This window comes from Tachysurus fulvidraco, chromosome 21 (genome assembly GCF_022655615.1).
Source record: "Tachysurus fulvidraco isolate hzauxx_2018 chromosome 21, HZAU_PFXX_2.0, whole genome shotgun sequence".
Lineage (NCBI taxonomy): Eukaryota > Metazoa > Chordata > Actinopteri > Siluriformes > Bagridae > Tachysurus > Tachysurus fulvidraco.
The window spans coordinates 15246599-15534956 of NC_062538.1; the positions used below are offsets into that span (position 1 = coordinate 15246599).

Consider the following 288358-nt stretch of genomic DNA (forward strand, 5'->3'; position numbering starts at 1 on the left):
TGGGAGTCTTTATTAAACACATTACCAGGGGAGTGGGAGATGTGAACAAAGTTGTGTCACGTCATTTAGTTTATTTCCTCAAATCACGTGTGTGTGTATATATAGATGTGTGTGTACCTATATATATATATATATATATATATATATATATATATATATATATATATATATATATATATGTGTGTGTGTGTGTGTGTGTGTGTGTGTGTGTGTGTGTGTGTGTGTGTGTGTTTTCAGGGCAGAGTGCCGCAATTGTGTGTGATCAGGGGGGTTATGGGGGCTTTTACTCTTTATCTTCAGGGTAAAGATAAAGCGCTCGTGCGTGCGCGCGCTTGGGGGGACGCCGTGTGAACAATAGCTCGGCAGCTTGTTTTATGGCTCGTGCTGCACTCTGATGTCTTTTGTGCGCGCGACTCTTTCCCTGCAGCTGTCGCGCTTTCTTCCCACGGGGCGCGTGCCCCCCAAATTTACTGCGCACGCGCAATAGCGACTCGGTGACCTAAAGTTTTTTCTTCTTCTTTTTTTATGGGGGTCGTCACAATTCCTTAACCAATTGTGTGACTTTAAAGTGTTTTGTGATATCAAAAGCCAGCCAGCAGGAGATCAGATTATTTTGATACAAAATAATCAATGGCTTTTGCACTTCAGCATCATTGTCAAAATAATATGGATAAATCCTGTGCATCCTGTATGAATATTGTATAAATGCAAAACATGTATAAATATTCCATTTGTCTTAACAGGGAGCTGTTTGTACAGGACCTCCATATAAAAGTGTGTTCTTAGACCATATATATATATGTCTTTTGTGAGCCAAAAATATATATAGTGCAATGATGTCTTCAGTAATTAGCTACTAAGGAGTCACAAAGTTCTGAATAGTATAAAGCACAAGTTTGACTGGATTTTGTTGGAATTTCAGGGTTTTATTTCTTGGTATTGGAAGTGTACATTTTTCTTACCCAGATGCACAGAAAAAACATATCAGATGGATGTATCAGACTAAAATGGATGTTCAGACCCTCCAAAATTAAAGTAATCAGTTGTAAATATCATTATTACTGTGAAGTTCCAGAACGAAAGACTTATTTTTAATCATTTCCTCCTTAATTCATTTGCACCCTATATTTATACAGCTATTAATTTGCCCCTTGGAGTGTCTGCAACGTACTTTACCAATGAAAACATCCACAGATCTAGCTCATCTAAGCATATTTGTTGGGTTTTAATGTCTTTTTTTCTTTCTTTTTTTTTCTTCAGTTCCAACATAAAAAAATGTTAAACCTGATGAAAGTCCTAAAACTCGTGTATAGATGTTAAAATATACTTTGGAGTTTTTGCTTCCCCCAGAAAAGAAAAAACTAACTAGCACAGCAAACAATGGACTAAAACAAATGAGAACCAGTTAACAGTCTCATTTGCATGGCCCCAGTGACTTTCATTCATTTCATTCATTATTAGTGACACAAGCATTTTTGAGTGAGCCACTTCTTTAAAGTGTGTTTCTGAAGCTCAGAATGCTAGACAAGTGTTTAGAAATGAAGTTGTGTGTGTGGCCTCTGAAAGAAATTAAGAGGCAGAGCTGTCGTGGCCTCATCTATCAAAGAGTCTTTCAGGAGCTGAAACAATAGCCCAGTCTGCTATGTAAGACTCACAAATAAAACCAAAAGAAGCAGCGACACTATCGTAACAGTACATTGTGATGTCCAAATTTATATACACAAAAGTACACAAATAGCACTAAGTTGTTTTCTCTTTGTTTTTGTCAATGTGTGTAGGTCTCAGATGTTTGGAGCCATGTCAGAACGGTGGAACGTGTGAGCTCACAGCCAACGGAAAACCAGGCTGCAGGTGAGCCACAGCAAATGATAACTAGAAAACAGATCAAGATCCACTAAGGAGAGTGAAGAAAAGGCTGATGTAAAGAGAGATCAGGCGAACCAAGACACACTGCAGCTGTGGTGAAATTTCAATTTGAATGAGGCTCCATTCTGAGCGTGTGTGTGTGTGTGTGTGTGTGTGTGTGTGTGTGTGTGTGTGTGTGTGTGAGAGAGCGTGCACGCGCCCATAGACATTCTCCCAGAGGCTCAGTGGTCCGTTACTCCTGAAGCCTATTCAGTCAATTCAATCCGACAGCTGGCCTTCTCTCCCTATTGTCCTAAACTCAGACACACACACACACACACACACACACACACACACACACACACGAAGACTCATACAGATTGAGCAGGCACACTCACACACATTTTGTGAGGTCTAAAATGTTTTACGTTGTGACTAGACACAAACATGTGGACATATTGATATTTACAGTGCGCACACACACACACACACACACACACACACACACACACACACACACACACACACACATTCGACTCTTCCATTTAACATGTGAATTTGGGAAAATATCTGCACTTTGCACACACTATTTTTCTCATTTTTCCTGTCTACTCTTTATACACACTTCTTTCCTGCATATTCTTTGCACCCTCACATACATTTATAACATACCTAGTTTTATTAGTCTACTTCTATTAGCTCTGTCTCATCCTGTTGCTATACTTTCATCCAATCTCATTACCTCCACAGCCATCTGCCCCAGAACAGGACACCATTCAGACTGTGTGTGTGTGTGTGTGTGTGTGTGTGTGTGTGTGTGTGTGTGTGTGTGTGTGTGTGTGGAGGGGGTTTGCTTGTGGGAAGGGGAGGGAGGCAAAGATTTGAAAGCAAACAAGTGTGAGAGCCTTTTGGCCACATCCCACGTGAGTTCTTCCTTTCCTCCTCCACCTTTCTCTCCCTTCCTCCTGTGTTCTCTCTCTCTCTCTCTCTCTCTCTCTCTCTCTCTCTCTCTCTCTCTCTCTCTCTCTCTCTCTCTCTCTCTCTGAGTGAACAACTGGTGAAATGTGGTCAGGTCCTTGTGCTTATGAAGTTTAGTAAACTTCAAAACAATAGGATGAAAATAGCCACACAGATGGTTGATGTGTTAACAGCAAAACAGGAAACGTACAGATATATTTGTCAATAGTGGCTTCTTTCCTGCAGGATTTCATGGCCCTGCATTTCCCAATACTCTTCATGTGTTTTGGAAATTGAACACAAATCTCTAAGCTGGTATCTTTTTTGTTTAGAGAGTGCTGAAGGACAGCAGCCTTGTTCATTTTAGTGCACAGGTCCTTACCCCCCCTGCTGGTGAACAATGTTGGCTACAGTTTTAGTGTTTGCACTATCAAATCCCAGCATATTATCTGCACTCCAGTAAGGATTGGCTTTTCAAAAAAAAATCTTGCCACCAAATTGTATTTTAGTCTACGTTTCACTTAGATGTGCCAGGGACATCCTATTACATTTTGTGTGTGTGTGTGTGTGTGTGTGTGTGTGTGTGTGTGTGTGTGTGTGTGTGTGTGAGAGAGAGAGAGAGAGAGAGAGAGAGAGAGAGAGAGAGAGAGAGAGAGAGAGAGAGAGAGAGAGAGAGAGAGAGAGAGAGAGAAAAGGAAATTTCAGGTAAAAACCGTGTATTCCACTTAGTGTTGTATAAATGCTCTGGAAGGAAGCAACAAAAAGTTTGTTGCCCCATTATCCTGGTTCCTCAGTGGGGACACAAGCTGTTCCACTTTCTCCCTTTATTTGTATGATTTTAGTGCATCAGATACTGGACTAAATGTAAATATATCCCGCAACATGCTTTCAATCGCCCCTTATTTGTCCCAAAAATATTTTCCTATCAGATCGTTAGTTGATAAACTTTTAAAAATTTATGGCACAATTTTGAATATATGGAGGCCCATTTTCTATTTTTATTGTCATCGTTCAATGAGAACCTCAGACTTTTCTGATTTCTTCTCTGATTTATAATTTATTTAACAGACTAGAACTATAGGAAATGAAACAAGTGGTCCTTACCATATGGAAGTGAAATTGTTTTGTTTTGGGTCTTTTTGTCTCACAGCAATACTTTTCATTACAGACCCCTAAAATCTGATCATAGCAAGTCTCAATTGCCCTTAGGGTTGTTTATAACAGAAGCTTCATTTGTTGTGTGTAAATATGTTTGTTGTTTAGTTATTTGGGTTTATGGGCTGCTGGCAGCCAAGAATTGTGGAATTGAAGATAATGTATGTGTGTGCTCTGCTTTAGAAAGCACAAGAGACTACAGAAGATTAGAGAAAACGAAAGTTTCTTGTTTAGTTTCACACACCGAGACAGGAAGCAGGAGGTGTGAACATGCACATGCACAGACTCAGACACAAACATGCACACATTGAGGGCAATCAGTAGCAGATGGCAAGCCAGCCCCCTGTGAAGGCTGTAGCCTGGAGTCACAAATGTGGTCATAGGTCACCACTGCATCTGTTCAGACACTCACACACACACATACACACACACACACACACACACACACTGCCACAGAAAGCTACAAATGCCTGCTGCTGGGTGCTACAAAGACAAAGAGTATTTATCCAAATCAAAGCTGAATGTAAACACACATTTTGGGAGGTGTACGTACCCTTAATGGCGTACTGCCCAGATAAAAATTCATTCATTCTGAATTTGGCAAGTTTAGGAGCGAGAACTTTTAACATTCGGAAATAAAGAGAAATAAGATGAGTTGGTGTGAGAGTGTTGGAAAAATATGCATACATACTTACAGAGATGGAACTAAAGATGAACTGGGGGGAGAGATTGGATTGGTGGGTGGATGGAGGGATGACAGGAGGAGTGTGCTGTCTCTAGGGATCAGCCCTAGTGACCTCACGCCACTTGCCATAGCAACAGGGTTCAGGGGAGCAGTGGGGGAGCAGCTGGGAGGGGATGCCTCACAACTGCACTTATCAATGCACACACCTGCTGCATGCACAAGCACACACACACACACACACACACACACACACACACACACACACACACACACCTTAGAACATTCTTTTTAGACATGAAATTTAGATGCCAAATATGAGCTAGCTAATTACTGAAGTTAATTATTTAACCAAGACAGAGAAGCCGTAGTTAGCATTTTATATTATTTGTTAATCACTATAAAAATTACAAATTAAACAGCACCACATGCAAAGCGAAGATTAATCAATTTTGCCATATTCAGAACCTGTTTTTTCCCCCTTCTGTTTATCATCAGCTGTCCAGCGGACTATGCAGGTGCACAGTGTCAGTTCCCAAACCCGTGCAGTCCATCACCCTGCCGGAACAGCGGTGTGTGTCGCCCGCGCACGCAGGGCAATGACGTGGAGTTTACGTGCGACTGTGCACTGGGTTTCAGTGGGCCACTGTGCCTGACACCTGTCAATCATGCATGCATGAGCTCACCGTGCCGCAATGGAGGATCCTGTTCACTTCTTACACTCAGCACCTACAGCTGCCGCTGCCCTCCTGGCTGGACAGGTACAAACATATATATAATTATATGTTATTTTAAAACACTTTTTAGATGCAATATTCAGCTGTATTGTGTAGTAACACATGTATTCAAGTATTAATTCACCCCATAAAATCTTTGTCTATCGTGCAGGTAAAACATGCCAACAGGCGGATCCATGTGCGTCAAACCCCTGTGCAAACGGTGGCCGGTGCTCAGCATTTGACTCCCACTTTATCTGCACGTGTCCGCCAAGCTTTCACGGACCCACGTGCCGCCTGGATGTAAACGAGTGTGCCATGACTCCTTCACCCTGTCAAAACAGTGGAGTGTGTATAAACGAGGTGGGCTCATACCGCTGCCGCTGCCCACTTGAGTATGCTGGCACGCACTGTGAGCGCCCTTTCCAGCCCTGCCAGCCTTCTCCCTGTGTTAACGGGGGCACATGCACACAGACCAGTGACACTGGCTATGCATGCACCTGCCTGCCAGGTAAAGGAAAAGTGTGTGTGTGGCTGCATGCATGTGTGTCTGTGTGTGACATGATGCAGATAGGTAATTGACGATGTGCCCGAATATGTATTGTGCTTGTTTATGTGGGTGGTTATAGTGTATCAAGCCAAGTGTTGCTCTGATGTGCAAATTCAGCTCCTTTGGTGTCTGTGTTTATGATTAACCTCAATAGCTCATCTAGTTAAGCGTACATTCCCACACACACACACACACACGCACAACTCTTGTTATGTACAGTTCAGTGGGGACTTTTTCACACACTCACATGCAGGTTCCCACAGCCTGTGTTTCACTCTGTTTATTCATTTGTGTGCCTTTTTTTTTTTTTTTTTACTTGACTTCAGGCTTCACCGGGCAAGATTGTGAGCATAACATTGATGACTGTGTTCAGCATGCGTGTGAGAATGGAGGCCGGTGTATGGATGGTGTAAACACATACAACTGCCACTGTGACAAACACTGGACAGGTACAACACACTACATAATACTACACAATGAAACAGTATTGCACACAGTGAACAGGCCCACATTGTAGTCTTTTTTGTGCTTTACAGTTTCCTCCAGCAAGACAAAGGCACTTTTGGCTATAGTTTAAAACGTTTGTGTGTATACTGTAGAAAATACTGCATCTTTAGGACTCTAGTTTGCGTGTACTCTGTCACTAGAAATTGGTGTTATATTAGCCAGTTTTGTACTATGTTTCAGTACAAGAACGACCTAAAAATTTAATCGTCATGTACTGTAAAATATATATACACACATACACACACACACCTACGACATTAGCTAACACTCCACAGCATTAAAAAGTGTTAGACATCCCAAGAGACTGTTACACAGTGTCTACACTGATGAACACTGCACATCTACAGGTGCTGTCTATATGCATCTATAATACACAGTAGTAAATATAATGTGAATGCTAGATACACAAGTAATGTCACATTTAAGTGTCCAAAAATGCATTTTCATACTATTGCATGAAATCACTGCCACTCAAACCATTAGGATGGATGACCTTTAATCCCAACACTCGCATACAGGTCAGTACTGCACAGAAGATGTGGATGAGTGCGAGTTATCCCCAAATGCCTGCCAAAACGGTGGCACATGTCACAACACAGTGGGCGGATTCCACTGCGTGTGTGTGAACGGCTGGACAGGGGACGACTGCAGCGAGAACATCGATGACTGCGCCAGTGCAGCCTGCTACCATGGAGCCACATGCCATGACCGTGTAGCATCATTCTACTGCGAGTGCCCACACGGACGCACCGGTAAGTGCGCTGGGTTTGTGTGTGAATGCAGTTGCAAACCCCAGGCACAGTCCTATTAACGTTTTAATTTGTTGATTGCTTCGTTGTCTATTTACAGGTCTGCTGTGTCATCTGGATGATGCATGCATCAGTAACCCATGTCAGAAAGGCTCCAACTGTGACACCAACCCTGTCAATGGCATGGCTATCTGCACCTGCCCTCCTGGCTACACTGGCTCTGCCTGCAACCAGGACATTGATGAGTGCTCCCTTGGTAATAGCCAATCACAGCACAGTTGTTTTTAGTTAGGGCCCTGATTGGTTAGAGGGTTCAGCCCAGGATTTGTTAATAGTCTTAACCCTGTTCTTGTCATTTTCCGGTATAATAACCATAACACATTTTACCAATAATAAGGAATAAATAAAAGTAGTTAAAATAACATGATTTAACCCCTGTATGTTGTTCGTATTTTTGTTACTCAGCCAGTGATCGTGGGTCTGATGGACCCGCTGCATTTTTGGGTTTTTAATTCAACACAATCTAAGATTTTATGTTAAAATACTCTACAGATGTTTACTTCATCCCAATTACAAGCAATATTAACAGCATTTATGGTTCATATTTGCCCTTTACCTTTATTACATCACATTTTTTAATTAAAGTGCTACTCGTTTTTTGTTGTTTTTTTAATAAATAAAAAAAAAAATCAAATTTAATCAAGTTATGAGTGGAAAAAAAAGCAACAAATTTACAAGGAAGCAAAGTTTTTCAAAACCATCGATGTTTATGAATATGGCTCCCACAGAGCCAAGCAACATACAAGGGTTAAGTGTTTTGAATGGAAACATGGGAAATTGGGATGGACTGGCTGATATTTATTGTTGATAATTATTATTTTTTCAGGGGCCAATCCATGTGAGCACGGCGGGCGTTGTCTGAACACCAAGGGCTCGTTCCAGTGCAAGTGCCTCCAAGGCTATGAGGGGCCACGCTGTGAAATGGATGTGAACGAGTGCAAGTCTAACCCATGCCAGAACGATGCCACCTGCCTTGATCAGATTGGTGGTTTTCACTGCATTTGTATGCCAGGTGAGGATTGTTCCAAAGTGCTTGATGTGTAAGGTTCCGGTTTCATAATCTAATTGTCATTTTGTCGTTTCTTACAATTTTTGAGAACATTCTGTATTATGTATGCAGGGTATGAGGGCATGTTTTGCCAAATCAACGCAGATGACTGCGCCTCCCAGCCTTGTCTCAACAACGGCAAATGTATCGATAAGATCAACTCTTTCCATTGCGAGTGTCCTAAAGGTAACTGCTTTATGTCATTGAACCACTTTCATGTGATTGTCTATATCGGACTGGACAGCTTGCTTTGTTTTACTTGCGATCATTGGTATAGGACAGAAGAGAGACCGACCGCATAGATAGGAGGAGAGAGACATGTATTTGAGCAATGAAAAATTTAGCAGGTTTCAGGAGAATTGTAACATTTTATTTCTCAGGCTTCTCTGGGAGCCTTTGCCAAGTGGATATAGACGAGTGTGCAAGCACGCCGTGCCAGAACGGAGCCAAGTGCACCGATGGGGCAAACAAATACACCTGCGAGTGCAAAGAAGGTAGGTACACACAAATACGTACTAAGTCATCTTATATATGTCCTGGTATCTTCTTCTAATCTTGTAAATCTGCTTTGCATTAATGTCTCTTGTTAAAAGCACTATTCAATTGAAATGGAATTGAATCGAATTCATTTCTTCCTGCAGGTTTCACAGGCGCAATGTGTGAGATAGATATAAACGAGTGCGCCTCGAACCCATGCCACTACGGAGTGTGTAAGGACAGCGTGGCATCGTTCACATGTGCGTGTCGCCCTGGATATGCTGGGCGCTTGTGTGAGATCAACATCAACGAGTGTTTGAGTCAACCGTGCCATAATGGGGGGACCTGCCTTGACCGGGAGAACTCGTACACCTGTAGCTGCCCTAAAGGAACCACAGGTATCTCATACAACCACAAACACACACACACACACACACACACACACACACACACACACACACACACACACCACAATTAGTCATTATATCCTCTAAATGATGTTTGCATGTGCAGGTCGAAACTGTGAGATCAATGTAGATGACTGCAAAAGTAACCCATGCGATTTTGGCAAATGCATCGACAAGATCAACGGATATGAGTGCCTGTGTGACCCTGGATACACAGGTAAGAATCTTTTTGTGTGTGTGAGCGAGTAACAGGTGGTAAGCGAGGTGCCCGGCTTTGGTGTCGGATAACATTCGAGGACAGAGACACCCTTTTCTAACTAGGACACAGACACACCTGTGTGCTTTGCACTGATGTTCTCTTAAGCTCTCACCTGTCCCTGGATGCTGCATTTCAGCTGGCACCCCCCCACCCCCACACCCATTTGAAAAACTTTTTTGAAAGAAGAACAGCATAATGTGTGTGTGGGAGGGATAGAAAAGGTGGGAGGGGAAAAAGGGCCATTGTTAAAGCAGAAGCAGGCGGTTAGGTGACACTGTCCACAGAGGTGGTGCATGAGGGGGTGGGCAATTAGGGGGTGGGGTGGTAATTGTTACCCGGTCATGTGTGAAATATGGCTGCCTCCTTTGTGTTTATAAAAACGTCCCTCTCCGGGACACCACCTCCCCCCATCGAAGAGAGTGTGTGAGAGAAAGAAGAGAGAAAGGAAGGGAGGAGGAGGTTCTGTCTTTGTCATTACCAAGGCCTGTCATTCACATGGTCCGTGCGTTACCAGCTGTTCAACATCCTCAGAGTACACACACAAAGGCTTTTATACTGAAACTTCATGTAGAAAAGTATTTACAGGTGACAAAATTCACCTAAAGACCAGTTGCAAAACAAACAAACAAACAAACAAACAAACAAAAAGTTAAAAATAGTGATTCTGGCCATATTTTTGAAATTAGCTGCTGGTCTATGCTCAAATGAATGTTTAAGCTAATTAACAAGTTTGAACAAGAGTGTTTGGAAGGAAGAGGAATGCTTCTCAGTGTCTTTATTTGTTATAATCTATAAACTATAAAGTAGTTTTTGAAGTCATTGTAAGTCCTCTGCTTGCGTTGGTTTCTCTTTCAGGAGCGACTTGTAAAATTAACATCGACGATTGCGCGACAAACCCGTGTCGTAACGGTGGCACCTGTGTGGACGGTGTGAACTCGTTCACTTGTACCTGCCCTGAAGGCTTCCACGACTCCATGTGCCTCTCACAGCGGGACGAGTGCGCCAGCAACCCCTGCATTCACGGCAACTGCCAGCACCAGGCCAATGCGTACGTCTTTCTGTCTCAAACACTCCAAAACTACATTATTGTTTAAAACCATTTGAATCTTATGTCAGAAACGATTACTCTCTATTTAATTTATATTATATATTCCCACAAAATATTAGGAACCGCCATTAACCAAAAACCTACTCAATTATTGTAAAAAAAAAAAAAAAAAAAAAAAAAAGCAGATTTCTTGAACAATTAATTAATCCAGTCACTTCTGAGTTGTGCGTAATTAACGAAAATACACCACAAATTCCATTTACTTTTGCTGAAATATTAGGTTGTGGATCATTGATTTGTAAACTTACTATCCCTACAGATACGTTTGTGTGTGTGAGCCTGGCTGGACTGGACGTAACTGTGACCTGAATGTGAACGAGTGTTTGTCTAACCCGTGTGTAAATGGCGGAACATGCAGAGATATGACCAATGGCTACATCTGCAGCTGCAAAGCAGGATTCACAGGTGAGTGTGTATCTCTGTCTGGTATCTCTCTTCTTTGTGTGTATTTTTATAAGTAGATGTATTTTCTTTTTTAATCTTTAATGTCTGTTGCAGGTCCTAATTGCCAGACTAACATCAATGAGTGTGCATCCAATCCTTGCCTGAACCAGGGCACCTGTATTGACGATGTAGCTGGATATAAGTGCAACTGCTTGCTGCCTTATACAGGTACAAAAAAAACCCACACGTTGCTTCTCTATCATTCTCCTTCATTCACACACAAACACAAATGCACAGGCATCCTTCAGTCTGTTTCACACGGCATTGTTTGGTGTTTTTTAGTGTTTGTGTTTGCCTAAACATCCTTTGTGGCTTTTATCAGAGTGGGAATTTTTGGTACATTTCCTGTATTTCTACTTCCTTTTTCCTGTTAAAGGGGAAACTCAGAATTGCAGGAAATTGCTGACCACTATATTGTGTGCCTGGAAAGTGGCGCGGAAATAATAGTGTCGCTTAACAATGTGTACGTGTGAGAGAGTAAGTGCATGTGAATTTTGTACTGTACATTGTGGGAAGTATATTAAAATCATTTCTTTGTGTATGGTCTAGGTGAGCTGTGTGAGAGTGTGTTGGCTCCCTGCTCCACACGCCCATGTAAGAACAGAGGCGTGTGTCGCGAGTCTGAAGACTACCAGAGTTTCTCCTGTGCTTGCCCAAATGGCTGGCAAGGTAAGAACACATAAGTGTACGCATAGGTGTAGATCAAAGAACCTCTATCTTTATCAAGTGTTGTAATAATGTCCTTGTTATCATCCTTGGAATTTGTATCCACCTCTGTAGGTCAGACGTGTGAAGTGGACATCAACGAGTGTGTGAAGTCGCCATGTCGTAATGGCGGAGTGTGCGTAAACTCAATGGGTGGCTTCCAATGCAGATGTAATCCAGGATTTACAGGAGACCTCTGTGAGACTGACATTGATGACTGCACTCCTAGTAAGATACACAAATTCAGCAAACACACATACATCACAATTCACCCAGAGTACACAAGCGCACACCATATGCACTCAAACAAGATAAAAGCTTGTCTGCTTCTTCATTTCCCGGTCTCTTTTTTGTTTCAGACCCCTGCAGCAATGGTGGCGTGTGTGTTGACCGCATCAACGGCTTCACATGTGTGTGTGTGGCGGGATTCCGCGGTGAGCGCTGCACCGAGGATATCGACGAGTGTGTGAGCGCCCCCTGCCGCAATGGTGGGAACTGCACGGACTGTGTGAATAGCTATACCTGCAGCTGTCCAGCTGGATTCAGTGGCATCAACTGTGAGATCAACACACCTGACTGCACTGAGAGGTAGCATGTGCGCACACAAACACATAAATCTATAGTAAAAGCTATAGTACATTCATTCATTTCTTTTATTTCCTGATTGAATAAAACACATTTTAGAAATAGAGATTTAACCCCATCTGTGTTTGCAGCTCCTGCTTCAATGGTGGTACATGTGTGGATGGGATTAACTCATTCTCATGCGTCTGTCTGCCCGGCTTCACGGGCAGCTACTGCCAACATGATGTCAACGAGTGTGACTCAGGCCCATGCCTTAATGGTGGCACATGTCAAGACGGCTACGGCACCTACAAGTGCACCTGCCCACATGGATACACCAGCACCAACTGCCAGGTAAACACACATACACACATCCACTCCAGCTTCTTATTTCTTATTACATTACATTACATGTACTGCATTTCGAAGACACCATTATCCAGTGTGACTTACAACTGAGCAATTGAGGGTTAAGGGCCTTGCTCAGGGGCCCAGCAGTGGCAGCTTGGTCCTGGGGTACGAACCCATGACCTTCCGATCAGTTGTCCAACACCTTAACCACTGAGCTACCACATCCATTATCAGCTTCAAAAGCATCTGACTGTATATTTGCATGAATATTAAAACAGCTCATGTACACTTTTTAATATTCACATGTTCTCATAGGGGAGCTAATTGTAATTAGGGTTGAATGACGAAAGCAGCCCAACGACCAATCAAAAGCAATATCACAAAATTGTCTTTTTCCCATGAAACAATTTCACAAATGAGCATTTTCTGTTAATACAGTTTCACTAGGTCCTAGCTTGTTTGTTTAATATGTGTAGGTTAGAAAATAGTAATTAATACCAAACCTATTTTATAATAAACATGTCTGTATCTTTTGTGTGTGGTTTCCCAGAGCCTGGTGCGCTGGTGTGATTCATCTCCCTGTAAAAATGGAGGCTCGTGCTGGCAGCAAGGTTCATCTTTCACGTGCCAGTGTGCCAGTGGTTGGACTGGTATCTACTGCGATGTGCCCAGTGTTAGCTGCGAGGTTGCCGCTCAGCAGCAAGGTAATGTGTGAGCGTGTTATCTATGCTATCCAAGTTATCTCTAAATGCTAATATTGTTGAACATGCACACTCACACTATCTCTGTTCTTTCTCTTATTTGACTGTCTATTCACCTTCTGTCTCCAGGTGTATCTGTGGCGGCTCTGTGCCGTAACGGAGGCCAGTGTGTAGATGCAGGCAGCACACACCTGTGCCGGTGCCAGGCAGGCTACATGGGCAGCTACTGCCAGGACCAGGTGGACGAGTGTGTGCCAAACCCATGTCACAACGGTGCAACCTGTACCGATTACCTGGGTGGATATACATGTGAGGTATGAAATCATACACATGTTTGCCTTGTACATTTTTGGATGCTGTGGATGGAATGGCTCATCAAATACATTTTTTACAGAATGAGTCATATATGAGTGAGTGTCTAATAAAGCAGAAGTGTTGGAAACGTCTGGGATATTATATGTATATATATATATATATCCCACTTATTATTGTTACACTAGGTTAATGGTCCAGGTGTTGAATCTGAAAGCACACATTGCTATTTCCTGACTGGTGCTGAAACTAGATTTTTACCTCTCTCTCCTGAAGTGTCTTGCGGGATTTCACGGAGTAAACTGCAGCAAGGAGATAAACGAGTGTGCGTCTCAGCCTTGTCAGAACGGCGGAACCTGCATCGACCTCGTCAATTCATACAAGTGTTCCTGCCCTCGGGGAACACAAGGCGAGTGTACACACCACACATCTCCTAGTGTTTACACGTTTCTTGTAAATCAGCTAGAAAGTAGCCCATTTCCCGGAATGGATAACTTATTAGCACTTCTGTTAAGTTAATAATAGTTAATAAGAAGTATCTGGATTATCTATGTCACAATGTAGGTGTTCACTGTGAAATCGATGTGGACGATTGTTCCCCGGATGTTGATCCTGAGACCGGCGAGCCACGCTGTTTTAATGGCGGACGCTGTGTGGACCGGATAGGTGGCTATGGTTGTGTTTGCTCACCAGGCTATGTGGGCGAGCGCTGTGAGGGTGATGTGAACGAGTGCTTGTCTGACCCCTGCGACCCGAACGGATCCTACAACTGTGTTCAGCTGGTTAATAGCTACCGCTGTGAATGCCGCACAGGATATACAGGTACGCGCGCACCGACATAAACAAGTCATACACACACTCTCTGTCATACACCCTAGACGATGAAGGCCTAGGCCTAGATGAAGGTGTACATATTGAAGCTAATATTCTGTATAGATTGTAGTAGGAACTTGACCATGAAACAACGATGGTGATTGAAACATTTGTGTCATTAATTTCACAGGCCAGCGCTGTGACACTGTGTTTGACGGATGTAAGGATAAACCCTGCAAAAATGGTGGAACCTGCGCAGTTGCAAGCAACACAAAACATGGATACATCTGCAAATGCCCACCGGTAAGTATACACACTTTATGTTCTTTCTGTAAATGTAAGCAATTCTATCCTGACAGCAAAAACTATTTGTACATGAAGAGTATTTACACGTACAACACACTACTCACAGCCAAGTGTTTTCTCCTCTGCCGTAGGGTTTCTCTGGGTCATCGTGTGAGTATGACTCAAGCTCATGTGGCCCCCTGCGCTGCCGCCACGGTGCCACTTGTCTCCCAGGTCCACGCTGCCTTTGCCCACCAGGTTACAGTGGACGCGAGTGCCAGGCACGCCTTGATTCTCCATGTGTTTCCAACCCGTGCTACAATGGTGGCACATGCCAGGCATCTCCAGAGGCTCCATTCTTCCACTGTTTGTGCCCGTCACACTTCAACGGCCTCTTCTGCCACATCCTAGACTATTCATTCAACGGAGGCCTGGGTCTGGACATCACACCTCCCCCAGCTGAGTCAGAAGAGGCAGAGCCACGTTGTGAGGTGCCACAGTGTGAGCAGCGAGGTGGTGATGGTGTTTGTGATGCAGCATGCAACAGTCACGCATGTGGCTGGGATGGCGGTGACTGTTCCCTCAATTTTGATGACCCCTGGCATGAGTGCAGTTCTGCTCTGCAGTGTTGGAGGTACTTCAACGATGGCAAGTGTGACATGCAGTGTCACAGTGCTGGCTGTCTCTACGATGGTTTTGACTGCCACCAGCTCGAGGGCCAGTGCAAGTAAGTGTCACACAAAAAATACCAAACTCTGACTCCAGCAAAAATATTTTAGTTATGTAAACAACAAATATGAACAGGGTTTAGATTGCACCATCTAATTCGCTAATTCTTTTTCTCTCCTTCTAGTCCCTTGTATGATCAGTATTGTAAGGACCACTACTCAGACGGCCACTGTGATCAGGGCTGCAACAGTGCTGAGTGTGGCTGGGATGGGCTGGACTGTGCTGAGGACGTTCCACAACGTCTGGCATCTGGGATCCTTGTACTTGTTGTGCATTTGCCACCCCATGAACTCCTCAACAACTCTTCCTCGTTTCTGCGCCAGCTTAGTGCCCTCTTACGCACTAACGTCGCCCTCAAGCGCCATGCCACCACAGGCGAGCCTCTAGTTTACCCCTACTATGGCACTGAACATGAACTGAGCAAACACACACGTACCGCCCACGAGTGGAACACTAACCCTGGCCACCTTCTGCAGCGCACTGCTAGAAGCCTGTCAGCGCTGCTCAGGCCGCGCCATCGCCGGGAGCTGGACAATATGGAGATTAAAGGGTGAGTAACAGTCAGCGACAAACAGAATGAGTGCTGTTAAAACCACAACTAGTGAATTGCAAGTTAGACATTGCTAATGCAGTAAATTTAGTGAGGAGAGAGATTTCAGCTCTACACACATGAACACCAGAACAGAAATAAATGATGCAGAGCTAGATTAAAACATATATGTATATTAACTATACCCTGTGTATGTGCATGTGTGTTTATGTATTGCAGCTCCATTGTATATCTAGAGATTGATAACCGGCAATGTTACCAGCAGTCAGAGGAATGTTTTCAGAGCGCAACAGATGTGGCTGCATTCCTGGGAGCGCTGGCCTCCAGCGGCAATCTCAATGTTCCCTACATTATAGAGGCTGTCACCAGTGAGTACTCATAACAGGATACATTAAATGAACGATAGTGACTATATATGAAAATAGTATTTATATAAACCTTTCCCTCATTTTTTTAATTTGTTTTTACAGGTGAGAATGAGGCTCCTGGTCGTGGAGAGATGTACCCCATGTTTCTGGCACTACTGGTCCTGGCAGTGTTGGTCCTGGCTGCTGTTGGAGTCGTGCTGTCACGCAAGCGAAAGCGTGAGCATGGCCAGCTCTGGTTCCCTGAGGGCTTTAAAGTGACCGAAACCAAAAAGAAACGTAGAGAACCTGTGGGAGAGGACTCAGTTGGACTTAAGTAAGTGCCTGTGCATTTGCGTGTGCGCTAGCGTGTGCGTGTGCGTTTGTTTGTGTGAACGTAAAACACGTGTCAACGTGTGAGTTCTGGATAGTTTGTGTTGATTTATAATTCATTAACAGCCTTTAAAATCATGCAATTGATTGCTGTGACTAAAAGGATTCCAGGATATCAGCTGGGTCTGTTTATAATTTGTTATTAATAAATAATTTGTTCTTTTTAAGGCCTCTGAAGAACTCTGATAGCACACTGATGGACGAGCAGCTGAGTGAGTGGGCAGAGGAAGACCACTGCAAACGCTTCAGGGTAAGCAAAGGTTTTGTCCTTTTAGGGGATCTTCATAGAACCTTAATAAAGGACGATTTTACCTTTACTGTTCTATGGTAATACTAATTCTAATATTTTTGTATCAATGCAGTTTGATGACCACACCACACCAGACATAGGTATCCAGCCAGATCCACGTCAGTGGACTCAGCAGCATCTTGATGCAGCCGATTTGCGCTTGACCTCTATAGCTCCTACACCACCACGGGCTGACACCGATACTGACTGCGTAGATGTGAATGTACTTGGCCCCGGTGAGTGACCCTCACCACAGGATCTGGGCTTAGAAATGAACAACTCAGTATTATCCGACTTAATGATCACTGAAATGAAATTGATTATGGTTTAATGAGAATAATTCTAGAATTCAATGAATTAAAACTTCATTCAATGTTCAGAATGAAAAAACAAAACAGGAAGTAATCCATTATCTTTCTTGCTCTATTTCTCAGATGGCCTGACGCCTCTGATGATCGCCTCATGCAGTGGTGAGACTGGTGAGGAGGAGGAGGGTGAGGAAGGCGTTATTGCCAACTTCCTCTGGCATGGTGCCGATCCACACCAGCGTACCGAGCGGGCGGGTGAGACGGCACTGCACCTGGCTGCCCGTTATGCCCGATCTGACGCTGCCAAGCGCCTTCTAGAGTCTGGCGCAGATGCCAATGCACAGGACCATGCAGGACGCACACCACTACATGCCGCTGTGGCTTCTGACGCACAAGGAGTCTTCCAGGTATTTAGGAACTTAGGAAGGGTGCTTGTAGTATACACTTTACCCACACTGGTTGCTTTCACAACCTGTTGCTTTCACTTTTACAAAACAAATTAAGAATTAGGTGTAATGCTAAGTGTATTAGCCTGTGTGTAATTCAGCAAACCATATCTATAATCTTGAAAATGATAAACCTGAATAGAGTCTGTGGTAAGAATTGGGGAGTGAGCTATTGACTGAAAAGAAAGGGAAGACCTAACTTTGCACTACATTCTATCAAATCACACATGTAGTTCTTTATCTTTAGGGAAAACAAAATGTCGCGCTTATGCCAATGTGTTACACATTTTATTGTTAAACAATTCTAGTCAGGTTTTCTCTGAATTTAACAAAGGACCTATAGTTTATAGATTCATGGTCAAAAGGTTAATGGGTGTTTAAAAATCACCTGAACCTTTCTTACAGATCTTAATCAGGAATCGGGCTACAGATCTGGATGCCCGGATGAACGATGGCACGACACCACTCATTCTGGCCACACGGCTTGCAGTAGAGGGCATGGTCGAGGAGCTCATCAACTGCCATGCTGATTCTAATGCTATCGATGACGCTGGTACGCATTTTTATATATGTATATACACACACACCATTAATTAACAAAGCAAGGCAAATTTTTAGAGCAATTTTTCTTGTGAGTAAGCGCATGAACACATAAGCAGCAGTCTCACAAGAAGAGAAGTCTGTGTTAAAAAGCATAAAGCAAACTGTGAGAAACCTGCTCTTTCTCTCCTTGCCTCTCTCTACATAGGGAAATCTGCTCTCCATTGGGCTGCTGCTGTCAACAATGTTGAGGCTGCTGTAGTTCTTCTGAAAAATGGAGCCAACAAGGATCTCCAGAACAACAAGGTTGGTGATTACTTATGTAGAGCTGCACAAATCAGTGTAAATGATTTGTAATCTTATTTTTATTGAAAGATTTATACATGTGAACTGCAAATGTATTTTGTTCCTAAATTATATGAATAACCTATGCAGAATTATTATGACTTATGCTATTCATTATCATACATACTGTACCTAGTGATTATTCTCATCATTTACTGTGCATTACCAGATCTCTAAATTTAGACCTTGCAAATCTTTGCAGGAGGAAACGCCTCTCTTCTTGGCTGCACGTGAGGGTAGCTACGAGACAGCAAAGCTTCTCCTCGACCACTTGGCCAACCGTGACATTACGGATCATCTGGATCAGCTGCCACGTGACATCGCCAATGAGCGTATGCACCACGATATTGTGCGTCTACTGGAAGAATATAATCTGGTTCAGACCCCTCCGAATCTTACTCATTCACCCCCAATCTGCTCGCCCGAAGCTTTCCTGGGCATCAGATCTAGCCCTGGTGGCACCAATATCGCAAATAATGCAAAGAAACCTCGCAAACCTGGAGGAAAGGAGGGAGGAAAGGAAATGAAGACAAAAAAGAAAAAGAACGGAGACGTAAACATCCTCTCTCCAATTGAATCAGATGTCTCTTCACCCCCAATGATGACATCACCCTTCCAACAGTCCCCACCTATCACTCATCACTTGCAAGGGTTGGCTGACTCCCAAATGGGCGGGGCTCATCTGGGGATGGCAAAACCATTTGATTCAGGTCCTCCACGCTTGTCCCATCTCGGTGTAGCTAATAATGGAGGCCCAACAGGGCATTGTGATTGGCTGGCAAGAGCACAGCAGCAGCAACAAGGAGCGTTCTCAACTATAATGCCAACAATGCACCATGGCGCTAACTTGCCACAAGTGATGGGCTATCCCACAATGCAAAGCAGCCACCTGGGTACACCAGCTCACCTGCTGTCTAGCCACATGCATCCAAACCATCTGCAGCACCAAAACTCAAACTCTGTCCCCAATCATGCCCTTACTCACCACTTCCTGGGTGACATAAGTGGGGCTGAACTTCAGTCCAACTCAATCCAAACCGTACTGCCACAGGAAACACAGCGCCTGCCCCAGCCCATGTCTACCACACAGTTTCTAACTCCTCCATCTCAGCACAGTTACTCCACCCCCATGGACAACACGCCAAATCACCAGCCACAGGTCCCTGATCATCCCTTCCTGACGCCATCCCCTGGATCTCCAGACCAATGGTCTAGCTGCTCTCCACATTCCAACTTATCTGACTGGTCAGAGGGTATCTCAAGCCCACCCACCAGCATTCACATGAACCATATCCCTGAAGCATTCAAGTAATAAAGACTGCAAAGCAGGACAGCGATAACTGACTCTACTGCCAAAACCTTTTTGACTACTTTATACTTATTATACTTTATTCCCTAAACTGCTTAATTTTTATTTATTTATGTGCTTTTGGACTACATATATAAAAGATCTTTTTTATTTATGCATTTTATTTGTATTTTATCAAGAGGCTGCTCGGAAAAAAACTGAAATGTTGCTGAGCAAATATAAAATTTCATGTTCTTGTTAAATGCTTTGACTTTTTTGTTTTTTTTAATAGATATTGTTTAAAATTCAGTATTAAGTAAACTTATGTAATCCTTAAACCAAGCTTTTGATGTCTGTTAACATTTGTAGAAATCCCTCACACACACAAAACACACTCAAGGACTGGATTATGATATTTTAACAAAGTTCTCTATTGGAAAAGTCATGGAATGGACAGAATGGACATTTTCCTTTTTCTGGGCAAAACAGTGTGTACAGTTTGTCTTACGATGATGTGTAGTCACTACTCTGTTGACCTTTTACAGCACATGGGTTGAGGACGGTGGAGTTATTGTGTATGTAGCAAAATGATTTATTTATTCGATTTAGTAGATATGTGTCTGCCTTTTACAAACATCACAAAACTGTTATCTAAAATTGTAAAAGTTTTGAATTTTCTATTGTTTTGTACTTTCACACTGGAGCTGAGTATGCAACTTTCAGACTGGTTGTCAGAGGTTAGATAACCTAGAATATGTACTAGATATGTTGAAAGGTGTATGGGTCTGTCTAAGACAAAGAATGTACACAGTTGTGTGTGTTGCACTGTGATGACATCATCCGTGGTTGTGTAAAGCAGCCAGTGGGTGTCTATGTTTGTTACGTTTTATAAACACTGATCAAATGTTTTACTACTGACAGAATAATGATATATGCATTTGTAGTCTGTAAGAAGAGATAATTTTGTCCAATGATATGTAAAATATTTTTTTGAAACAATAAAACATTTGGCTTTTACAATGCTTCGTGTCACCATATTATTTGCTCAGATGTCAAAATTTTAGTCTAGATATTTTAGTATTCAATACATTCAACTTTATTTCTACCGAACTCCAACTTCGAATTATTAATAGAGAAGCACTCAGACATGAGTATGTTGGAGAACTAAAGGTTTGTTTTGCAAATAACATGCACACAAAAGGCAAAAAGACAAAGGGTGAGATATATGTAATGTATATGGTCAATAGGTCACGCAATCAGTAACTAACGCAAACAAATCAAGGCATAAAAACAATTCCAATTGAATGATAACTCAAAACTGAAGATGATTGAAAATGTAATACCTTGCAGTTTATGAATTCACCATAAAAGATCCATAATACTAAGCAATACAGAAAAGATTTTAATTTTAAAAGCTAAAATTATTCTGTAAGACCACCACTAGAGGGAGACAGGCGCTGGGGAGATCTTTTTATTAAACTAAAAGTAGGAAAAAAGGTTTGTGTTTAGACAGACAGACAAACATAATTAAATCAAATATCAAAACATTTCTGATTGAGGTGCCAGTCTTATTGTTTAAGGGTTACCGGTTTCTACCCCTTTGAGTCACCAATCATCACATGGACGAGTCATGCATTCAGATAAGACAAGACAGACACCACTCTTGACACTGAGATTTTTTTTCTACACAATCGGTAGAAGATGGATGGACAATGGGTAATGAGTGTCCTTTTCTCAGGGTACATGTGGAGTAGAAATACAGAATCAGGACCACAGACTCAGTGTAATAATACAGATAAATGCATAATATACTTCATTCAATGAAAGAAAGAAAAATTGCCTTATTATGTTATATGAAGTTATTTCTTCTCTCCACCTGACATGATATTTTTGGTTACTTAATTAAAGTTTTAAAAATGAAACTTATTTTGGTCCTGATCACTTATAATTAAAACAAAGGCTATCCTTAAGCTTAGTTTACTCAGCTATTTCGTTTCTAGGCTTGACAACTTTGAGTAAATAAACATTCTCCTGTTTTCACTCACCAGTTCTAGTCATTTTAAAGGAAACAGTGATGTAACAGGAACTGAAGTCTTGTGGAGAATTGAATGAAGCTGAAAAAGCAAAACTTAAGATAAAGCACACTTCTGAATGCAAACTTGTGCAAACTTGTGCAGACAGTCCAAAGACAAAAGGCAAAACAAAAAATACCAGACAAACAAAACACTACACTATAATACAGTAGTGCACAAAGATGCTTTGGTTGTAAACATAAGACAGTTAGCAGCAGTTTTTATAGCAATAATCTTTGGAAAAGTTTTTGTGTGCTGGGGTATGAATTGAACTACCCCACAACTAGCCCTTGTAACATTTTCTTGCACTTGATTAGCATGAAAGAACTTGTAGAGCTTACAGACTAAGATGCCGTTTACTTTACTTCACATCCCTCAGTGAAAAATGATTCATTCAGTGATCTTAATGTGCCTTAAACGTACTATATTTCCTTTCTGTTTTTATTTCTTTGTTTCTCCCATGTCTAGGCAAAAGCTTAGTAATAGTACTATGGCTGTGTTAAAATAAACCTTAATAAATCGCCTACAAAAGTGTATTGCATTCGGTTTTTTACACAACAGTGACACCCAGCGTTCAAATAAGGAACTACATTTTATAAAGTGATAATAATTATAAAGCATTTCCAGTTACAGCTCATGTCCAATCAGGTTAAATTATTAAATTAATATTCTTAAAATTAATAACATTTACCCTATTTGCTATTCCACTTTCTCTGTGTCATTTATGGAGCCTGACAAAAATTAACGTTGCATTTGCATTTCTGAAGCCTTGCACAGAAACTTGTCTGTACAGAACAGGAAGTGATGTCAAATGTCACTTTATTGGAAACATTGACACAGTCTTGTCTTCTGCACATTTTCACTCAACTGCCAGCTGCTCTAAATTGCTATCAACTGTGACATCAAGAAATGCAAAATGCAAAATGAATTGCGATTCCATCAACATTTTTGCAGGCTCCATACACAATACTGAAAAAAATGAACAGCAAACATGGTTATTAATATTGGTATTTCAATATGACAGGCTCATATTGGCAGACACTGTATGTTTGTGATACAAAAACGAAAAAGGTAATACACTATTTACATTTTATTTACAATATGTCAAAATTTATGTCAACAAGCAGAAATCACATTTGCACATACAATTACAAATATACAATTGCAAATACAATTTTAAATTAGTTTGAAAAATAGCTTTAAAAAAAAAAACGTTTTCAAATGATTGGAAGTTGATCAAGTTGAGGTTTACATTAGTTAGCCTTCTTATGTGAAAATGAATGCACCGGTACCTTATCGCTGAAGGAACGAGGCTAAAGTAGAGCTTTGATGCTAGTGAGGTGGGTGTGGAAGACGTCCATAAGTGAGGGCAGAGAGACACTGATGCTTTTGCGGGCTGAATTCACTATGCGTTGCAGAGTCTTTCAACAGGAGTCAGTGCAGCCTCCATACCACACAGTGATGCAGTTTGTGAGGATGCTCTCAATGGTGCCCTGTTAGAAAGAGCACATGATGGGAGATGGGACTCTTGCCTTCCTCAGTTTGCAGAGGATGTATAGGCATGACTGAGCTTTCTTGGCCAGCAATTTGGTGTTTGTCATCCAGGAGGTGTCTTCAGAGATATGCACCCCTAGGAACGTGGTGCTGCTCACCGTCTCCACTGCTGCACTGTTAATGGTTAGTGGGGGGTGCTGTGGAGGTCCTCTTCTGGAGTCGGTTACAATATCTTTGATCTTTCCCACGGTAAGGAAGATATTGCTGTCCTTACACCACTGGACCAGTCGGCTAACCTCACTTCTATAGTTGGCCTCATTGTTGTTGGTGATGAAGCCCACCATAGTCGTCTCATCTGCAAACTTGACGATGTGGTTGGTACTGTAACTGAGTACACAATCATGGGTCAACAGGGTGAAGAGAAGCGGGCTGATTGTGGCGCCCCTGTGCTTAGCGTGGCGATCTTAGATGTTTTTCTGCCGACCCATATATTATGTGGTCTCGCTGATAAGAAGTCCAGTATCCAATTACAGAGAAGGGAGTTAATTCCAAGGCATCTCAGTTTGTTAATTAGCTAGGGGTCTTCGTAGTCCAGGTGTGTAAGAGCTAGATGGAGTGCAGCTGAGATGGCATCCTCAATGGACCTGTTGGTACTGTATGCAAACTGAAACAGGTTGTGGGCAGGAGGAAGAATAGATTTTATGTGCTGCATGACCAGTCACTCGAAGCACTTCATAATGATGGGGGTCAGTGTGACGGGTCAGTAGTCATTGTGTCAGGATTGGGGCGGCTTCTTTGGGACTGAAATTGTTGTGGTGGCCTTGAAACATACAGCCTGCTATTGTGGGAAAGGTGTGATCTTCTGTGCCTGTGTGCTGTTTTGGGTCTTAAACCAGCTGAAGAATTCGTTGAGGCTGAAAAGTAGAGATATGTCACTGTCACAGGTCTGTGGTAGGGTTTAGAGTTTGTTAGAGTTTAGATGCCTTGCCAGAAACTCTGTGTTTCTCTGGTGTTGCTGAAATGTCCAGATATTTTATTGCTGTATTGTTGTTTTGCTTCTCTGATTCCATGGGACAATTTGGCTCTTGCTGTTGTTAGGCATGCAGTACCACCGGCTGCATCCCTAGCCTTCAGGAGCCTGTGCATTTCTCCTGTCAGCCGTGCTTTCTGGTTTGCCCTAATAATGATGGTTTAACTGTGTGTGACATCATCAGTGCATTTTGAGATGTAAGCAGTAACAGCCTCAGTATATTCCTCTATGTCTGTGTGGTCATAAGTTGCTGCGTCCTTGAAGATGTCCCAGTCTTTTGTGTCAAAGCAGTCATTAAGGGAGGACTATGCCCCCTCTGGCCACACACGTACTTCTTTCCTGGATGGTCTGGCGACTCCCACCTTCGGTCCATTATGCAGGTCTGAGAATAACGGTGATGTGGTCAGAGAGTCCCAGGTGGGGGTGTGGGTGGGCGTGGGGTTTGCTTTGTATGCTCCTTTGCTGTTTGTTTATGCAATGTCCAATGCATTATTGCCCCTTGTGGGAAAGTCTATGTGCTGATAAAGTTTTTGTCGAAAAAAATTTAAATCGGTGTGATCGAAGTCCAAGCAGTGATGAGAAATCCTTCCGGGTGTTTTGCTTGCTGATAGCCTGGTAAAGAATATAAGTTTTTGTAAATTTACAGGATCACTTTCTTGAATACAGATTTCTTGTGTAAATATTTTTTAGGAAACATTTATGCATGAATCTGTTTGTATCTAACTTGATAAATGAGGGACATTGTTTGTACCTTTTAACTAAGCTGAGGATAATGTCTCACAGCTAGAGCAGTTCCAGGGAACATAACAAAAGCCATTCTTTTTTCAGTGGCACCTTAATGAGTCTATAAATTTGATTATGGATCCACAGCATTTTTATTCACCTCTCTCTTTCAGGGATATATAAATATAAAGATACTTTTTTAGTTCTTTAAAAATACATAGAAAAGCTGTGGTAATTATATGTATAAATAAGAGAGGAAACTGCTTCACTTTCTCTTCAGTCTATAGCAGAAATGTTGATTATAACCAATTACATTTACATTTACATTTACAACATTTGGCAGACTCCCTTATCCAGAGCGACGTACATAAGTGCTTAAATCTCTAACATTGAATACATTAATGCTGGCCATTGCAAAGTTACAATGAAAAAGTGTCAGAGGTTGTGTTTTTTGTTTTTTTCCCCTACTGATTGCAACCTAATTTCTAGTGTAGCGATATAAAATAATTTTAAAGACAATACAGTCATGTTTTCAAAATGTACAGTACTAAAGAGAGAATGGAGAAAATAATGCACTGCACTAATACACTCTATATAGTAGTAGATTGATTAAATTAACAACACAGTGTACTGAAATTGAGTTTAATAGCTTTTTTTAAATTCTGGTGAAACATGATTGGCTTTGCTAAGTAATTAAATGAATATTTGAGTTTATCTTTAACCAAATTTCCACCCAGCACATCTGGGAAGATTGTGCGATTACATTGTATATTATTATACAATTAATAATTTATTAATATTATAATTAATAGATAATAATTTAACCTGATTGGTCAGAAAGTGTTGATTTATTTTCTGTATAGCAAAAAATCTGAACATTTCCTACGAAAGAGTATGCAGGTTTTGAGGATTTTGCACTTTCTGGCTTTATTGTAACATATCAGGTTTTCTTTTAGTTTGTTTTTTTTTTTATTCTCACATGCTTGATGGCCCCGTGGGCTATCCATAGAAACAAGCCCAGGGCATGTGCAATCTGTGGGTAATTAAGCTCTGTAAAGTGTGTGACCCGGTTGGCTATCCATACTAAAGAAACCTGCTCAATCCAATGGCGAGCCGCTTTCTAAAGCCACAGCACCGCTCAATTCATCCATAGCGGCTATGGTGGACGAGCTGCTCGACAATATGCATCTTCACCGACGTTTTAGCTTTAATACTGATAAAAAAATGTAATTTAGTTTGATCTTATTTGTGACAGATTGTCATGTAACATAGGCCGCTCTGCTGGATTGGAGTCTGTTGCTAGGCGGACAGGAATAAAGCCTATTTATTATTATACACTTATTACATTGTAACTGGGAGGAGTGTTAAAGCCTCACATTGCTGTTTATTCAAATACTGAACTGTGGATTTTTACATCTGGAGGTAATTTAAATTGTCTGGTTTTATTATCTGGATTTCTGTCACTTCAGTGTTTATTCATTCTTTTATCTGTTTATTTATCCATGTATTTATTATTACAGAATGTCACTGTATGGCTAATTGTCAGTGTATACATAACCAAAATTAATGTTATACTATACTATACTATACTATACTATACTATACATACTATATTATACTATACTATAGTATTGTCATAATGTAGCTAGCAATAAGCCAACAGAACGTCATAATCATATATGGATAGAGTATATTTATAAACAAATACAGACATTTCTATATGTGACAAACAATTTATAGAAAGTAAAATGTAGAAAATATTTTAATATCTGGTATTAGCCAGTTTAGCTAGCAGTGTGTGTGTGTGTGTGTGTGTGTGTGTGTGTGTGTGTGTGTGTGTGTGTGTGTGTGTATACGTTATTAGCCAGCATATTGTTAAAAACGTATGTGTGTGTGTGTTTTTGTTTGTGTGAAACTGTATACCATAGATGAATGCATCTGTTAGTTTAGATTTGATTTAAAAAGCAAGTGATATTTTTGTTTTACTGTTACATTTGTAACCTACTGTATGTAAGGTGCTTTTTCCATTATTATTTTTTTATTTGTTTGTTTGTTTGTTTGTTTATTTATTCCTTCAATGCTATTTATTGTTCACTAGCAAAACAACCAGCTTTGAGGTAAGACTCCACTGTAGATTGTTTGATGCTAATTGTAGGTCTTACACTTTAATTGCATGTTAGCTACATAGCATGAGACCCAAAACATATTTTGTCTCATTCACAGCATTTGTGGTTAGCAAAAAAAAAGGTGTAATTATGTGTAATAAAACACATAATAAAATGACAGAAGAAAGGCTTTTATAGGCTTCACATACCTAGGGACATGTTTGCAAATTTGACAAAAAGAGAAGGTAAATAAAGCACTTTTTGATGACAACAAACTACACAAACTGCACTATGAGTAGAAATCAATAGTGATGTTTGAGCTCAAATATACAGGGAATACATTGTATATAATTATTTAAACATTTTCCCTCTAAACAATCATTTTTAACAAAACACTGGTGCACTTAGTATCAGTAATATCTAAGACTTTGAGACACTTGAAATGATATTGACATAGTTGTCCATTTCAGGCAGGATTTATTTAACCTTTATTTATATAATTATTTATTTAACCTTTATTTATTTAACCTCAGAGGGTTTTTGGTATTTTGGAAATTTGGTATTTCAGTGCACAATTGTGTATTGAATTTGGAGCTAAATCTGGTTCATCATCTTGTTTAATAAAGCTCTATTCATATGCAACGAGGTTTCCACTTAACAGAATCACTGCTTCTGTCTTTCTTCACAAGAGAATTACTGTATAGACATCAATAAATCTTTTAATAGTCACAACCTTGACAATTATTCTGGAGAGTGCTATGCATAACACATGTAGGGTATTAGCCATTATATTACATACATACGTACCTCTAATTTTAAACATAAAACAGGCCGAATCATGTTCATTGAGGACTAATGAAAGTCTGTTTGAACTCCTGAAATGTGTGTGCTGACTCTGTTCTGTTTTGTGAAGAATGGATGCAGATGGAGGGGATGGAGGCCTTGAGATCAAAATTGTTTCACCGGAACTTTACGACTCGGCCCGGGCAAAAATCGACGCCAACTTACGCTGGCTTTTTGCCAAAGCTTATGGTGAAGGTAAACAGTTTTTTTTTGTACTCTCTTTCCTTTTACTCAGTGGCTGTTTGTCTGTGTGTGTGTGTGTGTGTGTGTGTGTGTGTGTGTGTGTGTGTGTGTGTGTGTGTGTGTGTGTGTGTGTATGTGTGTGCTTGTGTGTGTGTGTGTGTGTATGTGTGTGCTTGTGTGTGTGTTTGTGTGTGTGTGTGTGTGTGTGTGTGTGTGTGTGTGTGTGTGTGTGTGTGTGTGTGTGTGTGTGTAAAGCACACAAGCATGAAAGGATAAAGCAGAAAAGGCATAGGGCTTTTTCCCAGATTGTAAGTCAGCAGTGGTCAGTTATGTGAGGATTCTACTTGGCCTTAGTCCTGACTGAGTACCAGTCTTTGTTGTGTATGTGTGTATCATTTATGCTAAACCAATCTACAGTAATAAAATGACCAAATATGCACAAATAAATAAATCACTAATAATTTTGCTGTTTATACTCTTACTATCTAACTGACAATGGATTTATCTGGTCTGTTTTTGTTTTGTTTACCTCCCCAAATCCTATATTTAACAGTTAGCTAAGTGTACTGAAAAACAGGTACTGTAAACTCTCAATATCTATCTATATTGATAATATTTAAATTCATATGGTAGCCAGGAATCTTCACTTTTGAGGATGTCTTAATTTTGATCTTAGTAAACTTTAAAGTAACTTCCTGTCACAACTTCATTGGTTATGAAAATACAAATAATAGCAAATAAAGCCTACAAATAAAGGCTTATTTATCTGCTCTTGCTGTAATGAGGCTGTATTAAATTGAAACTCGACGAAGTGTATATATTTATATTTATATTAAACGTACCTCTATGTACCCGGCTTAATTTCTTCTTTATCTTGCATTATTTGCTTTATCTAACATTTCTACGAAGATCCAACCCATGTCATGTGGCTGATAATAGGTTCACCTCTAGGGAGCTTTCTAAAGAGGATTATTTTAACACATCATTGGTAGATTTTGTCAGATTGCCCTCAAATAAATGGAAAAAGATGCATTTTCTCGTGGCCCAAAGGTGACAACAGTGTTATTTATAAGTCTATTTATAAGTAAAGCCAAGTAAGGATAGACTTTTGTTTGTGTGGTTATCTATCTGTGGCCTGTTTGCTTGTTTTTAGACTATTGGATTTGATTCTTAGCTTCCTGTCTAATCGTGCTACCAAAATATCAGCATCAGTGTGACATCATTAATCCTTGTGTACCAAACTGTGTGTGTGTTGTCAGTGTTGGTAAATACACTATATATAGTCAAAGGTTTGTGGGCACATGTACAACTCAACCCTATGTGACCTTTCTGAAAATGTTGCAACAAATTAAAAAACCTTAATGGGGTTTTACGATTAGGATGTTGTGTGTGTTTAGAAGTTTCCTGTCCTAGTTCAAGGACTTGTGTGGTAGGCTGGCTGGCATGTTTAAATTGTCTGTACTGTGTGTGTGATTGTGCACTGAGGTTGGCACTTTGTGCAGCAGTACCCCATCTTGTGCCCCAAGACCCTTGAGATAGACTCCAGGCTTCCCCTCATAAGATATGCAGTTCTGAAAATGGATGAAAAACAACTAAGATACCTCCTAAACATTTTTTAAACACAATGCCTCTGTGCACACAGCGAGCACCAAGGTTGGTGTGGAAGAGCTTGAGTGGCCTGCACAGAGCACTGAATTCAGAACCCCAATGAACACCTTTGGGATTAATCGTAACAGCAGGCCACCTCACCCAACATCAGTGTCTGACCTCACTAATGCTCTTGTGGCTGAATGAACACAAATCCCACAGACACTCTTCAAAATCTAGTGAAATCCTGAATATCTAACATTTGTTCAACATCATCACCTGAAAACTATGAGATTCTTTTCACGAATTAGTCTCTGTCTATTACACTGCTTTGTTTGGGTGCTTAGCCTTAGGACGTTTATGTATATGTGTGTGTGTGTGTGTGTGTGTGTGTGTGTGTGTGTGTGTGTGTGTGTGTGTGTGTGTGTGTGTGTGTGTGTGTGTGTGTGTGTGTGTGTGTGTGTGTGTGTGTGTGTGTGTGTGTGTGTGTGTGTGTGTGTGTGTTTGTGTGTGTGTGCGTGCATGTGTGTGTGTGTGTGTGTGTGTGTGTGTGTGTGTGTGTGTGTGTGTGTGTGTGTGTATACACGCTGCCCACTGACCCATTTTTGACCATTTAACATTATTTATTAAAGAGTGTTGGTGCACTCGGTGTTACTCATATTCAGGCATAGGGACACTTTTATGTGGAACTATATAATACTCAGGGTGGAACCTCCGGAGCCTATTGCAGGAACGCCGCTCCATCTCTCATTCATTATGCACAATATTTGATAAATAAATATAATTGTTACTATTTTTAGATATTACTTCAGATTTATTTTTAACCTAACGAATGATATGTGGGTCAGCTCTAGAACATAGATAGGGTGTGATGTAGGTATAGATTGTATGTCAGAATCCCAAAAAACACACACACACAAACATATACGCACACACACTTACCCACACACACATATACGCACACATACACGCACAAATACGCACACACACATATACACGCACAGACACGCATACACACATACTGTATACACACACACACAAACATACATGCACACACACACATACACACATATACGCGCAAATACACTCACGTACACACACACAAACACATACACGCACATACACATACGTGCACACACACTCCCCTCCCCCACATTCAGTTTTGGTTAACAGACAGCCATCCTTTCATTAATTCTCCTTACAGTCTAATCAGATTGGTTGACCTCTGACTTTTTTGGTGATTGGAAATTTCTCTCTTACTGTCCTTAACATTTGGACACACAGAATCACACTGGTGCTGTTTACAAAGAATTGGGCGATCCACTTCAAATCGAGTTCCCTGCCATGCCATGTTTTTTGTGTTAGATGTGGTACTTCTTCCTTTGAGGGGAAACTTGTGGCATTCTTCAATAAAGAAACCATGAGGACATTTTACAGAAATAGTGTTTTGTAGTTGAAGTAAGTCAAGAATGTGAAGTAAATTGAAGAAGACTTTTTGGGACATAAATCTACAAATGATTGTCACATTGCGCATGGGGTGCTCTGACTAACACCATCACTACAGTAGAATGAGAAAAAGGATTTTATTTTACTTTTAAATCCCTTTTTTTTTTTACGCCATTCCTATATGACTTACAGAAAGTCTTAAGTAGCATTTTACTGCATGGTGTACAGGGTACAATTGTGTATGTGACTAATAAAATTTGAATTTTGAATTTGAATGAGCAATTTATTCACTGAAACATAAGACAGGAACACGAGTAGCCTCATTACACATATTGAGTCTCACCTGCATTAAAATTTTTAGATCACGGAAACTCAGGGATGTTAAACTAGAATTTAGGTCGCAGAACTGGCTTAGCTTGGAGAAATCCTAAAAGTCACACTAACACCATTTTGCTGTCCTTTACAACCCGTCACAGCTCTACAATGTTTCTGCGAACACTTTTGAACAAATGGGAAACCGCTGCTAGTTGGCTGCTTTCACATCATGTGCTTTGTTCACAAAGTCGTGTGTTCGTCTTTTATTTATAGTCCTATAGTCTGCCCTTGTAATATCAATGGCTTGTTACCTTATAGTGTTCATCTGTGCTTTGCTTCATACTAGATAGACCCTCACCTTTGTGGATATTCCTGTGATTCCTGTGACCCTGCCATTAACTTCTGAGTATTATTCCTGGATTGTCTTACAATAAAACCCACGCTGACTTTATGCCTCATTTCTCCTCACATTATTTCAGATGGCTTGATTTTTTTTATTTTATAATAATTTTTTTCTTATTATAAAAGACTTTTCTACACAACCTGGAAAGATAAAGTCCCTCATTAGTCAGTGCTGGAAGAATCATCTAGAAAGTGAAAATAGCATGGCGCTAACGCAAGTCTGTTGTGTACGTAATCTACTTACGCACTTGATTAGCTGCTGTTTATTATTAGCATGGAGCTTAGTAAAAATACTGTAATACAGCAGATGTGTACCTAAAAAGGGTGTAAGTTGTGTTGTCTGTAGTAAACATGATCTTAAACCTTTTAGGTGGATTTAAAAGTGCTAATCTTGAAATCACCTGTTTGGGACACTCACTTTGTTTGTTTCTTTTTGTTGTGGGTGGACGATGTATTCAACTGCAATAAGAGTAACTGATGGGAGATCTACTGACCCGGTCCTTATTTTCTAAATGTGAGATATATATTAGGAACAGTTACCAGGTTTATTAAATAGTTTTTTAGTAAATTTGAGGAGGTTATCGGTATTGAGGTTGAAAGGGTTTCTCAGCCTGCAGAGAACGCTGTTACATTTAGAAACATTCCTATAACATCGCCACAATTCTATACTGACATTGCAGGAATATGAGTTGCTGTAGCAGAGCATTGTGGGTAATGCAGTGCTGTTCAGTCTCAGGGTGGACACAAGCCCATGACACAATGCAGGCAGCCACTCAGAGGAGCCTGTGTATAATTGGACTAAGTGTCATTCCTATTGTAGTATGTGTATTTAATGAGATGAATGATTAATTAATAATTAATTAATAAAAGCATCTCTGGTAGTGATCGGAGTGAAGGTGAATGAAATTTTGTGCACAGAAAAAAAAAACCTATCTCAAGCTATATTGGATTGCACGCTGTACATTTGTCCCACGTCTGGACACATGACTTCTCCTTTTGATAACGCTATAAAAGGGACAGAACCTTTGCGCCAAACTGACAATAACAGAAAGAGAAATAATCATGACTGACTTCTTGCATTAGTCAGAATCGCTTGTTTAACAAACTAAACTGAATAAAGTTTTGTTCGATTGCTTGCATTCACTTCAGAAATTTGTTGTTTATAAGCCTAACTAGCTAGTTGTCACTTCCATCTTCATCTAGTCGTGTTTTGGCACAAAATGGCAGCCACTGTTAATGTGAACATGATCTTTTGATGCTCGTTCAAAAAAGCAAACCAGTGCACTCTCTTAGTACAGAAAAATAGATTGACTGTGTTTATTATTAGCCTTAGATTATGTGAAGCATCGGCCCTACAAGTGCCTGCGAATGAACTGTTACTATAGAAACGAAAACATTAGGACGAGTGCATTAATGTAAAGATTCATGTTACATACTGCATTCTGTTTCTAATGCTTTGTGTATAAGAAATGTTTTTGGTTTTTTTGTATATAGTGATAAGTTCCAATATTCTGTTTTCTTCTTTCCCTTTTCCTGTATCTATTTATTCTCTCTTCTCTTGATTTATATACTTTTTCTCCCCTTTTTTGTGTTTCCTTCTCTTCCTCTATTCTGTCTTACCCTGTTTTCAGATCATGTCCCGGATGATTTGAGAGACCCGTTCTACGTGGACCAGTATGGTGTTGAGCACATTAAGCCTCCCGTGCTGGAGCTGCTGCTCTCGGCTGAGCTCTACTCCCGTGTGTGTTCCTTCCTCTCGCTGGGCGAGCAGTCGACCACACATCACACACACCATTCGGTCCTGCAGGTGCTTGCCCGTCAGTCCATCCAAGTCCTGGAGCATGATGGCACGCCAGTTACACACCACGACCTCATCTCTGCCCCCATCAGAATGGTGAGGGTGTTTGGGTGCTGACCCCTGACCTTTTGCCAAATGGAGCTGTGCATAATGATTGGTGTGTGTGTGTGTGTGTGTGTGTGTTTGTGTGTGTGTGTGTGTGTGTGTGTGTGTGTGTGTGTGTGTGTGTGTGTGTGTGTGTGTGTGTGTGTGTGTGTGTTTTAGTATGGGAGCCACATGATGACCATCTGCTCAAAGCCTATTATAAATGTGTGTGTGTGTCTTTTTTGTTTAATCCGCACAATAGACAAAATGTTTTCTTACACTAATACTGGGCCTGTTTTATTTATTAATCAAAGTAACTAAACTGTTAAGAGAAGCTTGTTTTAAGTGCATGACTCAGTTCACTAAGATAAATTGGACAGCATGTAGGGGACTACACTATGTCCTATAGACACACATGCGAATGGAAACTTATGAAACCGTAAATAGAAAGAAAACATATCAATTGTATGTTTGATTGGTTGTGGATTTTAGGTTAATCAGGCTGTTTTTGTTTGGTGCCAGTAGTTTTATTTATTTATTTATTTATTTATTTATTTATTTATTTATTTATTTATTGGGTGTAGGGGTGGGGAGGTGGTGGTTGAGATCAAACACAAAAGGGCTCACACACCCACAAGCATGAGTGTGCATTAAACTGAGGTTTGTATTAGCTAACTGCCCTTGTGCTAAACACATCCACGTTACCGGATGGAGAAACAGAAATTCTGTTTCTGTCATAACTCCATCAGCCAGTGCCTTCACAACATGCCCTAAAATGCTAGTAGGATTAGATATAACACTTTCGTGGGAGTGGGGGTTCATTTGTAGCGCTTCATCACTTCATTTGTTCGGGTCAACAAAATCTTGCACAGCATTTAGTTTATATTGAGAGTATCTATCACTCTGTTAATGGTTCCCGTGTGTGTGTGTACAGAGCTCCCACATCCCTCTGATTGATGCTCTGATGCTGGCATGCACGATGGAGATGATGAGTGTAGAGCAGGTGGTGTCATGTCTTAAACGCTTCTCTACATTTTCCCCCACCAAAGAGCTTCAGCGGCCATGCCACTTGGAGGAAGCTATGCTCTTCTGGATCAACAAGGTCAGTAATCATATGCTTGTGTGTGTGTGTGTGTGTGTAAGACAGCTTGCAGCATTCTAGTTTATTGATTGTTTATTGTGAATGCATGTTATTTTTTTTTAATCTTCGCTAAGATAACATATACAGTGATACCTCGAGATACGAGTGCTTTGACATACAATTTTTTGAGATACGAGCTGTGATTCGACCAAATTTTTGCCTTGAGATACGAACAAATTTTTGAGATACGAACATCCGAGCCACTGCCGACAAAACAAAAATCCCCAACAACCACGTGTGCTCTGTTTCCCCCGCCTCAGCTTCCCGCGTCTCACTCGGTTATAGCCGCCTTTCCACTGCACACGACAAACAACGGCCGATAAACTGGAAGTCATTCATTTCCTATGAAGAGTCGCTAAGGGGCTGTGTGAGGTGCTGACCATCTGTGGATCCGTAATTTTCGGATCCGTTTTGAGCGTTGGATCCGTTAAAAAATTCGAACTTGTGCGACTATACCGCATCCGATATGCCGATATATATATATGCCGATATATATATATGCCGATATATATATATGCCGATATATATATATATATATATATATATATATATATATAATATCAAAAAAAATTCTTTTTAATGCTGGAAGAAATAACATCTCTGAATCTGGTGCAAACTAGAGTGCCAAATTACATACTTTTTTATGGTTTTGTATAGGTTTATAGATTTAATAATAAGTAAACAGAAAGTATTTTCAAAAATGACAATTTCAGTAAATTATGGTAATTGTGGTCTCTATTAAGTCAATGCTTTCTAACACACCTTTTAGCAGATATCATGGCTTGCAAGCTGTCTTTGTACCCAAAAGAGGATGTTTAAGGAATTTTTATACAACTGAGCGATAAGGGCCTTGTTCAGGGGCCCAGCAGTGGCAGCTTGGTGGACGTAGGAATTGAACTCACAACCTTCTGGATTGGTACCCCAACACCTTAACCACTAGGATACCACATTACCCACTACTTCATAAAAGGGATTAAAAAAGCTTCAGATTGCATTTCCTGAAGTATTTCCAGGTGGATATCGTGGATCATTTTCCTGTTGTTGACATCCAGCCAGATTTCAGCTTCAGTTTCTTGACCGACTGTCAGCTTTGGTTCCTAAAGCTGATATTATCTAGAAACAATTCTGTACAATGTTTTCCATGCCACATTGGCTAAACCATAATAGATCCATCACCATGCTTGACATTTAGCAAAGTGTTCTTTTTATCAAATGCGGATGCTGTTTTTCCCCAAAAATACCTTTGGTGATCAACCCACAGCACTTGATTTCAAATTACCTCTGGATTATCTATCCCCTGTTTTGGATACTTCAGATGTTAACTTTTGTGATGAGGTATCAGAAAAGGCAGATCATGTTTGTACCATCAACACTACAAAGTGGACTGTTCTATCTCCTCTTTTGTGTCAGCTAAACCTTGCTGCAGACCTGTGCTGTCAAGTGGGGGTTTTGCTTTGTTCCCCATGTTTTAATGACTGCATCACACTGGGAGAGAATTTAGGATGTTGAAGGCAGGCTTTGGGAATGCAGTTAAATTTTACTTCATTTTGGGTTTATTTTGGGAACACATTAATGACGACCAAAACACACAGTCCTGCTCTACTGCAGCCCAGCATAGACAGACACACTCTCCTCTTCTCTCCTTTTACTGCAGTATACACACATATTTTAAAAGACTAGAAATTACTCATTCCTTTTCCTATCCTCTGCCTTCCATGCCGAAAAACAGCACTCAAACCCGACTGCCTCCACAATGACATTCTGGATAGTGGAAATTGTGCACTGGAAGTGCTTTGATATCTTTTTATATTCCTCTCTTGCTTTATAGGCATTAATAAACTGTATTTGCAGATCCTTGGCCATCTGTGTAGATGATCCCATGGGTGTTGTGTGTTTAAGGAGTCAGAATTTATTATAATCTGGAATTGTCATCAGCTTACTACTAATTCTTGACCAACCTAGTCCAAATGAGCCAATTAAGGCATGACAAGTTAATTAGGTTCAGAGAATTTACAATTTTATATTTTTACACATGCCGCAATTGCTTGTAATCGAAGTATATATTTTTGTAAATAGTAGTTGCAATTGTATTTACTTCAATAATGTCATTAATGTATGTCATTTAAAAATGGATATGTCTAAAAATTGATAACTCATGAGCATTCTTTCTTCATATTTTGGCATTCTTTCTTCATATTTACACTTTAACACATTGTAATAGTTTTACAATGTGTTATTTTTTATGGAATTTATGAAAATATTGATGTGTAAGGGTTAAATAATCAATTCATCAAGAATGTAGAAGTGCAGAATTTTGTTCCAGTATGCCAACATCTCCTGGAAAAAAACACTTTCAAGGTTGTACTCTGATTATAATCATGTCATAGAGACTCTGGTTGTGCTGTGAATGGACTGTTTTAGTGCCACACCATGGCACAGATGAAGGTGAAATGCGAACACTGGGAATTATACTACATTCACTACAGAGGCAAAGTCAGTGTTATATTCTTACAAAGCAATCAACTGATAATTTGGTGTGAGGCATTTTCTTATATTTTCTTTATATTACAAAGGAAAAGCTGCATACAGTATTTAAAATGTTCTCTCTGCAGTTGAACATTTAGAGCATCTTCTTTATGCTCCTTGGTGTGATTCAAGAGTTCTAAACTTGGTGTGTGTGTCTGTGTGTCTATGTGTGTGTGTGTTTTGCAGGTTATTTCAAGAACCCGGGAGATCTGTGAAAAGGAGTTTAAACTGAAACAACAATTAATGGACTCACCATGTCATCAAAAGGTACAGTTGGCCAATCACAGGTCATGCAGCACTGCAGCATTCACCTAAACATAGGCATCCTTCCAGGGACTACCTCCTGCTTCAGGGTCTGTGCTTCCATGTAAACAAACAATGCATCTGTTAGGGAATTGATCGCATGGTGTGCCATTTAGTAAAGCACATGTAAGGCCTCATCAAACTTAATGTGGTGTGGCATCTGGGAGGGTTGTGTAAAGAAAAAACTCCTCTTTGAGCTTGCATACTCTATGGTTTAGTATTTACCTTTGTGTATATTCATCATCATGTAATTTCTTGTCAATTAATACAATTACAAATAGAAGAAAACTGGAAGAAAGCAAGGAAGAGAAAGAACTGCTTATTGTGTTCTATATTTACAAAGAAAAAATGGTCTCAGGTACTGTAGAATACGGGACTATTACATAAATTAGGGGTTAAGGAATGTGGGTTTAGCATGCTAGAGAAACCTACAGTATGCAATACATCTAAAAACTGTCTTTGTAATGTCATGCCATGTATGACAGCTGCCTCTGATTGTCAGCAGGATTGTTTATAATGACCATTCACATGCTTGACCATATAGTGTGTTTGTTCTTGAAATTCACCCAGCTGTACAAAATAGTCAGTGCATACCGCACAGTGTGTATGTTTGCTCTTTAATTAAGTCTATTATTCGTGAAAGCCAACCCGAATATCATCTCTTTATAAAGTATGCTGAGGCCCACACACTTGGTTGAGAAATCTAGCCTTGACCCCACCCATAATGAGCCTGTGGTAGCCTACTGTGAAAAAAGCTGTGCATCATCAGTTAGTGATGTTATGAAGACCCATATACTCTCATGGGTCTCCTGTTTACCTGTGTCAATTGCCTAGAATGACAAAATAGCATGCCCCTGTATTACCTACTTCACTGAATATGTGTATTTTTCGATTTACCCCACTTTCTGATCAGATTAAATTGGTACATAGCAAATCTGATCATTCAATTCTGTTCTGTTCTATTCCTGTCAACCTGCTTGATGTTCAGCCTTTGACCTTTGTGATCTCTTTGCTACTCTCCCTATTTGTCTTCTTTACCCTGCCCCTTCTTTTGGATAGTCTCCCTCCAAATGGTACTGGAAGCTCGTGCCTGTAAGTGATATGATGCCTCCTCTATGCTACCTGCATTACACTTGAGGAGTGTGTGTGTGTGTGTGTGTGTGTGTGTGTGTGTGTGTGTGTGTGTGTGTGTGTGTGTGTGTGTGTGTGTTGGGCAAGGAAGGGTGGTTGGTGTCTTTTCAGACGTATAATTGTGTAGTCATGGACCATGTTGCCATAACAAATCTCTCATTCAACCATATTCATTTATCGATGTCTCTCCTTTTGTCTGGTCTCTCTCATTTTTTTCTGTCTTTGCCCCTTTGACTTATTATTTTCACTCTCTTTCTTTCTATTTCTTTGAATGTACCTGTGTCCTCATCTCTTTTCACGTTCTGTCAGCCTGACTTTATGAATGCGTTGGCCCATTGCATGTTGGAGCCTGTGGAGTTTGCCCGTGTGGTACAGTATTCATCCATTTCCTCATCTTTTGATACATTTATTTACATAACTCATGCCATGCTTTTATGTTGGGAATATATATTGCACTGGATTGTAGGGTAGGATAGCCATGTTATTATTTATATGGTGTTTTTTATTATTGCATTTTTTATTATCTTTGGGGAAAAGAAGAGTGAACAAGTAGCAATTACACATGGATCTAAACAGATTAAACACATGAGACCCAGTAGACAAGCACTTAGAATAACTTGTATTGCTCACATATGTGGAAAAACATGAAGGCTCACTCACATACTTAAGACGAAAGGGTTAGGCTCAGTTTAGTGCATGCATTATAATTTATAAAGGCTTTTAAATGGAACTGGAAATCAATGGTGTACCATACTAATTATGGAAGTAATAATATAGTGTATAACTTTCAATTTGCAATGCAAATGCAAAACATTTGCAAAAACATCAGTGCTAAGCATCGTAATAGTTCCCAGTAGTACCCAACTAAGTAGAACATACTACATGAGAGTAGTTAGATATGTGGAGACTGTGTTGTACTGGAAGAGTGGTGTGTGTGTGTGTATAGGTTTACCTTTATGCATTTAGGCACATAAGAATACAACAAAAATTAGAACATATTTTAATACCGCAGGGCTGACAGAACATTTTATGTGTTTATAACTTGCTAAAACACTACTGTAGGAATATATGTGCATTATATGTTAAGACATGAAGGTCTACTCTAGTAATAGGGATGTATATTTAATGCTCTGTAAGGTGAGTAAGTATGTGTCTGTGCATGTATTCTGATCTCTGTTTGTCTGTATATTTTTAGGTACGTTACCGTAGAGACCACGTGTCCAGTCGTATTCTCCCTCACCTGCCAGTGGTGGAGGATCTGATGAAAGACTTGAGTGACGGTGCTGCCTTGCTGACCATCATCCATTACTACTGCCATGAATACATGAGAATAGAGGGTATGCAAACACAAAACATGAAATGACTTGACCATAGGTTTTGGTGGGGAAGTCCGATGTTAATGATGTCATAACCTTGAACAAACTTAGGCTATGAGGCTACTATAACTTGTAATAATCAGTCAAAAAGTCATAGCACAATGGTGGCATACAATATTTGATCCTGGCCAACCTGTGATTAACTGTTCTGTTTGCTGTTGTTTTTTCCACTAAAAAAAGTTCAAATGCCCCTTTTCCACCAAAAAGAACCGGGTGCTGGTTCAGAGCTAGCGCTGGTGCTGGTTCAAAGTTGGTTCTACTGGCGTCGCTGTATACGTCTCACGTTTCCCAGCAACGTTAGTGCAGCAGCGACAAACACAAACACAACAACAATGGAGGATGTTGCTTAACTGTTAATGCTCATGGCTTTGTGAACCTACATTGGCTCCATGTAATCTGTATAAACAGAGGTTGTAATCGAGAAAGTACATAACATTATTTTATCATTAACACAGAAAAAAGGTAGGTTTAGCATGTAGCTACCTACTATCATGTGTGCTGATAAGTGATTATATTGCGGTAAAGTAAAAGTGTATTAAACATTAGTATACTTTAGGTACATTATCAAATGCGCTAACAGTAACCCCGCCCACAGCCCCTGACGCAAGCAGTTCTTAAGTCTAGACCAGCAACGTTTTGGTGCTACTTAAGAACCGCTTTTCCTGGTTAAGAGCCAGTGCTTTGGCGGTCGAAACAGAAAGAACTGGTTCTAAATTAGGCTCTGGCTCCGAACCAGCACTCAAACTGCCTCGGTGGAAATGGGGCAATAGAGCACTGATTCATCGGTCCTCTTTTGCCACTTAAGTACCCTTTTTGGCCACTAGGTGCAATAATAACTTTCTAAATGTAAATGGGCGGTGAGCATACCACTTCATGATTGCGCAACATCTAGAGAGGCGAGCAAATCAATATCGGTTTATAAAAAATAGTTGGCAAATCAAAACAGGTAATTAATTCTTTTCATTTCTTTTGTCCTCAGATATCTGCTTGAAAGAAGTTTTGTCACTCTCTGACAGTGTGTATAATATTCAGCTCCTAAATGAGTTTTCCAATGAGTATCTGAACCGCTGTTTGTATCTGCGAACTGAAGATTTGCTGTATGCTCCACCAGTGTTAAAGGTAGGAACACATACATTCATGTAGTGTTGCTGTAAAATATCCATCAACACTGGAGGAGTAAAATCCATGACCAAACAGGCAGAGGTCAGGTAGCACAGAGCAAAAAACACAATCCAGAAATCTTGAACAGCAAGAACAGAAACTAGGTTAAAGCACTGGCAGACAATAACAAAGAAAATAAAAAAGACAGTACACAGAGGCAAGTGATTGGGGAAACTCAGAAGTGATCAAATCCCAGCTAAGGGCTCCTTCTGGCTCCCTCTATGAACACCTCCTGGTGTTCTTCTCATGTGACACCCCGGGGTCTGGGAGCAGGTCTGCCAGGGTGCTTACTATGTGATTGATGGACCAAGTAGGTTGTTGATGTTTTCCCAGGAAATGGGAGAAATGGACACACACTGTTCATGATGTGACAAATCTTTTGGCATCTGTGTAGATTGTGGACCAACAGAAGGCATTTCAAAAAAGGATGATTGTCCAATGTACTCCAGGTTGCTCAGAGTTTGAGGAGTTATGTACCCATTGCATGGTTTGCTGTCTGAGAGGCTGAGAGACGTACAACTATATGCAAAGGGATTCTGGAGAAGGAGCCTCGCTCTGCTGGGCTCATTGAATTACCTCCATGATGTCCCAGTGTCCCATAGTCCCATGACTATGGATGGTGGCAGTATAGGCTCAGAGATGAGAGAGCCATTAACGGGGTATGTCGCTGTGATAGGGTGTCGGCTTTACTGTACCGGGTCTGTAAGTAGCTGTAAAGTTGAATCAGAATCAGAATCAGCTTTATTGCCAGGCATGTTTTCACATGCAAGGAATTTGTTTTAGTGACATAATCTCCACAGTGTAACAGAATGACATCTTTAGTGTAGATGAAATTGTATGTACACATTTACAGGTGTGAAATGTGCAGTTTAAATAAACATATGAAATATACATATGCAAATGAGTATACAATATATACATATACAAATTGTATATATTGTATACTCATTTGCATATGTATATTTCATATGTTTAAATAAACATATGAAATATACATATGCAAATGAGTATACAATATATACAATTTGTATGTACACATGTGCAATTGTGAAATGTGCAGTTGAAGTAAACATAAACATTCAGACACTATGTATGCATGTATGTACAGAGTGCAAGTATGAAATGTGCAATTGAGGTATACATAGTGCAAATATGTGTTGTGTGTTCCATGGTGTTAATTGTTCATCAGGTGGATTGCTTGAGGGAAGAAACTGTTCCTATGTCTGGTCGTTCTGGAGCTCAGGGCTCTGTAGCGCCGACCAGATGGCAACAGTTCAAAGAGGGAGTGTGATGGATGTGAGGGGTCCAGGGTGATTTCCTTTGCCCTTTTGCTCACTCTGGAGGAGTACAGGTCTTGAAGAGTGGGGAGAGTTGTGCCAATGATTCGCTCAGCAGTCTGGACTACCCTCTGTAGTCCTCTGAGGTCAGATTTGGTGGCTGAGCTGAACCAAACAGTTACTGAGGTGCAGAGGATGGATTCGATGATGGCATTGTAAAACTGTTTCAGCAACTCCTGTGGCAGGTTGAACTTCTTCATCTGACGAAGGAAGTACAACCTCTGCTGAGCCTTTTTCACAATGGAGTCAATGTGAATGTCCCACTTCAGGTCCTGGGAGACTGTGGTTCCCAATAATCTGAATGACTCCACTGCTGTGACAATGCTGTCCATGATGGTGAGTGGGGGAAGAGCAGGGGGGTTTCTCCTGAAGTCCACAATCATCTCCACTGTCTTGAGCGTGTTCAGCTCCAGGTTGTTAAGGCTGCACCAGACAGACAGCCGCTCAACTTCCAGTCTGTAAGCAGACTCGTCACCGTCCTGGTTGAGGCCGATCAGTGTGGTGTCGTCTGCAAACTTCAGGAGCTTGACAGAGGGGTCATTAGAGGTTCAGTCATTCGTGTACAGGGAGAAGAGTAGTGGGGAGAGAACACAGCCCTGAGGGGCGCCAATGCAGACGGTGCGGGTGTTGATTTGAGTTTTCCCAGTCGCACTAGCTGCTGCCTGTCTGTCAGAAAGCTGGTGATCCACTGGCAGACAGAGGAGGGCACAGAGAGCTGGGTTAATTTGGGCTGGAGGAGTGATGGGATGATGGTGTTGAAAGCAGAGCTGAAGTCCACAAACAGGATCCTCACATAAGTCCCTGGTCTGTCCAGATGCTGCAGAACATAATGCAGTCCCATATTGACTGCATCATTCACAGACCTGTTTGCTCTGTAGGCAAACTGCAGAGGGTCCAGTAAGGGTCCCGTGATGTCCTTCAGATAAGCCAAAACCAGTCTTTCAAATGATTTCATGACCACAGATGTTAGTGCCACAGGTCTGTAGTTATTAAGTCCAGTGATTTTGGGTTTCTTTGGGACGGGGATGATGTTGGAGCTTTTGAAGCATGAGGGTACTTCACACAGCTCCAGTGACGTGTTGAATATCCGCGTGAAGATGGGGGCCAGCTGATCAGCAAAGGCTTTCAGATAGGCTGGTGAAACGCTGTCTGGGCCTGGAGCCTTTCTTCTCTTGGTCTTCCTGAAGACCTGACACAGATCATCTTCACTGAACTGGATTGAAGGTGTGACTGATTCGGGGGTTACAGAAGGTGAGAATTGGGCTTTTTCAAACCTACAGTAGAACTCATTCAGGTCGTCTGCCAGTTGTTGATTCACCACAGTGCTGGGGGATGGTGTCGTGTAGTTGGTGATGGCTTTCAGACCTTTCCACACTGAAGCTGAGTCATTGGAGGAAAATTGAATCCGTAATATTTCGGAATAATTCCTCTTTGCCACTCTGATCTCCTTTTCCAGTGTGTATTTGGCCTATTTGTACAAGACTCTATCCCCAGTTCTGTGAGCATCCACTTTGGCCTGGCAGAGCTGCCTGAGTTTTGCAGTGAACCATGGCTTGTTATTGTTGTAGGTTAAGTGAGTTCTGGTAGGAATACACAAATCCTCACAAAAACTGAAGTATGATGTTACAGTCTCTGTGAGCTCGTCCAGGTCAGAGGCAGAAGCTTCAAAAACAGTCCAATCCGTGAGAGCGAAACAGGCTTGTAGATCCTGCTCTGCTTCCTTAGTCCATCTTTTAACAGTCCTTAATACAGGTTTAGCTGTTTTTAGTTTCTGCCTGTAGGTCGGTATCAGATGAACTAAGCAGTGATCAGAGAGTCCTAGAGCTGCCCGTGGGACAGAGTGATATGCATCCTTTATTGTAGTGTAACAGTGATCCACTGTGTTACTGTCTCTGGTGGGACATGTAACATGCTGTCTGTATTTAGGCAATTCACATGAGAGAATCGTTTTATTAAAGTCCCCAAGAATTATTACTACAGAGTCCGGGTGTTGTTGCTCACTCTGTGATCAGATCAGCGAGTGTCTGTAAATAATCATGTAAATAACATGTAAATAACAGTGCCCATTGGGCCTGTCGGGCATTGGCCCATCAGTCCCTTGGCAGCCTTGATGTATTTGAGGTTCTTGTGGTCTGTGATCATTGATTGCTCTCCAAGTGAATGAGATTATATGCAGTCCTTAAATTTAGTTTGTTGAAAGAACAGGACATCCCAGATAGGCTGGTTGTCCACCGCTATTATTCGCAAGGCAGAGGCACAGAGTCTTTAACCAGTTGACTATGGATTCTGCTTTTAACTGAGCCTGAATCTACCAGGGCTTGGACATGGTACAACCTGGCCTGAGATTTGAAAATTGCGCACTATATGAACATACTATTTCCCCTCTCATATTGATGTTTAATCCTATATTCAATGCTTTTAACTTAATTTTTTTTATTATTACCTCTACCTGCATTACGTTTGTCTCCTGTAAACTTTGTCTCCTTTTAAACATAATTTTTAAAATGAATCTTATCTACTACCTAAGATTCCCTACTTTTACTTAATGTCCATTATACTTACTGCAGATTTACGTTTCTTACCTCACATAGTCTGCTTTTGCCTTTTACATTCACAACTTTAATCTTTCCCACAATTATGAGGTAATATGTACCTAGTCATAATTTTAACAATAGCAGTGGTCATGCTTTTACCAGATACACAAATACAAGTCTTTTAATTTTGTTCTCTGCAGCACAATGTGATGGTTTACATAGCAGAGCTGTTTTGGTGGTTCGAGGTGATGAGACCAGACTTTGTGAAACCCAAAGATCTACAAGACATCAAAGAAGGTCAGAAATACACCTTTAATGGATTCCTGTACAAAATACAAAAAACATTTTGTCTTCATTGTTGTGTTTTGTGATGCAAAATATGTATGTATTCCATATAAAATGTCAAAATCAAAAAACATATAACATAATATAATCAAGAACATGATTTTACTATGAATTAAAATTCATAGGATTCCTTCAGATAGATTCTTTTACTCCTTCCTTTTTTTTTCAGAATGACCTTGTTTTTTGTATGAATTTGTTGTCTTTGTTCACAAAACCTGTACATGTTTGCAAATCTGTTTGTGACTTGGATTTGTTGTCTGTTCAAAACTTTGAGATTATCATTGCAGCAATTTGATTGCATGCATCTTTTTGGATGGGTAAAAAGAAACCAAAGAAACTTAATACTCTGGAATTTTGCTAGTAAAACAATTCTACAGTACAAAGCTCAGTTAGTTTCAGGTCTGTAATCTGTTTGGCTGGTCACTTGACATCTGATTATTCTACGTTGCAGTGAGAGCCTTGGCACAGCCAAAAAGCTTTCGCCCCCACATGACTGTTTCAAACTTTGCAAAGCGTAGCTTCTTAAGCTCCTCCCCCTCGGTGGACTCCTTGGCAACAGGCGCAGTTAATGACACCTGTACCAGGTATTATCGCCCTCTGGAGGATTCTGCATCTGTGTAAGTGTGTCTCTAGTCTAACTTGTGTTTCTCTGTGTGTGGTTATGGTTATACAGGTGTTGGTCATATAATTAGAATATCATCAATATTTCACTAATTCCATTCAAAAAGTGAAACTTGTATATTATATTCATTCATTACACACAGACTGATATATTTCAAATGTTGCATTGCTGCAGTAATTCAGGCAAAATGTATTAAGTGCTTTACATGCTCATACTTTTCATGTTCATACCTTTCAGTTGGCCCAGATTTCTAAAAATCCTTTCTTTGTATTGGTCTTAAGTAATATTCAAATTTTCTGAGATACCGAATTTGGGATTTTCCTTAGTTGTCAGTTCTAATCATCAAAATAAAAGAAATAAACATTTGAAATATATGTCTGTGTGTAATGAATGAATATAATATACAAGTTTCACTTTTTGAATGGAATTAGTGAAATAAATCAACTTTTTAATGATATTCTAATTATATGACCAACACCTGTATACAGTGGCGTCAAAATGTTTGAGACCATAATGAAAATGTGGGATTTTTTTCTACATTTAATACTAGAAATTCACAAAAAGATTTACAATTTAGAATTTGTCCAAATGTCCTATCCCTTCTTTTGAAGCTCTTGTTTAGATGACAAAATGGATATATTTGATCTAACATGGATCATTAAGCTTTACACAAATCTGGGAATCATGTATCAGCTCGATTGAAGTGTCACTAAGAAACTCTGAATTTCAATATTCTACTTTTTACTCATTATTGCTGATATCATTTATAATGATAATAAACCTTTTCTTTAAATGAAAAAGAATGTTAGTTAGTCTGTATGTTAGTTTTGTGTTCTGTACTCTGTACCTTGTTGTCTATATATATGTCAATCGATTATTGAGTTAATAATTGAGATGTTAGTCAATTAGGTAAACTCAAGGATGCAAGAATTAGTGTTGATGAGGGTGCTGAAAAAGTGTAGTTAGTTCAGTCTATTGATTGGGAGTAAAACATTCTAATCACTTATTTGATAGTTATATTGTCTTCTACATGGTCAATTATCCAATTGTCTAGTTTTAGGATGATTTTTGTTGTAATTGAAAAGATCCGTCAAGTTACTGCTAGTACATATTGATGGTGTGCATGTTTCTTTACACTTAATGAATCCTGTGCCTTCAGGGTGGATTTCATACTTTCTGGTTTCTCTTTAACCTCAAGACAAGTAAAGGATATTGTGCTAGAGTCTACATTGATCTTGGTATACTAGTTGTCTTTTTTCTCTGGTTTCAACCTAAAACAATTTTTACTTTCACCTCAATTAATATACATCTAGATCACAATTTATTTAATTGCACCTCAGATTTAAACCTTTTCAAGGGCTTGCATGCTGCTTACAATTCAAGCAACCCCAGGTTCAATTATTTTCTGCATCCCTGGGTAATCTCCAAGTTTCAAAAAAAGCTAGTTATTCCTAATTTGTTAGTAAGCCTGGTCTCTGCTGTAATATTTTAGAGATTTTATTCTGAAGCATTTACTTTGTGGTAGATGTAAAGACAGACAAAAAAGTACATTAAAGTAATGTAAATACCAGCAGTATTCTTTCTGTTTTAAAGTTGTTTTGTTTCTTGTATACACTGTATGCACTGTATATATGTTATAGTTTGTGTCTGAAAATTCTTGCAGTAACAAAGCAAGCGCCACATACTCGCTCCTTTCACTGAAACAGAGACAGCAGACTCCAGTCCAGGGGGTGGACCCAACAGGTACTATTTTCTTATTTAAACAAAATAAATCTTTAGCATATCTGCAGCAGGCACATGTAGGGACCCTGTTATATAAGCGTGTTTTTCTACTTATTTTACAACAGCTAGTCAAAGATTACAATTAAAAATTAAATTACAATTTTTTTAGCAACAGCAAAGAGTCAGCTTGTATTTTTATCGTTTCACTATCAATTAGCAATTAATGACTAAGCTATTATAACATATTCACATCACAGCACAATTAAATTCTTAAGTCCATGAATATTCAATAAATCATGACTTGGACTGTTGTTCAGGCTGTAATGTGTATGTATACATATGTGCGTAGAGTTCAGGAACAGGTCTAGTTCACTCTCACGCATGGATGGACACAATCCTGGATCCCGGCTGGCCTGGATGGAGAGAAGACACAGGTAAGATGTCAAAGCTCTCTTACTGACATAACATTTGAACTCAGTTTGCAGACATATGTTTCAACTAATTTCTCTTCCTCTCATTCTTTCTGTAGACCAATTTCTCAGCTGGAAATGGAGTGGGAGCGGGTGGGTGGTGACAACATCAGCTTAGCGCGCTCCATCAGCAAAGACAGTTTAGCTTCCAATGTCATCTCTGTAACTCCTCGTCACCATGTCAACGGTCAGCCTACCCCAGACGCAGCATATAGTAATGACAGTGATGAAAAGGAGGAGGAGCTTATGGCCATTGTAGGACCCGGTGGGGTGGGGGGGTTCAGAGAACCCCAGTCAGAGAGCTTCATCCATGAGCCATTGCAGCCGGCTTTCTTACGACCTAATAAGGAAAAAATTTCAGTGGTCAGTAAACGAGAAGAAAGTGGCGAGGGGCAAAGACGAAGAGGGGGGCACTCACCTATTGACCACACAATAATAAACCAAAGTTTCATGACCATTGATACTGTGGAACCAGAAGATATAAATTCTATGCCATCTGGTGGTTTCTTCCTACATGCAAACTGTGAGCTTCCGAGACATGGAAAACATGAGTGGGTGGGTGAAGCCTCAGATTCAGATATTGAGGATGAAGAAGAGGAAGATGATATAGAAGAAAAGGAACTTGAAAGCACTCTAAAGTGCCCAGGTCACCGACAAGAAGACGAATCAGCAAAGTTGTGCGAGGATGTGCAAGTGTGTGAGCACAGAGACAAAGATAGCACCAGTGGATGTTGTAGCCCATATCCAAGCTCATTTTCACAGGCTAGCAGCACCTCTAGCCATATGACGAGCTTTGCAGAGCGAAGATTGCATCGCAGTGCTGTGCATGATGGTTACAGCAGTGCAAGCAGCTCACATGCTACCACTCCTGATGGCTCTGAGTGTGGCACCTTGAGTCCTGATGGAAAAGGAGGCATGGCCTCAGACCTTGTCCACCTTCGACTGCAGCTAGAGGATAAACGGCGTACCATAGAGGCTCAAAAAAAGAAGATGGAGGTGCTGGCAGCACGGCAGAGACTTAAGCTGGGCAAAGCAGCTTTTCTTAATGTGGTTAAGAAGGGACGCAGCGATACGCTGCCACATCCAGCCAAACAGGAATTAGTTCCAATGAAAGAGAAAGGACTGACAAAAGATGACACGTGCATGCAGGTTTTGAAGGCCAAGAGCAAGGAAATTGAGCAAAACCTGGATAAAGAGTCAAGAAAACTTTGGGAGGATTCAGCATCACCTGTTAGCATAGAGGGGGTTAATTACAAAGCTGAAGGGGTGGATGAGGAGGATGTGTGTGAAGACTTAGATCTGAGTGATTGCAGCCACTCAATTGAGCTTTTGAACGACGCAATCAGTGTAATCCAGCAACAGATGATGCAACTGTCTGTCCAGCAGGAGCTGCTAATGAAACAAACCCTGAAGCCTCCACCGCAGGAGCTGCTCATGAAACAAACCCTGAAGTCTCAACCTCAGGAGCTGCTCATGAAACAAACCTTGAATTCTCCACAAGAATATGTGATGAAACCTCAAATTCCTGAGACTAAGCCTCAACCCACGACACAGTTCTTAGAGATGTCTTCTGCCACACGACGACCTCCCAAATTAAGTTCGTCACGAAGCATTCGAACAAAACCTTCAGAGCTTAAATTTAGCAAGGAGAATAACACTCGTGCAAGTTCAAAAGCCAGTGGCCGAACACCTACTAACGATTCCAGGACACCTCAGGACTGCGGGACGCCACGAGCAGAGAACGACGAAGAGCATGTGGCCAAAGCAACTGGACGCACCCCTGGCAGAAGTGTGGCACGAAATACCACATTTCGTCTCCTTGACTCTGGAAACCAAAAGTCCGGAGGCCTAGAGTTGCCCAAACTAGAATCACCAGAAGTGGAAGCGCAAAGTGGATCAGTGAAAGAAACCATTGAGGATCAGTGTGAGGAGAAGAAAGCCCAGTTGATCGAAGTAGCCCTGTCTGAACTGATTGATGCACCTGACTCTGGCGAACAAAAATCAGGACTGGGCTTTTTCTTCAAGGTAACAATAATGGGGTTTTCTCTTGTTTTTTTTATATGAAATTAAGAAGTTGAACTTATATTTCAGTGTGGTAGTAAAAGTCAAAATTGAATTCAGCAAATCAGGTGTAACAATGGTTGATGTAAATGATTTTTTATAACACTGAGTGTGAATGTGTTTAGTCTATGAGTCGTGTCTGAACACATGATTTCATGCAATAGATAATGTTTCCATACTTTTCGATCTCTGGGTGAAAAAATATTTATTTATATTTATACATAAATATAAGAAATGCTTTTCTTATATTTATGTATAAATATAAATAATTATTTTTGGATGGATTGATTTGCATATAGGTGCAGTGCCCTAAGTTGCTGATTATGTTGCTTAGGAAAATAACCAGCAAAAAACGTTTAGAAACCATTTTATCTTGCTATAACCCAGTTGCTTCTTAATGTAAAAACACAAAATTTGCTAATAATTAAATAAATAAAAAAGTCCACTATGTGTATACTCACTTTATAAACTTTGCATATTTTGGTATTAGCTGGTTTGAATATTTTATAAGCTGCTGTTCTCCTGGAAGCTTTTTCCTTGACCAAGAGAAGGACCAAATGACCAAAACGTCTTGACTTGTCTATGCATTATGCTGATGCCACATGATTGGCTGAATAGATAACTGCATGAATGTGAATGTGTTCCTAATAAAATGGACGGTGAGTTTATATTTGTGTGTGTCTGTGTGTGCGTGAAGGACGATCAGAAGGCGGCGGATGAGCTGGCTAAGAAGCGTGCTGCCTTTTTGCTGAAGCAGCAGAAGAAGGCTGAGGAGGCACGTCTTCGCAAGCAGCAGGGGGAGGCAGAGTCTGAGCTTAAACGAGATGAGGCCAGGTACTTGTGCTTGTGTCTTCTGTATGGGAAAGAAATTAAGACAACTGAGACAACATACAAAAATATTTGTATTTAATTATCTGCTAAATGTGAATGTGAAATGCAAAGAGCCACATAACATTGATCCCAGCATTCCCCAAAAAATACACTTAAAAACAACATTGTTAAATCATAGCTAAGTATTTTCTTGGTAACTCGTGTAGTCGACTGTTAAAAAAATATTATGGTCTGTCCTAGGTCTGAACCAGGCCAACACATCGTACAGGTATAAGGTCGAATTTTAATGCTGTTTATATTTATATGTCAGGCGTAAGGCAGAGGAAGAGAGGATGCGTAAGGAGGAGGAAAAGGCACGCAGGGAATTAATCAAGCAGGAATATCTGCGAAAAAAACAACAGGAACTGATGGAAGAACAGGGTGTGACCAAGCCTCGGCCCCAACGCAGGCGGTCCCATCCCAAATCACACCATCGTGGCCAATCCGGCACCACCACCCGTATGACAGCTCGGCCTCTATGCTGTACATGATACACAATTTACAAATATTATATTTTTAACATTTTTATAATCTCTCTCTCTGTGTCTGTCTTTGTTTGTGTAATTCTAGCTGTACGTTTATGTACTGCTCCATCTGGCTCCTCTCTTTCTTTAGCGTCTGCTGTTACAGAAGCAGACAGCGTTACCTCCGGCGGGGGCTCACAGAGGTCGGTTTATATGTGTGTGTGTGTGTGTGTGTATGTGCAGGATGTTTGTCATCTCTGAGAACTATGAGGAACAATAAACATTCATGTGTAGAGTAAAAGTCTGTACTAGTTTGTGATTGTGTGTCACAGAGGTGGAGGTGAATCCGTGGAGTCGTTTCCTATGTTAAGCCGCAATGCTAGCAGGAACATGGAGAGAGACTGGGACAATGGTTCAACAGCTTCCTCCATCACATCTACAGCAGAATACAGTGGTGGAGTACAACACACACACATATATCTACACACACACAGACAAACACACACGCATACAGCTCATTAATGCTATAATATAACCTGAACCACAATTACCAAAAAGAGACATTTTGCCTCCTTAAGTATTTACATAAAAGCTGTAGTTTTCCAGGTTTCCTTGTTGGGACCAGCCACATAGCCCATGTCATCTATTACTATTTATTTTTTGCAGAGGGGACACTTGGTCTCCATCAGCATATAAAATCATGTGTACACACAGACACATTCTGATTAATATGCTTGCTTTGTGCTTGTTTTAGGCCTGAGGTTGTATAAGGAGCCCAGCGCTAAGTCCAATAAGCTGATCATCCAGAATGCCATTGCCCACTGCTGCCTGGCTGGCAAGGTCAACGAAGCCCAGAAGAATGCTGTGCTAGAGGTAATGCATCTAAGTTTAACTGGAGTACACAAACACTACATAAATATCCCAACTGTATGTCTAAAGCTAAAAAAAAAACAGAATACGTGGCTCAGCCAAGTGCCACCTTGATCCCCATGATGCCACATCATGGCTGGGAGTAAAAAAGTGCCAAATAAACTGTGCTGCCTGGGAAGGAAGAATAAAATACTGCTCTGTGATTTTTATTTGGCTTCAAATATCTCAGAGGAATAATGATATAGTAAAATATATAAGATAAGATAAGATATAATAAAATATCTTCACCCTCATAGTCTTCACCCTTCACCCTCCCTGCTTTGTACGATAGCAGAGACCAGACTGGTGGGTGGGAATTGGCAAGGACTACATACAGAAAATTGTTATTAACAGTGACATAAGAGGATGTTGGACTGACAGCTTCTCAAGTATCAGACAAGCTACATGCTGAATGGTGGGAAAGGGAAATGACTGATGACTACATGCTAATAATTACAATAAAAAAGGTCTGTAGCATTACACAGCATTGTGAGATAAAAAAATTTAATTCAAAATGACTTCTATAACAATTTCCTAAATTTCCCAAATTTAAGATATACATATAACTGAAATATATACAAAACTAAACATTAACAGTGAGAGTCATAGAGGATAAGGCAAGCACAAATTTAGAGCTTTAACTAAAGAATCACAGGAAAACGTCACAATCCATGTCATCAACAGTGCAGAGGATTAGGGATGAGTTTGAAATAAAACAAAAGAAAATGTCTTTAAGATGATGTTGCTTGTTGTTCACTATAGGAAATCGAGCGCTGTGAGGCCAATCACCTGATGATCCTGTTCCGTGATGGTGGTTGTCAGTTCCGGTCACTTTATGCGTTCATGCCTGACACTGAGGAGCTGACAAAGCTGTCAGGGACCGGCCCACGCTCCATAACTCGCAAAATGATTGACACGCTCTACAAATACAGCTCAGACCGCAAGCAGTTTACGGTCATACCGGCCAAGACAGTCTCAGCCAGTGTGGACGCCATCACCATTCACAACCACCTGTGGCAGCTCAAAAGACAATGTTCATCCAAGAGGAAATAAAAAATGCATTTTTTTCTCGCATTCCTATTGGCTTCTGAATTAAGCTTCCTTATCGGTCATCTTCTATAAGCTTCAGGGTCAGTGTAGCTCCACTCTTAATAGCCCACCAGCTGCATCACTGTCTATAACATATTGCAGCTCAGGAGGATGAGTAACTCAAGAGGAAGTGACACGCTCATTTCTTGCGCGCCTATTAACACTGGAATTGTGCTTCCTTATTGACTGTTTCCTATTAGCTACTGCTCCACTCTTCGCTGCAATACTGACTGCAGGTGATGCATTGGGTGTGCACAATGGGTGTGTCAGTGCAGGTGAGCATCACCGTGAAGCCAAGATCTATTAAAACATAGCTGCGGAACCATGATATCACCGCGCTGCCTTGATTTGCATACAGAAACCTTAACTTCACCCGTGTTGGTCACATGACCCTCAAAATATGAGCACACCTGGCACTGAAGGGATGGGGCATATGTTTGTCAGAGAGTGTTACAACATAATATGACGAATGTGTTTTATTTTGTTTAGTGTTTTTTTTTACGGCAGGTATTTCTGCATGTGGCACTTTTTCAGTTTTTCAAAGAGATGGGTTCATTTCTACTTTAGTGTTATTTCACCTTGAACACACATACACATTCTTTTGACTTATCACACTGAAAAGTGTGTGTTTATATGCGTTGGGTTTTGTTTCTTCGATGCTGCTGATTTTGACCAGCGCTATGTGCAAAACTGCAAAAGCACATGAAAAAGAGTGTGTGGTTAGATGCTGAAGTGAAGTCTGTACTGGCCTTTGTGGATTATTTAATCACAGTTTAAAGCTTTTATCATAGGACAGGAATGTATTTGTGTTGGCTGTTTGATTTGTTCACCACTTCACCCCGTTCTCCATTCAGTGTTGTCTGTCCTTTTTTTCAGTGGCCACTGACAGTATTGATGTACTTCTGCAGTTCTTCACTGAGCAACATGATTGTCATGGAAACACTATAGTGTGTGTGTGTGTGTGTGTGTGTGTGTGTGTGTGTGTGTGTGTGTGTGTGTGTGTGTGTGTGTGTGTGTGTGTATGCAGTCCTTTGTTAATGTAAATGTATAGACAGTAAGACATTTGCTTTACTTTTTCTTTTATTATTTTTTCACATATTTATTTTAAAGAGGAGCCGGGAAAAATAATAAATTATTCAAGCAAAGGCAGGTTTGTAAAAAAAATCTCTCTCTTTCTCTTTCTCTTTCTCTCTCTCTCTCACACACACACACTCACACACAAACTCTGGCTTGAACCCCACGCAATTTTAGATAAAATTCTTGTATATTTCCTTTTTTTTGCCAAGATATTCCAATAAAATAAAATCCCAAAGCAAAATATTAATGAGAAAATGTTAAAAAAAAAATTTTCTATTTGTGGATTTTCTAATTCAGGGATTTTAAAATGGGGTGGGTCTTAATAGAGCCAAGTGCAGCTGGAAATCTGAATACAAAAAAGTAGCTACTGAATTGTTTGCAAAACTGCGAAAGCACATGGAAAAGTGTGTGTGGTTGGATGATGAAGTGAAGTCTGTACTGGCCTTTGTGGATTATTTAATAACAGTTTAAAGCTTTTATCATAGGACAGGTATGTATCATTCTTTAGCACACAAGTATATTCATTCCATCCAGTTGAATAGCTGTGTAAACTCATAATGGGTTTGGGTGATGAGGCAGAAATTGGTGTCTTATTGGATTATTCTTAAGAGCTTGTGCATGTAGGTGGCTCCCATTATGGTGTTATCAGATGATCTGGTCTGACTATTCGACTTGGCACACTGTTTACTACAGATGCTCTTCTTGACACAATCCTCCCATTTTTTTTTATCCAGGATTGGGACCAACATTGAAAGTGCTCTGGTTTGTGCAGCCTCCTAGTGGCTGGGTTGATTCTCTGCCCGGGATTTGAACTTGCCACACTGGGGAGAGCATGGGATCATTTGCCACTAGATTACCAGGGAACAAAATGAGGAGAACATACAATACATACTAACACACATACAATTGTTCCATTCCTAAAACATTCTAAATGTCCCAAAAATATGTATCAAAATATTTTATTGTAGAATCTTTTAAGTAATGGGTCTGTGAACATTAGAGACTATTAGATGCAAGCAAATCGCACTTTCTGCAAAATTACACCTACACATTTTTTTTTTATTAGAACAATACATTGCACTTGTTTTCATATGAAATGGTCTCAAATGCCAGTTAACAGAACCTTTATTTTAAAAAAAAACTACAATAAATGCCTTTCTATTGAATATTTTGAAAGTATATTTGGTTATATGTGGAATTGTCAGACCTTTTAATCTTCTTCTGAATAAATAAGGAAGAAAGTAGAAAATAAGAACAAGAACTAGAATGTACATTTCCTGAAGAAAATGTGAATGGTGCTTGCACGTGGCAAATCTCGGCACTCGGTTGCTAGGGTGAAATTTTAGGAATTTCCCATTCAAGTCTATGGGTCTTTTTTGGCCTCTTTTTCGTCCGCTGTGCAAACATCGTTGGTCGGATCGCTTATAAAAGTCATAGCACACCTCTCTTCAATGTGCCGGTCGATTTGACACCTCATTCATGAGTCTATAGGACAAAAGCTGCGGGACAAAGAAGAAGAATATCTCAGTATGCAAGATAACAAGCAAGCACCATTAATAAGAAGACGCTTCACTCTCATCACCTACTGTAGTTATCAAGGAGGCAACCATCATGGGCTAATTAACTACATTGACTCTAAAAAAAAGTTGACAAACACTGAGCTGGTGAGTCGACCTAACCTCAACCAGAAGCTATAGTTTGAGACGGGGGTTGAACTCGATCTCAGGTTACAGTTTGAGTAGTGTTTTGTATATGATTTCTGTTTTAGTTTCCTTGGGGTTTTTTGGTTTCCTTCCACCTCCCCAAAACAATTCAGGTTTGCAGATTGTGTGTGTCCATGACCGTGAGTCGACCTAACCTCATCCCACCCATGGTATTTTCCAGCCTCACTAGTATTCCCAGAAACCACAACAACCCTATTGAAAGTGAGTGAATAATCAAATGTATGTAAAAACCCACTACACAAACTGTTGACAAAACTAAAACTAAAACAAAGCAGCAACTGGGAAAAAAAACTTTTTGGAATCTAATCACACTAAGTAGGCATAATAATGATTTTTGACTGAAAAAATGACTTTTTTTTCTTATAAAATCCTTTTAAAGGCGATGTAAATGTTTGTTAGACTCCACAGAGGACAGAACCAACAACAGTAAACTAGTCAAACAACAGGAAGGTTTTATTTTGTCCAATCACTGAAGAGTAGCGTAGCACGTGACCCACTCCCCTCGGGTCCATGCTGTCGCTGGCGGGTAGTGACGTCACTGGTTCTAAAATGGCGGTACTGAATCTGCTTTGAATTTTCCCTTTGCTGCTTTGTTTTTTTTTATTTTTTATAATAAACGAGTTTAAATGATTAGTTTTGACTCTGATCTTGCGGCTAAATAGTGATATTAATTAGGAAAAAATGGATTCGGTGGTAGGGGAGGACCAGACGCTGCCTTTTGACATCAATGGGAGGTAAGTTAGCTAATTTAAAAATGAATTAATTTTGGATGAAGCCAAAACAGACCGCGCAGTTTCATATAAACAGCCATTTCAAAGACATAGAAAGGGAAGCACATTAGCAGATAAAGGCAAACAACAACAACAAATAACCGTGTTGTCATCATCATAATTCAAATGTTTATTTTCTTTTCTTCTCGCAATGACAAGTGATTCGGAGTCGATTCCGAAAAGTGAAATGACTCGTTTGCACAGACGACGTTCAAATTGAAGGTGTTAGGTGACATTCTGCACAGCGAAGTACGTCAGTAATCAGTAGTATTTTTTTTTTTTAGTTTGGAAAGCAGATTTCACTGCTAAATGTATCTTAAAGCTACCAAGGTTTTAAGGCTACCACATTTGACACTGTGTGGCACATTTGACACATTAGTGTTAACTCGTTAGCACTTGTTTAATTCATCTTTTTTCCAGATATCTTTACATAACCCTTCTTTGTTCATACTCATAATATATCATAACCGTGTTTTATGCAAGCAACACATAATTTTTGCATAATGTAAGGATTATTCTGTGAGATCGACTTCTCGATTCAACACAATCGATTCCCAACAAGCTGAATTCCGATTCAGAGTCGACCCCCAAAGCGAACAACCAGTGTTCACACTTGCAGTTGTACATAACGACGTGGCTGTTTATATAGTTATATGCTTATGCGTATCAGTATCATTAGGGTTAAGTCTATTTTGAATTATCTGTTTTATAAATTCTGTCTGTGTGCGTTTAGAAAGAAATATCTGAGTTTAAAAGAATCGAACAGATTCTGATGCTGATGATTTCTGACTTGGTCGATTAATAAAGCCCGTCCGTTATCTTTGTCTCATCATATCAATCCATTTCTACGTTTTAGATGAAGACACACGTCATATCCGTTGTGACTTCCGCTTTCATAAGCTTAGTGACTTTATTGCGCAGTGACAGTTATTTTAATTCCCGCGCGTGCGATCGCGTCTCGCGCTGTCATAACAAATAATACGCAGTTAGCGAGATAGCATTGCTAGCTAATAAGTGTTAGACGGAATGGAAAAACTTTCCATTTGGATCACGTAACGGTCCCTTTCTACTATATTTTTAATATTAAACCAGTAGGTAGGTAAGTTTAATATTAAAATATAATATTTGGTTCATATATATATATATATATATATTTATAGGCTGCGTTCGAAACTAGCCAGGAATGTTCTGATGGGTTGGCATGGTTACCGTGTGCCAATAATACGTTACAATAACAGTATGTGAAATTGCTTTACTTGGTGTTGACATTAGCAAGGAAGTATGATTTCATCTGCATTGGTGTACTGTTTCTTCGCATTAGTTTCAGACTTTAGAGAGTTAGAAAAGCTGTGTGTGAGTGTGAGTGTGAGTAAGCTCAAGTTTTGAGGAAGAAGACACATCACGTGTGTTTGCTCTTAAACACGGCTTTTTGGTGTAATTGACTGGAAAGCACAGGAGCCTATAGTAAGGTGAGAATAAGCTGAGCCTTCGCTGTCCTTATGGCGCTGATGAATAAGTAAATAGCGGAGTTCTTATAACCGTTATAATTATTCACGCGCAGGTGTTTATATTGGCGTCAGAAATTCCGCTTCAGTTTACGTTCAATTTTGACTTTTGTCGATTGTGGATTGTTTTTGTACAATTGTTACCGTTATGTGATGTGGTACGAGGTCTTCTATATCTTTAGAGAAGAGGAAGTATTGTGTTTAGAGTCGCTTTGAGGAAGCGACTAAAAAGGATTTCTGTCTCTGTCTTTAATTCATATTAAAATCCCGATATCAGAATTCAACTCGTATGGATACTTTGTACATAGCTGGCAGGGTCTTTTATTTTTTGCCATGTTAATAATACCATTATGTATCTATGGTACACGTTTTGTATTGTTAGCATTGATCCCTGCAGCTTAAGAGTTCGGATAGTAAGCAAAATGCCACCTCCTCTGTCAGTTCATTCCTCTTTACTATTTTTAATCATAGGCAGTACAACTGGTAAATGTGATAACAATATCCTTTTAAATTTAAAGAGAGTACTTTGTTACTTGCTGACACTTTGTGAACATATTTTACTGGCTCAAAAGGACTTTCAATAATAATAATAATAATAATAATAATAATAATAATAATAATAATAATAATAATAGGCTTTACAAGTTCACATTCTTTTACTGCTGAAAAGGATGTAGAATGTGTAGGTTACTGCATTCGGCAGAAACCAGAAAAGTGCAGGTTTTAACAAGCAGCTGTTTAGAAACAAGCTCGACCGAATTCTATTCAGCTTTACCTCAGGCAACAGCAGAAAACCATGTCGATTTCATTTTCTTAAGAATAATGTTCTGAAAAAATTGCAGTCTACCCAAGCATCTGGTAAATCATCAAACTCAAAAAAAAGTGATAGACTATGGAAAGTAAAAGGAGGACCTGTATCATTTTACCCTTGATGGGATTGATTTGACAGGTTGTGATATGAAGTGAAAGATGGAGTGATGTTTTGCACTGTCACATGCATTCCAATCGACAAAGCTGACTATATATAATATTTAAAAAAAATATTATAAATTATTTATAATTTTATATCAGCACTTTTTCATAAATACTGCTGTTAACTAATGCGACTTGACTTGAAAAATTATGTTTATAACATTTGCTTCGTTCCACAATGCAACACTCCTGTTGTCAGCAACCACATCATCATTGTGATGCTGTGAAAAGCTGAATGGCTCAAGTAAGGTGTTATGAGCTGTGTTAGTAGAACACTGATGTTCTATCCAGGCAAGTAACTTTTATTTGGATAAGTGAACGACAAATCGACTTGTCCACAGGCCAACCACTTAATGTGCCACTCAAGCCCTGTGTTTGACTTAAAAATAGGGCAAAACTATATAGATTATGGGTCTCCATACCTCTCCAGTCATGTACCTGTTAGCAATGGGCGTGGCTGAAACACCCAATCTCAGTTATTAGAGGAGTTCACACACATTTGGTCATACATTGTACCAAAAACACAAAACTGCATTTCTTCTTCTTTTCCTTTCTATTATTCTTTCCCAGTTGTTTTGATAACCTTTTGAATGCTTTCCTAGTTTACAGTCACAATCTGCATAAATGAGGGAGGATGTTATGTAAATTAGGCATACAAGCAGTATATGGGGGTAAATTGGGCCATGAACATATGACGTGTAAATTAGAGACTTGTGGGCAATATGAAGTGGATTTAGCATTTAGATTGTTTCTACACAACCTCTGTGTTGTTGCACAGCTCACAATCCATTAATCTGTTTGTGGAAAGTCAGGAGTCAAGATATGTTACTCTTTAGAATGTGCAGTAAGAGCTTCTTTTGGAAACGGTTATGAACACATTAGAGATATAATTTTAGTCAGTGGAAATAAAAAAATAAATCTGAATGGTGAATGTGGGTTTTGTGGAAACATATTAGCCTGTATTGCCTTAGGATCACTCCATAAATAACATCCATCACTGAATAGTACTGTGTGTGTTTGATTGTTTTGGTGATTGTTTGGTGTGTGTGTGTGCACTAACATGGAGCAGTCATTAAAAGCACTGTGAAAGAGCCCCTCTACTTTTCTTAGGGTTTGTGTGTGTGTGTGTGTGTGTGTGTGTGTGTGTGTGTGTGTGTGTGTGTGTGTGTGTGTGTGTGTGTGTGTGTGTGTGTGTGTGTGTGTGTGTGTGTCCTGTGGTCTCTGTAGGTTCTAAAAGGCTCATGGAACTGTAGTATTGAATGGTTCATTGTGTATTTGATTTGATGAGTGAGTCTTTGTTTTTGTCTTTTTCAGAGCTTGTGTGTTTGTATGTGTTTATTCATTACGGTGTGTGATTTTTCTGCAGCTGCAGTATATCCAGACTGCCGGACTCTCTGAACATCGCAGACGTCAGCATGGACAGCATGACAGGTAACACCTCAGAATACACACACTGTTATTTCCATGTCATCCAGCTGTGTGGGAGATAAAGTGCCATGTGGAAACTGGACATAAAGCAGTAGCGTAGATTGTATGTATGATCTCTTTTTCATCATACAGTACTCCATGTTTCCTCTGTTCTTCAGCTTCCTTGTTCCCTGGGCAGAAGATGTCACCGACCAAAGCCATCACAATGAAGGACTACGAGAATGTAAGCACCACTTATTTAGTAGTAGCAATTTATTTAGCAGTACTAATGTTGGTGTGTCTAATACTCTGTCATAAATAAAGCCATATGTTAGCATAATTTCTTTACTTTTTTTTTCCTCCCCCCCTCCCCTCCCCCACTTTTTGTGATGCCAAAGCACCATTTTTTTTAACCTTCTTTCAGTCAAACATGACTCTGCCTTTTTGGCAACTCATCTTCTTCCACCCAGCAGCTATATAGCAATTCTCATCCAGGTTTATTTAGGACAGCTACAAGAGGGTAAACAACCAAATATAAGGGTTGTGGTAATGATGCTTTAGAACCGTTCGTGGTGATCAGAAAATACTTAATATAAAATTTGCTGAGCCACTGTTTTTCTATTTTGGATTTGATTCCTTGCTGCTGCAACTTTAACCAAATACAAATTTGACTTCCTTAAGCCGAATAAAACTAAGCTAAGAGTGCAGTCTCACAGGCTAACGAAATTGGCTTTTTAATGACGGCTACAGGTATGCTGAACAAGGTATATATAATATATATACAAACTGTTCTGCTATACCATTCAGAATACCTCAGCCACCAAAACAAACTGCTGTATAAAGATTAGTGGTTATACAGACATGGAAGAAATTTCCTTTCTTGATGCTAGGCCAAAATTCTCCACAGCGCTGTTTGCAATACAGTTATAACATTCTGTTCTTGAAGACATGTTGTTCATTGACAACTATGTCAGACTGTCTCTTTTAACTTGCTTTTTCTAAGACACACGAGAACTAGAGGTTTCCAGCATGTTACTTTGTTCCTCTGGATTAATGACAGAATGGAGCAGCCTACTTTCTTGTAAAGAGAGTGAGGGACTGTGCAAGTCCATTTAAGGTGCTGTTGAAAGAGAAATGGGTGGGAAAGAGGAGGGAAAGTGCTTTTTTTATGTGAAGTCTGAACTGATTAGATCAGTTCTGTCTTTCATTATATTTATAATGTAAAGGTCGCTTGATGAATATTAAACATAAATACGTCATTGAATGTTAAATTTTCTTTTCTGTTTTCCTTATGCCATCTTTATTGTTATTAAACTCTCTGATCTAGTTGTATTATTTTGTTTCTGATCCTATCTTTTTTTTTCCCCACCCCCTCTTTGCCCTAGATGTTGGCATAATGTTGTGCATTCTGCTACCCCCATCCAATCCCACAACACACACACACACACTGCCACAACACACGCGCACACACAGACACACACACAGGGGCTAGTAGACTGTCAAATTATCCCCTTTTTTCTGTGTAGTCTAATGATACCCTCATTAGTCATGTTAATTATTGTGTGGTTAATCCCCACAATGATCCAAAAAATAAAACGAGAAAAAGAATTGTTGATGAGAAATAATATTAAATACGTTTTAGCAAAAATAAATTTCAATGAATAATTTAAAGTTTTTCTGTCTTGGTAGCAAATTACAGCTCTGAAAAAAGAGAACTTTAACCTGAAGCTGAGGATCTACTTCCTGGAGGAGCGTGTGCAGCAAAAATGTGACGATTCTACAGAAGAGATTTACAAAACGGTGACAAGCACACACACTGGCGCACATGCACAAAAAAACAATACTCATTGTTCTGTCTACCAAACCACAAACAAGTAAATAATAAATGCTTTAGTAATCCTGGTGTCTGTGTGTTTGACTGTGTGTGCGTGTGTGTGTGTGCACGCCTTGGTTCCTGTGTTTGTCTGTGTGTAGAACATTGAGTTAAAAGTGGAGGTGGAATCTATGAAGAGAGACCTTGCTGAGAAACAGGAGCTGCTTGTGTCTGCATCGTAAGTCCCACTCCCTAATCTTCTCAATCAAAGCAGCTAGCTGTCCATTCAGGAAATCAATAACAATGCTTTATAAATCAATGTAATTTACAGCTGTCTGTTGATTTGATATGAATACATCTTAGATATACATCCACATCTGTTTTAAATAATCGGTGTGTGTCGGTGTGCAGAAAAGCTCTAGAGAGTTTAGCTAACAGAGCTTCAGGGGAAAGCCAGAGGGAGCGCGGTCAGAGAGAGATGGATGCACTCCGAGAAGCATTCAATGCCAGGATCAGAGATCTGGAGGAGGTATACATAAATACACACCCGCACAAGGAGAAATGTTAAACTTTTCCTGTCTTTCTTCATAATATAACATTTAAAAGAAATACACAGCAGCAGTTAAAGATGACTGCTCTCTTTTTTTTTTTTTTTAGTCTCTTCGCTGTGCAGAGGAGGAAGTGGAGAAGATGGCTTCTATTGCTGAGCAAGAGAAGCTGAGGAGTCTAGGTTTGGAGAAAGAACTTGAAGCTGTTTGTCAACCAGGATTATTGCACGATGCTGGCTCTGCCCGTGGACCAGACCACAAACTCCAGCAAGCTCTGCAGGAGAAAGACCGGTGAGCGAAATCCCAAACCCACACGTCTTCTGGTTTTACACATATAGACTTAACTAACATGGCATTTTGCATGTTGGAATACGAACACAAAAGGCACATGGGTAGGTGGCCTGTATATTTATAAATCAAATAAAAACATATTTTTGTGTGCAATTAATCGTGCCAAGATAGTGAGAACAACTAAGAATTCTGGGTATGGTTGAGCTGGTTTCTCAGGGTTGCTGCTCTCTGCAAATTGCTGTGTTTTGTGATAAATTAGTGGGAAACCAGCATTTTGGCAACAGCACCGTTAAGCTTATTTCAGCTCAACTAACATTGCTAACAAAGCTCATGCAACACATGCTTTGCTTATATACATGCCCTAAAATAATTTCCCTCTCCCCAATATTAAAAATTTTATATGTATATGTAGCTACAAATGTTTTCAGGGAGCAATAATAAATTAAATTCAATGGGATTTGCTGGATTTTTTTGGCAGCAATCTGTTTAAAGCTATGCTCCTTCCTTTTTCTGTAGTGCGATTGAACACCTTCAGGAATCTATCAAAAAACAGGACGCTCTAATTGGAAAACTTCGGAAGAAGGACCAGGAGCAGCCAATCTCAGAGCAGATGGTCCAGCTCAACACTGTGATTGGCCAAAAGGATGCAGAAGTACAAGTCAGTTATTTCTTTTCTTTTCTTTTCTTTTTTTTTGTATTGACATTTAAATGTATTTAATATGCATTATTTTTATATACAAAACATGGGTATTAAAAAAGGAGGTACTCTTAAACACCTGTGCCCACTGACACACAAACACAAACAAACATACACACAAACACTTGTGGTAATGTTTTGTGTTTTGCTCCTGCAGGCTCTAAAAGAAGAGTTACAGCGGGAGAGAGAAAAATCAGAGAAGGAAAACAAGGTAGGAGAAATGTTGTGTGCACAGGCTGAGAGGAGGAACCCTCTCAGCTACATGTGATATGTCATATTCCTGTCTGTGCGCAGCATATATCTGCCATGTCTCCTGTGCACAGCCAGCTTCAGGTCACCCCACAGATGTTTAGGTTTTGCTTAGGTCTGGTCTAAAAACACCGATCATCTCTTTGTTAAGCTATTTTGTTGAAATGTTTTGTTGTATGTTATTGATGATGCCTTCCACCTTGATAAAAACCCTAATTTTGGCAGAGGAAAAGCAGCCATAATGCATGATACTGACGCTACCATGCTGCACTCTGGCCATCCTGTACTTTTGGAATTTGTCTCATCAGACCACAGCAGATTTTGACACATTGTTTGGGGTTAAATTTATTGAGCTTGGATGTTTTTGTGAGAAAGGGCTTTTATCTAGTTAATTACCCCTCAACCCAGACATACGAGAGATTGTTGTCACAGAGAGTGCAGAGCGTAATCTGTACTTTAATGCTGCTTAAGGTGTCTTGGCAACATCCATGATTTTCGTCTTGTCTTTTTAGTATTTTTGTTTTATTTTTTAGTAAATTCGGAAGCTTTCGGTTGATTTCCAAACCGATCTTGGGGGAAACTGATTTTCAGTTTGAAGGACAGTTTGCTATAGGGTTTTTTAGTGAGATATTTTGTATTTATTTTTGTAATTCAGAATATTGGCCACCTGTAGCTGAGTGTATGGATGTTTGTGTTCAGAATAAAGCTCCTTTTCCCTAGACGTGTGTGTGTGTGTGTGTGTGTGTGTGTGTGTGTGTGTGTGTGTTGTCTGTGCCCGATTGGATTTTGTGTGTGTAGGGGGATGTTGGATTAGAGGCTTTATTCCACAGTTGGAGCTTTAGCATGCTTCATTTGGCACAGAACTGACCAGATAGCAGAGATTAAGCCATGAAAGAGTGAAACAGCAAGAGAAATTAAACAAGAATGATTCTATCTATCTTCTGCAATCCACGTTTGAGCTTCATGAGGTAGTTTAGACCTTCTGATTTGCTTTCTTGGAGTGATTTGTCTTTGTTGTGTGTGTGTGTGGTCATGTGGGAACCGTGTCGCGTGTGCGGTGATGGTGTGCCAGGTGCACAGCGCCGGACATTATTTAATACATGTGGACATTCACGGCCTGCTGTGGTTCTGGCCCATGTTTTGGGGTGCAATCTTCATCGAGATGGGAGAAGTGAACTTCTTTGTGGGAAGTGCATGTTCCTGCTGGAGTGTGTGGTGCGGTGCGACATCACCATTGAAGACCTGCAGAAAACACACACTGCACAGTTGCAAGTGCTGCAGTGTGAGAGATCAAGACTGGGCATGATCATAATGCAGAAGTACTGGCGAAATAACTTGCAAGAACAGGATTGGTGTGATACGCATAAAACAGTGAATCAGGAGTTTCAGCACCAGTCAGCACGTGAGCATGGCTTTGAAAAGCTACAAAAGGAAACTCATAAGAAAAGTGAGTTGAAACAGTGGCAAAATGAGGCTAAGCACCTTGAGAGGTCTAAAAGCCAGCATAATAAGTTGGATCAATGCCTCATTGGAGGGACTACAGTGACTGCACCTCCTAGATCAAAGATCACCATTTTAAAGGAGCGTGAAGGTCAACTTCAGCAAAAGAATCCGTCTCTGTTGAGGCGCAATGCATCACTCGGGTTTGGGCGGAGTTTCTTAGCTCAGAATTGCAGGTTTTCTACGTTTAAAGCTGACCGCATTGAGGGAGCTGGTGTTTCTTATCCAAGCCACAAGTATTCAGATCTCATCAACAAGAAGTCTGCTTTACCATCATGCACAGTTTCTGTCAGCCATACTCCGGCTATTACTACACTTCCACGTCTCAGGCAGACACAGACAATCAAAGGCAGGTTATTGCGGTTGAGTGATTTACCTCAGTTGCTGCAGAGTATTAGGCCCCGCCCACTGCAACGGACTATGGGCACTAGGATTCCCATCAAATTAAAATCAAATGGTGTGTTTGAACCTGCCGACATTGCTAAAATGGTGAGGGCGGAACGAACTATGAGAGAGCTGGAGGAGGCATTTAATGATGAATACCTATCTCTTAAACCAGAGGTACACACTTTTAACTTTACATTTTGTGCGTGTTTTGTGTTTGTGTTTAAGATGTATCAATGGCTTCCTGTTTTTGTTGTTGCTCTCTGTTCTATATCGTACAGCTGGCAGCTAGAGGAAAGGGACTACTCTTGGATGGTTTTAAATGGATTTAATCTAAATCTAATGACCTAAAAACCAAAGTAAGAAGTGTCAGTAATGTCAGCTGCATTTTAAATAATGTTGACTATTACAATAAAAAATATTTCATAGCTATAATTTAACACGAGATGGGATTTAGTTTTGTGGGTGGAGTCTTCAGGAATAAAAAGGCACCATAAATGTGCTGTATTGTGGTACATAGAGTATGTAATGTGTTTTATATTTTTAGAAATAATTGCCATACCAGACCATGGGAATCCCATAATATTGTGATCATTTGTTTGTGTGTTGCAGATGTCTGTTGTTAAGCAGGATGAGCTGAACACGCTGGAGCAGAGAACCAGACAGCTGACTGAAGAGCTTAACTCTACAAAGAGCAGCAGTCAAACACTAAAACAGAGACTAGAGGAGATGGACAGAGAGAACAAGGTAAACGCATGAACATACTCAATAATGCGATCTAAACCTTGGCCTCATCGGTCCAAAGTTGCATTTGGTATTGTTGCAGAACACTTGGTTTGTTCAGGTGCAACATTGCAGACCTAAGTCAAGCGGTCATATTCTTTTTAAAGAGAAGGGGCTTTTCTTTGCCACGCTTTCATGAAAGCTTTACATAACATTCAAGCGGTTGGTCTTTTTCTACTCAATCTCCATTCCAACCAGTCTCCTATGAATTGGATTTTAATTTTATTCAAAATTATGCTTTCTACTGTGAATGCAAATGTCAGAGTCTGACAGTCTACTAGAAAACAAATGGCTCCTGTTGAATCCCTAATTTTGGAAGTTGCTTTTTAAAACTGAGTAATTCTTAATGGTGTGTAATAATTCTGTCTCATGCTGTTTTCCATGCTTTTCCCCCTCAGACTCTTTCTGGACAGCTAGAGGAAAGGGAGCTCGAGTTGGCTGCAGATAAGAAAAACGCCTTGAAGCGAGACAAGACTATTCAGGGCCTGAGCATCCTACTTAAAGAGAAAGAACGACAGGTCACAATTCTTATCTTTCACACCAGAAAAGAAGTTTGAAGTATTAAAACCATCTATGACACATGACACCTTTTGTTTCTCTCTTAGGTTGATGAGTTGTATGGGAATCTAGAAGAGAAAGAACAGGCCTTAACCAAGGCCAGGGAAGCTCTTCACAAAGCTCATTTACAGAAATACCAGGTAAGTACAATGTGATGTTTTATAACCTATTATTAAATAATGTTGTAGAATGGGAAACAGTTCAGTTTATGTTATTGCTTACATTACAACAGCTAGAATAATGACCATAAAAATACAGCCTGTCATGGTATCATGTCATGTTAAAATGTGTTGTTTGTATGCTGTAGGGTGGTGAGGAACAACAGGCCCTGTTACAGTCACAGCATGCTGAGCTGTCTCGTCTACAGGCAGAGTGCCATTCGTCACTGCTGGAGCTTCAGAGGCTACAGCGTGCACTCAGCAGTAAAGACGCACAGATGGAGCTACTGCAACAAGACAAACTGCAGCTGGAGAATGAACTGGAGCTGCTACAGCAGCACAAAAGAAAAGGAGACAAGACCATTAATGTTAGTACCAAATTTCATGCACCCATTGAAATAGAGATTGTGTTTGTTCAGTATAACCTTTAATATATAATAATATATATACTAATTTTATATAATATATAATAATATATAAAATTTAATATATAATAATATATACCTTTATTTGTCTGTTACAGCAGCAAAGAGAAAGAAATGCAAATATATAAAAGATCAGAGACATAATATAATATATATATATATATATATATATATATATATATATATATATATATATATATATATATATATATATATATATATATATATAGCGGCTGATTTGAAATGGACTATGCATACAAGAATCTCCTCAAACATCACACAGCTGAAGAGAGAGGAGTTTCTTGCATACATAGTCCATTTTAAATCAGCCACAGGATCTCAATAGGATTTAGATATGGGCTTTGATTTGACCATTCCAGGATCTTTCATTTTTTCAGCCACTTCATGGTGGATTTACTGGTATGTTTTTTTTTCATGTTGCAACATCCAGTTCTGCTTCAGCTTTAATCTTTTGACAGATGGTCTCACATGTTCCTCAAGCACCTTCTGATACAATGTAGAATTCATAGTGGATTTTGTGATGATGAGCTGGCCAGCTCCTGCTGTAGCAAAGCATCCCCAAAACATAACACTTCCATCAAGCTTCTTTTGCTGAAATGCTGTATTTGGTGCCAAACATGCCCCCTGTTATGGTGATTGTAGATTCATGCACTTTGACATCAACTGTAGGCTTGCTGTAGGTCCTGTGATGATATTTCAGGGTTTTTGGAGACTTCTTTAAGCATCTTGTAGTCTGCTCTTGCGGTGAATTTTCTTGGAGGTCCTGACCTGGTCATGCTGGCAGTTGTTTTAAATGTTTTCCACTTGTAAATGATTTTGGATGATGGAATGGCTGATTACAAATTCTTTTGAGATCTTTTTATATCCCTTACAACAGTGGTCCCCAACCTTTTTTTCGCCGCGGACTGGTCAATGTTTGATCATTTTACCGCGGCCCACTGGGGGTGGGGGTGGAGCTATACGATTAAATTAAAATGAATAATTTTAATTTAATTGTATTTAAACATGCCTTTTTAACTCACTACAACGCTAAATCAATGAGAACCCTGAGCTTGTTTCTTTGCAACGAGACGGTTCCATCTGGGGTAACAGGAGACAATGACACCCGAAATGTGTTGCTTATGTCCAGTTTATTCTGTTGTTTTGTTTTGGTTGCTATCACTGCAGAAAACCCCGCTTCACACAGATAGCATGTCGGAAATGCCGATAGGGATTTAAGTGCTGTGGTGGCAATCTCAGGGTATTCCATGACTTTAATCCAGAACACCGGCTGAGTTTCTAACTTTCTAACGACATCTGTTTCGTACTCATTTTTGCTAATTTGTGGGTTAAATTTTATCAAACACAATATACACGTACACCATGCACTGTTAAACATGAGAAAGTACCGGTGAACAGAGAGAAGAGCGATACACACCTTCTCTCCACCAAAGCTACAACGCCACTGCCGCTTGCAGCCGCTCAGCTCCAGACTTCACCTAAACCCGGCCCGATATCATGATATTTTGCGCATGCGCGGTATTGGTGCGGCTTTAGGTGATGTCGCTCAGCTCCTGGTTAACCTCTTGTCCATGGAAAGTCGCACAAACTCGTGAGAAATACACCACAGTAAATAAAATGGAAATAATTTAATGTTCCTTGGGCGGCCTGGTACCATTTCGTCCAGGGGTTGGGGACCACTTCCTTACAAGACATAAGTATCAACAATCTTTCTGAAGGCCTCAAAAGGTTCTTGGATCTCACCATGGTGAAGCCTCTCACTTCCACTATTAACAGCCAATCAAACTAAATGTCTGAGAAACATACAGAAAACCATGTACAATGGACCATTAGATGTGAATTGTAATATTTTGTTATTGGAAGTCTTCAGTTACTTTAAGCTATGTTCTGAATGAAGCTATATGTGTGTGTGTATTTGTGTTGTGAACTAGGACCTGCAGAATCAGCTGAAAAAGCTGAGTGGAGAGCTGGCAGAGCTGGAGAACCTTCTAGAGCATCAAAGTCAAGCGCAACAAGAGCAAAACCGCACAATAGAACATAAAATGCAGAGCACAGTACAACATTTAACAACTAGCCTCACAAAGAAAGAACAACAGCTACAGGTAAAGTAAACACAGATATGCATGTGTGTGTGAGTTAACTTCATTAATCTGGGATGAAATTGTTGTTCATGAAACAGGACAATAATAATAAGTAAATCAAGGTCCTGGAAAAGTCAGTCCAGTTTTGAGATGCTGTGGTGGGATTCTTAGAGATCTGTGCATATATGAATGCTGTTAAACATCAATGAACTGAAGCATTGTTGTAAAAAATGAGGAGGCCAACATTTCTAAACAATTTAAGAGTCTTATGCAACTCCTAGAGAAAGTGCTACACTTGTGAAAATTACTAACTATGCAGAATCTCTCTCTCTCAGGAATACATGAGCATGGTGCAGGATCTGGAGCAGGATCGAGCTTCAACAGGAAGTGATGTAATGCTGGCCAAACTCCGAGAGAAACTAAGGGAAAAGGAGAAAGCTCTGGAGGTGCTTCTCTTATTTCATCCATCTCATTTTTATAAATAAACACTGATGTTTAATGATGATATCAGTAATAGTCTCTAATCTTAAGTAATATTACTTACATAGTTTTTGTGTTTATGCATGTGAGCAGAAAGCACTAGAGGAAAAGTTTGTGGCGGTCGAGGAGAAAGAGAATGAAATTCATCTGCTTCAACTAAGCATGAGAGAAAAGGAAAGAGATTTGGAGCGCCTCAATAACCTCCTTACACATAATGAGGAGACTGTTAATGTAAGTACTCAAATTAAGTAAGTAAGCACTAAAATTTCAATAATGAAACTTTTTTTTAATGAAATTGTTGTAGCAGAACATAACAAAACAGACAAAATGAATGAAACGCAGAAAGACCTGAAACCCTAGTATGTTGCCCTAAATAGATTTAATCCTAAATTACAACCAAATAATCCTTGTGTGTGTTTCTGCATGTTTCAGAGCTTTGATGCATTATTAAAAGAGAAAGACCTGGAATTGCAGCAGCTACTGAACTCGTTGAAAAACCTGCAGCGCTCCAAACAGGAGAGTGAAGAGAACCTGCAAAGAGCTCTGAGAGAGAAAGATTCCATCATCCAGCAGCTCAAAACTAAAGACATGGAGGTAACAAGGCATACAAACAGTGTGAAATAAGTACCCTATATAGTGACCCTACACTAAATATTATCATTTGACTTGATTTTACTGCACTACTGTAGCTCCCTGATTGTAGATGTTCTGAACATACCCTCTCTCATTCTTTCCACTTTTATTCTTTCTCCTTTAGGACATGGCCAGTACAGTTCTTAGTCAGCCAGAGTCTCATGGAGATGATCTTGCAGAGCAGACGGGTCAGAGGTTAAAGGTCACAGAGGATATGTTGGCTGAGGCAGTTAAGCACAGAGAAAGGCTGTTGTATGAAAATCAGACAGCTGTTGAGAACCTTCTGGCCTCGATCAGCAGCAAAGACCAGCTTCTCAAGGTAGACTGTTAGTTTGAATACTTCCTGTACACAGTAAGTAATATATACTATAGGAAAATAATCAACAGCAAGGAGGTGTGATGCAGAGAGCGCTTACTATGTGCTAATTATAACTGCATGCCTCAAAGTGTTTTATTCTCCTTATATTTCAGACTCGAGCTGTATTTCTGCATTACTGTATGTGTGTTTGTGTGTAGGAGAATGCAGAGCGACATACACAGGCTCTCTCTGATCGGGCAGCGGAGTTGCTGGATCTGCGCAGACAGCTCGCAGACAGCCAGCTGCAACTTAGCAATGCTCAGAACCTCAGTGCTGCACTGAATGAGAAGGATGTGCTCATTAATGTGAGATGTTCCACAGCTTTCTTTTAATTTTTTCATTGTCATTGGAATTAGGACTTGTCAAAGACAGTTAACATTTCCATTGACATGGTATGGCTTAAGAGAAGCAAAAAGAACCATTAGGTTTCCTAATCTAGGATATTATCCATGAAGTAATAACTGGAGAAACCCCTGTTTGTTTCGGTTAATATCATTTAAACATCATGGCTTTTAAGATAAAATGACATTTCTAGCAAAGTGACCATCATGAGATGTTCTGTGGTGCAGTTCCCCCTTAACAAATGATCCGTGTATGTGTTTGTGTGTACAGAAGCTTTTGGACCGTGCTCAGGAGAGAGAACACTGTCTAAGTGAGACAAAGGCAGGAGAGGCAGCACCCCCTCAGGTGGTAGAGCTAAGACATACTATTAAGGTGCTGCAACAGAGACTGGAAGAGAAGGAGGGTAAGGGTGTTTGTGCGTTTATTATAATGTGCATATTTCATTGTTGTTTTTTTCTACCAAGTAGCATTCATTTGTGTTAAGCAGCTTGCAATAAAGCAGCCATTTTTTGACTCTACAGCAATGGGAGTTGATGCAGTATGGGGAGGCCTGGGTTATGGGGTTGTCAATTTGTTCCAATGTATCAGTTAGATAGATGACCCAAAAAAGGTAATGTAAACATTCTGTTTGGAATTCGAATTGTTGTTTGTCTTTGTAGCTGAACTGTCTCAGCAGCACAGTGAGGAGAACATGGAGAAATCTCTTACAGTCAATAAGAAACCTGCTGTAATACTGAAGAAAGAGCTTGCCCAGAAAACAGATGCTCTAAACAGTGCTCTGAAGAGAGAAAATCAGCTCAAGGTGTGTCTGTGTGTCTGTGTGTCTGTGTGCGTGCGTGCGTGCGTGCGTGCGTGAATTATAACCCCTTGTTTGGGGAATATCTTTTCTTTCGACAAAATGTGTTAATTATTTATGTTTCTGTGGGTTGTAGATGTCTCTTGCTGAGCTTCAGTCCACTGTGACAGAGCTGGAAGGCCGAATAGAGGGTCAAACAACCAGTATTGAGTCTCTCAAATCCACTATCAGTACTAAAGATGAAATTATTTCTGTGAGTGTGTTACATCATGTTTTTTATTCGCATTTGCACCAAATGCTCTTTTGTTCATAAAAGATGCACAAGATATTTTAGACAAATATTGCAATAACTAGTTTACTGACAGCACAAAGTGAATGTGCGAGTAAATAAATACTTGTTGTGAAGAGCATATAGTTTCTTGTGAGTTTTTTTTAATTAGCAGTATTTGATTTTTGTTATAGGAGCTACAGGAGCATTTGGCCCTGATGGGGATGAGGCAGTCAGCTACAACCCATGATCACCACTCACATTATGCAGAGGAGCTCAGTTTCCGCTTTCTTCCACAAAGAGAGAGAACCATCATCGGTGGAGATAGACAGCAGCAGGTACATACACAACCATGGAACAAAAGATGTAGCATTACAAATGCATTGCACAATTTTCCGCAGTGAATAAGCGACAATCCTTTGGCCTTTAATTGCAGCAGGAGATGTCATCTCTGGGTGACCTATGCTCCGAGCAGGCACAGCTCAACCACATCCTGAGGGAAGAGCAACATCTCTACACCAAGCTTGTTCATGCAGTCAAAGAGCAAGACAGGTGAATCCACCCTGCTAATACAGAGCACACAGTGCATACTTGTATTAGCCCCATGATCATAAGTCCGTCCTCTGTATAATTGCTTTATGTTGTCCAGAGTCTTGGAGGGTTTATACACACTTTTTTTTTTCATATTTAGAGTTTATTTAGAGTAGCAGACATGTTTGTGGAGGTGGGAAAAAATACGAGAACACACACAGACACTGGGAGAACGTACACAACTCTACATAGACACTAATTTAAACTCGTGCTTAAGTGAGGAAGCTGAAGCTGTGAGGTGGCAACACTACCTGCTGTACCACTGTACCTCCTACTGACTAATCCATTAATTAGTAAACTTGTATGCTTTAGTCTCTCTTGTTTTACTTGATCAGAATTGATGTTATTTAATTTATTTATTTTGTTTGTGAAAATTACACGTTCCTTCGTGAGGAAGATATCATTGTACTTTGTCTCATATTGTTTACATGCTCTTAAGTACCTTATGTAACACTGTGCATTGCTGCACGTGCTTTTTCTGCAGTGCTCAGCGGCTGCAGGCACTACAACTGGAGCTGACTGCTGTGACCCTCCTCAGACAACAGCTGGAAGACGGCGTGCGTAACAACAATGAGCTCCGAGAGCAGCTGTGCCGAGAGATCCAGAGAGTTAATCAGAGAGAAGGTGCAGTACAGAAAGTCAAAGGACAGACGATTACAGAGTGCATCTTCACACTAGACACCTCAGAGGACCATTCAGAAAGTTAGGACAGACCAAGGGATAGTACCAATGGTGCATTTGAGTTACAGTGATTTGTGCTGTTCACACACACACACACACACACACACAGTGTATATGTGTGGATAATGTATTTTTGGAAGAAAGCAATCAAATGTAAGTTGTTTTATAGAGATCTGCCTGAGCTCTGTGTTGAATGCACCCAAGGATAGGGACACTGTGGCATGTATGGAAGTCCATGAATGTTTTGTTCCATTAATTATCAGTTGTGTCAGTTTTCTTCATTGTTCAGCTGTTCAAACATTACATAAAGCCGTACATAATATGTATTTAGGAGTATAGTAATTGAGTTAATGTTGCTGCCGGAAAGGTTGGATTGCTGACTCCTTGTTGATGAGAGACATCAGTTGTCAAAGGCTTATCAAAAGACTTTTAGAGAAACATTGCCTAGTATTTTTTTTCTCCCCCTGACCTTGGTTGTGTGATATTATACCAGTTGATTGAATGAAAGGGTGCAGTAAAAGTTGCTCTTACTAAAGTGGTTGGTGAACGTAGACAAGATTTATTTTTCTAAATTTAGTTAAATGTTATTAGAGCTCTGATGAAATACGGTCTTGATAGTGAACTTAGTTGGATGGATACAGCTGTATTGAACTATTTTGCCCCTAATTCGCATTTAATTATACAATCTAAATCTGAAATCCATTAACTGTGATGTTTGTTACATTTGGTGTTTCATAAAGTAGGAGAAACTATGAAGCATGTTATATTACATTTGTGCAGTCTGTTCATCAGGATTGATTCGGGCCTTTTCTGCTATGCAATTAAAATATTTTAATATCTGTCTTGCTTCCTGCACATCCTGGGTTTGTGTTTTCAATGTTTGCATTTCATCTCTTCCATTTGGCTAGGATCCTTTACTGTTTATTTGCTGTTTTTTTTTTTCTTTATTGCTCAGTATTTCTGTCTGTCATTGTGCTTATGCTCTGTATTCTTAACACGTTTTATTAACCTGACTTTGTTTGGGTCCCTATACTTTACTTTCTTTATACTTGTCCCTGTTTATCCATATGTTTAACCACATTTTTCATCTGTTCATATTCCCATTTCTTCTCTGAAGCTAAATCTGCCATTAAATAAAATGTGCTTTTTGTCTCTCTGTGTCTGCCATGTTGACACCAACATGCTTACCCATTCTCAGTCCTGACAATAATGTATAGGCTTTTTTGTTCTACTTCCCTTTGTCTTTCTATACTCTTGCATTTCTATATTCAGACAGTGATTTCAGGTTAAAACTTTCTATCATAAGGTTCTAATCAGATTTCATCATGAGCACTAAATATGACTCTTTAGAGATTAGCAAATCTCTATATATAGGACATAAATATGAGGCATATGTATAAAAGCGAGATCCCATAATCCTTTTGTGCGCATCTGGTTTGTGCCCATATGACCTAATTTCATTCTGTTTCATGTATCAGACAGAAAGAAGGAAAATATAGGGAAGGAAAAGGGTCAAGAGAGAATGAGCCTGAATAGACAAGTCATGATACCTAATATAAAAAGAATCCTAAACAATCCAGCCATTTATTCCTAGATTCGCTGTTGTTACATGTGTGTTTGTGTGTGATGTCTCTTTCTAAATGCCATCACATACTATATGTTTGCTTTCCATTCCATATAAAACTTTCCTTTCCATTTTCCCAACTAAACCACCCTCTGAGCTGAAACTATTATGTCTGGTGAGTTTCCTTTGAAGGAAAAGATTCGCTTCAAATATTATAAAATGCACCTTTAATACAGATTAAATACAGATTACAGATTTATATCGTAACGTTTCTGACACATTCCAAGTACATAACTTTAGAACATGAGAGTGTGTACTAAAATGTGTGTGTGTGTGTTTAGGTGTGGACCCTGCAGAGCTGGAGAATATGCGAGATGCTCTAGAAGAAGCTCAGCGCTGGAACACATCTCTACAAGCCCGACTTGGCCAGATCCAGAGCAGAGGAGGAGGAGTAGGACAGGCTAATGACATGGGTATGTATATTGTACATACACACAAACTACAGAAAATGGTGTAGAAAGTGGACATATTTAAAGGGAACTGACACAAGTAGCAGTATGTAGGCTGAACCTTTATGTGTAATGCATTAGTCAGTGTTCATCAGTGCAAGTGAGAAAGCTGATGATTGGAAAATCATCAGTGCAGTGCAGGAAAAGTGGGAAAAGAAGGTGTTGTGGTACTGAGAACCCACGAAGGAGTTTAGAGTGGAGTTTATTATAACACCCTAGAAGAGTGGAGTTTATTATAACAGTAGAAAACACTGGAATGGGATGTTCAAAAAGCAGATGGTTTGTGATGTTTGCAGAATTTGTTCATAAAAGCCATAGCAAGAGGCAATCATGCTTAGTGCTGGTTATCCAATGCTGGCTTGATCTGATAGACCCCTAAATTAATGAAATATCTAGATGATGGTGTTAATAGTAACTTTTTGGTCATTTCAGATGACACACTGAGTCTGATAGGGGATCAGACATCCTATATGAGTATATGTGTAGGGGAGAAGCAAGATGAGGATCTGCAGCATCTTTCTGTAGAACAACTCAGGCTGATGGTGAGCTACATATCAAAAACCTCAATACGCATAAGATATCAATATACTATTTGCTATGCTCTCTTTTTCTCACCTCTTTTATTTTGTCTGAATTACCATGCTGTCACTACATAACTTTTATTCTCATTAAGGTGTCAGAGCTACAGGCAAAAAATGCGGAGCTGCAGAAAAGGTTGGCAATGGCAGAGAGAGACATTATGGGTAATGCTCAGAGAGAGTCACAGGAACAACTCGACCATATTGGCTTTTCACCTGCTAGCACGGTAATTTTCAGTATAATTTCACCTAAAAAAAAAATTACATTCTGTTTAAGAAATTCTGTGCTTTTTTCTTTTACTAATACATAAAGCAGAAGAAAAAACATTTTGTCAGACGATGATGCACACTCATTTAGTTCATAAACCTGACAACCTGCATCTGTAGGTTTCCTAGCACTTGTCTTTTTAATCCTCAAACTTCTATCCTTTAACTTCTGACTGTTAGTTTTTGAGTTAGTTTATGAACGCATGCATTTCTCTTTATGTGTGTAGGGTAGGCTTTCTGTCTAACTCTCCGTCCTTCCCTAACCCATGTTCTCTCCTCTTTCTATCTCTCTGTGGCCTTTTTCTTGCCCATAACCACCTGCAGCCTCCCCATCCAATTGTTACTATATGCTTTCTTTACATTATTTTTCTTCATGCCGTTTTTTTGTTCTCAAGTCATGTGTTACCACCCATCCCATTACTATAGCAGCCACAGGGACTGGCCAGACCACTAGCTGTTAATGCTAACAAGAGGCCATTTTCCCCCAGTGTCAAGGTAAGGGGCTCTCTTTCCTACTTATATATAGGATTTATATGGCACTTATTTGGTATTTGGCCAGGAAAGAAAGTTAAAATTAAAGAGGCTGGCTATTCTTGCAAGCAATAACTGAAAAAGTATTTCAGACATTTGTGATTGCTTAATATAATGTTTTGATAATATGCTTGTGATAACTTAATAATTACATGTAATAAGTTCTACAAATATTCAGCTACTCACTCTTGAGATATTGCACTGACAAGAATGGAATACAGATTAAATACAGATAATACAGATTTAAATGAATAAATACACATGAATAACCCAGAATATAATGCCTATGCCACCTAGTGGCAGATGCAAAAAACCTAGGGAAAATTTGACCCAAATGACATTTTTGATTGATTTTTCTGCACTCAGTAGCCATCATCATTTTCAGCCATCAACTTATTAGGCTTATTAGTATGTTACAAATGACACAAAAATAGTGTGGCAACCTCACAAAGGTTTATAGCTTGCATTAGGTCTTACATGTACTCTTTGTATCAGTATAATACATTATGGAGAACTTCCAGTTTTTAACAATACTACTGATATTAATGAGATTAGCAAGCATTTCTAATGGGAATATACACTGCTTTCAGAGAATAATTTGTAACTATACTAATAATGAATAGCTCTGTGAAAGCAATTCACAAATTTGGTCAGTTATTTCAGCATACATCGCCACAGTGTAGGCGCACTTTATACAAAATTACTGCTTGTATCCTGTCTCTTGCTTAGCACTTATTTTTTTATTTCAGGAGACAGGTGATGACATTCTTGAAGCCCAAAGAAGGATGGCATGTTCTCCCTTATCATTGCCACTGAATGATAATGGAAACTCCCCATATGTTCCTGGTTACCAGGGTGAGAATGAGCAGGCAGAACTTGCATCCTTACTTAGAGACTGTGGAGCAGAGTCTGTGTCTCAGCTCCGGTAAGCATACACTTGTCTGAGCTATAGACCTAACAATATTGGCAATTTTATTTATATTTATGAATTTAATTGGCAATTAAATCTCTGTTAAGTATACTCTATTTGCGTCTCATAATACTTTTAACAGATGTCACACTGTATGATGATATAAAATAGATTTTTAATAGCAGACATCCACAATTTTTATTTCACCTTCTCTGTTACAGGGAGCAGATAAATAAACTACGTTCAGAAATGACAAAGCTTGGTGCTCTCCTGAAGGAAGAAAACTCAGCTGAGTCCAAAGAGAGCGCTGAAAGTTCAGGAGAGAACGACAGCAATACAAACCTTCACCGGACTGTGCAGACCCTCCGCTCAGAGGCCCGGAGTCACAGAAAAGTTGTTCGGCTCTTGAAGGAACAGCTACATCGCAATGCAAAAGCAAAGGCAGATGGTGGGTCAGGGATTGACGCAGTAGTGAGTGACAGCGTGGATCGCAGGATGGAGCGTCTGAGAGAGGAGCACGAGGCTACTTTGAGACATGCCGAGAGCCTGGAGGACAGGCTAATGGAGATACAAAACAGAGAAAGAAATGAGGGCCGAGAACAAGAAGAAGAGAGAGAAAGAAAAAAGAAAGGCAGACAAGATCAAAGCAAGAAGTTGAAACATGGCGTAAGTCGAGGCTTTGTGAACGCCTTATGTTTATCTGCATGAAAAACACAATCATTTTTGTCTTTACAGTGAACAACATTTATATCTGTACATAATCAACATTTATATGTGTACATAATCAATGTAAAATGTAAAATTGCTGTGATGCAGAAGAAATAATAATGTTTGGACGGTGCTGATGTCTGTCACTGGTCAGAACAGCAGAACCCAGCAGTGTTTTATTGTATATCATGTATTTAATATATTGTATTATGATGTTTTGTGCAATAAGTAAATAATTTTGTGTATCTAAACACCCTTCCAAGTACAACATACATCACCTTATGTTTTGCTTTGCAGGTATACACAAAATCACGGTTGCCAGTAGCAGTGAGACCTGCAAAGCAAAGGGACAGACAGAGGCAGACTTATTATGAAACAGAGGAAAGTTCTGAACAACTTAGTACAACAGATTCTGAGCAGCTTAGCCAAAGTAACAGAGTCTTCAGTGGAGCAGTACATCAAAGTTCTCCAGGTAGCAGTTTTGAGGCTCTTTGGGATTCTGAGCCCAGGCGAAGCACACACCCTGGGACTAAACAAAACAGTGATGCCAGGCAAAATTTAAAGAATGTATCTGACTTTCCACAGTCAGAACTCTTATCTCAGCTGGAGTTACTGAACCTGGAATGCCAGGAGAAGGAAGCGTTCATCTCCAAACTTCAGTTTCAGATGCAGAATTTGGAAGAGCTCCAAGCTGAGCTTCAAGAGAAGGAACGATTGAATGGTCAATACCTGGAAGCGTTGCATGCTGCTGAGTCCACAATTGCATACCTTACAGCTTGTAACCTGGATTCTGAAAGTGGCCTGGGCCAGGCCAGTTTGGGATCTGATTCATCACTGCAGCGGCAGTGCACAGAGCTTCAAAAAGCTGTCCAGGAAAAAGATCAACTCAACATTCAGCTGCTAGAGTGCTTAAACACAGCTGAGGCTGCCATTGCCTCACTGACCTCCACTGATCAGTCTGAAAGTGCTTTCTCTTGTCAGAAAGACCCACAATCCTTGTGTGAGAGGCTTGAGTTCCTGCTCAACCAGATCAAGGCCTTGCAGGATAAGAAACAAGCCTCCACAGGCACTCCTAAGGAGTTGCTTTGCCCAGATGGAGGTTCAGCATCAGACCTGCAACGCCAAGCTGAAACTCTTCAGGAATCACTGTTGCAGCAGTGCAGGCTGAATGCAGAGTTACAGGAAAAACTCAGGACTGCAGAAGAAACTATTACCAAACTGTGTGCTCAACAAAGCAGTATTACCAATGGCCAGGAGTTGATTTGCACAAGTCCACAAGAGGATATAATAAATGAATATGAAGAGGGACAGCAAAGACTGGCTGCGTGTCTTTCTGAGTGTATTTTTGCAGCAGAACAAGCAGCAGGGTCTCTTGCAGATTATCATTTAAGGACCGATCAGATTTTGTATAGTCCTGAAACCAATACAGAGCTTGAACAGAACTTGGACAGGCTTCAGAAGGCACTTTTGGAAAGAGACAGGTTTGTGAACTCTGGCAGTACAGATATAAGCCACAGCACTATTGTGGGTCCATTTCAACACAAACCAGTACAGCACACCTTACAGATTTCAGCTGCTGCACAGCAGAAGACAAGCACCCCAATTTCACAAGGACAGCAGGGGCAACAGAAAATATCAGAAACATGGGATCCTGATCAATCAGGAAGAAGTCCACACCTGAACCTCCACAAAAATCTAAACATGATTTTCGAGATCTTTAAACAGCATGCTCAGAAGATTCAGGAGCTGGAGGAGGCACTTAAGGTTAAGCAAGACCTTAAAGGACACAGTGGCTTAAAGCATGAGGATGTTGCGCAGTTGGAAAACTTGCAGAAGGCCTTAAAAGAGAAGCAGAAAATGTGTCAGAAGCTGGAGGAGAAACTGGCTTCTGCTCAGTCCATCATTGCTCTGCAGAACTCATCCAAGAGCGATAAACACTCTGAGAAATGCAAAGGTAAGAATAGTCTCACTATTTTATGTTCAATCATTTAAAACGAAAGCAAACCAAACACAGAGAACATTGTGCCAGTTGCCATTAAATGAATAAAGTCTAAATGACAACTCTTGCCTGTCATGCGCTGTTAAATACATTAGTGCAGTGAATTCTACAAGAGAGGGTTAGCGGCTACTGGAGGTTATTAAGATAACAGATTAAAGATATTAAGCATGCTCTCGTGGCACTAATGGATTGTGTTGTTTACAAACAACCGTATAAACATGTAAAATGTGGCACACAGCATGCTATATTCAATAACATGGAAGCTGGATCACTCACAAGTCGTTGCTCTTGCTCATGCTCATGCATCCTAGCACCTCATAGTGAACAGGATGATAAAGGCATTCAGGTGGATACACAGGACCTGGGCTACGAGACAAGTGGAAGGAGTGAGACGGAGGTGGAAAGAGAAGAGGGCAGTAGCACAGGTAGACAAGAAAGAATTGGCAGAACCAACTCTCTTTCTATTTCACTCTATGTGTGGGAAATCTACCAAATCTAGCATTTCTTATCTGCTTAACAGACTTTACCAGTCATGCATTTTCTGTCACTCTAAATGTATTCTAGCCATTCACAGGCATTTGTTCATGTTAAAGATGTGCTGGCTTTATGTGTCCCTGAAAAAGCATGTGCTGTCTTTCACGTTCCCAGATTAGTATGTTATGTGACAGGGGAACAACTAGATAATGGAAAGAAACTACTGTTGACTAAACTGGGAGAAAATAAAATAATGATTTGATAAATTAATAAAAATGTGAATGCTGCATGTGCTTGGCACTTGGCATGATGCATGGCAGAAATGTGATGAAATAATGGAACGCTTCCTGATACTAACTATTGGTTAACATGGTCTCTTGGAGGTGAATCAAACATGGTGTCAGACATTTTTAGGGATCCAATTTCCTTATTGTTGCATGGCTATGTTGTTTTTCTGGAGTAATAAATTCAGACTAATAGGTTCCTTTGCTTCTCCTAAATGCAACATATTTGAATTTTAGTTGTGATCTATGAATGCATTTTTGTTGTGTGTATATGATTGTTTTGGTCATTGTGTGTCTCAGATGTAGATGGTGGTGTGTGTTTGGACCCTGCTCTCTCCGAATTCACCTCAGCAGACAATCTGGACATGACAGCATCCAGCCCATCTTACCCAAGCTCACCTGATCTCAGCTCTCCCCGTCTTCATGATCCCAATTCTGACCCCACACATGAGCTCTTGCAACTCAGGTCACAGGTCAAAAGTCAGCAAAAGGTTATTGCCCAACTTCAGCGACTGCTGCCCATAAAGTGCCTGACTGCCAAGGTTTTGACTTCTGACCCAGCAATAAGCTGTGAGGAAGAGGCGGAAAGTGCAACAACGAAGGCACGGATTTCCCAGCTTAGCATTGAACTGGAGAGAGAGCGCACAATCAACAGGAGTAATGAGTCTGCTTCTCCATCCCGGTAAGTGTGAGAGAACCCACCTTCGATGCATTGTCACAATATGGTGCACATACAGTTTAGTATAAATGACTGCATTTAAATGTATATTCTGGAAACCTTTTCTTCACTGTGGCTATGATAACAGAATTACTGTAATTAATATAGAAATGTTTTTTCAATATATTTACTTATTGGTTGTTCACATTGTCACATGTCTAACAATCTAATAAAAAGCTAAAAGCTATAATGTATAATGCATATTTAAGCTATTTAATCATTTTTGCCTGTAGGATGGAGTCTCTGGTGCAGTCTCAGGCACGAGAGTTGTGTGAATTACGTGAGCAAATACGAGTTTCACAAACACTTGGTGCTGAACAGCGCAAGCAGCTGCTGGACCTTCGGGGGGCAATAGAGGAGCTGATGCAGCCCAACGATGGGCAGAGTGTCATAAGCACAACACTCCAAAAACACCTGGACCGGAGTCTCAGCCTACTGGACAAACTGGAACAAGGTGATTAAAGCAATTCTCACAACAGATGGGGTATTTCCAATTGGGGACTTGAACTGCTCTTGAAGGACTTGAAGTTATGTTGAATAATTCATAACTTGTTACAGACTTGAAATTGACTGACTTTTTTTTATGACTAGTTATTGGAAATGTAAAAATGTATTTATCTCAGTTAAAATGTCTGTAAAATTTTGTATTAGTATTAGGCTTTGGCTTCTTATACCTTCATATATATCTCAATATATAGCCATTTATCTAATCAGGTTTGTTTTTATTACTCAGCAGGCTCTCCTGTGGACTTGCAAGGACTAGAGCTGTTTCAGAGGTGGGTCTCCATACATATGCCCACAATCGTCGAACATGAGAGGGAAAAAAACATTTTAAGGACATTTTTCATGCATTTCTCAGTTTTAAACCTCAACTTGATATCATAATGATGTTCTAATACATGTAGGACTAAACATTAGCATGCATTTAATTCCTAGGAAAATAGTATGTTAGTTTTAACCTGTCACCCTAGTGCAATTGTTTTGTGTGCACACAAAAATGACTTGTTTTCACATGCCCACAAAATGTATGTACCAATTTTGGCTGCTACTTTTTTGCACCGGAAATATACACTGATCAGCCATAACAAGGTTAAAGATCTGAGAGACTAACAGTGTCAGAACATCTCTAAAACTGCAGCTCTTGTGTACCTAACAAAAATGACCTAAGTAAGGATAACCTGATGACAGGTTCCTGGGTGCCCAGGCTTAGTGATGCATGTGGGGTGCAAAGACTATTCCATCTTGCCCAATCCCACAGAAGAGCTACCATTGCAAAAATTGCTGAAAAAGTTGACACCCTGTTGGATATGAAAGATATTAAAACACATAGTAAATCACAGCTTGCTGCATATAGGACTTTATAGCTGCAGACCAGTCAGTGTCCATTCTGACACCTGTCCACCATTGAAAGTGTCTATAATGGACATGTGAGGTTCAGAACTGGACCATAGAGCAAAAAGTGGCCTGGTCTGATGAATCGTATTTTATTTACATAATGGGGAGTGCTGAGTGCGTGTGCATCACTTACTTGAGGGGAAAAGATGGCACCAGGATGCATTATGGGAAGATGGCAGATACAGTGTGTTGCTCTGGAGGATGTCCTGCTGAGAAATCTATGATCCTGATATTCATGTGGATGTTACATTGTCACATTCCAACATTCTTGCGGACCACTTATACCCCTTCACAGGCATATAGTTCCCTAATGGCAGTGGCTTCTTTCAGCAAGATAATGTGTCCTGCTTCACTGCAAACATGTTCAGGAATGGTTTGAGTAAATTGACATTGATTTTTATCTGTGGAGGCCCTACCTCAGCTTGGTGCCTGATACCACAGGACACCTTCAGAACTTTTGTGTAGTGCATGGCTCAATGTGTTTGAGATGTTTGGGCAGCATAAAGAGGACCTAATCAATATTAGGCAGGTAGTTTTAATGTTATGGCTGATTGGTGTATAATTCATCATTGGAAGCCTTTCACTTTACACCAGTAATGGTTGAGCTGCTACATACCTGTGCTATGCCCCATTGCTGTGTCAGGAAGCTTGTTTGGCTACTGGAGGAGCTGCAGTGGCTGCGTAGTCGGCTAGAATATGACAGAGAGCAGCACCGGTTGCAGATTGCCTATTTATGCAGGCAGAACCAGAACCTTGCTTTGGCAACGAAACAGCATGTACACCTGTGAGTGGGGCTGCCAGAGCCTGAGTGCAGTGTGTGTGTGCAAAGAGATCGCTTTCCAATCTTAGTCTTATTTTCTTTCTTTTTCACAGATTTTCTTCAGTGCATGCTTGGGTTTATCTAGGATGGCCATGCATGTGGCCCATCAACAAATGCCTTTCTATTTCAATCATTTAAGTTACATTTTGATAATTATTGGCTCTAGTTCTTAAACAGCACAATGTTATTTCTTCACATTTAATTGTTTCTTGCAGATTTGCCTTTCTTCTTCTGGGTGAACTTCATTATTTAAGGAATATAACATAGAAGGATGTGCTGTTATATAAAGAATAAACAATGACAGGGTGGTGTGATGTGCCTTAACCTGAAGAAGAGAGACTCACACACCTCAAAGTTGATTATTCTTTAATAACAATGCTTGCTGAAGTGCTTTATTCCACTTATACCTCCAGTGTCAGTTTAATTAATTAAAGAACTACTGTACTGGGCAAACATTTGATCTGTTAATAGTTATTTTTAATGTTGCTTAAAGCAGGTTAGATCTTATTATGAGTTGTTATTATTATCAGCCTGTGGTTTGCTTAGTAGTTGGAAATGCACTTAAATCTGCTCTTATATAAACATTTTAATAAACCTTTTGTCTAGTCAAAATCAAGAATTCAATAGAGTTGTGGTATAAGGCCTTTTTAATGGGTTTTATCGTTTATGTCAGGGCTGTCCAACCAGTCAGAGACCAAAAGCCACAGTTTTTACTGTGTTACCGCAAAGAGCCACATCATACACATGGGCACACATGAACATTTTTTCCCCTGCCATTTTGAGAGCGAACTTGACACAGATTGATTACTCAAATGATCTTGCATCTACTGGGAAACTATGAGGTATTTTCATCCCACACAAATGCGCTTTTGACCAAAATACCGTATTGAACTCGAATCGAACACACCCATTAAAAAGATACAAATACAAACTTTGATATGAACGTAAGAGCCGCATGAAACCGGGCAAAGAGCCACGGGTTGGCCACCCCTGGTTTAGGTGGGTTTTCTAAGCTGGGGGTTTATGAACGTGTGTTTGTACCCAGCTGGTGCCACACATTTGTAGCTGGTAGCTGCTTAGATGCCTGTTAATCAGTTGTTTGTGTTTATGTATGTTAGATTTACAGTAGAGCTCCAGGAGAAGGAGAAGGTCATTCGGCAGCTGAAGGATCAGCTGCTTGGCAAAGTTCCTAGTATGCACCAGGAGTTAGAATCTGAGATGAGTGACGGGATCTCTAACAGCAGTACTGTTTCTGTTCACGACAGCCTGCATGACCTTCACACCCTCACAGCCAGTGGAGCAACTGAAGGTATCATTCACCAGCACACAGCCATAATTGACATGAAAGAGTAATTCCATCCCATTCCAGTACATTTGCTCTGGTAGAAATTTGGGATTTTTTTGGAACCTGTAATGTGAATGGTGACTGGCAACATTAGACACATTTGACTTTTCTCATTACGTCCACTATTTTGAAGTCACTATGAGATCCAGGATTGTTTAACACTGTGCCAAAGTTGCATTCAAACTGATACTGGTTCTGGGTATCTTTTCAATACTATTCTCAGTTATGTATGTACAGATATCCGGACATATTTTTACAAGTAAATGATTCCAAAGTAATTGATTGATTAAGAGCAATCACATTAACTTTGTTGTGCTAGTACCTCTATTGAAAAAGAATACTTAGAGCAGAATTGTGTGCAGCTATCACAAACATAAATCACGGGCTGAGAAATCTTACATCATGAGACATAAAGTCATGCTCAGAATCCTTGTTCCACAATTCCACTTGAATACATGTATATATATAATGTAGAAAATAAACAAATAGTAGAAAGGATGTTTTTAATCACGCACTCTGGTGTCATGGGTTCCCTTTTAAGTCCGGTTCATTAGGGATAAATTAAAATTTTATTCTGAATTTCCATCTCTCTGTAACACTGCTGAGTGAATATTTATTGTTAATAGCGCTACAAAAAAATGGAATTTCATTTAAAATAAAGTAGTGTCGAGGTCTGTAAGGGTTGCTCAGTTTTTACATAGTCGTATATTAGATATTTGTAAGGATCTGTTCTAGTCAGTCACTTTTACAAGAGTATTCCTCTGAAAGTGAAAAGTTAAAAAAATGTTTATTTAAATAATGAATTAGTCAGGATACGAAGTGAATTTTTCTCCGGTTACTAAAAATGCGTATCTGTTGTCCCAATTATTCTCTAAACCAGTCTAGCAGCTTGTGTAATTGCATGTGTTTTCCTATTAATTCACAGTTTTATAAGTGTGGTATAGTGAACTGAATGATAGAACAGTGTCCAGTTGCAGTTCTTGAAAATATATTATTTACCAGGCCTATCAGGTTTAGCCTCTTATTGTAGAGGGCCTTTGTGTACGAGTGTGAGAGGATCTAAACACCCTTGCAAAGCTAGCATTCTTGCTTAAGCCTTTGCTGTGTCAGGTAAATAAAAAGAATTTTTGTACTTTAAGAGCAGTTTACTGCTCAGGCTTTTGTTCTCTGAGGAGCTAACTTGCCTAGAATCTTAATACTTTGTGCGCCAGAGGTTCATTTGAGTTAGTGCTAGCAAGTTAAGGTTTCTACTCAGAGCTTCAAATATTATATATAGAGCACGTGCCTTAGAAAAGTTGAGCAGTTCAGAGCACTGGACTTCAGTCTTCTAAATATAACAAGAGTCTTTTAGGAAGAGGCTGTTTAATTGACATTGCATTTGACTAAATAAAAGTCTGATAGGTTCAGCATGTATGGATGAGAAATTATAAAATAAGAGGAAAGTAGAATTAGGTTGCTGGGAATGTTTTTTAATTTAGGAAATGTCTTGGCATTATGTTTAGGTTTGCCACTGTCACTTTGTCTCTCTCTCTCTCTCTCTCTCTCTCTCTCTCTCTCTCTCTGTCTGTGTGTGTGTGTGTGTGTGAGAGAGAGAGAGAGAGAGATTATATGTAGTTGTATATATAGGTGTCAAACAGTGAAGACTATAGTTGCTTTTTGGTTTTCCGTAGGCTTGAAGTCGACCGGTGGCAGGAATGTTCCTGACGCTGATACCCATCCTTCATCAGTTGGTGTGGCTGGTGATTTGAATAGATCTCAGAGTGAAGAGGGAAATGTTTATAATCTACAGAAGGATAACAGTCGTCTACAAAAACAGCTGAGAAAGAGTGAAGAGCTTAACGCGACACTGAGGAGCGAGCTCGACCTCACTCACTCCATCCTTACACACACACAGAGTCAGAACATCATGCTGACCAAACACACTCAAAGCAGCTCGTCGGTCACACACAAACACTCCCAGAGCCGAGCTACGGACAGCCAGCAGGCTCAGCATGAGTCAGTCCTCCCAAGTATCAGCTCAGGTAGAGGAGTGCATGTGTGCGCATTTGTGGGTTTCTGTAGTTTCTTTTTTTTTTTTTTTGTAGTTGTTTTTGTTTTTAATCTTCTGTAATCCTGTTCCTTAATGTTTTATTTTTCAACGTCACCCCTCCCTCTGTCTTACTGCCTCCTTTTTTCTCTCAGATTTGTTAATGGAGCACCTGCAGGAGGTCCGAGCTCTACGTCAGCGCTTGGAGGAAACAATCCACACCAACGAGAGACTACGAGAGCAGCTAGAGCGAAAACTTCAGCAGGCTGATAGAGACCCAGGTACACCCACAAACATACGCTTACACACACATGCACTGTAGTCCTCTAGATGCATGTTCACTGAATGTGCTTCTGCCGAGATTTACAGGATTATAAGAAAGATATGCAGTGTATTTTATTTCTTTTACAGCAGATACTCACATCTTTATTGCTGGGTCAGAAGATGCAAGTAAGCTGAACAGTGATGTCCATTACCTTTGGGCTCAGAACCACACACTTAAAGAACAACTTAACCAGGCAGCAAGAGGTATACACAGACATATGACTTTAAATTCAAGGAATGTTTAATTATATTGTATTATATTGTGTTTGTGTGTGTGTGTGTGTGTGTGTGTGTGTGTGTGTGTGTGTGTGTGTGTGTGTGTGTGTGTGTGTGTGTGTGTGTGTGTGTGTGTGTGTAGATAAACAGAAGGAGAATGACTGTCTGAGGGAGACTTTGTCAAGGCGCACAGCCAAACTTGATCTCAGCAGAAAAGAGTGTGAAATGCTGCGTGAGGAACGCACACATTTGCAGAACAACCTGTACAGGTAACAAACACAGTACCTACAAACATACAGAACAGCTCATGGATTCACTCACATGATGATTAAAAATTATGAGAAGTATAGAATTGTTTTTCCTGGAATACGTCTGAAGATCCTCAGTTCCTGAAAACAGACCTGCATGTTAACTGCTTATTTAGGCTGCAATGTGGGGCTGAACCACTGACACAGGGATTTCTTTTAAACTCAGTCTGTATGTTTGGGTGTGTAAACTAATTGTGTGTGTTTGTAGGCTGCAATGTGAGCAAAAGCTCCAAAAGCAACAGTTGGTAGACACTCAGCAACTTCTGCAATCAGTGCAAGTTGAACTCCAGGTGCACGAACAGATCAGGAACTCGGTAAACACCCACACAGGTACAAACTACACGCACACACACACACACAGACACACACACACACACAGACTAAAATGGTTTGCAATATTTATATGTATATGTGTATGTGTGTGTAAAAGAGGAGCGTGGTGGTTCTGAGTCTTCTGACGTGGATCTGAGGGAGTTGTTAAGTGAAGTTCGGCGTCTTCGTCTACAGCTTGAGAGAAGTATCCAGACCAACACAGCACTGAGACACAAACTGGAACAACAACTACTAACCCAAACTGATCCTCCATCTACCATCAACATCAACTATCTACTCCCTCAAGCAGGTATTTAAAAAAGTGCAGCTCCCAACAGAGCTTTAGGTTGTTGTGTTATCCTAAGTGTGTAACCTAGTGAACCAGTATTAATGGATTCATTGATAGAGACTTAAAGCCCTTTTTTATGTCGCTCTGACAAAAATGTAAACAAAACACAAATACATATCTGCTATTACATTTAAAAATTCATATTAAAGTGATTTTAGGTAAATGGAGTTAATTCGAAAATTAGTTGAAAAAATGGCAGTTTATTGGTATTATTAATCCCAATACTAGTTTTAGTGACATAAGTTATCCGAATTATTTGTGGTGATAAAATACTGACCTCAATGCTATCTCTCAATCTGTTAGCATCAACATTTCTGTTTATATCCACTGGGTGGCATGTATTTACTCAGAAGTAATATTACAACTCGGAGCACAGGATAAGTGCAACAGAGTGTTGTGCTTTTAAAACTTCTCAGCATTATAGAAAGAAAGAAATTCTAAAGTGTAAGGAACCTATAATGCCACTCATTTTAATAATACTAGATCATATTGAGAATCACCTGAACATTTTCTTGTTTGTGTGAGAGATGGAGATTTAGTTATAAACACTGCTGTCATACAGCTTTCTTTCACTTTCTATGTTTTGCCTCATACACAAGTTGTACCACATATACACCATACAGTGCTTTTAAGTTAGAATCTTGACGCTATGGTCGGAGCTGCAACAGCTTTTAGCTGTTAATCATTGTGCTGTTCACTACGTCGGGAACTGCTATATATTTTTCACTTTGCGTTATCTCTTTGAAGTATCCCACATCTCCTACCATCAAGCGTTTAACAAACTTGACACCCACTGTTACCCCTTACCAATTTCATGCCCAGCTGTACAGTATTTACTGTTTGGTAACATTTGTTCCACATCTTGGTAACTAGCTCTCTATATTCATTTATTGTCATTTATATTAGCAAGAATATGCTGATATATTCTCTCTCTCCCTCTATCTGTCTCAGATGAAGGAAGTAAATCAGAGATGCAACGTCAGCACTCACACACAGACCCCTCTAGTGCTGCATATGGTACATTATTCTGTTTTGAGAATTTGCATGTGTGACTGCAAAAAAAATCTGGCTCCTGTGATCTATGTAAATTTTTTTGCATAGAAAAAAAATGTATACTGTGTGTAATACTAACTCGTGTGTGTGTGCGTGTGTGTAGACAGCTGTAGCTCTGTGCGAGGTGATTCTCCAGCTTTGTCCCGACTGGTTCCAGGTCACAGGCTGTGGGCAGATCGACATGGGCGTCATGTTCTAGGCCTCATAGAGGATTACAGCGCTCTCAGCAAACAGATCAGAGAGGCCAAAAGAATCACTGCAGCTATGGATAAACAACTACAGGACAGGGTCAGAACACACAAACACACTAACTTAGTGTGTGTGATAATTGTGCCCTAAATGTGCTGGAAAAAATCATTAAGAATAAATGTGCATGTTCTACATCATTCTTGGCTCAAAGAGTACGCTATGTACTCTGATAGACTCTAATAAAGATTTGCCTTTCAATAAGCTGCTTTTTCACAGATCTTATTATAACGGAGCATAATAAGCCAGGACACGCACCAATTACAGCCAAGCACATATTACTACCATCCATGTTACTACTACAGTCATACTCACAAAATGTTTCTATAATTTCCTACTAATTATTATTTGTGTGTATGTGTTAGTTTGTGGAGTGTGCAGGTTTTTCAGGCAGTGTGAGCACCATGCAGCAGGTGCTAGAGGAAGCTGGGCGATTGCTAAAACTGCTCTGGAGAGTATCGCTGCCCACAGGAGACCTCACACACACTCAGCAGGTAATACACATGTATCCACACAAAAACACACACACACCCCTAGCTACAGGGTAGCACAACGATTTAACACCTTTCTCTGAGGATTCGGGAGTTTTTGTTGGTGCAGATAATGTTTCACTCTAAAGCTGTTGCCTTTATATACAATTTCCACAGAAACATCGCAGGTAAACATTTAAAAATAGTTTATTTGCAAATACAACATGACACTGGAGAAACAGCAACAGCTAGCTATGCCATTTCTTTATCTTTAACGTTTCATTCATTGATATTCAGAAATACGGTTCATTTGCGGAGTTAATTTGTGTCTGTGGTAGCAGTTATGCCATAATTCCTGAGTGGGATCAGTATGTTTCTTTACTACACACTATATTTAGGAGACATACTTTCTCAGTTCAATCCTCAGTTTGTCTTTTCAGCTCTGTGAGCCATTTCACTTTGTCTTTGTAGGCATAATTAAAAAAGTAACGGACGAGAATCGTGATTTAAGGGTAATTGGCATTTATCAACATGTGCCTGGGAATAAAAAACAGTTTTAGTTCTGTTTAGCCTACAGAAATATTTTTACACACAGATTTACTAAAAGATTGTGTTTAGTCAAACACCTGTTGCATTTTCTCTACTGGTACAGAATGAAGTGCTGAGGAGTGAGATCACTCAGCTGAAAAGCAGACTGACTCAGCAGGAGCGAATGCTGACTGGCACTGTCAAACGCCTCCGATCTACCAACCAGCTCAAAGAGGGCATGGAGCGGATCATCATCGAGCAGTGTAAGTCATACACGTACATCACATCACACATGCAGACATACTGTATGTATAACTCCTGTAGGTGCCTTTTATTTAAACTATTTCTGTTTATCTCTGTAGTGTCACTGACTCACAGAGTGTTAAAGAAAGCACGCGGAAACCTTGAGGTGAGTTAACAGTCTCTCACTTATTTCTTCACTGTATTTTTGAACTCCAATAGGGGAACTAAAATGGTCATGGTGACTACGTTAAAAAATACAAGACTTTCCACTGAACAGTAACACTACTGGGTGAACAACGCTTTGGTTAACTTAGATCATATCTCATAAATATGATCATAAAGCATCAAAGGTCTTGATCCATATCCGAATGTGAAAGCGAAGCTTGTCTACACTGCTTTTGTAAGTGTAACTGGTCGTGCTGCTTTTAGAACTATGTCTGAACACTTGGAATCTGACTGGTAATAAGGCCTGGCACGGGTACAACAGCACAGGTAGTTATTGCTTGGAACTTAATCTAATGCACGAACTGCAACTTTTAGAAAATGGCTTCAGGTTATGGAGAGAATCTAGCATTCGGGCACTAATCTCTCTCTCTCTCTTTTCTCACCCTGTATCTGTTCTGTAACCTCTCTGTTACAGTCTAAGTATTTCAATGTTTTGGGGATAAAAGACCTACAGATGGAAGGTTAGTTTTAGTGATGTATGATATATATGTTGAGCGGATTTTGGATGTTTTTTGTCTTTTTGCATAAAGTTTTCACAATTCGCATGATGTGCAAAAATAAAAACCTAGCATGTATCCAGACTCTTATTTTCTTGCCAGTGTTTTCTGTGTGTGCATGAAATTGACCTACATACTGTTAAAATATCAAATCATTCAGCCAAAGAAAACATTTATTGTCTTTTATTTTTAAGTAAAAAGGTTAAGACTTAGTGTGAGCACTGAGCGTGGATTTTTGTGATCATACTCTGGCATTTAATGACACTTTTTTTGACAATTTTAATGACAATCTTTTTTTTTTTTTTCAGGAAATCCCACTGAATGCCCAGTGACCAGTCAACAGTCAGACATCACTTTCTAATCTGCCTCCTGTATTCTACCTGTCCAGGACACTATTTCTGTCAATCATGTCTGATATCTGAAGCTCAATTTAGATGTCCATGAGAGAATTTTAATGTGCTTGGATTTGGAGGCACCAAATAAAATGCACATTTTACAGAGGCTTATCTCGTAAATATTGAATGTCTTTTGGTTTTTTTATTTAATGCATTTTTAACATGTTCCTTTCATAGATCTTGCTTTTGTTCACTGCCTGCTTGATGTAATGTCATATTTTATACTGTATTCATTAGCAGAGTTATAGTTTATCTAAAAGGGCTTAAAGATTGTGGTACAGATGCATTAAAACTCTTCAGCACTGATCCATTGTCAAGTCTTTTCTTTGACAGTTTTTTCAATTGCTAACGAGCGCTTACCTATACTTAAGATAATTTTTCTAAACTCTTAACACAGACTTACACCTACAAAACACAATTGGCCAAATTGATAATTTTCCACTCAAAAACACATTTTGTTAAATATATACTAACTCTCTATTTTAAAACAGAACACATCTTTCTCTGCACACACTAACTTTACCGAAACACTGGAAATCTGACTCAAAATGAAATTATTCCGTCGAAAAATAACACTTGTTTTCACTTCACAAGGTATATGCAGTCAATCAAAGTACACCAGGTTTCAAAATACTGGCTATTGTTGACATTAGAAAAACTGCATAGACTTTTATGTTTCAGGTAACATGCAATCCACCTTTTACACAAAATGTCTTAGTTGGGAACTGTATGTCCACATGTACAGTAATGTTCACATTCAGACGCATTCCAGTAAATTGCAAATCAGTTATTTTTTTCTTTACTGTTTACTAAAGGAGGTTCAGTAGAAACACAATATAATAGAACAGAAAAGGTTTTACAGTATTGCTTACAGTGAACAAAATATCATATATAAGAGCATTCTGAAAAACAAAAAAAAAACAGCAAAAAGCCCAGATAAGAAGAGGGGAACTAAAAATAGCACAAAATTAATGTATCTAATCCCTGCGATCTTCAGGGTTAGGCCAAATGTTTTCGTCAACATCACATCTGATATCCAAGGCGATGCACCTGGGTTAAAACCGCTTGGTACAGTATGTCGGATGCACCCTTGGCAATCTTGAACTGTGATGTCCCTGCAGCCAGCATCCATGGCTTCAAGGAGGGACATCTGGTCATGTGGCTGATGGTCATAAACCTTCCACCTCCATGCAGAAAAAAATGCAATACTTACCTGTTGGTTTGTTGAAAGATGCTAGTAATGGAGGCAATCGTTGACCGCCTCAGATTGGGTTGCACTCTTTCACCAGCCTCTCTTAGTGAGAGACCGTGGTTGATTACATGGTCAATGATAGTGGCACGAATTTCATCACTGACTACTGTTCTTGGAATGCCACCACCACACATTCTTACACCTCTACCTTGCCCTCTCCTTGGGCCTGCTCCTCTTCCTGCACCTGCACCTTCTACTGCACCTCTCACTGCACCTCTCACTGCACCTGCACCTCCTACTGCACCTCTCACTGCACCTGCACTTCCTACTGCACCTCTCACTGCACCTCTCCCTGGCGCTGCATCTCTCACTGTAGCTGGTCTTCTCCCTGGGCCCCTTGCTCTTCCTCTTCCACATCCAGACATTACAGTGTTTGTCTTTTTCTGTTTCTGTTTCCAAAAACATCACTCCTCAAATCCTCATTTTATAGTAATAGAAAAAAATAACCCCTGCCACTGAGTCTAAGCCAGACTGGAATCAGCTGTGGTTGGCCCAATTCACCCAACATAAATCAGCTGTGTGTCAATTATTCAATTGTTTGTTTATTATCAGCTGAGATATATTGTTTTTGAACTGATATCATTGCAGAAGCAGAGGTTTTTATACTGTATCTAAAGGTTTGGAATATTGTTTTTGCTATTGTGGGATGTTGTGTGTTAGTTTTTTCCAATTGCTAACAATTTTTCAAACTAGTCTGGTTTTATACAAAATACCTCATATATCCTGCAAAATGAAGCACTGCAACCGAAACTACACATAGCATTATCAAAATCAAACTTTTCAATGAAATGGCACACACTTAATTCATATTACCAGATTTTTGCCTAACCAACTACACACTGTTGGGCATAATGAAAAGCACCCCCATCTTTAGTATGCTTTGCCATAATACTAAAATATGTATCAGATTGTTCACATGCAAAGAAATATTTGCAGATACACACACACGCTGTTGCAACATTTATTTATTCCCACTACAGTAAACAAGTCAGTGCAACATATTCATTCATTCATTCATTTTCTACCACTTTATCCGAACTACCTCGGGTCACGGGGAGCCTGTGCCTATCTCAGGCGTCATCGGGCATCAAGGCAGGATACACCCTGGACGGAGTGCCAACCCATCGCAGGGCACACACACACATACACATACTCTCATTCACTCACGCAATCACACACTACGGACAATTTTTCCAGAGATGCCAATCAACCTACCATGCATGTCTTTGGACCGGGGGAGGAAACCGGAGTACCCGGAGGAAACCCCCGAGGCACGGGGAGAAAATGCAAACTCCGCACACACAAGGCGGAGGCGGGAATCGAACACCGAGCCTGGAGGTGTGAGGCGAACGTGCTACCCACTAAGCCACCGTGCCCCCCAGTGCAACATATGCACAGCAGATATATTTACATGGGACTGAACAAAATATTCTTACAAAAAAAAACAAAAAACAGTGAACTGAAAGAAAATTTCATGAAAAATATATTACAGTAAAAAAAAAAAGAGGCAAGAAAAATAATTAGACAGCATCTTGCCGCACAGCCGGGTCTGGCCACAACGCCTCGTCAACATCACAAGCAATATCTTCCCTTGCCAGACATCGAGGGAAGAAGCACCATGAGTGCCTTATCCATCCCTGAATTGCACCCACATCAATCTCATCACATGCCTCTTGTGCAGGCCATGGAAGAGGCATGTGATGAGATTGATGTGGGTGCAATTCCATGGCCTGCACAAGAGGCATGTGCACAAAGGGCTGCCGGTCGTATACCTTCCACCACCATGCCGAAAATAAATCTTCTATGTGGTTCAGAAATGGTGGGAGGTATTGCACGAGAAATGTTGGGTGGTCAGCAAACCAGTTTTGGACTGGGGCTTCACGATGAAAGCTCACATTGTCCCATAGTACAACGTACCGGTTTCTTTGATAGTCTGCATCATTCATACACTCTGGTGGTATGAGAATTTTGTGAAGTCTGTCCAGAAATGTGAGAATATGGGCTGTGTTGTATGGTCCAAGGTTGGCATGACGGTGGAGGACACCATGCCTACTGGAGATGGCAGCGCACATTGTGATATTCCCACCACGTTGGCCAGGAACATCTATAATGGCTCTGTGTCCAATGACGTTTCGCCCCATTCTTCTGGACTTTGCAAGGTTGAACCCAGCCGCATCTATAAAGATGAACTCATGTGGAATTGCATGAGCATCCATTTCCAGTACTCCCTGAAAACAAAGAACAAAATCAGTCAATATGGTGTTATCCAGTACACTGGGAAACAATGTTGCGTGTAGTGTACTGCAGTCAATATAGTACTTACATCCACATATGCTCGTCTGAACTCTTTGTTTCTTTGAGAACGCTGACTCCACCCTACCTCACCTACATCAGTGCCGGCCTTTGAAACGGCACCTTATAAAGTTGTTTCATTCTGATTTGGTTTCGCTTGAGAATGCGAGCCAATGTGGACAGACTGACTCGTTGAATGTTGTTGAATAAGGTGTTGTCTTGGATGATGTGGCTTTGAATTTCTCGTCATCTGATTTCATTATTTTCCAAAACCAAGTTTACAATGGCAGATTCCTGTACCCCGGTGAATATTTGGACCCTTCCTCCACCATGGTGTCATCTCTCAGTCCTTTAGAAAAAATAAAATAAAAATATATACAGTATAGGGCTTGGACAATGCAGCCTAAATTGTTTTCCCCACAGTAGAGTACATTGTACAGGAAACTTGTACAGTTCATGAAGTAAACAGGTGTCACCCAACTGATACACTATGACATGGGGTATACTACATGTGTACTACATGAAATTCTGGTTACATACCTGTTCTCCAGGCTAAAGGTCCGGATGACAGATGCGACAGTAAAACGGCTCAAGTTTGGCTGCACTCTCTGTCCAGCCTCACGCATTGTCAGCCCATGGTTGATGACATGATCTACTAAGGTTGCTCTGATTTCAAGTGTTTGTCTTCTTTGACCATGAACTCCTTTACCTGCTCTACCTCTCACTCTTCCTCCCCCTCGTATTCTCAACCTCCCTCTTCCTGTTCCTCTTTCTGCAATGTCTTCCATTGTTGTTGTAAAAAAAAAAGGCTGTCACCTGTGGTCTTTTCATAGTGCTCACATTCTGATCGAAGGGTTAACAATTAACCATTGAGGTGTTTGGCCAGGTGGCACATGTAATTGGAGGTATAGCTTGTCTGTTAAGAAAATGTAAGCATTGTGGAAATGTGTTTACTGTTGCATATTGTGTGAAAACGACATGAAATGTGTGAACGGTTTGGCCACAAAAGACTGATGCTGTGCTAATTGTGTTTAGAGTTTTGAAAATGTGACAACTGTTTGGACAAACACTAGCGAATGAAAAAAAAATGTAATATAAGATGTTAACTGTGTAGATGTAGGTGTTACTGATAAATATAATTATGCTCAAGCTAAAATTCAAAGATTAATCCAGAGTTAGAATTATGAGATCTGTACAATATATGGTAAGGATCACACATATATTTCACGGTTTTTCAGCACTTTTGCTGCCTACCAGGTCTGTAGGGATTGAGTGGTTTCCAAAATTTACTAAAAAGAGAATGGCAATTATTCCTTATGGAAACATTACTCTACACAGGAAGTCTTATGTTGTTGTTTAGTAAGCCATTTATATTTATCAGCATTTTACTGGATATAGAGTTTATTCTAAGAACCATGATTAAGTGGGAGGTAACTAGAAATCCCATGGGAAGTCTTCATGGACACGGAGAAGCACTGCTGATTAGATGAGAGTCTGATTACTGATCACTTATGTTACTGAGAAACAAGGAAAAATAAACAAGTCTGTCCTGAAGTCTCTCATCTTGGAAAACCTAAATAGGCTACAGAACGTTTTACAAAGTGGACTGAAATCCCACTGAACACTAACTAGACTAGTTGATTACTTTAGCTTGATGGAGTTTGATTTCTAAATCTGTATATTCAAAAACAAATTATACTTTTTTCAGGTAAAAAAAAAAAGAATTGTGACCTGTTTAAAAAAAATAAGTGTTTAAAGCAGTTTGAAGAAAGTAATCATTTGTTCAGCAGATATGCCTGGATGCAGGAAGCATTTACATCCTTCCATCTGTCATCCACACAAAATATATGTCCTGTGTGGAGAAACTAGTCACATGCATTACTCAGGTGTGATTTTATCCCATTTTTAATACAGACAGTCTTCAATTATATATATATATTTATATATATATATATATATATATATATATATATATATATATATATATATATATATACACATACATACATACATACATACATATATATATATATACACACACACACATACACACTGAACAAAATTATAAACGAAACAAGTTTTTGCCCCTATATTTTTCATGAGCTGAACTCAAAGATCTAAGACATTTTCTATGTACACAAAAGGCCTATTTCTCTAAAATATTGTTCATAAATCTGTCTAAATCCGTATTAATGAGCACTTCTCCTTGTCTTGTGAATATTTTTATATTAATGACTGAATTCATTGGACACACAGTTTGTAGAGAATGCACACATACATGAACTGATTTGATTCAAGACTGGCATCATTACATCATGCATAACATTTTAATGTCCACTTTTGCCATTTAATCATACCATAACTTTTGGATTACTATGTAGTCATATAATATATAATATAAAACTCTTCTTGTTTTAAATTCTCACTGAGGGCTAAAACCCATAAAGATAAAACCCTAGAACCGCCCCTGCTCTTATACCCACCCAGAGGTGGCAAAAGTACACACATCCTTTACTCAAGTAGAAGTACAGATACTCATTTTTTAAAAGACTCCAGTAAGTTGTGCCTACACTCTTTTACTAAAGTTAAAGTAAAGAAGTATGGGCTCTGACATGTACTTAAGTAAAAAGTCGCCGTTACTACTACCTGTTTAGTGTCATGCTGGTAACTGGACGTCATGTGTTTTATATATATATATATATATATATATATATATATATATATATATATATATATATATATATATATATAGATAGATATGTGTGTGTGTCTATAATTTTGGAGTGTGCTGATGGATATTTGTGTTCATCAGCCACAAGATTGTTACGAAAGGCAGGCACTGATGTAGGTGAGGTAGGGTGGAGTCAGCATTCACATTCATCCCAAAGGTGTTCAGTAGGGATGAGGTCAGAAAACAACCACATATAGGAGGGAAGGTCAGGTGACCCAATACTTTTGGAAATATAATGTATACCAAGTGTATCACCAAGGCCATATCCCAAACTGTAGGGAGATTCCAGCTCTGTCCTTGAAAACAACTCACAATTATTGTGATGTTTTACAAATGACAAAATTAATGTTAATTAAATTAAGCACTTCGTGTTTTTTGGGTTGACACCAGACACACACGACTTACTCTCCCTCTCTCACACACACACGACTTACTCTCTCTCTCTCTCTCACACACACGACTTACTCTCTCTCTCTCACACACACACGACTTACTCTCCCTCTCTCACACACACGACTTACTCTCTCCCTCTCTCACACACACACGACTTACTCTCTCTCTCTCTCTCTCTCACACACACGACTTACTCTCTCTCTCTCACACACACACGACTTACTCTCCCTTTCTCACACACACGACTTACTCTCTCTCTCTCACACACACACACGACTTACTCTCTCTCTCACACACACACACGACTTACTCTCTCTCTCTCACACACACACACGACTTACTCTCTCTCTCACACACACACACGACTTACTCTCTCTCTCACACACACACACACGACTTACTCTCTCTCTCACACACACACACGACTTACTCTCTCTCTCTCACACACACACACACGACTTACTCTCTCCCACACACACACGACTTACTCTCCCTCTCTCACACACGACTTACTCTCTCTCTCTATCACACACACACGACTTACTCTCTCTCACACACACACACGACTTACTCTCTCTCTCTCACACACACACGACTTACTCTCTCTCTCTCACACACACACGACTTACTCTCTCTCTCTCTCTCTCTCTCTCTCTCTCTCTCACACACACGACTTACTCTCTCTCTCTCTCTCTCTCTCTCTCTCACACACACACGACTTACTCTCTCTCTCTCACACACACACATGACTTTCTCTCTCTCACACACACACGACTTTCTCACACACACGACTTACTCTCTCAATTCAAGTTTATTTGTATAGCGCTTTTACAATAGACATTGTCTCAAAGCAGCTTTACAGAGCATAAACATAGAGCAGAAGGTAAACATAATTAATGATAAAGGAAATAACGAATAATAAAAGAAATAAGAATTAACAGAATAAGAATTCTAGATTATTATTTGATGTATATAGTTCACAGTGTGTGTGTATTTATTCCCCTATGAGCAAGTCTGAGGTGACTCAGGCAGCAGTGGCAAGGAAAAACTCCCTTAAATTGGTAAAGGAAGAAACCTTGAGAGGAACCGGACTCAAGGGGGACCCATCCTCATATGGGTGACACTGGGGTGTGATTGTAATATACAGTCAGTTAAATGTTGTATTGGTGTAAGGATCATGGACTTCTGATCTCCTGAGTACCACAGAGTCTAACTGGAGATGTCTCAGGATTCTTAGAGTCGGCCTCGGCTCAGTGGACGTCCAAAGGCTTCGTCCCACAGAGGACGTTGGGAGCTGGTACAGTGTCTGGATGCCTCGGGATAGGTACAAAGAGAGAAGCAGTGGAAAGGGATTAACATATCTGCTGTTCATAAAAATGTGCTGGTCTGATGTACTGGTGCATGATATTATGGGATGTATTATGTGTACGCCTGACTAAAGTGACTCTCTCACACACATGACTTACTCTCTCTCTCACACACACATGACTTACTCTCCCTTTCTGACACACACACACACACACACACACACACACACACACACACACACACACCTTCCTCTCTCTCTCTCACACACACGACTTCCTCTCTCTCACACGCACACGACTTCCTCTCTCTCTCTCACACACACACACACATCTTCCTTCCTCTCTCTCTCTCTCTCTCTCTCTCTCTCTCTCACACACACACACACACACCTTTCTGGATAAATCAATAAAAAATGTCCTTAAATCAATTCAGAGAGATAACATTTTTGGTGGCCCATTTTTCCACTTGATGATGGCTTTTTACGCTATTCATGTTTTGGAAATTCTATACATAGCCCTCTTCTGAGATTTTTTAAGGAGATTAAATAAAACCATTGTTTTAGCAGTCAGATGGCGCCAATAAGATGCCAAAAAGACCCTCCAGAAACAGCTGCTCTTTATTTGGAGCTAATGAGAATCATTCCATTGCTGACAAATGTGAGACCTACAAGCGAAGTCCATCGCTTTTTACTTTGTACTTTGATTTGTTGATTCTGAGCAGTCACGTGCCATACAAACATATGTAAATGTAGTAAGCATGTACTTTTTTTTTTTTTTACTTTTTCCCCCCTAAAACATTTCTATTGGATGTTCATTTGTATTTTTTGCAATATCACAATGATGGTTGAAACAGACCTGACCAGATAATCATAATCAAAATTTTACTCTTTCTTCACCTTTGCATTGTTTATTTAGAAGGAAGGAGGAGGAATAGAGGAATGAAGAGTATGATTTATCATAAAATTTATATGTATTAGAAAAAACTAAGTGTTGGGACTGGTTGATGAGTTGATGGGGTGATAGTCCTACTTTTGTATGTTTACTTTAGTGGCAGGAAGAAAAATGTTAAGATATGTGCTGATTCAGCAACTCTTCATTCCTTTTAGGTCATAAAATGGTGTAGTAGGCTGCGAAAAAAATAACATTTAACAGCCAAATCTCACACTATCCTTTTCTATTGAGGATACACTTGTAAATACAATACAGGATAACATTTAACCACCCCAGATACCCCCCGGGATCTAATCTGTGTGCCTCAGCAGAAACCGGGACTCATCAGACCAGACAAGTTTTTCCAGTCTTCAGCGTTTCAGTTTTGTTCTCAATGCAAATTCAGCTTTCTGTTCTTAGTTGACAGATGGAGCAAACCGCATGATCTTACAACTAATGTCTAAAAAAATATGTATTCTACAAATATACTGATTGAATATGTTGATTCCTTTCTTATATCACACACAAATCTAGCAGAGCTAAATTCCAACCATTAAAGGTTTGAGGTTATTGTTTAAGGGAGTTAAGAGACCATATAAACAATATAGTTATATAACGTTTAGATGTGTGTTGTGTGTTAAACCCAAAGCTGGTCAATTTGACCTGATGAAAACCCCCAATGGGAGCAAAAAATGTAAGAGCCACACAAGGGTTAACAAATTCCAGTTCATCTTTCCATATGTAAGATAATCACTGAAATGACCTCACACAGGGAAACGTTTCACTGCCCACTGAATAATGTCCAACTATGACCAAGGGTTTCTACAGGCTAATACCCATAAAGAGGGCCTCCTCAAAAATGTAATATGAGCCCCAGAAACCAATGCCAGATACGTCAGTACCCACTAAACTGTTTATGAACAGAAATGCAACCGAGAAAAAAGAAAGGAAATAAGGCTACAGCCAAGACCACAGCGTAGGCTGTAAAATGAGCTCTGCAAAATCCCCACTGCAATCAAAAACAGCTCATACATAAATCACAAACTTCCTATAGTCATATATACAAGTACAGTCACATCAAAAAGTTTATTTTCAAGCAATATTTTCATTTATCACTAAATTAACTCAAACTCAGTGTTGAGAGAAAGTGACTAAAAGCTGAAAATTAATCAAATAAATCAATATTCGGATAGATTGTAATTTATACAGTTGTAAAACATAAATTGCAACCACCCTAAAAATAATTTAGTCATAAATAATAAAAGCTAACTTTACGTATTTAGTCTTAATACCTTAGCGCATGATACAGTATACTGCTGGAAATTGTCGTGCCTGCAGCCATTTTGCAGTGTTGACCATGTTTCACTATGCACACACGTGACCATGTTCTCACTATACACACATATGGGAAAATATATTTAATATTAAATATAAAAATATAAAATATTTACAGTTGCACTGTTGAGTTACATACAGATTAGTATGGATTTCTTTTATTTCCCATCATTTCTGGCTTGCACATTAGGTATAGATTAAAAAATGCAAAATTTAAAACATGTAAAAATTTAATTGAACATCCAGTATTGAACAAAACTTCAGTGCTAAGTACAACAACCAATAGGAAGTTCATTTTAGTTTGAACTGTACTGTAGTTGTCAGGATGGATACTATATAAAAACAAACTGGCAAAAAAACAAACTGGCAAACATCAGAGTCATGTCAGTGTTTTCCAGCTCTGGGTGGACACTACAAAAGTTTATACTCTGACTTGTCATGGACAAAATTACACATGGCTTTGGCTCCAACATTTATGCATCATAGATGTGAAGCTAAATTGTCACTATTGTGTACTGAGTCTTGCATTGCCTTAAATGTGGCACCATGGTCCTAGAGGATAAAAATATGTATAAAAAACAATGTCTAGAAATCGCCAGAAAACTACTGAAATTCTCAGCTTCATAACAACATTTTCAGACCCCTTAATTGAAAAATCTGGAACCAAATATCTACCTTAAAAGTGCATTCTCACCATTTCAGAAAAAAATAGCACATTCATAAGATAAATTTTTTTTCTAGCCGAATCTGTCAGTACAGGAGCACATACAAAGTCACAGTGAAAATTATGTTGTATCTATTGCATTCTGTCTCTCATTCAAGTTCCTTTCAAGACATTCAACGATCACTGGGTCTACCTTCAGATCAAACTTATTGGCAAACCAGTGTCCATCATTGAGTAGCCACCGAAGCTCGGCAGAACCATAAATACACACGCTGTGTACATGTACCCCTGTGCATGCTGGATAAAGCTTCCCCTCCAGGTATTCCCATTTCACCAGCCGTGTTTTGCTCATCAGGTCCGAAACGTCTGGGTCCGACCTTTTGATCTCACCAGGGACTCCAGGGATGCGAATTAAGGTGGCCCAGAAATGTTCATCAGGTGAATATGTGTCATAAGACCAAGCTAGAAAGTCTTTTACCAGAGGACTCCAGTGCACAAAGTTTACAAATTCCCGGGAGAGAACAAAGTAAGCACTGCCCACAAAGATCTCAATGTTATGAGGTGGAGGCTGTTTCTTCTCACCTGTTTTGACTGGAGTAGCAAGATACTGAAATTGGACATCTTTGAGCCTAAAGTGGTAGGTGAAGCGCTGCTTTTTGTATTTACTGGGACGGACTGTCTCGAGCATGCTCATACCTTTTAGGGCCTTGAGCTCTGATACAAGTTCTGCATTGGAACGGAGTGGAAAATCCTGGCCACATAAGTTGATGGCATATCTCCAGTGGATCTTCGAGTTTTGGAGATCAGAGAGGCAGTTGAGGTCAGCACGGAGGCGTGAGATGCCCGCGTACTGCACCATCTCTAACTGTGAAGCCACAAAGACATTTGGAATGCAGCGTGCCAGACCACGTATTGCTTCGGTGAAAGCAGATGCTGATTTCAGGTCATAGTGGATGCAATATATGTTGTGTGGGGCATAAATGGCACGCAGGAGCCGCTCCACCAAGTAAGCATCTTTGTGCACCACCAGTGAGTAAGCAAGTGGAAAATTGAGTTCTTGCTCTGATACCTGGACTTCATTGTACCTCCTTAATGCCAAAAAGTGCTCACAGTCCAAAGTTACATTCACAATGACATTGTCATTTGGAGTGTGTGGGATTTTCTTTCTGAGTTTCAAAGACTTGCCCAAAGCAACAGGGTCCATGTCATAAATATCCGAACAGTTGATTCCATTTTGTTCAGTGAAACGCCACTGAATATTTGTTAGGGTGGTTTCATTATATTTAATGTCGTTATCATCATTGGTAATTTTCACATATATGATCAGACCACAAAATACCAAAATCGACAAGAGAAAAAGCAACTTCTTTCCATGGTTGCGGAGTCTGAAGCAGATTTTCATTCTAAAGGGAAAAAAAAGAAAAAAAACCAATGATCAACAGTTTTCTTTCCCCGTCTCTCTAATACCAGACTAAACGGGATATTTATCTTAACAGAGTTTAGCTCAAATAAAGCAAAACACATACCGCAGACACCAGTTACTCATCACGGCAAACATTCAAGAGTGCAAAGACTTCAAGAGCTCAGGTGGTTAAAATTAAGCTTAACCTCACCATGTCTTTTCTTCTACAATCCTAAAAGGCCTTAAAGGATCTGCTAAATGCTGTATAGCCTCAAAATATTTTGGCGGTGTCATTACTCTTAGGAATATACATTTCCATCCAAACGGATTTCCAGCTTTTGTTCTTGCTATATACTAAAACATTTTTGTATAAGTTTGGGATGAAGTTTCGGATGAAAAGATGAATATGAGATGATGGATCAGAATTTCATTACATTTACATCTGGATGTATAAATGACTTAAAACATGGCACACTTTGTTCTTATACCCACCCATTTTTAAGTGATAAAATATTGGAACATGTGATCAAACATATTTACCGGAGAGGAAAAAAGCTAAACTTTTTAAATGTTTTAAGTCTTTTACAACTGAATCTCTAAAAGTTGTTTTTAGAGCAAAATTCTGTTTTATAATGTGTAAAGAGGGAAAGTTGAGGGTGTGAGTCCAGCAGTGTAACACTTTAGGAACATCTTTTCTTTATCTTCACTTCTTTGATATTTAATCCAAAAAGATGTGAATTCTCTGATTCAGGAAGGACATGCAAGAACATGATAATGATTTTCAGTAATTAGTAAAACCTAAAAGTTCATTATTTTCCGCAGTCTGTTGTGAAGTCAAACAGAAATAAACTTACCGTTACTGAGTAATTTCGCTGCGCCTCAAAATCCACGACGGAAAAGTCAACAAACTTCAGGGTTTTTTTTTTCTGAAGCTTAAAAACCAAACCAAAAACCAACCAAGTGGCTGAAAAACACGCAGTAAAACAATGAGAATGAGCTGATCGGAGCTGCTTCATGCTTCCTTTTACTTGACAGTGAGAGGAACATGTGCTCTAACCCCCCACCCGCCTCTGCCCCTCCCTCTCTCTCGCGGTCTCTCTCTCTCTCTCTCGCGGTCTCTCTCCCTCTCTCAGTGTCTCTCACTCACTCACTCACTCTCTCTGTCTCTTGCTGTCTCTCTCTGTTTCTTTCTCTCTGTTTCTCTCTCTCTCTCTCTCTCTCTCTCTCTCTCTCTCTCTCTCTCTCTCTCTCTCTCTCTCTCTCTCTCTCTCTCTCTCTCTCTCTCTGCTTGTCTCAGGTTTCTTTACAGCTCATCTGGGCTGAGTTTTAAACTGACACCAAACTATGAGCTACTATTTAAAGAAAAACCTTCCGAAAACCTTCACTTTTATTAGAAACTCCGAGATCTAAACTGATGACAAACCTGTTGGAAACGAAACTGTTGAGAACTCAAACCACTGCGAAGGCGCGTCTTCATTCTCCTTCACCGTAAATAAGGAATAAGAAGAACTTAATTAATAAACGCTTGAGTGCCAATACTCACAAAGCCTGTGGCGTTTAAGAGATGATTGCTGGCTATTAATGAGCCCAAAGTGTGCCAAGAACAAACTTTTCCACACTATTACACCATTACACCACCTCCATTCTGTACACATTCTGTACTTAAAACACAAGGCTTGTCCATGCTACTCTCTGTGTAAATAATCAGACCAGGATACATTTTCTCATGTATTATCTCTTCAAGGAAATCATGGTGAAAACGAAAGCATACAAGAATTTTAAAATGGATGACCATATAATGTTCTAATCCAGTCAGACAAGAAACTGCATCATTGAAGACTGGATGTTTTTCTAGTCATCAAATGAATGTATATACCGGTGCTGGTTTCCTGGCTGTACGTTACCATTTTTTATTTTCTCATGAAAACATGATCTAACAGCTGCAACGGATGTAAATTTTTTGGAGAGGTTCAAAACCCTATAGTCAGGAAGGATGAGAGGTGACTGCCAATATATTGTGCTAGAGCAGTGCAAGTTCAGAGAGCTAAAGCACTAATAGCATGTGGTGTAATAGCTTACGAGGCTACCAAGGCTAGCAATTCAGACTGCTCATTTCCCATTCTATATATGACTCTCGAGCACTACAACCTTCTTGAATATTTATTTCATCTTTTTTTGCTTATCTTTAGAAGTGTTGCCAATGATCTTCATTTAAAAAAAACAAACTTGCTACCAAACCAAAAGATTTGAACACACACATTATACACTCACATGGTTTATTACTTCTATCTGGTTGTATATTATTATTTTGCTAGCTAAAAGATTCTAAGAGAGATTCTAACCTATTGAAAGAATAATAAATGTACAGTTGGTGTATACACATGCACATTCAAGCTGTTATTACAGTAAATATAGATAACTGTCAGATATTCTTATCATTGTCAAACATGCGCACACACACACACACACACACACACACACACACGCCCGCAGACGCACACGCACACACACGTATTGTATAAAATTTTCTACTGGTTTTTGGTAGCATCCCAATTATGGACTAGCAGAGAAGTTATGCTAGTCATGAAACACTGTTTTTTTTTTCTTTTCACTGCTGCAAAATTGTGCCCTTTACACCCACAATCTGAATCACTGTACATATTGATGGAAAAAAACAGAACTATAAAATAGTAACACTGCACTGTTGGGAAGAGTTACTGGTCAGAAAATTATGTTTTTATTCAGTTCTGTTTTTGTTCAACTGTAGCGGCAGCTCTGAAGCTCATGCATAATGTACACACTTATACTGAATCCAGACATGGATATGGAAAAAAAAACAAGTACACAATTACAGTATGTGTGGTCTGTGTGTGTGTGTGTGTGTGTGTGTGTGTGTGTGTGTGTGTGTGTGTGTGTGTGCGTGTGTGTGTGTGTGTGCTCTTACTGGAAATTTGTACAGATAAGTCATATGCGAATGTGTAGACAGGTGGGTGAGTACATGAGCGTGGTAGAAGGTGCATTAGATGCTAAAATAGCTTACATTGTGTCCCCAAATTGTCCCAACAATCATTATTGTTCAAAGTAAAAACAGCTTGTAACTAAAACGTTGTGAGCATGTTTAAATGAACATGTTCACATTAACAGTTACATTGTCACACCAGTTGATGTTTTTGCTGTAATGTGATTGCGCCAATCAGCTTTCAAAAACCTCTTCTTTGGTTACATTTTGGTTTGGTTGAATTTCAGTGGAATTTTCTCCTTCTGTTGGTTCCTGTTTTTGGTCTTGTAACACTGACAAAAATTATATCTAATAGATAAATAATGAAAATTATATTTATATCTTTTATATTAGACATATTCCGTGCAATAATTACCTTAACTCTGTATTATTAGTTGTCTTTTACTACAATGGCCTGCATGCTATTGTGCATCATGTCACCCAAAAAGAGGAAATGAAACACACGGCACATTAAAATGAGGTAGATACCCACTGGTCTCCGCCTAGTATCGTGTCTGTGTGTAAGAGCTTAGTACACCGTTAACAGCATAGTACAGCAAATCAGTCAGACCAGTCATGAGTGTGACTGGAAGAGAACACTAATTGTGCACAAAGTGAAAAAACCTATTGACCGAACCTATTGCTGACTGTCAGAACATTACTGTATGTTGAACCAGGAATATTGTTGCCAGCTGTTACGTGTGAGAAGATCCGCATTAAGTGTTAAGAGGAGATCAAACGGAAGTTGTACCTGTGAACGTACTCTACACACAACACAATAATAATGCACTAAAGAAAATTGTAACTGTTTTTTTCCCCAGGACAATTTAAGCAAGTACACCAAACGTATGGCCAAAAGGATGTTGGCATCTGACCACTGAACAAAACCATGCAAAACCATGGGCATGAATATGGAGTTGCTCTTTCCTTTAGCTGTTATAATATACTCCACTTTTTTAAGAAAGCTGTCCACTGGATTGTGTAGTATGGCTGTGGAAATTTGTCAATTCAATGATTCCTGTGAGAAGCACATACCAAAAGTGTTTAGTAAGGTTGAGGCTTTCACTCCAGTCTTACCATATCATGTCAACATCAACCTCACTGTGTGTACAGGAGCATCATCATACTGAAACTAGTTTGGCACAACTTATTTCCTGTAAAAGGAAATTCACCATTTTATTTGTGGCGACAGCTTGTTTACTTCTAGCCTTGTATATTGTACCAGCTCCAACCGGCTTCCGCGCGATGAAGATTTTGAACCTCCACTGAAATGAGGCTGACTCTGAGAATCTTTGAGCAATGTCAATTGTAAAAAGTGCTATACAAATTAACTTGAATTAAATTGAATTATATGATATGAGTGGATGGATTTGATCTTGGTTTTATTTATATATTTATCGAATTTTTTTTTGTAAATTACAAGTTCATGAGTTCAGAGACAATGTACGTTAATCTAGCACAGGCTGAGCTATGATAAATCCTCTGGATTAACAGTAAACCGCAGCAGAAAGAAGAGCACACAAGTTAATATAAGACTTTCACACACAATTCAAATGTAAATGAGTTTCTCAAATACTTCTTTAGAAAGAGACAGAATACCAAAATAAACATTTTATTGAATGATCACATGATGCATCTCATATAGCTGTGTCATACACAAATGACAGAAAGCTTGATGCTAAAACCACATAAACGTAAACACACATGCTCACATCCACAGATTAGAAAGGTATTTGTCCAGATCAGTGGGATGAGCCAAGAAAGAAGCTATGATGCTGTGGTATGATTTGGTGAGGTCACTTCTTCTTTTGGAATTCCCTTGCAAGGGCATCAAGCTATATTGTTGGTTAAAAAAAAAGAAATAAGAAAAGTACTTGCAGGTGTAAAGAAGGTAAATCCACAATGAGACTTGTTTAAATCCACCTCAAGGCCATAACACGATACATAAACAATTAACAAATGCATATTAACATTTTACAAGCGTACAGGTGTAAAGATGAACTGAATCAATCGATCGCAATTATCACAGTGTTAAGAGTCTACATGTGTCACATTTTTAAATAAATATAGTGGAATATTATATAGCTAGAATGGATGCACATTTCACACCTGTAAATGTGTACATACAATTTCGTCTACACTGTATATGCCATTCTGTAACACCGTGGAGCTTCTGTCACTAAAACAAATTCGCTCGCATGTGAAAACATGCCTGGCAATAAAGCTCGTTCTGATTCAGAATATTCAGGTATATTTTAAGTTCACAATTCTATCTGTTCTTAATTGATAAACAAAAAGTGCAGATTGAGTTCTCACCAGGATGCTCTTCAGGACATTGGTTCTCAGTGGCTTCAGATAGCTGCATTCTCCTGCTTCACACAGTTTAATCTCCCCAGATATCTGTCCAAGCAGTGAGAAAAAGATGAAAAGGAAGATGTCGTTAACACTGACAGGGAATGTGCACATTACTGCCCTGACCTTTCACCTAAGTGAATGAGACTGTCCAAGCTAAACAAAGCAAATCTCACTGGTTTTACACTCAGGTCTAAATCAACTCTAAATCAACAGTTATCAACTAACACATATATGTTTATATAGTTTGCTAGTCTTCATGTTATAACTAGAATGAATTGCACTTTTTGACTACATAGTACACAGTTACACAGATACCTTTTTGAGTCTGGTTCCTCTGGTTCCACCGTTGCCTCTGATTGCAAATAAAAAAAAAAAACTCCCTGGGACGATATCAAGAAGGAATTTTCAGAGGAACCAGACTCGAAAAGGTAACTGAGATTTGCTTTGTTTAGCTTGGACAGTCTCATTTACATAATATTTCTTTATCTGGAGCATAAAACAATGATTCAAATGAACATCAGGTTCAAGCTGGCTAACAAAGAAGCATTGTTTGTGTTCGTTAATGTCCTGAAACAACCTTGAGATAGACATTTGTTTCATTTTCTTTCTTGATAATTCTCAAAAACATTACTTTTCATTACGCCTTCACCTTAACATTAACCTATCTAATAAAAGTGTCGTTATATTATAATACTGTAGCATCCTGTAGCAGAGTGATTTCTGTGGATTCATAGGAACATCTGAAAATATTCACATGTACTGTATCCTGATGGGACAAGTTTAATTAAATTATGCACAGAATTAAAAAATTATTATAAAGATTAATATGAGTTTTGCATTAATCTAGCTCAGATGCAATTAGAGAGAGGGGGGAGGGAGAGAGAGAGAAAGAGAGAGAGAGAGAGAGAGAGAGAGAGAGAGAGAGAGAGAGAGAGAGAGAGAGAGAGAGAGAGACAGAGACAGAGACAGAGGCAGAGACAGAGACAGAGATAGAGACCTCTGGCGAGCTGTAAGGGTCGATTTCTCTCTTTCCTCCAGGGTACCAGCCATGAGACCAGTGCTGAGAGACAGATAACTGTGCATGCAGACACAGCAGCAAGGCAGCAAACAGCAACAGCCTGCACACTCTGACCATCACTCTACACACACACACACACACACACACACGAAAAATTCAGTAAGTAATTACTCCGCTGTCATGCGTTTGATATATATGTGTATATATATATATATTAGTTTTTACACTTTTTTTACTGACCAAAATTACAGTTACAGTTATTCTTTAACAGAGTCTCAATCCATAGCACTTAAAAAAATGGTATTAACGGATTTAAAAAGATTTGACCAGATTAAAACTAGAAACAGATGAAATACAAGAGGAAACTAATGGAGGAGAAGATAAGCACTGAGGAGATGCATGCTATTATGTTCTTAAATCAAAATTCAAAACAATGCTAAAATATGTTCCATGTTTTACCTTGTATGATGTGTTTATTCTGATTTAAATCTTCTGAGATGTGCAAGTCTGAGAAGCTCTCGTCTTGGAGTATCAATGCTTGAAACCATCTTCATACTCCTGCTCTCTATTTATACCCAAACACACACACACACACACACACACACACACACACACACACACACACACACACAAACACACATACACACACACACATATACGCACACACACACACACACACACCTGGGTCCGGTCTGAGGGGTTCCGTTGGGACACATAACTTCGGCTCGATTCCAATTATCATCTTCAAACACCCCTGACCCCCTGTGGGATGTTGCCCGTACACACACACACACACACACACACACACACACACACACACACACACACACACACACACACACACACACACACACACACACACACACACACACACACACTCAAACACATACACACAGAGAATGAATGACGTGCGAATGAATGAGGATTTCCATAGGCATGAGTCACTGCAGATATAGGCTTACTAACTATTTCAAAAGGGGATTAGTTTTAAGCCTGGGCCATGAATATAGTTTAGTTCAGAAAACAAAAGACTTTGAGGTAAAGAAAGATCTTGAACATGACAAATAATCTATAGTATAGTAAACAATAATAAATACTAATGCATTTATAAGCACATACATGATAAACTATGATATGTAGGTAAAGGGATTTCTGTCAGAATGATTATAATCACCACTGAGAAGGCTATGATTCGTATCAGCTATTTAAGTAGTTTTATATTAAATAAGAGATAGTTTAAAGTAAAGAGATAAAAATCCACTCGGTGTCTACTGTGTAGAATCTCACGGAATCATCAGTATGTATCATTAATGTTTCAGAAGTGTGCCTGTGCTCTTCTGGCCACCCATAAGACACCTCATTTCCTCTCTGCTGTCCAAGGTGAACTCAGCAGAACGACCTCTGAACTCTGACGAGCACACGGTGACCCAGATGAGACCCGAATCTGAAAACAGTTGTGTGCGCTGTTACAGGGCTGATTAATTCGGCCAGGCGAGACACTGATTGAGTTCCTGTCCCTCAAGCGGTGTTTAAACACACTCGAGGCTTCTGATTGCACTAATCCGCTCAGGGGGGCAGTTTGACACACGCTCACAAAGTCATGAGGTCACAATGATTCACACTTTAAAATCGGCCTCGAGAATCAGTTCAAAATAGACACGTAACATTACACCTGCCAAAATGTACAAGAAAGAGAGACAAACAAGAAAAAGACAAAAATAATCTTATTATTCAATTCACTTCTTTGCATATAGCTTTTAATAACGGACTTTGACTCGTAGCAGCTTTTATGGAAAAAATTCTGAATAAAAACTACAAAGTATTTATTTTTAATAAGCAAGCCAGAGGCGATGGTGCCAAGAAAAAAACTCACTGAGACATACAGTAAACTCGACATAAAAGACATAAAAGGGAACCTATCCTTCTATTCAAACATCCCCCATAAATCATTTTCCTTTGAATGTGTGAGAGCAATTTCATGGAAATGAAGTCATACCTTGACTGCTAGCCACATTTAACCCACCTCCACCTTCCACTTCCACAGCAGAGCGAGCAGAACAGAACTAATATTAATATTCTTACTAATGCTATGTTTTAGTCTAATCTCTACATCTCCTACAGTGTAACTGACAGTCGAGATGTTTGACATGTTCAGCTACTGTAAAACTCGAACTAAATCCATACCACTGGAAGAAACAGACAGACAGAAACATGTTTATTTACATGCTGTTAGGGGACAAGGTTCTACGATGAGGTGGGGTGATGTGAGTCGATGGAAACAACAGCACTTCAGAATTCTTTATTAATCCCCTCAAGCCAAAGACTTTTCACTCAGTATATTTAATGTTAGCCATGGTAACATCCATGAGTTAGTTCCTGTTATCACTGACACGCTCCTTTCTCAGATCATTTATTGATTAAGTTACAAAGTGCTCGTAAATCGAACTGCCTCTCTGGGTATTGGATACGTAATAACTTTATTAGGTGAGACAGTTTTCACAAAAAAGTTAGAAAATTAGTATCCAATTATATATAAACTGGAATAGCAACGTTCTTCATATTGGAGAGAATATTACTGGAGAAATATGCTGTGCTTTTTCCTTACTCCAAAACAGAAAAAAATACATTTCTAGCTAACCCAAATTGTTGGAGAGGGTGTGGCTCACTGGATGTTCTAATATCAGAGGTTTTTGGAAACATTTGAGGCACTTTACCTGGGCAGGGTATTAATGGTTTCCTGGGAAAGGAAGAGCAAGTATATATCTATATAATAATTCTCGCTTCGAGTAAAGAAGCTCTAAGTATGTGGTGGTATAAGCCTCTAAAACATTATTACATTGATGTAAAAAGTATATTTACTATGAATAAAATTTCTATGTGAAATACCAAAAGAATATATTTGTTGATTTTTGGACTAAGTGGATTGAGTATATAACTCCTATTGAACCAAATGTCTTTTTGTTATAGAACCTGTGTTTTATATTTAAGTATTGTGTCGCATCCCCCGTTTCTTTTCTAAGCAGTTTTTATATAAGCTGAAGATAATTTTATGAGATGCATTGATCTGTTTTGGTCATGACAAACGTGTTGCTCAGGAGATTTGTTATCCCTCATTAGGAAATATATTTAACTTAGAAATGTCAACTGCTGTAAAATGTATTTCTATGCAAATCTTAAATAAAAGAAAAAGAAATTAACTTAACACCAATATTTGAACTCCAAGATGTCAGACTATGTTAGACGAAATAAATGTTATTTAAGATGAAATCTAGAGGTTGGGTTATTAAAAATAGTAAGGAACAACTTTCAGACTTTCTTGAGGAAAGGCTATCATGGAAAGGTTAATTTATTTCAGTAATTCAACTGAAATAGTGAAACTCGTGTATTATATAAATTCAGTACACACAAACTGAAGTACTTTAAGTCTTTGGTACTTTTAGTTGTGATGATTTTGGCTCAAATTGAACAAAAACCCAACATAACCCATCTCAAAAAAATAGAATGTGGTGAGATGCCAATCGGCTGATTAACTCGAAACACCTGCAAAGGTTTCTGAAGCCATCAAAATGGTCTCTCAATTTGGTTCACTAGGCTACACAATCTTGCGGAAGACTGTTGTCCACAAGACAATCAAGCCACAAACATCCATTGCCAAACAAGCTGGCTGTTCACAGAGTGCTGCATGTTAAAGCATGTTAAAGCATGTTTAACATCCAAGCATGTTAAAACAAACGTGTGGAAGAAAAAAACGTGTGGAAGAAAAAGATGCACAACCAACTGAGAGAACCACAGCCTTGAGAGGTTTGACAAGCAAAATCGATTCAAGAATTTGGGTGAACTTCACAAGGAATGGACTGAGGCTGGGGTCAAGGCATCAAGAGCCTCCACACACAGACATGTTAAGGAATTTGGCTACCGTTGTTGTATTCCTCTTGTTAAGCCACTCCTGAACCACAGAAAACAGCAGAGGCGTCTTAGCTGGGCTAAGAAGAAGAACTGGACTGTTGACAGGTGATCCAAAGTCCTCTTTTCAGATGAGAGCAAGTTTTGTAATTCATTTGGAAATTAAGATCCTAGAGTCTGGAGGAAGGGTGGGGAAGCTCATAGCCCAAGTTGCATGAAGTCCATGGTTAAGTTTCCACAGTCTATGATGGTTTGTAGTACAATGTCATCTGCTGGTGTTGGTCCAAAAGTCACTGCACCCGTTTACAAGAAATTTTAGAGCACTTCATGCTTCCTTCTGCTGACCAGCTTTTTCAAGATGCTGATCTAATTTTCCAGCAGGATTTGGCACCTGCCCACATTGCCAAAATCACCAAAGGTTGTTTAAATAACCATGGTGCTGGTGTGCTTGATTGGCCAGCAAACTCACCAGACCTGAATCCTAAAGAGAATCTATGGGGTATTGTCAAGAGGAAAATAAGAAACAAGAGATCAAAAAATGCAGATGAGCCGAAGGCCACTGTCAAAGAAACCTGGGCTTCCATACCACTTCAGCAGTGTCACAGACTGATCACCTCAATGCCATGCCGAATGAGGCAGTAATTAAAAGAAAAGGAGCCCCAACCAAGTATTGAGTACATATACAGTAAATGAACATACTTTCCAGAAAGCCAACAATTTACTAAAAAAATTTATTGGTCTTATGAAGTATTCAAATTATTTGAGATTGGTGGGTTTTTGTTAAATGTGAGTCAAAATCATCACAATTAAAAGAACCAAAGACTTAAAATATTTCAGTCTGTGTGTACTGTAAGAAATTACAGAAATTGCACCCAAATTCCACTCCAAGGTACACATCTAAAAAGAGCTCATTCCTAAGAAGTATCATAAGGTAATACGTTTAGGACTCTAAACGTATAAATGTGATTCAATTAGAAATATGGGGACGGCGGCAGGACATTAGGGATCACCACGAACAAAGGGTCTACGTGACCGCGATTACCATTTGAAGTGACCACTTGGTTGATAACCATACCAAGCCAAGGTCTACGTGGCCACGATTACCATTTAAAGTGACCACTTGGGTGCTAGCAATTGTAACAATACCAAGACAAGGTGTACGTGACCATGATTAACATTTAAAGACATCAGCTAGACAACAAGGTGTAGCCCAGCCATTTGGGAGACATTCAGTTCTTACCGTCAATACCCATTCAAAGCGAAACTTTGGGAAACAAAAGGGAAAACTGTATATAAGGTTTGAGCAGAATTTGCTCTGGGTTTGTGTTCTTTTTGACTCTGACGAGCCCAAAGTACATCATGTATTTTTTCACTGCTATGCTGGAATAAACTTCTTGTTCTTCATTAAGATCTTCAACATCATCGTCTTATTTTTACACTACGCATTTTTTTCTTACAGTACTGAATTTATATAATACAAGAGTTTCACTATTTCAGTTGAATTACTTTCTAATTTATTGAGATGCACCTGTATGTTGAAAAATCAGTTCTAAGTGGATAAAAAAAGGTGAAAGGAATACAGCTTATTATTTTTGCCCTTTTTAAGAGATAATTTAAGAGATTTATAAATGTATATCACTGTATGCAAGGATTAAACAAATTTCATGTTTTATGAAAACCGTCTTTAATCATGACGTGTGTACGTTGTGCACTGATGACATTCGTGATGTTATTCACATGTGAGTCACAAAGGCTGAGACCTTTGTGACTCTGACCTAAAGAAAGAGGAAGTAGAAAAAGCACTTACAGTAGATATATTACAGAAGGATTAATGCCTGCGGCCAGATAGGGTCCTGTCTGAATTTTACCAACATATCTGGACGTTATTATACTTTCATTTCTAAAAGAGAAGCAATTACAACTATGATAATGAGCTAATAAGTTAGATAATTAGAGACCTATTAATATGTTAAATACAGACTTAAAGTTGATTATTTTTGTACAAGAAGATTCAAGTCTAGACTAAGATAATTGTTCAAAAATCACAAACCGGCCTTATGAAAAACAGATATAACAAATGCTTCATTTTTGACCAAGATGATCCTAATCAGAAGAGATCCTAATAATCTCTTATCAAGCTCTTATTTTGTTTGATACACACAAATACAAACATTTATAAAGCATCCATCCAAACAAATGTACAAATACCCAGCATATACATTATTGTTCAAAATAATAGCAGTACAATGTGACTAACCAGAATAATCCAGGTTTTTAGTATATTTTTTATTGCTACATGGCAAACAAGTTACCAGAAGGTGCAGTAGATTCTCAGAAAACAAACAAGACCAGCAAACAAGACCCACGCTCTTAAGGCTGTTCAATTGGGCAATTAGCTTAAAGGGGTGTGTTCAAAAAAATAGCAGTGTCTGCCGTTGAACAAGCTCAAAACTATTTTGTACAAACGATTTAGCAATCCTGTGAATCACTAAACTAATATTTAGTTGTATGGCCAGTTTTTTAAAACTGCTTCATATCTGTGTGGAATGGAGTCAACCAACTTGTGGCACCTCTAAGCTGTTACATTTCTTGGTTTTGCTTCAGAAACAGCATTTTTGATATCACCCCACAAGGTCTCGATTGGTTTAGGGTCCGGGATTGGGCTGGCCACTTTGCTCGTTTACTAGGGTGTTTGGGATCATTGTCTTGTAGAAACAGTCATTTCAAAGGCATGACCTCTTCAAGTATTTTGACATATGCAAACTGATCCATGATCCCTGGTATGCGATAAATAGGCCCAACACCGTAGTAGGAGAAACATGCCCATATCATGATGCTTGCACCACAATGCTTCACTGTGTACTGTGGCTTGAATTCAGAGTTTGGGGGTCGTCTCACAAACCATCTGTGGCCCTTGGACCCAAAAAGAACAATTTTACTCTCATCAGTCCACAAAATGGCCAGTTGATGTGTTCTTTGGCAAATTGTAACCTCTTCTGTACATGCCTTTTTAACAGAGGGACTTTGCGGGGGATTCTTGAAAATAGATTAGCTTCACACAGACGTCTTCTAACTGTCACAGTACTTACAGGTAACTACAGACTGTCTTTGATCATCCTGGAGCTGATCATTGGCTGAGCCTTTGCCATTCTGGTTATTCTTCGATCCATTTTGATGGTTGTCTTCCGTTTTCTTCCACGTCTCTCTGGTTTTGCTCTCCATTTTAAGGCATCGGAGATCATTTTAGTTGAACAGCCTATAATTTTTTGCACCTCTCTATAGGTTTTCCCCTTTCCAATCAATTTTATAATCTAAGTACGCTGTTCTAAACAATGTCTTGAACTACCCATTTTCCTCAGGCTTTCAAATGCATGTTCAACAAGTGCTGGCTTCATCATTAAATGGGACCACCTGATTCACACCTGTTTTTTTTTCACAAAATTGATGACCTCAGTTATTGAATACCACACCCCCCTTTCAACTAATTGCCCAATTGCAAAGCCTTACGATCGTGCATATCATGAATGCTGGGTCTTGTTTGTTTTCTGAGAATCTACTGCACCTACTGGTAACTTGTTTGCCATGTAGCAATAAAAAATATTTTTAAAACCTGTATTATTCTGGTTAGTCACATTGTACTGCTATTATTTTGAACAATACCGTACACATTCAAACATTAAGTCATGCTACAGATCCTCTAGAAACTCTCAGATCAGTTAGTGAGGTTTGAATTAAACTCATGACATTAAATGCATAAATAAAACTGAATTAGGGCATAATTTCAAATTTGCAAATTTCATAGTTATTTCTTTCTCAGTACAGAGAAATATCTTGTCTGTGGTAATTGTACCCTACAAATATTGCAGCTAAAATAGAGATTTAAAAACACTAGGCTACTGCTTTAAATATTCACAACACACTGTACACTACTGCCACTTGACTGCTGCCACTCACGAGAATAAAACACTTTACACAACCTGGATATTTAATTTGGAAATGTGTTAAGAAGTCATGATCCTCCCATGTGGCTATTAATCAAATGCTATCAGTATTTCCTCATGGTATTGAGTGAAAAATATCATTTAAACTTTATTATTAATGTGCTTGCTAAAGCACATTCTTATTATAATTATTATTCTCACATTGTCATAATTATTTACACATTACTATTATCATAGTAAATATTAATAAAATTATTATTATTATTATTAAGTCAACCAAATTATAAAATATATTTTGCACATAATTAGAATTATTATTACAGTATTTGATTATCATCATTAATATTTTACAATGTGGTTGAATTCCTAATAATATTTACACATTATTATTAGAATTATTTACACATTATAATACTAATTATCATTAGCATAAGTATTATAATTATTATTAGAAAGTTGACCAAATTGTTTTCTTCATTAAACCCCATCACTGCTTCCTCACCATGGTGCAGCTGCAGATTCCTCCTGACACATGTTAATGAGGTGGGGATTAGTGTCCTGAAACAAGGACAGGCCAGATCTCACAAAAAATGAGACAAATCAATAATCTGCTCTTTTTCTTAAAAAGTGACATCATGAACAACCTGATCCTGTCAAAGAAGGATCTACATTTAGTTTAAAAACAGCAGCCATCCCTTATTAGTGAAAGATAAATTAATGACTAATTATACAGAAATGTTCTTTTGATTTAAATGATAACTTTAAGTACAGAAAGGCAGTTCACTCAGACTCACACCGGTCATAAAATCTCAAGCATTTTTATTAAGTCGGGAACAGTTCCTTGCTTAGAACGTCCATTAACATTATATAATTATATATCATTTATTTTATATATAATTATATACACATTCAGAATTTTGAATAACACTATAAAAACAGATGCAAATTAAAAATAGGATTTTAAGACAATTATAATAATACCAAACTTAAAAAATGGACAAAAATTCTAATACTTTCAAAAAAAAAATGGTCCCAGTACAGTTTATTATACAAGTGTATAAGAATAAAAAAAATAAAATAAGCCAGGCGGTGAACAAGGAATGAAATATAAATAATGTTATGTACAGATGGGAACATTTAGGATGAGGAAAGGAAAAGAATGACAGACAAAGTGGGGAGGAGGAAATAAAATGTCTCAAGTTAAAATAGGGGTCAAATATACATGACCCAATCGACAGAGGCGGAAGGAGAAAAGGGTGGAGGGGTGAAGACGTGTAGGAACAGATGAAGAGCATCACATGTGAATAGCAAGGACATGAAAAGACAGTGTGTTAGAGGGATTTCTCATTCTCGTTTTTTTCTGTATACATTTCTCTTCCTGCAGGTTTTCTCCTCTTCCACAAAATGATGCAACATTCAGAACTTGAAGATGAACAAGATGCCGCTTTCTCAAAGTACTGGAATATTCCACAGTGAGTTCTCACAGATGCTGCCGGACGCCCAGCTAAAAGTAGCTAGAATTTGGAAATCAGTATTGTTTCATGGTGTGAACTGCCGACTGTTAAATCTTATCTGATCTTATTTGGGGTCTCAGATGAAAGCACGACACCAAAAAGATATTTAACACACATCAGCTTAAAAGAATTATTCCTGAAGAGGTGTTAAGTTTGAAATTTCACCACTGAGAAGTTAAAAAACAAAACAGTAACAGTAAAAGCTGAACTTCAGCAAATAGCAAACACACACACATGTAGCAGTGGAGTTATTATATAGGCACTTGCTCAGTGATCCACACCTACAGGAAGGTGGAACTAAAGGGGCGGAGCCTGTTTAAGAAGGGGCAAAAAGTTTGGGTGGGATTATTTACTCAGTGTGTGTATTGGCACAGTGTTTAAGATAAAAAAAAATAAATCCAGCGTCTTTTGTAATGTAATTGCAACAGGATGTGTGAGGGGAAATTGCTTTGGGTGTTTTGGTCACGCACACACTACAGCTCTATAGAGATTAACCTCATACATATATATATACATATATATATATATATATATATATATATATATATATATATATATATATATATATATATATATATATATATATATATATAGTAGAAGAGGAACTTGCCAGAGTTCCTTTACATTAAACCATGCTTTTTGTTTTATTTATTTACTTAGTCTGACATCCTCAGGGTTCACTTACTCATCAGCAGTGTGCAGGCTCTGACTCAGACGTCTATGGAGTTCCTGCACAGCGCTAATCAGACTGAAGCCAGCTGAAAATCAACACTCCTGAACACTGTTAATTCACCTATAGGTGTTCTGTTAGTCGAGGTACAATTACGTGCGTTTGTTGGTTGAGATGTTTGGGGTGTTGGTTTATTCACAGCTGCTCAACAGTGGCCTTTGACCCCTTGCAAAAAGGAATGCAAAAAGAAACAATACCCATTTTGCTGTAACTAGGCAACAGTTTAGATTCCTTTGGTCAACCTCAAAAGCCACGTAAACAAGCAAAGTGATTAGTGTTAAAAAAAATAAAATAAAATAATAATAATAAAAAAGGTTCTTGCTAGTTTTCCATTCGACTGGCTCAGTGGAGTGTTAAAGGACTGCTTCACACACAAGTGCTAATGATAAAATAGTAAGAAGGGCCAGACAGATGGACACGAACAGAACCATGACCTGTCATCACATTCAGTCCTGCTAATCAGTAACAACTTTCTTTCTTTTTTTCTATTTCCTTCATCCTCACTTGCTTGTGCTCTTGCTCATGAGGAGAAATGTCTAAGTCTCTGAAAATGTGTTCAACTCGGAGACACCTAACACTGACTGAACACCAAGTCAGGGCTAATTGTTTATTTATAAGGTTTGGTCTGAGAAGTTAGAAGGTCAAAATATTTTATAGCCACATTCTCTCTGATAACACTTTTAACTGTGTGAAAGCAAAATTGTTTCAATCTTCAAGGCTTGCTAAGAAAAGAAGCACCTGTTCAAACATTTTGGAGAATCACGTGAGTCTCTCTCACAGACTAAATATATTCATCAGAAACAACTAACACTTGCTTGTGCTGAAGGAAAACAGTGCTCAGATATTGAAGAAGTGTTTAAAAAGCAGTTTGAAAGTTTTTCCTGAAGTGACAGACTTAATTAATGTGTTGGTTTCGATCTGGTCCTCCATGAGAACCTGGGATGTAAAGTACCTGATCCCATACACTGCTGCTTGCTCAGGAGGAACAACTCACAGAACTTTCTCCAAAATAAACCTGCTCGATGCTCTGGAGATTTTAAGAAAGCACATAACGTATATAGCTTGTGTTGTGTTACTTGTGTAAGTGAGCCAAAACAGGATCGAGTTGTCGGGTGTCCAGCTCCACAAAGAGGGTAAAAAAGGAGGTGGGGGGAAAGAAAGAGGGTCCAGCTGTTCTCAAAACCAATTTAGAGTCATATAACTATGTTTATATTCATATTCCTGTAAACTACATTAAGAAAAAAAAAAGTTCACACTAAAACTTGCATCTAAAAACAAATAAATGTTGGGGAAGTGTATTTACACTGGCAAAAATATATCAAGACAATACACAAAATTACAAAATACTCAAGAAGGCATGTTTTTTTGTCCTCTTCTGAAAAAATTGCTATCCTGCTCATCCTCTTCTGTCCTTGTTCCCTTTTCTGCGATTGCAGTCAGTCCAGTGCTGAGCTTGCGTGTGTAACACTGTGTGTGTGTGTGTGTGTGTGTGAGAGAGATTCTGTGCACATCGCTCACTCAGTAGGGTCCCTACTTAAAGTTGGCATAGTCGGAGAAGGCATCGATGTATTCCTGGACAACTTTGTAGCAAAATTCATACTGCTCCTGTGTAGAGACAGACAGAGAAGAAATCAGTCAAGCTGCTTCATGTGTGTTTCCATGTACAATACAAATGAACTACATAAACAAGAAGATAGCATGTCTAGGATAATAGTGTTTTTTACTTATAATTGCTTGTCAGACGATATTGAGATATAGATATTGCAAACGTAATACGTAATAAGTAAAATAAAAAGAAATAATAAAATAAAATCTAATAAAATAATAACATCTAATAAAAACATCTCAGGTTTTGGCAACTAAAATCAACTGTTTCATTATTTTAAAGACCAGACTCCTGTTCTAGATGATGTTCTTTATTTGTCAAAACATTGTCAAGCAAAAATGGGATATAAAAATTATTAGAATGAAATCGTCTTAGTCAGAACTTTTAACAGATCATTGTTATCTGGGCAGAATAAAAAGGTTGAATTTTATAAAATTAAAAAAAAACAAAACAGGCAGTGGCCCCGAGTGTGTGTGTGTGTGTGTGCTCACCAGTGTCTGCACCATGTGTGGTCTCTGCAGTCGCAGGCTCTTCACTGTCTGAAAGACGTCTAGAATGCCCTCTGCCTTCACACGTTCCAGAACCGTGCTCAAAGCACAAAATGTGCCCGTACGACCTGCGCCGGCGCTGGAAAACACACAAGTGTATATATAAATAAATATGTATATATACACACACAACAGACTTTCACTTAGTACTTAAGTTTCCAGATTATTAGCTACCATAGACACACACCATGTAATTACTGACTATTAAGGAGAGAAGGGATTATATTATATGACCAGCACAGTCCTGATGAAATTCAACAGCACATACATGACACTGTTAAGGTAGTGTGTGATGCTGGTAAAAGTGTATCAGACACACTGAGGTGAGACAGGGCTTCAACAGCAAAAATATTCTGTGTTCAAAAACTGACAGTGAAACTGGAAAAAGTCGATACCACAAACCGTGAGTGGAAAATGATCTCAGATCTCTTAACTGTGCATCTTTCCATAGGTGAGAAAGACAGAGGTCAGAAAGAGCTGCAGTAATGGGTACATAATCAGTGTAGATCAGTGGAAACAGTTTTTAAGACTGTGTGTGTGTGCGTGTTAAGCTCAATCTCCTCCATGACCTTCTGACTGCTACAGTGTGGAGTGTATGGTTCACCTGCAGTGCACTGTGATTGGGTGGTTTCCAGACTGCTGCTGTTGTTTCTGCACGGCAGCAATGATGTTGATCATGCCTTTACCGTCGGCTGGGATCCCAACCTCAGGCCAGCCGTGGAAGTGGAACTGACGCACAGCACGGGTTTTATTCTCCTGCACAGAGGGAGAGGAGGGGCAGAGTGTGAGAGAGGCAGAGAGAGAGAGAGAGAGAGAGGGGCAGAGAGAGAGAGACACCTTGTCACATACAATTATAAAGGTTTCTCACAAGACATTGTGGTGCTAATCTGAATTGAAGAACTTAAAGCAGTCTGATCAAATCCCTGTGTGTTTATCATCACAAAATAGTATCCATCACAGTATGGGTGCCAAGAATGCCAAGAGAAATGTAAATTATGAATAATTGATAAAAATATCTACTTATCTACTACAAATGCTCCTATTTCTGTTTAATGTAATACATTTTATTACCAGCTTTAACTTAAATGAAAGGATCAGAATTTCATAGCAATGTGTATGCTCCACTTTTGTGTTAATGACTTGAGGTAGTTTGTGTAAAACCTGACGGTCCGTGTTAGATTTAATCCACCAGAAAATTTCACACTAAAGAGAGCTAACTCATGGTTATCACGCTATAGTGACCTAGAAAAAGTGGAACATTGCAGATTTTTGTCAAAATGTTAACTTTTCAGTTACAAGTGAAATTAAAAGGCCCAAATTTCCAATGTGGTTCTACATGTAGCTCTGGGTCATGCTAACTTAAGCAACTTGCAACATTAAAAGTCTGAATTATGCATGAGTAAACTGACTAGAAAATGGTCACGGTCTGTATTGTTAAAACGGTCACTGCAGCAAGCAGCTGGTAAACACCTTTCTCTCATTTCCTGTGTAACACCAAACAGATATTTTGAAAAACACTAAGAGGAAGTGAAAGTGTTTTAAGTAAAAAACATTAATAATTTTATTTTCTAAACATTTTTCATATTCTATTGTTTAAAATGATGGATAGAAGTAGAACATAGAAATGACTCTCTCACTTCCTCTACATTAGATTATACATTTGGACTCCTGAGCCGTATTAAAAATAAGTGTCCCAGTCGTTGCTGCTAGTGATGAAACTGTAAGAACACTATAAAATTTGGGCCTTTCCAAACACAAGATCCTAGTAAAGGATGATAAATGAAAGTTATTCATAAAGCATCACCTTAAAATAGCTCATAAGTTCAGAAAGTGTTAGGAGTAAAGAGGAGGACTTTTTAGCAGAGGACAAAAATAGCCAGAAGTTGAAGAGGGAGAAGAAATGAGTTGCAGACAATATTTAATAATGGTAAAATGCTACAGATTAGACTGTGTAGGAATTATTTTTGTGACGACTCATATTAGAGATCTAAATAAATAAATATATTCTGCCATCATGGCATTTAGAGGTATGCTAACATCTACGCTAACGGAGCAGAAATGTCACAGACAAATTATAATAATTTCTTCGGTTTTGTGAGTGTTAGTGCTCTTTTAGAAGGATGTGAGAACAGTTGTTAACTGTTATTTGCTGTGATACAGCAAATACTTTTAAGAGAAGCTAACTGTAACAGCACTGAGACTAACACACACCCATATTATTTCCTGTCCCCCAACAATCAGGTTCTCTGTCTATGCATGACAACGTAAGCAGAACTCTGTGCAAAGTTAGCCCACGGAGTGCTGCTGGACCAGACAACATTCCTAACAGGGTGCTCAGGGAATGTGCAGAACAGCTAGCAATAAAGAGTGTTTTTATACATGTGTGTGTAGCATCAGGGTGGGCTGTCTGCTGCTCACACAGCATGTTACAGAACCTGGGGGCCAGGTAGCACCAATGCACAGGGATTACACAGGAAACACAGTCCAGCATCGCTGGTCAGGCCACACTGTCGCCTCTGCACTGTCTGTCTCAAGCACACAGGAGTTCCTTCAGCCTAGTAAGCAGCATATTTGTCCATAACCATCCAACATAGTCACAGCTGAGCAGAAGCTACACCATAAAATAACATTTGTTGTTTACATTTATTACATTTGTAACATACAGATGTTAGCGGATCTCTAATATGATTGGTCACGAACGTAATCCCTACACGATATACGTAGACTCAAATATCTCAACCTAGAGACAACTTGAGTACTTATAATAGACTGTATTTTAAAAGCACTCATTTTTTTATTGGACAACTGATCACAGTCAAACCTAGTAATGGGTTAAGCCCCGCCTCCTCCCTAAGATTGGTCCTGAATCACTCTTATTATAAGATTTCTAGTTAGAGGTATTTAAGCTAAATTAGGAGCTCTCTGTGATCATACTTAAAATCTTCATAAATACAGGCCCTGGAGCATATTTTGTCTTTCCAGTCAGTGCAATTTGTTTTCTATTGTGTATGATGCAAACATTATAAATAGTAGTGTTTGCTACTTTTGCATAATGATGCCATTCAGCTGAATAAAAGAGAGATATTGTAATGTACAATAGGTGGGCAATACATCCAATATCACAATACTTTTCATGATGCACAATACATAATGCACACAGAGGGAATTAGTGTTTATCATGTCTCCAGCAGCATCAGTAAGTAGTTGCTGTTGAACTAAGGCAGGGGTCGGCACCTTAAACACTCAAAGAGCCATTTGGACCCGTTTCCCACAGAAAAAATACCACAGGGAGCCACAAAATTCTTTTGACATCTAAAATGAAGAGAACACTGCATATGTCGTGTTTTTACCTTTATGGAAAGTACAGAAAAAACTGTAGTGAAATCAATTAACTGCTACAGAGTAAACTCAATTTTATTTCTGAAGGCAAACAAAAATATTTTGAACAGTTTGAACTAACCTTAAGAAAAAAGACGCTGGGTTGAAGGTTACTTTCAAATAAAATGTTTAATATATAATTGAGTCCTTCGTATTCATGACCAGGGCTCTCAAGTTTTGAAGACAGGCCAGTGTGACATCTCCAACCCCTCGCTTTTTTTCATTGGATGTTGCGCTAAATCTTACCCAGATAGTGCTATTTTCTGATTGGCTATTGTGTGGCCTCTTTCTTGATTGGCTGATAAATGTCAGGCTCGATTGAGAACTGAGCCGCGCTTGATGCCCGGTTCCACAGAGACAGCAGTGCGGACTGATACATTTTGTGCGCTGCGGCTTAAATATATGATAGTCAAAAAGTTTTTCTGCGTGAGAATACGATGTGCGGCGGTAGAGTGTGAGAAAAGACCGAAATGCGTGACTGTCACTCCCAATGCGTGACACTTGAACGCCCTGCATGACATCAAATATTTAACTTGCCGGCTGCAGCAAACCAAAAATGCGCCTGCTTCTGTGTGTCGGATTTCGCAAGTCGGCAGTTATGACTCATATTTTGAGCGACCAAAAAAAAAAAAATTAAACACGGTTTATTTGAATGTTACAAGAGCATCATGATCTTAGAATTTAGAATTATATTTTTTTAAAAACTAACTAACAAAAATAAAAAATTTAAATTAAATATTTATTTTCCAAATCTACAGGGAGCCGCAGAAGAGGGATGAAAAAGCCACTTGTGGCTCCAGAGCCGCAGGTTGCCGACCCCTGAACTAGGGGTTCTGAAGTTGTGGGGTTTTGTGTGTGTATGTATGCGCGCGTGTGTGTGTGTGTGTGGACACTGACTCTGGTGTTGGTGACAAGCAGATCTCGGACAGTGTAACTCTCACATTCCTCCTCTCTCTTCATCTCAATGGACATATCACCACACACCATCACTCCATCAGTGGCCCAGTACTGAGCACACTTCTCCTGCAAAGGGAGACAGAGACGAGAATGAGAATGAAGCACCACACAGAATGATAATCTGTTCCCCTTGCAACAGCTTCTCTCCCTCTCTCATCTCTTCTAAAGACAATTTCTTCATAACTACATCGGGCTCCTAAAATCATTTCTTTTTAAGTCTGCACACAAACACACACCCCTTCACCTTTTCCACTCCTCCCCTGTTTCTACCCATCCTCCCTCTCTCTCTCTCTCTACCTGTCCTCTCTCCTCCAGTTCAGTGAGCATCACAATAGAGCAGCTCCTCCACTCCCAGATCATCCTCCAGAAGTCCTCGATGGTGTGCTGCAGTGGGCCCTGGCTCGCCATGTACGAGTCCTTTTGCCTGTAGCCCTGTACACACACACACACAAAACACGAGTTGAGGACAGAAATAGGTTTAATATTAAAGTACTAGTCCTATTATTGAAATAAGCTCACTAAAATATATTTGGCCAGTACTTTGTTTTTTGGCCAGTGACAGTAAACAGTATAAAGCTGTACTTGGTGTGTATGTGGAAGACACTCACGTCAATAAAGGAAGAATTGACATAGTCTGTATTCTCCTCACCGCGCTTTACAGGAATGATCACTCGATTAAACTCATCTGAAAGAGTGGAAGAATGTGAAAAAATATTTATACACATTTATTTCAAAGCTTCTTGGACTGAAAACACCCCCCTCCACACACAAACATTCAGACAGACACACACACAGCTTACATGGAATGATCTGAAGCACACGGTTCTTCTTCATGTTGGCGGGAAGGTTCCCCGTTCTCATTTTATCATTCTGGATCTTTATAGATGTGAGTTTCTACACAGAGAGAGACAAAATGTTTAGATACACACAAAGACAAAGACAGAAAGAAAGAAAGACAGAAAGAAACGAAAGAAAGAAAGAAAACACACATCTTGACTAATTATACTTTTTATTCATTAATAGCAATCTTCTTGATATTAAGTAATAGTTGTGTGCTATGATAATAACTAAGTCACATAAGGGTACATAAGAGTTTTCTACTTTTTACTGTTTTAGTGATGCTGAAGTAAAATGATCTGTTCTTTAATGTTTGATTATTTGAATAATTTAAGTAGTTGTGATGCTGTTCACAGCTTGTTGAGTCACACCAGAGGTGGGAGAATGTCACACATGTGCAAGTCACAAGTCTTAACCTTCAAGTCTCAAGCAAGTCCGAGTCAATTTTTGTGAGAGTCAAGTCAAGTCACTGCTTTATGTCAAGCAATTCAAGTCAAGTCGTAGCTTGAGTCAAGCAAGTCACTGGCAAGTCATACAGATGTTTGATGATTTAACTAAATGTATATATTAAACAAAGTTAAATCTACAGTATTTATGGACTATGAATTTTATTTGCAACAAAAAATTATTATATGAATTTATTTTTAAAAGGTGTCCACATACAGGTGCGCTGGAAGTACAATAAAAATCTAAAAATGAATAAAAATCAAAACTACAAAGCCTAAGATGAAAATGTAACTGAAATAAGGTCAGCATAAAAGCATGAAAAGTTTCAATATGCCTCAAACATGGCAGAAGACCATGGAAAAGTATATATAAAAAAGTACAATGGTTTCTATACAACCAAATGGCATTTGAACAGGCATTCCCTTTTAATGGGACATGAAATACAGAATAACAACAATCACTTCAATCAAAAAACATAAATTATTGAAATCACACAAACCTTGAAGTGAATTGAAGAGAGAGAGAGAGAGAGAGAGAGAGAGAGAGAGAGAGAGAGAGAGAGAGAGAGAGAGAGAGAGAGAGAGAGAGATGATTGGAGTGAGTGTAATTTATTAATACACTAAGAAATTATTCATGGGGTTAGTTTTATAAACCTTTTGTAAAAAAAAAAAAAAAAACATTTTCAGCATAAAAAATTAAGTTTGGTGAGTTGATAACTGATTTTAATAAGTCTTTCAAAGTTAAAATAAAAAATATTGTCTTAATTATATATTGATTTTGAAACACTTTTATCTTCATGTAACAACAGAAAAATATTAAGTGAAACTTGTATATCTAGTGAGCATTCTTTAAAAGCTGAGTAAAGGCTGAATTTGCCCGGACGTGTTTTACTGCCAGAGCGGGAGTAGCCGGAGAAACAGGAGAATCAAGGCTATATAGGTGAGTTAATATTTTTGCTTTGTTTTAATCTCAGGAGCTACCAACTGTATACACAAAAAATCGTTTTGTCACACACTAAACTGAAAAGACACTTTTAGCTAGCTAGTGTGTTCAAAATAGACTTTATGTTTTGCTTTACAGTGGCAGCTGAATGATGTTAACTGACATCGAACAGAAGTCCTGCAAGACCTGGATGTATCCAGAGCCTTTGCCCTGCTAATGGGGCCGATATATGCTCTCAACCTCAGCTACCCAAAGGAACTAAAAAATACTTTTGAGGTGTTTCAGAAAATAATTATTGAGGTGGATGGTCTGAAAGCTAGGTCTTTAAAAAATAAACTTTTGTCTTTCTGAAATGATTCACGAAAAGGTTTTGTTGTGCTTATACGTACAGCAGCTGTAATTTTGACAATTTTTTTTACACGAAGTTTACAGTGTTGTATTTGTTTGAGACTTTATGGGCTGTAGTTTTTGTGATGAAGGTAAAATTGAATACTTTGCAAGAATATAAAAAAAGAAAGAAAATGTTTAGTTTCAGCAAGGTGGACCCAATAATATGGCAATAATATGTTGTTGGAATTCATTTTTCATATTTCCTGTGATTTATTATTATTTTATTTTATTCTGATATGTACCTACCATGTTATTAAGAAAAATACTTGATTCTTTACTTGACTTTAAGAAGTTAGAATAGCTTAAATTATGTAATTTGACCACTTAATATCACCAACACTCTGAAATTAAAATTAAGCTGTTTCAACTTAATTAAGCTCTTAGAGGTTAAGTCAAATCATGTTGGTTGTACTAAACAAATTGGGTTAGTCTAACTATAAACGTTTCATGATATCTACTTAATAATGACCAAGTTGAAATTACTGAAAAAGATGCATGCAAATTGTTACCTGAATTTTTTTAAAGTTGAGCCAATTTTTATTTTTTTTTTTTTGCATTTTTAGGTGAACCGTCCCTTTAATACACTTTAAAAAATATTTAAAGTGTATTAAAGGGACGGTTCACCTAAAAATTAAAATTCTGTCATCATTTCCTGACCCTCATGATGTTACAAACCTGTAGAAATTTCTTTATTTTGATGAAACACATGAAGATATTTGTTTACAAACATTCCTTAAAATATCTTTCTCCATGTTCATCAAAACAAAGAAATGTTTACAGGTTTGTAACATCATGAGGGTGAGAAAATGTAGCACCTTCCATGTTTTGTCACGACTGTTAAGGTTGATTAGTTAGTGGGCGCTCTCCCTCTGCTTGCCTGCTGCGTCACGTGGTTAGATTACGCTCTTGCGTGCGTTCAAATACAATTTAAAAAAAAAAAAAAGTTATTTTAAGTCATTTAACTCAAGTCCGAGTCAAATCTCAAATCATGGATGTCAAGTCGAAGTCTTTTTTTAAAATATTTTTTAATCAAATTTGCGACTTAAGTCTGACTCGAGTCAAGTCATATGACTCGAGTCCCCCATCTCTGGGTCACACCCACCTTAAACTCCGCCTCCAGCCCACCACAGCCGGCTCCAGGTAAAGGAGCATAGAGTTTTACCAGGTGAGACTCTAGAGAGGTAACCTCCAGCTCTGTGTCTCCATACAGGTAGTGTTCCAACAGAGCCTGGAAAATAAATACGTACTGCATCTGTGGAAGAGAGACAGAACAGAAGAGGAACACACGGTTAAAGGTTTTGGATGGTCCTGTTTGAAAGCTTGGGCCTATAATAACAGCACTTCCAAAACTGTAACAAACCAGCTCCATTTTAAATATGTTAGGGAGTGGTTAGCCTTTAAAATTTAAAATAAACAAAATCCCTGAATCTATTTGCCATCTATTTGCCGTGAACCTGTTCTACCCTGACTCAGTGTTGGTGTTGGAATGTTCTTCATGTTCTTCATTCGTGTTAAAAATGCTTTAAGGATCAGTATGAGGAACTGGGAAACATCATTCACCCACAAGAGTTTAAAGATGTGTGTGTAAGGTGAACACTGTTGGAGTGTGTTAACTGAACTAACATCGGTCTGGACCATCTGGCAGCGCTGGGCTCGGATCCTGGTGACAAAGCCGAACACATCCACCTTCCTCTCGGCAGCCATCATGTCCAACATTGCATCGATTACGATGAAGGTCCCTGTCCTCCCGACACCAGCACTAAGAGAGACCAAAGGTATAATAATATAACTTACTGCAAATTAAATGAATAACAATGATGATAAATATATGAACAGTCTTGTAAGAACATTATTATAAGTTAATAAGTAGGGGTCAAGAGGAGCAAGAGGAGCATGTCAACACAACAACAAATGTAGCTTTCTGAATGCGCTCAGTATCGAACCATCAGACAATTCTGAAGTGAAGTAACAGCGACTGTGTTTGTGTGTAAGCATTTTAAAAGCCATAAATAAATTCAAACAACTTAAAAAAAAAAAAGAAAAAAAAGAAAAAAAAAAAGAATGATTTGGTACTGATAAGCTATTAGACCTCGGCAAATCTCTATTAAACAGAGGAATACATTTTTTAAACTGCTTCAAATGTAGAACTGGGTTGTCTGTCCATTTCATACAAATTCCAATTGCAAAACTAATCGTACAGAAAATAATAGCAATAAATAACCTTGTTAAGACTGGACTCGAACAGTTTAACTCAATCAAGTGAAGATTAATAATGTTTTACTGCAGTTGACCTTCTGTAACAGAGATTTTCATGTGTTCATCTTACATGTGCACTATAATACCTTCATTTATAGAAGAGCTACTAATGTTAAACCGATGTTTCATTGTGTAGTTACGAAAAAAACGCATGGGATATATGGGATAAAGAGAGAGAGAAAAAAGGTACCTGCAGTGCACCACAATGGGCCCAGCATATTGTGGGTTGCATGTTTTAACCTTTTTAAGGAACTTAAGCATTCCGATGGGGGTAAAGGGCACACCGAAATCTGGCCAGCTGGTAAAATGGAACTGAGTCACCAGTCTCTGGGGCTTCTTCCCTGATACGTCCCCAACCTACAGACACAGAAATGAAAGTATTTGGATTAACAATATGTATAAGAAATTACACACAATTCAAACTTTCAGCACTACAGAGACTCAGCTGAACAGTTTAAATCAGTTAAAAACACTTCCACTATTCTGAGACATTTTCACTATTGAGTGTGTTTGCTTTACTTGAACCATAACTAGACTTCCACGTAAAAAACAATGAAAGAAACAGGGGTAAATAGGGATGTAGCTTCAATTCGGTGACTTTGGTGATACAATCACAGTGTTAATCATTTTAAAATAAACCATACGGAATAGAAGAATTTTAGAAAGACAAGGCCAATTCATCGTTTTTCCCATTAAACTGAAGACATTTGGGTCTGGGATTAAAGGTGAACAGGAGAATACATCTGAAAGAATTTCAACCTTTAGTTTCTTATATTTAAACCTAGCTATGTTAAACAACAAGGCAGTAAAACGATCTGGAATGTTTCGGAAATAGAAACGGCTACCAAGAAGACATCGAACGGGTCGGCTGAAGAAAACAGCAGCCGACGACAGAAATACTGTGACAAAAAATCTAAACATTATCGTCAGTAGGAAGGTTTTAGTCCGGCCAAGTCAATCAGCAGAGCTTTAACCCAACGGAGCAGCAGTTGAAGAGAAGACTGAAGGGAGAAACTTCTCAAAATAAACACTAACTGAAGCTGCAGTACAAGCCAGGAAAAGCAGCAGTGAAGAAGAATGCAGTCAGCAAGTCAGAGTTGATGTAGTTATTGTAAGCAACCTACACTGTAGGCAGCCAAATGAGTTAGATTTAGCAAAAATTGTCCTTTCCTTTCAAATAATTTCAGATCTGACTGTAAATGATGAAGTGTACAAGCAAACCTGCATCATGTATTAATCTGGCTTCAATCTTTTTTTTATTTCCAGAAAGCAGAAAGATGGACGTATCTACAGCTAACATGTCTACAAATCTGTGTAAACTGTGTGTTTGCATCAGTAAGGATTAAGATATACCTGCTGAATACAGAACTTGCGTACGGTGTAGTCCACCAGCACGGTCATGTCCTCTACAGAAACACGGATGTTCCCATATGTCCAGCAGCCCTGATCCGGCCAGTACTGAGCACACTTACACTGAAACACACCAAAAAACACATTTCCAATGAGAGAGTCATCAGTGGTGTTCTACTGCTAGAGAAACATTTAATCTGACTGCAATTGGGAAACAGGATCAACAGAGTAAAAGCCCAAAATGCAGACACACATGTATGTAAATTAAATCCCCGTTAATCTTACTTGCTATTTTAATTATTTTAGTTTAATTACTTATTATTTGACAGTCAGTGTACCTCCTTTCTCTCCTTAAGGTTGGTCACCATAACAATGGTGGCAGTGTTCTGTTCCCAGATCATTCTCCAAAAATCGTTCACAGTCTCCTCTTTTGGCCCTTATACACACACACACACACACACAATTTTATTTCCACAAACACCCGAGAGCACCAACTGACTGTACGTCACTGCTAAAAAATAAATGTAATGATGGTCCTGATTTTTTTTTTATTCATTTGTATTTACCTTGGGCAGCTATAAATTTGTTCTTCTCCTGATAGCCCTGTTCAGAGAGAAAGAAAGAATGCATTAGTTTTCTCTTATTTGACACATTAGAGTATGTGTGAGTGAAATCTGGTGCTCAAACTCACGTTAATGTAAGAGGCGTTAATGAAATCTGAGTCTGGGACGCCCTCTAGCGAGGAGAGATGTACCCTGGAGTGATCATCTGAAAGGAGAGGGAGAGCAAAAGAGAGAGAGAGAGAGAGAGAGAGAGAGAGAGAGAGAGAGAGAGAGAATAGATAGCCAGAGAAAAAGCATGCAATGTTCAGAGCATATAACATTGGAAGAAATAGTCAGCATTTTTGATGCAGCAAAACTACAGAATGCTGCAGCATTTTTTGAGAGAGAGAGCGCAGATAAAGATGTCTTTATCTGCCACATATGTGAAATATGTGCAATTATTCCAGACTACAATTAACTCACTTTCCTGACTGACATAAGAACAGAGGTCTTGCTTGCTGAAAACTCAGATTTCTTACAATAGAAATCTAATGACATTTGTCTGCGTCCGATACGTGTTTATACATAACATTTCCTTTAAAACACATGGAACACGTGGATTTTTCAGACAAAAGTATAACAAGTTGAGTTCTAAATCTTTAATGTGTCCTTTCAGGGACAGGGCAATAGCTGATGTCTGGGAAACGTGCAAGTAATTCTGGTTCCTGCGTAGTGTATTGTTCCAGCAGTGAATAAAAATCTAATAACCTTTGTTTAAGTACACATTAAAAGTGACTAGACTGAAAGACTGAGGCGTTTAATACGTATTAATGCAGTTATAGAAATAAAACCATGAGCTGAATGGAAAGAGAACTCCACATATCCTATATAAAGGATATAAAGTCTACACATCCCTGTTAAGTAAGTTTAAACACCAAGGGAAAACAAGATATCAAATGTCCACGCTCACCATCATAAATCAAAAATAAATACAATAACTTAGTTATACCTTCTGTATAGTCACCCTTCATTTGAACTCGAATGTGAGAAATGAGAGATTGTTGTCACATTCAGAGTAATCATTACATAGCAACCTTCATAGTAAGTTTTTGTCCTATTATATATACACGTGTGTATATATATATATATATATATATATATATATATATATATATATATATATATATATATATATATATACATATACATACATACATACACACACATACACACACACATATACATACATACATACACACACACACACACACACACTTCAGAGGGACGTCCAGTTCATGGTGAGATCACTGTGATGCTCTATTTTCTTTGGTTGTTGTTGATGGCCTTTATAGTGTTCCATGGTACAGTTAACGTTTTGGAAATTATCTTATACCCCTCTACTGATCGATAGCATTCAACATGACAGATACCTCACGTGTTTTGTAAGCTTTGTGGATCAAGGCTTTAGCAGGGGGATAAAAACTCCTACAGAAACGAATGATCTTTAATTGGAGTTAATCTGAATAATTTCATTGAGGACGGCTGGATGATCGCACCAGGGTCCTGGAGGAACCTCTTGACTTGCCTTGATAATTACGTTTGACTGATAATGAATGTGATTGGTTCAATCTGATCATAGGAATGTCCACAGTAATAAAAGGCTGTGAACACTTACGGTATCAGGCTATTGTAACCTAAAATGTTACAGGAGGGTGTAGAAAGTTCTGATATGGTTGATCTTGGTTGCATGACACAGAGAACACATTGTATGATTGTGTGCATGTACATCATGCAGACTCACAAGGCAGAATGTTGACATAGCGGTTCTTTTCCTTGTTCTCCTCTTTGGAGGCGGCATCACATGAGGCTTGGATGGGGCAAACTGGCAACGCCTGCAGTGAAGAAGCACAGATATGTCATGGACGGACAGGGATCATGTGTTAAGAACCAATCTTTGATCCAGTTGTGTAGCAAAAGTGATATAGGGTGCTTTACTGAAATGAAAGGTTGAATATTGTATCCAGGGTGTGTTTTAGTCCCAGTGACTAACTGTGTTGGTTTGTGGTCTTGTGATGACATCATGTTGTTGCTCATAACAGGCTCATTCACACTCTTATATTTGCCAACTTTTAATTTTGACTCTGTTTTTAAACCAGTTACTTATTATACATCCTGCTTTAAACTCAACTAGAACATCAGGAAACATTTCCATATTCTACTCACAACAATTTTATTCATGAGTCCTATTATACGGTGCATGATGTGTGTGTTTACATTGAATTCTTCCCGGAACAGTTTATTGTCATCAGCCATGCGACGGTTCATTTCCTCCTCAAGCTTGTCCACTGGAAGAGGCGGGTACTTCCTATTTGTGCTGGGCGAGCGAGCCAATAGCGGCACGCTCTGAAGCTCTGTAAGGTCCGACAGGAAGGAAAAGAAAAAGGAAACAGGAAAGGAGAAAAACAATTATGTCTTCAGTGTAAATCAGCTACAGAGCTCATTAATTAATATACAACAATGCATGTAGACTAAAGGAACATAAATCACTTCCTTTGTAATCTTATCACAGTTAACAAACTGTCCAGTAGTGGGCACCACAGTACAACTTAAAACAGGCCCATTAAGCAAATCTGTCTGGCACACACAAAAAATGCACACACACACAAAACTCATTCACGCTCTTGAGCCCGCTCTTGCACACACACACACACGCTTGTGCACAAACACACGCTCATGAACGCACACCCTAATGGCAATTTAGCCTCGCCAATCCACCGCATGTTTCTGTAAGGTGTGAGGACACCAGAGAACCTGGGGAATAATATGCAAATCACCAACAGCGGCAGTAACCTGAACTCAGTAGTAATCCTCCTGGACCCTGGGGTTATGAGGCTGCAATGCTACCTGCTGCTCCACCATGCCAGCATACACACATTCATCCATTTTAAACATACTTTAATACTGCTTCTCTTTATAACACTTTACATTTTTTTACATAAGAGACAGACAGACACACGCACGAGCAGACAGACAGACACAGACAGACGCAGACAGACAGACAGATGCACATGGACACACACGGTCACACACACGGACACACCTGTGTCGTCTGTCCTGCCATTGGTCAGTCTGAAAGAGTTTGAGTGACTTCCTGCCTGCTTGTACTTCTTAAACCTGTTACAACACAGTGACACAAACAGAAAATTGTCTGTTTCATGAATGAGCTTCAACTCATCGCGTGTGAAAGAGAGAGAAAACAACAGAACACAGAGGAGCTGGAATGATGCAGCTAATCACTGGTAACAACCAGGAGGCTGTGAGAGTTTAACAGTGAGAAGAAACTGCCAGAAAAACACTGCTGCACAATCCTTAACCTTTAACTGCACAAACATTCGTAGACATTTTGCTTGAAAAAAAAAACCTGGCAAATGATTTACTGCATACATTCTGTGTGTGTGTATGTGCGTGTCTGTCTATTGCCTGACCTGAGCATGTAGAGGACGATGATGATGAAGATGATGACCAGCAGAGATGATAAGGCCACCGTCACTGCAATTATCGCTGTGTCTTGATTTGAGGAGAAGAAAAATGACAAAAACACAGGTCTTCAGAGTTATTCATTGAGGAATAGAAACAAATATTGCACATCTGAGTGGCAGAGCTGTGTCAAACCCCAGGATTATAAGTTCATTTGAAGGCCAATTTGGAGTCAGATGTTTTCAATCAATGGGATCAGGTGTGAAACCAACCAAGTGTGCCATGTTTCACACTTCATGCACTCAACATTTAACAGCTTTGCTTACGTAGTAAAAGAGGGGTGGGGCTACAAGGGACTGACGTGGATTTGGGAAAAGAAAAAGATGGCTGACGAAGAGACGGCAAGACAAAGACGGCTGACAGCACTGTGACGTACACAGAATCTTACAAACGTCTTTGTCTCATGGGCTTTAAACGAGCTCACGCTCTGAGATTTATTTTTCCAACATTCTTATAACTCTGTATTCTGCTAAAGATAGCAGTGTCGTATTACGCGTTTGACATCGTTTGCATCGACTGGGAAACGGTTCATACTTCCGGCTTAAAAAAATAAAATGCTTGTAGCCCATTTGAGATGATGCAACCCTTCATAACATTCATCTAACAATCAGACACAACGAATGTCTGATCTTCACAACTTGTATTTTTGGATCATGGCAAAAACAGCTGAGATCAATAAAGATTTCTTAAGGTTCACAAACTAGTTTTTTGAGGAACAAATGAGGGATTTTTACCTTCACCACCTCCACCTGTGGGGAAAAAGAGAAAGATTCATATCTCAGTTACAGAGAGAAATCAAAAACAATAGAAACATTAGAAAGGAAGGATTAGATACTTAAATCTGAATAACTAGGGTGATATGTATGTGCTATAACCTCCAATACAGTAATGTAACTGTAAATAAGTCAAAACTAATCATAACAGATGACTGAAATCACAACCAGTCAACCAACACTGATACCTACCTGGAGGAATGCTGACGTATGGCGTGGTGCTGATTTCAGGCAGGTTAGAGGTTATGCTGGGTTCAACAGTAGGAGAAAAGCTCACGTTTGGAGTTGTGTTATTATAAGAACCAGGATCAATTTTGGTGGAAAGTGTCGTATTAAAAGAGCCCTCAGTTGAGGAAGGAACAGGCAGGGTTACGGGAGGAACAGTTAAGATTTTGTCCTCCGTCCCTCCTCCTCTCACAGTGGTAGGCTCAGGGGGCGGAGCACTGGTGTCAGGAGGCAGAACTGGAGCAGGGGTACGAGGGGGCATGGGGACTCCTGGAGATGGCATCTCTGCTGTTACTTTTGTGGTGTTAATGATGACAGGCTGTTTGGTGGGTGGGGTTGTCGACAAAGGGGCGGGGTCTTGAGTAAGATTGTGTGCTGTGGGAGGAGGTGGAGTTAAAGGTTTGGGTGTCACAATCTGACTCTGATCTGAGAGAGAGAGAGAGAGAGAGAGAGAGAGAGAGTCGTTCTCAAAATATTTACTGATATTTAAATCTGTATGTAATGATTTTATGTTTTAATTATAATTGCAGTATTATTATAATTCATTAGATTAAATCAGATTAAAAAAAATCATCATTTTGATGAAGTCCATGTAAAGACTTGGAAACTTGATTAGGGCGAATAATTATTTCAGCTACACTGAAGCTATAATTTATTTATTTGTTGTTTAATGCTATATCAGCAGCAGTGACTATATTCATGGCAACATCAACATACTATATAAAAGAGACGTTAACAATAGTGACAAAAATAGTGGTAAGAAAGCAACAATCACTGAAACTATGAAAGACAAGACTTAACTGTGTCTTATTGAATTAAAAGCCTGTGCTGATGAGGTCTTACCTGAGAGCACATCTGATTCCTGGGCCCAAGCAGTGGCCAAGGTACACAACAGGAGCAGGGGACACAGACCCATACTGCCCTGATAGAGAGACAGAGAGAGAGAATTTTGAATTGAATTGAGAGAGAGATCACACAAAAAATAGATTTTTTCCAGTGGAAAAAGAGCGTGAAAGAAAGAACAAGACAGACAGAGAGAAGAGAGAGAGAAAATAGATAGCCAGAGAAAGAGAGAAAGACAGAACCAGAAAGAGAGAGAGAGAGAGAGAGAGAAAGAAATAAAAAGAGCATGAAAGAAAGAACAAGACAGACAGACAAACAGAGAGAGAGAGAAAGAGAGAGAATAGATAGCCAGAGAAAGAGAAAGACAGAACAAGAAAGAGAGAGAGAGAAAGAAATAAAAAGAAAAAGAGCATGAAAGAACAAGACAGAGTGACCGAGATAAAGAAGAGAGAAAGACAGAACAAGACAAACAGATAAATACGAGCGAGAGAAAGAGATGTTTGTGAGCTTTGTGTTGTCAAAGATTCATCATACACAGACTTGTGTGCCCTAAATTCATATTTTAATGCCAAGCATCCAATCAGCAGCCTTCAGCTGGAAACAGAAAACTTTCACATTAATCTCTGGTTCACTGTTAGATCCTAAATCTGAAAAGTCCGTTTTAACCAGTCACCGTTAATCTGGTTGCAACCGGAAACAGAAAAAACTGGGTCTGGTTAGATTCTCGCTAGATTAACCAAGGCTGAGATGTAAAACCATTCAGGTTAGTGAAACTTGTTTAATCGATTAATTAAATAAATAACAACAAAAAAACATAAAATAAAACAAGAGACGAAGAAAAACAGAAACAAGAACCGTAATAATGGAGATGGTTTTATGATCCAGGATTCTACTAGGCTACTATTTCTAATGATGCTACATCTAGGGCCCTAGGTGAGAAAGGGTTATGATAAATAAAACAGGAATGAAGCTCGTGGTTGGTTAGGAAGGACGCAGCAGTCTTGCACTTTAGTGGTTTGCAATGTTCGAGCTCCAAACCACTGCACAACTCTGTGTGAAGGCCTGAGGTTTAAAAACCACTGCACTTTGCTAGAAGCCTATTATTTAGCAACCAGACAAGCAAAACGGATCGCTGTAATTGCTATTGCCTTAACCACTGTGGTAACAGGCTACCGTAAGCTAGGCTAGCTGTGTCAAGCCCTTATCTAACACCCTTATCCAGTTAGCTGAGCAGTGTCCTGCATTACAAAGCCACAGTACAATAGATTCAGTGTGTGTGTGTGTGTGTGTGTGTGTGAGTGAGTGAGTGTGAGAGCGAGCTTAAAATGGCTTAAACTCAGCATGTGCTCTGTGGACAGTTTAATAAGCAGAACAACACACTAAATGTGATAAAAACAAGACAAAGAATGATTGTGGTTTTTAATAATTACTTAATTGCTAATTAAAGGGGCATCCTAAAACCGATCTTAAACAGCGCTTATCATGTAATCGAGAGGTACCAGGATGTCCAAAGTGATGTGATCCAGGACCTGAGTGTGTAGTCACACGAGTTCTTTATGTAACACTATTGAAGTGTCCTGTGGTGGAACACAGCAGCTAACAGGAACTGTGATGTCTGTGCAACAAGGAGAGACGGAAAACATGAGCTGTGTCCCAAATCACATGCTTATGCACTATTCAAGCCAAGCGCATGTGACGAAGACCACAAAAACATGGTGATATACTGTATGATCACTAGTGCTGATAAGAGACACTTATAAGGAGGAAAAAAAAAAAGATATGTATATATAAATAAATGTCACAATTAACCTATTGTACAGAACTGCTTGAAGACAACTTTAATAAAATGAGCATCTCCACAAGTATAGGTTTAAGAAGAGTCCGAGTACAGTGCTAATGTAATAATAATGACATTGACAATCACAAACACTCAGCAGGATTTATTTTAATGTGATTCTGCAGTAATGCACATTAGGTTTTTTTTTTGTTGTTGTTGCTTTAATTCTTTTACAAACAAGTTGTTAAATTTCTTCATGGTCAGCAACATCTCTGTTAAAACTGTGTATTTAATGATCCTACATGGAAATGATGCATCGCCCAGAAGACGATAGGTTTCCCTTTGAGTCTGGTTCCTCTTGAGGATCCTCTGTGGGAGTTTTTCCCCCTGCCACTGTTGCCCCTGGCTGGCTCATTAAGGATGAACATACATTTTCAATTTGAAACTTTGTCTCAAAAACAGCTTCACAAGAATAGAAAAATGACAATGTCCATCGCCCAGCGCAATACGAATAAAACCGAATGTTCACTTTGCTCAATGTTAGTTAAGGAAACGATAATTACGCTGATAGAGTTCATCGATGATAGAATATATTTATCTTTGATAGAACTCGATTGATTAAAACGTTCTCCGTTTTGGGTGACAAAGTGAGTTTGTTATTCATTAGCCAGGTTAGTGCATGTTTGGTGCAAAAACTCTGACCACTTACCTGCAAAAAAGAGCTCTGCATCACTCACTCATTCGCACAGTGACTGCCTGGAGAGAGAGAGAGAGACAGAGAGAGAGAATATTAGGAAACTGCTAGCAGATTCTTTCATTAGCTTAAGGCATCTCATGCTAAAACAGACATATTTTCCAGCCTTGTTAGCGTGTGTCAGCTTGTCGACTCTACAAACTCTAAAGGAAACGGTGAGATTTTTGCATTTCAGCTTATTTCCTTTGACCTGCTTTTAAGCAAATCCTGAATTTTTTTAAGTAGAAGCTGAATGCAAGCTCTGCACCATGATTCCTCATAATGACATGTGCTGAGAATTTTATAGAAAGCGACATGATGAAGGGAGACGGAACAGGAAATTTAAAAAACGAACGACGATGTGGTGACAATTTCACAGTGTTACCGATGGTTTAAGGGCTGCAGGTTTGGCTTATGCTGTATTGTTGAGGTCATCACTTATCATTTGTGTTCAGAACGTTCAGTAACACAGGTGCACTGGAACACATGGTAGTGAAACAAATGGTAGTGAGTGCGTCTCAAAAAGGAAGCTTAAAAAGAAAAGTAATAACTCAATATCTAACAGACAATGGAAGCTAACACAATGTATGATGAGCGAGTTAGCTAGTCACATAAATGAACACACGCTATGTGAAACAAACTAGTGGATAAACTCCAGGAGCGGACGACTCGTAGATATACCGCTCTGTACCTACTGTAGATATATATCCATACCTACTGTAGATATCCGCTTTTAACAATGTCCTAAAATAAATAAATAAATATATATATAAAAACACGTGCAAAGACTAATATTGTTACAAGGCAAATGAAAACATTCGTTCTGGGAAAGTTAATAAGGAGTTTTGGTGAACCTACAAGACTGATGAAAACAAAATAAATAAATATTGGACCAAAAATGAGTTAACACAACTGCTTTGGTTCAGTAGAGATAATGTTAAATGTCGTGATGTTGTGTAGAACATGAGATACGCGTGCACCGATCTAATATATCTAATACATCTCCCATCGTAGAAGGCTTCTTGTACGTCCCATGAACATTTAGGAAAATAGACAGGAGTGAAATACATCTCTACACTGAACAGTTATTCAGTTATTCTCTCAATACAATGCGTGTCTATACACTCACTAGTCACTTTATTAGGAACAGTCCTTTAAATCAGCAGATCATGTGGCAGCACGTTGTTTACTAATGTCTATTTACACAGTGTCATTACAGTCCTTACTCTGGTTTTATCTATCTGTCCTATAGGGTATTGTATTGTTTGCACTAGGATGCATTTTAATTTTTTTTTTTTTGCCATGAGCTCTGTCTTATATAGCTCCCTTGTGGGCAAGTCGTGGCCTAATGGTTAGTGAGTCTGACTCGTAATCCTAAGGTTGTGGGTTCGAGTCTCGGGCCAGCCACGACTGAGGTGCCCTTGAGCAAGGCACCGAACCCCCCAACTGCTCCAACGGGCACCGCAGCATACAGTAAATGGCTGCCCACTAATCCGGGTGAATACTTAGCCGTATGTCACGTCACTTAACTGTACCGCATTAGCTGTATATGATTGAAATGACAATAAAAGATTCTTGGCTTGACTTGAGCAGCACTGTGCATTACATGCTGTAGATAAGTGTCGAGAGCTTCAGTTAACGTTCACGTCAAACACTAGAATGGGGTGTGGGGTCGCAATATGGAAGGTCTCTGAATATGGATTGGTCTGGTTTTAATGTTTAAAAAAATTGGTGATGGTGACATCTGACATATGTGTCAGTCAGTAGATCTAGGTGCGCGCACACACACACACACACACACACACACACACACACGGCATTACCTGGCTAATTCAATCCGGGATAAAAAAAAATCATCACAGCCACGGGGACATTTATATTCAGTAGTGGGGGAAAGCACAGTGCTTCAGACAAACCCCCATGGGTCAGCGAGTTAAATTAGACACGGTTCGTTTTGTTACATTCTAACACACAATGTGGGTTTGGTTACACACTGCTAGATACACACAAAAGGTTTAAGGATTGTACTTTTATAATGTGGGGAGTTTAATCAACTGAACAGTCGCATACAGAGGCAGTAAAAAACATACAGATACAGCTTAAACTCTAAAAGATCATTACCCCAATACAGGAAATAATAACATCATACAACATACACCTGCAGTATGGGCTAAAAGAGCTTTAAGTTAGCCCTAGTGTAGAACTGATCTTTGTCTGCATTCTCAACATCCTCTGGAGTACGAGACAAGGAAAACTGTCCATATCAAACTGTACAGACATCTGAATGTGAAGCTTGTGATTTAATGCCCCAAAAATGTAATCAGAACAAGTTCACTGATTTCTGCTGCAAGAGTTTGCAATGAACTGGGGTAGAAAAAAACCCCTATAAAACAGTTCATTCTGGAGAGTGAGGATAAATCATGTGCTGCTTCCTTTACATATGATTCAGCAACAACTCTCAGAACATAACCGAGTATCATGCTGAGTGTCCGGCATTTCGCTTCCTTCAGGCAGGATTAGATTATAGCTTTTTTCTGACCGCTTGATCGCTTACATTTACGTGTGTTTGAGAGCACAGCTGGATGATCTTTAATGAAAGCCACAATCCCTGAAGTTTTTGTTCTCACTTCCTGTGCTGTGAGCTACAATAATCTGTACATTCTGGCTAAATCTATCTAAACATCTACCTCTGACTTCTCCAGCTGCCAGAACCTTCGCTAAATGTTATAATGCTATACTAAAACATTTTTACACTCAAAAACGTACTGTATTACAACACACTAAACTTTTTTCATCAAATGTCACCAAGAACACACACTTGACCAAGCACAGGCTTTCTGGAGCTCATCAGCAAACTTGTTGGAGTCTCACGTCTATCTGTCTAAATCACTCAAGCAAAACTTTTCGATCCGTGTTAATATATAACTTATAGTATACTCACTGATCTCACTCATGCATTGTTTTACAGTTTTAGATTTCACGAATAAATTAAATACCATTTAAAGACATGATGCTAGGAATTCAGACTGACGCTGCAGGGCACCAAGAACGAAGTCTCTCCAATTCGCACATCAGCAAACAAACTTTTTCCAAGTCCTGGGTTTCCTGAGTGAAGGACAGTATGAAGATGCAGCTCTCTGAAAGTGCGATTCGAAGCTTCTCGTTAAAGCACCTGGCCGTACTGGCCTATAAAACATTCAAGAAAAAAAAAATCTAAAAAAAATATATAATCCTGCCTCATTTTGGCTGTAGATACTGAACCTTATTAAAAAAAACAAAAAAAAACCCAACTCAGAATAAATGCTAGCAGTTGTTTGCAGTAGAATCAATTGACTTACTGACTTAACACTGCACTGAGTTACTGACTCAACACTGCATCTCACTCTCTCTCACACACACACACACACACACACACACACACACACACACACACACACACACACACACACACACACACTTCCCATCCTCTGCCTGGAGCCAAAGCTAATCAGGGTGAAATCAGCTAGCAGTCACAGGACGGCTGCTTTTCCTCTGCTGCATTGTGCATTGTAGATCGACACAATACACATTACAGCTATTCAGAGTCAATTAGCAACCTGTCTGGATTTAAACAGGTGTGGGCTTCACACATTAAATACATACTCCAACAATCCGTACGCATCAACATTCGCAGCATTTTCTGTGTAACCAACTTCTCCTTATCACGAGTTATCATGATTGGCCATCAACCGAAGAGTATTCTGCAAGAGACGTACGACAGGTTTCCTTTCTTCTGCTAAATAATTGCGTCTACACAGAGTTCAGTGACGATACAGGAAATTAGATGCAGAGCTGTTATTTCTCATTTCTGTATTATCTGGTTGGAAAAAATACACAGAGGCTCATAAGAAATATCACGAGCACAGACAAGTCACAAACAGTCTGAGGTAAGGGAAAAGTATCGTCATGCGCCGCTGCAGACGTGAAACTGACTCCGATTTCAATTCAGCGGTCTTGTTCTGCTGCTCAAAAATGTGTTGCGTGACTCCGGTAAATCAGTTTATTAGTAATTGAATGAGGACGCATGCCAAGTGACGACAGAAAAGGTCAAGTTACTGCATCCTGAAGTAGTGATATTGTGTTTGAGGAGACGGCTGAGGTGGTGGTGACGGTTAGACGGAGTTTGCTGCGTCATTGTACATCCAAAGTGTATAGAAATAACAGCACATGAATATCAGGAAGTCCTCTGATGGTGTTTAGACGAGTCAGAACCTAAAGTAAATAGGATCTAGTGAGATATTGTAAAAGGTACATTTATTGTGTCAGATGGAAACCTGGCTAATAACACACACGTGCCTGAAGATCCTATTCCAGATGTAGTTCTCCATTATCTCATAATAAACTCCACACTTCTGGGAAGGCTTTCCACTAGATGAGGAGGTCTGGGGTGCAGTCAGTGTTCCAGTTCTCGCTCCTCACGGCGCTCGCTCTTCAGTGTTCATGGAGCTGAGTGTTCATGGAGCTCGCACTCCACTTGAAGCTCACTCTTCACTCTCTGCGGTTCTCGCTCTGCGGTCTTCATGGAGCTCGCTTTGTGCACAGGGGTATGGTCATGCTGCAATGTGTTTGGGTTCTTTAGTTCCACTGAAGAGAAATCTTAATAGTACAGCACACAAAGACAAGTTCAATTCAAATGTGTGCTTCCGACTTTGGGGCAACAGTCTGTGGAAGAGCCACAAATGAGTGTGATGGTTAGATGTCCAGAGGAAATCATGTTTTCGGCTGTATCGTGGAGCTACGAATAAACTTAATGTTTCAAGGAGCTTGTTCCAAATCCCATCACTTTCTGCTGTGTCTCTAGAACTATTTTACTCTACGCCAGATCTCCTTTTTTCCCTTGAGAGAGCTGCTGGGACAAATTTACGGTGGCCAACCGCTACTCATATTGTATTATTAAGTAAGATTTATTTACTAAACTGTTAAATTTAATAGACTGTACACTCTGTTCATCTATTCCAAAACCCAGAATGTCAGACATGACAATTTCAAGGTCATAGTTTTATTGTCGTTTATTGGGGGTGGGGGGTGGGGGGGGGAGATAAGGCCACCATTCAATGTAACCACGACAAATCATATGGCGTCAGATACGGAAGATGCGCTGATAAAACTTTCAATCGATCGAACCCTGAGGACGACATTTGACGGCAAGACACTGGATGAGTTCTGGGTTTCTGTCGTGCTGGAATATCCACAGTTGTCGAAAGCCGCGTTGGATGTACTCATGTACTCAATTTGGCTCAACGTATTTATGCGAAAAGACATTCTCCGCGCTGACTTACATTAAGAATAAACACAGACGTGGAAGATGTTCTGCGGGTGGCGATCTCCAAAATTGAACCTAGAGTGGACCTGCTTTGCTCTGTGTACATTAGGCGTTTTTTCTGAATACATTTACAATACAATTATACATGAACTTAGTTGTTCCAATCTTAATAAAATAGCCTGGCTTATAGATTGTGTACCTTTTTGTTTTAGCTCTGTCAGTCTGTAACCAAATTGCAAATCCTCACAAGCTGTTGGAGGAAAACACAGAGAGGGGAATGGGGGTTGGGGTGTCATGGGTCGTCAGCAGTCTAATATTGGGGGTCGCGGTCTGAAAAGTTTGGGAAACCCTGACCTAGTAAACTAGCATGAGGACGTATTTTAAACAAGACTATAGTGTACTTCTGTAAGACACACTAGAATGTGGTGCAGATACTTGTAAAATATTAAATACTACTAATTCTTTTGTAATCATTTCAGTCGCTTCTGCATTGTCAGTCTTGCCCAAGCTTTATGCTTCCTGCTGCTGTTTGTATTAAAAAATAAAAACACTTCAACATCCAAAACCACATGTGCTGCATCATGTGCTATTTTATAAGCTGGCAAATGACCAAATGTGGGTGGAAGTCATGTTAGATTAGCAAATGCGCAGTGACATACGTTAGGACCTTCATCCTATTAGTATGCACATGTTTATTACTCATTTTTTTATTGTCACAACTGAAAATATATCAGAAATATCTACAGTTGACTGCTGAATAAACCACACCATGACTCAGTGAAGGGCCTTCACAAATACACACAAAAACCAAACCTTACAAATAGATTTAAAAAAAAAAACACACCACCAAACAAAATAGGATCTGAATGTATAGGAGTTGAGTCCAACCTTGGAAGTGAGACAAGGCCCAGTCGTGAGCCAGATGCCAAAGATATGACAACGATAGTTACAGGAAGTCCATGTCTGCTGCGAAAGGGCCGAGGTCACAAGTTTAAACATCGCAAAGCATTTTAACTGCGGAAACGATTCAGAAAAGCCTACACCGTGATCTGGGAAGCTGATAGTGAGTAACCCTTTCACATTATTCATAATTATACAAAGCAAACTACAAAGAGCAAAAATTACACCACACATGGGCATTAGGACAAAAACGCCTCAGAACAGGCAAACACACGCTCCACAGTGTAAGGACACCTGACATACCAACACAACTAACACACTCCTCATATGATTACACTGCAGGGTTTTGCCCATCCCTGGGTTTGGGTGTGTGGGTGTGTTGCATCACAATTGCCCAACAACCTCACCCACAAGAAGCTTTGTATCTGGTCAACCCAAAGCCTTACTGGATCACTGGATAGCAGCTTTAGGCTCAGAGTCGATGATTTCAGTGTTAGAACATCATCTAAAAATATCCCAGTATGAATTAGGTGTGTAACACAACGCCAATGTGTGTGTCTGTATTCAGATTTCAGTCTGAAGGACCTGGAAATAAACCCCCAGGTAAAACACTAACACTGTCAGCATGTTAACTGTAAACTGGTCACACAACGTGTTCTTTGTGTCCCATGAACTTCCTATCAGTGTGAGCAAGCTCTCTCTGTCTGTTGGTCTGCCCCTCTCTATATGTCTCTCTGTGTCAGTCAGTCTCTCTCACTGTCTGTCGGTCTGTCCCTCTATATGTCTCTCTGTGTGTCAGTCAGTCGGTCTTGGTCTGTCTCAGTCTCTCTCTGCCTGTCGGTCTGTTCCCCTCTATCAGTCGGTCTATCTCTGTCTGTCTCTCGTTCTCTCTCTGTCTGTCTCTCGTTCTCTCTCTGCCTGTCTCTCGTTCTCTCTCTGCCTGTCTCTCGTTCTCTCTCTGCCTGTCTCTCGTTCTCTCTCTGCCTGTCTCTCGTTCTCTCTCTGCCTGTCTCTCGTTCTCTCTCTGCCTGTCTCTCGTTCTCTCTCTGCCTGTCTCTCGTTCTCTCTCTGCCTGTCTCTCGTTCTCTCTCTGTCATGCATTTAGGCTGCTGCCAAACTGACCTATTGATATTGATTCACCTACTATACACTAAAAGAATTTGCTCTTTGGTAAAACAGAAAACTAGATAAAAAAGTAGATATGTAAATGAATATGGTACTGGGAAATATGCGTCTCAAGGATTTTCATTTTTTGCAACCAAAACTGCTTGATTTTGATGCAGCTTTTTTTCCCTCTCTTTTGTTTTTCTTTTTACAGAAGCGCAGGACAAATTTTTAAAAACAACTAGCAGTGAAGTGACACGTAACTATTTTCTATGACAGCTATGACTCATGTCTGAAATGTTTGTGAATGGAATAGAGCTTTGACTGAATGCATGCTGTGAGGTCATGTGACACGTCTCGGCACATATGTGCAGAAAACCTGCAGTAATTTAGAAAAACCGAAAGCTTCCCTGATTCATGGAGTCTGAATGATTTTGAGTTCATTTCTGCCGAAAACTCCAAATCCTGGAGGCACTGAAATGTAGTGAACGTTGTTGCCTAGTTACACACTGTAAACAACCTGCTCACTGCATTTTAGCTTTTCTTTCATTTGTATATAATTATATTATTTTAAATAAAAAGTGAGCCTTCTAATTCATATCAATCGTTGTATCTATGTAACTCAACACACAATGGTGTCACATTTTAGCTCCTGTAGTTATATTGTACAATGTCTGCTGAGAGTCCACCACACACACACAAAGTTGGAGAACGCCCTCCAGGACAGAACAGGGTGTTTTCTCCAGATGCCAGACTGCACCGTGCGTGTTTGGTAACCCCCGGGGAAGGCGTGCGCAGACATGAAGAGCCGATCGAGCGGTAGCGGAAGGCGATGGAGAGAAGACCAGACCAGAGCAATCAAGAAGCCTATCAACCATTTACTATCAGGAAAACAAAGGCTGTGTTCGGTTTAAGAGCAGTCGAGCCATGGACTCGGGCTTATGCAAGATTTAAGGAAACAAATCGAGAGAGCAAATCGAGAGTGGAAATCGGTCCCGTCTTTTTGTGGTGCTCTAATTTTTTGAGACAACCCTGTCACTTTAGGGAAATGGCACGTTGGAAGGTTAATTGCTCGGTGTGCTCCAGCGCAGCTCGGCGAATTTAAAAACAGAACACAGCGAAAGCCTCATGAGAGAGACAAGCTGGAGACATGATCCAGCAGGCACAATCACATACAAAGCACATTCAGAAAGACCTACATTTCATTATTTTGGCTCGCCTCCTGCGTTAAATCACATCTGCGCCGTTAAAGCAGAATACGAACAACGGACAAGAGCTCTGGGATTAAAAAAAAGCCATTTTTACATATTGCTTGAAGAGAAAATAGGCCACGTTTTATCCTGAAGGAAAAGAGCTGAACTGACTTCCAGTGTGCTAATATTCCTTGTTGTTCAACACTATAACCTTTTAAAGTTACAGCACCTTTAAAATCAACTGCCTTTTAAAGTGTAAGGGAAAAAAAAGAAATAATCCTGCTTAAATTCTTTCACCTCGAATGTTGGTTTGTTGTCTTTGTTCTTCCAGGCAAAGACAAACCTTTAAATAGGGCTTAGTTCCTCTAATGAAAAGGCATTAGGACTGAGACCATTGTTAATCTGTTAATCAGCAATAATTAAGTATTTGAACATCTGAACAAGAAAATATTTATGATGTCATGATAACAGAAATGACAAACACTGGATGTTCCGCATTCTCTGATCTCATTTGTGCGCCTGACCCTGATGTTTCAGGGGGTTTTCACATTCGATGCTTTGTGCTGAGTTCTGCGGCAACACTGCAGCGTTGATCTGATTTCAGACTTGCCTGATTATATTGATCCCAGTGCATTTGTGTTTATCTGACTCTTCTCTATCCCCCAACGCTCCCCTGCCTCTTATGCTACACGTGTGCTACAGAAACGAATGACGACATTATCGGCTGAAATATTTGCACGTTATTTAACTTTCTGAACAAGCATGGACTCGAGTACGAGTTGTGTAGGAGCGTACCAGTGCAACAGCATTCGCACTGTATCCTAAAGGAAGTCTCAGGCCCACATGACAGCTTTACATATATACAGTTTGGTTCATATTCTTCTATATAAAATGCATAGATTGTCCCAAAGACAAGCTTGTGGATTCAAGCCACAATGTATCAAAGTGACATGAAAGTTTTGTTAAAAAATAAATAAATAAATAAATTGACAACTAGCATAAAACGGCAATACACACAGACAACAGCTACACTAACAGTAGAGAGGGACAAATGAGCAGACAGGGTGTTTGAATCAAGGCTTTTGGTTTGTTTATTCTCTGATCCTCCGTACAGACCTGATTGAGTTGTTCACAAAACAGGGCCCTTTCATTTGGTACCTCTGTTGAAAATCCCATTGTTCACTGGGATGCTGTTATACAATTGGCGTTACACTATAGCTTGGACAATAAAGAGAGAAAGTGATGTGAAAAAAAGTGACGTGACATTAGGGGTGTAAGAAAATATCGATACACACGAGTATTGCGATATTTTGTTTGCCGATATTGTATCGATTCTCAAAAACAAAATATCGATATTTATTAAATAATAACAATAATAATAATAATAATAATAAAAAGATTCATGGCAGTTTCATTTTGTTCCGTTTATATCCCAACCGCTAGATTGCAGTCTTCTTATCTCAACTTAACAGTGACAGGAAGTAGCACGTTAATGGAGATTTAGGATAGCTCCTCCCCCACGAAATTAAAGGATGAACTCACATACGTTTTACACACAAGGGTTTATTCCTCCGTACACAGGAAAAACCTCCGTAATAACATGTTACTAAAACAAAAAAAATACTCATTAGTATGAGAAAATGAAAATAAAAGAGAATATCGTTTGCAGCATCAGACTTCCACACACGTGGTGTTATAACTGAAGAGTGCACACTTTTGCGCATAGTATAACAGTAATAAAGCAACGGCACATTGCTCTTAAAGTGGTAGCACCACTCCACTCGTTACAAAGTACTAGCATAACGGCGCGCTACTAATGTTAACGTTAAAATAGTCCGCTATATATATGAAGATGCGCATAGAAGTGCCCTGACATCTGAGCATATTGACCAGCATATCTTTCTTCAGAAAAACCTTGACATTAAATAAAAAGTCAAATATAAATACAAATCAAAGAAACCTGTAAAATCCAAGTTTAAAGGTTCTGAAAATGTTCAACATCTGTAAATATTTTATTGTTTATATTTGTTTTGTTTTCTTTAGGAATCCTGCAAGCACTTTATTTTTTCATTGATATTAAAGCAGATATAATTCTTTTGTTCAGATCAAAATGTTAGGACATTGCATGCTACAATTGTAAACTGAAACTGTGAAGCTTTAAAGGCAGGGTCTAAAAATATATATGGTTTGTTTATATCAGCTAACATCTAATACATTTAACACATTTAATACATTTAAGAAATCCTGCAAGCACTTTATTTTCCCCCTTTACTCATACTGCACATAAAGTGGTTCAATCATATTGAATGTTACAGGGGCTAATTAATGCAAATGCAGTTCCCATTGTGTTCTGTTTAAATAAGAAATTTTTTTTTGCTAAGGTTTGCATATGGTGGTGTTCCTGACAGCTTCCCTAAAACTTTATCCTATAATTAAAATAAGAAATATCCCAATATATAGCCTTGCTTACAATATTGCAATGTATCGCAACCCCGTATCGCGATACGTATCGTATTGCCAGATTCTTGCCAATACACAGCCCTACGTGACATACGGCTAAGTATGGTGAGCCATACTCAGAATTTGTTCTCTGCATTTGACCCATCCAAAGTGCACACACACAGCAGTGAACACACACACACAGCAGTGTGTAGCCATTTATGCAGCGGCGCCCGGGGAGCAGTTGCGGGGTTCGGTGCCTTGCCGACCCGAGACTCAAACCCACAACCGTAGGATTACGAGTCAGATTCTCTAACCATTAGGCCACGACTTGCCCAATGAGAATGTTGCAGTTATAAAAAGAAACCTAACACCATCCCATTAAGGAGAAATGCTAAACCTGATCTGCATATGCTATATATTTTATATATAATATATTTACACATATACATATAGAAGTACATATTGCATATAATGTGTAGTGCTACTGTAAGGATGCCCAATAGTACACTGTGTGTACTGACTATGTATGAGCATATTGCAAATGTACACTTTGATTTCATTATCTGTTTGTTAACTGTACATTTTGTACATACATATGGTACTGACTAAATGTATGAGCAAACTGCACCTTTTCACATGGCAACTCTATCTGTATCTTTATCTGTACAACTGTTCTGCCATTTCTGAAGTTTGCTCCTAAGAATTTCGCTCACCAAGGCACATGTGCTGTGGTGATGTGACAATAAAAGTGACTTGACGTATTCATAATTTCTGAGAATTCAAGACGCTGGAGTCACAGTGCAGGGTCAGTCATGATACAGTGTCCTTGTAGCAGAGAGGGTTACGAGATTTGTGTGTGATGCATGAAATATCTCATCCTGCACATTTTCCAACAGGTTGGAGACTTTTTTCCTAATTTCTAAGAGCATACATTAGGGTCGTCGGCTGACTTGAAAATTTCTTCTCATCCAGCATCAGTGCTTTCTAGCCCTGCCCCTTTTTTCATCAAGTGCTTGATTGCATGAAGTGTGAGTGCATCATCCGTGTACTTGATGTGTTGGATTTTTCACACTTACACTGTTTAAACTACACCATGGTGTAGAACAGTGCATAAGCGTGCACCGTAAAACTAAATAAGGAAAAAAAAACAGGAGATTTTCCTTGCTTTTAGATTTCCTTATAAATGTATGATCATTCAGCTGTGACTACAATATGCACACATGTTAAGGTGCGAGATGATTTAGAAATAATTAACATTCACTTAAAAACACTGTTTACACAGGAGCATGTTGTGTAGAGTTGGGAAGGTGAGATTCTCTGCTGTATGCCGCACTTGTAAGTTAAACCCACTGCTCAGTAAGCGCTTTATTCAAGTCACAAGAGCAGATTAAACACCATGTATAAGTGTTGATATGGTAAGATTTGATGAGGCACTGTGGCAGTAAGAGGTAAAGCTGTACGTTTTCTGATACTTAACTTCAGTCTTGACCACAAGTAAGTAAGTAAGTGATCACAAGTACAAGCCTGTTTTATTGATGCTCCACAACAGGAATTGTACCACTTATCTGACTCCTGCTAATATTTCAGAGTCAGGTATTTATTTCCTCCTCACTATAGTGTGCAATTCCGTGGTTCTTACTGTTTTGCAGGCTGACGCTACCGAGCAGTTTTGATACTCTTCATTTACTGATTTCTGAAACATGCATCATTACACACTGTACTCGCTGAGCACTGCAGCTGGGGCTAACCATGACTCATAACACCAGGTAAAAAGAAGTACTAATCCTGCTTCCAAACTAGCACTGTGAAATGGTTCTTATCCGTTATCTAATTTTTGCACTAAATCATAGCAAAACAAAATGCACAATTTTTCATTCTGTAATTCCAGCTATGGCAAAGTACTGTGAGATAAGAGAAATAGAACACAGTCCCGCTGCAATTTAGTCAAGTAATATATGGATTCGTTAACCCAGCTCTAGTAAACAAATGTCTCAGCTTTAACTCACAGTTAATGTGAGATTCACACACACACACACACACACTCGGAATGTGTATTATTCCATTACGTTACCGGAGAAGAAGAAGAGTTGGGATCATAGGGCATGTGGATGTTTTGTATTCGGTCATTGTTCCTTACTTATACATGTCTGCACTGTATGTCAGAGTAAAAGGTACAGAGTTCTCCAGGTCCATTTTAATCTTATATCTTGGCTTTAATACATATGAAATTTTGTATATTTATTTATTTTATTGAAACTAATCCCAAGACATCATACAACATGATCTGGTAGAATGTGACTGGAACGAAAAACATGTGATGTGTGTAATACAGTAAAAGGTAATGTGACTGAACAGGACATTGAAGAACTTCAATTTAAAATAAAATTGAGTAACAGTTACGGTTTAATCCACTCAACATATGATTGTAAGGCAGAGATTGTATAGCCTCTAAATGTAATAATTTACAATTAAAGTAAAATATGCCTGAAAACAAGAGTGTAGATTATTAATGTTACAGTGTAGAATAAAACAGAGTTACGAGGGGAGAATGACTGCAGAATGTAAGTGTGTAGAATGAGTGTGAAGAATTCAAGTGTGTGTAGAATCTGTGTAAGATGTGAGCACACAGAATGGAAGTGTGTAGAATTGCCAATGAACCCCTGAAGTTCACCAATGAAACCCTGAATGATTCAGAGAAGGCTTGGGAACCGTTATGTGGTCAGATGAGACCAAATTTGAGTTCTTTGGCATCAATTTGATTCACCATGTTTGGAGGCAGAGACTTGATGAATAGGAACACGCCAAGAACACCATCCCCACTGAGAAACATGCAGGTGAAAACATTCTGCTTTGGGGCTGTTTCTCTAAGGGTACAGGAATACTTCACCTCATTTGGGGACCTATGAACAAGGCCATGTACCATAGAATCTTGTATGAGAACCTCCTGGGCTCAGCCAGAACACCGAAGATGGGTATTTCAGCGTGAGAATGACCGAGAACATATAGCCAAAGCAACAAAGGAGTGGCTCAAGAAAAAGCACATTAAGATCCTGGAGTTGCCTAGCAAGTCTCTAGACCTTAATTACATAGAAAACTGTGGAAGGAGCTGAAACTTTGAGTTGCCAAGCAAAAGTCTTAAAACCTTCAGGATTTGAAGAGTATCTCTAAAGAGGAGTGGATCAAAATCCCTCCTGAGATGTGTGAATACCTGTTTACCAACTACAAGAAATGTCTGACCACTGTGCTTGCAACAAGGGTTTCTCGACCAAGTCATGTTTTGCTTGAGGATGAAATACTTACTTCACTCAGACAAATAAAAATTAACTTATAACCTTTGACGTTTTTTTTCTGACCAGTGTAAGACGTGTGAGTGCTGTGTGTGTAGAATGTGAGTGTGTTTGCGAGTGTGTAGAATGTGAGTGTGTTTGCGAGTGTGTAGTGTGTGAGTGTGTTTGCGAGTGTGTAGTGTGTGAGTGTGTTTGCGAGTGTGTTTGCGAGTGTGTGAGTGTGTTTGCGAGTGTGTGAGTGTGTTTGCGAGTGTGTAGTGTGTGAGTGTGTTTGCGAGTGTGTAGTGTGTGAGTGTGTTTGCGAGTGTGTAGTGTGTGAGTGTGTTTGCGAGTGTGTAGTGTGTGAGTGTGTTTGCGAGTGTGTAGTGTGTGAGTGTGTTTGCGAGTGTGTAGTGTGTGAGTGTGTTTGCGAGTGTGTAGTGTGTGAGTGTGTTTGCGAGTGTGTAGTGTGTGAGTGTGTTTGCGAGTGTGTAGTGTGTGAGTGTGTTTGCGAGTGTGTAGTGTGTGAGTGTGTTTGCGAGTGTGTAGTGTGTGAGTAGTGTGTGAGTGTGTTTGCGAGTGTGTAGTGTGTGAGTGTGTGTGCGAGTGTGTAGTGTGTGAGTGTGTGTGAGTGTAGAATGTGAGTGTGTGTGAGTGTAGAATGTGAGTGTGTGTGAGTGTAGAATGTGAGTGTGTGTGAGTGTAGAATGTGAGTGTGTGTGAGTGTAGAATGTGAGTGTGTGTGAGTGTAGAATGTAGAATTTATTGTACCAGCTCCCAACGTCCTCTGTGGGACGTAGCCTTTGGACGTCCACTGAGCCGAGGCCGACTCTAAGAATCCTGAGACATCTCCAGTTAATGATACTAAGGAGATCCGAAGTCCATGATCCTTACACCAATACAACATTTATCTGACTGTATATTACAATCACACCCCCAGTGTCACTCATATGAGGATGGGTCCCCCTTGAGTTCGGTTCCTCTCAAGGTTTCTTCCTTTACCAATTTAAGGGAGTTTTTCCTTGCCACTGCTGCCTGAGTCACCTCAGACTTGCTCATAGGGGGATAAATACAAACAGATTGTGAACTATTTATATCTAATAATAATCTAGAATTTTTTATTCTGTCAATTCTTTTACTTATATTATTCGTTATTTCCTTTATCATTAATTATGTTTACCTTCTGCTCTATGTTTATGTTCTGTAAAGCTGCTTTGAGACAATGTCTACTGTAAAAAGAGCTATACAAATAAACTTGAATCGAATTGAATGTGAGTGTAGAATGTGAGTGTAAAATGTGAGTGTGTGTGAGTGAAGAATGGGAGTGTGTGTGTGAGTGAAGAATGGGAGTGTGTGTGTGAGTGAAGAATGGGAGTGTGTGTGTGAGCTGTGTGAGTGTAGAGTGTGTGTGCTGTGTGAGTGTAGAATGTGAGAGTGTGTGCTGTGTGACTGTAGAATGTGAGTGCTGCGTGAGAGTAGAATGTGTGTGTGTGTGTGTGTGTGTGTGTGTGTGTGTGCTGTGTGAGTGTGTGTGTGCTGTGTGAGTGTGTGTGTGCTGTGTGAGTGTGTGTGTGTGCTGTGTGAGTGTAGAGTGTGTGTGCTGTGTGAGTGTAGAATGTGAGTGTAGAATGTGAGTGTGTGTAGTGGCCCCGCCCTCCATTAAAAGCTACGCTGAGTCTTTCCTCCCTGAGCAGCGCGCTTTATTATTATTCCACTTTCACTGAGCACATTTTTACACCTTACAATTTTAAACTGCAGGCTAAGAAGTGAATATATTTCAGAAGCCCGTATGTAACTCACCTCAGCGCCCGTTTTCTCACACTGTACACCGCTATTATGTGTTTGTGAAGTTGGTATCCAGCACTCACTGTCCCGGCCCCGGACTCCTCCTCACCCCGAGTGCCGAGGTTGTGCTGTATGCGGCCCGCTCGGAACCTAGCTCAAAATTACATGTCCAAACAAGCCATAAAGTGTCCTGTTTTTCGCCCTGCTTCCTCTTCTTTTCCACCGGGATGCGTTTTTGTGCTCTCCACAACGCCGGGTGCCTGTATCCCGCGTTTTACTCGCTGTATCCGGGCGCTGTCGTGCCGCCTCTCCTAGTCCGCCATGTTGCGCCTTGCCGATTGGAATGGGAAAGCAGCGGATTTTCCCAGTGGCAAACCCCGCCTCCTTCCCCACACAGACCACGCCCACAGGTGCCCATTCTTTTTTGGGGCTCGTCCCTGCGCTTTCATCAAACCACGCCCCCATATCGTTCACGGATGTGTCGCGCCCCCTTGCTGCGACACTGCGCATTGCATTAAACCTACCAATGTGTATCAGGTCATGTCAAAATATTTGGACATATTTTTACAAGTTGCTATTTCAGCTGCCTACAATATAGTGGAGCTGAAATGGGGGGGACTACATATAAAAAGTATTCTGAAACTATTTAATTTATTGTTTGATTTATTTGGATAGAAATAACCTCAAATGTTAAAGCTGAAAATCTTTTCAAATTCAACTCTAATATACTGTATCTCACCCTGTGTTGCTGATCTCACCTTCGGTCACTAAACGCAAACTTTGGTGTAACCAAAAACAATCAACTCCCCTTTTCTTCTCACTCTGCTAATCTGATATGCTCATGTTAATTTCCCCTTTATAACATCAGAAAGATTCATCCATTTCTATCCGCACAGGCCACTCGGGTCCTTGTTGAGTCCTGAGACTCAGCTTATGTCTCTGATCACCATTCAGACTTCTGCAAATGATCCAGAATGCATGGCTGCACGATTTGTTCTCAACCTCCCTATTGCTCTAATCCATCCACCAGCTTCCTGTGAGCATTTATCACACCCTGCACCGCACCACACTCCCTCTGATCCTCCAACACGGCTCAATTGGTCCCAATATCTCTCAGGGCTCAAAGAAGACATAAACCAGGACTCTTCTTTGTTCTGGAACCTGGGTGCTGGAATGAACTTTTTCTAGATGTCCAAACCTTGAATCATGGTCAGTCTCCAGGCAACCTTTAAAAACCTTCCTCTTTTTGAAATACTGAGATGTTAATGCACTTTAATGTTAAAAAAAAAAAAAGTTCTGTACTGATAGATTTAATGTCTTAATGATTTAATGTACCAGTGTCAGAAAGTATTTATTGATAAAGACTTCTGTAAATGATCGACTCAATTCTAAAATGTTAGCTGACAAATGCTAGAAATAAAAATGTCAAAAATAATAACTCGATTCATGGTTGCAGTAATTAAATTTATTTATGATGACATGAAGAAATAGCAGTTAACAAGCAAATAAACATCATTTCAAGTTCAAACATCATGCAATTCAGTCTCTGAGACATTAAATAAGGTGCTACAGTTTTTAACTCGATCCAACTATATATGAGACTCGCTGCTTTTAAGAGGACTGAGAAATGAAGGCAAACAAGTTCAAGAACTGTTCAATAGGACAAAAGAGCTGCAATAAGGAGATGAGCACACTTTATTGGTTAATACCGGCATGGTGATGTCAAGCCAGTGCTGGATGTACACTAATTTACGGTTTTAACATTTTATGGCATGTTTTTTTACTTACTGTAGCTTGTGATAGCTTCCAGCTCTTCTCACTAAACAATAGATTTGTTTCATTCGTTTAGAACCCCAGATTTGCTACTCTGAACACATTCAAGAGAACTTTACACCATTTTCCTTTATGCTGTATATATCTAATTCATAGGTTAATCCTCTTTAGAATTGTGAAGGTCATCTTGGGAATTTTGAAGAGTCACCAGCATTTACTCAGCCACGTCCGTAATGAAGCTGATGCAACTCACGCAGATAGATTGGAAATGACCGCTCGTGTGAACTCCTCGCTCGATGCGTAGCCTCCCAGATCTGATGTGCGCACCTGTGCCAAAGAAATAGACCATTATTTTAGAATCAAACAAACACACACAAAAACTAGAGGTTTTTCCCAAGTAATATTTTAGTTTTCAGTGTCCAACTTGTCCCATGTTCTTGTGTTGTCTCGATTCCATCCCAAAAACATGACAGTAGGTGGCTCAGCTATGGTGAATTACCTCTAGATGTGTATAAATGTGTCAGTGTGTGTGTTATAAAAATAACTGCAAAGAACTCATGTATTCTTGCCTTGTTGAGAGTTTTAAAGTCGATCCCCTATAACCACAACCACAATGAAAGCTGATCGAAGAATTGTCCAGAATAAACAATCAAGATATTTTCCTTCTATTTTTAACAGCCTTATCCTGGCAAGGCTCAGAGAACATGCAAACCTCCATACAGACAGTAAAGCCTGAGCTCATGATCAATATTTTAGCCATATAACAACAATCTTCACCACAGCAGCAAACACTTCTAATATTATAACTCTGTGGTAGAATTGCCAAACACTATACAAAATCCTAGTCAAATCATATTCTTCATTTAGCAGCTATAAATTTATACAAAAACACATTCTGAACTATTTCACAGAGCCAGAGTGAATGTACGATAGTGTAAATTGTATGCTAAAGAACCATGGGTTCGGGGCCAGTGAGAATTGGTGTAAAGCCACAAGCACATTATTCTGTGTGAATTTTTCCCCAGCATTAATAATATCCAGTGCAGCACAACTGTATTCTGTTACAACTATATATTATGCAGTTGTCTTGGCTCAGACCTCATTCAATCTCAATCAGCATCTCGGTTTTTTGAGGTGAAAACACAGAAGGGTCAAATGATTCATGTATCATTACACAAAAAACAGCTTGATGAAAAGTGAGATGGGTTTTTGGTTTTCAAATCAGTTATAATGCAATGGGAAGCTCATGACATGCTCTGAATGACTCTTATTTTCTTCCTCACATCTGGTGCAAGGCATCATGGGATTTATCATTCACAGCTGAGAAGACATGAGCATATGAAATGTACAGAGTGGTGATTTGAATCAGGAGTCAGTAGGGTTTAAATCAAGAATCAACTGAGAAAATGATTCTTTATAAAACAGCGCATGACCATGTCATTTTTATAGAAGAGTCTTTATTTTGGCCTGGGTGCCAACACTTTTTTAACCTGGTATTTATTTAAAAAAACAATCATAAATAGTGGATTTTTGTGGTATATGAAACTTTTACCTCAAGCAGTTCACATTGTTCCAAAAAATAAAAAAATGGAGTGTTATGAACAATTTCTTAATCCTGTCAGTGGACATAACATGCGTATTGGATTTCTTCATACCAGAAATTTTGCAGATCAGAGAATTTTTTTTTTATCCTGAATGAACTCCACCTAACTCTTAACCTCCGGTGATCAATAACAGAAACAATCACACAATGTTTTAAGAAACGCCTAACACTAGCAGCCATTACTCAAGTGAGAAGTATAGAGATACAACAATGGACGAATAAGATGAAGAATGAAATACACAGCACGTTACACAGCCAACGATGTGAGGTCAGGTTAAGGCAACTCATGTCAAAGTAAATGGAGTACATGAGAATTTTTATAGTGTGAAAAATTTAAACAAGCAGAATTCCCAGTGCTTTGCATTTGGTAGGGAATACTGGTTTATGGCAATGGTTTTAAAAAGAAAAAGAAAAAAAGAAAAAAACATAAGTTAAATTAGACATTACAGCAGCAAAATAAGAAAAAACTGATCGTAATCTAGACAGCAAAGTCTGCTCTTAAACATGAACAGCAGTAGAGCAAGTGATGGACACAGGAAGAGCAGAAGGGGTTAAAAAAATGGCAAGGGAATGGCAAGGGTCCTTAGAACACAGGCCGGTGACGAAGGTTGGCCACGACGGCACGAACAAAATCACTTGTAGTGCTGTAACCACCCAGATCTCGCGTCCGCACCTGAGACACACACACACACACACACACACACACACACACACACGCATGAGGAAAGGATTTGGATCCTGAATACTCATAAACAATGAAGAAGAGGGGACTTTTCTGGAGCGAATGCATATGCAGATGTTATCCAGACTGGACCAGTACAGTCCATGGACATGCAAGAAAAGCAAAAGAAAGAGAGAGGATTTATAAAGTCATTCGTTTAGTTGTTAGTAGTACGCTCATTTCCAGGCCCAGTTATGTCTCCTGCAGCTGACATATATGACATTCCCACATCAGCTCAGCCTGTCAAAAGACTGAACTCTCAATGTGATGGACTGACTGCATTTAGGGACATAACGCACTGATGTTTTGAAATAGCGTGACAGTCAGATTTCCGGCAGCATTGTTTACATTTGTCAGAGCAGTAAGACAGCGAGACTTGTCCTTCAGGTTTATCTAATGCCACAAAACAATTAGTCTGTCAAAGGGTATTTAAGATGAAACCTACAGTACAGCATCTTCCACATTTAATAGCTCTGTAACCTTCATTAGCTTCTCAGGAGACAATTGTTATTGCACTAAAATAGTCTTATTCAAGTAATAACAATGGCAACATTTTGACAGGTGAACAGTAATAACTTGGCAAACCTTATGCTACATTCGCATAGTGACTCACAGCGACAACGTGGACGGATTCCATTCAATTTTAATGAGAGTTGGCAACATCCGGCAAACATGAACAAAAACAGATATACAGATATACACTGCTGAACTGAATGAATGTCAAATCTCCCTCCAGAATGTTTCATATTAGCAGAAAGAATATTGATTTGGAATGCTAGCTGCATCTCCCAATGCTAAACGTTATTACTATGACAACCAGAAGTACTACTGACGATTCATAATACAGCGACAGGTGACATGCAGTGATATACCATATGGGTTATGAGTAAAATCAGCATTATACGTGGTAGCTACTTTAAAATACAGTGTATTACCAGCAGCACAATTGCACTTGTTTGTGCTGACATCACTGGACTGATATTTTCTTTGGAGTCCATTTTGTTGATGAATATTTGCAATTGTGCAGGCATGGCAAACTTTTTTAAGCCTTTCTCTTTGTAAGCAGGGGCTTTGCAGGTGTTCTTACACCTTACTGACATTCATCTTTGGGAGCATTTGGAGACACTGACTGTGTCCCCATTGTGAGGGACAAGTAACAATGCAGGAACAAAATTAAAACATGTTTATACCTATACTATTGAACTCTGCTCCAGTATTTGGTCCTTTATTTCTCAGTTCAGTCCAGCTTTTTCTGTTGTTCTTGTTCTCCAAATGCTAGCTTTTCCACCTAAGGCCTATCACAGCAATACAAGAGGCACAAGGCAACACTATATACTGTTGATGTGATGCTGCTCGAGATCTCATTGATGATCACATCTTGTTCAGATCACAGTCATACATTCTGCATAATTTAAGCTCTCAATTAAAACTTGATGCTGACCTACAACACTGGACTCAAGAATAAAACAACCAGGATGGACTGCTAGTCCACTGCATCTGCTGTGTGTGTGTGTGTGTGTGTGTGTGTGTGTGTGTGACAATGTCCACCTACTGGTATGTTTTTGGAGAGTTAAAGTAAACCAGAGAACCCCACATAGACATGGTGAGAACACATAAAACAGACAGTAAACTGAGCTTAACACAGAAACCAGGTATCTGATGCACCCTTATGTGACCCATTCACATTCTATATATTCAGATTTCGCACAAAAACAAGAAGCAAGAACAAAATTTAAGCAAAAAAAAATAAGAATAAAAAAATCTATTTGTAGATGTATGACAAGAGAAAAGTGCAGCCACATGAAGCCCATGTGTTAGTTCATCAAGCTTAAACTCGGTTAATCAGGTAGTTAGGGGTAATCATCAGATCACACGCACACACAAGACACACACTTATAACTTCTTTCCGAGGGCCAAAAATCTGAGTCGACATCCAAGAACTGTTTTGAACGTTGTGTATATTTTCCCCAAGAGACCAGAATAAGCAACACTGGGTGGGAGAGTATATGCAAATGCTGTCTTTAATGTAGAAGTGTGCACAGGATCGATTTACTCTTATTCCCACAAAGTGCCAAAAGAACACTGACTAGGAATTTGTTTGGTCATGAAGCTTTCATTCACTGGACTCCAGTCCTGATTCACAACTCTCTATTAATGCACAGTTTCATTTAATCAGTTCCAATGAAATACAAATGCTTAATTTTGTTAAAAACAGATCATGGATTTGGACTTTTTAGACACACACACACACAGGCACACACAGGCACAGCTTACCTTGCCCTGTTTAATAACCTTTTTAACAGCTTCAGACACCATGTTAGAATGATATTCCAGACTGAAACAAAGAGGTCATAAAATATGCAATAAGATTCATGTATTTTATAAAGAAAAACAGTTGTGTCTAATAACATACCAAATACCCATGTATTCATTCATAGTGTAAAAAGCATTTCAACCTGGTTTGTCACCTTTCAGACCTTGTCTTTCTGTGCCAATGTGTCTTTTTTTTGGTTCAGTAATATTCACCTAAATATTTAGTGTTTGTATCTGTAGGTGTTCACCAACTGCTCAGGATGAACAACTTGTGCTTTGATGAACATAAAGTATGATAGCATGCACAGCTATCATAGAAAAGACTTAAGGCTGTAACATTACAGACAGTTCAAACTCACGCATATTTATGGAGTTACTTTAGACCTATCTGATGATAAAATCGTACTTTAATATACTTAAGTGACTGAGAAGAAAACAAATGGCTGCACAGCATTTAAGTGAACTCCATCACTGAGCCCATTGTATTCCATGGACAGGTGGGTTTAATGTTTCAGTAAAGATTAGTATGTTGAACTGCAGGACAGTTGGTGTGAATCACCCCTGGAGTTACTCTGAAATCTAAAGCATTTATTGGTTACTACACTATTAAACACTATAACAGGTCAAATGACCAACCTCAAAAATGAAACCTATGAACTGTACACAGCAGCATAGACCCATAATTTTGGGAGTATCACTACACAACTGGTAAACACCTGAACTGTTCACATGCTTCCTTCAAAAGGCATAAAGTATCTTTCCAAACGCTACGAACCATGGCTTGATAAACTGAACAAATCAGTACAAGTGATGTTCACTGGATTATTCACTAATAGAACAAAAGCCGAATACATGGCACGAAACTCATAGCACTATAGCTATTAAACAATTCCAATAAAAATAGCAGTTTATAATGTTTAATATGACATGAATTTGATAATTCACTTGTACAAGGTTATTAAGTGCCAGCTTCATTATGATGCTCATTATTTATCTGTTTAAAATCCAACAGCAGTCACAGGTTGAATAGGGTGTGGATCACAGGGAGTAGCACACCAGTGATGCACGGTAGTGATGAACTTACTTGAGATGCCGCAGCATGTTAGCAGCGCTGAGCAGCATAGCAGTAGGATTAGCAATGTTCCTCCCAACAGCCTGTGCAAAAGGGTGTCTCGCCCCCTGATGGACAGAGACAATGAAAAAAGAAAGAGGCGAGTTATAATTATGTGAAAATGAGAGATGTGTTACATATCAATCAAATGTAAAGGTCACAGTAAACATACTGTAGGATAAACATGATACCTAATCAGGATCATTCAGTTTTGGCACTGATATGATCTAAAACACTGACCGTCTCAAACACAGCATAATCAGCACTGTAGCTCTCTCCTGGCACCACACCAGCTCCGCCCACCAAACCCGCTGCCAGGTTATCGATGATGTTCCCATACAGGTTAGGCATCACCAGGACATCGAACTGGTATGGGTTCTGGACCAGCTAAACAGCAAACCACAGCACACTTCTTTACTCAGAATGATGTTATATTCCAGCATAACAAGATACAAAGTTTGAACATTAACAGAAGAACTTGAACTTACAAAGTACAGTTGAAGGTTTACAGATTGTGGTGTAACTAAGAGTTAGTTTAGTTGTTCCAGTACCTGCATGCAGCAGTTGTCAATAATGATGTTTTCGTATTTGATCTTGGGATACAGCTCGGCCACCTCAGCACAGCTCTGCAGGAAGAGCCCGTCAGCCAACTTCCTGTTCGTAACAGTGGAAAAAAGTTCTGACTCCCATATACACATTTGTCTTGTGATCTTGTACAACATAATCTAACCGATTCAAAATCAAAATAATCTAAAAGGAAATATTTGGCATTTTAAGTAATGTATAAAAAAAGTCTACAGACACAAACACATGCACAGACAAACACTTAATTTAGCCTGAAACCACAAACAGATCTCAAGAAGCTAAATGCTCTTTTGTATGAGAGTAAGACACCTTTTGGTCCAAAAACTGTACGTAATCTGTAACCGGGAACAAGTGTTTATAAGTTATAGCTAGTTTCAGAAACAGAATACACAGTAGGTGTAAGCAGGGTTTTGGGCATGACTGCAAAGCATAATTTTTATTTAAAACGAGCTTAAAAGTGATCCTAACGCACTAGTCATTTCTCTTCTGAAAATTGGAATTAGTTAAGAATTATGAACAAAAAAAAAGGGTTTTTAAAATGACATAAGCTTTGCATCACGATTAAGACGTATTGAACTTTTTCAAGCTCTAATCTGAAGTATTGGTGAGGGAAAACATCGATTTCCAAGCTAGATTTAAAAACACAGTGATGTAGTGTGTCTGCCAGGTCCACTACATGCTTCATCAGGAAAGTCTTACATGATGTTGGCCTTGTGCACGGCAGTCACTTTACTCCGGCCCTTTTTAGTGGCGTAGTCAAAGGCAAACTTGGCAATGCGGCGTGACTTCACTCTTGTGATGATCTTCAGACACTCCACCACACCGGTCACGCTCTGTAGCATACAATACAATTACTGATAAGAATATTTTGTTACTTGATTTGCAAGAGAAGCAAAAAGTAAGCCACATGTTAGTTGTACCACACAAACACACTTCAATCTAGGGACAATAAATCAGACCCAGTTTCCAATATAATATACAGACTAAAGCATATTTTATAATCTGTCCTGTTCAAGCACTAAATAATATTTGTGTCTGTGTGTATATGCATAAGAGAGACCAACCTCATGCTCCAGCGAGCTGTATTCGCCCTCAGTCTGCTCACGGATTATCACCAGGTCTAGGTTGTTGTGACGTGTGCTGTAACCTGGCAGACTGTTCACGTGAACCACATTAGCAAACAGGTCCAGCTTTCTCCTGTCATTAGAAACACAAACACACACTCAGGAGTTAAATTTTTTTTTTTTAATGCAAAGCTTCCAGACATTACACTTTTAGCTGTAATGATAAAAGGAACAAAGTGTTAGATCTGATGCGACTTAATATTTTTTGTTTGGTCGCAATCTCGGCTGAAGCGTCATCGGTGGATAAATTCTGGAGAAACACAAATCTGTGTGTTTAAATATGTCTAAATTTAGCCAAGCTGAACTAACAGATCACATGAATGAAATTCTTAGCATTGAGAAGCATCAGAGCATCAATTTAAGACAAAAAAAAGTAGAGAGCACTCTCAAAAAAAAAAAAAAAAAGCGGATGGGGCTTCTGAAAGTGTTAAATCAACTGTCAGCCATTTTTGCCACATGTTTCTTGCTCTATGGTAGTCCAATTTTAAAGTGTAACTCCTACAGAAAATGTGCAAAAGTTAGCATTCTGTAAAATTGCAGAGTTTTAGTTTAGAATAAAAATAAACAATAATGTATGTTAAAAGCTGATTTATTACAGAGAGTCACAAAATGAAACAAAAATGATTTCCCTCTACTTATGTCTTATTTACACTCTAAACTCAGACAACTGAACAACCTTTTTTACAAATGCTTGCTATTATTAAGTAGTAGTGCTACACTTTTTTTTTTTTTTTAAAAAAAACAGGTGTTGGGATGTGTATAAAGTAGTACCTTAGTCTCATCTCATAGGAAGCCAGCTCTCCTTTGTACTCCATCGGTGTGTGGATCTTCCCTATGTCAGAAAACATACCCACAAGTTATTCTTTAAAATGGTTGAACAACTATGTTAATGATTAAACGTTGCATTTGTGCAAATGTAAAAAAATAAATAAAATAAAAATGGTTTCCAGGTTGTAATACGTTGCTATTAATTTATTTGACATAACTGCCAGTGATTTAATGATATGTATGACATTTAGCTTTACCTTTGATGGCCACTTTGTTGCTCTTCATGGAGGTCAGCACCTGGTCAAGCTTCTCCTCGCTCGCCATGTTCTGCACCTCACTGAGGTGAAATTCCTCAAACTCCACAGGTACATCAGCACCCTGCAGGAAGAGAAGAACAACAGTGCCCTCATAAAAAGATAAATACTGTGCCAATAGCATAGAAAGGCAATCATTTACTAATTTGTCTCAAGGATACACAAATTAGTCAAACTGGAAAATGTCATGTGTTAAGTGTAGATCACAGCAGAACAGATCATTAAAGAAAACAGCACATCATTCTTAGCCTTCAGTAGTCAGATCACATTAGAAACACAAATTTCCCTACCTATTTATTGGAACAGAATGATGTCAACATTATAACTACCACAGATTTCGACAGATATTCTGTCACATGCCACCTCACCCCGACTAGACATGTTTCAGATGTTTTTAAATCAAAAGCTTCGGCTCCTTTAATGTAAAGTCAGTGATCTTTCAGTAATACTGTATATTTACCTTGAACACTTCTTTGACAGCCATCATGAGTTCAGGTCCGACTCCATCGCCTGGCACCATCGTAACCTTGAAAGTGCTGTCGGCCCGTGCTGGTGGAGTCTCCGAAACATTCTGATTGGTTGAGAGGCTCAGTGAGCGCACACACACTGGCTTAATTGCAGCACCGGTCAGGCCCTGTGGACGAGTCAAACACGAAACGGTCAGCAGAGGTCAAAAGCTCACAACTATCTATGCTCTCAGGTCAAACAGTTTATGTATGCGAACCAGTCTTAATTCTGGTATAAAATAATAAATAAATATTTTCTTTGTGGGTGAGCAGCTTAATGCAGAGAGCTTGCACATGATAGATTTTATTATTACCAACCTTTTCCCAGCAATCATGCCTTATGAATCACTAAATTATTTGTAATTATTATTTATTTAAACTACAAAAAGGCATATATTTAAGCATTGTTTTCCATCTGGCATTCCCAAATGGCTCCCAGATCCTTGCTCTGAGCCCCTACTTAGGGTATAAAACAACGTCTTTCACATATTATGTAATGTATTTAAGCACAACAGGAGCCCGTTTTGGACTCAGCAGCTTACGTACTATATACCAGTGTTGTAACGAAGTATTTTTACTCCGTTACATTACTGTACTTAAGTAGAAATTTCACGTATCTGTACTTTACTTCGCTATTTAAATTTATGTCAACTTTCACTTTCCCTCCACTACATTTCCTAGATAAAATGTATACTTTTACTCCGTTATATTTCCAATAAGCATCTTCGTTACTCGTTACTAGAAAATAAAATCAGAAGAAATGTGTGTGACTGCAATAAGGGAGTTTTGGCGAATCACTGCTGCTAGATTGCATTACACACGGAGAAGCACAGGCACGCGCAGCGTGCACGTGGTCAGAGCCGGAGGCATTTATCTATAACGTTAATCGGCGGAAAGCCGCAAAGTCGGCAACCAAAAGCAGTAAAATTTCACTATTCTTATTACCAGAGTTGATAGCACAAACAAAATATTAATGCAATATAAATACTAAATAAAAAAAATTATTGATTTGGTCTTTGTCTTGTGAATATTTTTATATTAATGACTGAATTCAATGGACACACTTTGTAGAGAATGCACACATACATGAACTGATTTGATTCAAGACTGGCATCATTACATCATGCATAACATTTTGGTGTCCACTTTTGCCATTTGATAATACCATAACTTTTGGCTTACTATGAAGTCATATAATATAAAACTCTTCTTGTTTTAAATTCTCACTGAGGCCTAAAACCCATAAAGATGAAATCCTAGAACCGCCCCTGCTCTTACTTTTACTTCAAATACTTAAGTACATTAAATATCAGAAAATTACTTTTGATACTTAAGTACAGTAAATATCAGATACTTTAAGACTTTTACTTGAGTAATATTCTAAAAGGCAACTTTCACTTCTACCGTAGTCTTTTTCTAGTACGATACTTGTACTTTTACTCAAGTATTGCTTTCTAGTACTTTACACAACACTGCTATATACACACACACACACACCACACTGAGTAGAAAATCATCTTTCTATACCTTATTCAGAGCTCTATGATCAAAAAGTAAAAAAAATGGAACTGCTAAAATTATTGAGGCAAAGTAATCACTTCTATACCTTCTCTGATGCCATTTGGGATTTTCATCACTCTGTTCATGTGTGTTTGGTTTTCTTCAACGCGATTGTGCACACACCTGTCTCAGATTTATGTTCACGGCTGACAGGAAAGGAACCAAGTGTGAGCTCTTAGAATATTTTCAGCTCACCTTGGTCGGATAGTGCTGATATTTGAGTTGCCATTCTACTCTCTCATCAATACGGCCCTACTATTTGCATGGGCTTTTTGCCCTACACATTTACAGCATTTAAGCAGATGCCCTCATTTTATACAACTGAGCAATTGAGGGCTAAGGGCCTTGCTCAGGGGCCCAGTGGTGGCAGCTTGGTGGACGTGGGATTCGAACTCACAACCTTCTGATTGACACCTTAACCACTAGGCTACCAAATCCCTAATTTTTACACAATTTTGTATAAATTTTACTGAAATTTACAGACTGTTGTATGAACATGCCAGGATATCATCAGCTTCTGAAACACTTAAACCAGGCATAAGTCATTGGGTTCACCTTATTTATATGAATTATCAGATTTATTCAGCTTTTCCTAGGCATCCGATCACCGAGTGATGAACTTGAATGCTTAAAGTCAAGTCATTACAAGCCTCAAAGTGAGTCACTTAGGGATTTAGCCATTAGCAAGTCTATCATTAGCTACCAAAGCCGTTTAACTGCAGGCAAAAAGGAGAAAAACAACAAACAAATAACGTCTAACTTTCCGAGCTATTTAGATTTACATATCAATATTCTCTGAACCTCTCTGTACAAACCAGCAACTCACTCAAAAGGTACAGAATAACTAAGTAATGTTGGCCTGAGTTAGCTATCATTAGCTAGCATGTTGCTAGCTACTGAAGAACCATTACTCTGACTTAAAACATGGTCAGATATTTTATTGAATTAAGTTCAACCTAATCACTTTAAGGACGGTTTTGACTTTACTATGAAATTAGAGGCCTGGTCACTCACCTTGGCCAATGATAAAATGCTCCCCCTCAAGGCGGCGGCCATCATGTAGTAAAAAGGACTGGATACCGTTTGTCAGAAACGTGTTGTTTTCACACCCGTTTTAGAGAATAGTCACGCCCACATATAGGAGCACTGACCAATGCGAGTGCATAGAAGCTCCTACTCTGCCTCGGCTTCTAGGGGTCTCTGCCGCCCCCGCATGGAATAACAAGGCATTACACGGTACACATGTAGTTTGTGTAAAATAAATCCGGGCCTGTAAATGTTCCTCTGTATGTAGAGATGAGTGTCAGTCTGCTTCTTAGCTCACTTAGCGCCCAATGTGGTAAATCAGTATATTGTGTGCCCATGTCACAGAAGCATTTTTTTCAATGAACATAGATTGATGTAGGTCAATGTCTGTGAAGGTTATATCTCACCTGAATAGTTCCTCAACAGTACTTTCAGTGCATAAATTCAATACTGTTTGGTCATGTTGCTGGCTGTTAGCTTTCCTCAGTGTATTGATCCTGACAGTCATAAATGCAGGACTATTTTTCCAAACATTTTTGAAGGAGACTTTAGCCCAAGGTTGTCCAATCTTATCCAGAAGGGGCTGGTGTGGGTGCAAGTTTTCATTCACAATGCAGAAGCCACACTTCATAGTATTTTGAAAGCCAAGGTCAGCTACATTTAAATGTGTGGAATTAGGTGTGGCTCCTGCTGGACTGGAAGGAAAACCTACACTCTCACCATCCCTGTGAGGTTAAGATTGGAATACCCGGTTTTAGTCTATCAAATATGTCAAAATTCCCCTTTTACTGGGATATGATATGGCTAAAAGTTTGTAGACACCTGACCATTGCACCCATATATTACCACCTTCCCCAAACTGATGCCACCAAGCACAAGGTATGTCTTTGTATGAAATAAAATGACCATTTCCCTTCCCTGGAACTAAGGGGTCTATCACAAACCTGCTCTAGCTGAGCAAAATGAGGTCCATGAAGACAGTTTGTCAAGGTTGTTGAGTGTCCTGTACAGAGACCTCAACCCTACTGTACACCTTTAAGATAAACTGGAATGCTGATTTCTCACCTGTCAATATCACCATTCACAATTGAGTAGTAAGCTTTCTCAGAATAGTACAAGTTTTTCTAACAGCAGAAGAGAACTAAATTTGGAAAAGGATGCTCAAAAAGCAAAAATGGATATGATTGGTATTCTGTGAAGGCCTAATATTTATAGACACCGGACACTCAGTCTATCCAGAAAATAAAAGATGGAACAGCATTAAGATCAGCCTGAGGTGAAGGTTTACTCAATGTGGATGATTTGGGTTAATCGATCATCATATATCTCAGAATGGACGTGTGTAGATCACATATGAAGATTCTGTGGAAAAGCAAAAAAATCCAAACCCCAACAATAATAACAATACACAAACGACATTGTTCTACATTAGGGAAGTGCAGAAAACCTACAGTACAGCACCAAACATGAAGTCTGCATTCATTTTAAACTTTCATGGTGGTTCACTGACCAGCTGTTTTTGCACCATGAAAGAGCTCCACTGTCTAATGACAGATTGGTCATTAAGTAAAGGAAGGAATACTTGATCGCAAGTCAACAGACGCCTTCTCTCATTAGATGTCTCTGATCTACTCCGTAAGCAGTTTGCAAAATGGCAACATGGAGCTCAACATCTGCCTTGTCTCGATTTTTAGAACTATTTTACCAACAAAAAAAAAAAAAAAATTCCCTTGTCTGAGCATCTTCCCTGCATAATCAAAACAACTTTCAGCAAGTAGCAATTCCAATTAGATTTTTTCTGTATGTAAAACCATCATTTTATTTCTTTTGCTTTAGTTCCTGTATAAAAGGTACACCAACCTATATTATGCCAATTTTAAACCACAAAAATGCTTAACTGAGTCATGAGGAGTGACGAAAATGTAATAAAAGCCTACGTCCATGCTGTGGAGTAGTACGTCTATAAAGAAACTAGTGAGTGGAAAAGTGTGTTTTCTAAGTTCCATATACAGATATTTTTATTGCCATTTGTGCTTTCAGCAAAAAAATGTAAAATTATGAATACCAATTATGAATATTTTGCTAGATTAAATTGTGTAAATCTTATGACATGTTCATCCCCACATCTGATAAAACATCATACTGTATACTGAATAAGAACCCTGCTGATTGGCTAATTTCAGTTTCTGAAATTCAACTGAACAGATATAATCACAATATTATGTCATGTTTAACATTTCTGATTGAATAAAGAATAAAGAATAAATATTAATTATAGAAAAAGACACTTAACCGAGTGAGCCCATTTACATTTAATTGATTTATAAAAGTAACAAAAATGTTCAGTTCATTAATACACAATGCAACAATATCACATCTGCCAACAGACACAAAGCGAATCTTCTTGTCATGACAGAGTTTCTTCTATGGTTCATCTTTGGACAACTAACAGGCAAACAAAGAAATGCACTGATTAAGCATTTGTACAGAGTAGGCCATTTTAAATGCTGGTTAAATGTACTGTTAGAAGAATCTTTCAAGTCTTTAGAGTAAAGTAGATTTAGTAATGCATGATGTCTGAAAAAATAGGAATGAAAAAATACTCACGATTTCATAGTCATTGACATAAGTATATTTCTGTTCTCTGTAATAGTGTTTTTTCGTCATACAGGTCAGAGAAATGCAGTCACACACCACATTTACCTGGAAAACAACAACAATCAAACACAGGATGAACTTCATAACTTGAGCTTGAATATATAAAAGACGATCCTACTGGGACAGTGGGAACATGGAGTCTATCGCAGCATACTTGGGACACAGGGCAGGGTAAACCTTGGACAGAATGGCTGTCTACCACACTCGTTCACACTATAAACGATTTAGAGATGCTTGTCTTTAGAATAGAGAAGGAATCCTGGAGTATCTGAAGGGAAACCCCTGAGGCATGGAAAGAACAAGCAAACTCCACACACACACATGGCAGAGCCAGGAATCAAACACCAAACCTGAAGGTGCGAGGCAATCATGCTAACCATAAAGTCACTGTGCTCCATACAGTATGTACAGAATTATACTTGGACTTCTATTCGCTATTGGTTAGTAACCGAGAAGTTAAAGTAACTCTGAGGGAACTGGAAAGATCCTTAGCTTGGGAGAAATTATTTACAGAAAAACAATAGCCTGGAGTGTTTTATTGAAAAGTGTTGAGCCTTATATGAAATCCCAAAACGAATATTAGGAACTCGATTAAAGAGCAAACATTTCAACAAAAAACATTTTCACCTGTAACATACTGTGTTTGGCAGAAACCCAATACTACTCATCACAATGTGACATGCGATAGATTTCTATTCTGTTTCTGTGCTTCTTTAAAGCTGGTTTGAGACAATGCCAACTGTTAAAAGTGCTTTACAAATCAACTGAAAGGAATTCAATTGAACACCATCCTCCAGCATGGTGGTAATAGCATCAGAAAGCCTTGGCTCTTTAATTAAATCAATGTCTAATTTCCTCCATTTCTGCTTACAGACATTATAATTTTGAAATACTTACACAAAGCTCTGTAAGACAAAACATTTGTCCTTGGTCAGCATTCTCACTCTTTCACATTTTTATTGGTGTTCCACGATGAGCCAAAATTGTGCCTTTTCCCCTTTTTTACTTCCTCTTTTAAGATTAGTTTTGATTTCCAAATCCATACATCACTTACCAGGCCAAGGAGAGCTAAGCCAGCCCCGATGTTCAGCAGTGTTGGGATAATGTTGAATTTCCCTGCCTGTGTTAGCAATAAAGGTGAATTAATTTGAGAACATTAAAACAGTGCTTGTTTTTAGTAGACCTGAGAGAAAGACTCACAGTTCCAAAGACCATAACATCAAAACGGATGCCGTAGCCTTTGATTAACGTCCTGATCTCTTGGCCCTCTGCATTTTTGAAATATTTTGCAAACCTGTCATTTTGGACAGTGGTATTAAAAGAGAAACATAGCAAGAAAATACAGTTATTGTGCAATAAACACATGTGATACATTTCTCTACATCTATTATTATATAGCAAACCTAAAGTTGTATCCTAGAGCAACGTTGTCTGGATCCTTATTATCTAATCTGCGGAATGTATATTGAGGGACACATGACTTTTCAGACAAGTCCAGATCACAGTCCCAGCGGATCTGCACTCCCATCACTCCCCCCTGTGAACAGAGTTTAATTCATTAACGTCAACAATATTTTCAGTTATTTTCTTTATTTTAATAATGATTTTGGGAAACAAATATTTCCAAAGGCAAGTGATCATCGATGTCCTATTTACTAAGTAATAGGATATCGACCATCAAAAAAGATGATCATTGTACAGTATGACTTTTTTTTTTTTAGTTGTAGTGCAGTTTTGTTTACTTTTAAATCTCAACCATGCTAATTTATTTTCTCACATAATATTTACTTAAATATAATCAACATAAATTATATCTTCTACCTGAACTGCCATGGTTTGGAAATCCTCATTACCCTCAGACACGATGTCTCCGAGTCTAAAGATTGGGCAGTCTGGATCTGTTTCACGGTTAAACACACACTTCGACAAGTAGGTGCTGTTTACATGCGGGAGTATGTTTCTTCTGTATAAAGAAAAAAAATGCTGAGCGTCTGAATTCAAATAATAGAACATTGTGTTTATAATGCTGAAATATTGTAATGCATGTAGTCAACGTACTTGTTGAAATTAAATTTGGGGTATTGAATGCTGTTTTTTATTAAGACAGTGAAGTTTTCTGCTTCTGCCAACATTGGAGGTCTAAGAGCCAAAAAAAATGTGAGTTTGAGATTACAAACATTCATATCTATTGTTCATTAATAAAAAGAAATTATGATAGAAACCCAAAATCAGGCAATTGTTTAGGCAATACTACCTGCTGTGCCACTACCCTGCCCAATTTTATTTAGAATTTCACCTAAATAAATAATAAAATCTAAATATACACAGAAATTTAAAGACTACTACTGGCTAGGATCATTTCAGATGTCCATGTCTCCATTTTCTTTATGATAAGACAAGACAGTGGTCCTATCAACCAATCTGGAAAAGGCTGGTATGTGTGCAGGTTTTCATTCCATCTATGCTGTAATAATAAAATCATTTGGGCTCTATTAGGCAATGCCACATGAAATCACAGAATTTTATGGCTTTTTGGGAGGAGTTAGAGTTTCCCAAGTAGTATATGGTGTTAAAGCAATGATGTTGATTTTATGTAAAAAAAAAAAAAAAAAAAAAAGAAAAAGAAAAAAAAGAAAAGAAATTCAACATGATGTACAAAATGTATCTTATCGGCAAAAATAATATTTTAAGAGGAATTTACTTTGGAGGACTGTTGTCTTTCTCCAGAGGACACCAGGCATACACCTCACAAGTCTTCTCGGTCTCTGAAAAGTTCACGCACCTGCCAGTCTGCACACCTTAAAGTCATAAAAAAAAAAACTGTACAGTATCTCGTTTGTTTCCTTGCAGAGTTCTGAAGTTGTCGGCTCAGGACACCATGTGGGTAGACTACATGTGAGTAAACACAACCTCTGGCCATCCTCATCAAGGATCCTGAAGATTTAGTGATCCTATATTAAGTTGCAGAACCCTGGGTACCTACTTATTCTCATGCTGTATTTCATTTCCATACCAACAGAGCAGAATTCCTAGGAATCGGTGAATGAAGCAATATTTAATGTAAAATCTGGTGGAGGTAGACTGTGAACACTATGGTGCCACTTTCCACGTGTGCCCAGGAGGTATCCATAGACGAGATATAATGGAAGAAGGCACTCACACGATTACAAAAAGGATAGCTTCACTTTAGGCAGTGGAGATCTTTTATGGCGCTCCCATAGAACAAGGAGTGGGTTAGTGATCCACCAGCATGCAGTTACTTCTGTATGACACTTTAGAGCCTTCACTGGAAACTGGAATATATACCACAGTAACAACATCTTTAAAAGGAAACCTGAGTGTAGCCAAAATGTGGCATGTGTGAATTCTGGTCCCCAGTGCTTTCAATTCATAGTCATCTGGCTCTAGTGATGGTCATCAAAATGTTATCTGTATATTTTCATGCTCCAACTGCTTCAAATCATCATCGTGCAAAGAGGTCAGAGATATTCCACATTCTTGAGAAAAACTTGACTAGTGTATGTGCTCCCAGCAGCAAACAGACAACTAGTTGTTGGCGAGCAGACAATTCTGCCACATATGCATTTAGGGACACCAAGAAAGGAAAGACAGTTTTAAGTGAACAGTGTTCAAAAAAACACTTTTCACTGTATAAGAAATGGCCTAGTGTTTCACACCATAGTGACCAGGTAGATGCAAACTAGACATGTGTGCATCTACACATCTTTTTGTTGGCCCTGTTCCTAAATCTCATTTAACACTGAATTCAGATTAAACAACACTCTTCTGCAGGTGTTCTTTATTAGCCAAAACGACCTAGATTTAAAAACTACCTAGATTTTTATTCCCTGGGTACATGCGGCATACAAGGCTGCATCAATCTAATAAGTAGGGAACTTACTAGTACAACCTCAGCATCAATTCGATTTTTGTGTGTCTATGGTAAGTGATGTAGAAAAGCCACTCTGATATCGTTGGTTCCCAATAGTAGCCATGATCTCTTTTGTGGTTCCTAACAGAGGAAGCCATTTTGAGTAAGCGGTGTCGCTAGTTTCATTGTTGTCCGACGCAGATGAAATAGAAAAGTCTATTCTTAGCTTCCTCTTTAGCAGATATCAGTCAGTATAGCCTGTTGGCATGAGTCTTTTATTTTTTGTGGTGGTTGACAAGGAACTATGTAATTCCAGAAACAATACGGAAAGCCCTCTGTACCTTTGACATTATGTCCTGAATAACTCCCAATTGCTGCTTGGGTTCTGACCCCCACCTTTGCTGGAATAGCATGTTTGTGTCTATTACTCACCTGAAAGGATCAGTATCGACAACTGGCAAGCACTTTGGAGTACTATTTGGGTTTGTGCGATCTGAGTTTGAGATTTCCAGATATTTACTGCATCCAGTGTTGGGATATCCCTGGTGATCCTACACCCTGAGCTAATTCCTGAGCAGAGGACCAACTCAACCACCGAGGGATCTCTTAGTGCCTGCCTCAAGCCTGTATAAAAATGGGAGGGTTGCATCCGGCATAAAATCTGTGCCAAACCACAATATGCGGCTCGAATCTGCTACGACAACCCCTTACAGGGAGCAATGGAAGGACAACAATTGCATGCTTAGGCCAATTTACAATTATTTAATTGAATGGATATAACTGTTACTAAACTCAATTATTTAAATTCTAATGATGCCCTAAAATGTACCTATATATAACCTAAAATTTTAGACAGAAGGAGACAATGATCTACACTAGTAGTGCTTGTTAAGCACCATGAAATGGACCAGAACACTAAGGGTCAGTTTCACTAAGCCTGTCTTAATATCAGACTGCAGTTAACTGCCTACTGACAATCTGCACGTCTATATTACTGTCAGCTCATCAGAAAGCTCCAGACTGGGTGAGTTCATTATTCATGTTTACAGAATGAGGAACAACCACAGAGTCTGTCTCTGTATATGAAGTGGTTGTAGGCTGTTAGGCTCCTCCGAGTCCTGCACTTCATTGTGTTGCACCTAACAACTTTTGCATCTGTCTCATGCCTAAAAGCCACAAAACTCTTTATTCCAGCATAATAATGAAAAGTTGTGCACTTTGTGATAAAGAAGCTTATGTTTTTCTTTCTAATGGCTAAGGACTTCACATCCTATGGGGCTGTCAGCAGTGAATAGACAGCAGTATTTTACATAGACTGTGAGCCTTATGTATCTCTATTGGCCACACTTAAGGTAAGGTTCACCACAGGTGCTTTGGTCTTGAAAAGTTGGTACTTAGATCATTGTCCATCATCCAAGTAAGGCTTGGAAGAACAGCTTGCATTTCTGACCTAAAGTTAGGAATCTTCAGCAATTATTTTGCTATGAAACAACAAACAGAAATTTTCAACAAAATGATGAAATACTTATAATTTTGTGATGAAGCTGGAATGTTTTACAGGTTACCCACAAGATCACAGTCATGAAATGACATGAAAAAGATGTGAAGAAGAATAATGATATTTTAAGTCTCTCTCTGGGCTTTACCGTTTCGTCGACTGTCATGAAATCCTCTCTTACAGTCTCGAGCTGAATCACATGATGTTTCAAGTCCAGGATTCTACAAGACAATTTGTAGAATAATTTCATTTATGAAAGTCTAGAAATACAGTTTAATCTGAATAAATATTGAAATGTTCTGCTTTTTCATTCATGTGAAACGAATGTGTGTGTAATACATAACGTATCATTTGAAATGTTCTGGAACTGAGATGACAGTGACTTTTTCACTGGAAACGTGGACTACTGCAAGCATTATTATTGGCATGATTATTATTTACTAATGTTGCTTTAGAATGGCATGTCTTCAGACCTAGCATCTCATATCTTCTCTTTAAAGATGATCTTTTTATATTCATATTTATTTAGATTTTAACATTTCATTTGATCTTTTTCCAAATCCCGTTTGTTGTTGTTTCTTACTTTTGCATTTGAGTTTCATTTTTTAATTTTCAGTACATTTGTATATACTATTTTTGTCAGTTTTATATGATAATCAAATCTATGTAGAAATGTGTAAAATCATTGTGAGAGACTAGCATGCACGCAGTTTCTATCCACAATATCTCACTTCCTTTTTGACAAGAACTGAGGAGTAAAGCCAAGTCAAACAGCATGCACAGTGTAGACTGTGTTCTACTCACCCTTTGCTACAGCCTGCCAAAAGACAAGAAGCACACAGCACATAGATATGCACAATCACAAAGTTAACTAAAGATTCTGGTACTGTGTTAGATATTATGAATATGATTACTGGATTATCACACATTGTGCATCAAGGAATAAAAACCCACCTCAGGACATCGTGACTGTGTTTGGTTTGGTGTGATATTCAGGTTCGTCAACACAAAGAATGAATTCTCCTCCTGACAAAGAAAACACACATACAATTCAATCACAAAGGCCACATTTATCTAGAAACGGGCTGAAATCTGCCTCTTTAAAAAGGAACACAATCGGTTTCTTACAGACCAATAAACATGACAGAACAGGTAAACTAGTGGAGCACACTAGTAACAATAGAATGAAAGGAAATGGATCCAATTACACTCCAAAAGATTAGATTAGATGTATACTTCATGATCTTTAATGAAGATATACAATTTTCTTCATTCTGAAAGGTGAAGCAGGAATTGTGATTAACTTGGCATTAAATGGGATGCCCTGGGTTTGGGGGAAAATTCTGTGCCACAGAGAAATCATACTGGTAAAAACAAAATAGTATTGCTTTTCTTTAGTGACATGCAGAAAACATACCACACTGTATAGTAAAGCACCGCTGATTTTTTTTAAAGAAATAAATGCTGAACTTGATGTTGTTATGCTACATTCATACATCCAGCAGTTTTATTGTTGCAAGACTCCGGAGGCTGTACTACAGAGTAGTCAGTAGTTCTTAGTACTGGTTTTCATAGTAATAATTTTTATCAATGGGTGGTCGAGCTACTGTTCCATATTCATTTTCCTTGCTGCTAAAATAAAATACCATGAAGGGAGATTTGGTGTTTATGTATAAATTTAACCACTGTATATATGAATGAAAACTTTGTTATGGATTACATGCGTTCTACTGTCTTCACTTCCATTGCTAGTTCCTCCACATTTGCACAAATTAAAACCATTACAAATTTGTCACGGCACGTCACTACTTTTATACCATGTGTGAATGAGGCATTCAATCACCAAGCTTCTCAGTCTTAAAATACTTAAAATACTTGCAGGCCAGAGCAGGAGCTAGGCCCTTGACATTTTACCTCATTTTAAGGGCCTTGCATAGTAGCCCAGCAATGGCAATTTGCTGGACCTGTGATTCAAACTCACAACTTTCTGATCACATTAACCACTAGGCTACCACAATCCCACACCATCACACCAACCAGTGGAGAAAAGTTCAACAGTTCACACATATCTATTAGACGTGTGCCTGTTATTGCGTGTGCTCCCACACCCCTACTTTACAAAGGACGGGAAAAAGAATAGTTTCTTAGATGCGTCACAATCTCTCTCATCCACTGATGAACAAAATTCCAGAATTTGCTTTTACATGAATTAATTCTTAACATCAAACATGCCTAGTTCTTTTCATTATAGACCGAAAATGATTAATATTCCATTTTAGAAGCCTTATATTTAGGAGTCTAATAATAATAATAATAATAATAATAATAATAATAATAATAATCATCATCATCATCATTTGGGTTCTTCACATTGAAGAATTGATTAAACAGAGTATAATTTTGAAGCACCCTGAATCAAATTCATTCCCACTCCTTCATCCTGCATTCCAGTGCTGTCTTACACACTCCTTTTCATCCTTTCACTGTCAAAGCACTTTCTATTAGTTGGAGTATAAGCTGTGTATGATGAGAAATATATTTTATAACATTATTACATTATTAGTGATGTAATAATTTATGAGATATGATAAACTGAGTGCAGTATGGAGGACAGTAGAGCAGCAGCACATTGTTACACAAATTGCGAAACAACCACATTTGTCTGTCCAAAGATATATGCTTTCATATATGTGGGGTTTAAGATTAGCTTCCTTTGGGGAACAAAAGAATAAAATAAATTTACCCGAAGTTTTTTAAAATAATAATAAATATTTTATGTGGTATGTTCAAAGTGGTTTTATGTACCGAGCTTATTATCCCTATAAAAAAATTATATACTGTGTATATATAGTTCTTAGCACATGAGCTGAAAGGGAAACGGAATCCACTTTCACCTTATTTAAAAAAAAAAATATTGCTTCTGCTAAAGTGGTTAGAGGAAGTTTACAGTGGAGGCTGAAATCAATACTGGAACACAGAGCTTGTTTGACCACAGTCCAGGATGTTTAGCTAAGTTCTCCACGGTACCTTTTCTTTCTTAGAACAACGGACTACCTGAGGGGGCACAATGTAGTCGGCCTCATCCCAGACGCGCAGGCCCAGGTCCGTTGTGTTGGTCAGTGCTAGACCTTTCACCTTGGTAGTGACTGAGCTGATGACGGAATCAGTGTCCTGGTAGCCTTTCTTCAGAATACACACATATCTGTGCAAGGAGATTTATTTCATAAGGCAGACATTAGAAATGACTATTATGCACTAACACCCCCCCCCCCCACACACACACACACAATATAATCAACATTAGAGCTACATAGCCCCACATAACCTTACATTTTTATAGACAGATAGATTGATTTTTGGACAGCTTTGGCCTTTGGAATATTTTTGCCCCATACAGAATAATTCTTGTACTAGACTAGCTGTTTGCTCCGCATCCTTCGTTTATCTGGATGCCAAAGATCAAGATGCAAGAAATCCAATGGAAAGAAAGCAGGATTCAGCTTCTAAATAAAAGTAAAACTTGCACTCTATCATCATGTCCAATTCAAGTCCCTGACCATTAAAATGGATGAGATCTTAGAGGTAACTATTGGGGAATATACAAACTGTAGCCTCACAATAACTTGGAAATAATTGGGGTCACAATTAGGATCATGTTATTTGATTTCGCCAGTGCGTTTAACACTGCATCACAGACTACAGATTAATTTGTCCTGAATTAAGGACTATCTGACCAACAGACCACAGTTTGTAAGACTCCACAACTGCGTGTCAGAAATGTCTATGCACTTGAGTATGGTACCCCAGTGAACCATGCTGTCTTACTTCCTCTTCACTCATTATACACTGGACTGAAAAATAACACCTGTAGAAATGATTACTCGTGTATTGTAGTCACAATAAAGATAAATTAGAGTACAAGAGGTTGGGGAAGAACATTTGTCTTATGATGCTGGGAAACACCTCCAGCTCAACAAGCACTACAGATTTCCACTGTGTAATGAAGCCCCTGAAGCCCTTGAAGTCTCAATCAAAGGTGAAGAGGTGGAGATGGTGATTTCTGAAATGTACCTTGAGATCTGCCTGAAAAAAGGACTGGACTGAAATAATCATAGAATGTACAAGAAATGCCAGAGATTTTCTCAAGTGTTTCAGGTCTTTTGGTCTGGATTGTAGACTGCGTTCTTTTCTACTGTTTTCTGCATCACTACAGGGGTCACCAAGCTCAGTAGAAATGGAGCACAGATCGGTTGTTCCATCAACCAATCACTGATCACCATTGTTACCATCAACCAATCATTTATTACCTTCTTTAACAAATAAATGATAATATTCAGGGTTTTTTTATTTATTTGAATAATACCATATTGTATTGTATTCTTACATATATCATAACCATATATGCGATCATGAAATGCGGATAATTTTAAATAATGAACACAATAATAGTAAATATGCAAATTATTCCATGGCATTAGACCGAATATATAATACTGAATATGCAAATTAGTCCATGGCATTAGACCGAATATATAATACTGAATATGCAAATTAGTCCATGGCATTAGACCGAATATATAATACTGAATATGCAAATTAGTCCGTGGCATTAGACCGAATATATAATACTGACCGTGGCATTAGACCGAATATATAATACTGAATATGCAAATTAGTCCGTGGCATTAGACCGAATATATAATACTGAATATGCAAATTAGTCCGTGGCATTAGACCGAATATATAATACTGACCGTGGCATTAGACCGAATATATAATACTGAATATGCAAATTAGTCCGTCGCATTAGACCGAATATTATCTTATTTATTATGTGTATTAAACAAAATTCTGAGCGTTTAAGCGTCTTGTCTATTTTAAATAGATGTAAATAATCAAACATACACTGATACTTAAAAATGACACTTACCCAACAATGTATGCTATTACCAGAGCCTGTCCTAAGCGGTAAATAGCTCCCACTTTCTTACTCTGGATCACTAAGATTTTAGGAGTGGAATAGTCGAAAAAACACCGAGTGACTGAAGAACACCCCATTATGTCTCTCTAGAAAACTTCCTCAGTGTAATTAGCTGACTATCTTGTCTTGTGACAAATACACACAATTTCCTCTCCTTTCCTTCGTGAAAAAAGTCACATGTTTAGTCACTAATTAACACCAAGTGCGCTAACACACACCGAGCACTAACATGTCGTCCAGCTGAACTGATTTTTCCAGACTGGGATAACTTCCTTTACCGTTAATACAAACATACTTTCGGTTTCGATGTTGGAGAGAAACAGTTTTAAGGAGAACTTGTGATACATATGAAATGTGCCCTTACAATTGTAGTTATTTTTACTACGTAAATTCACCAAAACTTCCTAAAAAAGATATTTAATGAAGCCTAGAAAATGAATGGAGGCGGCCATTTTGTTTGACTTCACCGAAAAAAAAAAAAAAGTTTTCCTCCACACTGTCCAGCATTTGGCTCATTTTGTTATTCGAATTTTCAGTTCACGTTGAATCACTACTGAAGTGGCAAAATGTCGTCGGTAGATGGCGATACAAGTGGAAGTTTCTAGACTGGAAAAGTCAATCTTCAAACTTTAACCCTGCTGAACGTTTCACCTGTTTCACCTCCTCATCACAATCACCAGACCTTAACCCAGCTGAATGTGTGTTTCACCTCCTCATCACAATCACCAGACCTTAACCCAGCTGAACGCTTCACCTCCTCATCACAATCACCAGACCTTAACCCAGCTGAACGTGTGCTTCACCTCCTCATCACAATCACCAGACCTTAACCCAGCTGAACGTGTGTTTCACCTCCTCATCACAATCACCAGACCTTAACCCTGCTGAACGTTTCACCTCCTCATCACAATCACCAGACCTTAACCCAACTGAACGTGTGCTTCACCTCCTCATCACAATCACCAGACCTTAACCCAACTGAACGTGTGCTTCACCTCCTCATCACAATCACTTGGCAGACAAACTTATCCAGAGCAACTTACATTTTATCTAATTTTTTATACAAATGAGCAATTGAAGCTTAAGTGCCTTGCTCAGGGGCCCACTGGCAGCTTGGTGGACCGGGGATTCAAACTCACAACCTTCCACAGCCAGTAGTCCATTATTAGCATTGTTTACAGTGATTTAGTTCAAGACATATTTGTTTTTTGCTCACCTAATATTTGGATGATTAGTAAAAGTTCTAAATTTTGTGTTGTTTAACACAGCTATATTTAAATTACAGGAAATAAAACCTAAAATCTTAAACTGTCTTAAATCTAATATCAACATTTTGATATCAAACCCAAATGTCTTTGTGTGTGTAGTGCATAAAATTGAATTAGCCTTGCTGTTTCAATAGTGTCAGAGGAGACTGTATATTGTGTAGGACTGTCTCTTGCTCAGATATCTTGCTGAGACAGATATATGGTACAGAACATTGTTGCATAATTGTGAAATAAAAAAATCCAGTAAGCCTTGTGTACTCTGTCACTGACTGGTGAATGACCTTGCCTGTCTCTCACATTCATTCATTCATTCATTCATTTTCTACCATTTATCCGAACTACCTCAGGTCATGGGGAGCCTGTGCCTATCTCAGGAGTCATCGGGCATCAAGGCAGCTAGACCCTGGACAGAGTGCCAACCCATTGCAGGGCACACACACTCCTGTCTCTCACAGTTGTGCCATATTCTTTCCATTCTTTTTAAACTAAAACACTTAACAGTGCTTCATGCTTAATGCTTGAGATTACTTTTATAATATTTCCTTTTAGAAGGATGTTGATCCTTGACATGATTTTTTGACAAAGATTATAATGCATGTTAGTTACTTTACATACAAAATTCCAAAATAACATCAATTTGTGGGACAGATAGCACATTTAACTCCACCTCCATTTTAATTAACTTTATATTGCCATCTCTGCCTTTCATTACCTGTTCTGAAGCTATTTCAAGATATTTCAAGATACACTTTAATAATAAAACCAATAAATTCATGCAATGCAAATTTTTTTTTAAAAGCCTCAAATCTTGAGTTCCCCAGTCATGGATGTATGATAAAGTATCCTGAACTAAACATATCTAAATGTGATATTGAATAAAAGTGTATTTTCACATATCATAAATTAGAGTTATAGTTATAGCACTACTACTAGTTATGACTTATAATGATTAACAAAATATTCCAAATCTAATCTTTCCACCTATTTCCTATCCTTCCTTCTTCCTTCTAAGAGCCATGATGAAAGACCAGGTTTTCTTTAGGTGACGGTCATCGTTTAATCATCAGTGTATTAGCTGTAAAGAAATATAGGAAGGATTTGCTTTAACAATTGATGGATGACAGTTATGTTTACAATAGTAAAGATCATCACATATCAAAAGTCAGTGTTCACAAGAATCATTGCAACAACCAGACATACTTTAAGACAAAATTAATTGCATCCATAATTGCTGTTATTAATGAATCTATCCCTAAAAAGAGGCCAATGTTAAAATGTTTACACATTTCCTCAGAATTTGTATTTAGTGTGTGTGATTCCAAGTTACTGCAACTTCCAGATTTCACATAACAGGCAATCACTATATAACAGTAGCATGACCATAACAATACCATTCATGTGGAAACTCCAGATGCAAAGATCACTAGTGAATTTGAACTCGACTTTACCCTTAATTATCTAATAATTGCAACACGGTCTCAAAGCTTTGAGAAGAAATTACACTCTGCTATGTCTTTTCTGAATGGTACAAGAATTAAAATGTCTTTTTAACGAAAACCTTTAAGGGATTCTGACGTTAAGTGATAATGTCTGAGTGCTAAGACTCTCTGCAAACTCTGGAAGTTTCTGGAAACCGACAAAGCATACAACTTATCCAGGACATGTCTTTAATAACATATTTCATAACAGAGGATATTGCATGTAACACAAGTCCTTTGCTGTGCAACCAAACTTTCTGGTATATTTAAGATGAATCATTATTAAGAGGAAAAGTCACAGCTGTTGTTTTTCTTCTCCAGTACAGAAAACTACAGACAAGGCTGAATTAACCCGTTTTCAGCTGCAGGAAACATGTGTACTGTAAATCACACTCACATTCCTCACCGCCCAGCTCTTTCCTCAATAGTAAAAAATAATTTGCTGGAACAATACTCTGAAGACTCAGTTTTTGCTTCATGGTCAATAAAATGTGTAAAAACCTGAAATTGGAAAAAATGAAACATAGCAACTCTGGATACTGATGATTTACAAGGTTTAATTAGCATTGTAATACTTAATACAAATGCACTTGCATCCAATCTAAGCAACATAGATCATTGGAAAACAATGATACATTGGAAAAAAAATGTTCAGGTTGATGGTGTAAAATTGTCTGCTCTGAACTGTCAATATTTTAACAGATTTTTGGTGATGGGTTTGAAATGAGACAGTGTTTGTCTATTGTATTAATTAAGGTTTTCCATGAAATATAACTTGCAGTGACAGTTACATTCAAGTTACTCAATAAATGTTGGGTATTCTTGGATTCATGCTATAAATTTTCTGTTCTTATAGGAACATTTTGAGGATCCTGGCTTTGAAGTGCTGCAGTTTGCTGCCATCCATGGTTTTTGCCATTTCCTGGGCTGAAAGGATTCCCTGATGAGCTTCGTCAAATAGTTCAGCACCGATCGCAGCCCGAACTCGGTCTTTCCATGCGGTCAGCTTGGGATGTCCATCAAAGACATCTAAACCTGCACCTACAGGCTGAGAGCCGTGACACAGAAAATGGTGGATTACATACTGAGAGGTTGAAATCAAGGACGGCTTCTTTTGAAATTATGAGATTTTGCTTGTTTCCTTGCTGACTACCAACAGCAAGGTCATCAGTTTCAGATCATTTGTTTAACACCACAATAACAGGCAGCACATAACTAGGGCAAATACTCCACTTTATTTGGACTGAGAATCACTCAGCATATTAGTATAGTTAGTATTAGTATAGATAGTATATCAGATAGTATATCAGTATCCTGAATACTTATACTGCTCTCTATAAATGATGAAAAAAGGATCCCTTAAAAGATACTTAATACTGTATTCAGCTGAGTGTAAGGATTACTCAACCTCAAAACACAGCACATAAAGCAACAGTGTGAACCTGAGTGCCAAAACTAACTAAAAAGGAAGGATACACCCTTTTCATGTGAATGCTGAAGCACAATATGTGAAATGTCATCTTTCTGCATCTTTCTTCACATAAATAGTGTTTGGTGTGTTTGTACATGAACAACAGTGAATTTTGAAGCAGTTACAAAAACGAGAACACCAAGGTACAGTGAGGACCACTTAGGTCAACGGATTGCTTTAGGTTCACTTAGTTGGAAATTTCCAGCATTTCAGTATGGACAATAGCGGTGTTGGTTACATGACCCAGGCTGCACATATGGGCAAAAACTGCAACCAAACTAATTCTTTGCAGGATCTGGTGACTAGACACAGGAATTTCTGAGATACAGGTAAACTTTTGGGGAGTAGAAAAGGACATCTAAAGGAACATACTGACATTCGTTTAATCTAGCACTTCTCAAGCTCTGCATTAAAAAGATCTGCCATATAATGGGGCAGATGGTGCAGTGTTTGTGCATTAGGCTTCCAGCAGTAGTGGTTTATTATGTATTCTCATCTGCGCTAACAGTTTTGGTGGATTTGGTTTGGTTTCAGGTCATGTCTGAGATCATGTCTGATTAGAATAAAACCCTGCACATACACTGGCCCTTTGTGGACAAAATTGGACACCAATGTGTTACAGTATGTGATGATTATTCTAAACTATCCTTTTAGAATATGGGTTTCTAATTGGCTCGTTCATTTAATGACATTTATTTGTTTTTCATGTTCATGTTATACTTCTACACATTTAGAAAGAAAATGTAGGCTTGTACCTGCATGATTTCCACAATCGCAACCAGATCAGCCAGTGAGATCTCCTCTCCGGCAATGAACGGTCTGTCTTGAAGGAACTTTTCCTCAATAAGCTTCAGTGAGCCTTCGAGATCCTCAATAGCAGCATCCATCTTTTCTTTGGGAACCTCAGTGCCCATAACCTTTGGAATCATGAGCTAGAGACACAAAAATTCTATGATTTATTAGTTATGAGTTTTTATGAGTTATGTATGTTTATTAGTACTGGAAGCTACAATTAAAAACAAGAGAAAAATGCATCCTTAGAGACTTTAGACTTAGATTAAACTCACCTTTAGCCAGAGTACCTTGGACCCATGGGGTCTCATAGCTGAATGCTGCCAGGCCAGATACTCGTTCACACGTGCTCTCTTTTGCAAGTCAGCTGGGTACCAGTGATCCGGGGTGCCATATTTCTCCACCAGGTATTGCATAATGGCAATACTGAAGGAAAGAGAGTATACAGTGTTTTATTTTCACCAGTCTTGCAAACATTTAGTACTTACTTTCAAAAAGGAGTCAATTCAGGTAAGCATGACAAATGACAGCAGATCTTTTCCCACAAAAACATCAACAAACATGATCTTTTTTCACTACTAACTGAAAAAACCCTCATAAATTTTAAAGATGGGATTCTGCCGTCTTGTTTTGCTCCAGCTTCTATAGCTTTCTGCTATGTGTGGGAAGTCCGAGGAAAATGACCAGACTGATTCAAGCCGACAGAAATAAGCACTCTTTACAAGCATGATGAACAGAAAAGCAGTTCTGAACAATGATTGAACAAAACAATGACTTGCTTTGGCATGATGTAACCTAGCTAAGGTTCCTTATAGGTTTCTTGCCTAATGCACAAAAGCAGGAAGTATACCTTGGCATGGGACTGTTGAGTCTCAACATCTGAAACACATTTAATATCAGCCAAAGAATAAAAATGAAACGAAGCCATAGTCGTGATAGTAGTCATAGATGCAATGCTTGTGCATCCGGCAGAGTGGAGCTTCATTTTGGTGCCTTCTCTTACGGATGGGTAAATAGACTTTTCCATTTTTTACGATTCTCATTTTTACTCTATTTATTCAAAAACAGAATCGAAAAAAAAAGGAAAAAGTAAAATAAAAAGGAATTAGCTGTACAAGTAAAAATAAATACAAAATATATTATATATATATACACACACACACACACACACACACACACACACACACACACACACACACACACACACATATATATAGAAAAATATAGCATATGAACACAGTACAATTACTGATATGAATAAATGTGTGTACTGCCTGTACAGAGCCATCAGATTATAATAAACCTGTGTTACCACAAGTTTATTATTTTGAAGCTTAGCACAAACCTGTTTTTCACTTGCCAGTTTTAAATGCAATAGAAGTGCTGGTTCTAATGTTTCAATGAGCATTTAAGTCCAGTATTACAGCACCCCATCGCCTAGTGAGACAAACAACACAGCCTGTGTTACTCAGAACAACCAAAGCCTTTCTTCCACCATTAGGATTTGTCCAGTAGGCAAACACAACGATCTTCATACACTTGTGATCATCACCAGGGAATATATATATTTTTTTTTCCTGTTGAGAATTAGAGCTGTGAAAATGAATTAAAATATAGACCTAATCTTCTACAGGCGAATAAATAACATTATTCAACATTTGTGTGTGTGTGTGTGTGTGTGTGTGTGGTAAGAGTTTACAAATTAATACATGTAATTACCAAATGTTTTATTTTTTTAAAAATGATGATCATCTGTAGTGAAACACGCACCTTTCCCCAAGACAAAAATCTCCATCTCGGATTGCGGGTACTTTTCTCATTACGTTGATCTTGCCAAATTCTTCCCCATAATGCTCACCTGGAAATCAAAGGTATAAACAAGATGGCTTTATTAAGAATCGCTATTAATCCGATATATCTGTTTTTAAAATAGCAACAAATAACAATACACACAGTGGCAAATAACCTGGCAAATCGCTTCAGTAATTCATGAGTAAAAGCATATGATTTGTCAAATGGCTGATTATTTTAACATGTTTTTTTTTAACACATTTACACGTTCATACATACGTGCCTTTAAAATCACCATGATTTGATTCCGTACAGCATGTTGTGACATATTTGCTCTGACACAGGAGTCCAAGCGATGGTGTGCTGAAGTGCTTGACTGATTTACACAACAGCATTAAATCATTTACACATGAAGACCCCACGTAGTCTAAACACACCTCAACTTAGTGAACTAGCCAAATATGGAGAGTTTTTTCAACTGTTGAAAAGTTTTCACTACTGCTTTCGGTCATTCCTGTCCATTCTACCATATCCTGAATGACAAGGTGCTGTGTGTTTTTGGAGATATGCTTGTACATGTTTGTGTTGCATTCGACTGTTAAAACAGTGCCATTGATGACGAAGTGCCATAGGACTGGCACTAGGTCAGAGGTGTCTGATATTATTATCCACAAAAGGCGATAAAATTAGTTGATCTTAGCTTTCAAAAACTACGAAATATGGCTTTTGGCTGTCTTGAATAAAAACATGAAGCCACACTGACCCTTTACGGATTATGTAAGATCGAACAACCCTGGTTGTTAGACAGTGGTAAAGAAGAACCATGCCATGAAAAGAAGAACCACTGCTAAAAAGCAGGAGCAGAACATTTTCTGTTGCATTTTTGTTGAGCAAGGATTGCACAAACATCGATTAAGCTACAGAATCTGGGTCTGAAGCCATTTTGTGTACTGAGCAGTGCTGTTGTGTAGATATGTGTGACATGTTACAGACTGTTTTGCATAAAAAAAAGTAAAAAAAATACAAATATTTTTCCCCCTTGGGGGTTGTGGTGGTGGTGGTGGTGGTGGTGGTGTGTGGTGGGGGGGTGTTGCAATCTCAGCAATGTCCCTGAATCCAGATTTCAGGCTAAAAAACCCTGCATAACCTCAAAATCATACAAAACAGTAAATAAAATAAAAATTCAGTTACAGTCCCACTGCATTATACAGCACATAGTACTCACAGTAATAATGCATTTCTAATGTTACACTACTATAGAGTTCAGGATTTTCTCTGTCACCTACCTGCCATTAAAGACACCTTCTTGTACTCAAACTGGATGTTGTTCTTTTTGGCGAAGATGTAAACCGATCTGCAAGGCTGTGAAATGAGGTCCAAATAAATTTCCAACACCATTTTTACGGATTCCCTTTACTTTCCCTACCGCACTTTCGTAACTCTTACAGACTTGTAGATCTGATGACCGACTGTAGACCACGCCTCTTTATAGCCATACGAGGAAGCCTCTGTCAATCATACACCCACGTGTAAGAACCACCCACTTATCGACCTCATTACTTACATGCATTATTTATGGGGTCAGAATTGTTTCGTTATTCTGAATAAATACACTATGATCCACAAATAAATATAAAGAGTTTCACAAATATTTTTACAAATTTCACAAAAAGAAATTTAATTCACAAATAAATAAAATGGGATTTGCAAATAAAAAAAATATTTATAAATTGTATTTATTTGCGAATTGCTTCCTGCTCATTTGTGAATCGCGTTCTGTGCATTTGTGAATCACGGCACGCATTTGTGGATTTGAAACATTTCTAACGTCAAGACGTGCACAAGAATCCACAAATAGGTGGACTCCGCCCACCGTCTACTCCAGCCAATCGGACAACGGTCTCGTGGCGCTGACTACTAATTTGCTGTGCAATTATATATATATATATCTATATCTATATCTATATATAGATATATATATATATATATATATATATATATATATATATATATAGATATATATATATATATATAGATATATATATAGATATATAAAAATATTAAGACATTATATATATATATATATATATATATATATATATATATATATATATATAATATTAAGACATTTCCTTGAAAAACTTTGAAAGTTCATACATGTGATGGTATTTCACATTTTTGAACTTAGTTTGCATTTTTTTTTTTAAATAAATTAAACTAGATGCCTTTCTTCTTACTTACAGACTAAAACAGAGCCCCGAGTTCATTTAACTCATTAATTCAGTGGACCTGGAGCCTAACACTGGGCTCAATGTAAGAGGCTAAATCCTGGAAGAAACACCAGTCCTTCACAGAATCAATGTTTAGACACATTATTATTTATTTAAATATTTTCTTTTATTAAATAACTGTCCCAAAATAAACTGCCATCCAGGACTGCAACCATGTTTTTTTTAATATGCAGGTCATGAGTCGCCGGAGTGGTTCAATTCTGTCCTTTAGACCCAGTTAAAATATCAAAGATCACAAATGACTGACACACTACAACAGTTTAGGTGACTTTATTAATCTGTTATATTTTTGGGCAAGTTTTCTTTTAAGAAATCATTTATTCAAAAGAACTGATTTAACAAAACTATTTCTTGCTGCAGAATTTCAGTAAATTTTGAAAGAATAAAAAGGTACAATAAGAGAAAAGTCAATAGAATTCTTTGAAAAAAGAAAAGAAAAGAAAAAAAAAAGAAAATTCAGCATTTCCAAGCTAATACTTTTCTCTGCAGTAATCTCTCTCTCTCTCTCTCTCTCTCTCTCTCTCTCTGTGTTAAATTCAGTCTGTGTGTCTTCTTCAGTCTTCTTTTTCTCTCCTCGGTATAAACATCACTTTAAACGGTTCATCATTACAAATTCTACATGAATCAATTAATAGAAAACGATAATCAGTAATCACATAATCAGCCAGGCTATTGAATTAGAAGTGAAATGAATTTTAGACCACACTGCATGACAAAAAGCCACTAGTGAAATGATTACGGTTCTTTAATATGAACTACATTTATGGAAGTCTGTCATCTCCATGTTGCCTTCTAAAATCCCTTGGGGCTAGAATAAATTTATAAAGGACTAAACTGTTGTCTATGTTAAATTGTAGGTTTTGCGATCAGTTTCTTATTACGCTTTGACTAACCAAGTTCCTGTGTATAAGAACTAGTGGATTAATTTAAACCTGCTGTTATAGCAAATTCATCAACTTCTAACATGATCTAAGAATTTACCAGCGCTGTGGTGAGAAGACAAGGTACCCCAGATTTGTTTTTCTTTTCTCAGTAAATAGAAACATGTGGATCTTTTTGTTTGACGGAATCACACGTACGATACGTAACTCAGGCAGGTGATAAGGTTATAAACTGCATAGTATCTTTAGAGGAATGAGAAATAAAATACAGTACCATTCTGAAGATTTCAAGCTAAAAATTGAGTGTTTCTCACACATTGTGCAGTAAAAAAAAAATCCCCTTAGACATAATCCCAGCATGGTGGTAGATGTAAAGTGGGTTTCTCTACAAGAAGCTCATCACTGTGCCTTTCTTCCCCACCTGCCAAGGCTCCAGCGGGTAGAACCTGATCACGATGCTACACAGACACAAGAAACAAAAACAAATATAAACACTGAGAATGATGTGAATACACATTTCCACCATAACACACTGATCCACATGCAGCATGCATACACACAGTCAGGTAAATCAAATATTTGTTAATAACTCTCTTAATGGTTAAGGAACTCAGAACGGAATTAATTATTTTCCCCATCTGTTATTTGGTTTCAATGTCAGCTTACAATAATACATTTTTCCAATGAAATTGTTTTAATGTTTTAATACAAGATATCAAACGGAAGGAAATATCAATGTACCATTTGTAATTCAGTAATATGAGAGAATAGGTCAGGAGTGTAAATACTTTTGCAAGGTACTATATATATATCTATCCACTTCATATTAAAGACTTATCTAGAGAGCAGAACAGTGTAATCCCTACACTACGGATTCTATTAGATACATTTGGCAAATGTGAGTACAAATACGAAATAAAACAGAAATGAAAGAAATGAAATGAAAGTAGGGCTGCTGTTTATCCTTAAGATCAGTTGTAGCCTACAGGAAGACATTTTAAACTCTGGATAAATGAAGGATAGATAAATAAATTCCTACATCGTCTAAACATCACTGCTTTTATTTGTAGTCTAAAGATCCCTTGTTTTAAAACATTACATCTGCACCAACATATACTTCATATACTGACTGAATGTGATCAGAGATTACAGTAATTAAGTCCAGATCTGGTTCTGAAAGTTTTCTGCAAACACACTAGTTCAGTCTGAGTAAACAAAAACGAAGGTGTTGAAACAGTGGTGTTATATCTCTTACTAACCGGTCCTGGCTGAGTCCCAGCTCCTGGGTGAGGAAATGGAAGATTTTGGCACTGTGCTCCTTGTTCTTCTCTGCAGTGTCGGTCACAGCGATGGCAGAAACCTTGAGAGACACGGCAGGGGAACATGAGCCAGCAATGAGCAGGGGCAGATCAGGCTTTACCACCAGATTCATCCTCTGGTGGGGAGAAAAAAGTTTGAGGTTAAATCCAAGTTATCCTGTGTAATTTTTCTCAAAGATCTATAATGACACCTTGTGGCCTGCCTATATAGGAGCAAGTATAATCCTGCACAGTTTTGTGTTTTTCATGCTCCTAATCTGCCAAGTCATGTTCAAGTTAGTGTTTAAAAGCTTGGAAAACAGTAAACTGTGCAGGACAGAGGTAACTGCAGGGCAAGATATGGAAACCTCATAGATGATAATTAATCAGTAACTGATATAGACCTTGTAACCAGGTTTACATGCAGCACAAGCTGGATTTTTCCCCAATTATTTATTTTCTATTTTTCTCTCTCTACAGTCATATACTGCTGACTAAATTTGTGATAAACATGATAAATGTCTTATTATTATGGTGAAGGCCAATATGGAGGCATTTTAGACAGAGCCCAAAGTGACAAGTGCAAACCAATAAGGGAAATAATCTACAGTGCCACTGATCCCTGTTTAATCAGTGTAGTAGTGACATGATCTAATGAAATAGAAGTCTTTATTATCGCCACATGTACCTTACAGCACAGTGGAATTATTTTCTTCACATATCCCAACTTTGGCGGTTTAGGTTGGGGTTGGACTTGACTTGACACAGTGGCAGCTATGATACAGTGCCCCTGGAGCAGATAGGGTTAAGTGTCTTGCTCAATTGCCCAACAGTGAGGCTTGAATCCTGACCTTCTGGCGAATAACCTTAACCTTAACCACTTGAGCCACCAGTGCCCCAAGTTGTTCATTGCGCTTATGGCAAGAAGTCTCACACAAAAATATTGGGGAAAGTAAAAAAATTAAAATAAAAATTAGCCCAGGGACGGATTAAATTTTAAATTTCATGTGAATTTGGGAGGAATTGTCAGTATATGAAATAAAAAAATAATAATGCATGTGGGTCAAAGTTCAGTCATGACAAGTTACAGAGTTTCTCATAATGCACTGCACTGTATGAAACATGGCATCAGCACTGCAGCTCAATCACAGCAGCACCAAGCCAGATATGGGTATCTGTGAGCTCATGTAACCAAAAGACACAAATAAAGCAGACAGTCATACTGTCTTCTGAGGCTTTCTACTAGATTTTGGAGCATTTGTTGTAGCAATTTACTCACTTATCCACAAGGGCATTAGTGAGGTCAGGCACTATTGTTGGGAAGGAGGTCTAGTGTGCAGTCAGCTTTCCAATTCTTAAAAGTGCTTATGAGGTTATGGTTAGAGCTCTATTCAGGGCACTCAAGTTCGAACAGTCCAACTTTATCAAACCATGTCTTTATAGTGCTTGCGTTGTGCACAGGGGCAATGTTATACTTGAACATGTTGGGCCACTTAATTCCTGTGAAGGGAAATTGTAATTCTACTCCATACAAAGACATCAGACACAATTATCTGCTTCCAACTTGTGGAATCAGTTTAGGGAAGAGCGACATATGGGTGTTATAATCCAGTGTCCAAGTTCTTTTGTCCATGTTGAAGAAGATGCCTTTATTTGTCACATATAAATTACAACACAGTGAATTTCTTTTCTTCAAATATCCCAGGGTCAGAGCACAGGGTCAGTGTTGATACAGAGAAGGTTAAGTGGCAGCTTGGCAGTGCTGGGGCTTGAATGCCAACATTCTGTTTAACAACTCAGTGTCTTAACCTTTTGAATTATCTTCATAATAGTATCTAGAATTAGAGCATCAAAAACAATAAATGAGTCCTACAAACCTTTCAAAGAAGACAATAATCTTGAGCAGCCTTTCTGTGATACAGGAACTACACAAGACCCTACCATGAATTGTGCGAACAGCTGTAAAGATCATCGAGGTCTGTCTACCAACCATCTCCACCTCACATAACAAGCTCTACATACACCACCAGCATTGTGGATGACCCCTTCTACCCCTTGTGCCATCTGACAGAAAGCACCAGAGTATCTGAGCCACCACCAGCAGTCTCCATAACAGTTTCTCCCCCAAGGCAAGTCTACTCAAGACCTTGTTGTTGGCTAATGCTTACCTGTACTATAACTCAATACCACTGCACACCTACACTTTACAATCATTAGACACGTTCACTTGACTCTGTGCTATGACCTTATAAACAATGTTAGCTAGCTACTTTAGCTGAAATCTAAACAATACTCACATCCTCTGGTTTTCCCAAAACAGCCGCTGCGGTGGAGCAGAGCTTTTTTAGGAAGTCTTCAGAAAATTTACTCGCGGGCAAATTTGTCTCTAAATCGATGAACGGCATCTTTATGATTGTTACTTTATTCTTTTTTAACGTTTGAATAAGTAGCTAAGTTTGTATTCAACACTGGACACGGTCTACCGAGAAGTCCCGCCCATACAACACGCTCATTGGTTGAGACGTAGAAACGCCTACTTGTTTTGAACAGTGATTGGTTTAACTCGAGATCCAATAGCTCGGGCTAAAGGTGTACACAAAAAGATCAGGATAGATTTAAGAAAATTGCATGTTATACACTTGAACTGATGTGCACACTTCACGTTTATACGTGTCTTTTTAAAAAACAAAACGAGTGCTTAAAGATTATAATAGTAATTTTTTTAAAATTCTGCCTTGTATCTTAATCAGAATCAGAAAGATCTTTATTGCCAGGTATGTTTTCACATACCAGGAATTTGTTCTAGCTCCAAAGTGTAAACAGAATCCCATTGACAAGACACGAATATAATATAGATGTATACAAATATAGTTGTATGTACAGTGGAAAATGTGCAAATTGAAATATAAATGTGCAAATTGAAATACAAATAAGTAAGTATGTGTTTTAAGTAAATAATGTAAGAGTAGTGTTGTGTGTTCCGTGTATGTCAAGTGTTCATCAGATGGATTGCCTGAGGGAAGAAACTGTTCCTATGTCTGCCAGGCAGACATTGTCTGGTCGTTCTGGTGCTCAGGGCTCTGTAGCGTCGACCAGGTGGCAACAGTTTGAAGATTGAGTGTCCTGGATGCAAGGGGTCCAGAGTGATTGTCTTTGCCCTTTTGCTCACTCTGGAGAAGTACAGGTCTTTGAGAGTGGGGAGTGTTGTGCCAATGATTCGCTCAGCAGTCCGGATTACCCTCTGTAGTCCTCTGAGGTCGGATTTGGTAGCTGAGCTGAACCAAACAGTCACTGAAGTGCAGATAGATTCGATGATGGCAGTGTAGAACTGTTTCAGCAGCTCCTGTGGCAGGTTGAACTTCCTCAGTTGGCAACCACTGCTGGGCCTTTTTCACAATGGAGTCAATGTGAATGTCCCACTTCAGGTCCTGGAAGATTGTGGTTCCCAGGAATCTGAATGACTCCACTGCTGTAACAATGCTGTCCATGATGGTGAGTGGGGGGAGAGCAGGGGGGTTTGTCCTGAAGTCCACAATCATCTCCCCTGTCTTGAGCGTGTTCAGCTCCAAGTTGTTAAGGCTGCACCAGACAGCCAGCTGTTCAACCTCCAGTCTGTAAGCAGACTCTTCACCGTCCTGGATGAGGCTGATCATTGTGATGTCGTTTGAAAACTTCAGGAGCTTGACAGAGGGGTCATTAGAGGTGCAGTCATTTGTGTCCAGGGAGAAGAGCAGTGGGGAGAGGACACAACCCTGAGGAGCACCAGTGTTGATGGTGCAGGTGCTGGATTTTAGTTTTCCCATTTGCACTAGCTGCTGCCTGTCTGTCAGAAAGCTGGCGATCCACTGACAGACAGAGGAGGGCACGGAGAGCTGGTTTAATTTGGGCTGTAGGAGTGATGGGATGATGGTGTTCAAGGCAGAGCTAAAGTCTACAAACAGGATCCTCGCATAAGTCCCTGGTCTGTCCAGATGTTGCAGAACATAACATTGACTGCATCATTCACAGACCTGTTTGCTCTGTAGGCAAACTGCAGAGGGTCCAGTAAGGGTTCCGTGATGTCCTTCAGATAAGCCAAAACCGGTCTTTCAAATGAAATTATCTTCATTAAAAATAGTCAGATTTATCCTTATTATTAACCCTCAATTGACTAATCAATTAAAACCTTTTTAATGTAATTGTTAAACGCAAAAAAATAAACTTACATTATGCTTAACTGGTAGAGTTAATATATATATATATATATATATATATATATATATATATATATATATATATATAATGTATATACACAAAAAAATATATATATATATATATAATGTATGTATATACACACACACACACACATGTATATGTTGCACTCTTGTACTGTGGGACTCCTAACAACACACAACAGTACATGATGTGTACCTCTGCCTGCCAGCTAGAGCTCAACAGTTCAATTATAACTTCTGTAATATTTGCCAGACCCTAAAGGCAGATAAAATCCCTATTTCACTATCACCTATTAAGTGAGAAGGCCAACAGTTAAAAAAAATTTACAGTTAATGTTGTGGAAGACAGGAGATTATAGCACAAAGGCTTGCTTCACGTGAAAAGTTGTTTTCTATAGAGGAATGAAAAGATGTTACTTTTCAACAAGACTGCAAACACCACAAAAAAGTGGCTTGAGACAATTACATAATTTTAATCAATATATGATCCCTATACAGAAAATTTAGTCTCACATTAAACACAAACAATGGAACATTTTTCAATTACTCAACTGTTTAAGACCATCAACATTGAGTGGATCAACATTGATTATCCTTTCTGTAAAAATCTTACAATTTAAAGAAACTAGATGGTAATGATATTTGTTTCATTTTTATTTCCTTACCAACAATTTGTAATTAAAGCCAAAAAAAGCTGATTATTCTGCCACTTTGCACCCAATTTCTCACCCAAGAGTGTATTTAATTTTGTCTTTGGTGCATTCGGCTTGTTTCAGCTGAAAAATCAGTTTTCCATGTCTTCCATATCACCATAGCAACAGGTCAGAATTATTAAATACTTTAGCAAAACCAAAAATGTTGGCACATTTGTGTAATGGCAGAGCTGGTGTCCATGATCAGAGGTCATGAGTAATTCAGTGTTTTCTCATACCAAATAAAGAGACAAACACAAATAGCAGCTATTTATTTTTAAACTATGAAACAATGTAAATAGTAGTGCTGGAGGGGATCTTGAAGATTTGTACCAAGTGGACAGCTGTGTAGTGTTTTCTCTCAAAATGCTCTTCACACCAGCGATGAAACACCTTGGAAAAAAAAATGAAGGAAGAAATTATTTTGCATGTTTACAGGGATCACACTTTTTTTTTTTAAATTTATTTAATTAATTACACTTTAATTTTTTTATTTAATTTACTCAATAAAAGGGCAATCTTGGAAAACTGGGTTTCTAGTATTAAACTAAAAAGTAATGTGTGGACCTACCGTTGGAGAATTTGCACTGTTTGAGAGCTTCATTGAAGCCTTCGCACAAACTGAGGTCTGTCTGAGTGGTAGCACAGTCGAGAAACTGCCTCACTTCGAAAAGACATGGCCCGGCCTGAGGAGGAGCACCTCGTGCGGGCTCCTATAATAAAGAGACAGAGGAAGAGAGAGACAAAGACGAAGAAAGAGAGAGATAGAGATAGATAGACGGATGAATACCAATGTACCTGGCATCCATCTACAGTAGTCATTCTACATTAATAATGTATCTACTTATCAGTCTGTTTATTTGTCTCCTTACAGTTGTGTGTGTTGTGAGCATGAAAACTGACCTGATGTGCAGGAGCCGGTCTTGGGGCTTCTGACGAGCTGCTTCCACTGAAGGCACCGGTTAATGCACTACCCATCACATGGCCCACGGCCGAACCTACAGCCACACCTGCGGCTGTTGTGGCCATCTGAGCCATGAGGCCTGGCTGTTTGGGCTGGACGGGTGCCGGGGCCACCGCTGCTGTAGGAGGAGCCACTGGAGCTGGAGCATAGGACTGAGCAGGAGCACTGAGAGAGGAGATACACAGTGGGATTAGATTGTGATGTTTGGAAGACAGACAGCAAAAAAAAAAAAAAGACAAGACCCAAACATCAGAAATGAGTCCAAAGAAACAGGACATTTTGTGGCAACATGCTTTATTGCATGCTTTATAACATGAATTATTGATGACAAAAAACTTATATGATAGACTCAACTAAAATATAATAAAAGCCATAAAAGGTATTGATAAAGTGTTAATGACATTATAATGTACATGTAGCATTGATCAGTATAGCATGAAGAACCCAACAAAACCGTTTAGGAAAACGATTCAAACATGAATAGGAACAGTTTAAAGTCATCACATGGTTGTTCAACACACTGGTGTTCTGCACTGAAACACATTAAAACTGGGAGATAGTTACAGCACTAATTAAGATACTTTTTCCACCTATATCCAGTCTCCTTCTCAATGATTCGCTAAACCAAAGATCCATTCGGAGAAATGCAGTCATATTAGCTAATCATAGCAAAGTAGGAGGGTTAATATCAGCCAATCATGATGCAGAACGGCTGGATTTGACGGAATATGGGTAGGAAAAGGACAGATATTAAGTGCGTCAGTTGGCGACCTAGCTGGTTTGTTAAAGGTACTAACAGTCAGTTTTTACCTTGCTGGTGCTGAAGGACGACTGCGACTTCCTCTCGCCATGTTTAGAGAAACTTTGTGGCAAACAGCGTCAATACACCACAGCTAGGCTACACCAGCTCGTCCCTGAGCGCTGCAACAACACGAATGAACTTCTAGAAGCCGGTACACGTGCAGATGACCTTGCCTGGACAGAATTGCCGCGCATGCGCACACATCAAGTGGATCCACGTGATTCTGTGACACTTTATTCGGATTACACTCGTGTTTATCTCTAAGACTAAATTCACACCACGTTCACTCCAATCTGCCCTTCATGTTATTGCAGGAGAAAACCTGAGAGCTCAGAGGAAATACACAAAACTCCATCCACCTAGATGTTATGTGCATGAGCTCAGGTTTTCAACAATGGATCCTGGAGCTGTGCGGCTACCACATCTACTGAACCACTGTGTTGACTAATACCAATGATGTGATCCTGCTAAAGCACCACTATGGATCAAAAAACTTTACATTTCCTTATTTATAAGTGTTTAAACATAGCTGCTGTTGTCTTTCAGCCATGATAGGTGCTATACTGGGTCTTTTTTACTGGATCAGGGCAAAATTTTGTTAAATACCCCTGTTGCTATAAACATCTGCAATATTATAATACAAGATTACGATTAAAGATCAGTACAGTTGTGCCCCTCATAACACAGTGCAACATCAGCCATAACATTAAAACCATCTGCCTAATATTGTATAGATCATCCTTCTACCAGCAAAACTGCTCTGACTCACTGAGGCATGAATGCCGCAAGACCTCTGAAAGTGTTCTGTGATCCTTTAGGCAATGTAAGATGTGAGGTATGAAGGCTAGGACCCAAGGTTTCACCAGCAGAGCATCACACTACCTCCACCAGCTTGCCTTCTTTCCATAGTGCATCCTGGTGCCATCTCTTCTCCAAGTAAGCGACGCACATGGAGCCGGCTGTCCACATGATGTTAAGAAAATGTGATTCAACAGACCATTACTGCATGATCCAGTTCTGATGCTCACATGCCCACTATAGACACTTTTGGTTGTGTTTATGGGTCAGCATGGTGCAGCTACACAGCCCTAGACCTTTTTTAGCACCTCATATCCATATGTAAGAACCCAAAAGCATGAATATTAAGGGAGGAGTAATGGGGAAAAAACAACTACCAGAAGCAGGTTAAGTAATCCATTTTCTTATTTTATTTCTGTGTTAATACAATAAATATACAAAACTCAAACTACTCAACATGCGACTGCAGAGGGAGACAAGAGTGCATTTGTACAGTACAATGAAATTATTCAGGACAACAGGCAACCACTCGTCAATTATTATTATTGATTTTTTTTTTTTTTTTTTACAAAATATACAAATATCCCTTCGGTTTGCTCGAACGAACTTCGCAACACCACCTCCTCAGTGTTTCAACTAATAATGTCATTGAGTTCAAAAATCACAACTTAAAAGCCACAATTCAACGCAACACACGCACAGGCTCACGTTACATCTTTCTATGGACTTTCCAATTTGATTTGTGTTAATATAGAACGAACATTCAGGTGCCATTTGTTGAAACAAAGTTTTAAAAAAAGGAAGAACAACTTGCAGCAGCTCATCTCAAGATGATAGAATCGGAAAACCTACAATAGCAAAAGTAAATGGAAAGGGGTGAACAAAACTAAGCTAAGTAAAGAAACCGTTTTGAAGTGAATACTGCAAAGAAGTGACTGAGACTACACCACACACACACCGTCTCAAAACATAAAAGACCCATAATTAGGAGTGTTTCTCAGATACTTGTTGCTCAGAGCTCATGGTTGCATTAATCAATCATTGTGGACACTTTAAATATATTGCCCTTTCGTGATGTTCATGGCCAAAAACATCCACTAAATTAAACATATAGAAATATATCAGATTAATATTTTTTCTAATTGTTTTGCAGAAATCTGTTAATCAGCCACAGTTCTAGTCAAAACTACTAAAAAAAAGTAAAAGTAAAAAATTGAACTGGATTTTTTCTTTTTTAGTAGTGTCTTGGATATGTCAAAGATTACTAATAACATTGGCATTTGTGTTATTTTTTTCTCACTCATTTACATATCAGGGCTGTTTTATCCCCCACTGCACAGCCATGATATGAAGAGGTAGGGAAGAGGTAAAAATTGCAATTTTTACTGTTGACCATGTAATTGGGCCATTGACCCATTACACAGGTCTGTGCAAATTTTTACATGGCGTTCTATGGAGTAATCAGAGGTTTGTACAGTATGTGTTTGTGTGAGAGAGAGACCATGATATGTCAGAAAAAATCATAATATACACCTCAGTTCTCAGAAATACAATTTTCCTACATGTAGTAAACTAAAAACACTGTGTGTGTGTGTGTGTGTGTGTCAGTTTTATTTGTGCCTGCTGCCTTTTAATGGTGAGAAGTACAGACTTGTTTAAAAAAAGGTGTTTATTTAAACACTTGCATGCTGTCCTTCTAATCATTTGTCATTTGATGGTAAGAAGAGCAGCAAGCACCATACAGATAGGCATAAAGAGAATTAGTACAGCTGAAGTGGCAGAAATATCCCATCTGCTCCTGACACGACTGAATAAGGAGAATCAGATGCTGAGTTTGTTGTGGGCCTTTTATCATCCTCTGTAGATTCCTCCAAAGAGGTGTATTCAGAGGATCCTGAATCTGGATGGATTGGGAGAAATGAAGTATGCTTTCCCCCCGGCTTCTAGAGGCTAGAGGCACTCCAGGGCCAACGCAGTATGCTACATCCACATTTATTTTTTACCAAGGAGATAGCTAATCTCGTTGTCAGAATGACCAACCTCCATGGGCACCATAAAAAATCAGCTCAAGGTGGACGACACTGGGCATACCTGGGCGGCTTTTACACGATGCTATTTTCAGAGCCACAATGTTGTTAGTAATCTTCATATTGTTAGTAATCTTTGACCTATCCAATACTCTAATAATATGTATAATAAAAATCAATAAAACATTTTTTAAAAATACTTTTTTAAAAATAATTTTATATTAAAAATAAGTCATTTTGTGTGCATTTGTTATGCAAATTCATGATATCACTAATTTTTATTTTAAAGATTTAGTAGTTCTGATTAGAACTGAGGTTAATTAACAGCTTTAAGCAAAATATATTTGAAAAAAAATATTAATCTGATATATTTTTATATAAAATTAAATTAATGGACATTTGTGGTCTCAAAGTGCACACATGCTTCAAGACCATTTGAATACAGAAAACTATAGACCTGGTCAAAAATTCTAAATACTCTTTCCAAAGTACATGTTGTATAAAGTTTTGTCCAAAAAAAATCTTTCCTGTAACACAGATAAAGATATGGCCAAAACATGGAAAAACTATGCCACCTAATGGCCAAAAATGTCCCGGAGTCCAGAAAGGTTAATGATAAATAAAAAAACATAATCTAAAATCTAAAGTGTCCTGTTGGACAGAAATGATAAACCTAAGTGAGATCACATGCTGTGGAGTTAATCAGCTTAAGACTCACCCAAATTCACTTGGTACACACACAATCACACTCACACATACACACACTCCAAAACTAGCATGGTATCATCTTTTCTCGATTTTTCTACATCTCATGAGCGTGCCATTAGTAAAACAGAAGTGGGAGACTTTCCTTGCAGACAGTGTCTTCTATTGGGGTTTTTGCTTAACATCAGCACGTAAAACCTCTGAATCAGGACCTGGACTGAGGCTTAGTGAGCTTCTCAAGCATGTCAAACCCAACTCATGTGTTTGTAGGTCATTAAACAAGCCTCAGAAGTGAAGTGAAGGAGCTTCGACGTATTTTCAGTAAAGCAGGAACAGCGTGTAAGGCAGAATCGGAGATTTAAAAAAGCAACAGAAGAACCACCTGGATCTCCCACTGGGTGCAACAGTGAGGGACATTCCTACTGGCCAATGAGAGGCAGGATTGAAATGCTTGTTGGTGTGAGATAGGAGATTGTGTTGATGACTTGGAAAGCCTTTCAAAACTCTGTTCACTTTGGATGTTCACAGCAAGTGGAGAGAATCCTTGCTGATAACATTACCTGTTTTTTGTTTTAATGAGGAGCAGGAATCAGCACACTCAATCAGAACTGGAGAGTGACTGGAGTATAACAAGTTCACACGCACGCACGCACGCAAGCACACACGCACGCACGCACGCAAGCACACACACACACACACACACACACACACACACACACACACACACACACACACACACACACACACACACACACACACACACACACACACACACACACACACACACACGGCATAACCATCTGTGCGCAACAGCCAGTTGAGTGCATCTGCTGAGTGAAAAGGGTGGAGTCTCAGTCAGCCAATGGAGTGCACAGAGTCGATGAAAGGGGTGGAGTTGAGGATCCTCCACATCTGAGACAGGCTTACAGGTGACTCATGTCAAAGGAGTACAGTAAGAAAGAATGAAAAAGGGAGAAAGTGGGAGGAGCTTAAAGTTAGGCCTGCTCTCTCTCGGCCAATCAGAACTGCTCTTTGAATGCTCCGCGAGCAGCTGTTGAAGCGGCGTTAGCGGCCGCTGTTTGGACTGTTTTATTGGACATGACACCGGTGGCAAATTCTTGTTGGGCCTTCTCAAAGCTGGCACCAGTGGTTCGATACAGCCCGTGGACCTACAAACACACACATTACATTACATTACATTATGGTACTAATCCATTTTCAATAGCTGCAATTCTAGTGGTTAAGAATTGTAAAGAGAAATTACAAACACACATCACCATAAATTTCACAAATTAGCTTCTATATTTATTATTGCACGTTCTCTTTATTCGTTTTAATGTCTCAGACAGGCAACTTTACCTTTTTAAACATGATGAGAGAGATGACAGCAGAGGCAGTAAACAGAGCAGAAATCAGGATCATGATGATGCCGACAGGAATACTTTTATTAAGGCCGGTTAAGGCAGAGATCCACCCACTGCACGCACAAACACACAAACACACACAGAACAATGAATGCCACAAACACACAGATTTCATGTGCAATTCCATTATCATGGACTTAATATGAAATAAGCATGTGAGAATACCTGACTCCCCAGCCTGTAATGCCAATAGCCTGCATCACATGGACACCGAACTGACAAATATAGACAAAGAAAAACACAAAGAAGCGGAAAGAGCTGTCACTCCTGTGAGCGCAGAGACAGAGAGAGAGACAGAAAGACAAACAGACAGAGAAAATAAATAAATATTGTTAAATGTGTCTGTGTTTTACTGATCAAACGGGTGCATTAAAGTCATTTTGTACTATTCAGATTTGCATATGGGCTGATGTTTCATACAACATACATATGTCATAAAACATGATGGGAGATGCTGTTCTAGGGAAATAATCAACTATGGCCAAGTGTGATGCTGCCCAACCTCAAAATTGTTTATTTTCCTATAATTTCAGTTATGCTATGGTCATTCACCAGTGCTAGCAATATTTAATTTATTAATGAATAGCATGTATTGTAGCATTTTTTTTTTATTATTCATAGGTATGTTTACTCATTTCATCACTTGTGTTATAGCAGTTATATGCAAGTCATTTCCTGATTGTGTAATCATAGGAGTCATCTCTTCACTTAAAACTCATAACTCATCATATGAACACACACATACTTTTTTTAAAGGACCACATAAAGAGACTGCATTGTTTTAGCACTGTTTAAGGTGGAATCTTAAAAGTTTAGGGAATGTTAGGCTAAATGTTACCTGAACGCTCCATACAGAGGTCTGTACCAGCAGACGAATGAGCAGGGAGTGAAGAGCATGAACCACAGCATGGCCAGGCCAAAGTCAACACCACGCAACGAATCGACGCAAAACCACGCCAAGCAGCCGAAGATGTTCAGGAATAGTGTTGCTGTGTGGACTGTAGGGAAAAGAAAATAACAACAGATCTTCAACAAAGTCAGTGTATAGTATAGCAGAGAAACCACACACTCTGTCCCCAACCTCCTCAGTTGGGGTATGTGAAGAAAATAATTCCACTGTGCTGTAATGTATATGTGGCAATAATAAAGGCTTCTATGCCCATTCTTCTTAAAAAAAAAGAAAAAGAAAAAAGAAAAGAAACGGTGCAACCAGACAGGGAAGCACTTACATACAAAAAAAATACTGATCCCGAATATCTACTGCTGTATTCATAAAATCTATTCTCTACAGTTTGACTTTGAAATATCGAGTTATAGGAGAGTAATGATTTTTATCCAGGGTCATCTAAATGAGGACAGGTTACATTTGGAGTCTGGTTCCTTCCTCAGGGTGATCTCGCCACTGTCGCCTCAGACATGTGCAATAGGAGTCTTGACTTTACGTCTGGTAGCTTTTGAGATGAATAGCTGAATTCAATCATACATGTTGTGTCAAACTGAATGAATATGAATAAAATAAACGACAAAGTCTGTTTAGCTGAGCACAGCAATGACATTAGCCCCAAATAAAAACTCATTTGTCTGTATCCATGTCAGAATTAATATTAATCCTTCTGTCTGCAGCCTAATGCAAAATGGAGAGGAGAAAAAAAGGGTGATTCAATTATTCATTACTGGAGAAAGAAGCCAAGAATCCGGTGTTAAATGTGTGTGTTCCTGTTGAACAATGGCGAGTTAGAAATCTTTTAAAATCGAATTTCATTTTGTTCCTATTTAAAAGCTCTTGATTGTATAGCTCACGTACATAAATTGGTTTTATTGAAGCTAGCTAAACACCATGCTCTGCTGATATGGAGTCATAATGCAAGCTGAAGTGTACCTGGCACAAACATTCATTGACATGTAAATAAGACTAAGGGAGATGTAAGATACAGCTGTAAGTTTGTGGACACATTATTACAGTTATTGCTGTATATATGCTGAATATCCATTTTTTGGTATTTGATCTAGTTTTTGCTGTGGGAAATTATGTTCATTCAGCCACTAGAGCATTAGTGAGATCAGGCAATGATGCTCCAGGTTATCATAAAGGTGTACAGAGGGGTTGAAGTCAGGGCTCTGGGCAGCATACTCGGGTGGTTCCATGTGTCTTCATGTAGCTCGTTTTGTGCACAGGGGCATCGTCATGCTAAAACACGCCTGGGCCTCCGAGTTCCAGTGGGAAGGGAAAATGTTGAAAATGTTACAGCATACAAAGACAATCTAGACGATTGTGTGCTTCTAACATTGTTGCAACATTTTAGGATGAAAAAAGAAGCATGTGAGTGAGAGAGACATCCGAATTTAGTCAAAAACCAAAGAAACTCAAGATCAAACTAGATTTGTAAAGTTCGTCGCGACAAACTTTGATGTTGGCTTTGACGAGGCAAGTATTCGCAAAGGCCGGTACTTTTTGGAGGCAAGTGGACATAAGGATCAATGTTACTTTTGGAGGCAAGTGGACAGAAATATAGGGTGCCAAAACATTTGGAGGCATGTGGAGACGAGCATGTGACGTCATCCGAATACTCCTGGGGAAGTTCCCCTCAATGGGCTGAGTGTTTTGATACGTCACATGTTCATGTGGTGCTAATATTTGATTTTCATGTGACGTCAAGTGATGTCATAAGAATACCCGTGAAGCAGTTCCCCTCATTGTGCTGAGGGTTTTGATATATCACATGCCCATGTTGTGCAATTTTATTTATTTTCACGTGACATCACGTGACGTCATCAGAAAACCCGTGAGGAAGTTCCTCTCATTGTTCTGAGGGTTTTGATACGTCACATGTCAATGTTGTAAAAAGTTTTTTGATTTGGCATATTTTGGGGCGGGGCTGTGGCACAACCGAAAGGCCAGTCGGTACACCAATTTAAAACTTTGTTCAGAGTATCACCCTAAAGGATCTGGCCGAGTTTGGTGTAGATAGTTCGGAAGCTTGCCGAGTTATAAACCTCCAAAATTTATAATGGGAGTCTATGGGGAAAAAAGGCCACTTTGAGGCCCAGTACCGGAAGTACCGATACTCGGGTCACTTAGAAAAGTAATGGCAACAAACTTCAAACCAGGGTCTGCAACATATCCGAATTTGGTGCATGTGGCTCGAAAGCCCTAGACCGCATTAAGTTTTATAAATTTTTGTCCAAGCTGAAATAGGAAAACAGAATGTTGGCTTTTTGCCAACATAATTACAGCGATGGCTTTAACAAATGTACACAAGAGTGCTTTATCACCAATGTCACACCCATCCTAACACAATGAGCAAACTCAAATAACACACCTGTGTGACATGCTCACGCCGAGCTCCACTGGAACTTTCTGGGTTGTTTATATCTCGTGAAGAAAACTGCTAGCCAGGGCACCCAGGAGAGGTTAGATTATGTATCTGGGTAATGATGAGATATGCCAAAGGAGAATGGCCAGGCTTATTTATTTATGCAACAGAAAGGATACAGTAACTCAAATAACCATGCTATTTATCTGATACAAGTAGGGCTGTGTATCGGCAAGAATCTAGCGATACGGTACGTATCACGATACAGATGCTGCGATACTGTAAGAAAGGCGATATACTGTATATTGGGATATTTCTTATATTAGGAAAGTTTGATCTGCATTAATCAGTCCCTGTAACCTTGTCAAATAGGTTTCAACTGAAATTAAAATTCTCTCATGTTCTCGTGATGTCCTGGCTCATCATGTCCTATACTGCCCAAACCTGCATGCACAGCAACAATCCCAGGCCTAAAATTTATTTATCATTCCCAAATACCTCCACACACTCCATCTGTCTGTTGAACCCTGACTATGGAGATGCATTGTAGACTTTGATGCCTTAAGATTTTCCCAGACCACCACACCACACACCAGCAGGGCAGTCTGGCTGACAGGGAGAAAGAGCATCTGAAAGTGGCTTATGATTGGACAGAAGACACTCACACATCCACAGGTAGTACATGATCTTAACGGTCTTCTGAAACTCCACCGGGATGTCCACTGATATGTCATGGTAGAAACACGGTCCCACGGGAAACTTCTCAGGCAGCGGTGGCCAGTTGTTTTTCCTCCCTGAAAAAGCAAACTTTAAACTTAGATATCGGTTTTTATTTTATTCGCATAAATTCACTCTATAACGGTCACCAGGCAGGCAGAAAAAAAAGAGATGCAGCAACTGGCAATGCAATTTAAACGAGTGACTATTTCTAAAAAAATGTAGCTATTAAATATTGAGATTTTGTTCACATAAGCTTATTTTGCATAAAAAAGAAGGAAGAAGGAAGGAAGGAAGGAAGGAAGGAAGGAGGAATGAAGAAGAAAAAAGAAGAAGAAGAGGAAGGAAAAGGAAGCAGGAAGAAGAATCTTGAATTTGCCAAGATATTTTGAAGTAACTGAAGACTTCACATATGATACGGCACAAAAGTAAAAGTGCTCCATTTAGTAAGTGGCTAAAATAGTCCACACCTCCAGAGGCATTGAGTGACTGCATCTCTCTCTCTCTGCGGTCGAGCTCTGCAGCTTTCCTCTCCAACTCTTCCTGCCTCCTCAGCAACTCAGCCTGGGCCCGTGCCTGATCCTGAAACACACACACACAGCATTATAATGCGCCCCATTACAAGTCAGTTTGAAAAGGTGACAGAAAATGAAGGGAATCTGGTCCACAGACACAAACGCCATACTGTTACATGTTATATTATGCTAATGTATAATGTTTCACAATGTGTTCGAAGAAATTAATAAGCACTTGCTGTTAATCTCCCCTGGATTCAATCCAGCAACACTCTCTTTTGTTATACACACACACACACACACACACATGCAGTGTAAACAGGAACAATAAAACATGGCATGTATGAAACAGGTTTTATGTAGCTGTCTATTTACACAACTGATGGAACCTGATAACCCAATATGCTGAGTACAAAATTTGTAGGAAAATAAATGAGTGAGTAAATACCCAAGGAAACATTGTGGGTGGATTTAGTCACAAGGAAAATAGTCAGTTTTCACAGCAAAAACACAGTCCTTCCCTTGTGTGGAAAGCAGATGATGTACACTAGATGATGATGTAGATGATATGTAATAGAAGTTCGAAACTGAAACTGATAGTGGTAAATAAATCGGATGCATTTTTATAAGTTTATTATGTCTGCATAACATGTTCCTGTTATCATTTAGTTATAGCAGGTACAAGAAGTTGTTTCCTTATCAGTTGTTTATTTAACATTTTACTAAACTGTGACACTTCTAGCAGAGCTGTTTTTCAGAAAATGATTGAACACCTTCTGTCCAATCAGATGCTTTTCGTTGTATTTTTAATGTTTGCAGTGTTGCTAAATGACACCTGTCTTGGCAATAGAACTCATCCTGTGGCCGGTTGAAAGAACTTTTGTCTTTTGCCAAACCTTCTGGTACTGAACGGTCCTACAAACAATGTGAAAAGTGTTGGAAGGTCCCTTTAGGGAACAAAACTACCCCTGACCTCCTTATGACTGATCAAGTGGTCCTTACATGGGGCTATAGCTGGTCATGTTACTCCTCATGTGGCTTTTTTTCTGTTAGTTCCCTATAGCCAAATTCTAGTTGGCACCACACACACACTCAACCCCACAGCATTGCTGAATTAAACATTACACCGTATGTCCCTAACGGCTGAGGGGTCCATCATGTGCTGGTTGGGGTGATTGGCTGGGTCACTCTGCTGTGGGGGGAAAACATCCATACATTGCTGATGTAAATAATAATTCAGTACTTATACTTAATCTACTTAAGTCCAGTGACATTTGTACACATTTTGTTTCAGTGCTGAAAACTATACAGGGTAAAGAAGCTTCTCATATTTTTTGTACACATTTCGTGCCATGTGTTTTAGGATTAGAGGTTGTAACCTAATTGTTTTCTCCAGATTTCTACAAGACAAATCAGCTAATTACCATGGCCCAGGTTCACTCGTTCAAGTGTAAAAAGCCCTTCTCTTACTTTCACTCATGTCTGGGATTGTGTAAACCCTATGGAAACAGAATCCCGGGTTATCTTATTTCATGCTTCACACTGCTCATACTTTATTAACAATTAATCCTGGGTCTTCATAATCTAACATTTAACACTGTACATTCCTAAACCCTGGCTTAACCTCTTTATTTACATATTCGCCTTGTACACTCCAATGACTGGACAAATACAACTCAAGGTCAGTTTAAATAACAGCATGTCTCTTGTTGCTAAGAATCTAGCTGTAACATTCTAACATGGCATGGTTTCACACTAGACATGACTGGCACTGCAATGCGAGGTTAACATTGTGCAAGTAGTACCATCCCAGCTTCATAACCCTGGGTAAAAAGCAGTGTTAATCCCACCTATGAGACGATAACCCAGCGGTTAAGTGCAGTGTAAAAAGTCCTAGTATGTGAGTGTAAACATTGTGTGCAAACATGTAATACGCTAATTATACTACAAGAACACCACTGTTTGAGGTGCCAACTAGTAAAACTAAGCTATATTATCAGCATGTGGCACAGAAGGGCCCAGGTGCACGTTCAATGTGGTGGTTATTCTATTGGTTTCTGAATATTTTATAAGAGAGAAGAGTAAACAGTGTTTTTGGTGTTTAAAAACCAGCTATAAGACTGTATCAGGCTTTATGAAGGCCTTTCCTCCATTTCTCGATCTCTCTGCCCCAGTCATCCTTTCCTGCCTGTTACAGTGGCCTTCACACTCACTCTCATTTGTTATGAGCACGGAGTGTGCTGTCTCAGGAGACAAGCCTGACTGTGTGTGTCTTTGAATCTGTCTATTGTTTGTATCTTATAGATCGAAATGTACTTCTTGTTATTAGTTCAAGGAAAATCAAACCCTTATAACAAGCAGAATCCCAATGAAGCATACATACCCATACATAACCCTCCACACACACACACACACACACTTTATTAGGAGCACTATACAAAAACCAAGTAGCGATTCCACAAGATCTCAGACACATTCTTTGATATTCTGGTCCATGTAGACATGACAGTATCACCGTTGCAGTCACGCTGTGAATCTCCTGTTTTACCATGTAGCAAAGGTGATGTACTAAATTCAGAGCCAGCGACTGGTAAGCACACTGAACTTATTGCCATGTTCATGAAACCAGGTTGAGAAAAATTGCAGCTATGAAGGGAAGCACATGGTCAGCAATGACACTCAAATAGGCCGTGGCTTTCACGTGATGATTGCATGGACGTAACTCAGTTTATTCCTAATAAGGATCCTAATGAAGTGCTTAGGAGTGATGTTATGTTCACAACATACATTCCTTCATGAAAGAATTTTACTGTGCAGCCTCAGATTCTTGCTCTTGGCTGACAGGACAGGAACATGAGGTGGCCTTGTGCTGTTGAAACCTGTCTGCTCAAAAAGCTAAGCTTGTTCATTCGGAGATGTTGTATCCTTCCTGACCAGTCTGAACCATGCTGGCTGTTCCCCTCTGATCACTCGTATCAACTCAATGGATGTTTTGTTTTGCTGCACCAATCTGTGACTGTGTATGATTTTCACTGTGAAATGTTTCCTAAAATACATCAATATGGCTACAGACTCACTGATATGTATTAAGCTTTGAGCAGCATTTCTGGGGATCAGGCATTCGGACTTAGCGAATTGCGCATTTAAAGACATGAAAAGCAATCAGGAAGACAGAACTTGGATTCAAAAGTGTTTAGTAGATCTGCCAAAAAATATTCTTATTATAGTGTTTTAATAATGATTTAACCACAGCACAAACAGTAGCAAAATTTACATTTATGGCATTTGGAAGAGTCATTTATTGGCATTTGTTTTAAAGTCTCTGAATAACTTAATACATTAACATTGGTTCACTGAATTTCAGACTTAGAATACCATCAACCTAAATCTTTTTTAAAAAAAAATATACACATAAAACAAACAGGGAAAAATAAGCGCTAGTTTAAGATTTCTGAAAGGTGTAGGTCTTCACCCGTTGTTTGAAGAAGTTGGTCAGTTGTCAGGACACCTAGAGGAAGTTTATTCCACCATCTCTGTGCCAGTACAGAAAAGATTCTTGCTGTATACCTACCTCTTACCCTGAAAGATCGATAGTTGAACAATATTCTCAGACTATAGGAGGAACGGTCTAGATCAGGGGTCGGCAACCTTAAACACTCAAAAGAGCCATTTGGACCCGTTTCCCACAGAAAAAAAAACACAGGGAGCCACAAAACCCATTTGACATCTAAAATGAAGAGAACACTGCATATCGTTTTTTAAATTTATGGAAAGTATAGAAAAAACTGTAGTGTGTTGCATTTATGCTACCGAGTAAATGAAACTCTACTGAGTAAATGATATTTTATTTCTGCAAGCAAACAAAAATATTTTGAACAGTTTGAACCAACCTTAACAAAAAAGATGCTGGGTTGAAGGTTACTTGATGTTCAATGTCTGATTGAGTCCTCTTCGTATTCATGACATCGAAATTTTAACTTGCTGGCTGCAGCAAACCAAAAACGCGTCTGCTTCTGTGTGTCAGATTTCGCAAGTCGGCAGTTATGACGCATATTTTGAGGGACAAAAAAATTAAACACTGTTTATTTTCATGTTACAAGAGCATCATAACCTTAGAAGTTATTTTCTTTTAAACTAACTAACAAATAAAATTAATTTAAATTAAATGTTTATTTTCCAAATCTACAGTTAGCCGCAGCAGAGGGATGAAAGAGCCACTTGTGACTCCGGAGCCGCGGGTTGCCGACCCCTGGTCTAGATGAACAAATGGGCAGCCAGAATTGGACAGTAGGTAAAGTAAGATTAGGTAGCAAAAATGGCACTTGGATAGAAGCATTTCAGTCCGTTTTTTGTAAATATTTGTTGCATACACGGAGGACATGGTCCAGAAGACACGTACCAAGATCGATGTCAGAGTGCAAGGTGGTGTCTGAGATTTTGCCTCACTTCTTGATTTGTTGGCAAACCGTTAGGAGTATCCAAATTCTGAAATCTGACCAAATCTGACCCAGTACTTGGCCCAAATTTTGTAAGAATGTTCCTTAGACCCTTTCTATTCAGTGTGCCAAATTCAAGTTTGCTTTAGAAATATAAAGGTAGAAGAACAACAGGATGCCTATGAACCTTGGATGCTTTGCCTCCTAAAGGTGTCATTAATATGGTAGTGCTCTTCCTATCCTGCAGTCATGTGCAAGTTACTGCCTGGGTAAATAAGACATGCCCTGTCATATAGGAAATATTCGTTAGGAGATCAGTTGTGATAGTCAGTTAGGAAACAGATATATGCAGTGTTGTAATGTAACGAAGTAAAAATACTTCGTTACCGTACTTAAGTAGAAATTTCACGTATCTGTACTTTACTTCGCTATTTAAATTTATGTCAACTTTCACTTTTACTCCACTACATTTCCTAGATAAAATGTATACTTTTACTCCGTTATATTTCCACTAAGCATCTTCGTTACTCGTTACTACAAAATAAAATCATAAGAAATGTGTGAGACTGCATTAAGGGAGGTTTGGCGAATCACTGCTCCTAGATTGCATTACGCACGTCCGCACGCTCTACGGAGAAGCTCAGGTACGCGCAGAGTGCACGCACAGTCGGAGCTGGGGGCGTTTATCTATAACGTTAATCCGCTGAAAGCCACAAAGACGGCAAACAAAAGCAGTGAAATGTCACTATTCTTATTACCAGAGTTGATAGCACAAATAAAATATTAATGCAAAAAATCCATTAAATACTAAATAAAAATAACATTTATTGATTTGGTCTTTGTCTTGTGAATATTTTTTTTTATTAAAGACTGCATTCATTGGACACACTGTTTGTAGAGAATGCACACGAACTGATTTGATTCAAGATTGGCATCATGAATAAAATTTCGCTTACTATTTAGTCATATAATATACAGTATAATATAAACTCTACTTGTTTTAAATTCTCACTGAGGGCTAAACCCCCTAAAGATGAAACCACCGCCCCTGCTCTACCGAAAATCACTGAAATTTTACTTTTTACTTTTACTTCAAATACTTAAGTACATTAAATATCAGAAAATTACTTTTGATACTTAAGTACAGTAAATATCAGATACTTTAAGACTTTTACTTGAGTAATATTCTAAAAGGTGACTTTCACTTCTACCAAAGTCTTTTTCTAGTAGGATACTTGTACTTTTACTCAAGTATTGCTTTCTAGTACTTTATACAACACTGGATATATGACATGCAAATGAATAGACCGAATACACACACACCCACATGAAAAGTGGCAGTTTTTACTGCTGGGCTACTTTTGGAAAAACAAAAGGTTGTGGGTGGGAAAAGTCCTCACAGTTCAAAAGTTCCTGAAACGAAACATAATTCATTTGTCAGATGCTGAATCTATGATGTACATCACAATATCTGTTCTAAGATATTTTGTAAAGATTGGCAGCGGAAAAGAAGGATTGTGGAATGACATTAGGTGGCTATGACCAAATAAATAAATAATTAAATCATCTGTGCTAGAACATTTAAAGCTTATTTTTGTGCGCAGTTTTTAAGATTTGGTTGAGACCTGCCAACTCTGGGTATAATTTTGACAGTATCCACAGCTGTGTCCCAAGGGATGCACAAGCCAGCAGCATGTGCAAGAAGTACAGCGTGAAACAACATAGTGCTTAGCGACAGACACCCAAGTAGAAATTGAACAGTGTGTCTCATATCATGTGAAAACCAGGATGGAGCAAAACAACAAAACAACGAACAGCGCAGAAGTAAAGACCTGACCATATAAAATGAGTGGAAGCTGGATAACAGGGACAGTCTGACTACAGTTAGACTTATAATATCCAAAACACTGCCATACTGGTGAGCTGACTTTTCCTCTGTTAGTTCAATTTCCTCACTCCCTGCGGCTCATTTTCTGCTTATCAGTCGCTGGTTACTGAAGAGGAATCCAGCAGACCAGCACGAGACAACGATATGGTGCATCCAAACTTGATACTGTTACATGATTGGCTGTTAGTGCGTCACTCCCTAGGTTGCTAGGTTACCAGAGAGTGAGTGCCTTTGTTAATGCAACCAAACTTGCTTCACAACCTCTGTTTTCTTCTGACGAAATATGAAAAATATCAAATGTTTTATCAAACACATTGTCTATCGCAATACATATCGTTATTGTTTTATCGCCTAGTCCTAACTCAGAGGTTAGGAAAGTACAGCATGAACAATCAGATTATGAATAATCAGGCCAACTGGCAAAGAATAACAGTGTGTGAAACATCAATCAAGATAACCCAGGATTCTGTTTGCCTGGAGATAAACAGTGACCCAGGCTTAACTAGTCCAAGTGTGAAAAGCCCTTGTGTGAAGCTGTTGCTTTGGGTTTGGCAGTAATGCTCTTTTCCAGTCATCTAGGCAATTTAGAACTGTCCCTTGAGAATCGATGTGTGTACCTGTGTTTGTTGCGGCTGTGAATAAGCTGGAGGTTCCTCAGTGGGCTTCATGATGGCGGGCTGTGTGTTAGCAGTGGGTGGGACTTTGGGACCTGAGCCAGGTGGAGCCTAACACAACAGAATGAAGCATTAATACCGTACAGTAGGCTATTTGATGATGCAAATCAAAGTTATATTATGAAATATCTGTTATGAGGTGAGAATTTTTGCAAACACCACCCTTTAAAAAAATGACGAATACAGCTCAAACATGAATATAAACTAATATAAGCTCCATAATGTGATATAAAGAGACTTACTGGTTTTGTATCTGTAAATGGGTTGTACTCCTCCAGTCCGGGTGGCGCATTCCGTGTTACTTGTGTCACTGAGGGATCCTAAAAAAAAACATAGAACAAAGAAGAGTAATCCGGGATTAAACAGGCATAGGATAACCTCTGCAGTTCTGCTTAAAACAGAAACATCATTCGACTCGTTGAATCGCAGTAATCGATTTGTCTTGGAGAGAGCAACAGAAATATTCTGTCTCCTGCATATCACTTTGTTACATTACAAACGGCATAGTGAACACATCCAGTACCACACACCACAATCAGTCGGTATAGATCATCACAAAATACACAGCAGGTGTGTTGGATGACAATGGTGCAAAGTGCTAAGAGGTCACACCAAAATGTGTTAAACTGTGAAAGGTGTTAAACTGTGATGAAATCAGCTTACATCTTTAGATTATATATTCAGTAAGCTCGTGTCCTTTATATGGGGGTGGAACCATGTTGGATGAAACCACTCCCATCAGGACAGAAAATGATTTGTAATTAGATAATGGTGATGAGTCAGAAAACATTTGTATTGAACTGCAGTGAATGAAAATGCAAAGACCCAAACCATGTCAGTTAACCCTCACAACATAAGAGCCACTATTTTCTTTGCTTCTTTCCTTTAAATTCGTCACCTGTCTGTAGCTCCTTTGCTACTAGTTAGTGAATAGATATTTAATTAAATGCAAGATTGGAGAAAGAAAAGTCTTCAATGTGGTGTCATCAGTGGAGGTACTTGGGAAATAATGAACAGAAATATCTATTGAATGTCAGCTTGATATTTTATACTGTCCTGTAGTCTGGTGAGCTGGATATCTGATCGCTTGCTCCTGCCCACGTAAGGCTAAGAACCACACGACTGGGACTTTTTTTAGTCCCAAGGCACAGTATGACATTCTGACATGGCTCTCTGTGCACCGCAACATTGGCAAATAGGACATTTTTTTTTTTCTTTTTCTCACTGCCTTACTGTGGATGTAGGGTGTAATGAAAACCCAAATGGTATGATTTCAGTACGGTTAGCAAGCAAGAAACACTCTCACTCTCACTCTCACACACACACACACACACACACACACACACACACACACAATGATTATATTGCTGCAAGTCATCAGCTGTTGTACTATGAAGTAGTCAGGTAACAAAGTTTATCAGTGGCTAGCACAACCAACATTGTACTTAGTGTGCTCTTTGCCACAGATCACATAGCACTCTACTATCTTCACTCCCATTGGTAGTCGCTGCACCAAGCTACTCCATATTTCCAAAAAGTTAAACATTTCTTAATTTTGGCACGTCTTTGGACAACGAAGCCACTGCCAACAATATATGTGATATCACAGGCTTGTGATTTAAATCGACAAGCAGACTCTAATCTTGGGTGGTTTGAACATTTATAGAGTTAAAAACTTGTGAATGCTGTTGTAAGTAATCTGAGGGACTTCTGACATAATAGAGTAGTGTGGATTGTGACAGAACGGTGAGAAAAGACGATTATACAAACACTGTAGAGAAACTCATTTTTCTTTGGCCAATGTGAGCAAATATTACTATCCTGAGATGAGTCATGAGACCAACAGCAAGCCAAGTTTGTTTGTTAAATGTGCCTTGAATAACATGGAGAATAAAGAATAGAACTTGTTTAGGTTCAAAATGTATAAGACGGACTACATGCAGTCCTGTAACTGAAAAGAAACTTGAAAAAAGCACTGAAATGTGAGGTTGTATGAATAAATCGAACATTTGTGCACTACACTGTTAAAGTCTTTTCCTATACAGAGACTGAAGTAACAGGAATAAACCTTGTCCCCCTTTTCAACTGGAGAAACACTTTGGGCTAGATTTAAGACTTTTGTGTGATATTTTCTTTTTAATTGCAGTATGGGTTGGATTATTTGTGAAATCTGGCAACCCTGACTGCAAGATTCATAACTCAATCTCTGAAAACCTTATGCTCGATTGGCTTTTTCTTTTTGTTATGTGGGATCCCAGTACTGATGCATAGACCTAGTCTCAATGTGAAAGCTTTGTCAATATTAAAAAAAACATAAGTGCTTATTTTAAAAGTCTACTAAAACACATAACTGTTAAGGTTGGTCCATGACAATAAATCAGATGTGTAGGCAGACAAATGATCTCTTCTGCTGGCTTTGTGTGTGCGTTAGTAGACTTTTTATAGTTAGCTGATAAAAGTACAGGTTACAGAATCATGTTCTATAAATCTGCAGCAAAAGCGCCTTCTTTCTCCTGCTTCACATTAATCTGTAGTGGCGTCTGCAAAGCTAGAGCTAAATCAGATTATCCTGCGACTACTGGCCGGAAAACCGTGACCGAAAATAGGACCGAAATAAAGTCGCAAAAGATAGAATGGGAAAGAAAGAAAGAAAGAAAGAAAGAAAGAAAGAAAGAAAGAAAGAAAGAAAAAAAAGACTTGGCATATGCTATTTGAGGGCTTCTCTCCCTCTCGTCTCTCGAGCAGTAGGGGGATATTTGATGAAGTCGCAGCCTATAATTTCCATCTGGCAGGGAAACGATGATTCCAATAATTTTCGCTGGCTATAAATAAGCGAAAGCAAGAATCTGTGTGACCAAACAAGAAGGGACATTTCTTTTCCTTTTAACAGCTAGGAAGAAAAGTTTTTTAATTAATACTCTGGTCCTATACCTGACGAACTGTCCACACACTGTTGAAGGAGTTCAGAGTACCTGGGGCATCTCTGGCTAGCTATCAAGAGGCCGGCGCTATGAATATTTTAGATGGTATAGCAATGAATGTTTCATGAACCAACTGTGTGCACACACCGACACAAACACACACAAACACACCCATACCGAGCTGACTGCTTTCTCAAACTCAAAAAATACTGAATGTCTGTATAAGAAGACAGATCAGTAAGGCCTAACTGCCCCTATGCCATTTAGGCCTCAAATACCTCACTTGCTTCTACACAGGTGTGTGTGGTTTGCCTTCGGTGTACAATTTGTCCTGTTTCTAACGAGGGAAACTCGACACCAGTGGTAACTGATTAGGATCCACAGGAGTATGATCCGGATCTAAGCGGCTCTTTAAAGGAATCCTTGAAGGAGGGATGATGTGTCACAGACATTTAGCTATTGTAATGCTGATACTGCTAAACTAATGACTTACATTCGAGTTTTTCTGCACTATATAGCCAAATATTTGTAGACACCTCACCACACCCATATGTCCTTGTTGAGCATCCCAATGCAAAATTTGTCTCCTTATGCTGTGATGAATCTCCCCACACTTCCATGAAGGCTTTCCAGTAGGTGTTGGAGCATTAGTGAGATCTGACTCTGATGTTAGATGAGGAGGTCTGGTGACCAGTCTGGTATTCCACATTCAGCCCATAGAGGTTTAATTGGGTTGAGGTCAGGGCTCTGTACAGGACGCTCATGTTCTTCAAGTCCAGACTGAGCAAACCATATCTTCAAGCTGCTTGCTTTGTGCACAGGAGCACTGTCATGTTGAAACATGTTTGGGTCTTCAGTTCCAGTGCCATGAAATTGTAACAATACAACATACAAAGATATTCTATACAATTGTGTGCTTCTGACTTTGTGGCAACAATTTGGAGAAGAACCACACAGGAGTGTAATGATCAGGGGTTCCAAAAACCATTGTGTCTGGAATAAGCAAATCCAACATGCTGGTGCATGACTTGACTTAACTATTACATCTTAACTCAAAGCACATGGGCCTGGAGCAGGTGGACAAATATTAAGCTCCCGATGGAATGCTGTTCATTAAAATGCAGATTAAAGACATAAGACTTCCAGGGTTTGAAATTTCTTTGAGACCTGCTGTGAATGTGATGGGTATAGTGGCAATTTTGATCTACATATAAAAAACGTGCAGACTCAGAGGTGGTGGTAAAAGCAATAAAGTAAAGAAAGTGTTTTATTTTGCTAAAGTGCCAAGTCCACACAGTGACCAGGCAAATTCTAGTCATTCAGCTCTCCCATTTGTACCCTAGGTGTCTGCTAGTGTGGCCTGGTATGTGTGTGTGTTTCAGGTCACTGAAGATTTACCCCCTTGAGTTACCTCAAGGTAAGATCTTATCAAGCACATTAACACGCACTCCCCTAAAGATCCTATCCTTTTAGCACGTGGAATGTTTATGGCATGAACAAGGGCCTCCTGTTCTCTCTCCCTAGTCTGACACAGACTTTACTATGAAAGCACATATAAACACTCATGACATTTAAAATTTCCACCACACCGGCAAGCATGTATATGATGAGCACCGCTATGTTTTCTGTATTTTTTTCCACTTTTTTCCTCATTAGCCACAAGTTAGCCAGCTAACTTAGTGACCATGTGTTACCACATTTGCTCCCTTCTAGCTAGAGATTTAACTGGCTAATGCGTCTGTGTTAATGGATCTAAAGTGAACACTACTATGTCAGACTGTGCTTCAAGCTCCTGGTAGAAGCCCTGCAACCCTGACCAGGATGAATCAGTTCCTGAATATGAATTGATGGATGAACAAGTGAGAGCATGAGCTGCTGCCGCACGAGTACAAGCTGAACCATTAAGCTGAAATCTTACTGCTGGATATTACAAATCTCTAAAGATGCTTTCTTTGCATTCATTAACAGATTCAAATTAGGCAGAAGGCACATTCCCAGCATCTCTACTACTGGCTGCACTTTTTTATTATGCTCTACCTCTCTACTCATCTCTTTTCCTATCTGCCTCCGCCTTGCTTCAGCTTTCTTTACCCACTCATCCTTTTACAGCTTGTTATTCTGGATTCCACATCTATAAGAAGTCAGGACCCATATTCATAAAGATTTAGTGCAAAGAGTTGCTCCTAGTGATGTAATTCCTCTAAGAACGTTCTTAGAATTGTGGGCGTTTTCCCTTAAGATTAAAGAGGGGATCCTAGTAAAGATAACCGTTATTCATAAAGTATCTCGTGAGTAGTGGGGAGGATTTTTAAGAGGCTCAAGTGTTTCTTTAGCAGAGGAGAAAACAGCCGCAAGGTGAATATTTAATAATGATTGTGAGTTGATAAGATGCTACGGATTAGATTGTGTACAGATTATTGAACACTGTGGCGTTCTGGCTCTGTTTCAAAGACGTTTGCATATCTAGAAATACCATAGCGTCAGAAATGATATAATTTGTCTCTATGACATTTCTGTGCTGTGTCAGAGATGTTTACATTTACAACATACAGATGTTAGCACGTCTCTAATATGACCGGTCACGAACGTAATCCATCCACCATATATTCTCAAATAGCTTAACATAGAGACAAATTGAAGCTTATAATAGACCATATTAAAAGTGCCCCTATTGTTTTTTATTGGACAACCAATCACAGTCTTCAAAAGAATGTGTCATACCTGGCAATGGGTTTAGCCCCACCTCCTCTCTAAGATAATTTACATAATAGGTTTTTGTATTTTGCTTGCTCAGAATTGCTCTGAGATTGTAAATTAACAATTTAAAAGTAAATTAAAGCTCACTGAGATCATTTTAAGAATCTTTATGAATACAGGCCCTGGTGTGTGTTTGTGTGTGTCCCTTTAGGCTCAAACAATACAATCTTACTTCACATCCTGTTTCTATCCATTTACCTCCCTCCTCGTGTGCCAGCTTTATTGACTGAATATACCGGTATTGTATTTGCTCTGCGGTCTGCACCAAAAACTCCTTCCAGTGCTCAGAAACATAGACACTGACACCTGAATGCACCTTCACACACACTGGACCAATGAAAGCACCAATGTGCTGCCCAGTTTCCTGGAAACTTAATCAACTAGACCAAAAGGTAATAGCTGAGGTAACAGCATATAGCAAGCTAGTTAGTTAATTAATAAAATAATTGCATTAATCAAGACAACAGGTCTGTCAATTCCTGTGCAGATACTGAATTCATGATGCTGCCACCATAATAATAATAATAATAATAATAATAATAAAAATAATAAAAGGATTTCTTGTGAAGCCCATGACATTTGTCCTTGACAACAACGTTTCTGATTCCGAAATCTTCCGTAACTCGCAAACACCAATTAAACAGCTACTCTACGAATGGCAACTGAATAAAGCACCCACCATTTCCATCCCACGTTTTCAAGAGAACAAGACCGTCATGTCCAGGGAAACTGGTGCAAAATATCAAAACAAACGAAAGTTAAAATGCAGATGAGAACGATCACAGACGACTATCTTGCAATCGGTGATGGATGCCTGATATTTGGGATTCGGAATCATGAGAGACAGTTCTGGTAGGTAATTCTACCACTCATTAAAATAACAATTTGGCTTGAGTACTCCAGACTAAAACAACATTCGAGATGCTTTGCAGTGAGATTGGTGCGATGGTCAGTCTGGTCATCCCGACCCACCTCCCAAGTTGCATTCCCATTGTGAGCCAATCATCCAATCAGATGACTGAGGCAAAGTCATATGCATTTTTTATGTTTTAGACTAAAAGCAAAAAGTGTGTAAGGAATTTATAGGAACATCTTTTCCAAAAATATTTCTGATTGCATCGATTATTGAAGATGGGAGATGTTTTATCCGAATTGACTACGTGAGTAGTAGACCGCCCTTTATCTTCAAGTCACTGACATGCTTCCTGAATGGCTAAGAGGTACGATAAAAAATTAAAAATTACAAAATGAAATGAATAAATTAAATTTGTAGCAATTTTTTTTGCAGATGTAAGGTTTTCATCAACCTTACAGCTGCAAAAAAATCGCTACAAATTTAATTTATTCATTTCATTTTGTAATATTTGGCAGCAGTTTCACAGCATTCACACCTTCATCAACAAAACATTCCTGTTTAATAGCTGAGAACGTCTTGAGTCATCTTTCAGACTACATCATGACTCAAACTCTGGCATGGATTTGTAGCTTAGACTCTCTACGCCATTCTGCAGACACCGCTCACTTACGAGTATACTCTGCTCTCCAACTAGCATAAAGGTGCTCTGGCATGACTACGACTCATTCAGCATTTCGGTCCTGCTCTGCTTCATATTTTCATGACGAGTCAGCAGCAGTCACTCAACATGCTTCTTCGATTGTGGGAGATGTTCCTAGTGTGTGGCCAAGTGCTTTGCTTGGTTAATCTCACCACGTCTCATTGCAATAAATGTTCTCTGTTTGTTATTTGTATGTAACCCTCAGAGACATGTTATCACAGGTTGCACTGTGGTTGTTTACTTTTTTAATGGGGTTCGAATTTTGCTGGAAACCGCGAATGACACGTGCTGGATAAATATTCGCTAATAAATTCATGAAGTACAAATTACAATAAAGGAAGGGGTCAGAAGCCTTTTCACTTCAGTGACACAAATAGGTTATAATATTGTAATTCTGACTGGAGCATTTATTATTGAGTAAACCCATGCTTTGATCAGAGACCTGGACAGAGTATAGAATTACTGAGAGTTAAAAATACTTACTACATTACATTGATCATGTGACTCTTCGATCATTTCTCTACAATAAATGATAGGGCTGGGCAATAAAACGAGAACAATAGACACGTGATCGATATCAATAAAAAATGTGTTCGATAAAACGTTCAATATTTTTTAATCTTTTTTTCCCGGAAAATTAGGAAATGTAATTCTTATTACCGTTGTTTGAGAAATGCTTTTTTCGGAACGAAAAAATTTAATAAAAATCAAAACAAACGTGTAGCCAACGAGCAGAAAGGGGCGTGTCTTGTCAATATGGGCGGAGAGAGTGTTCAGTGCGCATGTGTGACAATTAGTAGAAAGCGGTTTTAACATTGACATGGAAGATAAAAACAAAGAAAGAAAGTGAAGAAAGGCTTACGATAAGGCAAGAATTAGGACCCGTGTTAATATAGGATCAGAGAGAACTGAAGGAGCAGGAAGTTGGAAGCATATTCACAGATTAGAGATTCACCTCTTTTCTATCGTAGTAATGTAGAGAGGCAGCTACAACCATGTTTTGCTAGTAACAGCGTTTACATCAGGAGTTTAAATATATTTATATTTATATATCTTAGCTTATATATTATAAGCCTGACCGTAGTCAGACCAATGTCATCTGCAAGTTATGCAATAGGACTAAACTTGCACTAAATTCTCAGGTTTCTCTATGTTTATATTTAACACTTTGCACTATTTTATTACACTTTATTAAGCATTTCTTACATTTTCTTTCATTTTGCACCTTAAATGTTAAGAGATAATTGTTAAGTGTTCATTGTGACTTTAGACTTATGTTTACATTTTATCTATTTGAGTTTTCATGGTTGTTGACATTTCGGTCTTAATAACTGAGGGGATTATGATCAGAGGAAGGTTAAGTTTAAAATAAAAATGTTTAAATGTAATATATTTTTCTCCTGGTCCTTATTTTAAATGGGTCATAAAAAATATCGATAATTAATTATCGATATTGATTGATATGAAACACTGATATCGTGATACAGTTTTCAGCCATATCGCCCAGCCCTAATAAACGATTAACTGATTAAGTGTGTATCTGTCCTAATCGTCCATTTTCTCGATTGTTCTGATGTTTCTCATGGTGCTGATCTGACACAAACATCTTCACTGACTTGCCATATTAAGCACTGCATTAGCGACACCACTGCACCAGGTTGGAAGACGAGCTGTGTCCAAACTCCACGTGCCAGTTCGGTGACAGGTGAACAGTATAAAGTACTTCACTCAGTGGATCAGTTAACGGGTAAAACCTGGTATGTGACCGATCCGGTGTTATACTGCAGACACATGGCTTAAACCCATCAGCCACAACATAAAATCCACCTGCTTTGTGCTGTGTAAGCTCTGACCCACAAGGCATGGACTCCACAAGACCTCTGACCCACAAGGCATGGACCCCACAAGAGCTCTGACCCACAAGGCATGGACTCCACAAGACCTCTGACCCACAAGGCATGGACCCCACAAGAGCTCTGACCCACAAGGCATGGACCCCACAAGAGCTCTGACCCACAAGGCATGGACCCCACAAGAGCTCTGACCCACAAGGCATGGACCCCACAAGACCTCTGACCCACAAGGCATGGACCCCACAAGAGCTCTGACCCACAAGGCATGGACCCCACAAGACCTCTGACCCACAAGGCATGGACCCCACAAGAGCTCTGACCCACAAGGCATGGACCCCACAAGAGCTCTGACCCACAAGGCATGGACCCCACAAGAGCTCTGACCCACAAGGCATGGACCCCACAAGAGCTCTGACCCACAAGGCATGGACCTCACAAGAGCTCTGACCCACAAGGCATGGACCTCACAAGAGCTCTGACCCACAAGGCATGGACTCCACAAGAGCTCTGACCCACAAGGCATGGACTCCACAAGAGCTCTGACCCACAAGGCATGGACCCCACAAGAGCTCTGACCCACAAGGCATGGACCCCACAAGAGCTCTGACCCACAAGGCATGGACTCCACAAGAGCTCTGACCCACAAGGCATGGACCCCACAAGACCTCTGACCCACAAGGCATGGACCCCACAAGACCTCTGACCCACAAGGCATGGACTCCACAAGACCTCTGACCCACAAGGCATGGACCCCACAAGAGCTCTGAAGGTGTGCTGTGGTATCTGGTACCAAGACAACAGCAGCAAAACCAATAACACTCACTCACGCTCTCTCTCTCACCCTCACTCACGATCTCTCTCTCACCCTCACGATCTCTCTCTCACCCTCACGCTCTCTCTCTCACCCTCACTCACGATCTCTCTCTCACCCTCACTCATGCTCTCTCTCTCTCTCACCCTCACTCACACTCTCACTCACCCTCTCTCTCTCACCCTCACTCATGCTCTCTCTCTCTCTCTCACCCTCACTCACACTCTCTCTCTCACTCACTCAACCTCACTCACTCGCTCACCCTCACCCACTCGCTCTCACCCTCACTCACCCTCACCCTCGCTCTCACCCTCACGCACGCCACGCGCACCCACCCGCGCAGGCGCTCGCGCGCACCCGCACGCAGGCGCGCGCGCCCGCACGCAGGCGCGCGCGCGCGCGCACGCGCACGCAGGCGCGCGCGCGCGCGCACGCGCACGCAGGCGCGCGCGCGCGCGCACGCGCAACGCAGGCGCGCGCGCGCACGCGCACGCAGGCGCGCGCGCGCACGCGCACGCGGCGCGCGCGCGCACGCGCACGCAGGCGCGCGCGCGCACGCGCACGCAGGCGCGCGCGCACGCGCACGCAGGCGCGCGCGGCACGCGCACGCAGGCGCGCGCGCGCACGCGCACGCAGGCGCGCGCGCGCACGCGCACGCAGGCGCGCGCGCGCACGCGCACGCAGGCGCGCGCGCGCACGCGCACGCAGGCGCGCGCGCGCACGCAGGCGCGCGCGCGCACGCGCAGCAGGCGCGCGCGCGCACGCGCACGCAGGCGCGCGCGCGCACGCGCACGCAGGCGCGCGCGCGCACGCGCACGCAGGCGCTCGCGCGCACGCGCACGCAGGCGAGCGCGCGCACGCCGCAGGAGGCGCGCGCGCACGCGGCAGGCAGAATCGCGCGCGCGGCAACGCGCACGAACAGGCGCGCGCGCGCACGCGCCACGGCAAGGCGAGCGAGCCGCACGCGACCACGAAGGCGGGCGCGAAGCGCCACGCGCACGCAGGCGCGCGCGCGCACGGCACGCAGGCTCGCCGCCACGCGCACGCAGGCGCGCGACGGCGCACGCGCACGCATGCGCGCGCGCGCACGCAGCACGCAGGCGCTCGCGCTCGCGCACGCGCACGCAGCGCTGCGCGCGCGCACGCGCAAGACGCTTCGCGCGCGCACGCCACGCAGGAGAGGGGGGCTCGCTCTCACTCGCACCAGTGCTCTCGCTCACGCGCACTCAGCGAGCGTAGCATCACCGCGCACTCATTCTCTCTCACTCACTCACTCTCACTCATTCTCTCTCACTCACTCACTCTCACTCACTCACTCACACACTCTCACTCACTCATTCTCTCTCTCTCTCACACACACTCACTCTCTCTCTCTCATTGTGGTGAGGATTGCGAAGCTCTTCATAGTTTGCATTGCGTGGGTGTCTTGATTGTGGAGGGTGAGAGGGCAGGCCATGATTAAAGGGATGATAAATAGATGTGCTGCTTTATTACTGAGAAAGGGATGATGAAGAGGGGCGGAAAAAAGGAAAACGGTTAGATAGAAAGAAAAATCGGAGTGACCGGGTGATTCTGCAGTAACATGGACTGTGTTTATGTTCCCAAAGAACCCTGGGAAGGACTGCAGGTAAACTTGAAGCACACACGGCACACACAGCCTAGAGGTCAGTGCTTCTGGATTCCTAACAAAGATTGTGTGTGTGTGTGTGGGGGGGGGGGACCTGCTCAATGATTTCCACCAAAACAGTATCTTCCATTCATTGAAACCAGAGTTTCATTTTAATTTTTATTTATTTCCTTTTTAGAGAAGCAGCTCAGCACTGACAGTTGCTGATTAGGCTGGAGAACAGGCTACATAAGGAAAACATGACAAGGTGCGCTAACAAAAAAAAACAAATCAATGACAGTGGTGTGATGCAGCTTGACACTGATTATTTCCATATAACAGCATCTGCAAAAGTGTTGAATCCCTCTATGCTAATAAGATGAAAAAAGGTGGATTTCTTGAAGTCAGAAAACATGGAAACAACTTTAAAAACAGCCTAAATAAATATTTCCTCACAGAAAATTATCATCATGATCAGACAATTTATTTCCCTCATCTCTGTGCTTTGTAATGCACGTAGGAGTCGAGCTTACAAGTCTCTGTGCGGGTTTTTGCTATAGAAACGACAAAATATTAGAGGAGTGAATTAATATGACCATAATTTTAATAAAATTATGTATAAAAAGTAATTAATAAAAAGTATAAAAATGAATCAATTCTTGCTGACCAGTCTGATCTGATTAGATCCACAGAGAGCACTTGATATACCTGGATATAACTGACTGAACAAGGAAACGGCTGAGGAATTCTTGGTGAAATGTCCTGTCTGTGTTTGTTTCCAGTATTTGTTTACAGTGTTAACGTTAATGGATGTCTGTTAGCTATCTAGTGTTGGAGCTTTTTCTTCTGGTCTTTCATCTTAAACTCATGCAAACTTGCATGCTTTACATCTCCTGCTGTCCATCTAGTGCACAACACACAAACCTTCTCCATTCCTCATCTGTGCATGCCTTCAGTAACAAATGCCTCAAAGACAGCTATGACAGTACACTGTGATGAACAAATATCAAGTTCTCCTACCAACATATTTAAAAATTTTAAGCAGACACTTTAAGCTGCAAAGCTGTCGCTTGGTTATCCATAAATTCATCATATGATTTCATCTCATCCCTATTTTGAAGCAGGTCTTTGCCAAAAACTGTTGTTGGCAGTATGAGTCACTCAATGGAGCATTTTAAAATGCTCCACTGAGGGAAATACAACAACCATTATTAATGCCGGGATTATGTGCCACAGAATAACAGAGGCAGAATAGACACTGTTTATACTCAGCGACGTTCCAGGAAAAGAAAGCCACTGGAGATCACTGTGGCTTTACACACTGAGCAAGAACAGTACCATTATTAGTGGGAGCAAAATCAAAGTAACGTTAACAAAATGATTTAAAAATCTCCAGTTGTTCCTAGAGAGTAGGTTTGTAAAAAATATGCTGAACCTAAAGCTCCAGTCACATGATGTTTGTTCATTTAAACAAGACCAAATTACAACCTCAGCTACATCTGAACACTGACTCAACAATCAAAATGGGTTATGCTTTGTTACGATTATGGTTTTTACCACTTGAAGTGAGAACTTTTGAATCTTAACAGATAATGAAATGATGGTTTTAGTACTGAGACGGAAAAAAAGTCTTTTTTCCCCCTGACGATCCAATGTTATCACTTCAGAAATTTTTTTATACAAAAATTCTCTCTTTCTATCTAAACATCTCTAACCGTGTCAGTAGCGCTATGGTCTGATGAGCTGATGAACTTCCTTCAGCTAAATTATTCACATAAACGCCTGTGACCAGATAAGCCACAAGAGTACTTCAACTTTTTTTTTCTGAACATGAATCATGTAGAACATCCTTTACTGAGACCAGGATGATTCATGTTTAAGCAGGCAGGTGTGCTCCATACATTAAATGACTCAGCTAGGTCCTTCTTTTCCAGTTCAGTCAGCTTAAATTTTTTTGGTTTGTCCACATCTAGACCGATGATCTGGTGGGATTTGCAGTTATTTCTCATTTCCATACATACAGTACATAAAAATCAGACACACCAGATAGGACTCTTACAAAGCGACTATAGTGTAAACATACATCATAAAATACATGATCAGTATTCACTGAACAGCAAACAGATTTGGATTTTGATGGAGATCGTTATCTTTAAACCAATCTGAAAATGACTCAAACATCTAATCTCAGATGTAAGAAAAGCCTGTCAAGCCCTTTTATGAGAAGTGCAACTAATCTCACTAGAATGGTTTGTGATTGCACCATTAAAACAAGACAGATGAGCACGGCCTTTACTATGATTTAAAAATATTGTGGAATAAAATAAAAATTTGTCTATATTACCAAAGTACTAATATCAAAACAAAACAATTAGCAGTCATGCGCATCTTTAAGGTAGACACCTGAACCGGCTCCTTCTCGGTAAAGCTAAGAAACAGCAGGTTCAATCCCAAACAGCTCTCTGCCCGGTGTCCTAGTGCACTAGAATCCGTTACTTTTTTCAGTCTATTTAGTGCACCAACACAGGGAGCACCAAAGCTTTTTGGAATTCAGCCTGAGAACACGCTCGTGATAACGAACCGATTCTATTAACGCAGGAAAGGACCGAATCAAACAAGACGGTTCAGAAAAAAAAAGCAGAAAATATCTGTCGACCGACAAATTAATAACTTAAAACGTATATGTTTAAATCATCCACAACAGCTTGCTGAAATGGAGAGAGCTCGGAAACAATGATGTCTTAACTGTATTAAAAGGGAGCTGATAGACTTTTTAGCAGTCATGAAATAAATACGTGTCGATTAAATGAATTGTAAGACAGAGTAGGTTTTAGTTAGATTACAGAAATAAAAATGTGTGTGTGTGTGTGTGTGTGTGTGTATCAGCCAGGACACTTGCTCAGCAGGGCTGGGTGTGTTAGCTTCAGTGAGCTTCGGTTAGCTTAGCGATTTAACTAACTGTCTAATACCGATGAAGGGAAACGGTTGATTTTTCTCTTTACCTGAAAAGGGTTGCTGAAGTCTGGATCCGCGAAAGGGTTGCTGTCGAAATCCGACATTTTGTCAACGAGCTGTCTTAACGCTACAAGAACAATAAGACCTTTAACAAAACACACTAATTTTTAACCCTCTCCTGCACACAGCAGCAGCGGCGGCGGCAGCAGCTACAAACTCTCCACTGGTCTGCAGCTGCAAAATGGCAGTGCCGGAAGTGACGTATTCGTGCCGTTTGAATACTTCAGGATTTTCGTGGCGTATTTTATTATTTTAACTCGATATATTAGACATAGAGCGTTCGAATAATGTAATAATCAAGTTTAGTGTTTTTTTTTCTTTTCTTTTTTTTCTAGGTATTTTTTTTGGAAAACGTTGCAATGTTCTTTCTGTCAGGTAGCAAGGAAAACATACATCACCGTGTAATGTGTAAGTGCTGCCACCTAGAGGCTAAAACGCTTTTTTATGGTCAGTTCGTACAAACAGTAGCAGTACAAATAGGACTAGAATAAATACTGTACATATACATGTAATAATTATAATAGTTGTAGCAATAACTGTAGTAGTCTGCATCTGTGTTTTTGATATGTGAAAATAGAAATCTTTATTTGTCCCCCAATGGGGCAATTCATTGTGCAACAGATAGTGAACAAATCACACACAATCACACACACAACAACAATACAAAAGATTGCCTACTATGCAGGCATACTTAAAATAATAAAATAATAAGAAAAATAAACAAACATTAAATAATAATGTTATCTATAGTTCTTTGCAGAATTGAGAAGCAGAAAGGCTGCAGGCACAAAAGAGTGTTTATATCTGTTGGTTCTAGATTTCGGGGTTTTAAAGCGTAATCCCAATGGCAACATCTGAAATTCAGCCCGGAAGGGATGAGAATTTTCTGACAAAATAGACTCAACCCTCCTTAACATCTGCTTCTGATAAAGATCCTCCAGACCTTTCTGCCTAGAACCTGTGATGCTGCTGCTCAAAGCCTCGAAAGGGAGTTTTTTTGTTTTACAGTGATGGACCCATACCAGCAGATAAAGGAGAAGGTAACAACAGACTCAACAAAAGACCTGTAGAAAAGAGTCAACAGGGTCTTATCCACATTACACTTTGTCAGCTTCCTCAAGCAATACAGGCGTTGCTGGCCTTTCTTGCAAAGCAAACTGGCATATGAATCAAAACACAGCTTATCATCAATAATGGATCCTAAGTCATTATACTCTGTAACAACCTCTATATCCTGACCATTTATACTAGTTTTCTCAGTGTTAGTGACATTGCGCCTAAAATCAATACACATGTCTTTGGTCTCAGAGGCTTTCAGTTTGAGAAAAGCATCCTTACACCAGGCAACAAAGTGATCGATGACCGGACCAAGTCAAGTCAAGTCAAGTCACCTTTATTGTCACATCACCACGGCACATGTGCTTTGATTCTTGGGAGCGAGCTCCAGAAATTGCAGAACCATTTACATACAATAGTAGAAACATAAACAGAACAATTTACAGACAGGTTAGAAAAAAAGAATGTGCAAAATGCTCAGTACCATTGAAATGTGCAAATGTGGAAAGGATGCAATGTGCTCATACATAGTCAGTACACACAGTGTACTACTAGACATATATAACCATACATATATGTATGTATAAGTATAAATATAAATAATATATATAAGTATTATATACATGTAATATATATGTAACATGTTAAGGTGCAATGGACTGTACAGATACAGAAATGTCCTGTGGTACCGATAGCTTATTGTCAGATAGATTGTTATTTTAAATTAAATGCAGTGTGTGTGTATAGTCCCGTGTGTATTGATGCAGTACGAATGCAGTGTGCATGTGTGTATAGTCCGGTGTTGAACTGTTGAATATTGTGGGAGTATGCTGTATGCTGTATGCTGTATGCTGTGTTAGTTATGGCTGTTAATTAGTCTGATGGCCTGAGGGAAAAAGCTATCCCTCAGTCGACTAGTGCGGGATCGGATGCTGCGGAGACGTCTTCCTGAGGGGAGCAGAGAGAGCAGTCTGTGGGACGGGTGGCTGGAGTTATTAGTGATCCTCTGAGCTTTCCTTATACACCGCCTGTTGTAGATGTCCTGGAGGGAGGGAAGCTCACCTCCAACAATGTGGCTGGCAGTTCGCACGACCCTTTTCAGAGCTTTTCGGTTGCCAGGGTTGCTGTTTCCAAACCAGGCGGTGTTGCAGCCCATCAGGATGCTCTCTATAGTGCAGGTGTAGAATGTTCTGAGGATGCTGGGGCTCATTCCAAACTTCCTCAGCCGTCTCAGGAAGAAGAGGCATTGGTGTGCCTTCTTCAGCACTGTGTCGGTGTGTGTGGACCAGGTGAGATCCTCACTGATGTTAACACCCAGAAACTTAAAGCTGCTCACACACTCCACAGGTGTCTTGTCGATGGTGATGGGTCTGTGTTCTCTGCTCTGTCTCCTGAAATCAACCACCAGCTCCTTGGTCTTGTCAATGTTTAGTGAGAGGTGGTTCTTCTGACACCATTTGGTCAGGGTGCTCACCTCTTCTCTGTAGGCCGTCTCATCATTGTCGGTGATCAGGCCTATCACCGTTGTATCATCAGCAAATTTGACGATGACGTGGCTGCCACGTGTGTGTGGCTGTACAGTCGTGTGTATACAGGGAATACAGGAGTGGGCTGAGGACACAGCCCTGAGGTGCACCGGTGTTGAGGATCAGCGGGGATGAAGTATTGCTACCCATTCTCACCACCTGACTTCTGCCTGTCAGGAAGTCCAGAATCCAGTTGCACAGAGATCTGTTTAGTCCCAGAGTCTGGAGCTTCGCTACAAGTGTGGCAGGCACTATTGTGTTAAAAGCTGAGCTGTAGTCCACAAACAGCCTTCTCACATAGGTGTTCTTATTTTCCAGGTGGGAGAGAGCGGTGTGTAGGGTGAAAGCGATAGCATCGTCTGTGGAACGGTTGCTGCGGTATGCAAACTGTAGCGGATCAAGTGAGGCAGGCAGCACAGAGCAGATGTATTCTCTGACGAGTCTCTCAATGCACCATGTGAAGTTTCCTCATTTTTCAATAGGCTGACAATAACCGTATCATCAGCAAACTTCACAAAGTATCGGTTATCAATCACAGAGTGACAGTCGTTAGTGTACAGAATATAGAGAATGGGCTTTCTGAATATTAGCATAATATTTGCATATCCCATTAATCGATTTGAATGCATAATACATGCTAAACCTACTGCTTACTTGCCCTCGTTTGTAGGGAAGCAGCCTTGTATTGCCTGTTTTGGTCTCCACCTTGCGGGCAAATTTCAGTATGTAAAATAAGCTAAGATATTACCTTTATTCGTCCCACAATGGGAAAATTTCTCAAGTGAGTGAATGAGTGAGAATTTTCTGACAAAGTAATGCTGTGGTGGAATAATAACATTATTATTATTTGTTTGTTTGTTTGATTGTTTGTTTTAGTAGTTGTAGTATTTTTATTTAATTCAATTTTATTTAATTAAAAAAATATGTTTAATGTACAGTAATGTCACATATATATCATTATCACATATTTACCAGTAACTATAAAACTAAAAGCTCTTTGCTATGAATTTGTTTATGTAAAATGGCTTGTTGTTGACTTTTGCAAACTACTGTGATTTTTCATGAAAATATTACCATAAATGGAGCACCATGCAAAAAGTGTTGTTTAATTATTAAACCTGGTACAGTATATACCTGGTACATAAAACCCTTCTTTCTGTTTGACCACAGCATCCATCTGACAGCATTTCTTCTAAATTCAGAGCTGATATAGAACTTAGCATGAAACATTAGAAATGTCACCTTAGAAATGTCTTCAGGCTCCCCGTGACCCAAGAAGTTTGGATAAGCGGTAGAAAATGAGAGAGAGAGAGAAAATATTAAATTTTTTAAAAATTACTTTAATTTTAAAAAATTACTTTAATTTTAAAAAATTACTTTAATTTTAAAAGTTACTTTATTTTTGCTTATCTCAAGATTATTTTATTCGTATTAATTTAGTAGCATGGGCAGTTCCAGCTGTAAATTAATGAAGGTTAATTTTATAGTTAATATTTATTATTTCCAGAATAATTAATCTTAAAATCCTAATAATGTAAAATAATACATACATATTTACATATCTACAACCATACAAGATACTAACTACAGATATTATACCTCTTATGAAGAATATGAGGTGATGAATATGAGGTGAAGACTATGTGCTAAATTTACAGCTCTACCATTAAAGGAAAAAGTAAAGACACCCCACATTTATTTGTACTTCAAATGTCTAAAATGACCTACAGGTAAATCACAGCAGGTGCAAATTTTTAGAACATGTTTACAAAGCATTGTTAAGGAGGCTTGAATTATTTAAACGTCAGACATTTATTTTGGTTTGCTTTTAATTGTTGAAGTGAGAGGTTTCACCATGATGAGACCCAAATAACTCTCTCAGGCCTTCAGAAAGAAGATTGTTGATGTTGATGAGTCTTATAAGGGATATAAAAAGATCTCAATAGAACTATAAGTAATTCAGTGTATTAATTCAGCCAAAAGATTTGAATTCTAATTAAGCCTGCTGAATGTTATTTTTCTCCAACTGTCCCATTTCATATAGACCAAGCTCACTCTTCCCTATACATCCAACTTGTCTCGGAGGAACATCCAACAAATGCATTCTACCACAGTCTCCTATAGCCTAGAGAAATAGAAAACACACTGGAGATGAGAATGCCCATGCAGTAATGTTGATTCTGGTTTCTCATTTTTGCTCTTGCCTAATCCTAGTTTATACTGTTTGTTTCTCACTTTACCTGAGTTGGGTTTTACTTTGCATGTTTGATTTGTCTGCATGCGTTTACAGCAGAGCTTTTGTGTTGAATGTAGTATCAGAACACACTTACCTCTACCATTAAATCAGCAAAGACTCCTAATACTCTCGTCATGGACATCTTCAGTTTCTTATTGATTTTTTCTATTATATTTGTTATAAACATGTTGCCTATGTAGTTTTTTTTGTATATGCCATGGTTTTTAAAGAAATTAAAACCTCAATTCGCATCCCTGTTTTGAGTGTTTGAGTTGTACGAGTTAAATTAGGACGATTGTTTACAACAGCTCTCAGTAACATGTGTTTTGATTATTTTCACACTGACGGGTTTGACAAAAATTAAGCAGATGGGAGACAGGTATCATACAACTATAAAAGCTATAAGCTGTTGACTTTTGCAAACTACTGTGATTTTTCATGAAAATATTACCATAAATAGAGCACCATGCAAAAAGTTTTGTTTAATTATTAAACCTGGTACTGTACATAAAACCCTTCTTTCTGTCTGACCACAGCATCCATTTGAACATGGATCAATACACTTGCCACACATCTATCTATCTATCTATCTATCTATCTATCTATCTATCTATCTATCTATCTATCTATCTATCTATCTATCTATCTATCTGTTATTAATTCAACATTAAGAATTGCATGTACTGTTCTATGCAGTATAATAATAAGTAAAATCCCATAATGACTGCCGTATTAACATGAAATGTCCAAACCCTCAGTAGCCACTTTTCTCCAAAAGTATTGACACCCCACTGGGTATTCTGGTGATGGCACTGGACACCACGTGACGTCACGTGCAGCACCCAAAATAAGAAAAATCACAAATTTTGCACATCATGGACATGTCATATATCAAAACACTCAACGCAATGAGGGCAACTGGCTCACGTGTATTCTGCTCACGTCACGTGATGTCACGTGAAAATAAAGAAATTAGCACAACATTGACATGTGACATATCAAATGTCACATGTGATTTCTTGAATAGTAAAGTTGATCAACTTTACTTTATTATGATTTTCTTTAACAGTAAAGTTGATTAACTTTATTTAATGGTGCTTGCAAACATTCTTATTATCTTGCCGGACAAAATTTCAGCACGTAACTTGTCCCGCAGCTTTTGTCCTAGACCCATGAATGATGTATCAAATCGACCGGCTCATTGAGGAGAGGTGTGCTATTACTTTTATAAGCGATCCAACCAACGATGTTTGCACAGCGGACGAAAAAGCACCCAAAAAAAATCCCATAGAAATTAATGGGAAATTCCTAAAATTCCTTTAAGCTTTAACACACGCAGTGTGCACAGAGCTCAGGCACAGCTCTCTTCTGTGCTCCTATTGACTGTAGATGTAAAGGAGACTCTCAATGCATGTAACTATCAACTCCACACTATCAATCCAATGATTCCAAAAGTATTGGCCCCCAGTCAATACATTTACCACACATCTATCTATCTATCTATCTATCTATCTATCTATCTATCTATCTATCTATCTATCTATCTATCTATCTATCTATCATTCAACCTTAATAATTGCATGTACTGTTCTATGCAGTATAATAAGTAGAATCCCATAACGACTGCAGTATTGACATGAAATGTCCAAAACCTCAGTAGCCACTTTTCACCAAAAATATTGGCACCCCACCGGGTATTCTGGTGACGGCGCTCGACACCACGTGACGTCACGTGTAGCCCCGCCCCCAAAATAAGCGAAATCAAAATTAGCACAACATGGACATGTCATATATAAAAACACTCAGCTCGATGAGGGGAACTGACGTCACGTGTAGCCCCCCACCCAAAATAAGCGAAATGAACATGGACATGTCATATATCAAAACACTCAGCACGATGAGGGGAACTTGCCACGTGCAAGCACCATTCACATGTTCTTCATGAAATGGACATTCTAGTTTATTAATATTGTTTTCTTTAACAGTAGATTTCGAAAAGAAGTTGTCCGAATGCAGACGTTGCCATAGTAACCAATCCTCGCTTACTTTTGGTTTGCTTTGTAGAACACAATTGAAAAAATATTATGTTCTTGAATTAAGCTTGATTTGCGTCTCAGCTTTTACACTCCCGTTATTTCATTAGGTGAAAGGTGACAGGTGCCGAAGTCCATTTTGGTGTCTATTTCAGGCAGGTTATCGGTTAGAAAACAGGACTGTGTGACTGATATTCACCATTACATCACTATTGCATTACCAGAGGGACCAGGAGTCACAGCAGGTCCTCTTAAAACCAGTATAAACCGGTATATCGTGCAGACCACCTGAAAGAGAAAACCTCCTTAAACCACACTGAATCGATACTGGACACAGAACAGACACAACATGCGGACAAGATGGATCATAGGATGGAGTTTAATGATCATGATGGCGGAAGCGTTGGAGCCAATCTCGACCAGCCTGGCTGTTGGCATTGCAGCTGCTCTAACAGGATTTTTAGCTCGGTATCCAAATGTGTTGTATTACTTTCAGGAGTGTTGCAGACCAGAGTGGATCTCCTACAATAAAACAGGTGTGTAAGGTGTGATCTGTCTGGTATATAAGGGACGTATGTGTTTATTAAGAAGTGTCTAGTATTTCATAATTGTTTTGGATGTCATGACTCAATAAGACAAGCAGATATATATTTTGACCTGATATACCCCATAACATGTTATAAACCATGTTTTTATTCGCAAAGACGTGTTTAAGATCTTCATGTACATGCTGTAGTTAGAGAAAATACACATTAACAATGTTTTTTTTATTAAAGTTTAGCATTTAGAAGGTATTTTTGTTTTCAGTTGTATGACTGAATACAAGCTTTGTCATATTTTAAATGTTTATTTTATAACTTTCTATTTAATAAGTCTGTATTTTACACAACATTTCGTTATTTTGCTCAGTTTTTGTGTGTGTCGCGTACAAATTGCGTCACTGACCGTTACGAGTTTTGTCGCATGAAAGTGACGTTGTTGCACGGCTAAGCGGAACTATTGGTTGTCGTTAGAGACGATTCCCTTTTTATTTTGCTAACATAACAATCTGTATGACTTGATTCACAATGAAAGAAAGAGCCTCATTGGTGTTGTATTTTATTTTAATACCGAGCGTTATTGTTCAGGCTTTTGAACCTATAAGCACAAGCATTCTGACAGGCGCTGGTGTGGCCGCACTGGGAAAGAAACTGTACAATTATTTAGTGGAAACATGTAATGAGCACTGGGTCGGATTCAACAAGACTGGTAAGAGATCATGTGTTTAAATTATTGTCTGTATAAAGGTTACTCATTAGCGGGAGGTTTTTCAGGTTGTTAGAATTAATTAATCTTTTTGTTGTTGTGTGTTGTGGTGTTATTTCGTTGTGCTGTCCTGTCCTGTCCTGTGTTGTGCTGTCCTGTCCTGTCCTGTGTTGTGCTGTCCTGTCCTGTGTTGTGCTGTCCTGTGTTGTGCTGTCCTGTCCTGTGTTGTGCTGTCCTGTCCTGACCTGTGCTGTGCTGTCCTGTGCTGTGCTGTCCTGTGCTGTGCTGTGCTGTCCTGTCTGTATTGTGTTGTGCGGTGCTGTCCTGTGCTGTGCTGTGCTGTCCTGTGTTGACCTGTCCTGTGCTGTGCTGTGCTGTCCTGTGTGGTGTGGTGCTGTGTTGTCATGTCCTGTGTGGTGTGGTGCTGTGTTGTCATGTCCTGTGTGGTGTGGTGCTGTGCTGTCATGTCCTGTGTGGTGTGGTGCTGTGCTGTGGTGCTGTGCTGTCATGTCCTGTGTGGTGTGGTGCTGTGCTGTCCTGTCCTGTGTGGTGTGGTGCTGTGCTGTCCTGTCCTGTGTGGTGTGGTGCTGTGCTGTCCTGTCCTGTGTAGTGTGGTGCTGTGCTGTGTGGTGTTGTGCTGTTCTGTCCTGTGCTGTGCTGTGCTGTCCTGTGTAGTGTAGATTCTCTTTCCATTTCCATTTACATCATTTGGCAGACACCTTTATCCAGAGCGACATACAGAAGTGCTTAAGTCTCTATCATTGGAAACATTAACTCTGATTAACTTGGTTACAGACTTAAGATACCATGAGTTTAAAACATTGTTCAACTTTTTTTTTAATGCAGCAAACAGTGAAAGAAGTGCTTGTTGAAGTGGTTCATGAATAAGTAGATCTTCAACCGTCATTTGAAAATAGTCAGTGTTTCAGCTGTCTGGACCCCTAGGGGAAGTTCATTCCACCACCTTGGTGCCAGAACAGAAAAGAGTCTTATTGTATATTTACCTCTTACCCTGAAAGATGGTGGAACCAGTGGAGCAGTGGTGGTAGCTCTGAGGGTGTGGGGTGCAGTGTGAGGAGTGATGAGGGCTTTGAGGTAAGACGGAGCTAATCCATTTTTGGGTTTGTTAGGCCAGCATCAGTGTTTTGCAGCTACCAGAAGCCAGTGGAGGGATCGCAGAGGGGTGGGGTGCAAGAACTTAGGCAGGATGAAAACAAGCCATGCAGCTGCATTTTGGATCATTTGCAGAGGACGAATTGCGTTCATAGGTAGACCTGCCAGCAGTGAGTAACAGTAGTCCAGTATTGTGATGGTAAGAGACTGAACAAGTACCTGAGCAGCCTGTGTGGACACAAATGGCTGAATCCTTCTAATGTTGTAGTGAAGGAACCGACATGAGGGAGTCACATTAGGCCCCCCCCCCCACCCCCCCCTGAGATTTATGCCCATGCCTGGGGATGAATCACTTGTTAAGGGGTTGAATCACCTGATCCAATTAAGAAACTAATCAACAATACTTAAACTTCTACATCGATCAGACATAATATTTCAGCCACTGACAGGCGAAGGGAAATTGTTTTATCTCCTTACAATGCAGTGGAATTGGCTGCAAGTAAACAGTCAGTTCTCAAAGCTGGTGTGTTGGAAGCAGGAAAAATGGGCAAGTGTTAGGAGGCTCACTGATGTGCTCGGGATAATGCACTCTGCCATACATCAAAAATTGTTCAGAAATGGTTTGAGGACTTGTAGCACAAGATAGTTATAACTCCTGAAAGAACAGAACAGAGTCTTGATGCATACCTTCCTTACCCTGACATATCTAGTGCTCAGCATCATCATCTCATCATCTAGTGTGTTTTTGCTTAATGGCCAATCCTTCTCTTGTTCTCAGGTCTTGAAGCAGATCTGGAGAGCAAGCTGTTCGGCCAGCATGTAGCATCTCGTGTTGTCCTCAAAGCTGTGTCCGGCTTCATGAACAACGAGAACCCGAAGAAGCCCCTCGTCCTCTCGCTGCACGGCTGGACTGGCACAGGCAAAAACTTTGTCAGTCAGCTAATCGCCAATAACATTTACCAGCGTGGAATGTCTAGTGGATTTGTGCACTTGTTTACTGCCACAGCACACTTCCAACATGAAGCAGAGCTGGAAGTGTACAAGGTACTGCATGATTTACAGCCTTTAATCCTGACAGACAACACTATAAGCTATAAGTGTACTAAAAATGTGTTTTGAAGAATCTCTCTTATCTCTCTCATATTTTTCTGATCATTGTTGAGTTTGCCAGTTTATTAGATAAACGTATACACTGTTACATAAATCCTTTTATATTTAGATCAGTGAGAATCTGGATAAGACGGGTTGTGCAGGATTGTAAATCTTCAGGCTTGTGCTGAGAGAATTGTGTTGCTTGTACATCTCAAACCTACACAACATGGTTAAGATTAAGATTCATTGCTGCTGAAATGTGCATGTAAAATGTGCATGAAATGATGATGTGTGCCGTATAACATACTGTGTCCTGTTTTTGAATTTGCACCTGATTTGTTGTGTCCATTTTCAGCATTGTATGTCTTTGTCATAAACCAAAAACAGTTATTGGTTTTCTATCTTCAAAGTAAACAGTGATATCAAACCCATTTCTGCTCTCTGAGATGCCTCAAGTGCTTGTTAATAAGCATTATTTAAGAACTAATCATCAACATTCTGTGTAAGGTTTTCCCAACAAAAACACACCAGGAGTGACTGACTCGTTTTATATGAGACCTGTGGTCATAACCTAATTCACTTTATATTATACAGTTAATACTGATAAATTTTATATATATATATATATATATATATATATATGTATGTGTGTGTGTGTGTGTGTGTGTGTGTACTATGAAAGTGTACTATGTCTGTGGAACAAAAAACAACTTATGGGACGGATATATATATATATATATATATATATATATATATATATATATATATATATATATATATCCGTCCCATAAGTTGTTTTTTGTTCCACAGACAGAATGGAACACCAGTAAAAAAAAAAAAAAAAAAGGGTTAGTAACTGTGGCGAACATGGTGCACATGGCGATATAAAATGAATTTGTTACATCATGACCTTTACCTTTCGTCTTATCGTGATTGATCACAATATTCTTATTATTTAATCCGAAATATCATGTTTCTACTTCTTTTCACCTATGTGTGTGTGTGTTTGTGTCTGTCTGTTTGTCTGTCTCTGTGTGTCTGTGTGTCCGTCTGTCTGTCTCTGTGTGATCTTTGTGTGTGTTTGTGTCTGTGGCTGTCTGTGTCTGTCTGTCTGCCTGTGTGTCTGTCCTTCTCTGTCTGTGCCTGTCTGTGCCTGTGTGTGTGTGCGTGTGCATATAGTCCCAACTGCAGCAGTGGATTAAGGGCAACGTGTCGGCCTGCCCTCGCTCCATGTTCGTATTCGACGAGATGGATAAGATGCACCCAGGCCTGATTGACAGCATCAAACCATACTTAGATTTTTACGAAGTTCTAGACGGAGTCTCCTACCGCCAGGCCATCTTTATCTTTCTAAGGTCTCTAACATCATTGTATAGAACTAATAATTAATTGTACATTTAATTACAGTAACAAAAAATGTTAGCTTCTAACGTAGTGACGTTACTGTTGGCTGCAGGGTCTGGATGGATTTAAGCAGAACATGAGTTTTGATGAGTCGGGGGGTGGGGGTGGGGGGTGTTTGTCACAAAGACAGAATAAAGTCTCTTAGCAGGGATTCATGTTCCCCATGTTCATGGCACTTTTAACAACATTAACAGGGTGCATGTGGGAGACTGACCTGTACCTGAACACGCTAAATAGTTTGATCAGGTTACTTATAATGTAAGATGCTGGAGGTTCTTGTTTTTGATATTTTCAGATAGTGCAGCTCGCTTTGCTTCGAAAATCCATTCAGATTGCTGTCATATGATGCTGAACTGTTTTAATGGTACACATAAATAAGTACAGTACTGGACCAATACCAGTAATAATCTAAATGCATCCCTACAGTATTATCTGATTTATTTGTATTACAGTATTATCAGATTTAAAAATGTTTAATCAAAATAAACTGTTATCAAATCGAACAGGTTTAATGCCCCTTTATGCTCTCTTTCTCTGCTCCATAGTAACGCCGGCGGTGAAAACATCGTGCAGGTTGCGCTGGATTTTTGGAAAGCAGGAAAGGAACGAGAAGAGATTGAGCTGAAACATTTGGAGGAAGCCCTATCCCTGTCTGTGTTTAACAACAAGAACAGTACGTAGAGAAGGTTTTCCTATTAACTTAACTTAAGTCTATCTTTGTGTCTATCTTTAAGTCTATCTTTGACAAAGCTACAATAAAGTCCAAGAGAACTGGCTGTGACTCTAAAGCTGCGTTCACACACACAGTGACTTTATCACTACAAGTCTCCAGTCGCTGTTACTGGTTGTCAGTGATACTGTTGATCTTAATAGTGATTAGATTTCTTGCCCCTAAAACGAAAGGAGGGATATACCCCAGTGCAAACAGCAATACATGTTTACAATTTAAACTCCTTTCTAATCATCACCGGACTTGCTCATACCACCGGTAGTCACCAGGTCTCGTTGAAAATCGAACCATCTCTGGTCGCTTTGCTGCTATCAATGCGAGTCGCTGTACGTGTAAACGTAGTGTGTACTGGCTGTGTGTACGTAGCGTGTCATGAAAATACGTGGTGTCTGGCTTTGTTTCTCTCAGGAGGCCTGTGGTAAGATCATGTTGATCAATCATCAGATTTAAGAGTGTTACAGTCTGTGATATGCTTATGTAAAGACAGATCCATTCAAAACATTGAGCCTTGGTTTCAGCCGTAATGTATTGCACAAGAATTTTGTTGGAACTCAGAGAGCCCCCCCCTCCAAGTGGACATATCCCAGGGGTGAATCACAGCCAAATTAATAGTCAATAATAGTAATCCTTCACCCTTTAAACTAAAATAATTAGACTTTATACTAATACTATATTTGAATAATAAGTAGACTTTCCAGACCTGGATGAGAATGAGCAAAACTCTTTATTGGTGCTGATCAGCCGCTGCTTCCATCCCCATGCCACCCAAAAAGGTTCCCCCTCCCTAGAAAATCTCTTCACTATATACCCTGGCACCTTTAGGTGCCGTCATACCTTCGTACGTCATTATCCACCTGACCTGTCTGACTTTTCTCCTGACTTTACAGCTTAGCTTAGTAATAGTGCAGTACACTTATACTAATCAAACAAAACGTAATCATAAGTCAAATACCACTAATATATAATCCAGTTGATTCTGAACCAGAAGGATATTTTAATCAAAACCCATAATCCTAACCTATGATCATAAACTTATGTCATAATCATATTCTAAATCAGAACTCCTATACCATAGGTGATAGAGTATCATCATTGATCATTTTATAGGGAGAGATGCGATTAATGTAGTATATGTATGTGTGTGCAAATATCTCATACATACATAGGTTTATGTGTATGTCATGGTGATCATATATATATATGTATATAGGCGTATACATACAGGCGCATATCAGTAGAAATCATATACAGACAAAAAATATACAAAAAAGACAGAGAAAAATCATTGTAGCAGGAAAGGGAGATTGGTCCGCAAGACGTGTCTTCTGTGTGATACGTGACAGGGAAGAGTACAAGAAGTTCTCTGGATCACATTCTTAACAACAGTTTTGACAACGCAGCATATTTTGTGCGTTATAAAGGCAGAAGTAAGTCGGGAAAAAACTAAAGGCCAGACTTGGTTTTCGGTAAAAGGGCAGACTTGTTTTTCGGGGAAATGAGGGACAAATTGTAATTGTTGACAATACACAAATACACATGTGCACATAAACAATTCAGTACACATATACACATGTACCGGGGGGCCCCCCAGCCCTACCAAGCAGACCTGCCTCGCCGGACAGCGGTATCTAGGGCTAACGCGTTTCCTCCACCTGCCCGTTCTGCCCCGGCAGTGAGTTATATAGCACCCACCCTGGCGGTACACCGCAGGATTTTTTCCCACCTGCCCGTTCTTTCCTTTTGCATTGTTGTGCGCAGCAGCTCAGAATTAGTGCCGGCTACTAGCAACATTCTGCTTGTCTATGCTTGCAGCTAGCAGAGCACCTCAACTCCAAGTCTGATTATTAGTCTAGATTACCCTTTAGAGACATATTGTTAGTTATGGAAATATACTATATGCTATAATAATAATAATAATAATAATAATAATTATTATTATTATTATTATTATTATTGTGTCCGGGGCTGTGGGCAGGGCTATTATTAGACATAATAATAGCCCTGCCCACAGCCCCGGACACAAGCGGTTCTTAAGACTAAACCAGCAACGTTTTGGTGCTACTAAAGAACCACTTTTCCTGGTTCAGAGCCGTTGCTTTGGCGGTCGAAACAGAAAGAACTGGTTCTAAATTAGGCTCTGGCTCCAAACCAGAACTCAAACTGCCTCGGTGGAAAAGGGGCATTAGAGGACAAATAAAGCTGGGTGTCGTCAGCATAGCAATGAAAACTGATGCCATATTTCCTAAGAATGTTACCAAGGGGTAGTAAATAAATAATAAATAAAACAGGGCCCAAAACAGAGCCTTAAGGGACACCAGCTTTAACAGGTGAAACATATGATCTAAATTTTTTAAGTTGAACAAATTGAGTGCACCCAGAGAGATAAGATCTGAACCAGCCAAGAGGGATACCGATAATTCCTACAGAGAGTAATCTATCTTAAAGAACTTGATGAGAAACCGTATCAAAATTCTGCCATTAAATTGAGTAGAATAAAAAATAGTAAAAAGTCTATTAGTAATTTAATATTATAATTTAGTAAATGCTATTGTTGCCATGTTTCAATGAGACAAAGAAAGTCAAACTTACTGTCATTCAGGAGATCATCAATAAGAGTCCTTTGTTTGTTAAAGAGCGAATATTAAATAAACCAAACGTAAGATCAGTTGTACCAGATTCGATGCTAGTAGTGCGGGCGACATTGGCCAGCACACTGTGGTCGACAGTCTGTATTGATTTCTTTGGTGGGCGCTGAAAGGATGACCAGAACAATCATATTGGACCAGTGTCATCGTCGATATAATTCCGTTGTGACCCACGATGGATGTACTTCTGCCACGGATAGTAGATAATATCCTGGTGCGATCGAAGGGTCAGTGGTGGTTCAGTGACACGGGGTCACAATGAAAAAAGTTTTGCCGCACTAAATTGAAAAATCGATGTCACTGGATGATGAATAAAATAAAATATAATCCACATGAAAAGTCGGCTAATCCACATTGTTGAATGCAAACTACAGGGTAAATCTGAGAGAATGGAACGTCGTCAAAAGCCACGTTAGGAAGCGTAAAGTTAATCAGTTAGGTGCAGAGAATCACAGAGCTGCTGATTCCGTCTTTGGATAAAATAGTGCCAGTTGATCCTTTAGTTAAAACCGAGTTGCTGATTTCCCTCTGTTAAAACAGAGCGTCATTGGAGGCCGTGTTTGGAAGCGTCAGGTTGACCAGTGAGTAGAGATCACTGAATCACAGATTTCCTTAATTAGGTTATAAACGGTCATTTGAACCGGTCATTTGAACATGAGTCTTTAATCCTTGTAGTTAAAAATGACCAGAAAAAGGCAACAGTAATCAAACATTTAAAATAAACAAGCAAACAAACTTAAACCATGGGGAGCAGCGGCAGCAGTACGAGCCAACGTTCACTCCGGAAGTAAATATTTTCTAGTAAGTATTGTTTTTTTTCCAGAGAATATAGCATATATAGAATATAGCATATATAGAATATAGCATCATAAACAGTAAGGTAAGTACAGTGCCGTCTCTTTATTCATTCTGAAGTCAGTATCATGTATCCCTATGCTACATGCAATTGCTTTATCAGTGAAGGTAATCCATCAAACTGATAGTTAGTTTTAGTGAGTTCTCTGTTGGTAACAGACGTTACCATTAAAAACACTGTTCACATAAACGTGATTTAGGCAAGTACAGAATTTTTCTGTGTTTGTAAGCTTTAGGTTTTTGGAGGAGCAATAAACATTCTAAAACATTCTACCCTCCTTGTCTGTTTTACCAGGTGGTTTTTGGCACTCAAGTCTAATAGAAAAGAACATGGTGGACTACTTTGTGCCCTTCCTCCCCCTGGAGTACAAACACGTTGTGCAGTGCGGCCGAGCTGAAATGATCAGCAAGGGCCATAAACCCAACGAGGAGGCTGTGGAGCAAATGGCTCATGACATGAGCTATTTCCCTCGTGAAGAGCGTGTCTTTTCCGTGCAGGGCTGCAAGGTTATCTCCAGCAGGCTGAACTTCTACATCTAAAAAAAAGAAGGAGAGGCTCGATGCTGTGTGTACTGTTCCTGAAGAGCTGCAGTGGGTTTGATTTGGAGGAACATTATCTAAGCAGGAAGTCCACCTGAACACTAATCTGATGTCATGCATCACATGTAAAAGGAGCGAGCAGGTTTTTTTTTTTAACTGATTGCAATGGTTTATGATATTTCTGTTTTTAACATGAATCAATGATAAATGATGCAGGCTTGACTCCTTGTTTTGTTAAGGAGGATTCAGGTCTCATTACTGATCTGGTGGCAGTATGAATGTGTTTGAATCTTAAATGGTCATTTTTTTTATGACCGTATGTTGTGCATTGTCATGCACTAGTAATGAACAAAATACTTTCAGTTGGCATAATTTTTATATGTAGAGTGTATATATAGAAATGACAGCTTAATGTCAAAATCCTGCAATACCTGCCAATAACACCATTTTGTCAATGTCACTAAAAACCTTTTATATTTTTGCCATCGGTGTCCAGCTCAGTGGATCGATTAAATAAAATAGATTGTATTTTTAGTTGGAATTAATTAGAAGCAAACCTAGCAGCTGTACCCAGTTTTCCAGACATCACTACAGGAACTGTTTATTTTTGCAGTGATGTTTTAAGTATGTTTCACTTATTACAATCATGCTTCATTTGACACACAACAACTTAGATAGAAGAGAAAATGCACTGAAAATGTTTTTGCTTTTTGGGCTACATGACGGTTTGATGATCCACACTTTCACACTGAACATTTTGCGTTCGTTTGCAGACATCAGATGAACTGATCATTCCACTTTGATTACATCCACTAAACCTGATAAACTTGATCCTATTCTTTACTGGTGTTCATGAGATTTTCCTTATTGTGCAGTTTACTTGGAGTTGAGGTGCGTCCTGGGAGCGAGATACTTAGAGAAGTGGACATCAGTCCCATTACTTACACCTATTGTCTAATTGAGTAAATAATCCACCTACAGCTAGTGTACATATGTATATAACCAGAGTCTACAAACCCCAGACAACCATCTTGGCCATAAGACAACCATCTTGGAATTCTCCGGGTTACGTTCTTGTGTGTCTGCATGCTGAGAGCTTCCAATGAGGTCAAAATGTTGCAAATGAAATGATCCATTCAGAGTCTTTTATGGAAATGTCTTATTATGGTACTGGTTTAGAATGTACGGGAACCCTGACAGTTGTGGATGTAACTAGAACTATCTTTCTCCTTTCTTCACCACTAGGGAGGTAGAGAACATGCACAGGAACTCATCAGTGAGTACAAGTCAGATTAGTGATGGGTGATGCAGTCAACATGTCTTTTTTTAATGTATTTTTTTTTAAATAATAAATCTTATTTGTATCACCAGACTTATCTATATCACCCGACTTCTGTTGCCACTGCTTGATGCATTGACACCAACATTTATTTATTGTGATAAAATAAACTCCATTTGTGAGGCATTTTGTACAAGCTGCCATGGTCGGATAGGAAAACTTGGGCCCTGACATTCATGTGAATATTTATGTTATGTCTTTATGTTAATATGCACCAACATTCAACACGTTGTAGACGATGTTCATGGAATTGGTAGTGCCCTCTGTCAGCAGGATACTACACCATGCAGCGTTTGCTCAGGAACAGTTGGTGCATCGATGCAGCATGTAGTGTACAGTATATACAGGTGTGTAGTACAGAAGTGTGCATTCTGAACACATGCTTTTGTTCTGATCACACGACCGTGCACGGTTCCGCTCTGGTCACTAAATGACTGAGTTGATGTGCAAACCTCCAAAGATATCGCATACCACTGGCTTCCAGCATTAATACATGGTGAGATGTCTTTACATGCTGTTACTATGACAGTGGAAATAAGACCGAAATCATCATGCTTCATCTGAGCAAGGAACGCTAGCATTTTTCATTCAAAAGCTTCTTAGACAAACCATGCCAATTTTACCTAAATTATATCCTATAAAGCCTTCAAATTACAACCTGTACATTTGATTTCAAAGGTAATGTAAAGCTCTTGAATTATAATCTTAATAAAGCCGATTAAAAAAAAGCTACGATTATTCTGTACATCATCCAGTATTTACAGAACAGTTTCGATGTTTCATTTGACTTCTATAGTATTCTGCAGTCAGGTCATAGCTTCGTACAGATGCATGAATCCCACAACGTAAAACATTTAATTGAAAAGATCTTTAATACAATCCACATGTTCCTGTGTGTGAGCATAGACCAGTATAGTGTGTTCCAAATTCTAACACACCTCTGAAAAAGAGCTGCTGAGAAGAAACAGTTGTGCTGTTCAGGAAATATCAATAATTGGTGTAGTTTTGTGGCTCTTCAGGACTGCAGCCAGGACTTTCTTTGCCATGGAACAGCAGGCAGGTTGGTGTTTCTCTGTTGTTTTTTTTAACCCACAGTTATATCCTGAAATGACAAGCTCCTGCATTTGGGAGAAAAAGAAGTTGCACCTTCAGGCACAGTCCATTAATTCCATCACACCAACAGCACAGCGTTACTGCAGCCGTCGTTTTCTGGGTTATTGGTCACCTGTGCGTATTTACCTGCAAACCACAAACACACATTAAACATATGAATAGTGTGAGATTCTCATGTAGCTCATGTTAAACTCATCTCACACAACACTGTAACAGTACCTTTAAGATAAACAAACTACTACAATCGGGCCACAAGTAACAAATAATTCCTTGTTTGAAATGTTAGCCTTAATATTCTAACCACTGTTAAAGATTATAGAAAGTGAATAGAAATGACCTCTTAAAATAGAAATACAATAATTCATGTGTGCTATTTACAGATTTTACACAGAAATCCATTTGAGGTTCTATTTATTTTGGTTTTTTTTTCTTGTTTTTTCATGATCTCGACTTGACATAAAAAATAGTTCTCACGATGTAATTCATCATTGGTAAAAATATTGTGCCTTGCGAATGTTTCTGGTGTGTGTGTTAGCGTCCGAAATCTCCATCAGATCTGACAGCAAAGTAATTTTTTAAATAAAGTCAGTCAGTCTGCTTGTGTGTGTCTGTCTGTGCGTGTGTGTGTGCGTGTCTGTCTGTCTGTGCGTGTCTGTCTGTCTGTGCGTGTGTGTGTGCGTGTGCGTGTCTGTCTGTCTGTCTGTCTGCCCCGTTCCCACATACAGAAGTTTGCAGCAAGGTGACTGGATTCCATTCAATTCTAATGAGAGCTGATGACCTCTAGTGATGAGTGACAGCGACCATTGATCACTGACAACTAGATGTGACGTGACAACACTGAGAAAATTGTAACTATTTTTAATATTGATTGATTTGGTGCAGGATCCAATTCAGGTGAAGACAGGAGAGTGCATGTGATCTGTGACAAAGAGCTCGCACTGCTTCTTCATCTCCTTTGATATGGTGCAAATATACACTGCTGAATTATATACACAAACACCAATCCTCCCATCAGAATGTTTTAATTTAGCCGCAAGAGAACTGAATTGTCACCATGTGGGATGCAAGTTGTGCCAACCACTGATAAACGTTATTACTATGGCAACCATTATACAGCGCCTGGCAACTTGTGTAATAAAAATCCCTGTACGTGTGAACATAGCTTTACTAATACAATCCCATTCCTAATAACACAACTTGACAGACCCTGATTGGACAGGAAGTCATTGTACAACATTTTATTGGACAGAACTTACAGCTTTCTCTTTCCTCTTCTGTTTAATCATGTTAGAGAGAACTTTGGCACGAGACTGGCCCTCTCTGTCCAGCAGATAAGCTGGCACTGCTCCTTCTGGTGTCTTGTCGTCATCTTTCTGTTTGGTTCTTCTTTGTTCGTGCATCTTAATTCTGCAGGTAGAAACAAAAAAAAAAAAAACAGAAGCAGAAAAAAAAGTTAGTGAACATTATCCCATTACACGATAACCTGATTAACACAGCTACACTAACAAACCTCATATACTTCTCATATACAAGGGAACATAGTGAAGGTGTTTTAACAACCTCCTAAAGATCGGTTTCACTCAAATCATTTTTATATTGGTGCAACACTAGTTTTCAGTACACTGTTCTGCTATAGTCAAAATTCTCATTTTGAAAAAGAATATTCATACTACACATGTAAACTCCTCATTAGGGACTGCACGGACATCCAAGCAGTAGGTATTGAAATGAATGCAGTAGATATTTTATGCAGTACATACACAATGTGAAATAAAATTCTCTATGAAAAATACAAGAACAGTGTAGATTCTGCAGCATTTGTACTTGCATACAAGAGAGACATACAACGTCTAATGTGGAAATTATACCACCTCTCTCTCTCTCTCTCTCTCTCTCTCTCTCTCTCTCTCTCTCTCTCTCTCTCTCTCTCTCTCACACACACACACACACACTCACACAATTCTAAACATCTGCTTTCAGTGAGATTTTGTCCTGGGTCAGGGCTCTATGGGATTTTTAGTATTTAGGCCACTTTATAGAAATTCAATTCAATTAAATTCAATTCAAGTTTATTTGTATAGAGCTTTTTACAATTGACATTGTCTCAAAGCAGCTTTACAGAACATAAACATAGAACAAAAGGTTAATATGAAGAATAATATAAAGATTAATAGAATAAAAAATTCAAGATTAATATTAGATATATTTAAATGTGTATGGATTTATCCCCAATGAGCAAGTCTGAGGTGACTCAGGCAGCAGTGGCGAGGAAAAACTCCCTTGAATGAAAGGAAGAAACCTTGAGAGGAACCAGACTCAAAGGGGAACCTCATCCTCATATGGGTGACACTGGAGGGGGTGATTATAAATATACTTAAATCTGTCATTAAACAATTCCTCCAAACATATACAAGCATTTAGACTTCTAAAAAATATAGCTCCCATAGTCTGCTTAACGTTTTGTAATGTTTTGATAAAAAGATTAAAGAATCATGATCTTAATTCTAGGGCAAAATATTGTGCTTACTGTGCTCCACAGTAGAGATGCTGGAAAAGTTTTTGAGGGATTTTCAATCATTATTTCTGATTCCTTGTGAAAGTTTACTCACGTTTTCTTCATCTGGATCTTCTCGACATGCCTCTGTTTGTGGTACAGTTTGGCTTTCAGACCGATGAGCTTCTTGGCTTTGTGTGAGTGCTCGTTCTTTTATGTCTTTCCTTCTTTCTTTTCCTCTCATGGTGGTCTAGCCGGTAACTGTGACGCTTACGATGTAGCTCAATGTGCTCGTTCTGTGGCTGTAAAATACACTGATGTTTACATTATTTCATAACTGACAAAGTGTAATGTATTATTTACTTTTTTTATATGAGGGAAAAATGTCACGTGTTCACAATACACACACTCCCAATATACATCCATCAACCTGTTTACTTGCTGTTTTTGCACACTTTGTGCTCTTTGCACATGCTGTCTCACATTTCAGTCGTTTGCTGTCTTGCACAATACTGTACATTATCTCAGGGATCTGCTGCTATAATACTGTGTTCTAGTATTTCTGCACACGAAATATTGTTTAAACATACAGTATTTACACTGGTCTGTTTATTATCATGTATTGTCTTGTATTTTTTGTCTGCACTGTATTTTATCCTGCACTGTCTGTCTGTCTTGTCCTGCACTTTATGTATGTAGGACTATTTACTAAGTTCTTGTGGCTCTGTCTTTGTTTTATGTAGCACCATGATCCTGAAGAAATGTTGTCTCATTTCACTGTGCACTGCAACAGCTATATATGGTTGAAATGCAGTGTTGTAATGTAATGGAGTAAAAATACTTTGTTACTGTACATAAGTAAAAATTTCACGTATCTGTACTTTACTTCGCTATTTAAATTTATGTAAACTCACTTTCCCTCCACTACATTTCCTAGATAAAATGTATACTTTTACTCCGTTATATTTCCACTAAGCATCTTCGTTACTCTTTACTACAAAATAAAATCAGAAGAAATGTGTGTGACTCCATTAAGTAGGGTATTTTATTCACTTTAAATAAAGCGATTCTTTTTAATGTAGTTGATGCAGACTCATTCATAAATTAGTTGCGGCAAAAATGCTGATTACCGATGTAATTTTCCATGAATCTGCTATATTAGCGATTAAAATATTACTTATCTAGTTAACGTTAGCTTGTTTACAATAGCTTGTTGCATAGTGCACTGTAACTAACAGGTCAAATCCGTTTTCCATGCATTGTTTTATTTGGGACGACTTGGCATAACGTTAACTTCACATTAACGGCCACAATTAGCATATTGTTTAGCTCTGCATTTACTAAATGAGCACTGTGCTACGTCCGAACTGACCCCACTGTATTTTTTTTTGTATAATCAATTTCTATTCTGTTCTTAAGTGTCTTAATTAATTTTAAATAAAATTTGAAACCTTTTTTAAATTTCTTTTTTTATTGTTGTGATTATTTTTTTTATGATAGTTTTACTTTCTTTATGTAAAGCACTTTGAATTACCATTGTGTATGAAATGTGCTACAGTATAAATAAACTTGCCTTGCAGTGTCATAGACTAGATAAAATGACGGAGAAAAGGAACATTTGAACCTGAGAAAAACTTTCAAAATAACCATAATGACGCATCTCCATGCCACAATAATAATGATAAAAGCAAAGTTTTTCACTGTGGGGACATGTCTTTATAAGTACAATTAGACTATTATTTGTGTCCCCCCTTCAAAAAATGCTCATGAGAAATTTTATATTTATTGTCCCCACCTACTGTTAAATGAAATTTTCGCCCATGACCCCAAGCATACCTCTAAATTAGTTACAAAGTGGCTTAAGGACAACAAAGTCAAGGTATTGGAGTGGCCATCACAAAGCCCTGATCTCAATCCCATAGAAAATTATTGGGCGGCACTGAAAAGGCGAGTGCGAGCAAGAAGGCCTACAAACCTGACCCAGTTACACCAGTTCTGTCAAGAGGAGTGGGCTAAAATTCCAGCAAACTATTGTAGAAAGCTTGTGGAAGGATACCCAAAATGTTTGGCCCAAGTGAAACAGTTTAGGGGCAATTCCACCAAATATATGTATGTGTACTTCTGACTTTGATGAAATGATAATAAAAATACATAAAAATTATCCCTCGCTCGATTCTGACATTTAACAAATGCAAAAAATGTTTATATTTATTGATTTAAAACAGAAAGTTTACTCTGATTTAATGTATGGCAGTAAAAAAATAAAAGTTTGTGTTTTTTTTCTGAAGTGTATGTAACAGTACTTAAGTACATTAAATATCAGAAAATTACTTTTGATAATTAAGTACAGTATATATCAGATACTTTAAGACTTTTACTTGAGTGATATTCTAAAAGGGGACTTTCACTTCTACAAAAGTCTTTTTCTAGTATTATACTTGCACATTTACTCAAGTATTGCTTTCTGGTAACATGCGAAGTTACTGTAGTTTTTCTACTTAGCATGTTAGAGCATTAGCCAACAGCACCAATTCCTCGTGCTAACCATTCGCCAACAGCACCAACACTCGTACTAACCATTCGCCAACAGCACCAACGCTCGTACTAACCATTCGCCAACAGCACCAACACTCGTACTAACCATTCGCCAACAGCACCAATGCTTGTACTAACCATTCGTCAACAGCACCAACACTCGTACTAACCATTTGCCAACAGCACCAACGCTCGTACTAACCATTCGCCAACAGCACCAACGCTCGTACTAACCATTAGCCAACGGCACCAACGCTCGTACTAACCATTCGCCAACAGCACCAACGCTCGTACTAACCATTTGCCAACAGCACCAACCCTCGTACTAACCATTCGCCAACAGCACCAACGCTCGTACTAACCATTTGCCAACAGCACCAACGCTCGTACTAACCATTAGCCAATGGCACCAATGCTCATGTTAACTGTTAGCCAACAAAATAGTGTTTCTCGAAATTAACAACATAAAAGACAAATGACTTCTTACCATGTTGTGGTGTTCTGTGTTGTGGTGTTCTGTATTGTGTTGTGGTGTTCTGTGTTGTGGTGTGTTCTGTGTTGTGGTGTGTGTTGTGGTGTTCTGTGTTCTGTGTTGTGGTGTGTTCTGTGTTGTTCTGTGTTGTGGTGTTCTGTGTTGTGGTGTGTTCTGTGTTGTGTTGTGGTGTTCTGTGTTGTGGTGTTTGTTGTGTCGTGGTGTGTGTTGTGTTGTTCTGTGTTGTGGTGTGTTCTGTGTTGTTCTGTGTTGTGTTGTACTGTATTGTGTTGTGTAGACACAACGAAGTACTTTCTATTTACATTCTCTTTCTCATTCTCTTTACATTTACATAATTTACACACCCTTTTCCAGAGCGGCATACAAACGTCTCTCGTTGCACGGCTAAGCGGAACTATTGGTTGTCGTTAGAGACGATTCCCTTTTTATTTTGTTAACATAACAATCTTTGTGTATGACTTGATTCACAATGAAAGAAAGAGCCTCGTTGGTGTTGTATTTTATTTTAATACCGAGCGTTATTGTTCAGGCTTTTGAACCTATAAGCACAAGCATTCTGACAGGCGCTGGTGTGGCCGCACTGGGAAAGAAACTGTACAATTATTTAGTGGAAACATGTAATGAGCACTGGGTCGGATTCAACAAGACTGGTAAGAGATCATGTGTTTAAATTATTGTTTGTATAAAGGTTATTCATTATCTGGAGGTTTTTCGTGTTAGAGTTAGTTAATCTTTTTGTTTTTGTTGTGTGTTGTGTTGTTGTGTGTTGTGTTGTGTTGTGTTCTTCTGTGTTGTGTTGTTGTGTGTTGTGTTGTTGTGTGTTGTGTTGTGTTCTTCTGTGTTGTGTTGTGGTGTTCTGTGTTGTGTAGATTCTCTTTCCATTTCCATCATTTGGCAGACGCCCTTATCCAGAGTGTCTTTTTCTAGTACGATACTTGCACTTTTACTCAAGTATTGCTTTCTAGTACTTTATACAACACTCTTGAAATGACAATAAAAGTTTCTTGACTTGACTTCACACGTCACAAATCATGTGTAACGACCTGAACCTATTGACTCATTGGCTAATTATCTGTTCTGGAAATCTGTTGCCTAATTCTAGCACTATCTTACTATAAGTTAATGTGCTGAAAGTAACTTATTTATAATAGTTTCCGCACTTCACACGTTACAAATCAGTATTTATTTATTTTTTTAATACTCTTAGGACCAAATGAAGATACTAAAAGAAATGTCACAGATGTTCCTTTATTATAGCAAAAGTTGTGTATGTAAAGTGTATGTCATTAAGCCTAGAAAAACTTTCTACCTTTACTTTCTAGAAAAACTACAGTAACTCTGCTTAGCATGTTAGAGCATTAGCCAACAGCACCAATGCTCATGATAACCATAAGCCAATACCACCAATTGAAATTTACATATATAATATATCATATGATAAATTACTAATAATATATTGCAATATATGGGAAAATACAATTATTTCCGTTTTCTTATATTGAATAAATACATATTATACTATTTAATATATTGTTATGTATATTGAAATATGTCCCACATTATACGAAAGAGCCATTGTATATGTATGTAAATATATATGTAAAATTATACATGATAATATACCTCAATATACAAGATACTATAATCATATTTATATGGGAACATATGTCTTAACTATATTTATTTATATTACATAATATTATATATAATCATATTATATATTGTATACATGGTAAATATGAAATAATTGAATGCACAATGTCGGTCATATATTTTAAAATATAATAGATTGAATAAGACCTCAATATAGTTCACAGTAACTGAATGAGGTTTATTTCAAAAGCAGCAGCTGAAGGGACAGTGACCTGAGAACAAACAGAATGAAAGGCATGTCACCATGGTTCCATCTGAAGCTTATGTACACATAATGTACATAATGTGCTTGGCAAACAGCTGGTTTGCTGGTAGGGATGTGCCATGTACTGTATGCCATATCATACTTAGTTCAAGGCTATAAAATCTTTTTTTTTTTTCTTCTTTTAAACATGATATTTTTATGTGATCCAATAGATGGCAACAACAACTGTAAATGAACAAAACTTAAAAGAATTTAAAAAATATTTCCTAAAGTAAACTGTTCTTCGTTGTAATAAAATAAAACAGTCTTTAGTACAACAAAATAGAACAATCCCTCAGTGGAAAAAACAGGACAATCCTTTAGTGCAGTGTTATGGATCCTGCATGCTAACTTATCAAGACCCATTGGCCAGCCTTGGCCAGTCCTTTAGTTGTCCATGGTCTTTTTCTTCTCCTGGTGTCTTAAGTCACAGATCCTTTTGTTTATGGCCATTCGTATGTCCGGAATCTTCACCCCTACGTGTTGCTGAACAACTGCATCTGTAAAAGAAAAGAAAATAAGAAAGACATCCATAATGTTGATTGTTGCAAAAGATGAGGTGGATCCTAATACTGGTAATATTTTTCTTATATGCCTAGTCCGCTCTCTTCAGTGGGTTACCTCTAAATATTTCAGTCTGAAATTAGAATCGGCTTTTCAAGGAACCAAAGAAGGAGATAGGAAGGTTCTCCAAGGTGCTTTTAGAGCGAGGAGGCTATACTACTGTATCCACTTTGTTTTCCAGGAGGTATTGTGGCCAGTGAAAGCAACTGTACTTTGCCGTAGCAAAGTGTGTGCCTATGGGAGGTGAATTGGTGCTGGCGCTTTGATTTTAAAGCTCCTACAGGGGATCTATTTTAATGCTAAAAAGTTTGATGTATTCTGACTAGATAGAGAAATCGCTTTAGATCTAAAAGAATATCAAAGCTGTTAAATCTTTTTATTCGTCCATCTGTTTCGCTATTAGTTGTGTACATTTCAGTCCTAAAGTGTTTGTTACCCTTTACCATAACTTTGCAAAATATATTAACACTAGAAATACTGGATTTTTAATTTTCTGGTGCAGGTCCCGAGGTGTGATTCCCGCCTGTTGAGATTTTCACAGTTCTTCAGCCCTGCTTTTGTTGTGCAAAGTCCCCCATCACCTCTGAGGCCTGGCTCATTTGCATTTGTTCACTCAGAGATCCAAGGCAGGCCAAACCTCTGTGTGACATGGAATCCTTCACGGACTATCTATACAAAATAGTCTGTTTAATTTAAATAAAAAAATTGTGTGCTAAGGTTTGTCATTGCCATAGTACATATCATATTTTTACAACCCTTGTGCAGACCTGGGGTCTATTTGACTCATCTGGAAGGTTTAATGTGTCATAACTTGGGTTTTCTTCCACATATTTGCCTGAAATTTACCAGGATTGTTCCAAATTATGAACTTTGCAAGTAAAATTAATCTTGTCCTCCCGGGTCAATTTGACCCGGCCACATTTAGTGGGGCAATAGGTCACACTTTTGCCCTTTTCAGAGCAATGAACATACATAAAGATGCAAAAATGCACACATAAAATGTCCACTAACACACACACCCAAAACACACACACACACACACACACACACACACACACACACACACACACACACACACACACACACACACACACACACACACACAGATGTTGTGTTTTCATATTTAAATCATATTTGATATCTCTCTTTTATTCATGAATTTAGTTGCTTCAGTCAGCTTTGACCTGGGGATGTTTGACATACACCAGCCAGTTGTTATCCAAAATAATATTTAATAATTTCTGCTTATTTTACTTAAAATCATGGCATAATATCATGAGGTTTATTGTTTATTAATTAAATATAATAAAAAGCATATGAGGTGTAAAGGAAGTTTTATTCACAATAAATTATGGCAAGTTTTTGAGTGGTGTGTGTGTGTGTGTGTGTGTGTGTGTGTGTGTGTGTGTGTGTGTGTGTGTGTGTAGCCCTTTTTGGATGATCAGATGGCATCTGGTAGGCAAAATAGACATAAGTGTAAACATGCTTCAACAAGAACTGTGCTGAGAGTTTCACTCCAGGAAAACACATGACCATAGATGAACAGATGTTCCCTATCATGGTTTGTTGTCCATTCACACAGTATATTGCAACCAAACCAGACAAATTTCGGATCAAGTTCTGGATGGCCACGGATTTGGAGACCAAATATGTCTGCAATGCATCTCCTTACTTGGGAAAGTACCCCAGTCGCCCAGGGTACAGCTTGCGCAGTGAAGCACAAGTGATTTGCTACTGCACTGGGCATTCCAATGTCCTCCCACACAGTGCCGTCTTTTGTCGTCTGGCTCAGACAGGGCTTCCCAGTACCAAGGTGCATCTTCTGTGGAGGCATGTTGGGTTCTTGTTCCGTCTCAAAATTCACTTTTGGTGTTATAATTCATTGATGGCCAATGAAAATGAAATTACATCATTTTATTCTGTATGTGTAAGAACATGTCAAAAGCCATGGACCATAACTTCACTCAGCTTATGACATTTGTCTACAAACATACATTGGAGACTGAAGTGTTAGCAAGTTTTCATTTTATTCATGTATTAGCAACTTTTCATTCTTTCCTAAATAAGGGATGTCTCATACACACTCCTCTTCATGTCTCATACACACTCTTACTGTTCCAAACACACTCCTCATGTCTCATACACACTCTGCTAGGCAAAGGCATATCAAAAGTGTATCAAAAGGCATAATGAAATGCAATGCCCAATTTGTGTGTGTGTGTGTGTGTGTGTGTGTGTGTGTGTGTGTGTGTGTGTGTGTGTGTGTGTGTGTGTGTGTGTGTGTGTGTGTGTGTGTGTGTGTGTGTGTGTGTGTGTGTGTGTGTGTGTGTGTGTGTGTGTGTGTGTGTATGTGTGTCTGTGGTGTGTGAGTATGTGTTTTGGGTGCATGTGTTAGTGGACATTTTATGTGTGCATTTTTGTGTCTGTATGTATGTTCATTGCGCTGAAAAGGGCAAAAGTGTGACCTATTGCCCCACTAAATGTGGCCGGGTCAAATTGACCTGGGAGGACAAGATTAATTTTACTTGCAAAGTTCATAATTTGGAACAATCCTGGTAAATTTCAGGCAAATATGTGGAAGGAAACCCAATTTATGACACATTAAACTTTCCAGATGAGTCAAATAGACCCCAGGTCTGGACAAGGGTTATATAAATATGATATGTACTAATGACAAACCTTAGCACACAATTTTATTTAAATTAAACAGACTATTTTGTATAGATAGGCCGTGAAGGATTCCATGACACACAGAGGTTTGGCCTGCCTTGGATCTGAGCTACTCTGAGTGAACAAATGCAAATGAGACAGGCCTCAGAGGTGAAAGGGGCATTTGCACAACAAAAGCAGGAGAACAATGGAGCTGTAGGGGTGCTAGAAGGTGTGAGGAAATTTATGCAAATTTATGCAAATTTGCGCAGCTTTAGCAAAGCTAGTGTTTTAATCCATTAAAAATAAATTCTTATTGTATTACTGAGTAAAGCTGTAAGCTTCTTAGGGTCCAGAGGCTGGCGTCTCTGCAGATGGATCAACCTTATTGACCCCTCCCGTCAGGTTGGACTTCAGTAGGACATCAATGCTGAACAGGCCCAGAAGGAGGGTGCGGGCCATTCCTTTCACTGTAGGTTGTGCTTTTGCAGTCTCCCAACAATGGGCATAGTGGCACCTAATTAATTGTAAGAAGGAAAGACAAACCAGAATAAAAACAAAGAAAATCACCACAGAATGTTTTATGTTTTTAACTGACCATTACAAAAATGTACTTACTGATGTTGCTTTGGGAGATGTGGGTTGAGGAGGTGATGGTAGAGCAACACTGGCCTCATATTCGGTTTCATCTCCATTGCTTGAGCTCTCTGTGATCTTGTCCGAGATGAGGGTCCTGACAGAGAATTTCTGGAAAATATGGCCCACCGAATTTATCACAACAGGACTCCAAACAAGTTGTAAATACATAACATGTAAAAAACAAAATACACCTCTGCTCATTTTTTGGTGTCTCAAAGTGTAACAAAATGTGTTGATAAGGGGTTCTGAAAACATTACAGTGTTTCTGCCAGACCAATTTTGCCTCAGTGGTTCTACAGTGTTTAGCCCTAGGCTAAATTTTTCCTACAGGAAACACTATACTACATCAGTAGATATCCCCTAAAAATGTAGACACAGATACATGTATAACAATAACACGAAAAATAAGGAGATGTGATTTATTCAAACTAAAAGAATCACTATTTTAATCAACAAGAGATAGTTGCCTTTAACTGCCATTTTTCGCAGCCTGGTGTTCTCCTTATGTAAAGCCTTGACTTGGGTCTCAAGATCTTTATTGGCTGCAGAAGGTCCTACACTCTGCTGCTCCTGCAGTCTTTCATTCTCTTCCCTGAGGGCCCTGATCACCTCCTCAAGTACAATCCAGCAGCGCTAACAAATACAGACACACAAACACCTATGGGCAATTTAGAGTCACCAATTAACCTAACATGCATGCAAACGTTCGCCTGTGGGATGACGCAAGAGTACCCAGAGAGCAAACTAAATGGCCAAGTGTGTTGACACACAAATAATTTGGTTCCAGCAGTTTGTGACTCTCAAAGGTACAGACATAAATAACACTATACTATACAAGAAAATGCAGAAAATGAGATACAATATAGACAGAATGAGAATAAAATATGGATATAGAATGAATAATATATATAAAATATGGAATATGAACGATCAGTAATGTACATAAAGTGTGGGAGTGCAAATACCAAGATTGTACAATGTTCAACTTTTATTTATTTTTTTAAAAATGCAACAAAGAAGTGCTAGTTGAAGTGTTTCATGTCAAGTAGGTCTTCAACCGTCGTGACTCAGCTGTCCGGAAAGTTCAATCCACCACCTTGGTGCCAGAACAGAAAAGAGTCTGGTTGTATACTCACCTCTTACCCTGAAATATGGTGGGATCAGTCAAGTAGTGTTGGTGCAAGGTGCCTTCTTGGTTCAGTGTATTTAGGGGTCCATTTGAACCTTATCTAGTGTTCAACCTCATCATCTCATCATCTAGTGTGTTTTTGCTTAATGGCCAATCCTTCTCTTGTTCTCAGGTCTTGAAGCAGATCTGGAGAGCAAGCTGTTCGGCCAGCATGTAGCATCTCGTGTTGTCCTCAAAGCTGTGTCCGGCTTCATGAACGACGAGAACCCGAAGAAGCCCCTCGTCCTCTCGCTGCACGGCTGGACTGGCACAGGCAAAAACTTTGTCAGTCAGCTAATCGCCAATAACATTTACCAGCGTGGAATGTCTAGTGGATTTGTGCACTTGTTTACTGCCACAGCACACTTCCAACATGAAGCAGAGCTGGAAGTGTACAAGGTACTGCATGATTTACAGCCTTTAATCCTGACAGACAACACTATAAGCTATAAGTGTACTAAAAATGTGTTTTGAAGAATCTCTCTTATCTCTCTCATATCTTTCTGATCATTTTTGAGTTTGCCAGTTTATTAGATAAACGTATACAGTGTTACATAAATCCTTTTTTATTTAGATCAGTGAGAATCTGGATAAGACGGGTTGTGCAGGATACAATCTTCAGGCTTGTGCTGAGAGAATTGTGTTGCTTGTACATCTCAAACCTACACAACATGGTTAAGATTAAGATTCATTGCTGCTGAAATGTGCATGTAAAATGTGCATGAAATGATGATGTGTGCCGTATAACATACTGTGTCCTGTTTTTGAATTTGCACCTGATTTGTTGTGTCCATTTTCAGCATTGTATGTCTTTGTCATAAACCAAAACAGTTATTGGTTTTCTATCTTCAAAGTAAACAGTGATATCAAACCCATTTCTGCTCTCTGAGATGCCTCAAGTGCTTGTTAATAAGCATTATTTAAGAATTAATCATCAACATTCTGTGTAAGGTTTTCCCAACAAAAACACACCAGGAGTGACTGACTCATTTTATATGAGACTGTCATTTATCTTTAGCGATGAGCTCCAACTCTTTCAGGTTGGAGGGTCTCCTTGCCATCACCCTGATCTTTAGCTCCTTCCACAGATTCTCAATCGGATTTAAGTCAGGACTCTGGCTGGGCCACTGAAAAACGTTAGTGTTTTTGTTTGCTAACCATTTCTTCTGTGTATGTCTGTCTCTGTCTGTGTGTGTGTCTGTGTGTGTGTGCGTGTCTCTTTGTCCGTGTGTCTGTCTTTGTGTGTCTGTCTGTCTCTGTGTGTGTCTGTCTCTGTGTGTGTCTGTCTCTGTGTGTATCTGTCTCTGTGTGTATGTCTCTGTGTGTGTCTCTGTCCCTGTGTGTGTCTGTCCCTGTGTGTGTGTCTATCTGTGTGTGTCTCACTGTGTGTGTGTCCATCTCTGTGTCTGTCTGTGCCTGTCTGTGTCTGTCTGCCTGCGTGTGCATGTGTGTGCGTGCGTGTGCATATAGTCCCAACTGCAGCAGTGGATTAAGGGCAACGTGTCGGCCTGCCCTCGCTCCATGTTCGTATTCGACGAGATGGATAAGATGCACCCAGGCCTGATTGACAGCATCAAACCATACTTAGATTTTTACGAAGTTCTAGACGGAGTCTCCTACCGCCAGGCCATCTTTATCTTTCTAAGGTCTCTAACATCATTGTATAGAACTAGTAATTAAATTTGTACATTTAATTACAGTAACAAAAAATGTTAGCTTCTAATGTAATGACGTTACTGTTGGCTGCAGGGTCTGGATGGATTTAAGCAGAACATGAGTTTTGATGAGTCGGGGGGTGGGGGTGGGGGTGGGGGGTGTTTGTCACAAAGACAGAATAAAGTCTCTTAGCAGGGATTCATGTTCCCCATGTTCCCCATGTTCATGGCACTTTTAACAGCATCTTTAACAGGGTGCATGAGGGAGACTGACCTGTACCTGAACATGCTAAATAGTTTGATCAGGTTACTTGTAATGTAAGATGCTGGAGGTTCTTGTTTTTGATATTTTCAGATAGTGCAGCTCGCTTTGCTTCGAAAATCCATTCAGATTGCTGTCATATGATGCTGAACTGTTTTAATGGTACACATAAATAAGTACAGTACTGGACCAATACCAGTAATAATATAAATACATCCCTACAGTTTGTATTACAGTATTATCAGATTTAGAAATGTTTAATCAAAATAAATTGTAAAATAAACTGTTATCAAATCGAACAGGTTTAATGCCCCTTTATGCTCTCTTTTTCTGCTCCATAGTAACGCCGGCGATGAAAACATCGTGCAGGTTGCGCTGGATTTTTGGAAAGAAGGAAAGGATCGAGAAGAGATTGAGCTGAAACATTTGGAGGAAGCGATATCCCTGTCTGTGTTTAACAACAAGAACAGTATGTAGAGAAGGTTTTCCTATTAACTTAAGTCTATCTTTGTAAATCTTGACAAAGCCACAATAAAGTCCAAGAGAACTGGCTGTGACTCTAAAGCTGCGTTCACACACGCAGAGACTTTGCAGTTTCCCTCTGAAACCAGGGTGCAGAACGAGTAAAATAAACAGTGCGTGTTTTTAAAGGTGCAAGTGTATCAAGTACACTGAGTCCCTCGTCATAATAAGAAGCCAAGTCTGGAGTAGAGAAATCGGCTAGAAATTGTCTCCTGTAGAAATTGTCCAATCCATCAGAAAGCACAGATAGATCAATGTTCTTGATATTGCAAAATGAAATGGAACGACCCAAGTTGTTTTTTTCAACCATAAAGTTAACACTGAATGATATTAACTTATGATCTGATATGAACAAATCTAAAAGCATGACAATTGGAAGGTGTTACACCAGAACAACAAATAAGGTCAAGAATATGGCCTTTACTATGAGTTGGAAAATCAACAAATTGTGGTATTCCAAAACTGTCGAGGCATGATAAAAAATCCCTAGTGAGAGTATTGTTGACATTGTCCATGTGTATATTAAAATCTCTCAACATCGCCCAACATTTTCGCCTAATAACATTTTGAGATGTAGAACTCAGTAAAGTTAAGAATACAGAAAAATCATTTAAAAACGGGTATTGCTCCTGGGTGGGCGATAAACAGTGGCTTCTACAGTAGGAACAGGCCCATTAATTTGTAACACAGTGGACTCAAATGATTCATACAGAGGCATTTGCATGAGAGAAGCTTTCTTGTTATATGGAATCGCAAGCCCTCCACCACGGCCAGACGCGCAAGGCCGACAGGTGTAAGTAAAGCCAGGAGGGAAAGACTGATTAAGCTGAGAAAAGTCATGGGATTGTTGCCATGTTTCAGTGAGACAAGGAAAGTCAAACTTACTGTTATTCAGGAGATCATCAATGAGAGTTCCTTTGTTTGTTAAATAGCGAATATTAAATAAACCAAAAGAAAGATCAGTCGTACCAGATTCGATGCTAGTAGTGCGGGCGATATCGGCCAGCACACTGTGGTCAACAGTCCGTATTGATTTCTTTGGTGAGCGCTGAAAGGTCATATTGGACCAGTGTCATCGTCGATATAATTCCGTTGTGACCTACGATGGATGTAATTCTGCCGCGGATAGTAGATAATATCCTGGTGCGATCGAAGAGTCAGAACATTTGAACATGAGTCTTTAATCCTTGTAGTTAAAAATGACCAGAAAAAGGCAACAGTAATCAAACATTTAAAATAAACAAGCAAACTTAAACCATGGGGAGCAGCGGCAGCAGTACGAGCCAACGTTCACTCCGGAAGTAAATATTTTCTAGTAAGTATTGTTTTTTCCAGAGAATATAGCATCATAAACAGTAAGGTAAGTACAGTGCCGTCTCTTTATTCATTCTGAAGTCAGTATCATGTATCCCTATGCTACATGCAATTGCTTTATCAGCGAAGGTAATCCATCAAACTGATAGTTAGTTTTAGTGAGTTCTCTGTTGGTAACTGATGTTACCATTAAAAACACTGTTCACATAAACGTGGTTTAGGCAAGTACAGAATTTTTCTGTGTTTGTAAGCTTTAGGTTACAATAGGAGCAATAAACATTCTAAAACATTCTACCCTCCTTGTCTGTTTTACCAGGTGGTTTTTGGCACTCAAGTCTAATAGAAAAGAACATGGTGGACTACTTTGTGCCCTTCCTTCCCCTGCAGTACAAACACGTTGTGCAGTGCGGCCGAGCCGAGATGATCAGCAAGGGCCATAAACCCAACGAGGAGGCTGTGGAGCAAATGGCTCATGACATGAACTATTTCCCTCGTGAAGAGCGTGTCTTTTCCGTGCAGGGCTGCAAGGTTATCTACATCAGGCTGAACTTCTACATCTAAAAAAAAGAAGGAGAGGCTCGAAGCTGTGTGTACTGTTCCTGAAGAGCTGCAGTGGGATTGATTTGGAGGAACATTATCTAAGCAGGAAGTCCACCTGAACACTAATCTGATGTCACGCATCACATGTAAAAGGAGCGAGCAGGTTTTTTTTTAACTGATAGCAACGGTTTATGATATTTCTGTTTTTAACATGAATCAATGTTAAATGATGCAGGCTTGACTCCTTGTTTGTTTTTTTTACGGAGGATTCAGGTTTCATTATTGATCTGGTGGCAGTATGAATGTGTTTGAATCTTAAATGGTCATTTTTTATGACCGTATGTTGTGCATTGTCATGCACTAGTAATGAACAAAATAGTGGAAGCATATAAAAATGATGCCAACTGAAAGTATTTTGTTCATTACTAGTGCATGACAATGCACAACATACGGTCATTTTTCATCATTTTTATATGTAGAGTGTGTATATATAGAAATGACAACAGCTTAATGTCAAAATCCTGCAATACCTGCCAATAACACCATTTTGTCAATGTCACTAAAAACCTTTTATATTTTTGCCATCGGTGTCCAGCTCAGTGGATCGATTAAATAAAATAGATTGTATTTTTAGTTGGAATTAATTAGAAGCAAACCTAGCAGCTAAAGCCAGTTTAGATAGATAGAAAAGGTAGAAAATAGACTGAAAATGTTTTTGCTTTTTGGGCTACATGACGGTTTGATGATCCACACTTTCACACTGAACATTTTGTGTTCGTTTGCAGACATCAGATGAACTGATCATTCCACTTTGATTACATCAACTAAACCTGATGAACTTGATCTTATTCTTTACTGGTGTTCATGAGCTTTTCCTTATTGTGCAGTTTACTTGGAGTTGAGGTGTGTCCTGGGAGCATGAGATGGACACCAGTCCCGTTACTTACACCTAGGGTCTAATTTAGCAAATAATCCACCTACAGCTAGTGTACATATGTATATAACCAGGAGTCTACAAACCCCAGACAACCATCTTGGCCATAAGACAACCATCTTGGCCATCTCCGGGTTACGTTCTTGTGTGCCTGCATGCTGAGAGCTTCCACTGAGGTCAAAATGTTGCAAATGAGTCTTTTATGTAAATTTCTTATTATGGTACTGGTTTAGAATGTAGGGGAACCCTGACAGTCGTGGATGTAACTAGAACTATCTTTCTCCTTTCTTCACCACTAGGGAGGTAGAGAACATGCACAGGAATCATCAGTGAGTACAAAGAGCAACCATAGCTCAGGAGTGTGTGGGAGGTAGGACACAAGATAGATTGGTGATGGGTGATGCAGTCGACATGTCTTTTTTAATGGATTTTTTTAAAAATAATAAATCTTATTTATATCACCAGTTATCTATATCACCAGACTTTACTGCTGCCACTGCTTGATGCATTGACACCAACATTTATTTATTGTGATCAAAAAAACTCCATTTGTGAGGCATTTTGTACAAGCTGCCATGATCGGCTGGGAAAACTTGGGCCCTGACATTCATGTGAATATCTATGTTATGTCTTTATGTTAATATGCACTAACATTCAACATGTTGTAGACGATGTTCATCAAAATGGTATTCCCTAATGGCAGTGCTCTCTGTCAGCAGGATACTACACCATGCAGCATTTGTTCAGGAACGGTTTGTGCATCGATGCAGCATGTAGTGTACAGTATATACAGGTGTGTAGTACAGAAGTGTGCATTCTGAACACATGCTTTTGTTCTGATCACACGACCGTGCATGGTTCCGCTCTGGTCACTAAATGACTGAGTTAATGTGCAAACCTCCAAAGATATCGCATACCACTGGCTTCCAGCATTAATATTTTGATTGAGATGTCTTTACATGCTGTTACTCTGACAGTGGAAATAAGACCGAAATCATCATGCTTCATCTGAGCAAGGAACGCTAGCATTTTTCATTCAAAAGCTTCTTAGACAAACCATGCCAATTCTACCTTAAATATATCCTATAAGCTTTCAAATTATAACCTGTACTTTTTTTTTCAAAGGTAATGTAAAGCACTTGCATTATAAACTTAATAAAGCCGATTAAAAAGCTACGATTATTCTGTACATCATCCAGTATTTACAGAACAGTTTCTATGTTTCATTTGACTTCTGAATTGAACTATACAGTAGTATTCTGCAGTCAGGTCATAGCTTCGTACAGATGCATGAATCCCACAACGTAAAACATTTAATTGAAAAGATCTTTAATACAATCCACATGTTCCTGTGTGTGAGCATAGACCAGTATAGTGTGTTCCATATTCTAACACACCTCTGAAAAAGAGCTGCTGAGAAGAAACAGTTGTGCTGTTCAGGAAATATCAATAATTGGTGTAGTTTTGTGGCTCTTCAGGACTGCAGCCAGGATTTTGCCATAGATCAGCAGTCAGGTTGGTGTTTTTTTTTTTTTTTTACCAACAGTTATTGTCACGGTTAGGCACGGTGAAACAAAGGCGAGTGAGGATCCAAATGCAACACAAGGCAGAACACGAAACAAAACAGGAAACGGGAACATGGACATGAACACACCACATACCAACAACGACTAACACCAGGGAAGTGAACAAACAGAGTAAATGGAGTAAACAGGAACCAATCACAAAGCAGAGACAATCAGAGACAAAGACAAAACACCTGGGGAAGAGATTGAGTGCAATTAGTGTCCATGGTAACAAATGAGTGGGCTGGGCCAACAATTAACAGCAGGGCAAGACAGCAGACAGAAACAGGGCAAAAACACAGACAGACTTATTACAGTGATATCCTGAAATGACAAGCTCCTGCATTTAAAGAGAAAAAGAAGTTGCACCTTCAGTTAAAAAGCATTATGTTTTTTCTTTCTTGTTTTCTCATGATCTTGACTTGACATAAAAAAATAGTTCTCACGATGTAATTACATGACTGGCAAAAATATTGTGCCGTGCGAATGTTTCTGGTGTGTGTTAGTGTCTGAAATCTCCATCAGATCTGACAGCCTCCTTTTTGTGTCAAGAACACTTGTGTGTCAAACTCTGACAGACAGCTGATGAAAAGCGAAATGCTGTGTTAGCATTTAGCATAACAGATTTGTTACTGCACTATTGCTGCCTCTTGAATATGTTCTTATTCCGAGATAGCAAGAAAATTAAGTCATCATAAAAAGAAAACAAGAAAAATATCTAATAATGCTTGGCCTCTTAGGACTACTGTAAAATACAGAACGTCTCTAGGTTACGACCGTAACCCTAGTTCCATGAGGAACGAGACGCTACGTCGAAACGCTATGGGAACGAGTGTCCAATCACGCCACACTGACCAGACCCTGCTTTGAGAGTGAGGGCCTCGGCACCTGCACGTAGGGCAGAGGAGCCCGGGGTGGCTCTGAGGTCAAGGTCATAAAACCTGACGAAGGTCAGCGAAGTGGACCAACCCATAGCGTCACAGATGTCTTGGAGTGCCACTCCAGCGGACCAGGCTGTAGAGGCCACCACACGCTGGGTGGAGTGAGCTCGGACCCCGAGCGGTGAGGGGAGGCCAGAGGACTCGTGAGCCGACACATTTACATCCACTACCCATCTGCTCAACGTCTGCTTAGCGGCCGGGAAACCCTTCCTGTTAGGGCCGTAGCAGACGAGCAGCTGCTCCGACTTTCTCCACGGACTCATCCTGCGAAGGTAAGTGACCAGTGCTCGGGGCCACAGACAAGGCCTGCGGATCCCCTATCCTCTTCAGGGAGAAAATCGCCAAGAGGAAGGTGGTCTTAATTGACAGAAACCTAAGGGCCACTTCGGTCAATGGCTCGAAGGGGGGCTCCGATAGAGCCGCCAGCACAACTGCCAGATCCCAGACAGGCACTCTGGGTCGCGTCCCGAGCCTCAGCCTCCGGGCACCACGGAGCAAACTGTTCCTGTAAGAACTTCAGAACTGAGCCGATCAGGCAGTTAACTGGTTCCTGGTCATGGTGATCGCACCACAATGTAAACAGTCACCATCTTGCGGCGTACGACCTCCTCACGGAGGAAGCTCTGATGTGGAGAAGGGTCTCTACTACCTCGGTAGAGAGACCAGCCACTATGAACTGTGCCCCCTCAGGGGACACAGCCACAGCCTCCACAGCTCTGGGCGGGGATGAACCAGCTGTGAGACGAGAGCCCTCCTGGGGGGAATTTCCCATGGAGGGCCCTCGAGTAGGGACACCAGATCCGCAGACCATGGCTTGCCCGGCCATCGAGGTGCTACCAGGAGGAGACCGACTCCATCCCGGCAAACTCTCTCCAGAACTCCAGGGAGCAGTGCGATCGGGGAAAAGGTGTACAGGCGTAGCCTCGGCCAAGACTGCACCATGGCATCCAGACCTAACAGGGCTGGGTGAGAGAGAGAGAACCAGAGGGGACAGTGCGAGGTCTCCCGGGTCGCAAACAGATCCACCTGGGCTCTGTAGAACCTCTGCCATATGAACTCCACCACCTCGGGGTGGAGATGCCATTCCCCAGGCCTCGGCCCCTGCCTCGGCCCCTGCCTCGACCAGGGCATCTGCTCTGACATTCAACCGTCCCGGGATATAAATGGCCCTCAAAGAGAGGAGTCTGTCCCGAGACCACAAGAGGACCGCTCGTGCTAGCTTGTATAAAGGGCGAGATTGGAGACCCCCTTGGTGGTTGATGTAGGAGACCACCGCAGTATTGTCCGTGCGGACCAATACATGGCGATCTCGCAGGTCCGGGAGGAAGTGTTCTAACCCCAAAAACACCGCCATCATCTCCAGGCAATTTATGTGCCACGAGAGATGTGGGCCACTCCACAGACCCTTGGGCGGAGTGACCACTCATGACCGCACCCAACCCCGTGAGGGAAGCGTCTGTCGTTAGCACTACGCGACGACATGGAGCCCCCAACACGGGGCCTTGGGACAGAACTTTCGGTCTTTCCAAACATCCAAGGCTCAAAAGGCACGCCGCGAGACCTTGATGGAATGATACGGGTTTCCCCTGAGAGAAAACCATCTGCCCCGGAGACACCACTGGAGGGGACTCATGTGCAGGAGGCCGAGTGGGATTACGCTGGACGCCACTGCCATGAGACCCAGCAGCCTCTGGAACTGCTTCACAGTGAGTGGCTGGCCTTCACGCACTCTCCTGACAGAGGTGAGGATGACTTCGACCCGAGCAGGTGACAACCGTGTATGCATCCTGGCCGAGTCCCATACCATGCCCAAAAAGGTGGTTCTCTGTGCTTTTGCTGGCGTTTATTCGAAACCCAAGCACCTCCATGCAGGCGAGGACGGCATCTCGATGCTGAATCGCCTGGCGCTCCGACTGAGCCAGAATCAACCAATCGTCGATGTAATTTAAAATGCGGATGCCCTGGAGCCGCAGCGGGGTCAGTGCTGCGTCGACGCATTTCGTGATTTTGTGGGGCAAGAGTGCTAGGCCGAACGGGAGGACCCAATATTGGTAAGCTTCGCCCCCGAAAGCAAACCTCAGGAACCTCCTGTGTGCAGGGAGAATGGAAACGTGAAAGTATGCGTCTTCCAGATCTATTGTGAAGAACCAGTCCTCGGACCTGATCTGAGTCACGACCTCCTTGAGGGTGAGCATCCTGAACCTGAGCCCCCTGAGAGAGCGGTTCAAGAGCGTGGATCTAGAATGGATCCTTCTTCAGAACAAAAAAGTACAGGCTGTAGAAGCCTGACTCTCGAACCGAGGGGGGAACCACATCTTTGGTTCCTTTCCTCAGGAGTGTGCGCACTTCTCGTTCCAGGACCAGAGCCTGCTCGGGTCCCACAAGGGCGGGAAACATCTCCTTGAAACGGGGAGGAGAGGATGCGACCTGAACTGTGTAGCTGTCTGCAGGACCCACCGGGGGACTCCTGGCAGCTCCTCCCAAGCTGTCAGAAAGTTCCTCAGGGGAACCAGCCCCTATGGGCTGGCCTCTGACCCACTCAGAGCAGCTGGGGCCGAGCCCTGCAGCTGATAGCGCCTTGCGAGAGGCGGCGGACCCTCCCCCTCCACAACGAACCTTCGGGTGGAAAGGTGGGGAGCGAACTGCTGGAAGGAAGCCGCGCCCTGAAGCACATCTTGTGACAGGGCTGGCAGACCGGCCTCCATGACCCGAAAGGCCGGAGCCACATACTGCGGCCCTTGACACCTCCTGAGAGGCGGCGGGTCTCCCCCATCCATACCAAGATTTTGTGCGGAAGTGGAGGGAGGGGGGCCGTGCTCTGAAGCACATCCTGTGGCAGAACCGATGGCCTGGCGTCGCCTTGGGCCCTTAGGCCCTGCCCACGGAGATCGGGTGGCCACGCTCTGTCGGAAGGACCAGACTGGGGCTGCCGCTTAACAGCCCCACGAGATTGCCGAGGGTGGTACTGCTGAAACGCAGCAGACTGCTTTTTAGACTACTGGAACTTGTTCACGACCACCGTCACAGTGTTGCCAAACAGTCCAGGAGGAGCCATCGTTGTGTCCAACAGCACAGCTCGATCCTTGTCCGGGAGGTCGGACAAGGTGAGCCACAGATGCCTTTCAGTGGCCACCATGGCCTCCATGGACCGACTAACGGCCCGCGCCGTGTGTTTCGTGGCCCGAAGAGTCAAGTCAGTGTAACACAACTCCTCAATATCAGCGGTCCCGGAGGTACATTCCTCATCCAAATCTCGTAGCAGGTCAGCCTAGTATGCCTGCAACACCCCCAAGGTGTGGAGGCAGCCCGCGGCCTGACCTGCTGCCCCGTAAGCCTTCCCTACTAAGGCCGATGTAGCACGTAGCGGCTTAGTAGGGAATACCGGAGCCTTTAGCGATGATGCTGCGCTAGGCGAGAAATAGCTAGCCAGCATCTCTTCCACACGCAGCATCGCCCCATAGCCGCACGCCTTAGCCTCAACCACATTCGCGTAGAGCGAGGAGTGACGAGGAGAAGTGCGCGACGAGTACGGGGTTCCCCAGGATCTGGACACCTCAGCGTGCAGCTCAGGAAAAAATGACAGGCCCCGGAGCCCAGGAAGTGACACACTACGCAGGAAACGCTCATACAGCTTACTGGGTGCGCACTGCTTCTGCTGCTCCACCGGCCAATCTAAATCCAGCTTGGCTACGGCTCGTGTCACGACCTCGAGGAGCTCCTCGTACAGCACAGGCTGTGAGGAGCCAACAGGCTCGTTAGCATCCATCAGCTCTCCTTCCTCGGAGGGAGAGACATGTAATGTCGTGCTGCTCGCGCCGGGAGAAGAAGCAGCCATCGGGCCTGCCTCTCCGAGGGAGGAGGAGCTCGATTCAGCAGACGAGGTTGGAAAGGACTCATCCGCCTCCAATCCCGCTCCTATATCGGCTTGCGAGCCCCACGAGCCCCTGCTTTGCCTCAGCAAGAGCAGGACCAGAGCCGCGAGGGAGAGAGCTCTTCTCGAAGAGCGCTCTCCGAGAGTGAAGCATGCGCATAGCCATGCGACTACAATGCAAGCAATCGACTCCCTTGAGAGCCGATTGTGCAACACACCAATCATGCTTACGGAAATTCTGTCTGCTAGCCATCACTCGATCAGAAACACAGTATCAGAAAAACAGCGCTTACCTGAATGAGCAGAAGCTAGCATCTTGTCCATCTCGCAGCCATTTGTAGCTTCCTGTTTACGCGACGTCACCCGCCGATGACGTCATGTCCCAATGCCTATTGGTCAGATTACACACGTGGTTCAGAGCGCGGTCACGCAGGGGCAGTCCCATAGCGTTTAGACGCAGCTCGAGTTCCGAAAAGGAACAAAATGTGTACTTTAATACAATGCAAATTTAAAGTACATGATCAAGTCTTTTTAAGCCACTCAAAACTGCTTTGTATGAGACTGTGACTGCTATTAATAATCATTTTAAACACTACTACTGTCATTCCAATCATTTAAAAAACAAACTCACTCACCCCAAATAACTTTGCCACCTTGTGTGACCAGACCAAGCTTACTGATGTTGACCTCGATGACTGTTCCCTTGGGGATGACTCCAAGTGTGGTGTAGAGGGGAGAGGAGAGGGGGTTCTTCTTCACACCCAGGATGGGCAGGTGGAATGTAGCCTTCAGCTCAGGGTGGGTTACATGTGCCTTCTGAAACCTTAGACCCTGTGAGAAGAAAAAACCCCCAGAAAAGAGTTCAACAATTTTTTTTACACTATTATAACAACTAACTCAGACTATCCAAATGATCAGTGTAACTCTAGAGTAAAACTATATTAGTGTCTTACCATTGGTCTGATAAAGCGTTCATATTTTGGTGGTTTGCGTTTAAAACCATCTCCAACAAAGCACACTTTGGTCGCCATTCGCTTCCAGGCTTTCTTTTGTCGCTTTCCTGTGCGAATCACCTTCAGAACCTCCGTCTCACCCCACACACTTTGGGAAGAGGGACCTCCCACTTTCTCTACAAACAACACAAAACCTTTGTCTTAAACACATTACAGACTGCAAAAAAAACTATGACAGACATAAAACAGGGCAAGAATGTTCAATTTGATGCACCACAGCTTCTCGGTTTTTCATCTCTTTAAAACATTAGCCTGTTTTAACTATGCCTTGCTATATATCTCTTACTTTATATATATATTTCAGTTCTGCTTATCTCAGTATACTATCCAATGCTACCTAATTTTTTTAAATAAAGTCAGTTTGTCTGTGTGTGCGTGCCTGTCACTGATGACTAGATGTGATGTGACAAAGCTGAGAAAATTGTAACTATTTGAAATATTGAGTGATTTGGTGCAGGATCCAATTCAGGTGAAGACAGGAGAGCGCATGTGATCTGTGACAAAGAGCTCGCACTGCGTCTTCATCTCCTTTAATATGGTGCAAATATACACTGCTGAATTATATACACAAACATCAAACCTCCCATCAGAATGTTTCAATTTAGCCGCAAGAATACTGATTTGTCACCATGTGGGATGCAAGTCGTGCCAACCACTGATAAACATTATTACTATGGCAACCATTATTCAGAACACCTGCTGACGATTTCATAATACAGCACCTGGCAACTTGTGTAATAAAAATCACTGTACATGTGAACATAGCTTTAATAATACAATCCCATTCCTAATAACACAACTTGACAGACCCTGATTGGACAGGAAGTCATTGTACAACATTTTATTGAACAGAACTTACAGTTTTCTCTTTCCTCTGCTGTTTAATCATGTTAGAGAGAACTTTGGCACGAGACTGGCCCTCTCTGTCCAGCAGATAAGCTACACTAATGAACCTCAGACAGTTCTCATATACAAGGGAACATAGTGAAGGTGTTTTAACAACCTCCTAAAGTTCGGTTTCAAATCATTTTTATATTGGTGCAACACTAGTTTTTAGTACACTATTCTGCTTTTGTCAAAATTCTCATTTTGAAAAAGAATATTCATACTACACATGTAAACTCCTCATTAGGGACTGCACCGACATCCAAGCAGTAGGTATTGAAATGAGTGCAGTAGATACAGTACTTTATACAGTAGATACACGATGTAAAAAATATTCTCTATGAAGACTATTAATACAAGAACAGTGTATATTCTGCAGCATTCATACCTGCATACAAGAGAGACGTACAATGTGTAATGTGGAAATTATACCACCTCTTTCTCTCTCTCTGTCTCTCTCACACACACACACACACACAATTCTAAACATCTGCTTATAGTGAGATTTTGTCCTGGGTCAGGGCTCTATGGGCTTTTTAGGATTTAGGCCACTTTATAGAAATCTGTCATTAAACAAATCAAATATATACAAGCCATACAAAAATATAGCTCCCATAGTCTGCATAACTTCTTGTAAGGTTTTGAATAAAAGATTAAAGAATCAAGATCTTAATTCTAGGACAAAATATTGTGCTTACTGTGCTCCACAGTAGAGATGCAGGAAGCTGGATCTTCTCGGCATGCCTCTGTTTGTGGTACAGTTTGGCTTTCAGACCGATGAGCTTCTTGGCTTTGTGTGAGCGCTCGTGCGCCTCATGGCTCTCCTTCTTCCTTTTCCTCTCATGGTGGTCGAGCCAGTAACCGTGACGCTTACAATGTAGCTCAATGTGCTCGTTCTGTGGCTGTAAAAAAAAAAAAAAAAACACAACACAAAGGTCAGATGCATTCCGAAAAAAATACGTCAGTTACATACACAACATCACTGCATGACTACAGGAGATAACAAAGTGAGGAAGGTTTTACACATCTTTAGGCAGAATGACTGCATGTGTTAGTCAAAATGTTCCTTGCACCCAGATGCCATTGTTTACATTGTGGATGTAAAATACACTGATGTTTTCATAAAGTAAAGAAGAAAAAAGAAAAGAAGTACTCCTTGTGACCCCTACAAAATTTTGTCTGAGTGAACATTCATTCCAGTTTACATTTAATTCATAACTGACAAAGTGTAATGTATTACTTAGCCTACTTTTTTTTTTATAAGAGGGAAAAAGTCACAGGTTCACAATACACACACTTCTAATATACATCCATCAACCTGTTTACATGCTGTTTTTGCACACTTTTTGCTCTTTGCACATACTGTCTCACATTTCAGTCGTTTGAGTTTTGTACATTATCTCAGGGACCTGCTGCTATAACACTGTGTTATTCTAGTATTTCTGCACACGCAATATTGTTTGAACATACAAAATTTACACTGGTTGATTATCTTTTGTGTATTGTCTTGTATTTTTTGTCTGCACTGTCTTTTATCCTGCACTGTCTTGTTTGTCTTCTGTCCTGCACAGCTCACTGTCTTGTTTGTCTTGTCCTGCACTTTTTACACCAGGTTACACAGATGCACTTTTAACAATTAACCAAGTGCACTAATGCTCGTGCTAACCGTTAGCCAACAAAATAGCGTTAGTTTTTCCTCGAAATTAACAACATAAAAGACAACAAATGACTTCTTACTATGTTGTGTTGTCCTGTGTTGTGTTTTCCTGTGTTGTGTTGTTGTTCTGTATTTTGTTTTCTTGTGCTGTATTGTGTGTTGTTCAGCATTGTGTTGTTCTGTATTGTGTTGTGTTGTTCTGTATTGTGTTGTTGTTCTGTATTGTGTTGTTCAGCATTGTGTTGTTCTGTATTGTGTTGTTGTTGTTTTGTGTTGTATTGTCCTGTGTTGTGTTGTTGTTCAAGTTCAAGTTCCTTTATTTGTCATTTTGCTACATGTTGAGACATGCAGTGGAATGAGATGTCATGTCTCACAGTTCAAACAGCGCAACATCCATACAGACATTAAACAACACAAAACACAAAACAAAAAAACATAAAACAATGAAGCAGGGGGCAGTACAAAAAAATAAACTCAAGAAATAAATATAAATACAAGTATGTAGACTCTACAATGCTTCCTTGATATTGTACACGTGCAACAGGAGGCATTCAAAGTCAAGCAGCTGGTAGAGGACTAGTGCAAGATGCAATGTGCAACACGAGCATGTAAACATGTGTATTGTCTGTGGGTTTAGTACACCGTTTTTAGTTTTGATGTGCCAGTGTGCTCATGCTGGTGAGTGCGGCTGGAGGCGGTTAGGTGGGTCACATCACAGGAGGCCTGTATATTTTCAGGGGTCGCAGTGGAGGTTTGAGTTTAGGGCTCTCACAGTTTGGGAGAAGAAACTGTTCCACAGTCTAGCAGAGCGGGCTCTGGTGCTCCTGTACCTTCTTCCTGATGGTAGGAGCTGAAAGATGTTGTTGGAGGGATGGGTGGGGTCCCCCACCATGCTGTTGTCCTGCTCTGGCTCTGTCTCTCTGTAGTGCGTTTCGTTGTTGCTGATCACCAATCACAGACCAATCACAGTTGTGTCATCAGCAAACTTGACGATGCGGTTGGAGCTGAACTTTGCAATGCAGTCGTGTGTCAGCAGCGTGAAGAGCAGTGGGCTGAACACACAGCCTTGTGGTGTGCCTGTGCTCAGTGTTGTAGTGCTCGATGTTTTTTGGCTGATACGCACTGACTGTGGTCTTCCAGTTAGAAAGTCCAGGATCCAATTGCAGAGGTAGTTGCTAAGGTCCAGCAGTTGCAATTTTTGAATGAGCTGTTGTGGGATGATTGTGTTGAATGCTGAGCTAAAATCTATGAACAGCATTCTGACATGGGAATTTTTGTTTTCAAGGTGTGTGAGGGCTAGGTGGAGGCTAAGGGCAATTGCATCGTCTGTGGATCGGTTCTGGCGATATGCAAACTGCAGCAGATCGAGGGTGTTGGGGAGTCTGGTTGTTACATTTTTCTTGACTAGCCTCTCAAAGCACTTCATCACAATTGGAGTCAGTGCTATGGGACAGTAGTCATTCGGACAAGACACAGGTGCTTTCTTTGGAGCCGGTATGATGGTTGTGGATTTGAGACATGTGGGGACGACTGCATGGCTCAGTGAGGTGTTAAAGATATCCATAAGGACGTCAGTCAACTGCCGCACAGGCTCTCAGTACCGGCTTGGTATACCGTCGGAACCCGCAGCCTTGCGTCAGTTAATCATGGATAGGGTTTTCCTTAAATCAGCTGGAGACAGAGCACCTGGTCATTGGGCGATGTGGGCAGTTTTTTTGCAGGTGTGTTATTCTGCATGTCAAACCGCAAGTAAAAAAGGTTCAGTGTGTCAGGGAGTGATGTGTTGTTTTCACAGGCCTGTGGCAGAGGCTTGTAGTCTGTGATGGTTCGGATGGCTTTCCACAGGCTCTGTGTGTCTTTACTGTCTGTGAAGTGGCTGTTGATTTTGTCTGCATATGTCCGTTTAGCTTTTTTGATGCCACATGACAGATTGGCTCTTGCTGTTCTAAGAGCTGCTTTATCTCCTGACCTGAAAGCTTCATCTCTGGTCTTTAGCAGCTCATGAACCTCTGCTGTCATCCACTGCTTTTGGTTTGCCCGTGTGGTGATGGTCTTTGTGACCGTGACATCATCAATGCACTTTTTGATGTATGCACTCACGGTTTCAGTATACTCCTGCAGATCTGTGCGGTTGTTGTAGGTGGCTGCCTCTCTGAACATATTCCAGTCCGTGCACTGAAAGCAGTCCTGGAGTTTTGAGGTAGCATCCTCTGGCCAAACTGTGATAAGTTTCTGAACCAGTTTTGTGCGTATCAGGAGTGGTCTGTATGCAGGGATTAGCATAACAGATGTGTGATATTAGAACCCGAGGTGGGGGCGGGGCTCAGCCTTGTATGCATGCTTCTGTGTAGTGTAAACCAAGTCCAGTATATTATTTCCCCTTGTTCCAAAGTTCACATGTTGGTAGAACTTCGGTAACACTGTCTTTAAATTGGCATGGTTAAAGTATTCATGTTCTGTATTCTGTTGTTCTGTGTTGTGTTGTTCTCTGTTGTGTTGTGTCATGTTGTGTTGTTGTCCTGTGTTGTATTGTTCTGTATTGTGTTGTGTTGTTCTGTATTGTGTTGTTCTGTGTTGTGTTGTTGTTCTGTGTTGTGTTGTTCTGTGTTGTGTTGTGTTGTTCTGTGTTGTTGTTCTGTGTTGTGCTGTTCTGTATTCTGTTGTTCTGTATTGTGTTGGGTTGTCCTGTGTTGGGTTGTGTTGTGTTGTTGTGTTGTGCTGTTCTGTGTTGTTGTCCTGTGTTGTCCTGTTCTGTGTTGTATTGTGCTGTGTTGTTCTGTGTTGTTGTTCTGTGTTGTGTTCTTCTGTGTTATGTTGTGTTGTGTCACACTGGTTTTAGCTCCATTCCATAGGCAAACTTATCACAGGTTTTCTTCTTATAATTTGATTCTATGTAAAATATTACTTGGGTTTGGAGCAGAGACATCAGAAGGCATCACAGCCAACGGGAACATCCCACATTGATCATTGAATTATCTGCAATCTGCCGTCTCAATATGCTACACATATAACATAACATAATGCATTGACAAAGAATGAGAAAGATGCATATACAAACAGCAGTTTTGAAGGTTACATCCCATATCAAATCAGAATAGGCAATAACCAAATCACCACCATACATTTGTTTAGTCAAAACATTATCTTTTAACTCAAGACCTTGTTGAGCATTAACAATATGGTCATCCTTTCTTTGCATTATGACATAATGATTAACACATTATGTAATAACATATTATTATATATTTTGGTAACTCAAAATCAAATTCTGGTACAGTGTTATCATGTGGTAATCATTAACAAAAATAGAAAAGTGATCATGAGTTGTGGTGACATGTTTTCCTGTGTGAAACTATTACTTTGTAAAATTATTGTGGACATGTGTTAGATTGATTTCACAAGCCTCACAATTAGTGTGGGGTGCCCCACATAAGGGTTGTTTTTCCAAGGCATCAAACTTGCAAATAAAACCAATGTAGTTTTGTCACAGCATTCTATGACCAGTCCTTGCCATTCTCCTGATGGTAACTGTGTGATAAACCTAAAAGTCCTTAAAGTCCATTCTTTTAAATTCTTCTGTAATATTGTGTTGTTCTGCATTGTGTTGTGTTGTTCTGTGTTGTGTTGTTCTGTATTGTGTTGTTCTGTGTTGTGTTGTGTTGTTCTGTGTTGTGTTGTTATGTATTGTGTTGTTATGTGTTGTGTTGTTCTTAGTTGTGTTGTTCTGTGTTGTTTTGTTCTGTGTTGTTTTGTGTTGTGTTGTTCTGTATTGTGTTGTTCTGTATTGTGTTGTTGTTCTGTGTTGTGTTGTTCTGTATTGTGTTGTTCTGTGTTGTGTTGTTCTGTGTTGTGTTGTTCTGTCTTGTTTTGTGTTGTGTTGTTCTGTATTGTGTTGTTCTGTGTTGTGTTGTTCTGTGTTGTGTTGTTCTGTATTGTGTTGTGTTGTTCTGTGTTGTGTTGTTCTGTATTGTGTTGTTCTGTATTGTGTTGTATTGTTCTGTGTTGTGTTGTGTTGTTCTGTGTTGTGTTGTTCTGTATTGTGTTGTGTTGTTCTGTGTTGTATTCTGTTGTTCTGTGTTGTGTTGTTCTGTATTGTTCTGTGTTGCGTTGTGTTGTTCTGTCTTGTGTAGAGTCTCTTTCTATTTACATTTACATTTACATTTGCATCATTTGGCAGACGCCTTTATCCAGACCGACCTACGGATGTGCTTAAGTCTTAAGTCTCTCGTTGCACGGCTAAGCGGAACTATTGGTTGTCGTTAGAGACGATTCCCTTTTTATTTTGTTAACATAACAATCTGTATGACTTGATTCACAATGAAAGAAAGAGCCTCGTTGGTGTTGTATTTTATTTTAATACCGAGCGTTATTGTTCAGGCTTTTGAACCTATAAGCACAAGCATTCTGACAGGCGCTGGTGTGGCCGCACTGGGAAAGAAAACTGTAAATTATTTAGTGGAAACATGTAATGAGCACTGGGTCGGATTCAACAAGACTGGTAAGAGATCATGTGTTTAAATTATTGTCTGTATAAAGGTTACTCATTAGCTGGATGTTTTTTGGATTGTTAGAGTTAGTTAATCTTTTTGTTTTTGTTGTGTGTTGTGTTGCTGTTCTGTGTTGTGTTGTGTTGTCGTCCAGTGTTTTGTTGTGTTGTGCTGTCCTGTGTTGTGTTGTTCTGTGTTGTTGTCCTGTGTTGTGTTGTTATGTGTTGTCCTGTGTTGTGTAGATTCTCTTTCCATTTCCATCATTTGACAGACGCCCTTATCCAGAGCGTCTTACAGAAGTGCTTAAGTCTCTATCATTGGATACTGTAAGAAATAAAAATGCATAGTGTAAAAATGAGACGATGATGTTGAAGATCTTAATGAAGAACAAGCAGTTTATTCCAGCATAGCAGTGAAAAAATACATGATGTACTTTGGGTTCGTTGGAGTCAATAAGAACCCTAAGCAAATCCTGCTCAAGCATTATATACAGTTTTCCCTTTTGGTAATTTAAATGAAGTTCCGCTTTGAACTTCATTTAAACTTTGCAATGAACTTTGTAAGAACTGAATGTCTCCCAAATGGCTGGGCTACACCTTGTTGTCTAGCTGATGTCTTTAAATGTTAATCATGGTCACGTACACCTTGTCTTGGTATTGTTACAATTGTGATCAACCAAGTGGTCACTTTAAATGGCAATTGCGGCCACGTAGACCTTGGCTTGGTATTTGTAATGACAGATCATGGGACGGAGGATCCATTTGCACGCTCTTAAATTCAAACTCAAGGTACAACAGGCGTAGATCAGAATTAGCAGACACGATATCGAAGGAGAGGCAAAAACCAGAAACAGTAATACAGGCAGGAGGTCGGGGCAGGCGGCAAACAATCATCGAACGGAATGAAATCAAAACAGAGTTGTTTTTTATTTAAATAAAAAAAAATAATAATAAAAAAATAAAAAAAAAAGAAAAAACCAAGAATACACAGACAGGAAACCACTCAGACCGATAGCAGCGGCAAATCGAGACTTCGCACAGAAATAGGGTTCAAGTTCAGCTTATATAGGAAGCAGGTGATTGAAATCAGCTGGTGGAGTAATTATGACAGGAGCGGTGGATTGTGGGAGATGTAGTTCCGAAGTCGCTAGAACTCGGGCGAAGGTTCCCTCTGGTGGTGGTCGGGAGGCGAGACAGGTGCTTCATTCATAACAGTATTGTTATCAAGCAAGTGGTCACTTTAAATAGTAATCGCGGTCACGTAAACCCTTTGTTTGTGGTGATCCTTAATGTCCTGCTGCTGTTCCCATATTTAATACAGAATCAATTTTATATGTTTAAAGTCCTAAATGTATTACCTTATGATATTTACATCTTTTTAGGAATGAGCTCTTTTAGATGTGCACCTTGGAGTGGAATTTGGGTGCAATTTCTGTAATTTCTTAAAGTCCCCCCTTGAATGCTTTTGGCCCTGAAGCATCATATCACTTCCTTAATACAGATCACACCTCCCATTTTTGGGCAGGTGCCCAGTGACGGTGAAGCCCTGCCTTAGGATGATCCCCTTCGGCCCTCAGAGAATCTTACCCGTCATCGAAACTT

The 288358-nt window shown here is 39.5% G+C and overlaps 15 protein-coding genes, 1 long non-coding RNA gene and 1 pseudogene across 34 annotated transcripts in view; 6 read left to right on the forward strand and 11 right to left on the reverse strand.

Annotated features, from left to right (window-relative positions):
* notch1a (notch receptor 1a) overlaps positions 1 to 20944 on the forward strand; it is a 21327-nt gene extending 383 nt beyond the window's left edge. Inside the window, exons 2-34 of the mRNA XM_027133585.2 lie at positions 1779 to 1851; positions 5138 to 5400; positions 5528 to 5866; positions 6232 to 6354; positions 6931 to 7164; positions 7262 to 7417; positions 8048 to 8233; positions 8342 to 8455; positions 8650 to 8763; positions 8911 to 9144; positions 9260 to 9370; positions 10268 to 10460; positions 10780 to 10925; positions 11019 to 11132; positions 11514 to 11633; positions 11745 to 11897; positions 12029 to 12257; positions 12386 to 12587; positions 13135 to 13288; positions 13415 to 13599; positions 13874 to 14006; positions 14162 to 14419; positions 14601 to 14713; positions 14848 to 15422; positions 15549 to 15974; positions 16194 to 16342; positions 16445 to 16655; positions 16880 to 16961; positions 17074 to 17236; positions 17435 to 17715; positions 18160 to 18307; positions 18503 to 18600; positions 18842 to 20944. Coding sequence (XP_026989386.2) covers positions 1779 to 1851; positions 5138 to 5400; positions 5528 to 5866; positions 6232 to 6354; positions 6931 to 7164; positions 7262 to 7417; positions 8048 to 8233; positions 8342 to 8455; positions 8650 to 8763; positions 8911 to 9144; positions 9260 to 9370; positions 10268 to 10460; positions 10780 to 10925; positions 11019 to 11132; positions 11514 to 11633; positions 11745 to 11897; positions 12029 to 12257; positions 12386 to 12587; positions 13135 to 13288; positions 13415 to 13599; positions 13874 to 14006; positions 14162 to 14419; positions 14601 to 14713; positions 14848 to 15422; positions 15549 to 15974; positions 16194 to 16342; positions 16445 to 16655; positions 16880 to 16961; positions 17074 to 17236; positions 17435 to 17715; positions 18160 to 18307; positions 18503 to 18600; positions 18842 to 19951 — 7190 coding nt within the window. The 3' untranslated portion in view covers positions 19952 to 20944. The remainder of the gene's footprint in view (positions 1 to 1778; positions 1852 to 5137; positions 5401 to 5527; positions 5867 to 6231; positions 6355 to 6930; positions 7165 to 7261; positions 7418 to 8047; positions 8234 to 8341; positions 8456 to 8649; positions 8764 to 8910; positions 9145 to 9259; positions 9371 to 10267; positions 10461 to 10779; positions 10926 to 11018; positions 11133 to 11513; positions 11634 to 11744; positions 11898 to 12028; positions 12258 to 12385; positions 12588 to 13134; positions 13289 to 13414; positions 13600 to 13873; positions 14007 to 14161; positions 14420 to 14600; positions 14714 to 14847; positions 15423 to 15548; positions 15975 to 16193; positions 16343 to 16444; positions 16656 to 16879; positions 16962 to 17073; positions 17237 to 17434; positions 17716 to 18159; positions 18308 to 18502; positions 18601 to 18841) is intronic.
* A 5375-nt stretch (positions 20945 to 26319) lies between these two features.
* On the forward strand, positions 26320 to 55117 carry camsap1a (calmodulin regulated spectrin-associated protein 1a). Of its 7 annotated transcripts, XM_047805999.1 has the most exons (20): positions 26320 to 26668; positions 27345 to 27363; positions 28265 to 28389; positions 33759 to 34021; positions 34944 to 35111; positions 37863 to 37943; positions 39039 to 39071; positions 40306 to 40447; positions 41466 to 41605; positions 45719 to 45815; positions 46315 to 46480; positions 48149 to 48228; positions 48557 to 48641; positions 48737 to 50702; positions 51436 to 51572; positions 51880 to 52067; positions 52179 to 52275; positions 52405 to 52526; positions 52827 to 52945; positions 53744 to 55117. In XM_047805999.1, exons 3-20 carry the CDS (start codon positions 28266 to 28268, stop codon positions 54032 to 54034), a joined length of 4299 nt encoding a protein of 1432 aa, XP_047661955.1. In that variant the 5' UTR covers positions 26320 to 26668; positions 27345 to 27363; position 28265; the 3' UTR covers positions 54035 to 55117. The 7 variants fall into 7 exon arrangements, with proteins under 7 accessions (XP_047661955.1, XP_047661956.1, XP_047661958.1 ...); XM_047806000.1 differs by lacking the exon at positions 27345 to 27363 and having other exon boundaries at positions 51880 to 52091; positions 52224 to 52275; XM_047806002.1 differs by lacking the exon at positions 27345 to 27363 and having other exon boundaries at positions 52224 to 52275.
* A 2282-nt stretch (positions 55118 to 57399) lies between these two features.
* On the forward strand, positions 57400 to 94782 carry cdk5rap2 (CDK5 regulatory subunit associated protein 2). Of its 9 annotated transcripts, none has more exons than XM_027179374.2 (50): positions 57400 to 57605; positions 61485 to 61549; positions 61705 to 61769; positions 63215 to 63325; positions 63500 to 63576; positions 63750 to 63867; positions 63996 to 64177; positions 64694 to 64835; positions 65032 to 65085; positions 67620 to 67754; positions 68189 to 68308; positions 68396 to 68488; positions 68656 to 68874; positions 70884 to 71054; positions 71369 to 71479; positions 71607 to 71744; positions 71946 to 72107; positions 72271 to 72465; positions 72663 to 72809; positions 73117 to 73249; positions 73506 to 73648; positions 73779 to 73895; positions 74105 to 74248; positions 74347 to 74462; positions 74986 to 75125; positions 77088 to 77219; positions 77688 to 77797; positions 77929 to 78060; positions 78527 to 78595; positions 79381 to 79556; positions 79763 to 80207; positions 80547 to 82203; positions 82560 to 82673; positions 83307 to 83688; positions 83958 to 84178; positions 84458 to 84500; positions 87058 to 87248; positions 88955 to 89305; positions 89466 to 89591; positions 89722 to 89838; positions 89993 to 90119; positions 90367 to 90488; positions 90589 to 90780; positions 91771 to 91836; positions 91976 to 92160; positions 92484 to 92612; positions 93241 to 93379; positions 93479 to 93525; positions 94000 to 94045; positions 94390 to 94782. In XM_027179374.2, the coding sequence occupies exons 1-50, from the start codon at positions 57553 to 57555 to the stop codon at positions 94440 to 94442; spliced, it is 8523 nt and encodes a 2840-aa protein (XP_027035175.1). In that variant the 5' UTR covers positions 57400 to 57552; the 3' UTR covers positions 94443 to 94782. The 9 variants fall into 9 exon arrangements, with proteins under 9 accessions (XP_027035175.1, XP_027035209.1, XP_027035218.1 ...); XM_027179417.2 differs by lacking the exon at positions 57400 to 57605 and adding an exon at positions 58556 to 58736; XM_027179426.2 differs by lacking the exon at positions 57400 to 57605 and adding an exon at positions 58881 to 59110.
* A 9671-nt stretch (positions 94783 to 104453) lies between these two features.
* gcnt4b.2 (glucosaminyl (N-acetyl) transferase 4b, tandem duplicate 2) lies at positions 104454 to 107839 on the reverse strand. Its single transcript, XM_027133764.2, has 2 exons — positions 107637 to 107839; positions 104454 to 106783 (listed from the first exon to the last, which is right to left on the reverse strand). Exon 2 carries the CDS (start codon positions 106780 to 106782, stop codon positions 105502 to 105504), a length of 1281 nt encoding a protein of 426 aa, XP_026989565.1. The 5' UTR covers position 106783; positions 107637 to 107839; the 3' UTR covers positions 104454 to 105501.
* Positions 107840 to 111376: 3537 nt separating this feature from the next.
* On the reverse strand, positions 111377 to 114669 carry gnrh2 (gonadotropin-releasing hormone 2). The gene is made up of 4 exons (XM_027133341.2): positions 113613 to 114669; positions 113133 to 113274; positions 112097 to 112180; positions 111377 to 111615 (listed from the first exon to the last, which is right to left on the reverse strand). Exons 2-4 carry the CDS (start codon positions 113268 to 113270, stop codon positions 111577 to 111579), a joined length of 261 nt encoding a protein of 86 aa, XP_026989142.1. The 5' UTR covers positions 113271 to 113274; positions 113613 to 114669; the 3' UTR covers positions 111377 to 111576.
* A 7130-nt stretch (positions 114670 to 121799) lies between these two features.
* ptpra (protein tyrosine phosphatase receptor type A) lies at positions 121800 to 160732 on the reverse strand. Of its 2 annotated transcripts, none has more exons than XM_047805597.1 (23): positions 160390 to 160732; positions 144359 to 144401; positions 141873 to 141951; positions 140997 to 141455; positions 140766 to 140780; positions 139980 to 140061; positions 139595 to 139668; positions 138769 to 138905; positions 138296 to 138386; positions 136644 to 136720; positions 136519 to 136555; positions 136291 to 136388; positions 135956 to 136075; positions 134793 to 134959; positions 133970 to 134105; positions 133449 to 133598; positions 130531 to 130624; positions 130339 to 130415; positions 130028 to 130162; positions 129671 to 129796; positions 126000 to 126151; positions 125339 to 125474; positions 121800 to 124846 (listed from the first exon to the last, which is right to left on the reverse strand). In XM_047805597.1, the coding sequence occupies exons 2-23, from the start codon at positions 144377 to 144379 to the stop codon at positions 124772 to 124774; spliced, it is 2538 nt and encodes an 845-aa protein (XP_047661553.1). In that variant the 5' UTR covers positions 144380 to 144401; positions 160390 to 160732; the 3' UTR covers positions 121800 to 124771. The 2 variants fall into 2 exon arrangements, with proteins under 2 accessions (XP_047661553.1, XP_027035251.1); XM_027179450.2 differs by having other exon boundaries at positions 144359 to 144405.
* Positions 160733 to 161817: 1085 nt separating this feature from the next.
* Positions 161818 to 173922, reverse strand: idh3b (isocitrate dehydrogenase (NAD(+)) 3 non-catalytic subunit beta). 2 transcript variants are annotated; one of them, XM_027133313.2, is made up of 11 exons: positions 173767 to 173922; positions 171147 to 171320; positions 170630 to 170750; positions 170376 to 170436; positions 169545 to 169677; positions 169180 to 169313; positions 168447 to 168549; positions 168136 to 168282; positions 167869 to 167963; positions 166746 to 166806; positions 161818 to 162474 (listed from the first exon to the last, which is right to left on the reverse strand). In XM_027133313.2, the coding sequence occupies exons 1-11, from the start codon at positions 173809 to 173811 to the stop codon at positions 162397 to 162399; spliced, it is 1152 nt and encodes a 383-aa protein (XP_026989114.1). In that variant the 5' UTR covers positions 173812 to 173922; the 3' UTR covers positions 161818 to 162396. The 2 variants fall into 2 exon arrangements, with proteins under 2 accessions (XP_026989114.1, XP_026989106.1); XM_027133305.2 differs by lacking the exon at positions 161818 to 162474 and adding an exon at positions 163585 to 164423.
* Positions 173923 to 176075: 2153 nt separating this feature from the next.
* On the reverse strand, positions 176076 to 187622 carry p2rx4a (purinergic receptor P2X, ligand-gated ion channel, 4a). 2 transcript variants are annotated; one of them, XM_027133542.2, is made up of 12 exons: positions 186736 to 187622; positions 184860 to 185007; positions 182760 to 182831; positions 181954 to 182026; positions 179138 to 179234; positions 178495 to 178575; positions 178258 to 178399; positions 177840 to 177973; positions 177637 to 177730; positions 177491 to 177556; positions 176386 to 176481; positions 176076 to 176223 (listed from the first exon to the last, which is right to left on the reverse strand). In XM_027133542.2, the coding sequence occupies exons 1-12, from the start codon at positions 186861 to 186863 to the stop codon at positions 176203 to 176205; spliced, it is 1152 nt and encodes a 383-aa protein (XP_026989343.1). In that variant the 5' UTR covers positions 186864 to 187622; the 3' UTR covers positions 176076 to 176202. The 2 variants fall into 2 exon arrangements, with proteins under 2 accessions (XP_026989343.1, XP_026989333.1); XM_027133532.2 differs by having other exon boundaries at positions 184833 to 185007.
* A 2447-nt stretch (positions 187623 to 190069) lies between these two features.
* Positions 190070 to 195055, reverse strand: gstt1b (glutathione S-transferase theta 1b). Its single transcript, XM_027133557.2, has 5 exons — positions 194873 to 195055; positions 193566 to 193653; positions 192071 to 192221; positions 191759 to 191935; positions 190070 to 190580 (listed from the first exon to the last, which is right to left on the reverse strand). Exons 1-5 carry the CDS (start codon positions 194982 to 194984, stop codon positions 190383 to 190385), a joined length of 726 nt encoding a protein of 241 aa, XP_026989358.1. The 5' UTR covers positions 194985 to 195055; the 3' UTR covers positions 190070 to 190382.
* A 1078-nt stretch (positions 195056 to 196133) lies between these two features.
* Positions 196134 to 200561, reverse strand: ddt (D-dopachrome tautomerase). Its single transcript, XM_027178850.2, has 3 exons — positions 200354 to 200561; positions 198018 to 198193; positions 196134 to 197216 (listed from the first exon to the last, which is right to left on the reverse strand). Exons 1-3 carry the CDS (start codon positions 200459 to 200461, stop codon positions 197144 to 197146), a joined length of 357 nt encoding a protein of 118 aa, XP_027034651.1. The 5' UTR covers positions 200462 to 200561; the 3' UTR covers positions 196134 to 197143.
* A 2658-nt stretch (positions 200562 to 203219) lies between these two features.
* chchd10 (coiled-coil-helix-coiled-coil-helix domain containing 10) lies at positions 203220 to 204933 on the reverse strand. The gene is made up of 4 exons (XM_027179479.2): positions 204737 to 204933; positions 203866 to 204091; positions 203534 to 203675; positions 203220 to 203355 (listed from the first exon to the last, which is right to left on the reverse strand). Exons 1-4 carry the CDS (start codon positions 204775 to 204777, stop codon positions 203336 to 203338), a joined length of 429 nt encoding a protein of 142 aa, XP_027035280.1. The 5' UTR covers positions 204778 to 204933; the 3' UTR covers positions 203220 to 203335.
* Positions 204934 to 205913: 980 nt separating this feature from the next.
* scamp1 (secretory carrier membrane protein 1) lies at positions 205914 to 235940 on the reverse strand. Its single transcript, XM_027179464.2, has 9 exons — positions 235733 to 235940; positions 221469 to 221546; positions 221170 to 221277; positions 214184 to 214295; positions 213662 to 213790; positions 210521 to 210680; positions 209848 to 209949; positions 209618 to 209735; positions 205914 to 209427 (listed from the first exon to the last, which is right to left on the reverse strand). The coding sequence occupies exons 1-9, from the start codon at positions 235787 to 235789 to the stop codon at positions 209278 to 209280; spliced, it is 1014 nt and encodes a 337-aa protein (XP_027035265.1). The 5' UTR covers positions 235790 to 235940; the 3' UTR covers positions 205914 to 209277.
* Positions 235941 to 242523: 6583 nt separating this feature from the next.
* Positions 242524 to 253602, forward strand: LOC113663967 (torsin-1A-like). Of its 2 annotated transcripts, none has more exons than XM_027179511.2 (5): positions 242524 to 243132; positions 245733 to 245998; positions 247226 to 247401; positions 247996 to 248123; positions 251976 to 253602. In XM_027179511.2, the coding sequence occupies exons 1-5, from the start codon at positions 242946 to 242948 to the stop codon at positions 252218 to 252220; spliced, it is 1002 nt and encodes a 333-aa protein (XP_027035312.1). In that variant the 5' UTR covers positions 242524 to 242945; the 3' UTR covers positions 252221 to 253602. The 2 variants fall into 2 exon arrangements, with proteins under 2 accessions (XP_027035312.1, XP_027035322.1); XM_027179521.2 differs by lacking the exon at positions 242524 to 243132 and adding an exon at positions 243556 to 243844.
* An 810-nt stretch (positions 253603 to 254412) lies between these two features.
* LOC125139888 lies at positions 254413 to 281578 on the reverse strand (annotated as a pseudogene).
* LOC113663980 (torsin-1A-like) lies at positions 260560 to 271634 on the forward strand. The gene is made up of 5 exons (XM_027179548.2): positions 260560 to 260844; positions 267245 to 267510; positions 268582 to 268757; positions 269370 to 269497; positions 271181 to 271634. The coding sequence occupies exons 1-5, from the start codon at positions 260664 to 260666 to the stop codon at positions 271423 to 271425; spliced, it is 996 nt and encodes a 331-aa protein (XP_027035349.1). The 5' UTR covers positions 260560 to 260663; the 3' UTR covers positions 271426 to 271634.
* LOC125139866 lies at positions 262504 to 266796 on the reverse strand. The gene is made up of 3 exons (XR_007138996.1): positions 265923 to 266796; positions 265630 to 265821; positions 262504 to 262591 (listed from the first exon to the last, which is right to left on the reverse strand). It is a non-coding gene; the product is annotated as an uncharacterized LOC125139866 (long non-coding RNA).
* A 5009-nt stretch (positions 281579 to 286587) lies between the features above and the next one.
* Positions 286588 to 288358, forward strand: part of LOC113663973 (torsin-1A-like) — a 67046-nt gene continuing 65275 nt past the window's right edge. Inside the window, exon 1 of the mRNA XM_047805905.1 lies at positions 286588 to 286768. Within this exon, the coding sequence (XP_047661861.1) occupies positions 286588 to 286768 (181 nt within the window). The remainder of the gene's footprint in view (positions 286769 to 288358) is intronic.

Excerpts from the sequence above, each read along its gene's own strand:
- camsap1a (XM_047805999.1), top strand. The coding sequence starts at position 28,266 with ATGGATGCAGATGGAGGGGATGGAGGCCTTGAGATCAAAATTGTTTCA. Across the intron at positions 34,022-34,943 it reads TCTCTGCCCCCATCAGAATG|AGCTCCCACATCCCTCTGAT; the intron begins GTGAGGGTGTTT and ends GTGTGTGTACAG. Across the intron at positions 50,703-51,435 it reads GACTGGGCTTTTTCTTCAAG|GACGATCAGAAGGCGGCGGA; the intron begins GTAACAATAATG and ends GTGTGCGTGAAG.
- cdk5rap2 (XM_047805397.1), top strand. The coding sequence starts at position 66,156 with ATGTGGGAACCGTGTCGCGTGTGCGGTGATGGTGTGCCAGGTGCACAG. Across the intron at positions 67,185-67,619 it reads ACCTATCTCTTAAACCAGAG|ATGTCTGTTGTTAAGCAGGA; the intron begins GTACACACTTTT and ends TGTGTGTTGCAG. Across the intron at positions 80,208-80,546 it reads GCAAGAAGTTGAAACATGGC|GTATACACAAAATCACGGTT; the intron begins GTAAGTCGAGGC and ends TTTGCTTTGCAG.
- gcnt4b.2 (XM_027133764.2), bottom strand. The coding sequence starts at position 106,782 with ATGAAAATCTGCTTCAGACTCCGCAACCATGGAAAGAAGTTGCTTTTT.
- gnrh2 (XM_027133341.2), bottom strand. The coding sequence starts at position 113,270 with ATGGTCAGAGTGTGCAGGCTGTTGCTGTTTGCTGCCTTGCTGCTGTGT. Across the intron at positions 112,181-113,132 it reads ACCCTTACAGCTCGCCAGAG|ATATCTGGGGAGATTAAACT; the intron begins GTCTCTATCTCT and ends CTGCTTGGACAG. Across the intron at positions 111,616-112,096 it reads ATGTCCTGAAGAGCATCCTG|CTTGATGCCCTTGCAAGGGA; the intron begins GTGAGAACTCAA and ends CCAACAATATAG.
- ptpra (XM_047805597.1), bottom strand. The coding sequence starts at position 144,379 with ATGCAGAGCTCTTTTTTGCAG. Across the intron at positions 136,721-138,295 it reads CTATGTCAACATTCTGCCTT|ATGATCACTCCAGGGTACAT; the intron begins GTGAGTCTGCAT and ends CTCTCCTTTCAG. Across the intron at positions 124,847-125,338 it reads CACACATGGTGCAGACACTG|GAGCAGTATGAATTTTGCTA; the intron begins GTGAGCACACAC and ends GTCTCTACACAG.
- idh3b (XM_027133305.2), bottom strand. The coding sequence starts at position 173,811 with ATGATGGCCGCCGCCTTGAGGGGGAGCATTTTATCATTGGCCAAG. Across the intron at positions 170,437-170,629 it reads CAACAAAGTGGCCATCAAAG|GGAAGATCCACACACCGATG; the intron begins GTAAAGCTAAAT and ends TTTCTGACATAG. Across the intron at positions 169,678-170,375 it reads TCCTATGAGATGAGACTAAG|GAGAAAGCTGGACCTGTTTG; the intron begins GTACTACTTTAT and ends TTCTAATGACAG.
- p2rx4a (XM_027133532.2), bottom strand. The coding sequence starts at position 186,863 with ATGGGGTGTTCTTCAGTCACTCGGTGTTTTTTCGACTATTCCACTCCT. Across the intron at positions 182,027-182,759 it reads CACAGTCACGATGTCCTGAG|AATCCTGGACTTGAAACATC; the intron begins GTGGGTTTTTAT and ends ATTGTCTTGTAG. Across the intron at positions 177,974-178,257 it reads TCCAAACCATGGCAGTTCAG|GGGGGAGTGATGGGAGTGCA; the intron begins GTAGAAGATATA and ends CTCTGTTCACAG.
- gstt1b (XM_027133557.2), bottom strand. The coding sequence starts at position 194,984 with ATGGTGTTGGAAATTTATTTGGACCTCATTTCACAGCCTTGCAGATCG. Across the intron at positions 193,654-194,872 it reads GAAGGTGTCTTTAATGGCAG|GTGAGCATTATGGGGAAGAA; the intron begins GTAGGTGACAGA and ends TTTGATTTCCAG. Across the intron at positions 192,222-193,565 it reads GATTTTTGTCTTGGGGAAAG|TATTGCCATTATGCAATACC; the intron begins GTGCGTGTTTCA and ends TCTTTCCTTCAG.
- ddt (XM_027178850.2), bottom strand. The coding sequence starts at position 200,461 with ATGCCGTTCATCGATTTAGAGACAAATTTGCCCGCGAGTAAATTTTCT. Across the intron at positions 198,194-200,353 it reads TTTTGGGAAAACCAGAGGAT|AGGATGAATCTGGTGGTAAA; the intron begins GTGAGTATTGTT and ends TCTCCCCACCAG. Across the intron at positions 197,217-198,017 it reads CTGGGACTCAGCCAGGACCG|CATCGTGATCAGGTTCTACC; the intron begins GTTAGTAAGAGA and ends GTGTCTGTGTAG.
- chchd10 (XM_027179479.2), bottom strand. The coding sequence starts at position 204,777 with ATGGCGAGAGGAAGTCGCAGTCGTCCTTCAGCACCAGCAAG. Across the intron at positions 204,092-204,736 it reads CGTCCTTCAGCACCAGCAAG|TGCTCCTGCTCAGTCCTATG; the intron begins GTAAAAACTGAC and ends CTCCTCTCTCAG. Across the intron at positions 203,356-203,533 it reads ACAGTGCAAATTCTCCAACG|GTGTTTCATCGCTGGTGTGA; the intron begins GTAGGTCCACAC and ends TTTTTTTCCAAG.
- scamp1 (XM_027179464.2), bottom strand. The coding sequence starts at position 235,789 with ATGTCGGATTTCGACAGCAACCCTTTCGCGGATCCAGACTTCAGCAAC. Across the intron at positions 221,278-221,468 it reads CATTTACAGATACAAAACCA|GCTCCACCTGGCTCAGGTCC; the intron begins GTAAGTCTCTTT and ends CTGTTGTGTTAG. Across the intron at positions 210,681-213,661 it reads CATGTACTACCTGTGGATGT|TCCACACAGCAACACTATTC; the intron begins GTGAGTGTCTTC and ends TTTTCCCTACAG.
- LOC113663967 (XM_027179511.2), top strand. The coding sequence starts at position 242,946 with ATGCGGACAAGATGGATCATAGGATGGAGTTTAATGATCATGATGGCG. Across the intron at positions 247,402-247,995 it reads GCCATCTTTATCTTTCTAAG|TAACGCCGGCGGTGAAAACA; the intron begins GTCTCTAACATC and ends TCTGCTCCATAG. Across the intron at positions 248,124-251,975 it reads TGTGTTTAACAACAAGAACA|GTGGTTTTTGGCACTCAAGT; the intron begins GTACGTAGAGAA and ends CTGTTTTACCAG.
- LOC113663980 (XM_027179548.2), top strand. The coding sequence starts at position 260,664 with ATGAAAGAAAGAGCCTCGTTGGTGTTGTATTTTATTTTAATACCGAGC. Across the intron at positions 267,511-268,581 it reads CAGAGCTGGAAGTGTACAAG|TCCCAACTGCAGCAGTGGAT; the intron begins GTACTGCATGAT and ends GTGTGCATATAG. Across the intron at positions 269,498-271,180 it reads TGTGTTTAACAACAAGAACA|GTGGTTTTTGGCACTCAAGT; the intron begins GTATGTAGAGAA and ends CTGTTTTACCAG.